At 41.1% G+C, this 288,358-nt stretch overlaps 1 protein-coding gene across 1 annotated transcript; it reads left to right on the top strand.

The window, feature by feature from the left end:
- Positions 1 to 45,850: 45,850 nt before the first annotated feature.
- On the top strand, positions 45,851 to 287,577 carry LOC124555882. Its single transcript, XM_047129943.1, has 26 exons — positions 45,851 to 45,888; positions 52,003 to 52,071; positions 52,505 to 52,573; positions 69,687 to 69,767; positions 89,569 to 89,643; positions 97,192 to 97,266; positions 115,838 to 115,939; positions 125,800 to 125,871; positions 128,909 to 128,980; positions 131,997 to 132,068; positions 135,120 to 135,191; positions 138,214 to 138,285; positions 141,307 to 141,378; positions 144,430 to 144,501; positions 147,537 to 147,608; positions 150,657 to 150,728; positions 153,768 to 153,839; positions 185,957 to 186,031; positions 187,463 to 187,537; positions 196,986 to 197,057; positions 222,998 to 223,143; positions 238,938 to 239,115; positions 272,207 to 272,505; positions 276,697 to 276,941; positions 277,024 to 277,241; positions 286,318 to 287,577. The coding sequence occupies exons 1-26, from the start codon at positions 45,879 to 45,881 to the stop codon at positions 286,440 to 286,442; spliced, it is 2,634 nt and encodes an 877-aa protein (XP_046985899.1). The 5' UTR covers positions 45,851 to 45,878; the 3' UTR covers positions 286,443 to 287,577.
- Positions 287,578 to 288,358: the final 781 nt, after the last annotated feature.

Raw genomic sequence — 288,358 nt, 5'->3', positions numbered from 1 at the left:
CTTGCTTGCCAGACTGCAGGATTTTACAGTACGAAAGGAAAATCATGAAATACAAGACCCTGGACCAACTGATCTACACTGAGGCTAAGAGGAAATTTGGGCATCTACATCCTGTGACTATGACCTCGTCTTACGCCGCTGCTACAAGAACAGTTTTAACCCCATCCGTTCCGCGAATTGTGGTTGGCTGTCCGAGCCGGAAGACTGCACTTGCCCCCCTGATGGTGGGGGGTACTTCCCTTCTTGTTGCTCCCTCACGACCTACTTCGGGAGCACTGCCCCCCCCCCCCCCCCCAACCATCGGAGACACCAGTCCCCACTTCCGAGCCAGAGAAGCGTAAGTCTTCTTCGGCACCTCTCACTAGGAAGAGGTCCCCTGGGTCACTCCCTTCCTAGGTTTCTGCTAGTGGAAAAGATGACACCCGCCAGTGGCTGAAGTGCCCAAAAGTAACTGGTTGTATGGCTTCACTATCATCCTGAATCCTGGAGACTGAATCAATCAATCCCTCCCAGCTGAGAAACCCAAGGAGCAGTGAGAGAAATCCAAAAAGAAGACCCCCAAGACCAAGGGAATTGCGGTGGCACCCTCGCCACCACTACCTACGAACTTTGCTTCTGAGGATGAGTTGGAGATTCTGGCATCTGCTGAGGACCTAGATCTTGCCAGACCCTCAGACACCGTGGATCCAGACGGCTCAGGTGGCAGCAGGTGACCTTGTGTCGTAAACTGCCTCATTGAATGTTCCATGCCTTCCCAGCCTCACTATCATGTCATCCTCCAGTGGAATTGTGGCAGTTTTTTCCACCGCCTGATTGAGCTACGGCAATTGTTAAGCTTTACATCTGCTTTCTGCATTGCCCTCCAGGAAAACTGGTTCCCGGAAATGCGGAACCCTGCTCTCCGCGGCTATAAGGGTTATTACAGGAACTGTAGAGACTATAATTGAGTGTCTGGTGGAGTTTCTGTCTGTGCTCTGAACTCAGTATGCAGTGAACCTGTGCCCCATCAAACCCCCTTGAAGCTGTGGCTGTCAGGATAATGACAACACAGGAAATAACTGTCTGCAACCTATATCTTCCTCCAGATGGTGCAGTACCCCTGAACGTATTGGCTGCACTGATTGATCAACTCCCTAAACCTTTCCTACTTTTGGGTGATTTTAATGCTCATAACCCCTTGTGGGGTGGCACCGTGCTTACTGGCAGAGGCAAAGATGTCGAAATTTTCCTGTCACAACTCGAGCTCTGCCTCTTAAATACAGGTGCCCCCACATATATCAGTGTGGCACATGGCACATATTTGGCCATTGATCTCTCGGTTTGCTGTCCTGACCTTCTCCCACGTATCCACTGGAGAGCACATGACGTCCTGTGTGGTAGTGACCACATCCCCATCTTCCTGTCACTGTCCCGGTGTCAGGCCCATGGACGCCTGCCCAGATGGGCTTTAAACAAGGCAGATTTGGTAACTTTCACCTCTGCTGTCACTGTTGTATCTCCCCCACACAGTAACATCGACGTGATGGTTGAGTAGGTGACTGCAAGTATCGTTTCTGTCGCAGAAAATGCGATCCCTCACTCTTTAGGGTGCCCGCGGTGAAAGGCAGTCCCTTTGTGGTCGCCACAAGTTGCTCAAGCAATTAAGGAGCGTCGGCGAGCTCTACAGCGGCACAAGCAGCACCCTTAACCTGGAGCACCTCATAGCCTTTAAACGGCTTATTGCCTGCGTTCGCGATCTTATCAAATGATGGGAGCAGGAGTGTTGGGACAGACATGTCTCGACCATTGGGTGCCATATGTCACCTTCCGAAGTCTGGGCAAAGATCAAACGTGTTTTCGGGTACCAGACCGCAGCGGGTGTTCCCGGTGTTAACATAAATGTCGTGTTATCTACCGACGAAAACGCGATTGCCGAGCACTTCGCTGAGCACTATGCTGGATCCTCTGCGTCAGAGAATTACCCTCCAGCTTTTTGCACTCTGAAACAACAGCCGGAAGGGAAAGTCATTTAATTCACTACACGCCACAGTGAATCCTATAATGCCCCATTCACAGAGTGGGAGCTCGTCATTGCCCTGGCAGATTGCCGTGACACAGCTCCTGGGTCTGATCGGATCCACATTCAGATGATTTAACATCTCTCATCTGACTACAAGTGGCATCTCCTCGTCATCTTCAAACGGATCTGGTGGGATGGCATCTTTCCATCGCAATGGCAGGAGAACATCATCATTCTGGTGCTCAGACCCAGTAAAAGCTCACTTGATGTAGATAGCTATCGGCCCATCAGCCTCACCAACATTCTTTGTAAGCTGCTGGAACATATGGTGTGCTGGCGGTTGGGTTGGGTCCTAGAGCGTGGCCTACTGGCTCCATGCCAGGGCGGCTTCTGCCAGGGTCACTCTACCGCTGATAATCTTGTGTCCCTTGGGTCTGCCATCCGAACAGCCTTTTCCAGACGCCAACACCTTGTTGCTGTCTTTTTTGATTTACAAAAAGCGTATGACACGACCTGGTGACATCATATCCTTGCCACATTATATGAGTGGGATCTCCAGGGCCTGCTACTGATTTTTACCGAAATTTCGTGTCGTTTCATACTTTCCGTGTCCAAGATGATGCGTCCCATAGTTCCATCCATATCCAGGATAATGGGGTCCTGGAAGGCTCTATATTAAGTGTCTTTCTATTTTTTAGTGGCCATTAACAGTCTAGTGGCAGCTGTATTGCCATCTGTCTCGCCTTCTCTGTATGCGGATGACATCTGCATTTCATAAGACTCCTACAGTACTGGTGTTGCTGAGCGGCGCCTACAGGGAGCCACGCACAAGGCAGAGACATGGGCTGTAGTCCACGGCTTCCAGTTTTCAGCTGAGAAGTCGTGTGTCATGGACTTCTGTCAGCGTTGTATCGATAATCCGGAACCAGATTTTATCTTACTGTGATCCACTCACTGTAGTGGAGGCATATCGATTCTTAGGACTGGTTTTCTATGCCCGATTGACTTGGCTACCTCACCTTCATCAGCTTAAACGGAAATACTGGCAGCCTCACAATGCCCTCCGCTGCCTGAGCAACATCAACTGGGGTGCAGATCACTCTATGCTGCTGCAGCTCTGCAGAGCCCTCGTTCAATCCCGCCTTGACTATGGGAGTGTGGTTTATTGTTGGACGGCGCCCTCGGCGTTGCGTTTACTCGACTCAGTGCACCACTGTGGCATTCGTCTAGCGACAGGTTCCTTTAGAACTAGTCCAGTGACCAGTGTCCTGGTGGAGGCCAGAGTCCCTCCATTGAAGGTTAGGTGTGCACAACTGCTCGCCAGTTACATTGCACACGTTTGTAGTTCTGCGCATCTGAATTACTGTCTCCTTTTCCCACACGCAGCAGCCTGTCTCCCGCATCGGCGGCCCAGGTCAGGGCTAACGATTGCGGTTTGCGTGCGATCCCTTCTGTCTGAACTGGAATCCTTCCTTTTACCACCTGTACTTGAGGTTAATTCACGTACACCTCCATGATGTACACCTAGGCCTCACCTACACCTGGACCTTTCACATGGCCCTAAGGACTCTCCGCTGTGACTTCGTCTCGATTCTTGACATGTACCGGAGCGAGGAAGTGGTTTACACTAATGGTTCGATGGACGACGGTCACGTTGGCGCTGCCTGTGTTCATGGAGGACATATAGAATGGCACTACTTGACTGATGGCTGCAGTGTTTTCACTGCAGAGCTGGCAGCCATATTTCATGCTCTTGATCATATGGGCTCATGCCCAGGTGAGTCATTTCTCCTGTGTACTGACTCCTTGAGCAGTCTACAAGTTATTGACCAGTGCTACCCTCATCATCCTTTGGTGGCGACCATCCAGGAGTCCATCTATGCCCTGGAACGGTCCAGTCATTCAGTGGTGTTTGTCTGGACCCCAGGTCATGTCGGAATCTCAGGCAATGAACTTGCCGACAGGCTGGCCAAACAGGTTATGTGGAAACCGCGTCTGGAAATGGGCATCTCTGACCCTGACCTGTGTTCTGACTTACGCCACAGGGTTTTTCAGCTTTGGGAGACAGAATGGCATAACAGTACACACAGCAAACTACTTGTCATTAAGGAAACTACGGATGTGTGGAAGTCTTCCATGTGGGCCTCTCGCAGGGAATCAGTTATCCTCTGTTGGCTCCGTATTGACCATGCTTGGGCGACTCACGGTTACCTCCTGCACTGTGAAGACCCGATCAGTGTCGTTGCGGTGCCCCGACGACAGTGGCCCATCTTCTGGTGCACTGTCCCACTTTGACTGCCCAGCGACAGAATCTTGGGTTACTGGACTCGTTGCCACTAATTTTATCTGACAGCACTTCATTGAGTGATTTAGTTTTACGTTTTATTCGTGAGGGTGAGTTTTATCATTTTATCTAAGTTTTAGTGCATGTCCTTTGTCCCTCTGTGTTCTCCACTCAAGTGCTTTTAGGGTGGAGGTTGTAATGTGTGAGCAGAGTGGCTGGCTTCTCCTTTTTATTCTCATGGTCAGCCAGCCATGGTCATCTGCTTTGTTGTTTTACTATCTTCATCCAATTTCTTATGTTTCTGTGGTTTTCTTGTCCCCCTTTCGTCCATTTACATGTTTGCTGCCCTTCATCATTCTTGTGATTTTTCCTTTAATTCCGTTTTGTGTTGTCAGTCTCATTTGTTTTATTCTCTTACTTGTGGCATTGTTTTATTCGGAACAAGGGACTGGTGATCTCGTAGTTTGGTCACTTCCCCTCTCTATTAATCCAACCAACCAACCAGGAGAGAACCATTCATTGTAAGATGAAATAATGTCTCCAGGCCGGCACAATTGTTACATTGGTAGGGCAGGTAGATTGTTTGGTATATGCTGCCATGAACATGTCAGCTGTACACTTAAATTTACACCATTCATGTTCACTGGAAACTTGCCGATATAATAGAAACACCAAATAGAAACTCTAGATGTTACTAAGGATTTCTGCCTGTCATATGGAATCCACAGGTACATACTATAGGCACTCTCATATTGGCACTTAAAGGTACTGGCCAAGAGCTTTCTGTATAATAATTGAAACACCCCTCCCTCTACGTTGCCTAAATGACCCTTCCCCTCCTTTCACTACTCATCGTGTTTCCTATACCTCTTCCGCTTTCGGTTCCTCTACCATCTATTAACCTAGCTGTATGTCATACCTACCTACATTTAATGTTGATTACTGCCATAATCAGACCTCCACTCCAGTCTCTTACCTTTTCCATTTGTTGGTTTTCCTGCCTCTCGTAGTAATTCTTAGTATGCATTTCCCCATTACTCTCTCAGCTATTTCTCAATGGTTGAATGGTTCTCACATTAACAGTCCATGTCCCGTTAGTAAAAGTCAAATCTGACAATACATACAGAATGTAAACTTTGATTTTGAGACACATCGGATGCACGTGTTGCAAACTGATGCAGACGTAACTCTTTTCTCCTGTATTATTGCTTATTTGGGAAGACATGAGGTGATGGCTAAGATATTTTGGAAAATGGTAGTACCATTTTGGACAAGGTATCAATTTTTATAAATTTGCAACAAGTAGTATGTTTTTAAAAGGAAGAACATCTTATAAAATATGTTGGAAATGACAGAAAGATACCCACAACAGTAGATGGCGTATGAATTAATTTTCATTATTATCTCTTTTGATGTCTATATGGCATTGGAAACATTAAGTTATCTGAAACCAAGTAGAGATCACATGCATTGTGCCAGTGAAATTCTTAACCTACACATCCCATTTGATGAGTGCTAAAGAAAAGCTAAGTGATGGATGGGTTGAGGCTTGAAGAGTGTGTGGTCTCCAAGCTGGGGCTAGTCAGGCCAGTCAAACTTCTAGTACTGGTAAATTTGGACATCCTTCATGTGGCAACATAGGATATGATGATGGAAGTTTGCACTTTCCTAGTAGATGGTATGTTGAATTGACTGGCAGTTCGTACAAACTTTAAGAAACCACACCCTCCAGGTAAGCTGCATATTAAGGAGGTGGGGGGCTGCTGACAGAAATTAGTCAATAGGGCGCACTTCATTGTACCTGCTCATGTCATTTGGCTTATAGATTACTCAGCTATGCCAGACTCTTTGTACTGAATGACAATTATATCTATAGTCGTTCTCCACAACCAGTCTCAACCTGTTCAGTGGAGACTGTGTTGTTTACCACTATAATCATTCCCCGTTCTGGTCCAATTCACAATTGATGTCCTGAAAAAACAAAAACCAGTGAGCATCTGTAAAAGTTCAATTTTCTGTGATTTTATTGTATGACTATGTTGTTGGATATTATTGCGACAAATTAATGTGCTGTTGCATGCTTCTTGTTGGAATGTACATTCTCATCGTTACACAATTACTACAGGCAGGAAGATTTCATGTAGATGGTAAGGCAAGAAATAAAGTGGAGAAATTTTCTATCTGAAGTTTACGATAATTAGTAATTCAGTGTCAGCCAGAAACAGTTTTATCTGCTGGTGTTAAGTTTCCCAACCATTTTATCTAACAAATTGTAGCAAAACTGATACAGTTGGTAAAAATCTTTAAATCAGTGCATCAACTGAACTGCATAATTTTGTAGTACAAAAGTACAATAATGACAAAATATGACACTTTATCTTTTGTACCCCCCTGCGGGTTCGGGGGTTAGAATAGGCCCGCGGTATTCCTGCCTGTCGTAAGAGGCGACTAAAAGGAGTCTCAAACGTTTCGGCCTTATGTGATGGTCCCCTGTCGGGTTTGACCTCCATATCTCAAAATTTTTCCGAAGAGCGGGCCGATTGGGGAAGGGCGCCTTACTTGGTGCATTGTGTCTGTGTTGTGTTGAGAACTTTCGCCATCTTATTCGTCGTTGCATTGCAGTCTTGCCCGCTCTCCATCTCTTGGGCATCGATGCGCCCCTGCGTGCACTTTCTGCCAAGCACTGTGCAGGGCCATTTTCTGCACTGACGACGCCCATGGACCACATGTCACCTAACATCCAGCACGGTAGCCAGTCCGTTGTGGTGGGGCCGCCATGTACCCTCTTGGTTGTAGCCCCCTGACAACACAGGGATCGCTCTACTGATGCCTGCGCCGTTCACTCCCCACGTATGCCAAGGAGTAGATGCCCATCTCCCTGGGGCATCAGGACTCCCGGCAATGGCCATCCTGCCAGGTGGCTATTGCTGTGGCTGGGTGGCGCCCGTGGGGAGGGCCCTTGGTCGGAGTAGGTGGCATCAGGGCGGATGACCCGCAATGAAGCGTGGTACATCATCTCTCGCTGGCGGCCAGCCGCCAGCAGTCTCTAAGCGTTCTCGGGCTCAATTTAATGCTCAGAAGTACGATCCGAAAACGTTCCCCTCCCTGGCCATGCCGTGGGAAGAGCGTAAGTCTCAGGATGGAGGTAACAGTTATTCGCCCCGATTCTTAGTTTGCACGAGAGCTGATGGGGAGTCTTTTCTCTCCACAAAGCCTCAGTTCTTCGTCGAGCATTTGGAGGACAAGTTTGGGGAGGTGGAGGGCTTGTCTAAAATGCGCTCTGGGTCAGTACTGATACAAACGGCAACCTCCGTCCAGTCCCGCAGGTTACTTGCTTGTGACAAGTTGGGGGATGTTAACGTTTCTATTACACCACATAAGAGTTTAAATATGGTCCAGGGTGTTATTTTCCATAGGGATCTCCTTTTGCAGTCTGATGACGAGCTGCGCGCCAACTTAGAACGTAGAGGTGTTCATTTCGTCCGGCGCGTTCATCGGGGTCCGAGGGACAATCAGGTTGCTACCGGTGCCTTCATCTTGGCCTTCGAGGGTGATACGTTACCGGAAAAGGTCAAGGTGATGGTCTACCGATGTGACGTCAAGCCCTATATCCCTCCCCCGATGCGGTGCTTCAAGTGCTGGAAGTTCGGCCATATGTCTTCTCGCTGCACTTCCAGCCTCACATGTCGCGATTGCGGACGCCCATCTTATCCCGATACTCCATGTGCCCCGCCTCCCATCTGCGTCAACTGCGGGGAGCACCATTCACCTTGCTCGCCTGACTGCAAAGTCTTTCAGAAAGAGCGCAAAATCATGGAATATAAGACCCTGGACCGGCTGACCTATACTGAGGCCAAACGGAAATATGACAGACTCCATCCTGTGAGAATGACATCTTCTTATGCAGCTGCTACAACAACTGTGCTAGCTCCATCAGTTTCGAGACTTCCAGCCAGCTCGATAAGCAGTAAGACTCCTCCTGCCCCCTTGCCCGTGGGGGGCTCTACCCAACAGGTTGCTCCTGCACCACCTACCTCAGGAGCAACCTCCTCCCACCCGTCTCAGCCGGAGAAGCGTCTAACTTCTTCGACTACTCTCGCCCGTAAGAGTTCCCTTGGGACCCTCCCTTCCCAGGGTTCCACCAGCGGGAAGGATGACGGCCACCAGTGGCATAAGTCCTCACCAGCGGCCGGGCGTAGGGCTTCACGATCCTCCTCTGTCCCGGAGACTGAATCGGTGAAGCCTTCCCAGCCGGTGAAACCCAAGGTTCAGCGAGAGAAGTCCAAGAGAAAGACCTCTAAGGCCAAAGAACTTGCGGTGGCACCAACCCCACCGCACCTTTCGCGCTCTGCGTCTAAGGATGAAGTCGAGATTCTAGCGTCCGCTGAGGACCTTGATCTCGCTGGTCCCTCAGACGCCATGGATGCCTCTCGTACGGGTACTGAATCGGTGGCAGTGAGTGAACAAGCGGCGTAAATTGCCTTCCCAGTCCTTTCACGCCTTTCTCAGCCATGGACAATACCATCCTCCAGTGGAACTGCGGCGGTTTTTTCCACCATTTAGCTGAGCTCCGCCAACTTCTCAGCCTTCGCCCTTTCTTCTGCATTGCTCTCCAGGAAACTTGGTTTCCAGCGATGCGAACCCCCGCCCTCCTTGGCTATCGGGGTTATTACAAGAACCGAGCAGCTTATGAAAGGGTGTCTGGTGGCGTCTGCATATATGTCCTTCACACTCTGCACAGCGAGTCTGTCCCTCTCCAGACGCCTTTAGAGGCTGTCGCTGTACGCGTATGGACGCCACAGGCTGTTACCGTCTGCAGTCTTTACATTCCACCGGATTGTGATGTCTCGCAGCATGTCCTGGCTGCACTGGCCGCCCAATTGCCGCCACCTTTCTTGCTATTGGGCGACTTCAACGCCCATAACCCTCTGTGGGGTGGGTCAGTGGCCACAGGTCGAGGCGCCATCGTTGAACATTTGTTGTCGCAGCTCGATCTCTCGCTGTTAAATGATGGCGCCTTCACACACTTCAGTGTGGCGCATGGCACCTACTCCGCCATTGACCTTTCCATCTGTAGCCATAGCCTCTTACCGTCTGTCCAATGGAGTGTGCATGACGACCTGTGTGGTAGTGACCACTTTCCGCTCTTTTTGTCACTACCACAGCGTCACTCTTCTGGGCGCCCTAGCAGATGGGCTATGAATAAGGCTGACTGGGATTTGTTCTCCTCCACTGCCGCTTTTGAGCCTCTCTCTACTGATGACATTGATGCGGTGGTTCAATCTGTCACCACCGGCATCGTTACTGCCGCCGAATCTGCCATTCCCCGTTCTTCTGGGTCCGCTCGGCGGAAGGCTGTGCCTTGGTGGTCGCCTGAGATCGCTGAAGCGATTAAAGATCGCTGGCGGGCGCTCCAGCGTCACAAACGACATCCCTCCTTAGCCCACCTTATCGCCTTCAAACGGCGGCGTGCGCGGGCCCGCCTCCTTATCCGCCAAGGCAAGAAGGAGTGCTGGGAGCGGTATGTGTCCACCATTGGCCTCCATGTCACTCCCTCGCAGGTCTGGGCCAAGATTCGACGCGTCTACGGCTATCGGACCCCTGCCAGCGTCCCTGCGCTCTCACTGAATGGAGCCGTTTGTACCGACTCCGACGTCATTGCAAATTTCGGAAATTTCATTATTAAGATCGCATTAGTCAAGCGACATAAAATAAAATAACTTCCATCTCAGGAGAAATCCTTCGTTGTTTTTGGAACAACTCATGAAATTGGTACTAGCTATTTTTTAATTATGTGTCTGTGGAAATTATGATACTGAAATACTACATATGTATGTGGGAAAGCACTCCGCACATATAATCTTTATAGCAATTGCATGTCATTCTGAAATGAGCATGGTGAATTTATAAATAGAATCTTTACCAGTAAAATGTTATGATTGTCTTCATCTTCTTGCCTGCCCCTTCGCCCTTCCTGTTTTCTTCCTCATCTCTTCTCCTTTCGTGCCTCCTGTCCCTTTGTCCTAATGTGCATTGTACCTTTCTTTTTGTACTCATTTCACCACACAACGAGATTGCTCAGCATGTCCTCTGCTAACTAACCTATTTCATTTTCATTTTCCTTCATGTCACTGTTTATGCTTTCACCCTTCTTTTGCATTTGATATATATTTTTTTAAGTAGATATCTCTGTTATGTTTATTTGTTTAGAAAGAGTTCAACATTTGCAGTGTTTAAAATTTTGTTACATATCCCCAGATACTGGAGATGTCCGCCAACCACCATCTAGGGCATCAGTTAGTGTTACAGCACGGACTGAAGATATAAAAGGTGGTAAGTTGTGTTCTTGAAATTAGTTGTTGACCTTTAATTTTGCTGTGTTTAAAGACACAATGTGTTTTTAAACCTAAAGCAAGAAATGCATGTGTTTTGACATGTAAAATAATCTTTTGTAATGTATGTATAGTCCCAGCTCATATCTTAAGAATGAGCATTCAATGGAAATCATGATATTCTCTTAACACGAAATGTTATTAAAAATTACTCATTTGGTATCACTAGAACAGCTTTGCTTAATTGATAATAATCAAAATTAGTTTCATAATGATTTTGTACTGTTTTAAAGACATTTCTAATTTGTGTTCAATTTGTGATACATTAATTATAGAATAAACTAAGAGAGTTGACTGAAAAGTAATGCCTCCACCTTCATAACTCTCCAACAGTTGGCAGCATTGGTATGTTCTGTAACCTCTTCTCTACAACTCCAGTTGGCGGGAAGCCTTAGCATTGAATGGTTGTGTTGTTACAGTGTAAAGTATAGACCCCTGCGCAAACTGTCGGTCAGTGCGATTTAAACAACGTGCAGTCATTGAATTCTTGACAGCAGAAGGTGTCACCCCAAACGAGATTCATCAGTTTATAATGATTGTATTGATGTGAGTAGTGTACGTCTTCGGGCGAGTAACTTTAAAGATGCTGAGGTGGGAACATGTGACCTGCATGACAAATAAAGAGTTGGACATCCTGTGACAGCAGCCACCGAGTTTCACAAGCAAAATCTTGACAGATTGATTCAGGATGATCATTGTATCACTCAGAGAGAAATTGCAAGCGCAATTGGCATTTCACAAGAATGTGTGGGTCACATTATTGCTTTGCTTGGCTATCGGAAGATTCGTGTACGATTGGTACCCCAGATGCTGACTACTGAAATGAAAGTGCACAGACTTGAAATTTCCCAGGAACTCCTCTCATGTTATGAGAATGAAGGTGATGCCTTTCTCCATTCAATTGTGACAGGAGACAAAACGTCAGTCTATGGAATATCGACACGACATGTACCTGGGAAGCCATGTCTATGGCCCTCTGGGTCTCGTGGATGAATAGCGTGAGCTGGGTTTCACACGATCATCTTTTTTGAAACCAATGCTGATTCTTGCTGAGTAGATTTCTAGTCTCTAGAAAAGTCATTATATTCGAACATAATACTTGTTCCAAAATTCTACAACTGATCGACGTTAGAGATATAGGTCTATAGTTCTGCACATCTGTTCGACGTCCCTTCTTGAAAACGGGGATGACCTGTGCCCTTTTTCAATCTTTTGGAATTCTACGCTCTTCTAGAGACCTGTGGTACACCGCTGCAAGAAGGGGGGCAAATTCCTTCGCGTACTCTGTGTAAAATCAACTGGTATCCCATCAGGTCCAGTGGCCTTTCCTCTTTTGAGCGATTTTAATTTATTTTCGTATGTGTATGAACTTACCTTTGTACTGTTGGTTTCTGGATAAGTTTCTACCATTAAGTGTATCTGTATATTTCATTTCCAATTTTGTTCCAAATCCACAGGAGTTCCAGATAACCGCTCCGCTCCATTTAAAGGAACAGTTACTGTGAAGAGAGAGCCTGAATTTGAGACAGGCGGTAAGTTGTATAGCTGAAATTATTTGATGATCTGCACTTATCAGTGCTAACAGGCAACATGCATACTCATTGCTCACCCTGCCCCCAACCCCAATTTCCCAAAGCACCCTACACCATACCCACCTAGAACTCTCCACACAGCACACACCTTCCCCATCCCACCCCACATGCTTAACACCTAACTTCCTCCATACCACCCCCATACTACCTAGCTGTCCCTAACCTACCCCACACGTCCTTCCCATCCATGGCCCAGTCTTTCTGTCCCCGGCCCACACCGCCCAGCAGTCCTGTACAGTGCCCGCCTCACTCGCCCAGCCATCCCATCTGTGGCCCACGCCGACCAGTCGTCCTGTCCATGACCCACCCCACCCTGCGGTGCCGTTGTCGGCCTGCGTTGCCCTGCTGTCCCCTTACAGCCTCGCCATCCCACCCTGCCCTGCCCCCAATATCCCAGCTCAACCTCCCTGCACCTAATTAACCAGGCCACCCTCTATGCCTCGCCCTGACCTTACAATTGGTCCCTGCCCCCACTTTCCCATTCCACCCAAGCCTCTCGTGCCCCAGTTTCCCTTCCCATCCTTGCCTCATTTGGCCCCAATAACCTTTCCTGCCACCACTTGGCCTCCCACCCATGCTTCCCTTCATGTTACTCCCACCAATGCTGTCCTGTCATGCTACCTCTAGCCCTGCCCTGCCCCAAGAACCAGCCTGGGCCAACTCTTGCCCCACGCTCCCTCACTGCCCTGCCCATGCCACCACTCTCCCACACTGCCCTGCCCATGCCACCGCTCTCCCAGCCCACCCCACTCTCACACTCTTCTTTTTCTCAGGATCCACGGATCAGGTCTCTCTACCTACTCCATTTTTCCTCATTCTTCATATCCCCTTTCATTCTGCACTTTTCCCTGTACTTGCCAATTCTGTTCTATCTCCTCCCACTCTTCAGGCATATCCTCCCACTCCCACATTCTCCCATCTCCCTTTTGGCTGAAACATGTTTCATCCTCTTATTCTTCTCTCTGGGCTTCTTTTGCTCGCTTCTGGTCCACTATTATTTCGTACTTCTCAAGTGTGTTCGTATTTATTTTCCTTGTACTCTTGGTTTCTTATTCAGTTTCTGTGAAGTTGATGTGTCTATTGCTTTACTAATTTTTTTACAAATTTGTAGGTTCTGTAGACATCCGCGCGTCTCCTTTTACAAGATCACTTAGTGTGACGAGAGAGACTGAAGCTATGATAGACAGTAAGTTGTACACTTGAAATAATTTGGTGAACTGTGATTATTATGCAAGTAGACAATGTGCTAGCCCATTGCATCTAGTGTTATTAAACCTGTTCGGAATTTCTGAAATTTCATTATTAAGATCGCATTAGTCAAGCGACATAAAATAAAATAACTTCCATCTCAGGAGAAATCCTTCGTTGTTTTTGGAACAACTCATGAAATTGGTACTAGCTATTTTTTAATTACGTGTCTGTGGAAATTATGATACTGAAATACTACATATGTATGTGGGAAAGCACTCCGCACATATAATCTTTATAGCAATTGCATGTCATTCTGAAATGAGCATGGTGAATTTATAAATAGAATCTTTACCAGTAAAATGTTATGATTGTCTTCATCTTCTTGCCTGCCCCTTCAGCCTTCCTGTTTTCTTCCTCATCTCTTCTCCTTTCGTGCCTCCTGTCCCTTTGTCCTAATGTGCATTGTACCTTTCTTTTTGTACTCATTTCACCACACAACGAGATTGCTCAGCATGTCCTCTGCTAACTAACCTATTTCATTTTCATTTTCCTTCATGTCACTGTTTATGCTTTCACCCTTCTTTTGCATTTGATATATATTTTTTTAAGTAGATATCTCTGTTATGTTTATTTGTTTAGAAAGAGTTCAACATTTGCAGTGTTTAAAATTTTGTTACATATCCCCAGATACTGGAGATGTCCGCCAACCACCATCTAGGGCATCAGTTAGTGTTACAGCACGGACTGAAGATATAAAAGGTGGTAAGTTGTGTTCTTGAAATTAGTTGTTGACCTTTAATTTTGCTGTGTTTAAAGACACAATGTGTTTTTAAACCTAAAGCAAGAAATGCATTGGTTTTGACATGTAAAATAATCTTTTGTAATGTATGTATAGTCCCAGCTCATATCTTAAGAATGAGCATTCAATGGAAATCATGATATTCTCTTAACACGAAATGTTATTAAAAATTACTCATTTGGTATCACTAGAACAGCTTTGCTTAATTGATAATAATCAAAATTAGTTTCATAATGATTTTGTACTGTTTTAAAGACATTTCTAATTTGTGTTCAATTTGTGATACATTAATTATAGAATAAACTAAGAGAGTTGACTGAAAAGTAATGCCTCCACCTTCATAACTCTCCAACAGTTGGCAGCATTGGTATGTTCTGTAACCTCTTCTCTACAACTCCAGTTGGCGGGAAGCCTTAGCATTGAATGGTTGTGTTGTTACAGTGTAAAGTATAGACCCCTGCGCAAACTGTCGGTCAGTGCGATTTAAACAACGTGCAGTCATTGAATTCTTGACAGCAGAAGGTGTCACCCCAAACGAGATTCATCAGTTTATAATGATTGTATTGATGTGAGTAGTGTACGTCTTCGGGCGAGTAACTTTAAAGATGCTGAGGTGGGAACATGTGACCTGCATGACAAATAAAGAGTTGGACATCCTGTGACAGCAGCCACCGAGTTTCACAAGCAAAATCTTGACAGATTGATTCAGGATGATCGTTGTATCACTCAGAGAGAAATTGCAAGCGCAATTGGCATTTCACAAGAATGTGTGGGTCACATTATTGCTTTGCTTGGCTATCGGAAGATTCGTGTACGATTGGTACCCCAGATGCTGACTACTGAAATGAAAGTGCACAGACTTGAAATTTCCCAGGAACTCCTCTCATGTTATGAGAATGAAGGTGATGCCTTTCTCCATTCAATTGTGACAGGAGACAAAACGTCAGTCTATGGAATATCGACACGACATGTACCTGGGAAGCCATGTCTATGGCCCTCTGGGTCTCGTGGATGAATAGCGTGAGCTGGGTTTCACACGATCGTCTTTTTTGAAACCAATGCTGATTCTTGCTGAGTAGATTTCTAGTCTCTAGAAAAGTCATTATATTCGAACATAATACTTGTTCCAAAATTCTACAACTGATCGACGTTAGAGATATAGGTCTATAGTTCTGCACATCTGTTCGACGTCCCTTCTTGAAAACGGGGATGACCTGTGCCCTTTTTCAATCTTTTGGAATTCTACGCTCTTCTAGAGACCTGTGGTACACCGCTGCAAGAAGGGGGGCAAATTCCTTCGCGTACTCTGTGTAAAATCAACTGGTATCCCATCAGGTCCAGTGGCCTTTCCTCTTTTGAGCGATTTTAATTTATTTTCGTATGTGTATGAACTTACCTTTGTACTGTTGGTTTCTGGATAAGTTTCTACCATTAAGTGTATCTGTATATTTCATTTCCAATTTTGTTCCAAATCCACAGGAGTTCCAGATAACCGCTCCGCTCCATTTAAAGGAACAGTTACTGTGAAGAGAGAGCCTGAATTTGAGACAGGCGGTAAGTTGTATAGCTGAAATTATTTGATGATCTGCACTTATCAGTGCTAACAGGCAACATGCATACTCATTGCTCACCCTGCCCCCAACCCCAATTTCCCAAAGCACCCTACACCATACCCACCTAGAACTCTCCACACAGCACACACCTTCCCCATCCCACCCCACATGCTTAACACCTAACTTCCTCCATACCACCCCCATACTACCAAGCTGTCCCTAACCTACCCCACACGTCCATCCCATCCATGGCCCAGTCTTACTGTCCCCGGCCCACACCGCCCAGCAGTCCTGTACAGTGCCCGCCTCACTCGCCCAGCCATCCCATCTGTGGCCCACGCCGACCAGTCGTCCTGTCCATGACCCACGCCACCCTGCGGTGCCGTTGTCGGCCTGCGTTGCCCTGCTGTCCCCTTACAGCCTCGCCATCCCACCCTGCCCTGCCCCCAATATCCCAGCTCAACCTCCCTGCACCTAATTAACCAGGCCACCCTCTATGCCTCGCCCTGACCTTACAATTTGTCCCTGCCCCCACTTTCCCATTCCACCCAAGCCTCTCGTGCCCCAGTTTCCCTTCCCATCCTTGCCTCATTTGGCCCCAATAACCTTTCCTGCCACCACTTGGCCTCCCACCCATGCTTCCCTTCATGTTACTCCCACCAATGCTGTCCTGTCATGCTACCTCTAGCCCTGCCCTGCCCCAAGAGCCAGCCTGGGCCAACTCTTGCCCCACGCTCCCTCACTGCCCTGCCCATGCCACCACTCTCCCACACTGCCCTGCCCATGCCACCGCTCTCCCAGCCCACCCCACTCTCACACTCTTCTTTTTCTCAGGATCCACGGATCAGGTCTCTCTACCTACTCCATTTTTCCTCATTCTTCATACCCCCTTTCATTCTGCACTTTTCCCTGTACTTGCCAATTCTGTTCTATCTCCTCCCACTCTTCAGGCATATCCTCCCACTCCCACATTCTCCCATCTCCCTTTTGGCTGAAACATGTTTCACCCTCTTATTCTTCTCTCTGGGCTTCTTTTGCTCGCTTCTGGTCCACTATTATTTCGTACTTCTCAAGTGTGTTCGTATTTATTTTCCTTGTACTCTTGGTTTCTTATTCAGTTTCTGTGAAGTTGATGTGTCTATTGCTTTACTAATTTTTTTACAAATTTGTAGGTTCTGTAGACATCCGCGAGTCTCCTTTTACAAGATCACTTAGTGTGACGAGAGAGACTGAAGCTATGATAGACAGTAAGTTGTACACTTGAAATAATTTGGTGAACTGTGATTATTATGCAAGTAGACAATGTGCTAGCCCATTGCATCTAGTGTTATTAAACCTGTTCGGAATTTCTGAAATTTCATTATTAAGATCGCATTAGTCAAGCGACATAAAATAAAATAACTTCCATCTCAGGAGAAATCCTTCGTTGTTTTTGGAACAACTCATGAAATTGGTACTAGCTATTTTTTAATTATGTGTCTGTGGAAATTATGATACTGAAATACTACATATGTATGTGGGAAAGCACTCCGCACATATAATCTTTATAGCAATTGCATGTCATTCTGAAATGAGCATGGTGAATTTATAAATAGAATCTTTACCAGTAAAATGTTACGATTGTCTTCATCTTCTTGCCTGCCCCTTCGCCCTTCCTGTTTTCTTCCTCATCTCTTCTCCTTTCGTGCCTCCTGTCCCTTTGTCCTAATGTGCATTGTACCTTTCTTTTTGTACTCATTTCACCACACAACGAGATTGCTCAGCATGTCCTCTGCTAACTAACCTATTTCATTCTCATTTTCCTTCATGTCACTGTTTATGCTTTTACCCTTCTTTTGCATTTGATATATATTTTTTTAAGTAGATATCTCTGTTATGTTTATTTGTTTAGAAAGAGTTCAACATTTGCAGTGTTTAAAATTTTGTTACATATCCACAGATACTGGAGATGTCCGCCAACCACCATCTAGGGCATCAGTTAGTGTTACAGCACGGACTGAAGATATAAAAGGTGGTAAGTTGTGTTCTTGAAATTAGTTGTTGACCTTTAATTTTGCTGTGTTTAAAGACACAATGTGTTTTTAAACCTAAAGCAAGAAATGCATTGGTTTTGACATGTAAAATAATCTTTTGTAATGTATGTATAGTCCCAGCTCATATCTTAAGAATGAGCATTCAATGGAAATCATGATATTCTCTTAACACGAAATGTTATTAAAAATTACTCATTTGGTATCACTAGAACAGCTTTGCTTAATTGATAATAATCAAAATTAGTTTCATAATGATTTTGTACTGTTTTAAAGACATTTCTAATTTGTGTTCAATTTGTGATACATTAATTATAGAATAAACTAAGAGAGTTGACTGAAAAGTAATGCCTCCACCTTCATAACTCTCCAACAGTTGGCAGCATTGGTATGTTCTGTAACCTCTTCTCTACAACTCCAGTTGGCGGGAAGCCTTAGCATTGAATGGTTGTGTTGTTACAGTGTAAAGTATAGACCCCTGCGCAAACTGTCGGTCAGTGCAATTTAAACAATGTGCAGTCATTGAATTCTTGACAGCAGAAGGTGTCACCCCAAACGAGATTCATCAGTTTATAATGATTGTATTGATGTGAGTAGTGTACGTCTTCGGGCGAGTAACTTTAAAGATGCTGAGGTGGGAACATGTGACCTGCATGACAAATAAAGAGTTGGACATCCTGTGACAGCAGCCACCGAGTTTCACAAGCAAAATCTTGACAGATTGATTCAGGATGATCGTTGTATCACTCAGAGAGAAATTGCAAGCGCAATTGGCATTTCACAAGAATGTGTGGGTCACATTATTGCTTTGCTTGGCTATCGGAAGATTCGTGTACGATTGGTACCCCAGATGCTGACTACTGAAATGAAAGTGCACAGACTTGAAATTTCCCAGGAACTCCTCTCATGTTATGAGAATGAAGGTGATGCCTTTCTCCATTCAATTGTGACAGGAGACAAAACGTCAGTCTATGGAATATCGACACGACATGTACCTGGGAAGCCATGTCTATGGCCCTCTGGGTCTCGTGGATGAATAGCGTGAGCTGGGTTTCACACGATCATCTTTTTTGAAACCAATGCTGATTCTTGCTGAGTAGATTTCTAGTCTCTAGAAAAGTCATTATATTCGAACATAATACTTGTTCCAAAATTCTACAACTGATCGACGTTAGAGATATAGGTCTATAGTTCTGCACATCTGTTCGACGTCCCTTCTTGAAAACGGGGATGACCTGTGCCCTTTTTCAATCTTTTGGAATTCTACGCTCTTCTAGAGACCTGTGGTACACCGCTGCAAGAAGGGGGGCAAATTCCTTCGCGTACTCTGTGTAAAATCAACTGGTATCCCATCAGGTCCAGTGGCCTTTCCTCTTTTGAGCGATTGTAATTTATTTTCGTATGTGTATGTACTTACCTTTGTACTGTTGGTTTCTGGATAAGTTTCTACCATTAAGTGTATCTGTATATTTCATTTCCAATTTTGTTCCAAATCCACAGGAGTTCCAGATAACCGCTCCGCTCCATTTAAAGGAACAGTTACTGTGAAGAGAGAGCCTGAATTTGAGACAGGCAGTAAGTTGTATAGCTGAAATTATTTGATGATCTGCACTTATCAGTGCTAACAGGCAACATGCATGCTCATTGCTCACCCTGCCCCCAACCCCAATTTCCCAAAGCACCCTACACCATACCCACCTAGAACTCTCCACACAGCACACACCTTCCCCATCCCACCCCACATGCTTAACACCTAACTTCCTCCATACCACCCCCATACTACCTAGCTGTCCCTAACCTACCCCACACGTCCTTCCCATCCATGGTCCAGTCTTTCTGTCCCCGGCCCACACCGCCCAGCAGTCCTGTACAGTGCCCGCCTCACTCGCCCAGCCATCCCATCTGTGGCCCACGCCGACCAGTCGTCCTGTCCATGACCCACGCCACCCTGCGGTGCCGTTGTCGGCCTGCGTTGCCCTGCTGTCCCCTTACAGCCTCGCCATCCCACCCTGCCCTGCCCCCAATATCCCAGCTCAACCTCCCTGCACCTAATTAACCAGGCCACCCTCTATGCCTCGCCCTGACCTTACAATTGGTCCCTGCCCCCACTTTCCCATTCCACCCAAGCCTCTCGTGCCCCAGATTCCCTTCCCATCCTTGCCTCATTTGGCCCCAAAACCTTTCCTGCCACCACTTGGCCTCCCACCCATGCTTCCCTTCATGTTACTCCCACCAATGCTGTCCTGTCATGCTACCTCTAGCCCTGCCCTGCCCCAAGAATCAGCCTGGGCCAACTCTTGCCCCACGCTCCCTCACTGCCCTGCCCATGCCACCACTCTCCCACACTGCCCTGCCCATGCCACCGCTCTCCCAGCCCACCCCACTCTCACACTCTTCTTTTTCTCAGGATCCACGGATCAGGTCTCTCTACCTACTCCATTTTTCCTCATTCTTCATATCCCCTTTCATTCTGCACTTTTCCCTGTACTTGCCAATTCTGTTCTATCTCCTCCCACTCTTCAGGCATATCCTCCCACTCCCACATTCTCCCATCTCCCTTTTGGCTGAAACATGTTTCACCCTCTTATTCTTCTCTCTGGGCTTCTTTTGCTCGCTTCTGGTCCACTATTATTTCGTACTTCTCAAGTGTGTTCGTATTTATTTTCCTTGTACTCTTGGTTTCTTATTCAGTTTCTGTGAAGTTGATGTGTCTATTGCTTTACTAATTTTTTTACAAATTTGTAGGTTCTGTAGACATCCGCGAGTCTCCTTTTACAAGATCACTTAGTGTGACGAGAGAGACTGAAGCTATGATAGACAGTAAGTTGTACACTTGAAATAATTTGGTGAACTGTGATTATTATGCAAGTAGACAATGTGCTAGCCCATTGCATCTAGTGTTATTAAACCTGTTCGGAATTTCTGAAATTTCATTATTAAGATCGCATTAGTCAAGCGACATAAAATAAAATAACTTCCATCTCAGGAGAAATCCTTCGTTGTTTTTGGAACAACTCATGAAATTGGTACTAGCTATTTTTTAATTATGTGTCTGTGGAAATTATGATACTGAAATACTACATATGTATGTGGGAAAGCAGTCCGCACATATAATCTTTATAGCAATTGCATGTCATTCTGAAATGAGCATGGTGAATTTATAAATAGAATCTTTACCAGTAAAATGTTATGATTGTCTTCATCTTCTTGCCTGCCCCTTCACCCTTCCTGTTTTCTTCCTCATCTCTTCTCCTTTCGTGCCTCCTGTCCCTTTGTCCTAATGTGCATTGTACCTTTCTTTTTGTACTCATTTCACCACACAACGAGATTGCTCAGCATGTCCTCTGCTAACTAACCTATTTCATTTTCATTTTCCTTCATGTCACTGTTTATGCTTTTACCCTTCTTTTGCATTTGATATATATTTTTTTAAGTAGATCTCTCTGTTATGTTTATTTGTTTAGAAAGAGTTCAACATTTGCAGTGTTTAAAATTTTGTTACATATCCACAGATACTGGAGATGTCCGCCAACCACCATCTAGGGCATCAGTTAGTGTTACAGCACGGACTGAAGATATAAAAGGTGGTAAGTTGTGTTCTTGAAATTAGTTGTTGACCTTTAATTTTGCTGTGTTTAAAGACACAATGTGTTTTTAAACCTAAAGCAAGAAATGCATTGGTTTTGACATGTAAAATAATCTTTTGTAATGTATGTATAGTCCCAGCTCATATCTTAAGAATGAGCATTCAATGGAAATCATGATATTCTCTTAACACGAAATGTTATTAAAAATTACTCATTTGGTATCACTAGAACAGCTTTGCTTAATTGATAATAATCAAAATTAGTTTCATAATGATTTTGTACTGTTTTAAAGACATTTCTAATTTGTGTTCAATTTGTGATACATTAATTATAGAATAAACTAAGAGAGTTGACTGAAAAGTAATGCCTCCACCTTCATAACTCTCCAACAGTTGGCAGCATTGGTATGTTCTGTAACCTCTTCTCTACAACTCCAGTTGGCGGGAAGCCTTAGCATTGAATGGTTGTGTTGTTACAGTGTAAAGTATAGACCCCTGCGCAAACTGTCGGTCAGTGCGATTTAAACAACGTGCAGTCATTGAATTCTTGACAGCAGAAGGTGTCACCCCAAACGAGATTCATCAGTTTATAATGATTGTATTGATGTGAGTAGTGTACGTCTTCGGGCGAGTAACTTTAAAGATGCTGAGGTGGGAACATGTGACCTGCATGACAAATAAAGAGTTGCACATCCTGTGACAGCAGCCACCGAGTTTCACAAGCAAAATCTTGACAGATTGATTCAGGATGATCGTTGTATCACTCAGAGAGAAATTGCAAGCGCAATTGGCATTTCACAAGAATGTGTGGGTCACATTATTGCTTTGCTTGGCTATCGGAAGATTCGTGTACGATTGGTACCCCAGATGCTGACTACTGAAATGAAAGTGCACAGACTTGAAATTTCCCAGGAACTCCTCTCATGTTATGAGAATGAAGGTGATGCCTTTCTCCATTCAATTGTGACAGGAGACAAAACGTCAGTCTATGGAATATCGACACGACATGTACCTGGGAAGCCATGTCTATGGCCCTCTGGGTCTCGTGGATGAATAGCGTGAGCTGGGTTTCACACGATCATCTTTTTTGAAACCAATGCTGATTCTTGCTGAGTAGATTTCTAGTCTCTAGAAAAGTCATTATATTCGAACATAATACTTGTTCCAAAATTCTACAACTGATCGACGTTAGAGATATAGGTCTATAGTTCTGCACATCTGTTCGACGTCCCTTCTTGAAAACGGGGATGACCTGTGCCCTTTTTCAATCTTTTGGAATTCTACGCTCTTCTAGAGACCTGTGGTACACCGCTGCTAGAAGGGGGACAAATTCCTTCGCGTACTCTGTGTAAAATCAACTGGTATCCCATCAGGTCCAGTGGCCTTTCCTCTTTTGAGCGATTTTAATTTATTTTCGTATGTGTATGTACTTACCTTTGTACTGTTGGTTTCTGGATAAGTTTCTACCATTAAGTGTATCTGTATATTTCATTTCCAATTTTGTTCCAAATCCACAGGAGTTCCAGATAACCGCTCCGCTCCATTTAAAGGAACAGTTACTGTGAAGAGAGAGCCTGAATTTGAGACAGGCGGTAAGTTGTATAGCTGAAATTATTTGATGATCTGCACTTATCAGTGCTAACAGGCAACATGCATACTCATTGCTCACCCTGCCCCCAACCCCAATTTCCCAAAGCACCCTACACCATACCCACCTAGAACTCTCCACACAGCACACACCTTCCCCATCCCACCCCACATGCTTAACACCTAACTTCCTCCATACCACCCCCATACTACCTAGCTGTCCCTAACCTACCCCACACGTCCTTCCCATCCATGGCCCAGTCTTTCTGTCCCCGGCCCACACCGCCCAGCAGTCCTGTACAGTGCCCGCCTCACTCGCCCAGCCATCCCATCTGTGGCCCACGCCGACCAGTCGTCCTGTCCATGACCCACGCCACCCTGCGGTGCCGTTGTCGGCCTGCGTTGCCCTGCTGTCCCCTTACAGCCTCGCCATCCCACCCTGCCCTGCCCCCAATATCCCAGCTCAACCTCCCTGCACCTAATTAACCAGGCCACCCTCTATGCCTCGCCCTGATCTTACAATTGGTCCCTGCCCCCACTTTCCCATTCCACCCAAGCCTCTCGTGCCCCAGATTCCCTTCCCATCCTTGCCTCATTTGGCCCCAATAACCTTTCCTGCCACCACTTGGCCTCCCACCCACGCTTCCCTTCATGTTACTCCCACCAATGCTGTCCTGTCATGCTACCTCTAGCCCTGCCCTGCCCCAAGAATCAGCCTGGGCCAACTCTTGCCCCACCCTCCCACACTGCCCTGCCCATGCCACCACTCTCCCACACTGCCCTGCCCATGCCACCGCTCTCCCAGCCCACCCCACTCTCACACTCTTCTTTTTCTCAGGATCCACAGATCAGGTCTCTCTACCTACTCCATTTTTCCTCATTCTTCATATCCCCTTTCATTCTGCACTTTTCCCTGTACTTGCCAATTCTGTTCTATCTCCTCCCACTCTTCAGGCATATCCTCCCACTCCCACATTCTCCCATCTCCCTTTTGGCTGAAACATGTTTCACCCTCTTATTCTTCTCTCTGGGCTTCTTTTGCTCGCTTCTGGTCCACTATTATTTCGTACTTCTCAAGTGTGTTCGTATTTATTTTCCTTGTACTCTTGGTTTCTTATTCAGTTTCTGTGAAGTTGATGTGTCTATTGCTTTACTAATTTTTTTACAAATTTGTAGGTTCTGTAGACATCCGCGCGTCTCCTTTTACAAGATCACTTAGTGTGACGAGAGAGACTGAAGCTATGATAGACAGTAAGTTGTACATTTGAAATTATTTGGTGAACTGTGATTATTATGCAAGTAGACAATGTGCTAGCCCATTGCATCTAGTGTTATTAAACCTGTTTGGAATTTCTGAAATTTCATTATTAAGATCGCATTAGTCAAGCGACATAAAATAAAATAACTTCCATCTCAGGAGAAATCCTTCGTTGTTTTTGGAACAACTCATGAAATTGGTACTAGCTATTTTTTAATTATGTGTCTGTGGAAATTATGATACTGAAATACTACATATGTATGTGGGAAAGCACTCCGCACATATAATCTTTATAGCAATTGCATGTCATTCTGAAATGAGCATGGTGAATTTATAAATAGAATCTTTACCAGTAAAATGTTATGATTGTCTTCATCTTCTTGCCTGCCCCTTCGCCCTTCCTGTTTTCTTCCTCATCTCTTCTCCTTTCGTGCCTCCTGTCCCTTTGTCCTAATGTGCATTGTACCTTTCTTTTTGTACTCATTTCACCACACAACGAGATTGCTCAGCATGTCCTCTGCTAACTAACCTATTTCATTTTCATTTTCCTTCATGTCACTGTTTATGCTTTTACCCTTCTTTTGCATTTGATATATATTTTTTTAAGTAGATCTCTCTGTTATGTTTATTTGTTTAGAAAGAGTTCAACATTTGCAGTGTTTAAAATTTTGTTACATATCCACAGATACTGGAGATGTCCGCCAACCACCATCTAGGGCATCAGTTAGTGTTACAGCACGGACTGAAGATATAAAAGGTGGTAAGTTGTGTTCTTGAAATTAGTTGTTGACCTTTAATTTTGCTGTGTTTAAAGACACAATGTGTTTTTAAACCTAAAGCAAGAAATGCATGTGTTTTGACATGTAAAATAATCTTTTGTAATGTATGTATAGTCCCAGCTCATATCTTAAGAATGAGCATTCAATGGAAATCATGATATTCTCTTAACACGAAATGTTATTAAAAATTACTCATTTGGTATCACTAGAACAGCTTTGCTTAATTGATAATAATCAAAATTAGTTTCATAATGATTTTGTACTGTTTTAAAGACATTTCTAATTTGTGTTCAATTTGTGATACATTAATTATAGAATAAACTAAGAGAGTTGACTGAAAAGTAATGCCTCCACCTTCATAACTCTCCAACAGTTGGCAGCATTGGTATGTTCTGTAACCTCTTCTCTACAACTCCAGTTGGCGGGAAGCCTTAGCATTGAATGGTTGTGTTGTTACAGTGTAAAGTATAGACCCCTGCGCAAACTGTCGGTCAGTGCAATTTAAACAATGTGCAGTCATTGAATTCTTGACAGCAGAAGGTGTCACCCCAAACGAGATTCATCAGTTTATAATGATTGTATTGATGTGAGTAGTGTACGTCTTCGGGCGAGTAACTTTAAAGATGCTGAGGTGGGAACATGTGACCTGCATGACAAATAAAGAGTTGGACATCCTGTGACAGCAGCCACCGAGTTTCACAAGCAAAATCTTGACAGATTGATTCAGGATGATCGTTGTATCACTCAGAGAGAAATTGCAAGCGCAATTGGCATTTCACAAGAATGTGTGGGTCACATTATTGCTTTGCTTGGCTATCGGAAGATTCGTGTACGATTGGTACCCCAGATGCTGACTACTGAAATGAAAGTGCACAGACTTGAAATTTCCCAGGAACTCCTCTCATGTTATGAGAATGAAGGTGATGCCTTTCTCCATTCAATTGTGACAGGAGACAAAACGTCAGTCTATGGAATATCGACACGACATGTACCTGGGAAGCCATGTCTATGGCCCTCTGGGTCTCGTGGATGAATAGCGTGAGCTGGGTTTCACACGATCATCTTTTTTGAAACCAATGCTGATTCTTGCTGAGTAGATTTCTAGTCTCTAGAAAAGTCATTATATTCGAACATAATACTTGTTCCAAAATTCTACAACTGATCGACGTTAGAGATATAGGTCTATAGTTCTGCACATCTGTTCGACGTCCCTTCTTGAAAACGGGGATGACCTGTGCCCTTTTTCAATCTTTTGGAATTCTATGCTCTTCTAGAGACCTGTGGTACACCGCTGCTAGAAGGGGGACAAATTCCTTCGCGTACTCTGTGTAAAATCAACTGGTATCCCATCAGGTCCAGTGGCCTTTCCTCTTTTGAGCGATTTTAATTTATTTTCGTATGTGTATGTACTTACCTTTGTACTGTTGGTTTCTGGATAAGTTTCTACCATTAAGTGTATCTGTATATTTCATTTCCAATTTTGTTCCAAATCCACAGGAGTTCCAGATAACCGCTCCGCTCCATTTAAAGGAACAGTTACTGTGAAGAGAGAGCCTGAATTTGAGACAGGCGGTAAGTTGTATAGCTGAAATTATTTGATGATCTGCACTTATCAGTGCTAACAGGCAACATGCATACTCATTGCTCACCCTGCCCCCAACCCCAATTTCCCAAAGCACCCTACACCATACCCACCTAGAACTCTCCACACAGCACACACCTTCCCCATCCCACCCCACATGCTTAACACCTAACTTCCTCCATACCACCCCCATACTACCTAGCTGTCCCTAACCTACCCCACACGTCCTTCCCATCCATGGCCCAGTCTTTCTGTCCCCGGCCCACACCGCCCAGCAGTCCTGTACAGTGCCCGCCTCACTCGCCCAGCCATCCCATCTGTGGCCCACGCCGACCAGTCGTCCTGTCCATGACCCACGCCACCCTGCGGTGCCGTTGTCGGCCTGCGTTGCCCTGCTGTCCCCTTACAGCCTCGCCATCCCACCCTGCCCTGCCCCCAATATCCCAGCTCAACCTCCCTGCACCTAATTAACCAGGCCACCCTCTATGCCTCGCCCTGACCTTACAATTGGTCCCTGCCCCCACTTTCCCATTCCACCCAAGCCTCTCGTGCCCCAGATTCCCTTCCCATCCTTGCCTCATTTGGCCCCAATAACCTTTCCTGCCACCACTTGGCCTCCCACCCATGCTTCCCTTCATGTTACTCCCACCAATGCTGTCCTGTCATGCTACCTCTAGCCCTGCCCTGCCCCAAGAACCAGCCTGGGCCAACTCTTGCCCCACGCTCCCTCACTGCCCTGCCCATGCCACCACTCTCCCACACTGCCCTGCCCATGCCACCGCTCTCCCAGCCCACCCCACTCTCACACTCTTCTTTTTCTCAGGATCCACAGATCAGGTCTCTCTACCTACTCCATTTTTCCTCATTCTTCATATCCCCTTTCATTCTGCACTTTTCCCTGTACTTGCCAATTCTGTTCTATCTCCTCCCACTCTTCAGGCATATCCTCCCACTCCCACATTCTCCCATCTCCCTTTTGGCTGAAACATGTTTCACCCTCTTATTCTTCTCTCTGGGCTTCTTTTGCTCGCTTCTGGTCCACTATTATTTCGTACTTCTCAAGTGTGTTCGTATTTATTTTCCTTGTACTCTTGGTTTCTTATTCAGTTTCTGTGAAGTTGATGTGTCTATTGCTTTACTAATTTTTTTACAAATTTGTAGGTTCTGTAGACATCCGCGCGTCTCCTTTTACAAGATCACTTAGTGTGACGAGAGAGACTGAAGCTATGATAGACAGTAAGTTGTACATTTGAAATTATTTGGTGAACTGTGATTATTATGCAAGTAGACAATGTGCTAGCCCATTGCATCTAGTGTTATTAAACCTGTTTGGAATTTCTGAAATTTCATTATTAAGATCGCATTAGTCAAGCGACATAAAATAAAATAACTTCCATCTCAGGAGAAATCCTTCGTTGTTTTTGGAACAACTCATGAAATTGGTACTAGCTATTTTTTAATTATGTGTCTGTGGAAATTATGATACTGAAATACTACATATGTATGTGGGAAAGCACTCCGCACATATAATCTTTATAGCAATTGCATGTCATTCTGAAATGAGCATGGTGAATTTATAAATAGAATCTTTACCAGTAAAATGTTACGATTGTCTTCATCTTCTTGCCTGCCCCTTCGCCCTTCCTGTTTTCTTCCTCATCTCTTCTCCTTTCGTGCCTCCTGTCCCTTTGTCCTAATGTGCATTGTACCTTTCTTTTTGTACTCATTTCACCACACAACGAGATTGCTCAGCATGTCCTCTGCTAACTAACCTATTTCATTCTCATTTTCCTTCATGTCACTGTTTATGCTTTTACCCTTCTTTTGCATTTGATATATATTTTTTTAAGTAGATATCTCTGTTATGTTTATTTGTTTAGAAAGAGTTCAACATTTGCAGTGTTTAAAATTTTGTTACATATCCACAGATACTGGAGATGTCCGCCAACCACCATCTAGGGCATCAGTTAGTGTTACAGCACGGACTGAAGATATAAAAGGTGGTAAGTTGTGTTCTTGAAATTAGTTGTTGACCTTTAATTTTGCTGTGTTTAAAGACACAATGTGTTTTTAAACCTAAAGCAAGAAATGCATTGGTTTTGACATGTAAAATAATCTTTTGTAATGTATGTATAGTCCCAGCTCATATCTTAAGAATGAGCATTCAATGGAAATCATGATATTCTCTTAACACGAAATGTTATTAAAAATTACTCATTTGGTATCACTAGAACAGCTTTGCTTAATTGATAATAATCAAAATTAGTTTCATAATGATTTTGTACTGTTTTAAAGACATTTCTAATTTGTGTTCAATTTGTGATACATTAATTATAGAATAAACTAAGAGAGTTGACTGAAAAGTAATGCCTCCACCTTCATAACTCTCCAACAGTTGGCAGCATTGGTATGTTCTGTAACCTCTTCTCTACAACTCCAGTTGGCGGGAAGCCTTAGCATTGAATGGTTGTGTTGTTACAGTGTAAAGTATAGACCCCTGCGCAAACTGTCGGTCAGTGCAATTTAAACAATGTGCAGTCATTGAATTCTTGACAGCAGAAGGTGTCACCCCAAACGAGATTCATCAGTTTATAATGATTGTATTGATGTGAGTAGTGTACGTCTTCGGGCGAGTAACTTTAAAGATGCTGAGGTGGGAACATGTGACCTGCATGACAAATAAAGAGTTGGACATCCTGTGACAGCAGCCACCGAGTTTCACAAGCAAAATCTTGACAGATTGATTCAGGATGATCGTTGTATCACTCAGAGAGAAATTGCAAGCGCAATTGGCATTTCACAAGAATGTGTGGGTCACATTATTGCTTTGCTTGGCTATCGGAAGATTCGTGTACGATTGGTACCCCAGATGCTGACTACTGAAATGAAAGTGCACAGACTTGAAATTTCCCAGGAACTCCTCTCATGTTATGAGAATGAAGGTGATGCCTTTCTCCATTCAATTGTGACAGGAGACAAAACGTCAGTCTATGGAATATCGACACGACATGTACCTGGGAAGCCATGTCTATGGCCCTCTGGGTCTCGTGGATGAATAGCGTGAGCTGGGTTTCACACGATCATCTTTTTTGAAATCAATGCTGATTCTTGCTGAGTAGATTTCTAGTCTCTAGAAAAGTCATTATATTCGAACATAATACTTGTTCCAAAATTCTACAACTGATCGACGTTAGAGATATAGGTCTATAGTTCTGCACATCTGTTCGACGTCCCTTCTTGAAAACGGGGATGACCTGTGCCCTTTTTCAATCTTTTGGAATTCTACGCTCTTCTAGAGACCTGTGGTACACCGCTGCAAGAAGGGGGGCAAATTCCTTCGCGTACTCTGTGTAAAATCAACTGGTATCCCATCAGGTCCAGTGGCCTTTCCTCTTTTGAGCGATTTTAATTTATTTTCGTATGTGTATGTACTTACCTTTGTACTGTTGGTTTCTGGATAAGTTTCTACCATTAAGTGTATCTGTATATTTCATTTCCAATTTTGTTCCAAATCCACAGGAGTTCCAGATAACCGCTCCGCTCCATTTAAAGGAACAGTTACTGTGAAGAGAGAGCCTGAATTTGAGACAGGCAGTAAGTTGTATAGCTGAAATTATTTGATGATCTGCACTTATCAGTGCTAACAGGCAACATGCATGCTCATTGCTCACCCTGCCCCCAACCCCAATTTCCCAAAGCACCCTACACCATACCCACCTAGAACTCTCCACACAGCACACACCTTCCCCATCCCACCCCACATGCTTAACACCTAACTTCCTCCATACCACCCCCATACTACCTAGCTGTCCCTAACCTACCCCACACGTCCTTCCCATCCATGGCCCAGTCTTTCTGTCCCCGGCCCACACCGCCCAGCAGTCCTGTACAGTGCCCGCCTCACTCGCCCAGCCATCCCATCTGTGGCCCACGCCGACCAGTCGTCCTGTCCATGACCCACGCCACCCTGCGGTGCCGTTGTCGGCCTGCGTTGCCCTGCTGTCCCCTTACAGCCTCGCCATCCCACCCTGCCCTGCCCCCAATATCCCAGCTCAACCTCCCTGCACCTAATTAACCAGGCCACCCTCTATGCCTCGCCCTGACCTTACAATTGGTCCCTGCCCCCACTTTCCCATTCCACCCAAGCCTCTCGTGCCCCAGTTTCCCTTCCCATCCTTGCCTCATTTGGCCCCAATAACCTTTCCTGCCACCACTTGGCCTCCCACCCATGCTTCCCTTCAAGTTACTCCCACCAATGCTGTCCTGTCATGCTACCTCTAGCCCTGCCCTGCCCCAAGAATCAGCCTGGGCCAACTCTTGCCCCACGCTCCCTCACTGCCCTGCCCATGCCACCACTCTCCCACACTGCCCTGCCCATGCCACCGCTCTCCCAGCCCACCCCACTCTCACACTCTTCTTTTTCTCAGGATCCACGGATCAGGTCTCTCTACCTACTCCATTTTTCCTCATTCTTCATATCCCCTTTCATTCTGCACTTTTCCCTGTACTTGCCAATTCTGTTCTATCTCCTCCCACTCTTCAGGCATATCCTCCCACTCCCACATTCTCCCATCTCCCTTTTGGCTGAAACATGTTTCACCCTCTTATTCTTCTCTCTGGGCTTCTTTTGCTCGCTTCTGGTCCACTATTATTTCGTACTTCTCAAGTGTGTTCGTATTTATTTTCCTTGTACTCTTGGTTTCTTATTCAGTTTCTGTGAAGTTGATGTGTCTATTGCTTTACTAATTTTTTTACAAATTTGTAGGTTCTGTAGACATCCGCGAGTCTCCTTTTACAAGATCACTTAGTGTGACGAGAGAGACTGAAGCTATGATAGACAGTAAGTTGTACACTTGAAATAATTTGGTGAACTGTGATTATTATGCAAGTAGACAATGTGCTAGCCCATTGCATCTAGTGTTATTAAACCTGTTCGGAATTTCTGAAATTTCATTATTAAGATCGCATTAGTCAAGCGACATAAAATAAAATAACTTCCATCTCAGGAGAAATCCTTCGTTGTTTTTGGAACAACTCATGAAATTGGTACTAGCTATTTTTTAATTATGTGTCTGTGGAAATTATGATACTGAAATACTACATATGTATAAGGGAAAGCACTCCGCACATATAATCTTTATAGCAATTGCATGTCATTCTGAAATGAGCATGGTGAATTTATAAATAGAATCTTTACCAGTAAAATGTTACGATTGTCTTCATCTTCTTGCCTGCCCCTTCGCCCTTCCTGTTTTCTTCCTCATCTCTTCTCCTTTCGTGCCTCCTGTCCCTTTGTCCTAATGTGCATTGTACCTTTCTTTTTGTACTCATTTCACCACACAACGAGATTGCTCAGCATGTCCTCTGCTAACTAACCTATTTCATTTTCATTTTCCTTCATGTCACTGTTTATGCTTTTACCCTTCTTTTGCATTTGATATATATTTTTTTAAGTAGATCTCTCTGTTATGTTTATTTGTTTAGAAAGAGTTCAACATTTGCAGTGTTTAAAATTTTGTTACATATCCACAGATACTGGAGATGTCCGCCAACCACCATCTAGGGCATCAGTTAGTGTTACAGCACGGACTGAAGATATAAAAGGTGGTAAGTTGTGTTCTTGAAATTAGTTGTTGACCTTTAATTTTGCTGTGTTTAAAGACACAATGTGTTTTTAAACCTAAAGCAAGAAATGCATTGGTTTTGACATGTAAAATAATCTTTTGTAATGTATGTATAGTCCCAGCTCATATCTTAAGAATGAGCATTCAATGGAAATCATGATATTCTCTTAACACGAAATGTTATTAAAAATTACTCATTTGGTATCACTAGAACAGCTTTGCTTAATTGATAATAATCAAAATTAGTTTCATAATGATTTTGTACTGTTTTAAAGACATTTCTAATTTGTGTTCAATTTGTGATACATTAATTATAGAATAAACTAAGAGAGTTGACTGAAAAGTAATGCCTCCACCTTCATAACTCTCCAACAGTTGGCAGCATTGGTATGTTCTGTAACCTCTTCTCTACAACTCCAGTTGGCGGGAAGCCTTAGCATTGAATGGTTGTGTTGTTACAGTGTAAAGTATAGACCCCTGCGCAAACTGTCGGTCAGTGCAATTTAAACAATGTGCAGTCATTGAATTCTTGACAGCAGAAGGTGTCACCCCAAACGAGATTCATCAGTTTATAATGATTGTATTGATGTGAGTAGTGTACGTCTTCGGGCGAGTAACTTTAAAGATGCTGAGGTGGGAACATGTGACCTGCATGACAAATAAAGAGTTGGACATCCTGTGACAGCAGCCACCGAGTTTCACAAGCAAAATCTTGACAGATTGATTCAGGATGATCGTTGTATCACTCAGAGAGAAATTGCAAGCGCAATTGGCATTTCACAAGAATGTGTGGGTCACATTATTGCTTTGCTTGGCTATCGGAAGATTCGTGTACGATTGGTACCCCAGATGCTGACTACTGAAATGAAAGTGCACAGACTTGAAATTTCCCAGGAACTCCTCTCATGTTATGAGAATGAAGGTGATGCCTTTCTCCATTCAATTGTGACAGGAGACAAAACGTCAGTCTATGGAATATCGACACGACATGTACCTGGGAAGCCATGTCTATGGCCCTCTGGGTCTCGTGGATGAATAGCGTGAGCTGGGTTTCACACGATCATCTTTTTTGAAACCAATGCTGATTCTTGCTGAGTAGATTTCTAGTCTCTAGAAAAGTCATTATATTCGAACATAATACTTGTTCCAAAATTCTACAACTGATCGACGTTAGAGATATAGGTCTATAGTTCTGCACATCTGTTCGACGTCCCTTCTTGAAAACGGGGATGACCTGTGCCCTTTTTCAATCTTTTGGAATTCTACGCTCTTCTGGAGACCTGTGGTACACCGCTGCTAGAAGGGGGACAAATTCCTTCGCGTACTCTGTGTAAAATCAACTGGTATCCCATCAGGTCCAGTGGCCTTTCCTCTTTTGAGCGATTTTAATTTATTTTCGTATGTGTATGTACTTACCTTTGTACTGTTGGTTTCTGGATAAGTTTCTACCATTAAGTGTATCTGTATATTTCATTTCCAATTTTGTTCCAAATCCACAGGAGTTCCAGATAACCGCTCCGCTCCATTTAAAGGAACAGTTACTGTGAAGAGAGAGCCTGAATTTGAGACAGGCGGTAAGTTGTATAGCTGAAATTATTTGATGATCTGCACTTATCAGTGCTAACAGGCAACATGCATACTCATTGCTCACCCTGCCCCCAACCCCAATTTCCCAAAGCACCCTACACCATACCCACCTAGAACTCTCCACACAGCACACACCTTCCCCATCCCACCCCACATGCTTAACACCTAACTTCCTCCATACCACCCCCATACTACCTAGCTGTCCCTAACCTACCCCACACGTCCTTCCCATCCATGGCCCAGTCTTTCTGTCCCCGGCCCACACCGCCCAGCAGTCCTGTACAGTGCCCGCCTCACTCGCCCAGCCATCCCATCTGTGGCCCACGCCGACCAGTCGTCCTGTCCATGACCCACGCCACCCTGCGGTGCCGTTGTCGGCCTGCGTTGCCCTGCTGTCCCCTTACAGCCTCGCCATCCCACCCTGCCCTGCCCCCAATATCCCAGCTCAACCTCCCTGCACCTAATTAACCAGGCCACCCTCTATGCCTCGCCCTGACCTTACAATTGGTCCCTGCCCCCACTTTCCCATTCCACCCAAGCCTCTCGTGCCCCAGATTCCCTTCCCATCCTTGCCTCATTTGGCCCCAATAACCTTTCCTGCCACCACTTGGCCTCCCACCCACGCTTCCCTTCATGTTACTCCCACCAATGCTGTCCTGTCATGCTACCTCTAGCCCTGCCCTGCCCCAAGAATCAGCCTGGGCCAACTCTTGCCCCACCCTCCCACACTGCCCTGCCCATGCCACCACTCTCCCACACTGCCCTGCCCATGCCACCGCTCTCCCAGCCCACCCCACTCTCACACTCTTCTTTTTCTCAGGATCCACAGATCAGGTCTCTCTACCTACTCCATTTTTCCTCATTCTTCATATCCCCTTTCATTCTGCACTTTTCCCTGTACTTGCCAATTCTGTTCTATCTCCTCCCACTCTTCAGGCATATCCTCCCACTCCCACATTCTCCCATCTCCCTTTTGGCTGAAACATGTTTCACCCTCTTATTCTTCTCTCTGGGCTTCTTTTGCTCGCTTCTGGTCCACTATTATTTCGTACTTCTCAAGTGTGTTCGTATTTATTTTCCTTGTACTCTTGGTTTCTTATTCAGTTTCTGTGAAGTTGATGTGTCTATTGCTTTACTAATTTTTTTACAAATTTGTAGGTTCTGTAGACATCCGCGCGTCTCCTTTTACAAGATCACTTAGTGTGACGAGAGAGACTGAAGCTATGATAGACAGTAAGTTGTACATTTGAAATTATTTGGTGAGCTGTGATTATTATGCAAGTAGACAATGTGCTAGCCCATTGCATCTAGTGTTATTAAACCTGTTTGGAATTTCTGAAATTTCATTATTAAGATCGCATTAGTCAAGCGACATAAAATAAAATAACTTCCATCTCAGGAGAAATCCTTCGTTGTTTTTGGAACAACTCATGAAATTGGTACTAGCTATTTTTTAATTATGTGTCTGTGGAAATTATGATACTGAAATACTACATATGTATGTGGGAAAGCACTCCGCACATATAATCTTTATAGCAATTGCATGTCATTCTGAAATGAGCATGGTGAATTTATAAATAGAATCTTTACCAGTAAAATGTTATGATTGTCTTCATCTTCTTGCCTGCCCCTTCGCCCTTCCTGTTTTCTTCCTCATCTCTTCTCCTTTCGTGCCTCCTGTCCCTTTGTCCTAATGTGCATTGTACCTTTCTTTTTGTACTCATTTCACCACACAACGAGATTGCTCAGCATGTCCTCTGCTAACTAACCTATTTCATTTTCATTTTCCTTCATGTCACTGTTTATGCTTTTACCCTTCTTTTGCATTTGATATATATTTTTTTAAGTAGATCTCTCTGTTATGTTTATTTGTTTAGAAAGAGTTCAACATTTGCAGTGTTTAAAATTTTGTTACATATCCACAGATACTGGAGATGTCCGCCAACCACCATCTAGGGCATCAGTTAGTGTTACAGCACGGACTGAAGATATAAAAGGTGGTAAGTTGTGTTCTTGAAATTAGTTGTTGACCTTTAATTTTGCTGTGTTTAAAGACACAATGTGTTTTTAAACCTAAAGCAAGAAATGCATGTGTTTTGACATGTAAAATAATCTTTTGTAATGTATGTATAGTCCCAGCTCATATCTTAAGAATGAGCATTCAATGGAAATCATGATATTCTCTTAACACGAAATGTTATTAAAAATTACTCATTTGGTATCACTAGAACAGCTTTGCTTAATTGATAATAATCAAAATTAGTTTCATAATGATTTTGTACTGTTTTAAAGACATTTCTAATTTGTGTTCAATTTGTGATACATTAATTATAGAATAAACTAAGAGAGTTGACTGAAAAGTAATGCCTCCACCTTCATAACTCTCCAACAGTTGGCAGCATTGGTATGTTCTGTAACCTCTTCTCTACAACTCCAGTTGGCGGGAAGCCTTAGCATTGAATGGTTGTGTTGTTACAGTGTAAAGTATAGACACCTGCGCAAACTGTCGGTCAGTGCAATTTAAACAATGTGCAGTCATTGAATTCTTGACAGCAGAAGGTGTCACCCCAAACGAGATTCATCAGTTTATAATGATTGTATTGATGTGAGTAGTGTACGTCTTCGGGCGAGTAACTTTAAAGATGCTGAGGTGGGAACATGTGACCTGCATGACAAATAAAGAGTTGGACATCCTGTGACAGCAGCCACCGAGTTTCACAAGCAAAATCTTGACAGATTGATTCAGGATGATCGTTGTATCACTCAGAGAGAAATTGCAAGCGCAATTGGCATTTCACAAGAATGTGTGGGTCACATTATTGCTTTGCTTGGCTATCGGAAGATTCGTGTACGATTGGTACCCCAGATGCTGACTACTGAAATGAAAGTGCACAGACTTGAAATTTCCCAGGAACTCCTCTCATGTTATGAGAATGAAGGTGATGCCTTTCTCCATTCAATTGTGACAGGAGACAAAACGTCAGTCTATGGAATATCGACACGACATGTACCTGGGAAGCCATGTCTATGGCCCTCTGGGTCTCGTGGATGAATAGCGTGAGCTGGGTTTCACACGATCGTCTTTTTTGAAACCAATGCTGATTCTTGCTGAGTAGATTTCTAGTCTCTAGAAAAGTCATTATATTCGAACATAATACTTGTTCCAAAATTCTACAACTGATCGACGTTAGAGATATAGGTCTATAGTTCTGCACATCTGTTCGACGTCCCTTCTTGAAAACGGGGATGACCTGTGCCCTTTTTCAATCTTTTGGAATTCTACGCTCTTCTAGAGACCTGTGGTACACCGCTGCAAGAAGGGGGGCAAATTCCTTCGCGTACTCTGTGTAAAATCAACTGGTATCCCATCAGGTCCAGTGGCCTTTCCTCTTTTGAGCGATTTTAATTTATTTTCGTATGTGTATGAACTTACCTTTGTACTGTTGGTTTCTGGATAAGTTTCTACCATTAAGTGTATCTGTATATTTCATTTCCAATTTTGTTCCAAATCCACAGGAGTTCCAGATAACCGCTCCGCTCCATTTAAAGGAACAGTTACTGTGAAGAGAGAGCCTGAATTTGAGACAGGCGGTAAGTTGTATAGCTGAAATTATTTGATGATCTGCACTTATCAGTGCTAACAGGCAACATGCATACTCATTGCTCACCCTGCCCCCAACCCCAATTTCCCAAAGCACCCTACACCATACCCACCTAGAACTCTCCACACAGCACACACCTTCCCCATCCCACCCCACATGCTTAACACCTAACTTCCTCCATACCACCCCCATACTACCAAGCTGTCCCTAACCTACCCCACACGTCCTTCCCATCCATGGCCCAGTCTTTCTGTCCCCGGCCCACACCGCCCAGCAGTCCTGTACAGTGCCCGCCTCACTCGCCCAGCCATCCCATCTGTGGCCCACGCCGACCAGTCGTCCTGTCCATGACCCACGCCACCCTGCGGTGCCGTTGTCGGCCTGCGTTGCCCTGCTGTCCCCTTACAGCCTCGCCATCCCACCCTGCCCTGCCCCCAATATCCCAGCTCAACCTCCCTGCACCTAATTAACCAGGCCACCCTCTATGCCTCGCCCTGACCTTACAATTGGTCCCTGCCCCCACTTTCCCATTCCACCCAAGCCTCTCGTGCCCCAGTTTCCCTTCCCATCCTTGCCTCATTTGGCCCCAATAACCTTTCCTGCCACCACTTGGCCTCCCACCCATGCTTCCCTTCATGTTACTCCCACCAATGCTGTCCTGTCATGCTACCTCTAGCCCTGCCCTGCCCCAAGAACCAGCCTGGGCCAACTCTTGCCCCACGCTCCCTCACTGCCCTGCCCATGCCACCACTCTCCCACACTGCCCTGCCCATGCCACCACTCTCCCAGCCCACCCCACTCTCACACTCTTCTTTTTCTCAGGATCCACGGATCAGGTCTCTCTACCTACTCCATTTTTCCTCATTCTTCATATCCCCTTTCATTCTGCACTTTTCCCTGTACTTGCCAATTCTGTTCTATCTCCTCCCACTCTTCAGGCATATCCTCCCACTCCCACATTCTCCCATCTCCCTTTTGGCTGAAACATGTTTCACCCTCTTATTCTTCTCTCTGGGCTTCTTTTGCTCGCTTCTGGTCCACTATTATTTCGTACTTCTCAAGTGTGTTCGTATTTATTTTCCTTGTACTCTTGGTTTCTTATTCAGTTTCTGTGAAGTTGATGTGTCTATTGCTTTACTAATTTTTTTACAAATTTGTAGGTTCTGTAGACATCCGCGCGTCTCCTTTTACAAGATCACTTAGTGTGACGAGAGAGACTGAAGCTATGATAGACAGTAAGTTGTACATTTGAAATTATTTGGTGAACTGTGATTATTATGCAAGTAGACAATGTGCTAGCCCATTGCATCTAGTGTTATTAAACCTGTTTGGAATTTCTGAAATTTCATTATTAAGATCGCATTAGTCAAGCGACATAAAATAAAATAACTTCCATCTCAGGAGAAATCCTTCGTTGTTTTTGGAACAACTCATGAAATTGGTACTAGCTATTTTTTAATTATGTGTCTGTGGAAATTATGATACTGAAATACTACATATGTATGTGGGAAAGCACTCCGCACATATAATCTTTATAGCAATTGCATGTCATTCTGAAATGAGCATGGTGAATTTATAAATAGAATCTTTACCAGTAAAATGTTATGATTGTCTTCATCTTCTTGCCTGCCCCTTCGCCCTTCCTGTTTTCTTCCTCATCTCTTCTCCTTTCGTGCCTCCTGTCCCTTTGTCCTAATGTGCATTGTACCTTTCTTTTTGTACTCATTTCACCACACAACGAGATTGCTCAGCATGTCCTCTGCTAACTAACCTATTTCATTTTCATTTTCCTTCATGTCACTGTTTATGCTTTTACCCTTCTTTTGCATTTGATATATATTTTTTTAAGTAGATCTCTCTGTTATGTTTATTTGTTTAGAAAGAGTTCAACATTTGCAGTGTTTAAAATTTTGTTACATATCCACAGATACTGGAGATGTCCGCCAACCACCATCTAGGGCATCAGTTAGTGTTACAGCACGGACTGAAGATATAAAAGGTGGTAAGTTGTGTTCTTGAAATTAGTTGTTGACCTTTAATTTTGCTGTGTTTAAAGACACAATGTGTTTTTAAACCTAAAGCAAGAAATGCATTGGTTTTGACATGTAAAATAATCTTTTGTAATGTATGTATAGTCCCAGCTCATATCTTAAGAATGAGCATTCAATGGAAATCATGATATTCTCTTAACACGAAATGTTATTAAAAATTACTCATTTGGTATCACTAGAACAGCTTTGCTTAATTGATAATAATCAAAATTAGTTTCGTAATGATTTTGTACTGTTTTAAAGACATTTCTAATTTGTGTTCAATTTGTGATACATTAATTATAGAATAAACTAAGAGAGTTGACTGAAAAGTAATGCCTCCACCTTCATAACTCTCCAACAGTTGGCAGCATTGGTATGTTCTGTAACCTCTTCTCTACAACTCCAGTTGGCGGGAAGCCTTAGCATTGAATGGTTGTGTTGTTACAGTGTAAAGTATAGACCCCTGCGCAAACTGTCGGTCAGTGCGATTTAAACAACGTGCAGTCATTGAATTCTTGACAGCAGAAGGTGTCACCCCAAACGAGATTCATCAGTTTATAATGATTGTATTGATGTGAGTAGTGTACGTCTTCGGGCGAGTAACTTTAAAGATGCTGAGGTGGGAACATGTGACCTGCATGACAAATAAAGAGTTGGACATCCTGTGACAGCAGCCACCGAGTTTCACAAGCAAAATCTTGACAGATTGATTCAGGATGATCGTTGTATCACTCAGAGAGAAATTGCAAGCGCAATTGGCATTTCACAAGAATGTGTGGGTCACATTATTGCTTTGCTTGGCTATCGGAAGATTCGTGTACGATTGGTACCCCAGATGCTGACTACTGAAATGAAAGTGCACAGACTTGAAATTTCCCAGGAACTCCTCTCATGTTATGAGAATGAAGGTGATGCCTTTCTCCATTCAATTGTGACAGGAGACAAAACGTCAGTCTATGGAATATCGACACGACATGTACCTGGGAAGCCATGTCTATGGCCCTCTGGGTCTCGTGGATGAATAGCGTGAGCTGGGTTTCACACGATCGTCTTTTTTGAAACCAATGCTGATTCTTGCTGAGTAGATTTCTAGTCTCTAGAAAAGTCATTATATTCGAACATAATACTTGTTCCAAAATTCTACAACTGATCGACGTTAGAGATATAGGTCTATAGTTCTGCACATCTGTTCGACGTCCCTTCTTGAAAACGGGGATGACCTGTGCCCTTTTTCAATCTTTTGGAATTCTACGCTCTTCTAGAGACCTGTGGTACACCGCTGCAAGAAGGGGGGCAAATTCCTTCGCGTACTCTGTGTAAAATCAACTGGTATCCCATCAGGTCCAGTGGCCTTTCCTCTTTTGAGCGATTTTAATTTATTTTCGTATGTGTATGAACTTACCTTTGTACTGTTGGTTTCTGGATAAGTTTCTACCATTAAGTGTATCTGTATATTTCATTTCCAATTTTGTTCCAAATCCACAGGAGTTCCAGATAACCGCTCCGCTCCATTTAAAGGAACAGTTACTGTGAAGAGAGAGCCTGAATTTGAGACAGGCGGTAAGTTGTATAGCTGAAATTATTTGATGATCTGCACTTATCAGTGCTAACAGGCAACATGCATACTCATTGCTCACCCTGCCCCCAACCCCAATTTCCCAAAGCACCCTACACCATACCCACCTAGAACTCTCCACACAGCACACACCTTCCCCATCCCACCCCACATGCTTAACACCTAACTTCCTCCATACCACCCCCATACTACCTAGCTGTCCCTAACCTACCCCACACGTCCTTCCCATCCATGGCCCAGTCTTTCTGTCCCCGGCCCACACCGCCCAGCAGTCCTGTACAGTGCCCGCCTCACTCGCCCAGCCATCCCATCTGTGGCCCACGCCGACCAGTCGTCCTGTCCATGACCCACGCCACCCTGCGGTGCCGTTGTCGGCCTGCGTTGCCCTGCTGTCCCCTTACAGCCTCGCCATCCCACCCTGCCCTGCCCCCAATATCCCAGCTCAACCTCCCTGCACCTAATTAACCAGGCCACCCTCTATGCCTCGCCCTGACCTTACAATTGGTCCCTGCCCCCACTTTCCCATTCCACCCAAGCCTCTCGTGCCCCAGTTTCCCTTCCCATCCTTGCCTCATTTGGCCCCAATAACCTTTCCTGCCACCACTTGGCCTCCCACCCATGCTTCCCTTCATGTTACTCCCACCAATGCTGTCCTGTCATGCTACCTCTAGCCCTGCCCTGCCCCAAGAACCAGCCTGGGCCAACTCTTGCCCCACGCTCCCTCACTGCCCTGCCCATGCCACCACTCTCCCACACTGCCCTGCCCATGCCACCGCTCTCCCAGCCCACCCCACTCTCACACTCTTCTTTTTCTCAGGATCCACGGATCAGGTCTCTCTACCTACTCCATTTTTCCTCATTCTTCATATCCCCTTTCATTCTGCACTTTTCCCTGTACTTGCCAATTCTGTTCTATCTCCTCCCACTCTTCAGGCATATCCTCCCACTCCCACATTCTCCCATCTCCCTTTTGGCTGAAACATGTTTCACCCTCTTATTCTTCTCTCTGGGCTTCTTTTGCTCGCTTCTGGTCCACTATTATTTCGTACTTCTCAAGTGTGTTCGTATTTATTTTCCTTGTACTCTTGGTTTCTTATTCAGTTTCTGTGAAGTTGATGTGTCTATTGCTTTACTAATTTTTTTACAAATTTGTAGGTTCTGTAGACATCCGCGAGTCTCCTTTTACAAGATCACTTAGTGTGACGAGAGAGACTGAAGCTGTGATAGACAGTAAGTTGTACACTTGAAATAATTTGGTGAACTGTGATTATTATGCAAGTAGACAATGTGCTAGCCCATTGCATCTAGTGTTATTAAACCTGTTCGGAATTTCTGAAATTTCATTATTAAGATCGCATTAGTCAAGCGACATAAAATAAAATAACTTCCATCTCAGGAGAAATCCTTCGTTGTTTTTGGAACAACTCATGAAATTGGTACTAGCTATTTTTTAATTATGTGTCTGTGGAAATTATGATACTGAAATACTACATATGTATGTGGGAAAGCAGTCCGCACATATAATCTTTATAGCAATTGCATGTCATTCTGAAATGAGCATGGTGAATTTATAAATAGAATCTTTACCAGTAAAATGTTATGATTGTCTTCATCTTCTTGCCTGCCCCTTCACCCTTCCTGTTTTCTTCCTCATCTCTTCTCCTTTCGTGCCTCCTGTCCCTTTGTCCTAATGTGCATTGTACCTTTCTTTTTGTACTCATTTCACCACACAACGAGATTGCTCAGCATGTCCTCTGCTAACTAACCTATTTCATTTTCATTTTCCTTCATGTCACTGTTTATGCTTTTACCCTTCTTTTGCATTTGATATATATTTTTTTAAGTAGATCTCTCTGTTATGTTTATTTGTTTAGAAAGAGTTCAACATTTGCAGTGTTTAAAATTTTGTTACATATCCACAGATACTGGAGATGTCCGCCAACCACCATCTAGGGCATCAGTTAGTGTTACAGCACGGACTGAAGATATAAAAGGTGGTAAGTTGTGTTCTTGAAATTAGTTGTTGACCTTTAATTTTGCTGTGTTTAAAGACACAATGTGTTTTTAAACCTAAAGCAAGAAATGCATTGGTTTTGACATGTAAAATAATCTTTTGTAATGTATGTATAGTCCCAGCTCATATCTTAAGAATGAGCATTCAATGGAAATCATGATATTCTCTTAACACGAAATGTTATTAAAAATTACTCATTTGGTATCACTAGAACAGCTTTGCTTAATTGATAATAATCAAAATTAGTTTCATAATGATTTTGTACTGTTTTAAAGACATTTCTAATTTGTGTTCAATTTGTGATACATTAATTATAGAATAAACTAAGAGAGTTGACTGAAAAGTAATGCCTCCACCTTCATAACTCTCCAACAGTTGGCAGCATTGGTATGTTCTGTAACCTCTTCTCTACAACTCCAGTTGGCGGGAAGCCTTAGCATTGAATGGTTGTGTTGTTACAGTGTAAAGTATAGACACCTGCGCAAACTGTCGGTCAGTGCAATTTAAACAATGTGCAGTCATTGAATTCTTGACAGCAGAAGGTGTCACCCCAAACGAGATTCATCAGTTTATAATGATTGTATTGATGTGAGTAGTGTACGTCTTCGGGCGAGTAACTTTAAAGATGCTGAGGTGGGAACATGTGACCTGCATGACAAATAAAGAGTTGGACATCCTGTGACAGCAGCCACCGAGTTTCACAAGCAAAATCTTGACAGATTGATTCAGGATGATCGTTGTATCACTCAGAGAGAAATTGCAAGCGCAATTGGCATTTCACAAGAATGTGTGGGTCACATTATTGCTTTGCTTGGCTATCGGAAGATTCGTGTACGATTGGTACCCCAGATGCTGACTACTGAAATGAAAGTGCACAGACTTGAAATTTCCCAGGAACTCCTCTCATGTTATGAGAATGAAGGTGATGCCTTTCTCCATTCAATTGTGACAGGAGACAAAACGTCAGTCTATGGAATATCGACACGACATGTACCTGGGAAGCCATGTCTATGGCCCTCTGGGTCTCGTGGATGAATAGCGTGAGCTGGGTTTCACACGATCGTCTTTTTTGAAACCAATGCTGATTCTTGCTGAGTAGATTTCTAGTCTCTAGAAAAGTCATTATATTCGAACATAATACTTGTTCCAAAATTCTACAACTGATCGACGTTAGAGATATAGGTCTATAGTTCTGCACATCTGTTCGACGTCCCTTCTTGAAAACGGGGATGACCTGTGCCCTTTTTCAATCTTTTGGAATTCTACGCTCTTCTAGAGACCTGTGGTACACCGCTGCAAGAAGGGGGGCAAATTCCTTCGCGTACTCTGTGTAAAATCAACTGGTATCCCATCAGGTCCAGTGGCCTTTCCTCTTTTGAGCGATTTTAATTTATTTTCGTATGTGTATGAACTTACCTTTGTACTGTTGGTTTCTGGATAAGTTTCTACCATTAAGTGTATCTGTATATTTCATTTCCAATTTTGTTCCAAATCCACAGGAGTTCCAGATAACCGCTCCGCTCCATTTAAAGGAACAGTTACTGTGAAGAGAGAGCCTGAATTTGAGACAGGCGGTAAGTTGTATAGCTGAAATTATTTGATGATCTGCACTTATCAGTGCTAACAGGCAACATGCATGCTCATTGCTCACCCTGCCCCCAACCCCAATTTCCCAAAGCACCCTACACCATACCCACCTAGAACTCTCCACACAGCACACACCTTCCCCATCCCACCCCACATGCTTAACACCTAACTTCCTCCATACCACCCCCATACTACCTAGCTGTCCCTAACCTACCCCACACGTCCTTCCCATCCATGGTCCAGTCTTTCTGTCCCCGGCCCACACCGCCCAGCAGTCCTGTACAGTGCCCGCCTCACTCGCCCAGCCATCCCATCTGCGGCCCACGCCGACCAGTCGTCCTGTCCATGACCCACGCCACCCTGCGGTGCCGTTGTCGGCCTGCGTTGCCCTGCTGTCCCCTTACAGCCTCGCCATCCCACCTTGCCCTGCCCCCAATATCCCAGCTCAACCTCCCTGCACCTAATTAACCAGGCCACCCTCTATGCCTCGCCCTGACCTTACAATTGGTCCCTGCCCCCACTTTCCCATTCCACCCAAGCCTCTCGTGCCCCAGTTTCCCTTCCCATCCTTGCCTCATTTGGCCCCAATAACCTTTCCTGCCACCACTTGGCCTCCCACCCATGCTTCCCTTCATGTTACTCCCACCAATGCTGTCCTGTCATGCTACCTCTAGCCCTGCCCTGCCCCAAGAACCAGCCTGGGCCAACTCTTGCCCCACGCTCCCTCACTGCCCTGCCCATGCCACCACTCTCCCACACTGCCCTGCCCATGCCACCGCTCTCCCAGCCCACCCCACTCTCACACTCTTCTTTTTCTCAGGATCCACGGATCAGGTCTCTCTACCTACTCCATTTTTCCTCATTCTTCATATCCCCTTTCATTCTGCACTTTTCCCTGTACTTGCCAATTCTGTTCTATCTCCTCCCACTCTTCAGGCATATCCTCCCACTCCCACATTCTCCCATCTCCCTTTTGGCTGAAACATGTTTCACCCTCTTATTCTTCTCTCTGGGCTTCTTTTGCTCGCTTCTGGTCCACTATTATTTCGTACTTCTCAAGTGTGTTCGTATTTATTTTCCTTGTACTCTTGGTTTCTTATTCAGTTTCTGTGAAGTTGATGTGTCTATTGCTTTACTAATTTTTTTACAAATTTGCAGGTTCTGTAGACATCCGCGAGTCTCCTTTTACAAGATCACTTAGTGTGACGAGAGAGACTGAAGCTATGATAGACAGTAAGTTGTACACTTGAAATAATTTGGTGAACTGTGATTATTATGCAAGTAGACAATGTGCTAGCCCATTGCATCTAGTGTTATTAAACCTGTTCGGAATTTCTGAAATTTCATTATTAAGATCGCATTAGTCAAGCGACATAAAATAAAATAACTTCCATCTCAGGAGAAATCCTTCGTTGTTTTTGGAACAACTCATGAAATTGGTACTAGCTATTTTTTAATTATGTGTCTGTGGAAATTATGATACTGAAATACTACATATGTATGTGGGAAAGCACTCCGCACATATAATCTTTATAGCAATTGCATGTCATTCTGAAATGAGCATGGTGAATTTATAAATAGAATCTTTACCAGTAAAATGTTATGATTGTCTTCATCTTCTTGCCTGCCCCTTCGCCCTTCCTGTTTTCTTCCTCATCTCTTCTCCTTTCGTGCCTCCTGTCCCTTTGTCCTAATGTGCATTGTACCTTTCTTTTTGTACTCATTTCACCACACAACGAGATTGCTCAGCATGTCCTCTGCTAACTAACCTATTTCATTTTCATTTTCCTTCATGTCACTGTTTATGCTTTTACCCTTCTTTTGCATTTGATATATATTTTTTTAAGTAGATCTCTCTGTTATGTTTATTTGTTTAGAAAGAGTTCAACATTTGCAGTGTTTAAAATTTTGTTACATATCCACAGATACTGGAGATGTCCGCCAACCACCATCTAGGGCATCAGTTAGTGTTACAGCACGGACTGAAGATATAAAAGGTGGTAAGTTGTGTTCTTGAAATTAGTTGTTGACCTTTAATTTTGCTGTGTTTAAAGACACAATGTGTTTTTAAACCTAAAGCAAGAAATGCATTGGTTTTGACATGTAAAATAATCTTTTGTAATGTATGTATAGTCCCAGCTCATATCTTAAGAATGAGCATTCAATGGAAATCATGATATTCTCTTAACACGAAATGTTATTAAAAATTACTCATTTGGTATCACTAGAACAGCTTTGCTTAATTGATAATAATCAAAATTAGTTTCATAATGATTTTGTACTGTTTTAAAGACATTTCTAATTTGTGTTCAATTTGTGATACATTAATTATAGAATAAACTAAGAGAGTTGACTGAAAAGTAATGCCTCCACCTTCATAACTCTCCAACAGTTGGCAGCATTGGTATGTTCTGTAACCTCTTCTCTACAACTCCAGTTGGCGGGAAGCCTTAGCATTGAATGGTTGTGTTGTTACAGTGTAAAGTATAGACCCCTGCGCAAACTGTCGGTCAGTGCGATTTAAACAACGTGCAGTCATTGAATTCTTGACAGCAGAAGGTGTCACCCCAAACGAGATTCATCAGTTTATAATGATTGTATTGATGTGAGTAGTGTACGTCTTCGGGCGAGTAACTTTAAAGATGCTGAGGTGGGAACATGTGACCTGCATGACAAATAAAGAGTTGGACATCCTGTGACAGCAGCCACCGAGTTTCACAAGCAAAATCTTGACAGATTGATTCAGGATGATCGTTGTATCACTCAGAGAGAAATTGCAAGCGCAATTGGCATTTCACAAGAATGTGTGGGTCACATTATTGCTTTGCTTGGCTATCGGAAGATTCGTGTACGATTGGTACCCCAGATGCTGACTACTGAAATGAAAGTGCACAGACTTGAAATTTCCCAGGAACTCCTCTCATGTTATGAGAATGAAGGTGATGCCTTTCTCCATTCAATTGTGACAGGAGACAAAACGTCAGTCTATGGAATATCGACACGACATGTACCTGGGAAGCCATGTCTATGGCCCTCTGGGTCTCGTGGATGAATAGCGTGAGCTGAGTTTCACACGATCATCTTTTTTGAAACCAATGCTGATTCTTGCTGAGTAGATTTCTAGTCTCTAGAAAAGTCATTATATTCGAACATAATACTTGTTCCAAAATTCTACAACTGATCGACGTTAGAGATATAGGTCTATAGTTCTGCACATCTGTTCGACGTCCCTTCTTGAAAACGGGAATGACCTGTGCCCTTTTTCAATCTTTTGGAATTCTACGCTCTTCTAGAGACCTGTGGTACAACGCTGCAAGAAGGGGGACAAATTCCTTCGCGTACTCTGTGTAAAATCAACTGGTATCCCATCAGGTCCAGTGGCCTTTCCTCTTTTGAGCGATTTTAATTTATTTTCGTATGTGTATGTACTTACCTTTGTACTGTTGGTTTCTGGATAAGTTTCTACCATTAAGTGTATCTGTATATTTCATTTCCAATTTTGTTCCAAATCCACAGGAGTTCCAGATAACCGCTCCGCTCCATTTAAAGGAACAGTTACTGTGAAGAGAGAGCCTGAATTTGAGACAGGCGGTAAGTTGTATAGCTGAAATTATTTGATGATCTGCACTTATCAGTGCTAACAGGCAACATGCATGCTCATTGCTCACCCTGCCCCCAACCCCAATTTCCCAAAGCACCCTACACCATACCCACCTAGAACTCTCCACACAGCACACACCTTCCCCATCCCACCCCACATGCTTAACACCTAACTTCCTCCATACCACCCCCATACTACCTAGCTGTCCCTAACCTACCCCACACGTCCTTCCCATCCATGGCCCAGTCTTTCTGTCCCCGGCCCACACCGCCCAGCAGTCCTGTACAGTGCCCGCCTCACTCGCCCAGCCATCCCATCTGTGGCCCACGCCGACCAGTCGTCCTGTCCATGACCCACGCCACCCTGCGGTGCCGTTGTCGGCCTGCGTTGCCCTGCTGTCCCCTTACAGCCTCGCCATCCCACCCTGCCCTGCCCCCAATATCCCAGCTCAACCTCCCTGCACCTAATTAACCAGGCCACCCTCTATGCCTCGCCCTGACCTTACAATTGGTCCCTGCCCCCACTTTCCCATTCCACCCAAGCCTCTCGTGCCCCAGTTTCCCTTCCCACCCTTGCCTCATTTGGCCCCAATAACCTTTCCTGCCACCACTTGGCCTCCCACCCATGCTTCCCTTCATGTTACTCCCACCAATGCTGTCCTGTCATGCTACCTCTAGCCCTGCCCTGCCCCAAGAACCAGCCTGGGCCAACTCTTGCCCCACCCTCCCACACTGCCCTGCCCATGCCACCACTCTCCCACACTGCCCTGCCCATGCCACCTCTCTCCCAGCCCACCCCACTCTCACACTCTTCTTTTTCTCAGGATCCACAGATCAGGTCTCTCTACCTACTCCATTTTTCCTCATTCTTCATATCCCCTTTCATTCTGCACTTTTCCCTGTACTTGCCAATTCTGTTCTATCTCCTCCCACTCTTCAGGCATATCCTCCCACTCCCACATTCTCCCATCTCCCTTTTGGCTGAAACATGTTTCACCCTCTTATTCTTCTCTCTGGGCTTCTTTTGCTCGCTTCTGGTCCACTATTATTTCGTACTTCTCAAGTGTGTTCGTATTTATTTTCCTTGTACTCTTGGTTTCTTATTCAGTTTCTGTGAAGTTGATGTGTCTATTGCTTTACTAATTTTTTTACAAATTTGTAGGTTCTGTAGACATCCGCGCGTCTCCTTTTACAAGATCACTTAGTGTGACAAGAGAGACTGAAGCTATGATAGACAGTAAGTTGTACACTTGAAATAATTTGGTGAACTGTGATTATTATGCAAGTAGACAATGTGCTAGCCCATTGCATCTAGTGTTATTAAACCTGTTCGGAATTTCTGAAATTTCGTTATTAAGATCGCATTAGTCAAGCGACATAAAATAAAATAACTTCCATCTCAGGAGAAATCCTTCGTTGTTTTTGGAACAACTCATGAAATTGGTACTAGCTATTTTTTAATTATGTGTCTGTGGAAATTATGATACTGAAATACTACATATGTATGTGGGAAAGCACTCCGCACATATAATCTTTATAGCAATTGCATGTCATTCTGAAATGAGCATGGTGAATTTATAAATAGAATCTTTACCAGTAAAATGTTACGATTGTCTTCATCTTCTTGCCTGCCCCTTCGCCCTTCCTGTTTTCTTCCTCATCTCTTCTCCTTTCGTCCCTCCTGTCCCTTTGTTCTAATGTGCATTCTACCTTCTGTGATAACCACTCAAGCCATTCTCTTCTTGGTCATGAAACTGTCGAAAAGGTGGTGTAGCAAATGCAGTAGGCGGTGCTTCTGTCGGGTGTGCAGCCTTGGCCAGTAGTTGCTGCACCGTGTTGAGTAGTGCAGGAATGGCATCTAACGCTTGCGGCTGTGGCGCTTCAGCAGGGGGTGGGACAGGATTAGTGGGCATATTGGAGGACACAAATGTAAAAAATTAATAGGCAAGCAATCTAAATAATTTCAAAATCAAAGAAATTTTCTACAGCACCCACCTGAAAACACTGATCAGCAAAAACGACAAGAAGCTGTTAGAGCAATATGTGCTCCTCCAAAGTAAAGACGAGAGAATGAAAGTGCCAGCACAAAAAACATACATATTTCTGTGGCTGTTGGCACGTAGCTCGCTTGAAGACTTGTTGCAAGTTGTTGGGGCTTGCCCACTCATCTCGTATAGAGGGTGCCTAAGGAATGCTGTGTTCTCGGAATGCTATACAATAATCCAGGCAAATAACATTAGAAGTTTTATTTCTATGAAGCAAATTGACAATACTTAACTTGTATTGACAATGGTGTCGCAAACGATGGGCGACCTACAACATAAGTCCAAGTTATTGCTATACAAAAGTTTCCTGCAAGTTGACACACAACACTGATAACTGATCTGGGAGTGCCGGTCTACAACTCTATACTGTCCACTAATGCCCATATAGAGAGCCGATCTGAGCGACCGAGGCTGGCAGGAGGGGCGCTTACGTCCACTTCGGCTCAAGGGTGCTCCTGTTGTGGTGCAGTCCTAATCTGCACACCATTGGCTGACGTCGTTTTAGCGCCTTCTCTGGTCTTCCGTTCTTTGTCGTCGTTCCAGTGCTTATGGTTACGCCAGAACAAACTACATAGTAGAGCTGCTTGTCCCCAGGAAATAAAACAGCTGCTGTACTCCTTTGTATTCAGCTGTGCTGTGCTACAGACACAGCAGGGCCATGTTGGCTACTGTTAAGTCCGTTAGTCATACATACTGTTATTCCTGCAACCACCAAGAAAGTTGCTGACCATCATAAAGAATCTCTCCATAGAATGCCCGCCGAAATGGTTGAACCTGCTGCATGTGTAACTATGTAAGTGGCTCACACAAGCCATGCCACAGTGTTACAAGCAATGGTTTGTTGGGTTTATTTCCTTAACACTGAAACGGTTGATGAAATTTGGTGATGGTCACAAGCTTGTGTGTGTGAGTCAATACTGAAATTATGAAAACAGTGTATGTTTTTACAATAAGTGCAATTTGAAGTTCCCATCTCTTTGACTCGGACCCCCAACCCCATTTCCCTTGCTCAAGACATCTCACCTGATTACCCAGCCCCCCCCTCCCCCCAAATTGCTCCTTCCATTCTCTCAGTCCTCCCCCCACCCCCACCCTGCAAGAAAATGGCTGATCCATTCTACCCTACACCAGGTTCCCTGGAATTGGCTGACACTTACCTGGCTTATCCCCCCCCCCCCTCCCCCAACACACACACCTCTAAGTTTTTCCCCACTCACTCCTATCTCCACAATCTCTCCCCCCCCCCCCCCCCCCCCCCAAAAATCAATCTCTCTCTCTCTCTCTCTCTCTCTCTCTCTGTGTGTGTGTGTGTGTGTGTGTGTGTGTGTGTGTGAGTGAGTGAGTGAGTGAGTGAGTGAGAGAGAGAGAGAGAGAGAGAGAGAGAGAGAGAGAGAGAGAGAGTGCGTGCGTGCGCACGCTAGGCATGTATCCTTCCAGCCCTACTTATTCCCATCCCTTACCATTGCTGGTATGTTTTCCTCCCTTGTGCTGTCCATATTGGGACTCTTTTCCAGCCCCTTCCTTCACTATATCATTAGAGCCTTCTCCATTCCTTTTCCATGTGTAGTATGGTTTTGTTCCAACCTTCTACTGTTGGTTTATTATGTTCTTTTCAATATGTAAGTGTATGTTTGTATTGTCTTTAGATAGATTGCTTTCAATAGTTTTTTGCAGAGTTTCTAAGTGTGTTACAAATCCACAGGTGCTGCAGATGTCCAGCCATCTTTGCGTGAAAAAAGTGTGTCAAAAGAGATTGAAAATCTGACACAAAGTAAGTTGTGTACCTGAAGTTATCTGATGGTCTGTAACTATGGCTTTGCAAGCCGACTGGGTAGTTGCTAATTACATCTATTGTTTGTTGACCTAGTCATAATTCTGCAGTCATTCCCCCCCCCTCCCTCCCCCCTCCCCCCTCCCCCCAGGCGTGTATCTGCCCAGCCCTACTTATTCCCATCCCTCACTATTGCTGGTATGCATTCCTCCCTCATGCAGTCTATATTGGGACTCTTTTTCAGCCCCTTCCTTCACTATATTACTAGATTCTTCTCCATTCCTTTTCCCATGTAGTATGTGTGTGTGTTCCAACTTTCTACTGTTGGTTTATTGTATTGTTTTTAATATGTAAGTGTATGTTTGTATTGTATTTAGATAGACTGCTTTCAACAGTTTTTTGCAGAGTTTCTAAGTTCGCTACAAATCCACAGGTGCTGCAGATGACAACCCATCATCACGTGAAAAAAGTGTGCCGAAAGAGATTGAAAATCTGACACAAAGTAAGTTGTGTACCTGATATTATTTAATGGTCTGTAACTATCACTTTGCAAGTGGACTGGGTAGTTGCTACTTGCGTCTATTGTTTGTCAACCCAGTCATGATTTCTGCAATTTCATTATTAAGATTGTAGTAGTCAAGCCATCGCATTTCTCTTAGCAGACTGAATAAAATCTCGTTTTTCGTCATATACTCTTTCAATCTCTCGGATACATTTTTAGTTGGTAGGCATATATATTTTTTCTGTCATTGGTCTTGGTTTTGTGTCAATCTTGGCAGTGGCAACGAATTTACTATGTGCTTCATGGTAGTTTATCTGGATTCATGTTTTCTTGTTCATTGTGAGGCCTACTCCTGCATTATATGTATCTGGTTTTGTTTTGAGATCCCAGTACTCACATAACCAGAAACCTGTCCTTCCTGCTGCTGCACTTCACCAATTTCTACTATATAAACCTTCGTCCTCAAGGGCCCAGCATTCATTTGCTGGATACAGGCTTGGCCACCCTGGGGAATGGTAAGTACCGCCAGTCCTCTTTTCACCGTAAGCTCTGGGCATGCTTCAGTGACCACCATGTGGTGTGATGGTGGAACATTGTGTGTGACAGGGAATGGGGATCTTAGCTTGACCGTCCAGATTGTGAGGATGGCCAAAACCTCTATAAAAAACCTCCAATCTCAAGACGTGCTGCATGCTGATGAGATGCATGGCTGTTGATGTGAAACAGTCATTAGTGGGCAACCTCTGGGGAACCTGGAGTTACATAAGGCCTACCTAGACACACAGGGCTCTATCCAGATAGACTTTTCTTTCCCTAGCTGCTTGATAGAACCTTCAAAATTCTGTCCTCCTCCCAGTGGAAAGGGTGGGCCGCTGGTAGGTACTAACATCCAATAAAATGAGGGGGCTCGTGTAGCCAGTCCTCCTGGCTCAGGAGTTCCTTCCAAAAATTTTGTCTGTAGTAACAGAATGGATGCTGGTAATCAGAATGTCTTTAATACTGGAAAGGAAAGAGGATAGCTTCAATAAAGTTTTGCCTTTCTATATTCATAAAGGCTTAGAAGGCATTACTAGCACTTTAAAATTAGTCAAGCAATTGTGTTATTGGTCACTGCTGGTAGAAACTTCTAGTTCCCAACAAGTTAAGATCCTGGAGAAAGCTCAATGCCTTCGGGAACATGCTATTTAAACTGAGATAACACCACCTTGAATTACAGCAAACATGTTAGGACATGCAGTGATCTGGGGGATGTTCCCAAGGAGGAATTGAACGATGAGTGGGCTCCAGAAGGTATAATTGACATACGTGCAAAACTTTGTGAAGAGGGTAGATGGGGATCTTCTGAAATCCATCTCCTTTATCGTGACATTCAATAGCACGAAACTTCTTGAGCACATTAAGGCAGGTTTTGTTTACCTAAGCATGAGGCCTTATGTCCCAAACCCAATGCGCTCTTTTAAATACCAGTGGTGTGGTGATACTACTCTTGAGTGTCATGGAGATATCAATTGTGACAAATTTGGTAAGGTTGCCCATGAAGGAGTCACTTGTTCACCTCCTTTGAAGTCTGTGAATTGCACTGGGATTCAGCCTGGCTGGAGTTGTGACTGCAGCATGTATCTTGAAGAACAAAAGATACAAAAGGTTAAGACTATGAAGTACATCTACTATGGTGAGGCCAAAGAGATGTACAAGGCCATGTTGCCCCAAACAGTCACTACCTTGTTTGCTTAAGTTCCTAAACAGCCAGTGCAGAAAGCCAATACTGTTACATGAATTGATGTTACTACTGGCAGTACTAGTACCTGCATTTGTCAATTCACTAGTGCTGCTGCAGTTATATTGAAGTCTGTCCCTCCCCCAAGAACATCAGAAAAGGCTATGGTTGCCGACATTGCATGGGTCCTTGCTCCTCCAAAGATTGTCTGGCCCATCGTCCAGCACTGCCACTACCATTACCACAGTTCTGGCTCCGAATCCTCCTCAGACAAAGAAGTCAAAGTTGAAGGTGAAGAAGCACCCACTGACGGAGATGGGAAATACATAGTCCAATGATGTGACATCATCCTCTCTGATGTCTCTATCGACTCTTCTTCAGAGGTGATGGACCTTCATGGCAGTCTAGGGCAATCATCTTGCCTCAAGGCTGAGCATCCAACTGTTGCGGGCTCCCCTCCTTGACAAAAATTCTTGGGTGATTGTGCTACACCCATGATAGATGCACCCATCCTACAGCAGAACACTATTGGGTTCAGGACAGATCTGGAGGAACTGAAACTCCTGGTACAGGAATGCCCTGTGTGCTTGTGTATGCAGGAAATGCATTTTAAAACTTCTGATGGCCCTGTACTACAGGCGTATACCCTCTTACCACAAGGACAACCTGACTGGGGGAAGGCAGAAGGGAGGGGTCACTGTGTTTGTCAATAATGTGCGTCAGACCTCTAATCTCCCACTGGCTACTGACCTACAAGTAGTTGCAGCTGAAATCCACGTGTATCAGAGGATGACTGTTTGCTCACTTTATGCCCACAAGATACAGTAGACTCTGAGGCTCTCATAGATTGTATGGAATAACTCTCCCGACCATTTCTTCTACTGGAAGATTTCAATGCCCATCATTTCTTGTGGGGCTCAACCTCTATTTGCCTTCAGGGTTATGTTTTGAAGAGCCTCATGATGTCTCACGAGCTGTGTGTCCTCAACTCAGGCACTCCCACTCATTTCTGTGCTGCTACTGGGTCTTTTTCGGCTATTGATTTCTCTCTAAATTCTCCAGCTCTAGTGGACTCTGTTCAGTGGGAAGTCATTGACAACCTTCATTTCAGTGAACACTTCCCACTCTGCATTCATCTAGTGGCTGGAACATTACCTGCACAGGAGCCACCAAAATGGATCGTCAGCAGGACTATCTGGCTATTGCTCCAAAAGCTAGCTACGTTTGAACACTGCAACAGTGTCCAGAAACAGGTGGACCACATCACAGTGTGATGTATCATGATACTGACTTATCCATCCCATAGTCCTCAGGTCATCTTAGGAGGCAACCTGTTCCTTGATGGACTAGTGAGCACTGCTCAGCAATCTGGAACAGGCTTGCGGCTCTTCGACAGTTTAAGTACACCCCAACAGCAGACAACCTCACAGCCTTTCACGTTGTGAGAGCCAGGGCTCGATGCATCATTAAGGAGAGCAACAACAGACAACTTCACAGCCTTTTGGGTTGCGAGAGCCGAGGCTCCATGTGTCATTAAGGAGACCAAGAAAAGGCCATGGCAAGCATTCCTGGAGTCCATCAACCATCCCCCTTCTTCACTGATAGCAGTAGTGCTGAAATAGGTGCGTCTCCAATCAACGCCCGGAGACATCGCTCAGATGATGGCAGAGCATTTTGCAGTGATTACTGTCTGTGCCAGCCAAGATCCAGTGTTTTGCCCCAACCATGCGACTGCAGAGAAGTGCAAGTTGAACTTCAGCTACCACAATTCTGAGTCTTACAACTGCCCTTTCTCCATGTGGGAGCTGGAATCAGCACTGTCTGAGACTATTGATTCTGCACCTGGTCACAACCAAATCCGGTACTGTGTGCTTTAACATTTGCCAGCAGCTTCACAGGAAATCCTCCTGGAATGTTTTGATTTTATATGGCAGACAAGCAACTTTCCCAACTTTTGGAGAGAGGCAATTCTGATACCTCTCCTCAAACCAGGAGAGCACTGCATGTGTCCCAGTAGTTACCGGATCTTCATCTTAATGAGCTGTGTAGGAATGGAGCAAATGATGAACCATCGTGTGGAGTCCGGTGATTTCGGTCCATTGTCAACAATCTGACCCTACTAGAGGTGGCTGTTTTCCTACATAAACAGCACTGTCGTGACATATTCTTTGAAATCAGTAAGATGTATGACACTACTCGGAGACACAATATTCTTGTGCGACTCCATCAGTGGGGCTCTCATGGCCACCTCCCCATTTTCATATGGTCCTTCCTGTGTAAGCGCTCTTCTAGGTCTCGAGTTGGTGGCGTGCTGTTGGATCATTTTGAGCACCAGAGTTGTGTTCCTCAAGGTAGTGTCTTGGACGTTGTCCTCTTTTTCCACAGCCATAAACAGTATCGCTTCTGTGATAAGAAGTCCTGTATACTGATACTTGTTTGCATATGATTTTACCTATACCTTTATCTGTATCACCTCCACTTTTGCAACAGTGACCAGTCAGTTGCAACTTACAGTGCAGAAGTTAGAGGAGTGGGCTGCAAAGGTGGGTTTTCAGATAAGTGTGTGTGTGTGTGTGTGTGTGTGTGTGTGTGTGTGTGTGTGTGCGCGCGTGTGTGTGTGTGTGTGTGTGTGTGTGTGTGTGTGCATTTTAATCATCCTCGTTGTATTTTTAATTCACCTGACTTGCAGATGAGGGACACCATTCTAAATTTTAAACTCTCATTGAGGTTTCTGGACCTTATTTTTTACTCCAAATTGTTGTGGTTACCGCACCTGAGAGAGCTGAAAGCCAGAATCCAGAATATTATAAAGTGCTTTAGCCACAGGTCTTGGGGAGCAGAGGGCACTTCTGCTCCAGTGTTATAGGGCTTTTGTGCATTCATGGCTAGACTATGGATGTGTGCAGTTTATTGGTCAGTAAGGCCTTCTTATCTGAAGATTATTGACGCTATCCATCATGAGGAGATTAGACTGGCCACAGGTGCCTACAGGCCTCTATGCTGAGGCTGGGGAACTGCCACTCTTCGTCGATGGAAGTTTCTCATGGTGCATCACTCTTGTAAGTTTCTTGCAGTTATGACTTCACCTGCATACCATACTGTTGTTCATCCACCTCTGGAATGCATTTTCTCTAGTGTCCACTAGCAACAATGCCATTTGGGATCTGTGTGCAGTGTGTGCTGGAGTCACTTGGTGTGGAACACACACACACCACCATTCTGGGATTTTAACTGCCTGCCACCACGGTTACACCAGAGGTCCAGAGTAATTTTAAATTTGGTTGTTTTCTCTGATCGCGTCCTCAAGGGCCGACTGCCTTGAGACTTTACCATTTTCGACGCAAATTATATGCGATCTTCCAGGCACTGGAGCAGAAGGCATGTGCTTCAGGTGTTAAATTCCTTGTCTGTTCTGATTCTCTGAGTGCTCTTCACTCTCTACAATGCTTTTACCCAGCAGATAAAGCAGTCCTGAATATCCAGGATGCTCTCTTCAGCCAGGGAAGGTTTCTTTCTGTTGGGTACCATGGCACATGGGTATTGCGGGGAAAGAAAGGGCAGAGGTAGCAGCCAAGAAGGCATGTTGTGGTCCTCCTCCTCCTATTTAAGTGTGCCATCCCCCTGCATACTATCGTCTTGCTGTTGCAATACAGAGTCATGTGTTGATGGGAGGAGGAGTGGCTGAAAGTGACAGATAATAAGCTGCATACAGTAAAGCCCACTATGTGGCCATGGCATACCTCCTTTCAGCTACAAAGACAGGATGCAGTCCTCCTTAGTCATCTTCACATAAGCCACAGTCCTCCTATACATGACGTTTTGATCCGGCGTGACGACCGTCTAATGTGTGGTGCTTGTAGCGTACAGACCACTGTCGGCCACATTTTAATACACTCTTTTATTTTTGGACCAAAGGGCAGCAGCAGATTTGCTGCAGATCTGCCCTCTACTTTAAGTGACATTCAAACAAATGTAGTGAGGCTTTTAAGGGTTTGTTATTTCTCCAACTTGTTTCCAGTAATTTTAGGGAGATGTTCTTAATGAGGGTGAATGGCTCACCTATGTTTTTTGTAAATTGTTAGCCAGTCACATATCCCTGTGCCATAGTTTTAGATCTGCTGTCTTTTTTTTCCTTCTGTTTTCTTCCCAGGTGTAGTATCTGCCGCTATTTCTCCTTTGTTTTACGGCATGTGATATGAAGTGCTTGTGTGGATCAACACGAGTGCTGGAGTGAGTGAGTGTGCCAAAGGTTGTAGCACTTTTATCCATATTCAATTCTGTTAATATTTGTGAGGTCACTGACAACTTCCCCATTTACATGCTTCAATCCACAGTGACAGATTTGTTATTTTTATGATTATGATATCATTCTGTTTCATGCATGGAGATTTGAAAGGAGTGACTATTTTACCTCAGGAATATTTTACCCAAGGCATTGCCATGATGTTTAGACCATACAGTAGAACTGCATGTCCCCAGGGCCTAAAATCAGCTGCCGTTCTCCTATGCAGTTAGTTGGTTAGTTACTTGTTCCATAAATCAATAGAACAGCTATTCACACCATGGGTGGTTGCTGAGTTATGGGAATATTTTAGGCCATTGCGGAGAGAGTAGATGTGAGAGAGGAAATGCTGACGTAATCCACGATTGGTGTTGCCAGCACAACCATTACTGCTAGGTTGTGGCAGCAAAGGAAAAACAGTAAAGTCGACGTGAAGTATTCCAGACTGAGCCAATATGTGACAAAGATGCCCAGCTGCCACCTTTTCTTGCATAACTTATAACTTGGTCTCATTTTTTGAATGTATTCCTGACGTACTGTAATCAGCAACAAGATTGATTGTCCACCTTTGAAATTCAAACACTGAGTCTCAAAGAGTGTGCTTGGTCAGAATTAAGGAAATGGCCATTTACAGCTAGTGAGCTTTTATTGGCTGGCGACTTGCTATGTTATCCAACAGCCAGCGCACCAACACGTAATAAGTTTACAGACCAAAGCCTATGAAACATTTGAAATTCATAAAATATTGTATTATAAAGTATAAACAGGCACAGAAGGTATAAATCAAAGTCGGTGTGAGAATTTCATTCCTCTCCTCCTAAATAGCAATTTTACCAACACTCATAACATCAACTGAAATAACCAAATCGCAAATCCATAAACAAATGAGAAAGAAATTTCAAATTTTTATGTTGTATAATAGACATATTAGGAAAAGTAGTGGGTTTTGCCACTAGTAATACTGTAAGGTATGTAATTTAAAAGACTGTAACTTTTGCTAATGATGTAAGGGGTTATTGAGCTATTCCCCAACACACTACGGCCTCAAATTATACCTTAAAACACATAGTTTTGAGAGTTCTTTTATTTTATGTCCGCCTCATAAATAACAAAAATTTATAGCCTACATAGTGAAATAAACTGAAAACACTGGAATACGGTGAAAATTGCCAGATGGTAAGATCTCAGATGTTTGTAACATCTTGCATGTTTGTTTTCCACTTGCAGCCAGACATAACACTAATGCAGTGGCTTCTAGCATATACAGTGATAAACAACAAACTTTCTTGGTGCCATGTTCCAGTGTACAGCTAATGTGACCGGTGTGTAGAGAACTGAGTGACCACGGCTTCCACTTATGTTCAGTCTGTATAGTTATACCTTGTACGCCCTTTACTACTGTATATTAATTTTACTTACAGTAGATCTGATCAGAGCCTGTCGACAGAATCTGGAATGTATCGTGCCTCTAACAACTGCAACCGACATAGGCTTCTCCATTTGCTATGTGTGGAATCACAATTAAAAAAGACGTGTTCAGTAAACATATGTGCAATGGATTTTTCGTATATTATTTGAATGCATGATGTCTGTTCCTTTGAAAGAACAGACACCACACAGATCCCACAGCCGTGAAACACCATAAGTAAATTGAAGGGGGACACTGCCAGCAGCTGCATGGGACATTAAGCGGAATCTGTGGCGATGAGCAAAAATGTGTACTGGACCGGGATTCGAACTCGAGATCCCGTGCTTACTAGGCAGGTGTGGTAAACACAGCGCCATCCAAGACACAGTGTTATCGCACTTCACGGACTATTTCAGTACGATTCCACAAATGCGTCCGACCTCCTGTGGGAATCTCTAAGTAGCGATCAGGAGTGTAATGGACATGGCTGCAGATAGGTAGCGCTCGGTGGGAGTGTGGATCGGCCGTGAGGTGTACTGTGATAGTTTGTGCAGTTGCAATAACGCTGTGTCCTGTATGGCGCACTGGTTACCGCACCTGCCTAGTAATCATGAGATCCCGGGTTTGAATCCCAATTCGGCACACATTTTGATTCATTGCCACTGATTCTGTTTAATGTCCAGCTGCAGCTGATAGCAGTGTTCCCCCTCCAATTTTTCGTATCCATTGCAGTCCTGAATGGTGTTTAATGTGTTGTGATGGCAGACAGATTCTTATAAATGTAACAGATTTCTGGGACAGAGAAACACTAAAATCACTGCAGACTTAACGTTATTTCATATTAATTGTTATAAATAAGTACCTGTTGTGAAGGAAAACCTGTGTGTATACACATGCTTTCACGAAACCTGCTGTTTTTACACTAGAGCAAGTGACAAGTTTGACATGTAAACAATGCACATTGGTAATACTACAGAATGGTCCACTTTGACTCCTCAGCGCAGTCACAATCTAATAACTATGTGTCTGTCTAGGGACAGCAAATCTTGGTGCCAATTGGGTGAGCCAATCAATTGCACTCGGCTGACTTTGGGTCTGCAGCTCGTAGCGCTTTCTGGTGGCAGACAGTGAAAGCTCACAAACAGTAGTCTATACTGCTGGGTTGTTTTGGTTATTGTTATTTGTTTATGGGAAGACAACTCTCATGTGAAAAATGGAAAAATATAGTTGCAGTCTGTGCACTGCAACATATGGCATTAATAAAACCATATATCAGCTAGTTGTCCAAGATACAGGGGCGATAATCAAAATTTTCCCAATGAATTTGAAACTCGCTTATGCAGAAAATTATGGAAAGAACGATGTTGCCATGACGTTCTTCTCCTCTCATACCAAATATATGTGTAATGTATTCCAAATTACATCAAAATCGGAACTGATGAAATAAAAATACTGTATATGTATTTGAACAATCTGATACGGAATGCCTTAAATGTCTCATTTGCTGCATGTACAGTTTAACATCTCATTTCTGAGACATTTATAAGTTTAAAACCTGTCTCAAAGAAACATGTCTTCATTAGCAATGAAAATTTTCTTTGCTTTTTATTTATCAGCAAAAACACTAATGGCAATCAGATGCCATGGCAGTTTTATTCAAAAGCTCACAATGATGTACAGTACTAAAGTAATCTTCATAATCAATAATCATGAATTTCTGCAACAAAATTTGCAACTTACTAGCAATTTATGCGAAATATCTTTACCAAGAAAATTTCCTAGGTCACTACCACTGAGGGCACTATGAAGACAGTTCACCCAATTTTCAAAATGTTAAAATGTTTCGTACTCTAAGAAAGCTATGTACAGGATTGCCACAAGTTCTAGAAATCGGAATTTCAAATATGTCAGGGAAATTGGGGAAATATCGGGTGGGGGGAGCAGAAAAATCTAGTTTTTGTCTCAGTAGATATAATGGTTTGTTTACTGAGATATCGTGCATCGTCACTGGTTGGGCGCAACTTAGTACGCGCATGACTTCCCTACTCCCTCATTCTTACTACTTCTCCCCTTTCTGCCATTCCCCTCAGCTTGCAGTCACTGCTGCCACCACTTCTTGCCGCTAGCCTAGCAGCTGCTGATTAGAAGCAGGGAGGCATGAGGAGTGGTTTGTTTGGACCTGAGTCTCAGAGACGGTTGACGCAGCGGCCAGAGATGGCGGTCATGTGTGTACAAGATGTGTCTGAGTGATTGTATGAATATGTGTGTGCTGTTGTTTTCTGACAAAGGCAATAACCAAAAATTTAGTTGTTAGAGAGTGATTGTCTTTTCTATGTGCCTGTCTGCGGCTCAGCGATCATCTTTACGGTGAGCAGCTACTTATTTTTATTCCTACTGATTCTCAGAGTATTTGCGCAACTTACCTGTTGCATGGAGTGATCACCATGATCTCATTTCATTAACATGGTGTCTGTGGCATGAGTGGACTTCCATAACAGCCCAAAACTGCAGGTCATTTCTACAGATATCTCTATAAAGGATATGGCGTGCTGATCTGAAGCCATTCGGTTCCCATTAATGTGCAGGCCCTGCCCATCGAATCTAGTCTCACCGATCTGCCCGCAGTCCGGGTCTGTCCATATGTCGCATAATGCATCGGATTTTTGTGGTTTCCCTGGACTAAGGACTGCAGTGCTCCTGGACAGGCCAGAGGCCACGGGCGATGGATTTCAGGAATTGCGACTGTCTCACCACAAGTACATTGTACAGAGTGGCATTTCATAGACATTCTATTTATTCTAGTACATTCTGACACTTCAGAAGTAGTTTATATATTAGAAAGTATGGAAAATAAGAAGAAGAAAATTGTGCCAGTTGCTGGTAGTTTGCATGCTATGTACTCGTGTATTTCTTGAAAGAAAAACCATACAATATCTGTAAAATAATAGACGTAACACAGTGGGTAGTAACTCACAATAACGAACATAGTAGAATCAACATTTTACTGGCAGTCACCTATAGTGTTTGTTTAGACAACTGTTCCCTGTCTTATACGCTTCTTTCAAGAGGCCTACTTTTTTCCAAGGTTATTTCTGAAACTAGTGAAGGTATTTTAAATCTGTCTTGCGGCTCCAACGAAATGCGTATTTTTGTCACCAAGTGAGTTTCGCTGTATTGAAATAAAATAATATCAGTGGTCTTAATGAAACAGATATACCATTTCCCTTGCTTTCTCCATCTGAAAATAGTTCATTACAAAAGATGTTGCAATGTTAGTACTTAAGATTTTTGCGCACACCTTTGGAAATACAGAAGTCCTTATATATTTTTGTTAACTTACGCTGTTAGTTACCCTCGATCTCAAAATTTGTCAGGGAAAAATGCTAAAACTTGTCAGGAAATTAGGGAAATATCAGGGAGTTTCACTTGGGGAAACTTGTGGCGACCATGATGTATAGACCATCCTATAGTAATAGACTCATTAACCTAACTAGCTTGTATCACAAAGACTGTCCACTGAATTTGATTCTTCACTCCAGTGCAATACACCAGTAAATACTTCTGCACCTCCAGGGTTTTGAAATATAATTACAAGGCTTTATGTTATTGGCAGATTCAACCTACAGAAAGGAATTTTACATAAAAATACAAAGCTACTTGTAAACTGCTGTAGTTGTATACTAACTTCTCGAGAGAAGTTACTTAAAGGTCAAATTCAGCTCCAGGTTAATGAAAGAAACATGTGTCCATGACATTTGTGCAGCCATCAGTGATAAACATAGGATTCAGACCAATCTATTTATGTAGTCTGTAATCTGAAACTTATAGTTTTAGTTAAGGTAATAAGAACTGGAACACTTTCCTTGTGAAAAACTGCTTGTAGTTTGGAGAAAACTTTCATTTGCTTCTAGTTATGGGGTATACTGTTGAGAAAATTTTGTTAAGTCCTTCATTACTGTAAACTGTAGGTCCTAAAAACTGCATAAGCAGCCTAGGAACTTCGATACATCTTCAGTAATTAACATACAATTTTGAATTTCACGTGGAATGAATCAAAAGCTCCTTGTCCTAAAGGCCACTTAAGCCTTGACTATCTACCATCACGAAGTTCTACGAGCTGCTGATCCATAAAACCCGAAGTCAGCCGACCACAACTGATCAGCAACGAGATTTGCTGTACCTAGACACAAATAGTAGATGGTCACGACATTCTCTGATGTGAAAGTTGTTACCGTTTGACAGTTAGAGTGATACTAGCGCTCCAGGCGGTGAGAAAGCAGTCAGTCACATGTATCGTTAGGATAATGGTTGTTTCTAATTATTTTCTACTTCATTAATGGAGTAGTTACATTTTTGTATTCTATGCATTAGTAAGTCAACAAGAGACACAAATTATTGTGAAATACATCTAAAAATAGCCGAATCCGCTGACACAATGACATAAGTTGCAACTCGTTAATGAGGAAATACTTTTGAGTATGTGCGTGTATACTGGCAGGTTATTCCACTGAAAACAAGAGAATGTAAACACATTTCATGCATGGGAAGCATATATTTCTGTTGTTGTCTGTTGTTATTGTCTTAGGCACTTTCCTTGATTCTTGAAAATTTTTTATGGAGTTCTCCCGTTCTTACACCTAACTTGACTTTTTAATACGTGAGTGTTTTTGTATATGTAATTACTTTTGCTTCAAAAGTGAACGTGTTAAAGATTTTCACAAGTTGTGGCTCAGGTTTAGCAACAATTGTGAGATTGGTTCCTCCTGTGTTGGGAAACAGTTTTATGACTTTTGACAATTTATCATCGTGTTTGTTAGGTTTCCCCTTAAGCTACAGTTCTGGTGGCTTATTTGATATGTCAAATAATGTGAGTATTACATTCCATATAAGTTTCCTTCTTTCCACCGATTTGGCTGAAAATGTAGTGAACAAAACTGTACTTCGTTGGGTAGGTATACAAGGTCTTTCTGTAAAAGGTCAGGTCTTCTGGTAGTTACTGGCAATTCGGTGTTGTTAAAGGAAAATGGCATTATTCAGTAAATGTCTGTATGTTACAAGAGAATAGTATATAAACCGTCCTGTAATGCACCATTTCTGATCTCCGAGGGTCCTTACAAAACTAAATAATCACAGATGTGGTGTAATTTTGTAGTTACTATCGATTGTTATGGCACCACGTACATTCCTTATTATAATAACTATGTTACAAATCAATGATGCACTCATGCGACATCGTGTTCAGAAGTAACATTTGCTGCCTGCTTGGGGCACCATTATCAGTGGGGATAACAAGATAGAGATGGAGTGGCACAGTGAATAAGGAAAAGTTTACAAGCAATACACTAGAGGTCACTGCACTCATATATTACCAGAGTATGCTTCACTGCCATTGGCTACAGTAGGAAAATGCACACCCCCACATGTTACAGTCTGACGCCTTTCACTGTACTTCACAGTTTTCGGTTTAATTACCAATGTTGGTCAATTTTTATTTTGTTTATGGGTAAGGACCAAGGAAATATCTCTCAAAAACATGCATGTTGATGTGTAATTTGTTCTCGTAGCATGTCAAAAAATAGCTTGATTACCTTGTACCCAGATAACAGCGTTAATTTCGTGACGAGTTTTGATTTGCTGTTACATATCTATGATTTTTTAAGAGCTGATGAAATTTATTACCACAAATTATTGTGTAAACAATGTATTGCATGTTTAATTTCCTTCACTTACACAGATTTTAAACAATTTATTGCTGAACATTAAGATTTTTAATCATATATGCCAATTACACATGGTTTTGCTCATATTTAGGTTTTAATGTTTTCCTCATTTCTGCATTTTTCTCAATTTGTTGTTTTTTAAGGCTGGACCACACAAAATCTATTTTAAGTTTTTGTGTAGACATTTGTCAGTGGAACATGAGGAGTTCCCCAGGAGAGATTATTTTGGGTTAGATTTGAAACTTGCTTTGCTACCTGTCAGACATTTTATGGTATTGGACAAATGATAATAAATTTTTGTTGCTGAATGTTGACCTCCTTTCTGAACCACTGACATCTTGAGTAATGGGAAATAAAGATCATTTTTGCCTCCAGTGTTGTCTGTATGGACATCACTGTTCTTATTAAATTGTGATGGATTATTTATGATGAATCTCATTAGTGAATGTATATGTATTGGATGGCACAGTTAAAAATACCTAGTTCCTTGAAGTGGTACCTACATGACATTGGTTTGGGAACACCACACATTATTCTTATTGCTCACTTTTGTGCAATCGGTACTTTGTTTCTAAGTGCTGAGTTACCCAGAAAATTATTCCATAAGACATTGAATGGGAATATGCAAAATATGTCAGGAAATTAATTAATTTGTTTCGACATTTGACAATTGTGTGAAGAGAAAACGTAACTGAACTTAATTGTTTGAGAAGCTCAGTAATACACTTCTTTCAGTTAAAATTTTCATCAATATACGCCCAAAAAATGGGAGCATTCTACCCTATTCGCTGACTTCTGCTCAGGTGCTACATCAATTGTTGGTATGACTCTGTATGTTGTAACAAAACTGAATATACTGTGTTTTTCTCAAAATTTAGGAAGATTCCATTTTCTGAGAATCACTTATAATTATTTGTTAAATGTCACTTACAATTTCTACTGTTGCTTTCTATCTGATGGGAATTATTATAACACTAGTATTGTCTGCAAAAAGTACCAATTCTGTTTGTTGGGTGTTAAGTGGAAGATTATTCACATATATGAGGAATGGGAGTGGACCCAAAATTGAACTTTGTGGGACTCCCATTGTGATCTCTCCCCGGTCGCTCAAACTTTCTACCCTTCCGACATGTTTGAATCATTCAGCACACTTTTTGCATTTTGTTTTCTATGTATGATTCAATCTAGTTGTGTGTATGCTCATCAGTTCTATAAAACTTGAGTTTTTGTAAGAGAGTAACATGATTTACACAATCAAATGTTATGGAAAGTTCACAGAAAATGCCAACTGGCAATATTTTATTACTTGAGACTTTTACTATTTGATGAGTGAAGGTGTAAATAGCATTCTCATTTTAGCAACTCTTCTTGAATCCAAACTGTGATATGCTAAGTAAACTGTTTCTACTCAAGTGTGAGACTACTCTTGAATACATTACTTTTTTGAGTATTTTGGAAATATCTGTCAGTAAGGAAATTAAACAATAATTCTTTAAGTCTGTCTTGTTGCCTTTCTTATGAAGAGGTTTAACAGCTGCATATTTTACCCCGTGTGGGAAAAATTCCCTGTTCCAGTGATGCATATTGCATATGTAAATTGAATTTGACAGTAATATCTCTTTCTATATATTCATCATCTCATGTCACCTCTTTTAAAACAATGTATCCTATTCTCATTAATAATTGTATGAACCTGCCTCAGAGTGGTGAAGTACAATATTGTTTATTTACATTAATTGTGCATCATGAGGTAGAGCATTAACAATTGGGTAAACATTAATTATTTCAGCCTGAAAACTGTATACAAAAATGTTATCAATCAGTGTCCTACTATCATGCTGCATATGAGTTGAAAAATTGACTACAGAAATTAAATTGAAACACCCAAATATTGATGATAGGTCATTTTTCCTGTCCCTATCTTTTAAAAAATCTACTTTGAAATCTACCCAAACTGCTAACTGTTCTTATCTGACAGGTAGCTCAATAATGCATCTAGATTTCTCATAAATAACTGAAATTTCCCATAGAGGACATCTGTAGGCTGTTAAAAGTGTCAGAGAAGTATTCTGCAGCAGGAACTCGTAAGCACAAGCGTGTAGATTGTGATCAACAAAAAACTATTTGTTTCAGTGATTGTTGACTTCGTGTCCAACTTTTACACACATTGCAACTCCTACATTTTCCATGATAGTATTACTTGGAAGTGATACTAGTCTATAGCCCCTGATACATAACTTTTCGATCCCAGTTATTATGTGATATTCAGAGACGCACAGAACATCTAACATTCAGCTGTGCTGCATGACCATTGTAGCAAGACTATGTTGGCTAATGTTAAAAGGCCAGCTAAATGAACCATCCAGACTGTTGTTCCCACAGTTACTGAAAAGATGTTAATCATCTTTAAGAAGCTCCACCAATTACCCACCAATGTTGTTGAACCTACTCTATGGCTATCTGTGTCATTTAGCCACACAAGCCAAGCCACAAGTTTCGGGGGATGTGTTATTTAAGCCGTGTAAAGTGACTTTGCCTCCAGTGGTATTATTAGGCTTAAAACTTAAACATTTATGAAATTCATTTGACCCCAGTTCCCGGCCTGGTATCCCCACTCCATTTTCTCAGTTCACGCACGCCCTCCCACAGAATTGGCTGGCACAACCTGTCCCAATGCCAGTGTCTCTGGCAGAAGTCCAGGTTGGGGATTTTTCTCTCTCATACATTCTTGAGCTTTCCGTGCTTGGACATGGTATATTAGAGTATGAATGCTTGGAGGAAGCAAGCTGTGGTTGAATGGAGTACTGTGGGGTTTGGAGGGCAGGGCCGCCCTGTCATGCAGCAAAGCAAATTTGGAAACAGTTAAAAATTTCTCAGAAAAACCAAGCAACCACCAACTTTTGTAATAATGGTCAGTTTGCAGCATCTAGAACATGTCAATAACAGAAAAAATGTATTGTAACATTTAAAAACTATGTCCAAATTTTATATCAGTTGATGTCACTTAATGTTAAAGTAAATGTTAACTCACTTTCCAGACACTCATGAGAAGATATCATTTTCTGAAAGCTGCTGGACGTACTAAGTGTATGCCCCTTACTCGTTATGTTTCGAGTCATTCTCAACCAACTGTAGAAACTTTTTGGATTAATAATTAATTCTTCTACATCCCAGTTATCCAGTACTTTCACCTTTCCTGCTGTCTCAACTTTCGCTTCAGCAAAAGAGAATTGTCTTACAGGCAGGAATCCATTATGTCACCTAATGTACATCCGACAATCTGATGAATACACATGCTGTGTACGAGCTCAAGTTGCTTCCAGTGTTGCATGCAGACTTAGAGTGGACATTTGGGCCATTCAAGTATGGGGTGATTGAATGAGCGTGACAGAAGTCGAATGCAGGTGCTCCCTGCATCCAAAATGAATATATTACTATCTGCCGGACTTTTGTGTAACAGTATACTGCAAGCATTTCAAGCAAGCATAAAGGCCGGATGCAGACATCTACTGCCCCCTCCCTCTTCCCCCCTTCCACCTCTACATACCCGGAAACTGCCCCCCTCCCCTCCCCTCCCCTGCCGTATTATGTCACTGCAGTATCATCTCCAGTTTTTCCCGTCCACTCCTATCACCACAATTCCCACCTCCCCATCCTGGCTAGGCATGTGTCATCCAACCCCCACTCGTTCCCACCCTTCAAACTATTCTCTCGAGCATTCCACTCTCTTGCCATCCATTTGTGCCCTCTTTCCTTGTTTGGTTCCCTCCCAGTATCATTAGATTTAATCACTCGTCCTTTTCCTCCTTGTGTGTGTGTGTGTGTGTGTGTGTGTGTGTGTGTGTGTGTGTGTGTGTGTGTGTTTTCCTTATGCTGTTTGTTTCTTGTGTTGATTTTACTGTGTAAGTCTGTATGTACTGTCCATATTTAGATAGACTTCTTTCAACATATTTTGCAGAGTTCCTAATTTTGCTGTAAACCTACAGGTGTTGCAGATGTCCACCCATCTTCACGTGAAAGATCAGTTAGTGTGTCAAAAGAAGCTGAAGATGTGAAATACAGGCCTAGTAAGTTTTATACCTGAGAGTATTTTATGATCTGTAACTGTCACTTTGCAAGCAGAGATGGACTAGAAAATGTGGCATCTGTTTTTGATGAAGTTAACATCAAACTTTTTGCTTGTTTGTAAATGATTAGACTTATAAATTTAAAGGGTTGTTGTGCTAAGAACATAAATGCAAAGCCTCAAAGTTTACTTATTTTCTAAAAAAGAAGTGGTGATTTGGGAGTTTTTTGACTCTAATGTTTGCTTTTGCAAAAATTTCGCTCCCCCCCCCCCCCCCCCCCCCCCCCTCCCCCAAAGGTCTCTCCTTGTTTCCTTCTTTTGGCTGTGTTTAAGCTTCCAGCCGATGATGGTTTATTTTGAGAATCAGCGGTATTTTCCCACTGGTGAACAGAGTGCTTCTCTGATTTGAAGTGTTTATCAACATTATTCTTCTTTGCCCATCCAATTCGATAATTATGAAATCTCCAGAATTTTGATTATGACCTTTCATTGCCATTCATAGCTGTGTGACCCATGCTTGACAGCTCTACAGATAGCACTGGGAAAATACTTGGCGTAAGTAGAACCAAAAATATCTCTATTTACACAGCTAGGGGAAGAGTTTCAGTGTGGTCTAAAAATATTTATCGATTTTGTTTTTCAGTCACTGTAATGCAGAGTTCCAGACTAGAGTATTGCACATGTGTTCCATATATGCGTGCTATTTACACTGCTTTTTTGTGTGTGTGTGTGTGTGTGTGTGTGTGTGTGTGTCTACGACCCAGCGACCCAGGACAACTGGGAGATCAGGGAAGAACCCAGGAATTTTTTCATCTGGGAGAAAACCGGGAAAAACTTGGGAATTTTTTAGAATTCTGGGAATTTTTCATTGTTTTAGTCTTCAGTTACATTTTTGTAATTTTGACTGGTAAGAACCGATACTCTAACAAAGGATATTATTGTACCCCACTACTGCAGAATAATACTTCAACAATAAAAGATAAACGAAAGAAAAAAATGAAAATAACTTAAATTGCAAAGGAAATGCGCCATATACAACAACGACACACACTGCTCATGCAAGCATCTGCCAACAGCAAAATGTGTCAAAGGCTTTAGGAAGACTATACAATGCTTCATAACAACAAGTTGCCTCCGATGAACGTGAAGTCACAACAGTTTACATTAGATTTGTCTTAGCAGTTATGAGCGGGCTCATGTGCATGTGCAGTTGAGTCTTGTTTGAGCAGGAATGTGGCTGTTGGCTGTGCAATCAGTTGCAGCAAGCAGCTAGATGCTAGCGGGAAAAGGGGGTGCCAAATTCATATTCTTGAGGAAAAAACACTTGTTTCACAAAGCGCCTAGCATTCAGCGCATGTTTGTCTGTCGATTATTCATATGATTTTGAAAGACTTCCCTGTTGGTTTTTGAATACATTTTAAGTTGATTTCGGTATAAATCATTAATCTATTTTTGAATGCGTGTATAGTGTGCGTGATGTCTCTGTTAGGAGAATCCTTGTCACATCTAGAAATGAACTTTCCGGAGACACAAGGGGACGGGGCTATACGAGCTGAGCGGAGTAAAGCCGAATGGATGAATGCCAATCACTGTTTGATTATGTGGTTGATTGGGTTTGTGAATGATCCGCATTGTTATAATTACTAGCGAAATCCATAGATTCAGACTACCAGAGTGGAAATAAACGACTGACAGGAATAACAGGTGAGAAAGATTACGTATTATCTTCTCAGTGTATCCAAGAAAACGTATTTATGACAGAAAACTTTTGGCCAGATTGCTACACTAGTAAGGACCAGTTATACAGTCCCTGGCTAGCAGCCACGTAAGTTCTGTTCTGTAAGTAACGCAGAAAATGTGTTGTACGAACTCGTAATAATGCCTAACCGGAAAATAATCATGGGATAAGTAAACCTGTGATTCTGGCAGGCTTGGTGAAGTTAATTGGTGAACAAATTTTGACAATGACAGGAATAGCTGCAGAATTGGTGATGACAAGATTGTTTGTTAGAACGAGGAAGAATAAGATGATTCCAAATTTGTATAAAAATTTCTTAATACTGTTTTTAGATCTCATTCTTGAGAAGCTGGTGTGTATGAATGAAATGTGAAACTATTTCCTAACATAAAGCTTTTTTCTTGTAGCAGGCTTAACAAGCATTTGATATTGGTACTTCGGGAATTATATTCTGTCATATTATAAAAATGTCCATTTGTGCCAAAGCAGTCTCGTTTATTTGGTGCGTGTTACAAAATTGCTGCAGTATTAGAAAGACCTATTTTGTTTTATCTAGCAGACAGTGACAAAATAGACGTAATCAGTTCGAGAAACCACACCAGTCTTGGGTACTATTTGTGTTAACAGCTTTTTGAATATTAGATAATGATATTTCGATTTTTCTTGTAGCAAAACGTTTGACGATCTTTCACAGAAAGGAAAGCACGCCATGTAATGCTGTAGCAAGATTAGAGAGAAAAAATGCTACAAGCTAAGGATTGAAGAAATTTGTACTTTCTTGCTTGTCTCTTGTCTTTATTGGTTTTATGTATTCTATATTTCATTTCACAGAAAACAGCAAGTTATTAGCTAATAGGCAGTAAAGAGTGCAAATTTTCTGAAGAGTTCTTGTTCTCCTGTTTACAAATAATCCCATCTGCTATCGAGGTGGTGTTGTTTTTTTATTTTATTTTTTTATTTTTTTCAAAAAAAGAGGAGCAGGCTGCTACTACCAAACTGGCCGACTGGGAGCAGGAGAGGCACCACAGGACGTTTCAATTTCCACTGTCCAGAACATAGTTTGATGGCATCCATTAGAAAATATACACATTTCCATTCCACAGAGCGAAATACAGTGACGTGCGATAGAAGAATGCTTTATGAAGAGGTGTGGCACTACACTTTTGCATGCATGTCGTACATTTCCTCGAATACACGCTTCATGTTTCAGACTTTTCAGAAAGATGTGCACTACAAGATGAACATATTTTTGAAAATTCGATAATTTTTAGTATTTACCCGGTTCGCAAATATCGCAGATCCGGGATTGTCTGAGTTATAGTGGGTAGTCTCCACGTGACCCGTGTTTACATTTAGTGATTTTGCTGTTTTCTGTTTGTTTACTCTCATGTCAAATGAAAGCAAAATGGATATCTGTATCCGGGAGCTATCAAGTGAATTAAAATACATTCACATAATTACGGAAGGCTAAAATATGTCATTAGTTTCATATTCTATTTTATTTCCACCTTTCTGACAATCAAGCATTAATCGCCTTCAGAACAATGGAGTTATTTTTGTCCGTTTGCTAATGAAATTTGGCTTTTATTAACCTGTTCCACAGAGGCAGTCAATGTAGTTGAAACGAAATGTGTAATTCCACACTAATGGCTAGTTTCAACTGTTCGCTGCATTCCAAGGGCACATTTTCATCTTCTAGCACAAAAGGCATTATGCCATAATAAAGAACCAAACATGATATAATATAGTACTGGTGCTTCAAGAAAATTTACATCCCGAAAACCACACTGAAAAGCTTAATATCAGGTCAGGGTCTACTTCATTGGGAATCTGGACATACAAATGTCCCATTTAAATGTGCACACTTTAGTATGGTTCATGAAATTTGAATGCTCTTGGAGTATCCTCTGATGTCTTGTTTCTTTTATGACATAATGTATGATCATTCAATATTTTTACACGTACGTATATATGGGCTTCCTATGTCATGGTAGCTGCGCAAGTTCGGTGTCACCTATTATCTGCGCTCTCTTGCAACTGCTGAAACAAACCTATTTCTATTAGGTTGCGGGAAAATATTGCAAATGGTTGTTTGAAAAGCGTTACTTTCAAAGTAAATATCCTTTTATGTAAGTTGAACTATGTGCGAGAATCTACCATGAATTTCTTAAATCACAGAGTGTTTGACTCTCATTTAAAAATCAACTCTTTGATGACGAGCCATTTAGAAGAATTTTGAACCCTGAAGATAAGACATTTGTCATTATTAAAAATTTTACTGCCACATTTGTGTGATATATCTTGAAGTGTAACACACACAAAAAAAGATCAACATTATATGCGAAAGCTTAGCTTCTCTTGCAGCTTATTAACCTTAGAGCCCAATATTATATGTGGAAGCTTTGCTTTTCTTGTAACAACACTATGTGTATTAATTTAAACTATTAACTTTCCCTGTTTGTGTGTTAGTGGTACTTAACAGTGTGTTGCTGTTGGCTGACTACATCACGTGCCCTATGCTCTGAATATCTGCTGTCATCGGCTGGCGAAATCACATGACATGAGCTATAACTGGCTTACAGAAGCGCATCGCAATCTCGATTTCAATGATTCGGAAAGTAACATGCGGTGTTTGGTGGAATTCCAATGTATACTTTCGTTATACGAAAATATGCAGCGTACATGTTGCTGCACATCAAAGATATTTCCAAAATGTGTCTTTTTCTCTGAGTTTTGTTTTCTAAAGTGCCAGGAAATTCTACACCTGTGTCTAAAACCATAACTATTTAGAGGATTAACAAGGGAAAATTTAACACAGAAAAAGCGAGTTTTCACCCTGGAGAAAGTGTATTTTTAACCTGGAAATCCGGGAATTTTTTTTTCCTTGTCCGTGTATACGCCCTGGTGTGTGTGTGTGTGTGTGTGTGTGTGTGTGTGTGTTAGAGAGAGAGAGAGAGAGAGAGAGAGAGAGAGAGAGAGAGAGAGAGAGAGAGAGAGAGAAAGCTGTCTCGCTCCGTGAAAGCTGGGTGAACTTATTTACATGGCCACTTGGATCCCAAAGCCAAGTGAGTGGACATCACTGGCTTGCAATCTCTCCCACATAGGCTGTGAATTTGCAGTGTGTGCATGTGTGTTACAGTTTGCTGCAATCAGGGTTGGACAAAATGTACACAAATGATGAACAATGAATGAAGATAATTTTGTTTGTTATTTGTGAATGACAAATAGTATTCAAAACATTATTCAATTACATGGATAAGACATTTATTTCTCATCTGTAAATAAAAAGTGTTATGAACCGTAGACGAGTTTGCAATCAAATTACATTTATTGCTCCAATTCTTTGTCAGCTATGAAACAAATGTGCCTTTTACTTTTAAATTAGTTTCGAGAACAACTCTTTATTTAAAATGCCTCAGCAGAAACTTGATTCGATGTTTGAAGATTTACCGCTGTGACACTAAAGGAAATATATGGTCCAGTCACATTAATGTTACCACCATCTGTTAAAATGTCAGTGTGCAATAACTGTTCACAGATGGCATGTGGCCGCACTAACAATGTAGGGTATATAAAGTGGATCAGGGGGATGCAGAAAACAATGCAGTCATTGTTGAAATGCAGAAATGGAGTGATGTATTGGACATCCAAAACGGTATGGTCATTGACTTTCAGGTCAAGAGTGAAAGCATTTCCAAAATGGCTAAGTTTTATAAACTATTTGCGTGCTGCTGCAGTGAAAGTATGGCATGGATGGCAAAATGCCCCTGTCCAAAACTGGTGTTGAGGCAGGCCACAGATGACAGGTGAAAGACAGCAGCGGCGGCACGTACGGGCAGACAGACATGCAACTGTTGAACAACTGACTGCCCACGTGGACCAAAGGGCTACCAACAGTGTTTCCTTAACGACCATTCAGTGAATGTTACTGCATACAGGCCTGCAAAGCAGATGTCCGATTCATACAGCCATGCTAACTGCTGTTCATTGGCAACAAAGAGTGGAATTTGCCTACCAATACAACTCTTTAGCAACAGAGTTCTTACGTTGTCCGCACATTTTGTAGAACTACAATCACAACCCAATTGCATATTTATACCAACAAGACACCAATATCTGATAGTGTTATAGTTCAATTCTTTCATCTTGGCGGCTCGCGCATGCCCGCCCAGACACGGGAGATTGCTGCGTTGCCAGTTGCACACGACGCACGCGCCAAGAGAAGCAGCGCCATAGTATAGTATAGTTTGCAAACTTACGTTTAGGGGGGAGCACGCAGTTCAAGACGTAAAGCCACCACCGCCGCATTAACCCTTTCGCTGCTACAAAGACGTGCTCCCTGCATTCCGCACTGTGCGCGATTTTGTCACTGCGCTGCTTGCCTGTGCAGATACATGGTGTTCCGACTGCTTTGACACACTTATCATTTGATTTCACAAAAACTATTTGGCCCAAAAATTTGATTTTTACACATCTTCTTGACTGATACCTTCCCCTGATAAATGACTTAATTTTGTTTCGATGTTCAACACAGTTATTATGCAGCATTAAATGTGGTAAACCATTGCACGAAATTTTGAAGAGTTTGCAGAGGTAAAAGTCCATAGCGTATACTTTCCGTATGGTCGATTTTAGTTGCCACAATGTTCAGAAAGAAATGTGGGCAAGATACCTAAATTTCATATAAAATTTACTGTATAACAATATCTCATTTAAGTACCACATAGGTGTCGTATGTAATATTGAGAAATATTCCATCTTTCGCGACTGTAACAAAAGTTTTATTTACACCAGCGTGATGAGCTCTGACACCACATTCAATCACATCCCAGATGTGTTAGATGGTTTCAGATCTGGCAAGTTGGGGGGCCAGCATATCAATTGGAACTTGCCACTATGTTCCTCGAACCACTCTATCACACTCCTCACCTTGTGACATTGTGCATTATCTTGTTGAAAAATGCCATTGCTGTCTGAAAACATGATCGTCATGAAGGGGTGGATGTGGTCTCCAAACAGTGTATGATTCTCTTTGACTGTCACGGTGCCTTGCACGCACTCCGCTGGAGCCATGGATACCCACGTGAATGTTCCCCACAGCATAAAGGAGCTGCTACCAGCTTGTATCCGTCCCACAGTACAGGTGTCAAGGAGCTGTTCCCTTGAAAGACGACGGATTTGCACCCTCCCATAGACACAATGAAGAAAGTATCAGGATTCATCAGATTGTGCAATGCTCTACCCCTGTGCCAACGCCCAGTGCCAATGGTTACGTGCCCATTTCAGTCATAGTTGCCGATGTCATGGTGTTAACATTGGCACGTGCACGGGCCGTCAGCTGTGGAGGCCCATAGTTAGGAATGTTTGGTGCACTGCATGTTCAGACAAACTTGTACTCTGTGCAGCATTCAAGTCTGAAGTTAGTTCCACTATAATCTGTTGCCTGTCCTGTATTTCCAGTCAGTGATGTCCGACATCTGTAATGACGGGTGGCCGCCCAACCCAACAACGTCTGGATGTGGTTTCACCTTGGTTTTGCCATGTGCTGAAGACACTCACCACAGCAGTCCTTGAACACCCGACAAGTTGTGCAGTTTCTGAAATGCTCATGCCGAGCCTCCAGGTCATTATAATCTGCCCTCAGTCAAACTCCGATAGATCGAGCGCCCTTTCCATTCTACTCACAGTCGGCATGCTCACTGATACTACGAGGTGCATTCAAGTTCTAAGGCCTCCGATTTTTTTTCTCCGGACTGGAAAGAGATAGAAACATGCGCATTGTTTTAAAATGAGGCCGCGTTCATTGTCAATACGTCCCAGAGATGGAAGCACCGTATGACAGATGGAATTTTACCGCCAGTGGCGAGAATGAGAACTGTTTTAAACACTTAAAATAGCGACATTTTCCTTACTTGAACAGCGTGCAATCATTCGTTTTCTGAATCTGCGTGGTGTGAAACCAATTGAAATTCATCGACAGTTGAAGGAGACATGTGGTGATGGAGTTACGGATGTGTCGAAAGTGCGTTCGTGGGTGCGACAGTTTAATGAAGACAGAACATCGTGTGACAACAAACCGAAACAACCTTGGGCTCGCACGAGCCGGTCTGACGACATGATCGAGAAAGTGGAGAGAATTGTTTTGGGGGATCGCCGAATGACAGTTGAACAGATCGCCTCCAGAGTTGGCATTTCTGTGGGTTCTGTGCACACAATCCTGCATGACGACCTGAAAATGCGAAAAGTGTCATCCAGGTGGGTGCCACGATGCTGTCGGATGACCACATGGCTGCCCGTGTGGCATGTTGCCAAGCAATGTTGACGCGCAACTACAGCATGAATAGGACTTTCTTTTCGTCGGTTGTGACAATGGATGAGACGTGGATGCCATTTTTCAATCCAGAAACAAAGCGCCAGTCAGCTCAATGGAAGCACACAGATTCACCGCCACCAAAAAAATTTCTGGTAACCGCCAGTGCTGAAAAAATGATGGTGTCCATGTTCTGGGACAGCGAGGGCGTAATCCTTACCCATTGCGTTCCAAAGGGCACTACGGTAACAGGTGCATCCTACGAAAATGTTTTGAAGAACAAATTCCTTCCTGCACTGCAACAAAAACGTCCAGGAAGGGCTGCGCGTGTGCTGTTTCACCAAGACGACGCACCCGCACATCGAGCTAACGTTACGCAACAGTTTCTTCGTGACAACAACTTTGAAGTGATTCCTCATGCTCCCTACTCACCTGACCTGGCTCCTAGTGACTTTTGGCTTTTTCCAACAATGAAAGACACTCTCCGTGGCCGCACATTCACCAGCCGTGCTGCTATTGCCTCAGCGATTTTCCAGTGGTCAAAACAGACTCCTAAAGAAGCCTTCGCCGCTGCCATGGAATCATGGCGTCAGGGTTGTGAGAAATGTGTACGTCTGCAGGGCGATTACGTTGAGAAGTAACACCAGTTTCATCTATTTCGGGTGAGTAGTTAATTAGAAAAAAAATCGGAGGCCTTAGAACTTGAATGCACCTCTTACATATACCATGCGTATGTCTGACTAACAGTGATTCCTCGCCAGGTGACGTTGCTATCTCCTGGATGGGTTCATATTGATAGTAGGTCGATGATCAAATGTTCTGGTTGGTCAGTGTGGATAACTCACATTATTCGTTGGACACAAGCTACACAACTTAACACTTGTTTCTTTGTCATCTTTCACTATTCCTGGACTGTATATAAAAACATCTAATGTGGCCCTCCTTGTTACATCAAAAGCATTTCACGCTCGATCTCCCGAGTACATTCTGCCAGTCTCTCCCGTTTCCATAGGGATCTCTTGACAATTGACCTTGTCTTTGGTCATTGTACTCCACACTCTCATTTTGCCTGACTAAAGGTCAGGTGGCTGGTCTTTGACATAAGACGGCTCTTTATATGTTATTTAGGATTAAATGTTCAGTAACATCGTCAATGACTTGCCACTCACTAGATATGAGACTCAGGGCCTTAATGCTCTGCTTCAGTCTGCAAATATTATCAGCAAGTAGTTCTTTCAACCCTTGGTCTTTACTGTAATGAGAATTGTATCCACAGTAATACCGGCTTCCTAAGATTGCCTCTTTCGGTAAACCGCAACAACACCTCCTAAACTTGTGTGACAGTTACAGATAACAATTCCTGGTCACTCATTCCCAACATCTAACTCTTATTCTAGAGAACCACCACCATAGACAAGAAGTCAACTATATTTGAGTTGTCATTAAAGAATAGTGTAATTGTAACAAAATCCTGAAGTGGGTTGGCAGTTTTGTTTAGTATCATAACTTTGTCACTCAGTTATGATAATTGGTCCACATTTGGTCTTTGTACTCTGTCTTGCAATTTACCTTTAGCCTCCCCCACATACTCATGTATCTACTCCTGTAATTCATCAACCCAACCAACTGATCATTCACTTAGGAGTCTGTTTTTCTGTTCCTAATTAACACTGGCTACACACTTAATGCTTGGCAGCTAATCCATCCTTGACCTTTGCACTCAATATTGCAATTCACCAAACCTTCCCCCACACATGCATTTACCCCTTCACTCAACTCATTTAATTGATATCTCATTTGTTCGGTACAGAGCACCTGTTCCTGTCGACTAAATCCTGCAGTCTATTTTGATAATGCTTTATTCTAGCTTCAAGTCTACCATTAATCTAGCTTTAAGTCTGTGCTAACATTGGGGCCACTCCACTCCCACCCTTTTAACCATCTCATGTGGGATCATGATCAGAACTACCGTCACCTGTCTTAGCCACTAAAGTTACTCAGTTATGGTGCCATCACCGTTGCCTCCCCTGATCCACAACTCATACTGTAGCTCCTGTCTTCTCAGTAGCTGGGGATTTTGTATGAATCGAACACACGTACTGGAACACACCAGATAGCTTTAGACAGGTTCCTAAGAGTCTCTCAGGACAACCCACCCCAGTCTCCCATTATGAGTAACCACTCTCTACAGCTATCAGTCCTGTTTTGCAATCCAGTGTAATGTGATTTGGGAGTGGAGCACTAGGATTTTTCTATTATTATTATTACGTTCCTTTCTATGTTAAGGACTTCTAATTCCCAAATCTCAAACCTGCGACATCCGTGGAAGTAGGCTGTACACCAGGTGCCAGAGCTAGTCACTGCTTGCGCGACGTGACTGTGACAGGAACAGCAGGACTGCCAGAGCACTTGTGGCAGAATCAATTGGAAACAAACAACCTTGCTCTGTAACAGAAAACTAAATAAGTAATATGCTAGGTTTCAAGCACCGTCTGCTTCTGTCAGCATTGCTAAACTGGCAGACTGGGTGTTTACAAATGCAATCAGTAAAACAATAAACTGACCAAGCTTATAAATTCCCTAAGTAAAATAAACATTATAAGCTCTTGTTAGGCACACTATTGAGTGATTTTAAAAATTATTAGACTCAGAAAAGTCCTCTGATAATGAAACATTGCTTAGAATTCACTATTAGGTGATGCCACATGAAGATGTGATATTTACAGCCAATAATTCTTCGATGAGCAGTATACTCCCGTGTTACACTTAACTGAACTCTTTAATAAGTGAACCTTAGGCACCAATCTTAACTATGTTGGACATGAAGCTTCACGGGCTAGGGACACACCACACAAATAGCAGGATTAATTACATGTGAAATATGTACCACCAAACACCAAGTTAGCAATGATGATTTCTAGCACAGACAGGTTAGTGGCCACTGATTCAGCCACACCCAAACCACTGTCCATATAAAATGCTCCTTGACCTATCTCGTCCAAATGACTGTAATGTGACTTAAGCCTTCCACTGCTACAGACATTCCCTCTACATTCACCGCAGAGCGTGGCTTTGTTAGGGCTGTACTTCTTGCGAGACGCTGTTACCTGTACTGAGAGACGACATTGTGGGCACTGTGAAATACTTGTCATCCGAATTTAAGAAAACTATTGAGTGGAAAAAAAAATATTTTTGCACAGCTTACACTCTGACATCTTTGCTTGATAAAGGATTGTATTTCTCTTTGTTATATACCATAGTTACACCAAATTAAGCAAAACATTGCATGATATTTTAAAGAGCTTGCAGAGGTAAAAAGGCATTGCCTAAACTTTGCTAATGATTGATTTTAGCTCACACAATGCAGTGTATGAAATGTAGGTATGAGGGTGGTTTGAAAAGTTCTTGGAAAAGAATAGAAAAAAGTACTTACATCACTGAATTTTTTTTTTATTTTTCAATGTAGTCCGCTTGTAGATTAATGCACTTGGTCCAACGATGTTCCAGTGCCTTGATCCCATCTCGAAAATGAGTTTCCTCCAGGGCTGCAAAAATAGTTGTCAACTCCGGCTATCAATTGTTTGTTTGAAGTGAATCTTCATCTACCAAGAAACATTTTCAGTTTTGGGATGAGATGGAAGTGTGACGGAGCCATATCAGGTGAATAAGGCGGGTGTGGCAACAATTCATACCTTAGTTTGTGTAATTTTGCCATGGTGACGACGTGTGTGGGTGTGCGTTGTCTTGATGAAAGGTGCTTTTCTTTCTTGCTAAACCTGACCTTTTTTCACGTATCTTCAGTTGCAGTTTGTCCAGGAGGTTAGCATAGTAATCTGCAGTAATTGTTTGCCCAGTTGGGAGATAATCTACAAACAGAATCGCGTTTCGCATCCCATAACACTGATGCCATGACCTTTCCCGCCGAAGGAATTGTCTTTGCTTTCTTTGTTGGTGGAGAATCAGCATGTTTCCACTGCTTTGACTGTTGTTCTGTCTCTGGGGTATAGTAGTGCAGCCATGTTTCATCTGCGGTCACTAACCGACGCAAAAAAATCTTGTTCGTTTCTCCTAAAACGGGCCAAATATTGTTCCGATGTGTCCATTCTCATGCATTTTTGATCCAGCATCAAGAGTCATGTGGCTAGGGCCTCCCGTTGGGTAGAGCGGTCGCCTGGTGCAAGTGTTTTTAGTTGATGCCACTTTGGTGACTTGCGCATCGATGGGGATAGAACTTGAGGATGATAACACAACATCGAGTCCCTGAGCGGAGAAAATCTCCGACCCAACTGGGAATCGAACCCAGGCCCCCTTGCACGGCATTCCGTCACGCCAACCATTCAGCTACCAGGGCAGATACCCTTTCAGATGACATCTGGCAAGTGTGAGCAATTTCACGCGCTTTCAATCGGCCATCCTCCATGATAATTTTGTGCACATTTGCAATGATTTCTGGAGTAGTGACACATCTTGGCCGACAACTGCGTGGATCATCATCTAAGCTCTCCCGACCAAATTTAAATTCATTTGTCCATGTGGCAACAGTTGAATATGAAGGAGCAGAGTCTCCCAGTGTGTTCTGGGAATTGGCATGAATGTCCTTTGCTTTCATATCTTTCTTTACGAAGTACTTAATCACTGCTCAAATCTCGAGTTTTTCAATCTTTGCAAATCACTACGCGGGAACGACAACAGAGTCACGTCACTGCCAAAGCTCTCTTGCAAGAGCACTGTCATGGCACGTGTTTACACACAACAGTCCAATGAATGTCACGTGAACAACTCGCGTTAGTGCTGACCTGTTGTGGTGATTTCGAGAACCTTTCAAACCAGCCTCGTAAGATATTGAAACTTTACTTAAAGTTGAGATCAGAATGATATCTCCTTTCATTCATGAGTTACTGATTTTTATATCCAACGGACAGATGTGCACATGTACCCACTTCTGTCGCTGCACATTGCGAATAGTGTGGTCACAACAATCATCACATTTCATAAATGGTTCAAGATATTGAAATGAGGTTTTTCACAAATAATATCATACCAAGAGGCATTTATGTTGAAATGTGGAAGTAAGATGTATGCAGCGGTGAGAGGTTGGCATAACACGACATGTAAACACGTGGAGTAGAGTGGAGCATGACACATCAACTCGTCCACAACATTTAAGGGGTTAAATGAAGGAATTAGCCCCTATGAGATCTTACGACTTATACTCAACAAGTGCTAACCTTTTCATGCTATCAGCTCTAACCATAGTTTTAGATCTTAATTCTTGTTGGGGGTTAGCCCTTTATCACAAGGCTGGCACTAACTAGCCCAAATAACCCAAGGTGGTTCTGGCACATGGTGGTAGCTTACCCACGAGCAGGGAAGCAAGTCTAATTTATCTCTTATTTTAATAATCATAGATTAAGAGACACATTCACTAGGCAATGTGATGTACACAGTGATCATGCATTACCAGAGAACACAACAATGAGACTAAAACTGCATTGCACCACCTGCAGTTACAGTCGAGTATAGAGGGAGCAATATGTGCATGAAATCCAACTAAAAGCCCCAAATGAAAGCTCTCCTCAGTCATTTACAATGAAACAATGGAGCAAATGCGGTTGAAATCAATCAAGAGAACTTAAACTAGGTATGGCAAAAGTACGTTCATTATAGGCCATTCAAGGAATACAAGGACGAGCAGCAAAAAATTAATGTTTGCAGTGCAACTCAAAAAGTTCACACTGATTCTATTCTGGCACAGTTCACGTCATCGACCACTACAAACAAGACAGCTTGACCATGAGACAAAGTTAACTCAGCCAACCTCTCACAAGGTGGTGAACGAAAACTTTAAATACTAAAACACAGCAGACTTACTAATAATGTCCTCTGAATGATTTGCCAGCTTCACTCGATGTCACTTGACTGCTTGCAGGGATATCACATTCCTCGTGTAACGAAGCCAGTACAAGTCTTGCCTCGATTCCATGACACTAAACTCTACAAATACCCCTGACTGAACAAGATATTAGACCAGCAACTATAGCTCATGGACTCAACAACAGTTTTGCACACACAGCAGATGTGAACGTCTCCCAGTTAGCAGCAACATGTTAATGTGGAAACACTTATATAGGAGCAAAATCCACTTTCCAAATTCATGATACAATTATATATGGAGATAGTAACTGTTCTCGAAAGAACAGATACCATTGATGACTGTGCAGCTTCTCTAGAATAAATGATAATTAATCGAAACCCCTCAGCTGCCGAAAGATGATGTTGATATACCTCAATGGGGACAGCTGAAAATGTGCGCCCTGACTGGGACTGGAATCCGGGATCTCCTGCTTACTTGGCAGATGCTCTATCCATCTGAGCAACCGAGGAGAATAGCGTGACTGCAGTGACTTATCCCTTGCACGCTTCCCATGGGACCCACATTCCCAACTGTCCACAGTTGACATATGTAATGTTCCTAATAGATATTTGCCCATCTACTCATTACACGCGCCAACTAAGGTGATGATTCCCATAAGAGTTCAGACAACCTGTACCCATTCGCACGGATGGAGGTCAGTGGCCGGGTAGCTTGTGGTGTAGTGGCTAGTGGTGCTGCCTCTGGATCAAGGGGTCTCGAGTTTGATTCCCAGCTGGATCGTGGATTTTCTCTGCCCAGGGATTGGGTGTTTGTGTTGTCCTCATCATTGCATTATCATTTGGGAAAGTGGCGAGACTGGACAGTGAAAAGATAGGGGATTTGTACGGGCACTGACAATCACGCACAAACCAAATATAAGCAAAAATAGTTCCTCAACACACTCTCTGTCAGCCGATGAGAAGAACATTGATGTGCACAGAAGCCAGCTTTAGCAGTGTGAGAAGAATTTGAAATTTTCTCTCCCTCTTAGCCAGACTGTATTTCACCCTCTTGTCTTCCAGTCCAGGCCTCTTTTTCCAGCTCACTTCATACCCACTGGTAATTAATTTATTTCTATGTGCGTATGTACTTACCTTGTATTTTTGGTTTCTTGTTTAGTTTCTACCATTAAGTGTATGTTTATTTACTTTCTAATTTTGTTTCCAATCAAACAGGAGTTGCAGATATCCGCTCCTCTCCATTTAAAAGAACAGATGATAAGTTGTATAGCTGAAATTGTTTGATGATATGCAGTTATCACCGGTAACAGACAAGGTGCAAGCTCATTGCTCACCTTGCCCACAATCCCAATTCCCCAAAGTACCCTGCACCACCTAGATCTCCCCACTCGCCACACACCTTGCTTTCCCCATCCCACCCCATACGCCGCACTCCAAACTTTTTCCATCCCACCCCACTGACACCTGGCCCACACCACCTCGGCACTCTGTTTTATGTCGTCTCTGCATTGGTTATATTAGTTTAACCCAGAGTTTTATTTTATGTTACCAAACCATCCTCATGTTCTGGTTGTGGAGTCTTACAGACAGTAGCGCACATCGTGGTGGAATGCCCCTTTCCTCTGGAGCTCTATGCTAGGCATGGTCTTTTGGGTTGTTTGCTTCTAATATTGGTGGGTGGCTAGCAGGCAATTGAACTTGTTCTCAATTTTCTTCATGAAAGTGGTTTTTATTCTCAGATATAACATTTTAAACTACCTTCAGGGTGAAGCTGATGTGTCTGGGGTTGGAGCACATCTGCTCCTGTGCTGGATTTGGAGGACCTTTGACACTACCTCCTTTACCAGCTGCCTTGGTCATACCTCTTTAACCCAGTTTTAATTGATTTTAAATGCATTTAGCTGCTTCTTTATCTTGCACCATATTTTCTGTTTCTGTTTCTCATCTGCTTGATCAGTGTATCAGCCAGACCTATGTATTTTTACTTCTCCTAAAATTATTTCTCAGCTTTCACACCAATATTGCTTTCAAAGCCTCAATATTATCACTCCTACATACTTTCATAACTCAATCTAAATTCTAGTTGACATCACTAATGATTTTGCTGTTTGGTCCCCTACAACTCTGTCCTTTGATTCATTCACTCTCTCACTTTCCAGGAATGTATACTCACACTCGTTTTGTTCCTGCCCTCTTAGCCAGAATACATTTCACCCTCTTGTCCTACAGTCCAGGCCTCTTTTTCCATCTCACTTCTGGCCCACTATTACTTACATCTACATCAATACTGTGCAAGCCACCTGACGGTGTGTGGCGGAGGGTACCTTGAGTACCTCTATCGGTTCTCCCTTCTATTCCAGTCTCGTATTGTTCATGGAAAGAAAGATTGTCGGTATGCCTCTGTGTGGGCTCTAATCTCTCTGATTTTATCCTCATGGTCTCTTCGCGAGATATACATAGGTGGGAGCAATATACTGCTTGACTCCTCGGTGAAGGTATGTTCTCGAAACTTCAACAAAAGCCCGTACCAAAGCCCGAGCATCTCTCTTGCAGAGTCTTCCACTGGAGTTTATCTGTCATCTCCGTAACGCTTTTGTGATTACTAAATGATCCTGTAACGAAGTGCACTGCTCTCCGTTGGATCTTCTCTCTCTCTTCTATCAACCCTATCTGGTACGGATCCCACACATGTGAGCAGTATTCAAGCAGTGGGCAAACAAGTGTACTGTAACCTACTTCCTTTGTTTTCGGATTGCATTTCCTTAGAATTCTTCCAATGAATCTCAGTCTGGCATCTGCTTTACCGACGATTAATTTTATATTGTCATTCCATTTTAAATCACTCCTAATGCCTACTCCCAGATAATTTATGGAATTAACTGTTCCCAGTTGCTGACATGCTATATTGTAGCTAAATGATAAAGGATCTTTCTTTCTATGTATTCGCAGCACATTACACTTGTCTACATTGAGATTCAATTGCCTTTCCCTGCACCATGCGTCAATTCGTTGCAGATCCTCCTGCATTTCAGCACAATTTTTCATTGTTACAACCTCTTGATATACTAAAGCATCACCCGAAAATAGCCTCAGAGAACTTCTGATGTTATCCACAAGGTCATTTATATATATTGTGAATAGCAACGGTCCTATGACAATCCCCTACGGCCCTCCTGAAATCACTCTTACTTCGGAAGACTTCTCTCCATTGAGAATGACATGCTGCATTATGTTATCTAGGAACTCTTCAGTCCAATCACACAATTGGTCTGATAGTCCATATGCTCTTACTTTGTTCATTAAACAACTGTGGGGAACTGTATCAAATGCCTTGCCTAAGTCAAGAAACACGACATGTACCTGGGAACCCTTGTCTATGGCCCTCTGGGTCTCGTGGATGAATAGCGTGAGCTGGGTTTCACACGATCATCTTTTTTGAAACCAATGCTGATTCTTGCTGAGTAGATTTCTAGTCTCTAGAAAAGTCATTATATTCGAACATAATACGTGTTCCAAAATTCTACAACTGATCGACGTTAGAGATATAGGTCTATAGTTCTGCACATCTGTTCGACGTCCCTTCTTGAAAACGGCGATGACCTGTGCCCTTTTTCAATCTTTTGGAATTCTACGCTCTTCTAGAGACCTGTGGTACACCGCTGCAAGAAGGGGGGCAAATTCCTTCGCGTACTCTGTGTAAAATCAACTGGTATCCCATCAGGTCCAGTGGCCTTTCCTCTTTTGAGCGATTTTAATTTATTTTCGTATGTGTATGTACTTACCTTTGTACTGTTGGTTTCTTGATAAGTTTCTACCATTAAGTGTATCTGTATATTTCATTTCCAATTTTGTTCCAAATCCACAGGAGTCCCACATACCCGCTCCTCTCCATTTAAAGGAACAGTTACTGTGAAGAGAGAGCCTGAATTTGAGACAGGCAGTAAGTTGTATAGCTGAAATTATTTGATGATCTGCACTTATCAGTGCTAACAGGCAACATGCATGCTCATTGCTCACCCTGCCCCCAACCCCAATTTCCCAAAGCACCCTACACCATACCCACCTAGAACTCTCCACACAGCACACACCTTCCCCATCCCACCCCACATGCTTAACACCTAACTTCCTCCATACCACCCCCATACTACCTAGCTGTCCCTAACCTACCCCACACGTCCTTCCCATCCATGGCCCAGTCTTTCTGTCCCCGGCCCACACCGCCCAGCAGTCCTGTACAGTGCCCGCCTCACTCGCCCAGCCATCCCATCTGTGGCCCACGCCGACCAGTCGTCCTGTCCATGACCCACCCCACCCTGCGGTGCCGTTGTCGGCCTGCGTTGCCCTGCTGTCCCCTTACAGCCTCGCCATCCCACCCTGCCCTGCCCCCAATATCCCAGCTCAACCTCCCTGCACCTAATTAACCAGGCCAACCTCTATGCCTCGCCCTGACCTTACAATTGGTCCCTGCCCCCACTTTCCCATTCCACCCAAGCCTCTCGTGCCCCAGTTTCCCTTCCCATCCTTGCCTCATTTGGCCCCAATAACCTTTCCTGCCACCACTTGGCCTCCCACCCATGCTTCCCTTCATGTTACTCCCACCAATGCTGTCCTGTCATGCTACCTCTAGCCCTGCCCTGCCCCAAGAACCAGCCTGGGCCAACTCTTGCCCCACCCTCCCACACTGCCCTGCCCATGCCACCACTCTCCCACACTGCCCTGCCCATGCCACCGCTCTCCCAGCCCACCCCACTCTCACACTCTTCTTTTTCTCAGGATCCACGGATCAGGTCTCTCTACCTACTCCATTTTTCCTCATTCTTCATATCCCCTTTCATTCTGCACTTTTCCCTGTACTTGCCAATTCTGTTCTATCTCCTCCCACTCTTCAGGTATATCCTCCCACTCCCACATTCTCCCATCTCCCTTTTGGCTGAAACATGTTTCACCCTCTTATTCTTCTCTCTGGGCTTCTTTTGCTCGCTTCTGGTCCACTATTATTTCGTACTTCTCAAGTGTGTTCGTATTTATTTTCCTTGTACTCTTGGTTTCTTATTCAGTTTCTGTGAAGTTGATGTGTCTATTGCTTTACTAATTTTTTTACAAATTTGTAGGTTCTGTAGACATCCGCGCGTCTCCTTTTACAAGATCACTTAGTGTGACGGGAGAGACTGAAGCTATGATAGACAGTAAGTTGTACACTTGAAATAATTTGGTGAACTGTGATTATTATGCAAGTAGACAATGTGCTAGCGCATTGCATCTAGTGTTATTAAACCTGTCCAGAATTTCTGAAATTTCATTATTAAGATCGCATTAGTCAAGCGACATAAAATAAAATAACTTCCATCTCAGGAGAAATCCTTCGTTGTTTTTGGAACAACTCATGAAATTGGTACTAGCTATTTTTTAATTGTGTGTCTGTGGAAATTATGATACTGAAATACTACATATGTATGTGGGAAAGCACTCCGCACATATAATCTTTATAGCAATTGCATGTCATTCTGAAATGAGCATGGTGAATTTATAAATAGAATCTTTACCAGTAAAATGTTATGATTGTCTTCATCTTCTAGCCTGCCCCTTCGCCCTTCCTGATTTCTTCCACATCTCTTCTCCTTTCGTCCCTCCTGTCCCTTTGTCCTAATGTGCATTCTACCTTTCTTTTTGTACTCATTTCACCACACAACGAGATTGCTCAGCATGTCCTCTGCTAACTAACCTATTTCATTTTCATTTTCCTTCATGTCACTGTTTATGCTTTCACCCTTCTTTTGCATTTGATATATATTTTTTTTTAAGTAGATCTCTCTGTTATGTTTATTTGTTTAGAAAGAGTTCAACATTTGCAGTGTTTAAAATTTTGTTACATATCCACAGATACTGGAGATGTCCGCCAACCACCATCTAGGGCATCAGTTAGTGTTACAGCACAGACTGAAGATATAAAAGGTGGTAAGTTGTGTTCTTGAAATTAGTTGTTGACCTTTAATTTTGCTGTGTTTAAAGACACAATGTGTTTTTAAACCTAAAGCAAGAAATGCATTGGTTTTGACATGTAAAATAATCTTTTGTAATGTATGTATAGTCCCAGCTCATATCTTAAGAATGAGCATTCAATGGAAATCATGATATTCCCTTAACACGAAATGTTATTAAAAATTACTCATTTGGTATCACTAGAACAGCTTTGCTTAATTGATAATAATCAAAATTAGTTTCATAATGATTTTGTACTGTTTTAAAGACATTTCTAATTTGTGTTCAATTTGTGATACATTAATTATAGAATAAACTAAGAGAGTTGACTGAAAAGTAATGCCTCCACCTTCATAACTCTCCAACAGTTGGCAGCATTGGTATGTTCTGTAACCTCTTCTCTACAACTCCAGTTGGCGGGAAGCCTTAGCATTGAATGGTTGTGTTGTTACAGTGTAAAGTATAGACCCCTGCGCAAACTGTCGGTCAGTGCGATTTAAACAACGTGCAGTCATTGAATTCTTGACAGCAGAAGGTGTCACCCCAAACGAGATTCATCAGAAGATGAAAGCAGTTTATAATGATTGTATTGATGTGAGTAGTGTACATCTTCGGGCGAGTAACTTTAAAGATGCTGAGGTGGGAACATGTGACCTGCATGACAAATAAAGAGTTGGACATCCTGTGACAGCAGCCACCGAGTTTCACAAGCAAAATCTTGACAGATTGATTCAGGATGATCGTTGTATCACTCAGAGAGAAATTGCAAGCGCAATTGGCATTTCACAAGAATGTGTGGGTCACATTATTGCTTTGCTTGGCTATCGGAAGATTCGTGTACGATTGGTACCCCAGATGCTGACTACTGAAATGAAAGTGCACAGACTTGAAATTTCCCAGGAACTCCTCTCATGTTATGAGAATGAAGGTGATGCCTTTCTCCATTCAATTGTGACAGGAGACAAAACGTCAGTCTATGGAATATCGACTGTGAGACTGTAGTTGCAGAAACAAAGTGTCGACTTCGTTCGTGACGACTTCAGAAAACTTTTCCATCGTTGGCAGAAATGTATCCAACTGGCTGGTGATTATGTGGAAAAGTGAATATTGATAATTAAAGTTCACAGTCTAAGGATTATTTCTGCGATTGATTTATTAAACTATTCCCATTCAAACCCAATTAATGAAGGTGGATGCATTACTTTTCATTCAACCCTCATATATATAGGCTGCTCCTGCTTATCACTAGATTAGATAAAAATTATTGGAGAGGTCAGTGATCATTCATGACATTCACAACCACTGTTGTCTAGATCGCATATTAATTAATCTTAGTATGACCCCTTTCAACATACTTCAGATCAGAAAAAAATAAAGGATACACAAGGAGCACTTTAAATAAGCTGATGTTCAAGCTGGTTATCAGAAACTTCCAAAATCTGGACATATACCAAAGCAAACAAAGATGGACAGTGTGTATCTCATCAAACATAATGGTAAGTGTCAAACCGAGCTCTGTGACAGGTGACTATTGAGAGGTTGTCGTGAGGTGGTGCTTCAGCCAAGTATGGACTGACATACTAATAGAACATTAAACAGGTGTAGTCGTAAAATGAAACATTACAAAGCATTTATGAATTAAAAACACAAGAACTTACTCTCTCCATATACAAAATAAGAAGTATTAAATGTGATTACACATTAAGGTGTTTGGTAGGTCTCTTGTCTCAATTATTATTGTTAAAAACAGAATTGTGAAAAGTAATATTCACAATCACATTCCAAAAGGAAAGAAAGAGAAAGGGCATGGGATGCATCTGTTTTGTTAATTAACGTATTGTAAAAGTCAAATGTGAATTCACTCATCAGAAGTACTGAGAAGCACTATGGCTTTAAATTAAATGGAGATAAAAATATATACCTTACAGACACTGTATATAATACAGATATCATAACAGATGGTTGGAAAGCCATTTATGTTAGATTACATTTGTTAAAAAAATTGGGTGAAAAGAGAGAGAGAGAGAGAGAGAGAGAGAGAGAGAGAGAGAGAGAGAGAGAGAGAGAGAACAGGGCAGCACCAGTAGACAGTCCCCCTCTGTAGTTACAGTACAACCGTCTGGTCAAACAAACTCTGATCGGACTGTGCTCTCATTAAAAAGAGAGAGATAGAGATAGATAGATAGAGAGATAGAGAGAGAGAGAGAGAGAGAGAGAGAGAGAGAGAGAGAGAGAGAATGACTTTGGTATTCGATTTTTGGCAAGTGTGCTTTTTTAGAACAAGGAGATTCATTGCTTTTCGATTCGGAACTTTCCATTTTTGTCTCTGGGTCATACCCATATACCTAAGTTTTTTCTATGGTTACACTTGTGGACATGAAGCCCGGATCTGAATGAAGACGATCCTTCAAACTGTGTGCAGACTGACACACGATTTTTCTTCTATTCATCACTCAAAAGTCTGGAAACAAATTTTACACTTACTCTTCACATTTGCAAATTATCAGTTAAAATGCTTTGCATGGACCTGTACAAGATGCTAAGTTTTTTGGTAAGCTCTGGAATAGTTATTAGCCTGTTTGAACGAACAATTTTTGCCACTTCTTACACATTTTCTTCTGTTTTTGAGGTTGATGGATGTCCTCAATGTTGCTCATCTAATACCAACTCATTTGTGTATTTAAATAGGTCATATCACTGGCAAACTGTCTTCAGAGTTACAGCATTATTGCCATACAATACTTTCAACAATTCATGTGTTTCTTTGACTCTTTCTTGAAAATTGAAACATAACTTAATGTTCACACATTGTTTGAAATCCATAATGTGCATCAGACACAGTAAACACAACCTCATTGTAGCTTCTCTGGGTGCTGACTGACAAGTCAGAACATTTTCCAACTTGATGCTGTCTATCTCAGTGGATCAGACTAGCAGAGAAATTACATAAAATGGTTGTAGTGTCAATTGTGGCTGCTAAAAAGAAATATATTCACCATATTTTTTTCTGCCGGCCTTTTATGTGTTGTTTTATTACTTTGGAGTCATGGTGTGTGTATGTTATCGTCTAGTAGATAAAAACAAAACATTATTTCAGAGCATGGCTCTGTGGAGATCTGTGACTAAAGATTGAACATAAATGTAAATTTGAAAGTAAAATAACTAAAGTAGAATACCTCCAGTGGTCACAGACTCCTTTCTCTATCATGATACGTCACATATAAACCATCTCAGTTTGTGACTACTGGGTGAACAGAGATGATGTCTATAAAGAAATATGTGCAAAGAATGTATGAGGTGTGTTCAAAAAGTATTGGGAATTTTCATTTTTTGGAAGTAAGTTGTTTTATTTGTCTGTATGAATGTAGCCTCCTTCAGAGTAGTCCGAATCAGATATTACACATGTATGCCAGTGCTTCTCCAATCCCTGAAACACTTCTGCAGTTCGATCCTTGGGATACTACTTAGCTAGTTTAAGCAATGTGGTTTTTATCCCATCTATGCTTGTAAAATGAATGCCCTTTAAGATTGTCTTTACTTTCTGGAAACAGAAAAAAATTATGTTGGGGCCATATCTTTCAAATGTGAAGACTGCTTCATCATTACAGTGTTGTTTCTGGCCAAAAATTCACGAACAAGCAATGAAATTAACATTAATGAACAGTTGCATTTGGCAGTAATTTTGCGATTACACATTTCATACCCACAACATCTGAAAAGACTTCATGGTATGAGCCAATTGAGCCAGTTAATACACCATCATCAGCAACTTCTCCGATTGTTATTCGGCGCTCGTTCATACTCATTTCTTTCACTTTTGCCACATTTGCATTGCTTGTTGCTGTTGTGTGGGGGTGTCCAAAACACTTGTCGTTTTCAGTGTCATCAGTGTCTTCATGGCCATCTTGGAAATGCTTACACCACTTGTAAACCCTTGTTTTACTATAGCAGACCCACCAAAAGCAATATTCAACATTTCTAATTTTTTTTTACATTTTTCCCATTTTTTATAGCAAAATTCTCGAATACAGTTTTAAAACAAATCAATAATTGATACTCGCAACCCCACATATGTAACCTTTTTGACAACTAATGACGTACTAGACGTCTAGTATGGCTACCATTGTATGGCTACATTTCAGACATATTTACCAAAACAGCAACGAAACATCTGACTAATACAACCCTAAAATTAAAAAATATTACCAGTGCTGTTTTAATGCACCTGTTATAACAAAACAAAAGACTATTTCAGAGCAAGTCTTAAAGCATTGTAGAAATCTTTGGTTGTGTAGATGAATAGATGTGTTGGTGTAAATATCTCCAGAGGGAAACACATTCTTTTGTGTCAGGTTTTTATAGCATAGTACTTTGTACACATTTATATAATCAGGTGACATGCTGAAAACAATATGTGTAATGATTACGTTGCAAACAGTGGCAAAATTGTACATAAATAAGTTTTCTTTAATTACTATGTTACATTGTGTGTGTGTGGGGGGGGGGGGGGGGGGGGATTCAGAGAAGAGAGAGGATGAAAGGAGTGACAGAAGGAAAGCAAACACTTTTGTATGTCAAAGCAGTGGGTTGTTAAGATTAAATCTGTTACATATTATAGCTGAGTAAAAGTTGAAGTACTACATTGGTTACCGAGCGACGTGTCGCAGTGGTTAGCACAATGGAATTGCATCTGGGAGGATGATGGTTCAAGCCCCACGTCTGGCTATCGTTATTTATGTTTTCTGTGATTTCCCTAAGTAGCTTCTGGTAAATGCTGGGAAGGTTCTTTTAAAAGGCCACTGTCGACTTCCTTCCCCATTCTTTCCTAATCCGATGGGACCGATAACCTCACTTTTTGGTCCCCTCTCCAAATCAACCAACCAACCAGTATGAGATTTTCACTCTGCAGAGGAGTGTGCACTGATATGAAACTACCTGGAAGATTAAAACTGTGTGCCGGACCGAGACTCGAACTTGCCTTTCATGGGCAAGTGCTCTACCATATGAGCTACCCAAGCATGACTTGCGATCCGTCCTCGCAGCTTAAATTCTGCCAGTACCTCGTCTCCTACATTCCAAACTTCACAGAAGCTCTTCTTGCAGAACTAGCCTTGCAGAACTAGCATGCCTGGAAGAAAGGATATTGCAGAGACATGGCTTAGCCACAGCCTGGGGGACGTTTTCAGAATGAGATTTTCGCTCTGCAGTGGAGTGTGTGCTGATGTGAGTATCCTTTCTTCCAGGAGTGCTAGTTCCGCGAGGTTCACAGAAGAGCTTCTGTGAAGTTTGGAAGGTAGGAGATGAGGTACTGGCAGAATTGAAGCTGTGAGGACAGGTTGTGAGTCGTGCTTGGGTAGCTCAGATGGTAGAGCACTTGCCTGCGAAAGGGACAGGTCCCGAGTTTGAGTTTCGGTGCAGCACACAGTTTTAATCTGCCAGGAAGTTTCAACCAACCAATACATTGATTATGGTTTAAAATAATATATGCATATCTGTGTACTGACAGGTGATACAAACTGTTGGTATGATGGGTCTGTTAGATTTTGCAAGTCAGGCTGTTCCATTGTTCATTTAGAAAATATCATAGAAACATGTAAATAACCAATTTATGGTAATTGTAGGTTTGAATGTTTATGAATGAAACAGTTGCAGTCCAAACATTCAATTTTGTATACACTTGTATTGTGTAGTGGGTTTCTTTGTGTTGTTGTTATAAGTTACTCACTGGCCAGTCTTGCTGTCAGTAGTGAAAGATACATTTAGGACTTTTGATTTGAAGACATTACAAATCTGATGTGAAATGCTACCCAGAAATGGGATTGTATGGAAGATCTTTCTTTGTGTTTGCATTTTGTGCTTTAATTGTTGGGCTACTATAGCTATTTGCAGTGGCTGTTTGTTGTATTATTTCCATTTCTTGTTTGTAATTAACTTCAGAGAGTGGCAGTTCGACTGCTCCATTGACCATGTAGTGGAATGCTACTATTTTGTGGGCTGTGGGGTGACGAGAGAGGTTTTATGAATGGTAGTCTGTGTCGTGATAGGTTTTTGATAAATTTCAAGTTGTTGTATTATCCATTATTCTAATGGTCAAGTCTAGAAAGTTTATGGTGTCACCTACTTGGTGCTCAACTATGAACTTTACATTTTCATGGAAGCTGTTTAATAATTGGTTAACTCATTGATATCATTTTCTGTGCCTTTGGTTAAAATGATGACATCATCTACATATCTGTAGTAAAAAATATGTTTTTGAGGGTGTGGTACTAGAAATTTCATTTGTTTGCATACTTTTCATGTTTTTCACTTGTACATGAACCATGACTCGGGTTGCCAACTTTTTAAGGCAAAAATGTATTTTATTTCAAGGAGAGGTAAATAAAAAGTATATTTCTAAAAATGCAGTATTTTCAAAATTGTACGTATTTATTTACTGAAATACAAATTTCTCGTAAATGTGAATTTTTTGTTTGTTTCAAAAGTTTAATAACTGGTGCTAAATTATAAATGAAGAGTTAGTGGTGCTACATTATGAATAAACAGTTGCTTTTTTAATTAAATTTATTGAAGCTCTGTCTCCCTCTTCTCGCTGGTGTGCACAAATGACCATTAATTCGATTTTGTTCAATGCTGAGGTGACATGAACGGAAAGCATATAAGATAAATTATTTTTAATTTTTAGGTGACTTAATCACTTGCTTTTTATGTAGGTACTGTCACTTTTCAGAAGTATTTTGTTTGGCAAGAAATATTTGTCTTCATTCATTAATTTTCTTAACTTTATTTAATTAATGTTGTTTCATAGTGTGAAACATCCTTTCAATATTTTATATGATATTGAATTTATCTTGAGGATCACTTTTTATTTAGTCATATGATTTCTTTCATTCCCACACCACTGAGCATTTAGGCATTGTGGTCACGACATAAAGATCACTATTAAGAAAGCACCTATTCATAGACATGGATGAAGAACTAAACTAAAAACTACTTACTGGCAGTCAATAGAAAGCTGGTATCAGAATTGCAATAAGAGTGACAACTGGTGATAACAGAATGCAGTAAACAATAATGACTTAACAGGGTCAAAACAATTGAATGTTACAGATTAGTAGTGAATGTGTCAGATTGCTTCTACAGTCTGGTTTCACTCCAAAAGAATGAACGAATAATAATCCTACAGATATGTAAAGCTATCACCATCTGAGTCAATTGTTTTTAATTGTTTGTTCCCATCACTAGTCCTCCGCCTCCTCTCCCACACCTCTGGCCACCTCCACACATGCCCTCCCTCAAACTTTGCTGGTTGTCCACCCCTCTCCCTCACTGCTCTTGCCAATGTCTAACCTACTTGTGCTATATTCTCTTTATTGTTGGTTTCTTCTTCAGTATTTATTCTTTATCTGCCCTGTTAGTTGTAGTATTTTGTATTTACTGCTTAAATATATTTGTGTTGTTTTTTTTTAATTTATATAAACTAAATTGAACAGTTTTGCCTTTTAAAATTTTGTTACAAATCCACAGGTGCTGAAGATGTCCGTCCTTCGCCATCCCGAAGATCAGCTACTGTGGAAATACAGAAAGAAAGTTTCACACGTAGTAAGTTGTGTTCCTGAAATTAGTCAATTATTTATTATTATCACTATATGAATACCCAAGCTGCTAATTCACTGCATCTAGTTCTTGTAAAACAGTCAAGCTTTCTAAATTTTCGCTACTGTGCGGGTGTGAAACAGAGTATGAGACGACGGGCACCACACCAGAGAATGGCCAAGCTGGATGCGTACAGCGGTCGAAGCATCTGTGGCATGAGAGAGGAATGAGAGCCACTGCAGGTGTGCATGGCCCGTAGATGGAGCGCTGGAGGCGGCGTGGACTGCAGACAGAGTGCTCGATGAGGCGTTGATTAAAAATGGAGTGCAAAGCACCATCCCGGCTTAAATACTGGACCTGAGCCACCTGATCACCAATCTCAGGGAGTGCCTGAAGACGACATTGAGTTGACCGTCAAAATATCGTGAGAATGATGCGAATAACAGGCAGAAGACCCAATTATTCAGAGTATTGCTGGGAAAACCGGAAGAATTATGTGATAAATAACTTTATACAATACTACCAGGAGAGTAATTTCCATAAGATTGGAGCATTCGATTAACTTCATACCTGTGCTTTCATTTGTATGAGTATTCATATAGAAAATATGAGAGTCACGAGAATGCTAAGAACCTTGACTGGCAGCCTCTGGATCAACTGCAAGCACCGTTATTGTGTGAGGCTTATTCAGGCCAGCAGTTCTCTGCCTGGGTGGATTTTTTATGTTCATAGCAAACTGTGGGGTCGGAACAATTTTTACAGCTCAAATTTGGCCTTCTGGTAGAAAGGAGTGCTAACACTCAACTAATAAAAAACAGCTCAAATGGACAGATCTCTTGAGGAAAACACCGTAAGAATGATGGTAAAGAAAGTAACAGGGCATAAAATTGCCAAAATTCATTTATAGTAGTAAAGAGAGGGAGAGATATTTCAAAAACATTCACCCTTTCTACACATGTAAAACTTTAGAAGCAATAGCCCATCTTTGAAAGGAGTCAGACAACTTCGAAACAGCTACACTGCAAATTTCAAAGCTTTTAAGTTTGAAAAAAAATTGGTGAATACCCAATTGTAACAGAAACGCATAGTATCCTTAATTTCAGCATGCGGGTAGTCATCTGTCTAGGTATAATGGCTATTGAATGAAAGGAAGAGTGGTGAAACGTTGGCTTCTAAGCCACGAAGAAAATTGTTAAGAGAGATTATTGGGTTATTAGAAAAAAAAATAAAGCATATGTTTTGACATTTAACTCCCCTGTATTACCAGAGGATATCAAAGCTTGGTTTATCTGCCCCGAAGTTAGAACATGTATGCCAAACCCTGTGAGATCCTTTAAACACCAAAAGTTTGGATATACAACTCTTGGTTGTAACAGTGGGCTCATATGCCATAGATGGTGCCAAAGGCACTTAAGGCAAATTAACCCTGTACATCTATAATGTGTGTCAGCTCTTGAGGTGATCATCCCATATGAAACAAGGACTGATGTGCATTAATGCCGAGAAAAGCAAAAAGCAGAAACTGAAGATCATCAGAATCCCAAATGGTGAGCCGAGAAAGTCTTTAAAGTTATATAACGTCTAGCATTCACCAAACCTTTTATTATATCAGCTGCAGAAATCAGTACCATCGGATAACTGAGCAGTGCTACTTTCCATTGCTGAAGTCAATGTTGTGGACATGATGTTACCGTGGACGAACTAAAACACACTACTACCCTTTCTTCTAACACTTCCTGTTCATCATCACGGCAGAGGGAAAGGGGAAAAGAAAACTCTTACTGAAAGATGGTTCTTGTAATACAGTGAAATGTGAATGGGTTCAAAAAACATATGGAGGGGCTCAAATTCCTAGCACAGAAAAAGCCACTCTGCAGGAGAGACAACTGAAAATGATTGATGTCCTTGTGTTAAAAACTTCTCTCTTCAAAGGGAAGATGACATCAGTGGCAACAGAGCTAAGATTAGGGTAGCATTATTTATTATTGATACATGCACAGTTCACCTGTTCCACTCTCAACCAGCTTGCTTTAAGTAGCTGTTGTCATCCATCTGTCACCGAAAATTAATGTCTGCCCAGAGTACTTGCCACCATAAGACTCACTTGATAAAGATTCTATTGTAGGTCTCATTGGGCAACTCCCTAAATCATTCCTACTTGTGTGTCATTTTAATGCACCTGCCCCGGGATAGAATTACTGAGAGCCCGATTGTGTCAGAAGATATCTGTCTTCTGAAGAGAGCGACACAATTTAGCTCTGCCGTAGATTTGTTCTTTGCAATTGAATTTTTCTTCTGTTCCCTGCATTACAGATATTGTAGTGTGGCAAGTGGATATCAATACACACTCAAGCTACCACTTCCCTACCTGGACACACATTCTGAATAGAAGAGAACACAAAAGAAGCCACCAAAATTGATGCTCAGCAAGGCAGACTGGATTCTGCTGGGCGAAGGGGGTGGGGGTTGGGGTTTGGGTGGGGGTGGTCATGTGCCCATTTCAGCCGTAGTAAGATTGGAACACATTGATAAAGATCATTAGCATCTGGAAATTGTGGGATTATATTGAATGCATGATTCACCATATTGCTGAGACATCCACATGAAATACCTCAGAACACCCTAAAGCTGTCCTCTCACGGTATGTGAAAATGTATGTGGATGAGGAGACGGTGATGTCACAGTGTGGTATTCCATGTTCCACAACACTGCGAAGTGTGAAATGAAGAATCTGGCATTTCACATTTATATCCCATGAAGAGGAACACAGCCAATGAGAGGCATCATCATTTTCGCATCACAAGCAGAATGTAGGAGTCACTGAATTTTCTGAATTTAAACTCCGTATTTTATGTTTTTTTAGTATTGAGTATGTGGTTGAATATAAGCTGCTTCAAAGCATCAGCAAATTGTGAACTCTCAAAAACGGGTCATTTTAGGTACGATTTGTTACAATGAAAGACAGGATACTTTATATCAGTAGTTAAAGGCTTCCTGTATTTGATGCATTTAATGTTATAATTTGTGTGCAATGAAAGTGTACTGTTTCATTGCTACAGCACAATGATGATCTATCAAAAGTGCATGGTTTAGTAAAACCTAATGGAATTTTTAGACACAGCCTTTACACAGTATATACCACATTGAGGAGCGGTGGCCATATCGAAGCTGTAGCGAAGGTTACAGTACCATGAGTGTGAAAGGTAGCACGTTTGTGTCCAGCTCCTTCCAAATCCCCCCCCCCCACCCCCCCCCCACCCCCCACCCCCCCAAAAGGTTGAGGGGCTTTCTTATAAATGTAATAGAAAGGTTATTGGCAACAGTCAAAGTTATTTATTAGAATCAATGTATTAGCTGCAATTCTTGCTTCATAGGCCATCGACTAGAATGTTTCCCCAGTGCATAGTAATCTTAACATGACTGACAGTCTGTGTCAGAAAGTTAACACAAGTTACACACTGAAAGTTTTCGCTGTTATGAAACTGTTTGAAATACACACTGATCAGCCAGAACATTATGACCACGTACCTAATAGCCGGTAAGTTCGACTACATCTGCACACACAGATCACCTCATTTCTGTAAATTCCAAGGACACCATGTCAATCACATCCCCGATGTATTCAATAGGGTTCAGGTCTGATGAATTGGTGGCCAGCACATCAATTTGAACTCACCACTGTGTTCCCCAAGCCACTCCATCACACTCCTGGCCTTGTGAAATGGTGCATTATCTTCTTGAAAAATGCCACTGCTGTCGGGAACCATGATTGTCATGAAGGGGTGTATGTGGTCTGAAACCAATGTATGATATTCTTTGTCCATCATGGTGCCTTGCACAAGCTCCATTGGACCCACTGATGCCCACTTGAATGTACCCCAGAGCATAACGGTGCTGCCACCAGCTTGTCTCTGTGCCACAGTACAGGTGTTAAGGAGCTGTTCTCTTGAAAGTGACGGATTTGTGTCCTCCCATCGGCATGATGAAGAAGGTATCGGGATTAATCAGATAATGCAGTGCTCTGCCACTGTGCCAACATCCAGTGCTGGGCGAAGGGGGTGGGGGTGGGGGTTTGGGTGGGGGTGGTCATGTGCCCATTTCAGTCGTAGTTGCCAGTGTCATGATATTAACATTGGCACATGCACAGGTCATCGGTTGCAAAGCCTGTTATTATGAGTGTTTTGTGCACTGTGTGTACAAACAAACTTGTACTTTGCCCAGCATGAAAGTCTGATGTTAGTTCTGGCGTAGTTCAGCGCCTGTCCTGTTTTATCAATCTGCCCAGCCTATGACAGGCGACATTTATAAAAAGGCGTGGCCTCCAACCGCATGATGTCTGGACGTGGTTTCAGCTTTGTTTCTCCACAGTACTCCTTGAACACCTGAGGAGTCATGGATTCTTCGAAATGCTAGTGTCAAGCCTCTGCATCATCATAACCTGCCCTTGGTCAAGCTCAGATGAATCACCCGCCTTCTCCATTCTACACAAGGACAGCCCACTCACTGATACTACATGCACTGTGCATGTGTCTGACTAGCAGTCATACCTTGCCAGTTGGTGCTGCTATTGCCTGGATGGGTTTAAATCGATAGTAGGTCGGTGGTCATAATTTTGTCACTGATCAGTGTATATACCTATCTCTTGGTTTTATGAACTGTCTCGTGTTAGTGTCTTGCCAGTAGATATCTTTGCCATTGATGGTGAGCAAATCGAAAATTTCTCCTCTTCCTTTCGAATGAAATTATGAAACTAATCCCAATCTTGAAATCTGTGCGATGAAGTATGTTACTTCAATGTCATGATAGTCAATATAACATCGAGAATATGGATATTATATATGTGCAATCTGACAATAGAAATGAGACTAACTATATTCGGTTTAAAACTGAAAATAGGATGGAGATTTAATTGAGTTGACAATTACTTCTGCTAGTATGTATCTCAGATCGTTGTACAGCATTATATAGTGTTCCTGTATCAACTGTTCATTGTTCAAGCTATCAAAGAGTCCAGAATCTTCTTTGCAATTTTCTTCACTATTATTTCACTGTTGCTAACAGAGTTAATGCAGCTATTTTATGCGCATCTATTTTTGTAGAGAATCTGTTAGATTTACGTGCCAGATGCAGCTGGGAATAGCTACTGGAGAGTGCTGTAGTCACAAATCATGATAATGACAATGTTGGTTTGTGGGGCACTGAACATTGTGGTCGTCAGCACCCATGCAAGTTCCAAATCTTTCCATTTCCAGTCTTGACACTTCCCAAATGATGAGACAAATCATGATGCGGAACATATTTTGTGAGATGTTGCATGTTGCTTCAGAGCATGCAGCAACCATGACAGACACGACATCTGGCATATTTCATGATGAGAAACATGTCCCTTGTGAGGATTGCTTAAGAGGCAATGGTGTAATGGAAAATGCCGTAGTGCAGTCAGGGACAAGTGGGTGGCACAGTGAATGTTCAGAGTGAGAATAACAGGAGAGAACCATTTAGTCTTCAAAGTTATGAAAGCACAAGCATGGTGAATAATTAAAGCAAGCAGAAAAGTGTCAAGGCAAGAGTTTTGTAAAACCATTAATCATTCCACACCAGCTCCTATAATATGCGAATCAATCAGATGGGTCACTGATAAAGGTTGTGCTACTCTCATCCCTGCCTCAGGACCATGGACTGTTTTGTATAGCATGTTGGGACAGCTGTGTAAACAACTATGTGTTGTGCAGGTATCAGACCGACAAAAGGAGCTAAAAGAACAATGCCTATCCCTCGCCTCTGCGTCAAAGTTAGTGAGCCACCATTTCTATCTGACAGGGGTCCTGACTGTGCAACATGCCTTCAAAGCTAAGTCAGCCAAGAATCTCCAACATACAAACATTCCAACAGAGTGACTGTTGCTGACCATATGTGAGCCACAAAGCCATTACGAGTCCAGGCAAAACAGCTTTTAGTGGACAACAGTATAGGACATCAAGGTTCTCCTAGAGCAGTGGAGCATTCAGCTCTTGGATGATAGACATACCCAGGAAGAACTTTAAATTACTTTCGGGGGGGGGGGGGGGGGGGGATATTGGTATGGCATATTTTGTCAGCAAACATTCTTTTGTATTTTAAACAATCACTGTAATGATTCAGTGGTTTATGCAGATGGTCCCAAGCAAGGGACTTAGGTGACTTTTCATTAGCTTTTCCAGGCAGCATCCCAAGCATTCACTTGCCAACAGACTTCAGTGTCTAGGATGCATGGTTGTATGCAATCTGGATGGCTCTTATGCAAATGAGATGTATGCATATGAAGATTTTCCTTATCTGTTCCAACTCACAAAGTGCTATGCAAAGCATCGAGAGAATATATCTAGCAGAAAATTTTCTACAGAAAATTTTGGCTACCCTGTTTTCTGTACCGAACAGGACAGGTCAGATTTTGGGGTAACGAGATGACAGATACAGTCAAACAAGTTTGTGATAAGAATTCAGTGACATCAGTTAAGTCACTAGTGAGAAGGACAATCATGGGTACGTGGGGAAGAGTGTGACTTGAAATGAGTGGAAATAAAATTCAGACACTTAAAACAACTTACTGACTGTGACGTACTACTCACTCAACAAAATGAGACCATTTTTACTGGATCTACACTCCTGGAAATGGAAAAAAGAACACATTGACACCGGTGTGTCAGACCCACCATACTTGCTCCGGACACTGCGAGAGGGCTGTACAAGCAATGATCACACGCACGGCACAGCGGACACACCAGGAACCGCGGTGTTGGCCGTCGAATGGCGCTAGCTGCGCAGCATTTGTGCACCGCCGCCGTCAGTGTCAGCCAGTTTGCCGTGGCATACGGAGCTCCATCGCAGTCTTTAACACTGGTAGCATGCCGCGACAGCGTGGACGTGAACCGTATGTGCAGTTGACGGACTTTGAGCGAGGGCGTATAGTGGGCATGCGGGAGGCCGGGTGGACGTACCGCCGAATTGCTCAACACGTGGGGCGTGAGGTCTCCACAGTACATCGATGTTGTCGCCAGTGGTCGGCGGAAGGTGCACGTGCCCGTCGACCTGGGACCGGACCGCAGCGACGCACGGTTGCACGCCAAGACCGTAGGATCCTACGCAGTGCCGTAGGGGACCGCACCGCCACTTCCCAGCAAATTAGGGACACTGTTGCGGCGAGGACCATTCGCAACCGTCTCCATGAAGCTGGGCTACGGTCCCGCACACCGTTAGGCCGTCTTCCGCTCACGCCCCAACATCGTGCAGCCCGCCTCCAGTGGTGTCGCGACAGGCGTGAATGGAGGGACGAATGGAGACGTGTCGTCTTCAGCGATGAGTCGCTTCTGCCTTGGTGCCAATGATGGTCGTATGCGTGTTTGGCGCCGTGCAGGTGAGCGCCACAATCAGGACTGCATACGACCGAGGCACACAGGGCCAACACCCGGCATCATGGTGTGGGGAGCGATCTCCTACACTGGCCGTACACCACTGGTGATCGTCGAGGGGACACTGAATAGTGCACGGTACATCCAACCGTCATCGAACCCATCGTTCTACCATTCCTAGACCGGCAAGGGAACTCGCTGTTCCAACAGGACAATGCACGTCCGCATGTATCCCGTGCCACCCAACGTGCTCTAGAAGGTGTAAGTCAACTACCCTGGCCAGCAAGATCTCCGGATCTGTCCCCCATTGAGCATGTTTGGGACTGGATGAAGCGTCGTCTCACGCGGTCTGCATGTCCAGCACGAACGCTGGTCCAACTGAGGCGCCAGGTGGAAATGGCATGGCAAGCCGTTCCACAGGACTACATCCAGCATCTCTACGATCGTCTCCAAGGGAGAATAGCAGCCTGCATTGCTGCGAAAGGTGGATATACACTGTACTAGTGCCGACATTGTGCATGTTCTGTTGCCTGTGTCTATGTGCCTGTGGTTCTGTCAGTGTGATCATGTGATGTATCTGACCCCAGGAATGTGTCAATAAAGTTTCCCCTTCCTGGGACAATGAATTCATGGTGTTCTTATTTCAATTTCCAGGAGTGTATAAAGAGCCTGGCACTTTGACCACAATTTCCTCCTGCGTCAAAAGTGAAACGTGTGGCGTAACTGTAACAATGTGCCATATTTTATGTATATGTTGTTTGTATGCTGATATGAGAGCATTAAATGGCTTGGCTAGAGATTTGCATTTTATTTTAAGCAGTGGTTGAATGACTATGGCACGTGTTTCAAATTTTGTGACTACATAATGAGTTTTTTCGCTACATAAAATACACCCATTCATACTCAGCAAGGGTGCTGATAACCAAGCCATCGAGCACCGAGTGGTGGTGGTGGTGGTGGTGGTGGTGGTAGTTAATGTTAAAATAAGGCCGTCATGAGAAATGTACCAGTAATATCGGACCATTTTAGTATTATCTTCAGAGCAGCTTCACCATCAATAATGAAGGGTTTAATTACTTTTTTGTTTATTTATTGAATATTATGTAAATTGTGATTTTCAATCCAAAGTGCATTTGTGACACCTCTCATCTATTACAATTGCAATGCACAAATCACTTAAGTGGAGAAGAAAAACTTCTTTCCTTGTTGTATCTTTATAATAGAGAATTAAGTTATCATCTGCATTTCACACACACCTTGTGCTATCAGAGCAGTTTCTGCAGGACAGAATCTTTACTTGTGAAGTGTAAGTGTTGGGATGCAAAGGTGGTTTGTTCTTGACCATATACACTTTTGGGCCCTGTAGACTTATCTAGGTTGATGTGAGATAGTGTTAATAGCTAGCCCTTTCTCTAATGTTATGTAAGAAATGGCACTGACAGGATTGCAGCTGGAAATGGTGGCTGAATACAGAGATTGGACTGCATGCTGAATACAGAGATTGGACTGCATCTACATCTTTCACAGAGTTACACCTGTGGATTGAGAGCACATGTTGCACAGGAACATGCAGGGAGACTAGTTAGATAATGTGGATAGTGGAGTGCTGATGTGGTAAGAGTGAGGAGGATGATTTTGGAGGATATTATCATTTCAGGGATGGCAAGAGATGTCTGAAACCCTTTTGGAGTATTTTGTTTGGTTCGTCCTGCACTGATTGATACTGTGTGACAAAGGAAATGCTCTTACGTGTCTGGTTAGCAATGTGGGTGGCATATTAGTTTTACACGGGAATCAACATGGGAGATCCATTCCCATAGTAAATGGAAAGTGTGAATTCATTATGTGAAAACTAGTCAGATTTTCGACTTTGGGGGAAGTGAACTGCTTGTCCCATGGGTTCAAACCTTTGCACACTTATCACACTTGTGTTCTGACTACTTAAGTCACCATTTTTGCACCTACATAATTTCTTTTCACAAACATTTCCAACCAATCAGGTTCCAACAGACAATAATTCTCATAAGTCTAGTCTTCCAAAACCATGTCAGCCAACCAGAACCATCTTTAAACTACTTGTGCTCCCCTTGTTAAATATTCCTTCTCTGGAATTCCAAACTCCTACATCCCATCTGCTTGCCACAAAATAATTAGACAAACACACTTGACACAGAATGTGTTATCATCATACTGTGATCATGAATCACTCTCAATTTAAAACATTACATGCAGTTTATTCATATTTAAGACTACCCACAGTTGCTATTGGTGTTTTAGGTATGAATTAAAATGCTAATTACTGAGAATAAATGAAAAATTTGCATGGAAAGCATGTAACTGTGAAATAAATGTTTTTGCTTTTAATACTAGGAAAATTAGTTTATTCCACAGTTTTGATGATCTTCCATGTTTTACATTACATACTTCAATTTGTACTCTGCTACAGTTTTATTATCCTCAGACAACTTACACTACCTGACCAAAAAGTTGAAGCACCTAGAAGGGAGGGAAGGAACAAAACGAAACTCCTAGGTTTGAGAGGGTATGTGATGTTATTCCAGTGGTTACAGTATTAAGTCAAATTTACAAAGAACTTGGATGCCTGAGTCCATTTATCAGTATGACATCGTATCCACTCTGGCCCTGATGAATGCTTTGATTTGGACGAGAAGGGTTTCTTAAAGCCATATTATTCTCTCCTGAGGTAAGCTAGCACACAACTGTTGTAACTAGTCCTTTCCCATAAGTGTTTTATTGGAACAGATGTGGGGATATTGCTGACCATGAGAGTAATTCAACACCACGTTTGCACAGTTCGTAGAGACATGTTGCATGTGTGGATTAGCATTGTTCTGTTGAAAAATGGAACCACGATGCTGTTGCACAAGAGGTAACATGTAAGTACACAGGATGTTCGTGACATAACATTGTGTTGTTAAAGGTCTCTCAGTCACTACCAGCTGCAACTTGAAGTCGTACATGATGGCTCCTCATACCATGAATCCAGGAGTAACATTGCTGTGCCTCTTCAAAACATTGGTAGAATTGGAGCTTTCTCCCCAGGTCATGTTGCAGGTACATTACATGTTTTCAGATGGCAGGTGAAGAGGTAAAGGAGTTACAGTGTGCTTAGTGCTCAATACAGTGATCCTCCCTTTTGACGGTCAGATGTGGTTGACTGGAACCTTGACATTGAGTATCCCTGGTTCGTGTTCCAAAGCAGTCCAACCTTTGGGACCAAGCCACACCCAAATGCCACACAAATCAGATTATTGAATGATTCAGCCAGCTGGCCAAATGTATATACCAACAGTGAGGTCCCTTTCAAAATCTGTCAGGTCTGGCCTTTCTACTTGTCATAGAGAATTGCAACTCTTATTCATTTCCATACCGACGAGTGGTGTGTACCTCTGCGAAGTTACATTGACATATGACCATTAGTTATTGTAGCAAAGCCATAAAGGTAGTGGCGTGGCATCTTATCTAAATAAGGACATAGAAGCTTAAAAAAATTTCCTTTCTTGAACACCACACCAAAGAAGGATCAATTGAAATGACAGGTATTGTACTCCCACAGTAATGATCTTAAGTTACCAAAGCATAAAGTGATTGGAGTAGATAGGCCACCAAATGCTATTGTAATGCTGTTTATGGATAAACTTAGTAGTGTTGTTGGTCAGTCCAGTTCTAATGACCTTATTATATTAGGTGACTTTAATATAGATGCAAACTCAAATAGTATAGTAAACTTGAAACTCAGTGATATACTGACCTTATACAGTCTTGTAAATATAGTGAACTCAGACGCCAGAGTGACGGACACATGTTCCACTAGAATAGATTATGCTATAATCAACAAAGATGTTATAGATAACGTAAATTACAGTAACTTAGATTTTCTTTATTCTGACCACTTCTGTCAGGTGTTAGAATACAAAAATTCAGTTGTGCCTAAAATAACAAAAATTGTGCTACAGAAACGAATGCTGAATACCTCAAATATTAATGCTCTTAAACACAAACTAGCGAATGAGAGATGGGATTCTGTGTACCTGGTAAAACGGTCGGATGAGAAATGGAATGAATTCTACTCAACCCTACTGCATCATTATGAATATAGTTGTCCAATCAGAGAAATCCAGAAGGTAGTTAAACACTGTCAAAATGGAAGTAATCCTAGACTAAAACTCCCAACAAATCTGATTAGGCTCAGGCAGCAAGTGCATGATCTAAACCAGCTTTATAAAGCCATTACTATGCCGGTTTTCAAGGAAAAATACAATAGGACCAAGCAAACTTTTAAAACTGAAATTGTTAACCTAAGGAAGCAGATTAACAACAAAACAATAGAACAGTCTGACAACATAAGCAAAGCATCTTGAAGCTGTTTGACAAATAGTGAAAAGGTCCCAACAAGATGAACATGGAACCACTCAGCATAAGACAGATGGTAACATTATAAAAAACCCAGATACTATATTAATATTTTTAATACCAACTACATTTCTGGTGAACAATCAACTCATATTATAGATTCACAGTTAGAGACCCGATGCCATCTCACCCAGTGTACCGAATTTGAATTTGTGGAAGGGAATGAGCAGGAGGTTTGCAGGGCAGTATACATGCTAAAGAAATAATTTTCATCTGGATGGGATGGCGTATCCAGTGCTATTACTAAAGTGTGCTTAAAAGAAATATCTAAACCTCTTACCTGATTAATTGCAACATTAGAGAGAACATGTATCCAACAGTTCTAAAAATAAGTGTAGTGAAACCAGTGTATAAAAAGCGAAGTAAGGAAGATGTCTCCAACTATAGACCAATATCATTAATTCCCACTTTTAGTAAGATATTCGAAAGCATTATCCTTTCTCAGCTAAGTGCCTTTTTCACAAAACCTTGTAGATTCTCAGCATGGCTTCAGAAAAGAGCTAAGTACAACCACAGCAGTTACACAGTTCATCCATGAAGTTTACTGTCTGTTGGACCAGAATATGCAGACTGCAGGTATATTTTTGGATCTGATGAGCATTTGATACGGTAAACCATAGGGTACTTCTTAAAAAGCAAAAATCTTGTAGTATTGGGGATAAAGCCATGAATCTTCTAACCACATACCTGCTGAATTGTAAGCAAAACACTAAATTGTCATACAAACTAGATAATAAAATCATGCACTCCCAGTCCACCAGTGAACCTGTGTTACAAGGTGTACCACAGGGCTCAATCCTTGGACCCTCTGCACAACCCATTAACTCCCATATTGTAAGCTATGCAGATGACATGTGAATCTTATTGTACGCGAGTGAATGTAATGAGCTAGAATCTCTTGCTACTAGTGGTGTCACAGAAGTGACAAAATACTTCAGTGATCAGGGACTCAAGGTGAATGTCACCAAATCTCAACTACTGACATTTAAAACAGGCTGTTCTCACCACAACAATATGAATAGTGTGTGTAATATCTCTGCAACAGAAAATGGTAACTGTAAATTCCTGGGTGTGTATGTTGATGAAAATTTGCGGTGGACATACCACATTAATTTTGTATGCGGAAAAGTCAGTAGTGCCATATATCTCCTCAGCCAGCTCGCAAAGATAGTTCCTAGCCAAGCACTGAAATTAGTATATTATGGAACACTTTCACCCCTTTCTCAATTAAGGAATTGAACTATGGGGCTGTGCAGCTGATGTACATTTAAAAAGAATAATACTACTACAGAAAAGAGCAATAAAACATATACATGGGATGGGACATAGAGATTCATGTTGTGAAGTGATTGTGCAGCAGAAATATCTGACAATATATTCTCTGTACATCTTCAATATAGATGTATATTTTTATAATTCAACCAACAGAAGCTATCAAGGGCAGTGATGTACATGATCACAACACTAGAACAAAGTGTAACTATTTCCGTAACAGAACAATGTTAAAAATGACTGATAGAAGTCCATATTATCAGTGGTTTGATTTGGTATAATAAGTTACCAAACTCTCTAAGAATGTACAGGGGAAATGTTTTTAAAACAAAATTAAAATCTTTTCTAATAGAAAAATGTTTGTATTCTTTCAACGAATTTTAAGACAGTGATTGTAACATGAGGCATTAGCATATCAGTTGTAATGTGATAAATGAAAAAAAAATACACATAAGAAGCAACAGCTACAGAATATAGTGTTTGTAAATGTAACCATAGTATTAAGTCTGACGTTTGCAAAAGCCATCATTACGATGGCTCCACGCAAAGAAAATGTAAATAAATAAATATCTTCTGGGTATTTCAATTTCTTTGTCAAACAGTGTATATCAAGCATAAGGGATATTTCTAATGGAAAATTTGAGCACCTGGTGTCTGAGGTACTTCATATACCTGATTCCACAGGTTATGTACACTCTCATGAAAACTGTTGTTCATACTGTACGGCTATTCACAGCTGCACCATGGAGCAAAAATGAAACAATATTGAAGTGGGGGAGGGGGGTAGAAAGCTCATCATTTCAAAAACATTCTGTAAGATACATACATCCCCTGATATAGCTAAGTAGTTGTCAGCTGAGGACGCTTACTATCAAAGGAAGTGTGTGACCACGAACGCTAAGAACCACACCAAAATGTGCGTAGAATATAAATTTCTCACCCAAAAAACTGTGTTATTGGCCATTCACATACAAAATGCAGGTGTTGTCTGCTAACACCATCCAATGGTGGCACGTGATACCTGCACTAAAAAGTATAGGGTGTTTCATATAAGACTCCTGGGAGGAGTCTGCAGGTAGCACAGCACACTCACTGGCTGCTGCCACCGCATCTGCGTCTCGGACACTAATTTTCTGGTAGTCGGCTGCAGGCGCACTCCCCCTGAGTTACGCATAAAGAGTGTTGCCATATTATTAACTGAAGCTTGGCTTTATTTACAGTAGGTGCTCAAAATGATGTCACTTTCTGGTAAGACCAGCCTGACATTTCCTGAACACATTAGCAAACACTCGACAAATTTCTGCTGCCAGAATCTGGGAAATGACTATCCGAAACCCTGTCTTCCAACTCTTCGAGTGTGGGGAGATTGGTTGCATACACCTTGTCTCTTAACATTCCCCAAAGATAAAAATCACACGAATTTAGATCTGGAGAACGAGGAGGGTGGACAACTATCCTGTCGTAAAAAAAACCTCCGATTTGATGCATTGACGATGTGTGGGCCTGCATTGTCCTTCATGAAATATCGGTACATCTTTTCGTTAGGTGTTGGTTCTTGAAAAAAAGGATACATTATATTGTTCACATACGTTTACATTTACACTCTGCAAACCATCGCAAGGTGCATGGCAGAGGGTACATTCCACTGTACTGGTTATTAGGGTTTCTTCCTGTTGAATTCACATTTGGAGCACGGGAAAAATTATTATTTGAGTACCTGTCCAAACTTATTGTTTTATGGAAAAAGATTGGTCCAGTAATTCTTCTTGCAGTAATTGCATACCAAACTCCTGTTTTCAGCTCATGCAGAGGTTGTTGATGTAAGTCATGATGATTTTCAGAGCTCCAACGTCGATTGTTATGAGAATTAACATACTCTGACAAATGCAGCCATGCTTCATCAGAAAATAAAGCATTTAAGGATCAACTTCCCCATCGTGCACAGACTGTAACAGCCAGTTGCAATAACGAGATCGAGCAACTGTATCTGAGTTCCTCAGTTGATGCACTACTGTGATTTTGTATGGTTTCAATTTCACTTTGTGCACAGCACTGTGAAGAGATGCTCTTGACACACCAGTCTTAAGTGCCAAACGGCACAGAGACTTTCTAGAGCTTCTTTCCAAGGCCTCCCCTGTTTTGTCTAATTTATTTTCGGGTAAAACACTAGGTTCTCTAGACATTCATTTGTGTAACCAGATCCAGTATCTTGAAATTTTTTCACTAATCTGTGTATTGTCGAATCATTGGGAACATGCGTACTGGGAAATTTTTGTATGAATTCAAGCCAACATTCCACATACAATTCTATTTCTGTGTAGTTCAACAAAAGAAACACTCATTGATCCTTCATGTACACCATACCGAATGGAAAGACGACAGAAAACACTCAGTCACACAGCATAGAAGACACACACATGGTGTTCTGAGGATGAGGCCCAGCTACACACAGACAAGGAAAGCCCCAGATTCGGTGCAGTGGCAATAATGACATCTAACAACAATATTTAAAGCAATTAACCTTAAAAAAACATCGAAAGAAAACACCAGTACACAGAGTCGCACAACGTAGGAGGCACACGCTAAGTATTGGTGTTCGAGAACTACGCATATTGACAGCCGGCAGACACGGCGGCAACAGACAGCAAACGCACCACACAAACTGCGGACCCCCTCCTGGGCATCTTTCATGAAATACCATCTGTATTGGTTGTGTGAATAGTATAGCTGCAATAGGGGGCTGTCTTTTAGTGTGTTAGGTTGTGGGGTAGAGACTGAAGAGTATATATTGGTATCATTAGGTGAGTTATTCCCATAAATGGTGTCAAAATGTTTGAGACAAAGTTGTAATGTGTTGTATGTGTAAATGTGATTGGAGTTGGGGATGTGGTGTTCACTAATATTTTATATAGCATAATAATTCACAGATAAAATTGGGATGATGTGGAAATGCAAGAAGATATACTGGACAGGTGTAGAAAGACAGGAAGAGCCTGTACCCAAAGTTTGCTTGTCCAGTAGTACAAGACTTTTATCTCCAGAGCAATAGGCCCCTTCAACTAGAAGTGAGTATGAACCATCACCACCTAAAATGTCTAGTGCCAGTATACTGATGACAACATACTGGAAAATGTATATGGAGACAGTTACAGTCGTGGCTTGAACTCCTATAGTAATCTTACGAGGCACCGGCAGATTGCAGGGTAATATTAGATTATGCCTAGCAGAAGATGACATCAGGGTCACTTCGAGGGAAACAGGCTGTCACAATTAAAAACTTTAGAAGAGTATGTACTCTTAACAGTTTGATAAGGACAAGACCATATGGTACTGCTGTTCATTATGGGCATCTGCAAATGTGGACATTAGAAGCATATAAAGTGGTTGGCATGGACAATTTCACAGGTTCAGTTACTGTTATTAACAAACCTTACACTGAATATAACATTCCTACCAGATATATTATTGTGTTCATCACTTGTAAGAACATAGAAGTGTTGTGGCGTAACAAGCTTGCTACGCCACACTGGGAAGGGAGCCGAAAGAAAGGCACGCGTACACACACGCCGACTGGCGTCAAGTCTGGAACAGGATAACTATTGAATGGTAGCAAGAAAAGTACGTAGCTGCTTTATACTTAACTTTTAATCTTTGTTGGTGTACAAAGTTCTTCTTGTGACATTTATACGATAACTCTCAAACTAGGTAAGGCTAATGGCGCCTTGCTAGGTCGTAGCCATGGACTTAGCAGAAGGCTATTCTAACTGTCTCTCGGCAAATGAGAGGAAGGCTTCGTCCGTATTGTCGCTAGCAATGTCGTCCGTACAACTGGGGCGAGTGCTGTTTCGTATCTCGAGACCTGCCTTGTGGTGGTGCTCGGTCTGCGATCACACAGTGGCGACACGCGGGTCCGACATGTACTAAACGGACCGCGGCCGATTTAAGCTACCACCTAGCAAGTGTGGTGTCTGGCGGTGACACCACAAGAAGATCATCATAGTGTTGTCCAGAAGGAACAAAAATCTGTGGAAGAAGTGAACAAATAGGTAACAGACTTGAGTGTGGATAAATAAAATGTTTGGAACAGTGATAAAAATCAATGTAATTATGAAATGTCTTCATTGTCCACACTGTCTCCCAGAGGAGAGAAAAATACAGATATTGTATTACAATTTATACGTAGCTCTACACCCAACCATACAATTAATGTGGCCATATCAGTGAGAGGTAGTTAGCTAACAAGTCCTATTATCTGATTTCAAGAGCTGCAAGGCATTTTTGGCCCAGATGTTTCAAACAAATTTGAAGCAACATGCCTATGAAACATTCATGTGGAGGCAAGCAAAAGTGGGAAAAAGATGGAAGAGCATATGAAAAGATATCTAATTATAGTCTTGGTGCAGATGTACATGATTATGTGAAGAGCCTGATGCTGTGTGTTTGTTGGTCGGATCATAAAAAATTGTACTCTGTTGGATGAAAGTTTTCTGAACAGTGAATTTAAACCCAAGACGACAAAATATTACCATCCCCTTGACGTGTACTTCGTTAGGCAGTATAAGCTATACATGAGGAGGATTGTTGATTCTTGTAAGACTACAATGTGAAAAACTGCAAGTGAAGTTGCACAATTGTCATGTTATCATCAGACTACACTCTGTGCTTTAAAACAAGCTTTCTGAACCGAAGTAAAAGCCTATCTTGTAATATGCTTGCCAAAAGGCAGGTTATGACATAGACATACTGATATCATCATTTAAAAATGGCAATATTGCAGTGTTTGATATTGGACTGCTTTAATGCAGGAGGTAAGTTTGATATGAAGAAAGTGGCTTTAGGGGCTGTGAATATTGTTCTGATCCACTTTGTTTGGACAATTTGTTTGAAATCCTACACTTGTACTTTAAAGTTTGAATATCTATGCAACAGTATCAGGACAGTAGAAAAGATTGCTTTTCAAATAGTGTGATTATTTTAAGCAGAGGCAAATATGGCATTTGAAGTCACAGCATTGAAATATCTGTGCTTTTGTCTTGTTGCATCAATATTTTGTTTCTTCGTGTTACCAGATTTCTTCTCTTAGACCTTGAATAGGTGATCGTTCAAATGTGTCTTATGCTAAGATGCCTAATTTTGCATGCAAATGGCTCATACCACTGTTTCTGATATGAACAATTTATACTCTAACCACATTTTTGTGCAGTTCAGAGCGTTCAAGGTCACAGCTTCCACTGCAACAGCAAAGGTGTGTGGCCACCCTCTACCACTAACATTACCAAATGTGAAAATTAACATGTCAACCTCATAAAGATACGGGAGAAAGAACAGGGAAAAGAAGAATAATTATTAATGACTGTGGACACAAGTCTCTCATTCATCATGTTTATGACATGTATTTACCTGAAGAAAGCAATAGTTCGTAATTTAACTTCATTAACATGTTGAAATTTGATACATAAATAACTCTGTTCCCAAAATTGCAGGTGTGAAAACGTATGCTGCATCATATCTTGACAGAGATTTGCGCCACCTGTCATATCTGGACAGAGATATCCCCAGCCGACTTTTGAAGGAAGGTTCTGTTGGTGAGTAAATTTGGTTAGTCCAGTCACTGAATTAAGCATGTTGAAATCACTCGTCGTATTTTCACTTTGAATCATTCGAGTCACACTAGATTTAACCTTGGACCAGCCTTTGAGATGTCAGTTCATTGGTTTAAGTACACAGCTTGTGGTCATTATGAGAAAACATTATTGATTATGAGTGGAGAGTTCACATGCAGAATGAAAACTCTGTTATGGTTTGATATTTCAGTTTATACAAACCTGTATCTTGTGTAAACTACCAGACAAAAGGTGTGCAACAATGTAGAGGAAAAGGAACTATCGTACAAAGTTTGTGGCCACATGTGTTTCATTATTCATAGTCATAGGTAATGGTTTACATTTAATGTGGAAATTAATTAAAATAGTTGCATAATAATGACACTTAATTCTTTCACAATTCAAGAGATTTTGAAAATTATACTGCAAGAATATTAACTGGCATTTGGTTTAAATAGTAACATTATCTGCTACTTTTGCTGAATTTCTTTGTTGTCATCGCAAGACATGAGTCACTAATGGAAGGAGAAGAAAGTTGTCCGAAATTAAAAACACTAAATATTAGGTGTAGTAAGTGGCCCAAGAAAAAAAAGAAATGAGACAAGTCCAATTTTTAAGGAACTATTTGTTATAGAATATTGGTGCACAATGTTGTTGTGGTGTTTACTTTGAACTGTGTCTTTATTGTTTAACAAGTTCATTTTGCTGGACTGCGTCTTTGGTTGTGGCCAAGCAGTTTACCATAGATGAGCGCTTGTATTCGGATGGAATCTGTATAACATCTTGGCAAACAATATGCAGAGTGTTTCTAAGTAGTGGAATGAGGAACAGTTGACAGTTGAATTCAGATACGTGTGTGTGTGTGTGTGTGTGTGTGTGTGTGTGTGTGTGTGTGTGTGTTGGGGCGGGGGGGGGGGGGGGGGGGGTGTTAGAGAATTCGGATGCAGGCTACCATCATAGTGTTGGGGACATTAATACATTCTACTATGCATTATGATAAAGATACAGTGATACATATGTCATAAACAGTAAAGGATAGATTGAGAGTATAATTAAATGATGCAACAGCTGCCACCAATATTCCCAGGTAATTGCTGATAAAAATTTAGAATCATATACCCAAAAGCAACTAATATCTACACTCCAAGGGGGAAAAAAGACACACCAGAAAGGAATTATCCAAATGGGACAGAAATCGGTTGATGTGATGCACATGTACAGACAAACAAATGATTATAATTTCAGAATAATTGGGTGATTTATTCAAGTAAAAGGGTGTCACAAATTGAGCAAGTCCTTAATGAGTCTGTGCACATCGGGTCCATATGGAAGCAGTTATTCAGCTTAGCATTGATTGATGGAGTTGTTGGATACCCTTCTGAAGGATATCTTGCCAAAATCTGTCCAGTTGGTGCATTAGATCGTCAAAATCCTGAGATGGTTGGAGAACCCAACCCATAATGATCCAAATGTTCTTAACATCGGGAGAGATCTGGTGACCTTGCTGGTCAAGGTAGGGTTTGACAAGAATGAAGACAATGAGGGTGCCATTTCTTTTCATAGCAGGAGCCCTTTGGTTGTCATCTGCAGCATCCTCATAGCACAGCAGTATGTTGATGATATTAAATGCCCTATTTTGTTGCCCTTCATGGCAAGCCATCCTGGGCTTAAAATTTTAGCCAGCACGGGGCGAGAGTTTCTGCTGCTTGTCTTAGTGCTTGCCAAATCCTTCCTTGGCCAGCAAGTTCACCAGATCTTTTCCCAATTGAAAACATTTGGTGCGTTATGGGCAGGCCCTCCAACCACTCCTGGGTTTTGATTGTCTAACATGCCAATTGGACAGAATTTGATGTGATGTCTGTCTGGATGATATCCACCAACTCTCTCAATCAATGCTGCACTGAAAAATTGCTTGCATAAAGTGCCAGGGGTGGACCAACGTTTTACTGACTTGCTCAATTTATTAAGTTCTTTTTAATGAATAAATCATCCTATTTTCGCGATATTGTCATTTGTTTGTCTGTAGGTGTACATCACACCTACTGAGTCCCACCCATTTGTATTATTCTTTTCTGGTGAAAAGAATCTTTTGTTTTAGAGTGTAATTAAGGTAGTGTTATAGGTTTTCAATCTGCAATAATTTAAGAAGATGAATTGTTAGCTGAAAAATATCATAAGTAATACATGGCAGGAGGCAAAACAAAATTAATAGGTCAAGATAATATCTGGGTTAAAATGAAATTGCAGACAAATGTACTAGTGTCTAAAAGGAAAATGTGCTGTAATTTGGACCATATTAGTAAACATTTTAAAGGGCTATAACACTGTGTCAAATGTGGTTTGATGCAGGAAAGTGTAAGTTAACATTATTTGTGTGTATTCACTTTGACAAGGGAAATTTAACAACATACTGAAATTGTCTAATGTTCTTCATACTATGCCAAATATATGCACATGCTGTGTGCAACAACTTTTTCTTTAAAGATGCTGTCTCTTTCACTAGGGTACATTCACAATGGAGCTTCACTGCTAGCCATTTCTGTGGCATTCGATAAGCCACATGTGACCCCCAGGTCATGCTAAATGGTAAGCACCTCAGCGAGCTCAGTATTTGTTTGCTGGGTACGGGCTTCGCAAATCAATTTCCTGACCTGGGGGCTGGTAAGTGCTGCAAGTCCTCTGTAACTGTGTAACAGTGAGTGCTGGGCATGCTTCAGCAAATACCATGTAGCGTGGCGGTGGAATATTGTGTGTCACAGGGACTGGGGATCTTGGCTTAGCTGCCTGGATTGTGAGAATAGTTAAAACCTCAAAAACTCTTAATTTCAAGGTGCGACAAGGAGGCTCATGGCTGTTTAGGTGGAACAGTCAATTGTCAGCAACCTCTGAGGAACTTGCTACATCTCAGTTGTACAGGGTTTACTCAGGAAAGCAGGGGGTCTATCTGAGTGGACCATTATTTCCCTAGCTGCTCGTGGTACCAAGATAGGACCCTCAAACACAAACTTATTGACTACTAGTGTAGATAGGGGTACCGCCTGGGAGTAAACAGCTTTCAAGGAATCACAAATACAAGGATGGTTTGAAAAGTTCTCGGAATCACCACGAGAGGTCAGCGCTAGCGCACCGAGTTGTTTACATGGTATTCATTGGACTGTTGCCTGTAAACACGTGCCACGTCAGTGCTGTTGGCAGAAAGCTGTGGCGGTGACGTGACTCTGTTGTTGTTCCCGTGTAGTGATTGCGAAGGTGGAAAAAATAGAGATTTGAGCAGTGATTAAGTACTTCGTAAAGAAAGGTATGAAAGCAAAGGACATTCATACCAATTTCCAGAGTACACTGGGGGACTCTGCTCCTTCATATTCAACTGTTGCCAAGTGGACAAATGAATTTAAATTTGGTTAGGAGAGCTTAGATGATGATCTGTGCAGTGGTCGGCCAAGACGTATCACTACTCCAGAAATCATTGCAAAGGTGCACAAAATGGTCATGGAGGATCGCTGATTGAAAGTGTGTGGAATTGCTCATGCTTGCCAGATGTCGTCTGAAAGGGTATATCACATTTTAACTGAAGAATTAGAAATAAAAAAGTTATCTGCAAGGTGGGTGCCGCGACTCTTGACCCTGGATCTAAAACGCGTGAGAATGGACATATCGGAACAATGTTTGGCCCGTTTTAGTAGAAATGAACAAGATTTTTTGCACTGGTTTGTGACCAGAGATGAAAATTTGGTTCACTACTATACCCCAGAGACAAAACGGCAGTCAAAGCAGTGGAAACATGCTGATTCTCCGCCACCAAAGAAAGCAAAGACAATTCCTTCGGTGGGAAAGGTCATGGCATCAGTGTTATGGGATGTGAAGTGGATTCTGTTTGTAGATTATCTCCTCACTGGGCAAATAATTACTGGAGAATATTATGCTAACTTCCAGGACAAATTGCAACAAAAGATTGCGAAAAAGGTCAGGTTTAGCAAGAAAGAAAGTCATCTTCCAACAGGACAATGCACGCCCGCACATACGTGCCATCGCCATTGCAAAATTACATGCACGAAGGTATGAATTGTTGCCACACCCACCTTATTCACCTGATATGGCTCTGTCGGACTTCCATCTATTCCCAAAACTGAAAATTTTTCTTGGTGGATGAAGATTCACTTCAAACGAAGAATTGATATCCGGAGTTGACAACTATTTTTCAGGCCTGGAGGAAACTCATTTTCGGGATGGGACCAAGGCACGTTGGACCAAGTGCATTAATCTACAAGGAGACTACATTGAAAAATAAAAACAAGTTTCAGTGATGTAAGTACTTTTTTTCTATCCTGTTCCAAGAACTTTTCGAACCACCCTTGTAAAAATGTGTATCTGTTGATCAAGAGGAAGGAGGGGATGTTTGAAAAAGTGTCCCTTTCTATATTCATAAAGGTTTAGAAGCACTTACTGGTACCGTAAAGTGTGCTAAGTGGACGCAAAATGGTTCTGTATTGGTTGAGACTAACAAGACAAAGCAGGTGGAACTTCTTAGGGCATCACAAAAGTTGCATAACACACTTAGGTCAAGCAAGGGTGTAGTCACGTGCCATGATATTCTGGACATTGACATTGCAGAACTCAAAAAAGTATGGGCATCACAGGGGATAGTGGATGTGGAGCTAAGGATGTGAAGGAATAATGGAGGAGTTGAGATGACTACCACCTTCATTGCGACATTCAGTTCTCTGACACTGCCTGAACACATTGTGTTCTGTAAATCTGTGGAATCAGAAAACTCGCCCTCGCCCTCGCCCTCGCCCTCGCCCTCGCCCTCGCCCATCGCCCATCGCCCATCGCCCATCGCCCATCGCCCCTCCCCCTCCCCCTCCCGCTCCCTGCCGGTCTGGGGGTTAGGATAGGCACCTGCCTGTCGTAATAGGTGACTAAAAGAAGTCTCAAACTTTTTGGCCCTGTAAGTTCAGGTCCCATATTATGGTTTGACCTGCCACTTTCCAAATTCTACAGAAGTGCGGGCCATATGGGGAAGGATGCCGCAGGTAGCGCATGAGTTATCCCTAGTGCCCTTACATGCGATCTCTGGAACCTCTTGTCATGGCTTTGCATCTCCATGTGCAATTCAACTACACTCCTGGAAATGGAAAAAAGAACACATTGACACCGGTGTGTCAGACCCACCATACTTGCTCCGGACACTGCGAGAGGGCTGTACAAGCAATGATCACACGCATGGCACAGCGGACACACCAGGAACCGCGGTGTTGGCCGTCGAATGGCGCTAGCTGCGCAGCATTTGTGCACCGCCGCCGTCAGTGTCAGCCAGTTTGCCGTGGCATACGGAGCTCCATCGCAGTCTTTAACACTGGTAGCATGCCGCGACAGCGTGGACGTGAACCGTATGTGCAGTTGACGGACTTTGAGCGAGGGCGTATATTGGGCATGCGGGAGGCCGGGTGGACGTACCGCCGAATTGCTCAACACGTGGGGCGTGAGGTCTCCACAGTACATCGATGTTGTCGCCAGTGGTCGGCGGAAGGTGCACGTGCCCGTCGACCAGGGACCGGACCGCAGTGACGCACGGATGCACGCCAAGACCATAGGATCCTACGCAGTGCCGTAGGGGACCGCACCGCCACTTCCCAGCAAATTAGGGACACTGTTGCTCCTGGGGTATCGGCGAGGACCATTCGCAACCGTCTCCATGAAGCTGGGCTACGGTCCCGCACACCATTAGGCCGTCTTCCGCTCACGCCCCAACATCGTGCAGCCCGCCTCCAGTGGTGTCGCGACAGGCGTGAATGGAGGGACGAATGGAGACGTGTCGTCTTCAGCGATGAGAGTCGCTTCTGCCTTGGTGCCAATGATGGTCGTATGCGTGTTTGGCGCCGTGCAGGTGAGCGCCACAATCAGGACTGCATACGACCGAGGCACACAGGGCCAACACCCGGCATCATGGTGTGGGGAGCGATCTCCTACACTGGCCGTACACCACTGGTGATGGTCGAGGGGACACTGAATAGTGCACGGTACATCCAAACCGTCATCGAACCCATCGTTCTACCGTTCCTAGACCGGCAAGGGAACTTGCTGTTCCAACAGGACAATGCACGTCCGCATGTATCCCGTGCCACCCAACGTGCTCTAGAAGGTGTAAGTCAACTACCCTGGCCAGCAAGATCTCCGGATCTGTCCCCCATTGAGCATGTTTGGGACTGGATGAAGCGTCGTCTCACGCGGTCTGCACGTCCAGCACGAACGCTGGTCCAACTGAGACGCCAGGTGGAAATGGCATGGCAAGCCGTTCCACAGGACTACATCCAGCATCTCTACGATCGTCTCCAAGGGAGAATAGCAGCCTGCATTGCTGCGAAAGGTGGATATACACTGTACTAATGCCGACATTGTGCATGCTCTGTTGCCTGTGTCTATGTGCCTGTGGTTCTGTCAGTGTGATCATGTGATGTATCTGACCCCAGGAATGTGTCAATAAAGTTTCCCCTTCCTGGGACAATGAATTCACGGTGTTCTTATTTCAATATCCAGGAGTGTATTTGGGCGAGGATACTTTCCGGAGTATGTCATCTTCTTCCATTGTCCCATGTCCTCTTTCACCCCCATGACAGTATTGGATATCTCTGCACCCAATATCCAGCACGGTAGCCAGTCCATTGTGGTGGGGCCGTCATGTACCCATTTGGTGGTAGCCCCTTGACAACACAAGAATGACACTGCTGATGCCTGAGCTGTAAACTCCCCACATATGCCAAGGAGTAGATGCCTATCTTCCTGGGGTATTAGGACTCCCAGCAATGGCCATCATGCCAGGTAGCCTTTGCTGTGGCTGGGTGTTGCCCGTGGCGGGAGGCCCTGGTCGGAGTGGGTAGCATCAGGGCAGATGACCCACAATGAAGTGGACTAAGTCATCTCATGCTGGTGACCGTACAGCACCAGCAGTCTCTAAGAAGGGCAAGATCGAATACAATGCCGACTGGTATGACCCTAAATCGTTTCCTTTCCTCGCTACACCATGGGAGGAACATAGGTCTACAGAAAGAAGAGAGCCATATTCGCCTCAGTATTTAGTCTGTAGCAGAATGGATGGGGATTCGTGTCTACCTATGAAGCCTCAGTTTTTTGTTGAATATTTTGAGGATAAGTTTGGGGAACTGACAGCACTGTCCAAGATGAGAAAAGTGGTACAGTCTTGATTCAGATAGTATCCCCTGCCCAATCCCGAGCATTACTCCCTTGTGACCGGCTAGGTGATATTCCTGTTTCTGTCACTCCCCATAAAAGCCTCAACATGGTCCAGGGGATTATTTTCTATGGCTACCTCCTCTTGCAGTCCGACGATGAGCTCCATGGTAATCTAGAATGGTGGTGTGTTCATTTCATCCGGCATGTTTACAGGGGACCCAAAGACAACAGGTTTGCTACCAGTGTCTTCATCTTGGCCTTTGAGAGTGATTCATTGCCTGAAAAGGTCAAGGTGATGGTTTACCCCTGTGATGTTAAAGCTTCTTAAGTTCCTCATAAGTTAATAACAACAGGAACTGTCCATATAGACTGTTCCTGCTGATGATCAGAACCTACTGTGATGCTATATTTGTGGTCATCATCTGCTTCACAGCCAGTGTGTGAGGGCATCACCTCTACTATGCTCCATATGGCAATATTGTGTGTGGTGTGCAAGATTTTGCCCTTAAGGCTAATTGAAGGAGAGTGGATTTTCGCTCTGCAGTGGGGTGTGCGCTAATTAGAACATTCTGACATTCTGATACATTAAAACTGTGTATTGGATTGAGTCTTAAAACTAGGCCTTGTCCGGCACACCGTTCCAGTCTGCCAGGATGTTTCTTACAGGAGTAATTGGGACCACCCCATTAGAGTTGTTGTTTGAGATTTTATGTATATTTCCAAAAGATACTACTGACAAGTGTGTTGAGGCCTCATCTTGGATCAATAAGAGCAAGCAGGATGAATGTAGATGTTAATCACTAACAGAATTTCCTATTAAGTCTAGGAAAGTTACTGGCATAAGGAAGTATGTGGTAAAATGTTTGTGATGCTTTGGTTATAGTTGGTGGATATAAAATCTTCTCTAACCTTCAGGAAAGGCCAAAAGTTACATCGTGCTGCACCCAGGCAAGGTTAGCTTGCTGCGTATGTCCTGTATGTTCACCCCAATGGTACGCAGTGGATTACAATGTAATATATTGAAGATTTCTTTTACTTTAAAAGTACAATGAGTGTAGAGCATCCTATGTTTATAGAAGCCATAGTTTGTTATAGAAAACACATGGGAATTCCACCAACGTGTTTTAATATATGGTTGTTTGTGCGCATAATTACTGCTAACAATAACTATAGTCACTGCTACCAATACAACGAGTGCTGGTGAGAGAGCAGCCCTTAAGACTCTCACACAGGCCATAGCTAGCAGTAATATGTAGGTTAGCATCTTGTTCTCTTGTTTTCATTTCATATGGTTGTTCACTTCATGTTATCTTGTTTTGTTTTTAGTTCATGGTGTTTTTCTCTTTGTTTAGCATTTATGTTTCTAAAGCACTGCTGGCTGTAATTTGTAGAGATAATGAAAAAGATTTCATGATGAAAGTTAATCAGCCACATTGAGAGCAGTATCAGTGAAAGTGAGACATGGCTTGCTACCTGCCTTTCCTAACTAAATGTCAGTCCCATTTGAATAGATATGTGTCCCAAGTGTTAGCAGCCACTATTTCAGCAGTGACTCTTCCGTTTCACCAGCTGAAACTAAACTTATGTGTAGTATTAATAAAACCAAGCAGTGATTCATTGAGATGTGAAGTGGCACTCAGTTCCCTTAAGCCACATCAGTTGGCATCTCACCATGTCAGAGTGAAAAGCTGTATGTCATGTCAGACTCTGTAATGGTGTTTCCTTCACAAAGAAGAAATTATTATAAAATATGTAGTTATGTGGAGACCAAATTTTTAAAGAGCTTCACAGATTCATGGAAGACCAATGGCTTAGTGATTGTCTCCTTGTCGAACCAACAGAAAGCAAGATTTCTAGCTCTGAGAGTGTTACAGCAGCTTGCCAGCTGGGGTGGCCAAGCGGTTCTAGGTGCTACAGTCTGGAACCGCACGACCACTATGGTCACAGGTTCGAATCCTGCCTCGGGCATGGATATGTGTGATGTTCTTAGGTTAGTTAGGTTTAAGTAGTTCTAAGTTCTAGGGGACTGATGACCTCAGAAGTTAAGTCCCATAGTTCTCAGAGCCTTTTTGATTTTTGTAACAGCAGATTAACTCTTGTCACAACAAGCTGGAGACTCTGGTTCTCGATCTAGAGCGTATGTGCATTGTGCACAGTTCAGAGTGAAGGTTTGGGTGTGAGAGGTAGATAAGGGAATCTTGTTAAGGGTTAGTTATGATAGAGTAAGAAAGTATAGCAGAAGGGGTTATGTTTTGGGGGGTGAGGGGTGAAGTTATGATGAGGGCAGTAAGGTTTAATGAGATGGTGATGGGCATAGAGGTAGGTGAATGAGAGGATTGGTTATCATGCAGCAATGAAGTTTGAACCTAAAGTAATGTGTTCATGATGCAAGCAAGAAAGTGTATCGAAAACTGGTGGTAGTGTGCCAATTATGGGAATGAAGTTTTTCATGTAAAAATTGTTACTATTTCATTGTGCTATTACTCTTCAAAAGTTGGTGGAAATGTTTAATTAAAAATAATTGTGGACACAACTCTCTCATTCAACATGTTTATGAAATATATGTAACTGAAGTGAGCGGTAGTTGAAAATTAAACTTTGTTAGCATGTTGAAATTCGATACATAAATAATCCTGTTATCAAAATTTCAGATGTGCCAAGATATGGAAAGTCATACTTTGAGGGAGATTTCCAAAGACGACTGTCGAAGGAAGGCTCTGTTGGTGAGTAAATCTGTTTAGTTCAATCACTGAATTAAGCATTTTGTAATCACTCATGGTATTTTCACTTTGAATAATTGGAATCATGGTAGATGTAACATTGAATCGGTCTTGAAATGTTGTTTCATTGGTTTAAGGACATAGTTTGTGGCAGGTATAAGAAACTATTCTTGATTATGAGGAGAGGGTTCACTTGCAGAAAGAACTCTGTTATGGGTTGATGTTTCCATCCGTGCAGGTCTGTATCTTTAGGTAAAGAACCAGGCAGAAGGTGTTAAACAGTGGAGAGTATAGAAAGCTATTGTACAAAGTTGTGGTGACATTGTTACTCATAAGTATAAAACTGTTCCATAAAGAAACATTTTAATTCTTTGTGATCCCAAAGATTTTGGGAGTTATACTGCAAGAGCATTAACTGACATTTAGTTTAAATAGTTATGTTATCTGCCAGTGCTTCTGAATTTCTTTGTCATCACAAGACATGATATTTTTTAATGGGAAGAGAAGGAAGTTGTGTGAACTTGAATACATTGAATGTAAAGTATTTTAAGACGCCTGGGGGGGGGGGGGGGGGGATAAAAAGCCACTTCATTTTATCCAGTGTTTCTTTATCTACGTCACTTTTTTATATTTAGATTGCTTCTGGTCCTTGTAGGATTACAATGGTGTATTGTAAAGTGGTACATTGCGAATATAAATTTACAAAATTAAGAAAAATCGAAAAGTAACTTAGGTTCCAGTAGTGATGACATGATTTAAAAAAGAAATGAGACTACTCTCATTCATAAATATTTGTTGTAATGTAAATCTGTGTAGCCTCTTGAAGGATGACAAGCAGAAAGGTTATGAATAGCAAGGACAAGCAGAAGGGTTCTATGTAGCAGAAAAGTTGAATTCATTCTCTCCTCCCTCTCTCGCTGCCTGCCTGTGTCAAGTGCAGTGCAGTGCAGTCCAGTCCATCAGTCACTTACTCTACACCTTCTTCCCCTTCCTGCCCCCCCCCCCCCCCCACCGTGCGCGCGTCCTTTTGTGTGTGTGTGTGTGTGTGTGTGTGTGTGTGTGTGTGTGTGTGTGTGTGTCGGGAGGGGGGGGGGGGGGAAGGCGGCAAGTGGCCCTACTTTTATCTTTTATGCTAGTTGTAAATGTTTTGTAAGCAGACAGATTTACAACATTTATCAAGTTTGTTTTGTAGAATGCCTCATAGATTATTTTTTCCAGCAGAGTGCAACATAATGAGTGTAGTAAATTGTTTGCCTACTGCCACAGATTTGACTGATGAACAATAAACTTGTTGCAGCATAGTGACAGAGTTCAGGCATGGACTAACGTGCTATGACAGATAGTACCTTAGTAATGGGAGCAATCAAGTATAGTGTAATAAGAAGATACAGAACTAGTAGTCTACATTATGCCTGAAGTCGCATGGACAAACGTGAATATGTCATTTATTTAGGAATAGTCAAACAAGAGGTTTTGGAAGATTTTTCCTTTTTATTTCTGTATCGTACAAGAGCCTTCATTGTTTAAACAATTGCTTGTATCTGGTCAGTGATAAATCGGAAAATATTTCAAACAGTGACATCTGACGAGCTGTTTTAGGTGTCGCTTTGTAAAGGCCTTGGGGTTTATGGCTTTTATGCACTTTACTGGCATTGTAATGTGTCTTGGGTTTGAGCTGGAACCAGAATTTTTAACCTGATAAAATGTATTCACAATAGTTAACAAATATTTGCTGCCAGAAGTCAATCACATAGCACAGCTTATCATACCATTCAGCAGAACATACTCTTATACTGTGACGTTACTGTTAAAGTATCTTTGAATTCCATGTATGTAAAGATTCATTGCAATTTAACAAAATGATATTCTCTTGAAGTAGGAAGTTTTGAATTGAATAACTGTGGCCTGAAAAACAACATTTGCCACTTCCAAGGGAGTTGTAATGACGAAGAACTTAGTACAAAATTACATGGCTATTTGTGTTGCCCATTAATACTGACATTTTGAGTGCTTACGTGTTTAATGCATCATTTGAATACTTTTCTTTTCAGAACTGCAGTATTAGTATTTATGACTGAGGCAGGGACTAGTACATCTCACATTTAGAAATTCTTCCTTTGCATCTGCTATGTAAAATTGGTTGCTAGGTCCAATAGCCTTGTGCTGTTAGAATCAATCATGTGAAGATCACTGGGGCAATGGTGCAGTTTAGGTGTCTTTTTCTTCAGGTATAAGTTGTTACTGACAGTCAATGTTTGAACTCACATACATGTAATGTATTTAATATTGCAATATGAACATCATTAAAATTTTAAATTGCAATTCATTTTGCCACTTTTGTGGAGAGACATCTGATCACAAAGAAGAAATTATTATAAAATATGTAGTTATGTGGAAGCCAAATTTATAAAGAGCTTCACAGATTCATGAAAGAAACACCGGAAGTAAGATTTATAGCTCTGAGAGTGTAACAGAAGTTTATCTCTTGTCACAACAAGGTGGAGACGCTGGTTCTCGATATAGAGCGTGTGTGCATTGTGCACAGTTCAGAGTGGAGATTTGGGAGCGAGAGGTAGATAAGGGAATCTTGTTCAGGGTTAGTTATGATAGAGTAAGAAAGTATAGCAGAAGGGGTTATGTTTTGGTGGGTGAGGGGTGAAGTTATGATGAGGGCAGTAAGGTTTAATGAGATGGTGATGGGCATAGAGGTAGGTGAATGAGAGGATTGGTTATCATGCAGCAATGAAGTTTGAACCTAAAGTAATGTGTTCATGATGCAAGCAAGAAAGTGTATCGAAAACTGGTGGTACTGTGCCAATTATGGGAATGAAGTTTTTCATGTAAAAATTGTTACTATTTCATTGTGCTATTACTCTTCAAAAGTTGGTGGAAATGTTTAATTAAAAATAATTGTGGACACAACTCTCTCATTCAACATGTTTATGAAATATATGTAACTGAAGTGAGCGGTAGTTGAAAATTAAACTTTGTTAGCATGTTGAAATTCGATACATAAATAATCCTGTTATCAAAATTTCAGATGTGCCAAGATATGGAAAGTCATACTTTGAGGGAGATTTCCAAAGACGACTGTCGAAGGAAGGCTCTGTTGGTGAGTAAATCTGTTTAGTTCAATCACTGAATTAAGCATTTTGTAATCACTCATGGTATTTTCACTTTGAATAATTGGAATCATGGTAGATGTAACATTGAATCGGTCTTGAAATGTTGTTTCATTGGTTTAAGGACATAGTTTGTGGCAGGTATAAGAAACTATTCTTGATTATGAGGAGAGGGTTCACTTGCAGAAAGAACTCTGTTATGGGTTGATGTTTCCATCCGTGAAGGTCTGTATCTTTAGGTAAAGAACCAGGCAGAAGGTGTTAAACAGTGGAGAGTATAGAAAGCTATTGTACAAAGTTGTGGTGACATTCTTACTCATAAGTATAAAACTGTTCCATAAAGAAACATTTTAATTCTTTGTGATCCCAAAGATTTTGGGAGTTATACTGCAAGAGCATTAACTGACATTTAGTTTAAATAGTTATGTTATCTGCCAGTGCTTCTGAATTTCTTTGTCATCACAAGACATGATATTTTTTAATGGGAAGAGAAGGAAGTTGTGTGAACTTGAATACATTGAATGTAAAGTATTTTAAGACGCCTGGGGGGGGATAAAAAGCCACTTCATTTTATCCAGTGTTTCTTTATCTACGTCACTTTTTTATATTTAGATTGCTTCTGGTCCTTGTAGGATTACAATGGTGTATTGTAAAGTGGTACATTGTGAATATAAATTTACAAAATTAAGAAAAATCGAAAAGTAACTTAGGTTCCAGTAGTGATGACATGATTTAAAAAAGAAATGAGATTACTCTCATTCATAAATATTTGTTGTAATGTAAATCTGTGTAGCCTCTTGAAGGATGACAAGCAGAAAGGTTATGAATAGCAAGGACAAGCAGAAGGGTTCTATGTAGCAGAAAAGTTGAATTCATTCTCTCCTCCCTCTCTCGCTGCCTGCCTGTGTCAAGTGCAGTGCAGTGCAGTCCAGTCCATCAGTCACTTACTCTACACCTTCTTCCCCTTCCTGCCCCCCCCCACCGTGCGCGCGTCCTTTTGTGTGTGTGTGTGTGTGTGTGTGTGTGTGTGTGTGTGTGTGTGTCGGGGGGGGGGGGGGGGGGGGGGAAGGCGGCAAGTGGCCCTACTTTTATCTTTTATGCTAGTTGTAAATGTTTTGTAAGCAGACAGATTTACAACATTTATCAAGTTTGTTTTGTAGAATGCCTCATAGATTATTTTTTCCAGCAGAGTGCAACATAATGAGTGTAGTAAATTGTTTGCCTACTGCCACAGATTTGACTGATGAACAATAAACTTGTTGCAGCATAGTGACAGAGTTCAGGCATGGACTAACGTGCTATGACAGATAGTACCTTAATAATGGGAGCAATCAAGTATAGTGTAATAAGAAGATACAGAACTAGTAGTCTACATTATGCCTGAAGTCGCATGGACAAACGTGAATATGTCATTTATTTAGGAATAGTCAAACAAGAGGTTTTGGAAGATTTTTCCTTTTTATTTCTGTATCGTACAAGAGCCTTCATTGTTTAAACAATTGCTTGTATCTGGTCAGTGATAAATCGGAAAATATTTCAAACAGTGACATCTGACGAGCTGTTTTAGGTGTCGCTTTGTAAAGGCCTTGGGGTATGGCTTTTATGCACTTTACTGGCATTGTAATGTGTCTTGGGTTTGAGCTGGAACCAGAATTTTTAACCTGATAAAATGTATTCACAATAGTTAACAAATATTTGCTGCCAGAAGTCAATCACATAGCACAGCTTATCATACCATTCAGCAGAACATACTCTTATACTGTGACGTTACTGTTAAAGTATCTTTGAATTCCATGTATGTAAAGATTCATTGCAATTTAACAAAATGATATTCTCTTGAAGTAGGAAGTTTTGAATTGAATAACTGTGGCCTGAAAAACAACATTTGCCACTTCCAAGGGAGTTGTAATGACGAAGAACTTAGTACAAAATTACATGGCTATTTGTGTTGCCCATTAATACTGACATTTTGAGTGCTTACGTGTTTAATGCATCATTTGAATACTTTTCTTTTCAGAACTGCAGTATTAGTATTTATGACTGAGGCAGGGACTAGTACATCTCACATTTAGAAATTCTTCCTTTGCATCTGCTATGTAAAATTGGTTGCTAGGTCCAATAGCCTTGTGCTGTTAGAATCAATCATGTGAAGATCACTGGGGCAATGGTGCAGTTTAGGTGTCTTTTTCTTCAGGTATAAGTTGTTACTGACAGTCAATGTTTGAACTCACATACATGTAATGTATTTAATATTGCAATATGAACATCATTAAAATTTTAAATTGCAATTCATTTTGCCACTTTTGTGGAGAGACATCTGATCACAAAGAAGAAATTATTATAAAATATGTAGTTATGTGGAAGCCAAATTTATAAAGAGCTTCACAGATTCATGAAAGAAACACCGGAAGTAAGATTTATAGCTCTGAGAGTGTAACAGAAGTTTATCTCTTGTCACAACAAGGTGGAGACGCTGGTTCTCGATATAGAGCGTGTGTGCATTGTGCACAGTTCAGAGTGGAGATTTGGGAGCGAGAGGTAGATAAGGGAATCTTGTTCAGGGTTAGTTATGATAGAGTAAGAAAGTATAGCAGAAGGGGTTATGTTTTGGTGGGTGAGGGGTGAAGTTATGATGAGGGCAGTAAGGTTTAATGAGATGGTGATGGGCATAGAGGTAGGTGAATGAGAGGATTGGTTATCATGCAGCAATGAAGTTTGAACCTAAAGTAATGTGTTCATGATGCAAGCAAGAAAGTGTATCGAAAACTGGTGGTACTGTGCCAATTATGGGAATGAAGTTTTTCATGTAAAAATTGTTACTATTTCATTGTGCTATTACTCTTCAAAAGTTGGTGGAAATGTTTAATTAAAAATAATTGTGGACACAACTCTCTCATTCAACATGTTTATGAAATATATGTAACTGAAGTGAGCGGTAGTTGAAAATTAAACTTTGTTAGCATGTTGAAATTCGATACATAAATAATCCTGTTATCAAAATTTCAGATGTGCCAAGATATGGAAAGTCATACTTTGAGGGAGATTTCCAAAGACGACTGTCGAAGGAAGGCTCTGTTGGTGAGTAAATTTGTTTAGTTCAATCACTGAATTAAGCATTTTGTAATCACTCATGGTATTTTCACTTTGAATAATTGGAATCATGGTAGATGTAACATTGAATCGGTCTTGAAATGTTGTTTCATTGGTTTAAGGACATAGTTTGTGGCAGGTATAAGAAACTATTCTTGATTATGAGGAGAGGGTTCACTTGCAGAAAGAACTCTGTTATGGGTTGATGTTTCCATCCGTGCAGGTCTGTATCTTTAGGTAAAGAATCAGGCAGAAGGTGTTAAACAGTGGAGAGTATAGAAAGCTATTGTACAAAGTTGTGGTGACATTGTTACTCATAAGTATAAAACTGTTCCATAAAGAAACATTTTAATTCTTTGTGATCCCAAAGATTTTGGGAGTTATACTGCAAGAGCATTAACTGACATTTAGTTTAAATAGTTATGTTATCTGCCAGTGCTTCTGAATTTCTTTGTCATCACAAGACATGATATTTTTTAATGGGAAGAGAAGGAAGTTGTGTGAACTTGAATACATTGAATGTAAAGTATTTTAAGACGCCTGGGGGGGGGGGGGGGGGATAAAAAGCCACTTCATTTTATCCAGTGTTTCTTTATCTACGTCACTTTTTTATATTTAGATTGCTTCTGGTCCTTGTAGGATTACAATGGTGTATTGTAAAGTGGTACATTGTGAATATAAATTTACAAAATTAAGAAAAATCGAAAAGTAACTTAGGTTCCAGTAGTGATGACATGATTTAAAAAAGAAATGAGACTACTCTCATTCATAAATATTTGTTGTAATGTAAATCTGTGTAGCCTCTTGAAGGATGACAAGCAGAAAGGTTATGAATAGCAAGGACAAGCAGAAGGGTTCTATGTAGCAGAAAAGTTGAATTCATTCTCTCCTCCCTCTCTCGCTGCCTGCCTGTGTCAAGTGCAGTGCAGTGCAGTCCAGTCCATCAGTCACTTACTCTACACCTTCTTCCCCTTCCTGCCCCCCCCCCCCCCCCCACGTGCGCGCGTCCTTTTGTGTGTGTGTGTGTGTGTGTGTGTGTGTGTGTGTGTGTGTGTGTGTGTGTGTGTGTGTGTGTGTCGGGGGGGGGGGGGGGGGGGAAGGCGGCAAGTGGCCCTACTTTTATCTTTTATGCTAGTTGTAAATGTTTTGTAAGCAGACAGATTTACAACTTTTATCAAGTTTGTTTTGTAGAATGCCTCATAGATTATTTTTTCCAGCAGAGTGCAACATAATGAGTGTAGTAAATTATTTGCCTACTGCCACAGATTTGACTGATGAACAATAAACTTGTTGCAGCATAGTGACAGAGTTCAGGCATGGACTAACGTGCTATGACAGATAGTACCTTAATAATGGGAGCAATCAAGTATAGTGTAATAAGAAGATACAGAACTAGTAGTCTACATTATGCCTGAAGTCGCATGGACAAACGTGAATATGTCATTTATTTAGGAATAGTCAAACAAGAGGTTTTGGAAGATTTTTCCTTTTTATTTCTGTATCGTACAAGAGCCTTCATTGTTTAAACAATTGCTTGTATCTGGTCAGTGATAAATCGGAAAATATTTCAAACAGTGACATCTGACGAGCTTTTTTAGGTGTCGCTTTGTAAAGGCCTTGGGGTTTATGGCTTTTATGCACTTTACTGGCATTGTAATGTGTCTTGGGTTTGAGCTGGAACCAGAATTTTTAACCTGATAAAATGTATTCACAATAGTTAACAAATATTTGCTGCCAGAAGTCAATTACATAGCACAGCTTATCATACCATTCAGCAGAACATACTCTTATACTGTGACGTTACTGTTAAAGTATCTTTGAATTCCATGTATGTAAAGATTCATTGCAATTTAACAAAATGATATTCTCTTGAAGTAGGAAGTTTTGAATTGAATAACTGTGGCCTGAAAAACAACATTTGCCACTTCCAAGGGAGTTGTAATGACGAAGAACTTAGTACAAAATTACATGGCTATTTGTGTTGCCCATTAATACTGACATTTTGAGTGCTTACGTGTTTAATGCATCATTTGAATACTTTTCTTTTCAGAACTGCAGTATTAGTATTTATGACTGAGGCAGGGACTAGTACATCTCACATTTAGAAATTCTTCCTTTGCATCTGCTATGTAAAATTGGTTGCTAGGTCCAATAGCCTTGTGCTGTTAGAATCAATCATGTGAAGATCACTGGGGCAATGGTGCAGTTTAGGTGTCTTTTTCTTCAGGTATAAGTTGTTACTGACAGTCAATGTTTGAACTCACATACATGTAATGTATTTAATATTGCAATATGAACATCATTAAAATTTTAAATTGCAATTCATTTTGCCACTTTTGTGGAGAGACATCTGATCACAAAGAAGAAATTATTATAAAATATGTAGTTATGTGGAAGCCAAATTTATAAAGAGCTTCACAGATTCATGAAAGAAACACCGGAAGTAAGATTTATAGCTCTGAGAGTGTAACAGAAGTTTATCTCTTGTCACAACAAGGTGGAGACGCTGGTTCTCGATATAGAGCGTGTGTGCATTGTGCACAGTTCAGAGTGGAGATTTGGGAGCGAGAGGTAGATAAGGGAATCTTGTTCAGGGTTAGTTATGATAGAGTAAGAAAGTATAGCAGAAGGGGTTATGTTTTGGTGGGTGAGGGGTGAAGTTATGATGAGGGCAGTAAGGTTTAATGAGATGGTGATGGGCATAGAGGTAGGTGAATGAGAGGATTGGTTATCATGCAGCAATGAAGTTTGAACCTAAAGTAATGTGTTCATGATGCAAGCAAGAAAGTGTATCGAAAACTGGTGGTACTGTGCCAATTATGGGAATGAAGTTTTTCATGTAAAAATTGTTACTATTTCATTGTGCTATTACTCTTCAAAAGTTGGTGGAAATGTTTAATTAAAAATAATTGTGGACACAACTCTCTCATTCAACATGTTTATGAAATATATGTAACTGAAGTGAGCGGTAGTTGAAAATTAAACTTTGTTAGCATGTTGAAATTCGATACATAAATAATCCTGTTATCAAAATTTCAGATGTGCCAAGATATGGAAAGTCATACTTTGAGGGAGATTTCCAAAGACGACTGTCGAAGGAAGGCTCTGTTGGTGAGTAAATCTGTTTAGTTCAATCACTGAATTAAGCATTTTGTAATCACTCATGGTATTTTCACTTTGAATAATTGGAATCATGGTAGATGTAACATTGAATCGGTCTTGAAATGTTGTTTCATTGGTTTAAGGACATAGTTTGTGGCAGGTATAAGAAACTATTCTTGATTATGAGGAGAGGGTTCACTTGCAGAAAGAACTCTGTTATGGGTTGATGTTTCCATCCGTGCAGGTCTGTATCTTTAGGTAAAGAACCAGGCAGAAGGTGTTAAACAGTGGAGAGTATAGAAAGCTATTGTACAAAGTTGTGGTGACATTCTTACTCATAAGTATAAAACTGTTCCATAAAGAAACATTTTAATTCTTTGTGATCCCAAAGATTTTGGGAGTTATACTGCAAGAGCATTAACTGACATTTAGTTTAAATAGTTATGTTATCTGCCAGTGCTTCTGAATTTCTTTGTCATCACAAGACATGATATTTTTTAATGGGAAGAGAAGGAAGTTGTGTGAACTTGAATACATTGAATGTAAAGTATTTTAAGACGCCTGGGGGGGGGATAAAAAGCCACTTCATTTTATCCAGTGTTTCTTTATCTACGTCACTTTTTTATATTTAGATTGCTTCTGGTCCTTGTAGGATTACAATGGTGTATTGTAAAGTGGTACATTGTGAATATAAATTTACAAAATTAAGAAAAATCGAAAAGTAACTTAGGTTCCAGTAGTGATGACATGATTTAAAAAAGAAATGAGACTACTCTCATTCATAAATATTTGTTGTAATGTAAATCTGTGTAGCCTCTTGAAGGATGACAAGCAGAAAGGTTATGAATAGCAAGGACAAGCAGAAGGGTTCTATGTAGCAGAAAAGTTGAATTCATTCTCTCCTCCCTCTCTCGCTGCCTGCCTGTGTCAAGTGCAGTGCAGTGCAGTCCAGTCCATCAGTCACTTACTCTACACCTTCTTCCCCTTCCTGCCCCCCCCCCCCCCCCCCCACCGTGCGCGCGTCCTTTTGTGTGTGTGTGTGTGTGTGTGTGTGTGTGTGTGTGTGTCGGGGGGGGGGGGGGGGGGGGGAAGGCGGCAAGTGGCCCTACTTTTATCTTTTATGCTAGTTGTAAATGTTTTGTAAGCAGACAGATTTACAACATTTATCAAGTTTGTTTTGTAGAATGCCTCATAGATTATTTTTTCCAGCAGAGTGCAACATAATGAGTGTAGTAAATTGTTTGCCTACTGCCACAGATTTGACTGATGAACAATAAACTTGTTGCAGCATAGTGACAGAGTTCAGGCATGGACTAACGTGCTATAACAGATAGTACCTTAATAATGGGAGCAATCAAGTATAGTGTAATAAGAAGATACAGAACTAGTAGTCTACATTATGCCTGAAGTCGCATGGACAAACGTGAATATGTCATTTATTTAGGAATAGTCAAACAAGAGGTTTTGGAAGATTTTTCCTTTTTATTTCTGTATCGTACAAGAGCCTTCATTGTTTAAACAATTGCTTGTATCTGGTCAGTGATAAATCGGAAAATATTTCAAACAGTGACATCTGACGAGCTTTTTTAGGTGTCGCTTTGTAAAGGCCTTGGGGTTTATGGCTTTTATGCACTTTACTGGCATTGTAATGTGTCTTGGGTTTGAGCTGGAACCAGAATTTTTAACCTGATAAAATGTATTCACAATAGTTAACAAATATTTGCTGCCAGAAGTCAATCACATAGCACAGCTTATCATACCATTCAGCAGAACATACTCTTATACTGTGACGTTACTGTTAAAGTATCTTTGAATTCCATGTATGTAAAGATTCATTGCAATTTAACAAAATGATATTCTCTTGAAGTAGGAAGTTTTGAATTGAATAACTGTGGCCTGAAAAACAACATTTGCCACTTCCAAGGGAGTTGTAATGACGAAGAACTTAGTACAAAATTACATGGCTATTTGTGTTGCCCATTAATACTGACATTTTGAGTGCTTACGTGTTTAATGCATCATTTGAATACTTTTCTTTTCAGAACTGCAGTATTAGTATTTATGACTGAGGCAGGGACTAGTACATCTCACATTTAGAAATTCTTCCTTTGCATCTGCTATGTAAAATTGGTTGCTAGGTCCAATAGCCTTGTGCTGTTAGAATCAATCATGTGAAGATCACTGGGGCAATGGTGCAGTTTAGGTGTCTTTTTCTTCAGGTATAAGTTGTTACTGACAGTCAATGTTTGAACTCACATACATGTAATGTATTTAATATTGCAATATGAACATCATTAAAATTTTAAATTGCAATTCATTTTGCCACTTTTGTGGAGAGACATCTGATCACAAAGAAGAAATTATTATAAAATATGTAGTTATGTGGAAGCCAAATTTATAAAGAGCTTCACAGATTCATGAAAGAAACACCGGAAGTAAGATTTATAGCTCTGAGAGTGTAACAGAAGTTTATCTCTTGTCACAACAAGGTGGAGACGCTGGTTCTCGATATAGAGCGTGTGTGCATTGTGCACAGTTCAGAGTGGAGATTTGGGAGCGAGAGGTAGATAAGGGAATCTTGTTCAGGGTTAGTTATGATAGAGTAAGAAAGTATAGCAGAAGGGGTTATGTTTTGGTGGGTGAGGGGTGAAGTTATGATGAGGGCAGTAAGGTTTAATGAGATGGTGATGGGCATAGAGGTAGGTGAATGAGAGGATTGGTTATCATGCAGCAATGAAGTTTGAACCTAAAGTAATGTGTTCATGATGCAAGCAAGAAAGTGTATCGAAAACTGGTGGTACTGTGCCAATTATGGGAATGAAGTTTTTCATGTAAAAATTGTTACTATTTCATTGTGCTATTACTCTTCAAAAGTTGGTGGAAATGTTTAATTAAAAATAATTGTGGACACAACTCTCTCATTCAACATGTTTATGAAATATATGTAACTGAAGTGAGCGGTAGTTGAAAATTAAACTTTGTTAGCATGTTGAAATTCGATACATAAATAATCCTGTTATCAAAATTTCAGATGTGCCAAGATATGGAAAGTCATACTTTGAGGGAGATTTCCAAAGACGACTGTCGAAGGAAGGCTCTGTTGGTGAGTAAATTTGTTTAGTTCAATCACTGAATTAAGCATTTTGTAATCACTCATGGTATTTTCACTTTGAATAATTGGAATCATGGTAGATGTAACATTGAATCGGTCTTGAAATGTTGTTTCATTGGTTTAAGGACATAGTTTGTGGCAGGTATAAGAAACTATTCTTGATTATGAGGAGAGGGTTCACTTGCAGAAAGAACTCTGTTATGGGTTGATGTTTCCATCCGTGCAGGTCTGTATCTTTAGGTAAAGAATCAGGCAGAAGGTGTTAAACAGTGGAGAGTATAGAAAGCTATTGTACAAAGTTGTGGTGACATTCTTACTCATAAGTATAAAACTGTTCCATAAAGAAACATTTTAATTCTTTGTGATCCCAAAGATTTTGGGAGTTATACTGCAAGAGCATTAACTGACATTTAGTTTAAATAGTTATGTTATCTGCCAGTGCTTCTGAATTTCTTTGTCATCACAAGACATGATATTTTTTAATGGGAAGAGAAGGAAGTTGTGTGAACTTGAATACATTGAATGTAAAGTATTTTAAGACGCCTGGGGGGGGGATAAAAAGCCACTTCATTTTATCCAGTGTTTCTTTATCTACGTCACTTTTTTATATTTAGATTGCTTCTGGTCCTTGTAGGATTACAATGGTGTATTGTAAAGTGGTACATTGTGAATATAAATTTACAAAATTAAGAAAAATCGAAAAGTAACTTAGGTTCCAGTAGTGATGACATGATTTAAAAAAGAAATGAGACTACTCTCATTCATAAATATTTGTTGTAATGTAAATCTGTGTAGCCTCTTGAAGGATGACAAGCAGAAAGGTTATGAATAGCAAGGACAAGCAGAAGGGTTCTATGTAGCAGAAAAGTTGAATTCATTCTCTCCTCCCTCTCTCGCTGCCTGCCTGTGTCAAGTGCAGTGCAGTGCAGTCCAGTCCATCAGTCACTTACTCTACACCTTCTTCCCCTTCCTGCCCCCCCCCCCCCCACCGTGCGCGCGTCCTTTTGTGTGTGTGTGTGTGTGTGTGTGTGTGTGTGTGTGTGTGTGTGTCGGGGGGGGGGGGGGGGGGGAAGGCGGCAAGTGGCCCTACTTTTATCTTTTATGCTAGTTGTAAATGTTTTGTAAGCAGACAGATTTACAACATTTATCAAGTTTGTTTTGTAGAATGCCTCATAGATTATTTTTTCCAGCAGAGTGCAACATAATGAGTGTAGTAAATTATTTGCCTACTGCCACAGATTTGACTGATGAACAATAAACTTGTTGCAGCATAGTGACAGAGTTCAGGCATGGACTAACGTGCTATGACAGATAGTACCTTAATAATGGGAGCAATCAAGTATAGTGTAATAAGAAGATACAGAACTAGTAGTCTACATTATGCCTGAAGTCGCATGGACAAACGTGAATATGTCATTTATTTAGGAATAGTCAAACAAGAGGTTTTGGAAGATTTTTCCTTTTTATTTCTGTATCGTACAAGAGCCTTCATTGTTTAAACAATTGCTTGTATCTGGTCAGTGATAAATCGGAAAATATTTCAAACAGTGACATCTGACGAGCTTTTTTAGGTGTCGCTTTGTAAAGGCCTTGGGGTTTATGGCTTTTATGCACTTTACTGGCATTGTAATGTGTCTTGGGTTTGAGCTGGAACCAGAATTTTTAACCTGATAAAATGTATTCACAATAGTTAACAAATATTTGCTGCCAGAAGTCAATTACATAGCACAGCTTATCATACCATTCAGCAGAACATACTCTTATACTGTGACGTTACTGTTAAAGTATCTTTGAATTCCATGTATGTAAAGATTCATTGCAATTTAACAAAATGATATTCTCTTGAAGTAGGAAGTTTTGAATTGAATAACTGTGGCCTGAAAAACAACATTTGCCACTTCCAAGGGAGTTGTAATGACGAAGAACTTAGTACAAAATTACATGGCTATTTGTGTTGCCCATTAATACTGACATTTTGAGTGCTTACGTGTTTAATGCATCATTTGAATACTTTTCTTTTCAGAACTGCAGTATTAGTATTTATGACTGAGGCAGGGACTAGTACATCTCACATTTAGAAATTCTTCCTTTGCATCTGCTATGTAAAATTGGTTGCTAGGTCCAATAGCCTTGTGCTGTTAGAATCAATCATGTGAAGATCACTGGGGCAATGGTGCAGTTTAGGTGTCTTTTTCTTCAGGTATAAGTTGTTACTGACAGTCAATGTTTGAACTCACATACATGTAATGTATTTAATATTGCAATATGAACATCATTAAAATTTTAAATTGCAATTCATTTTGCCACTTTTGTGGAGAGACATCTGATCACAAAGAAGAAATTATTATAAAATATGTAGTTATGTGGAAGCCAAATTTATAAAGAGCTTCACAGATTCATGAAAGAAACACCGGAAGTAAGATTTATAGCTCTGAGAGTGTAACAGAAGTTTATCTCTTGTCACAACAAGGTGGAGACGCTGGTTCTCGATATAGAGCGTGTGTGCATTGTGCACAGTTCAGAGTGGAGATTTGGGAGCGAGAGGTAGATAAGGGAATCTTGTTCAGGGTTAGTTATGATAGAGTAAGAAAGTATAGCAGAAGGGGTTATGTTTTGGTGGGTGAGGGGTGAAGTTATGATGAGGGCAGTAAGGTTTAATGAGATGGTGATGGGCATAGAGGTAGGTGAATGAGAGGATTGGTTATCATGCAGCAATGAAGTTTGAACCTAAAGTAATGTGTTCATGATGCAAGCAAGAAAGTGTATCGAAAACTGGTGGTACTGTGCCAATTATGGGAATGAAGTTTTTCATGTAAAAATTGTTACTATTTCATTGTGCTATTACTCTTCAAAAGTTGGTGGAAATGTTTAATTAAAAATAATTGTGGACACAACTCTCTCATTCAACATGTTTATGAAATATATGTAACTGAAGTGAGCGGTAGTTGAAAATTAAACTTTGTTAGCATGTTGAAATTCGATACATAAATAATCCTGTTATCAAAATTTCAGATGTGCCAAGATATGGAAAGTCATACTTTGAGGGAGATTTCCAAAGACGACTGTCGAAGGAAGGCTCTGTTGGTGAGTAAATTTGTTTAGTTCAATCACTGAATTAAGCATTTTGTAATCACTCATGGTATTTTCACTTTGAATAATTGGAATCATGGTAGATGTAACATTGAATCGGTCTTGAAATGTTGTTTCATTGGTTTAAGGACATAGTTTGTGGCAGGTATAAGAAACTATTCTTGATTATGAGGAGAGGGTTCACTTGCAGAAAGAACTCTGTTATGGGTTGATGTTTCCATCCGTGCAGGTCTGTATCTTTAGGTAAAGAATCAGGCAGAAGGTGTTAAACAGTGGAGAGTATAGAAAGCTATTGTACAAAGTTGTGGTGACATTGTTACTCATAAGTATAAAACTGTTCCATAAAGAAACATTTTAATTCTTTGTGATCCCAAAGATTTTGGGAGTTATACTGCAAGAGCATTAACTGACATTTAGTTTAAATAGTTATGTTATCTGCCAGTGCTTCTGAATTTCTTTGTCATCACAAGACATGATATTTTTTAATGGGAAGAGAAGGAAGTTGTGTGAACTTGAATACATTGAATGTAAAGTATTTTAAGACGCCTGGGGGGGGGGGGGGGGGATAAAAAGCCACTTCATTTTATCCAGTGTTTCTTTATCTACGTCACTTTTTTATATTTAGATTGCTTCTGGTCCTTGTAGGATTACAATGGTGTATTGTAAAGTGGTACATTGTGAATATAAATTTACAAAATTAAGAAAAATCGAAAAGTAACTTAGGTTCCAGTAGTGATGACATGATTTAAAAAAGAAATGAGACTACTCTCATTCATAAATATTTGTTGTAATGTAAATCTGTGTAGCCTCTTGAAGGATGACAAGCAGAAAGGTTATGAATAGCAAGGACAAGCAGAAGGGTTCTATGTAGCAGAAAAGTTGAATTCATTCTCTCCTCCCTCTCTCGCTGCCTGCCTGTGTCAAGTGCAGTGCAGTGCAGTCCAGTCCATCAGTCACTTACTCTACACCTTCTTCCCCTTCCTGCCCCCCCCCCCCCCCCCCCACGTGCGCGCGTCCTTTTGTGTGTGTGTGTGTGTGTGTGTGTGTGTGTGTGTGTGTGTGTGTGTGTGTGTGTGTATGTCGGGGGGGGGGGGGGGGGGGGGAAGGCGGCAAGTGGCCCTACTTTTATCTTTTATGCTAGTTGTAAATGTTTTGTAAGCAGACAGATTTACAACATTTATCAAGTTTGTTTTGTAGAATGCCTCATAGATTATTTTTTCCAGCAGAGTGCAACATAATGAGTGTAGTAAATTGTTTGCCTACTGCCACAGATTTGACTGATGAACAATAAACTTGTTGCAGCATAGTGACAGAGTTCAGGCATGGACTAACGTGCTATAACAGATAGTACCTTAATAATGGGAGCAATCAAGTATAGTGTAATAAGAAGATACAGAACTAGTAGTCTACATTATGCCTGAAGTCGCATGGACAAACGTGAATATGTCATTTATTTAGGAATAGTCAAACAAGAGGTTTTGGAAGATTTTTCCTTTTTATTTCTGTATCGTACAAGAGCCTTCATTGTTTAAACAATTGCTTGTATCTGGTCAGTGATAAATCGGAAAATATTTCAAACAGTGACATCTGACGAGCTTTTTTAGGTGTCGCTTTGTAAAGGCCTTGGGGTTTATGGCTTTTATGCACTTTACTGGCATTGTAATGTGTCTTGGGTTTGAGCTGGAACCAGAATTTTTAACCTGATAAAATGTATTCACAATAGTTAACAAATATTTGCTGCCAGAAGTCAATCACATAGCACAGCTTATCATACCATTCAGCAGAACATACTCTTATACTGTGACGTTACTGTTAAAGTATCTTTGAATTCCATGTATGTAAAGATTCATTGCAATTTAACAAAATGATATTCTCTTGAAGTAGGAAGTTTTGAATTGAATAACTGTGGCCTGAAAAACAACATTTGCCACTTCCAAGGGAGTTGTAATGACGAAGAACTTAGTACAAAATTACATGGCTATTTGTGTTGCCCATTAATACTGACATTTTGAGTGCTTACGTGTTTAATGCATCATTTGAATACTTTTCTTTTCAGAACTGCAGTATTAGTATTTATGACTGAGGCAGGGACTAGTACATCTCACATTTAGAAATTCTTCCTTTGCATCTGCTATGTAAAATTGGTTGCTAGGTCCAATAGCCTTGTGCTGTTAGAATCAATCATGTGAAGATCACTGGGGCAATGGTGCAGTTTAGGTGTCTTTTTCTTCAGGTATAAGTTGTTACTGACAGTCAATGTTTGAACTCACATACATGTAATGTATTTAATATTGCAATATGAACATCATTAAAATTTTAAATTGCAATTCATTTTGCCACTTTTGTGGAGAGACATCTGATCACAAAGAAGAAATTATTATAAAATATGTAGTTATGTGGAAGCCAAATTTATAAAGAGCTTCACAGATTCATGAAAGAAACACCGGAAGTAAGATTTATAGCTCTGAGAGTGTAACAGAAGTTTATCTCTTGTCACAACAAGGTGGAGACGCTGGTTCTCGATATAGAGCGTGTGTGCATTGTGCACAGTTCAGAGTGGAGATTTGGGAGCGAGAGGTAGATAAGGGAATCTTGTTCAGGGTTAGTTATGATAGAGTAAGAAAGTATAGCAGAAGGGGTTATGTTTTGGTGGGTGAGGGGTGAAGTTATGATGAGGGCAGTAAGGTTTAATGAGATGGTGATGGGCATAGAGGTAGGTGAATGAGAGGATTGGTTATCATGCAGCAATGAAGTTTGAACCTAAAGTAATGTGTTCATGATGCAAGCAAGAAAGTGTATCGAAAACTGGTGGTACTGTGCCAATTATGGGAATGAAGTTTTTCATGTAAAAATTGTTACTATTTCATTGTGCTATTACTCTTCAAAAGTTGGTGGAAATGTTTAATTAAAAATAATTGTGGACACAACTCTCTCATTCAACATGTTTATGAAATATATGTAACTGAAGTGAGCGGTAGTTGAAAATTAAACTTTGTTAGCATGTTGAAATTCGATACATAAATAATCCTGTTATCAAAATTTCAGATGTGCCAAGATATGGAAAGTCATACTTTGAGGGAGATTTCCAAAGACGACTGTCGAAGGAAGGCTCTGTTGGTGAGTAAATTTGTTTAGTTCAATCACTGAATTAAGCATTTTGTAATCACTCATGGTATTTTCACTTTGAATAATTGGAATCATGGTAGATGTAACATTGAATCGGTCTTGAAATGTTGTTTCATTGGTTTAAGGACATAGTTTGTGGCAGGTATAAGAAACTATTCTTGATTATGAGGAGAGGGTTCACTTGCAGAAAGAACTCTGTTATGGGTTGATGTTTCCATCCGTGCAGGTCTGTATCTTTAGGTAAAGAATCAGGCAGAAGGTGTTAAACAGTGGAGAGTATAGAAAGCTATTGTACAAAGTTGTGGTGACATTCTTACTCATAAGTATAAAACTGTTCCATAAAGAAACATTTTAATTCTTTGTGATCCCAAAGATTTTGGGAGTTATACTGCAAGAGCATTAACTGACATTTAGTTTAAATAGTTATGTTATCTGCCAGTGCTTCTGAATTTCTTTGTCATCACAAGACATGATATTTTTTAATGGGAAGAGAAGGAAGTTGTGTGAACTTGAATACATTGAATGTAAAGTATTTTAAGACGCCTGGGGGGGGGATAAAAAGCCACTTCATTTTATCCAGTGTTTCTTTATCTACGTCACTTTTTTATATTTAGATTGCTTCTGGTCCTTGTAGGATTACAATGGTGTATTGTAAAGTGGTACATTGTGAATATAAATTTACAAAATTAAGAAAAATCGAAAAGTAACTTAGGTTCCAGTAGTGATGACATGATTTAAAAAAGAAATGAGACTACTCTCATTCATAAATATTTGTTGTAATGTAAATCTGTGTAGCCTCTTGAAGGATGACAAGCAGAAAGGTTATGAATAGCAAGGACAAGCAGAAGGGTTCTATGTAGCAGAAAAGTTGAATTCATTCTCTCCTCCCTCTCTCGCTGCCTGCCTGTGTCAAGTGCAGTGCAGTGCAGTCCAGTCCATCAGTCACTTACTCTACACCTTCTTCCCCTTCCTGCCCCCCCCCCCCCCACCGTGCGCGCGTCCTTTTGTGTGTGTGTGTGTGTGTGTGTGTGTGTGTGTGTGTGTGTGTGTGTGTGTGTGTGTGTGTCGGGGGGGGGGGGGGGGGAAGGCGGCAAGTGGCCCTACTTTTATCTTTTATGCTAGTTGTAAATGTTTTGTAAGCAGACAGATTTACAACATTTATCAAGTTTGTTTTGTAGAATGCCTCATAGATTATTTTTTCCAGCAGAGTGCAACATAATGAGTGTAGTAAATTGTTTGCCTACTGCCACAGATTTGACTGATGAACAATAAACTTGTTGCAGCATAGTGACAGAGTTCAGGCATGGACTAACGTGCTATGACAGATAGTACCTTAATAATGGGAGCAATCAAGTATAGTGTAATAAGAAGATACAGAACTAGTAGTCTACATTATGCCTGAAGTCGCATGGACAAACGTGAATATGTCATTTATTTAGGAATAGTCAAACAAGAGGTTTTGGAAGATTTTTCCTTTTTATTTCTGTATCGTACAAGAGCCTTCATTGTTTAAACAATTGCTTGTATCTGGTCAGTGATAAATCGGAAAATATTTCAAACAGTGACATCTGACGAGCTTTTTTAGGTGTCGCTTTGTAAAGGCCTTGGGGTTTATGGCTTTTATGCACTTTACTGGCATTGTAATGTGTCTTGGGTTTGAGCTGGAACCAGAATTTTTAACCTGATAAAATGTATTCACAATAGTTAACAAATATTTGCTGCCAGAAGTCAATTACATAGCACAGCTTATCATACCATTCAGCAGAACATACTCTTATACTGTGACGTTACTGTTAAAGTATCTTTGAATTCCATGTATGTAAAGATTCATTGCAATTTAACAAAATGATATTCTCTTGAAGTAGGAAGTTTTGAATTGAATAACTGTGGCCTGAAAAACAACATTTGCCACTTCCAAGGGAGTTGTAATGACGAAGAACTTAGTACAAAATTACATGGCTATTTGTGTTGCCCATTAATACTGACATTTTGAGTGCTTACGTGTTTAATGCATCATTTGAATACTTTTCTTTTCAGAACTGCAGTATTAGTATTTATGACTGAGGCAGGGACTAGTACATCTCACATTTAGAAATTCTTCCTTTGCATCTGCTATGTAAAATTGGTTGCTAGGTCCAATAGCCTTGTGCTGTTAGAATCAATCATGTGAAGATCACTGGGGCAATGGTGCAGTTTAGGTGTCTTTTTCTTCAGGTATAAGTTGTTACTGACAGTCAATGTTTGAACTCACATACATGTAATGTATTTAATATTGCAATATGAACATCATTAAAATTTTAAATTGCAATTCATTTTGCCACTTTTGTGGAGAGACATCTGATCACAAAGAAGAAATTATTATAAAATATGTAGTTATGTGGAAGCCAAATTTATAAAGAGCTTCACAGATTCATGAAAGAAACACCGGAAGTAAGATTTATAGCTCTGAGAGTGTAACAGAAGTTTATCTCTTGTCACAACAAGGTGGAGACGCTGGTTCTCGATATAGAGCGTGTGTGCATTGTGCACAGTTCAGAGTGGAGATTTGGGAGCGAGAGGTAGATAAGGGAATCTTGTTCAGGGTTAGTTATGATAGAGTAAGAAAGTATAGCAGAAGGGGTTATGTTTTGGTGGGTGAGGGGTGAAGTTATGATGAGGGCAGTAAGGTTTAATGAGATGGTGATGGGCATAGAGGTAGGTGAATGAGAGGATTGGTTATCATGCAGCAATGAAGTTTGAACCTAAAGTAATGTGTTCATGATGCAAGCAAGAAAGTGTATCGAAAACTGGTGGTACTGTGCCAATTATGGGAATGAAGTTTTTCATGTAAAAATTGTTACTATTTCATTGTGCTATTACTCTTCAAAAGTTGGTGGAAATGTTTAATTAAAAATAATTGTGGACATAACTCTCTCATTCAACATGTTTATGAAATATATGTAACTGAAGTGAGCGGTAGTTGAAAATTAAACTTTGTTAGCATGTTGAAATTCGATACATAAATAATCCTGTTATCAAAATTTCAGATGTGCCAAGATATGGAAAGTCATACTTTGAGGGAGATTTCCAAAGACGACTGTCGAAGGAAGGCTCTGTTGGTGAGTAAATTTGTTTAGTTCAATCACTGAATTAAGCATTTTGTAATCACTCATGGTATTTTCACTTTGAATAATTGGAATCATGGTAGATGTAACATTGAATCGGTCTTGAAATGTTGTTTCATTGGTTTAAGGACATAGTTTGTGGCAGGTATAAGAAACTATTCTTGATTATGAGGAGAGGGTTCACTTGCAGAAAGAACTCTGTTATGGGTTGATGTTTCCATCCGTGCAGGTCTGTATCTTTAGGTAAAGAATCAGGCAGAAGGTGTTAAACAGTGGAGAGTATAGAAAGCTATTGTACAAAGTTGTGGTGACATTCTTACTCATAAGTATAAAACTGTTCCATAAAGAAACATTTTAATTCTTTGTGATCCCAAAGATTTTGGGAGTTATACTGCAAGAGCATTAACTGACATTTAGTTTAAATAGTTATGTTATCTGCCAGTGCTTCTGAATTTCTTTGTCATCACAAGACATGATATTTTTTAATGGGAAGAGAAGGAAGTTGTGTGAACTTGAATACATTGAATGTAAAGTATTTTAAGACGCCTGGGGGGGGGATAAAAAGCCACTTCATTTTATCCAGTGTTTCTTTATCTACGTCACTTTTTTATATTTAGATTGCTTCTGGTCCTTGTAGGATTACAATGGTGTATTGTAAAGTGGTACATTGTGAATATAAATTTACAAAATTAAGAAAAATCGAAAAGTAACTTAGGTTCCAGTAGTGATGACATGATTTAAAAAAGAAATGAGACTACTCTCATTCATAAATATTTGTTGTAATGTAAATCTGTGTAGCCTCTTGAAGGATGACAAGCAGAAAGGTTATGAATAGCAAGGACAAGCAGAAGGGTTCTATGTAGCAGAAAAGTTGAATTCATTCTCTCCTCCCTCTCTCGCTGCCTGCCTGTGTCAAGTGCAGTGCAGTGCAGTCCAGTCCATCAGTCACTTACTCTACACCTTCTTCCCCTTCCTGCCCCCCCCCCCCCCCCCCACCGTGCGCGCGTCCTTTTGTGTGTGTGTGTGTGTGTGTGTGTGTGTGTGTGTGTGTGTGTGTGTGTGTGTGTGTGTGTGTGTCGGGGGGGGGGGGGGGGGGGGGGAAGGCGGCAAGTGGCCCTACTTTTATCTTTTATGCTAGTTGTAAATGTTTTGTAAGCAGACAGATTTACAACATTTATCAAGTTTGTTTTGTAGAATGCCTCATAGATTATTTTTTCCAGCAGAGTGCAACATAATGAGTGTAGTAAATTATTTGCCTACTGCCACAGATTTGACTGATGAACAATAAACTTGTTGCAGCATAGTGACAGAGTTCAGGCATGGACTAACGTGCTATGACAGATAGTACCTTAATAATGGGAGCAATCAAGTATAGTGTAATAAGAAGATACAGAACTAGTAGTCTACATTATGCCTGAAGTCGCATGGACAAACGTGAATATGTCATTTATTTAGGAATAGTCAAACAAGAGGTTTTGGAAGATTTTTCCTTTTTATTTCTGTATCGTACAAGAGCCTTCATTGTTTAAACAATTGCTTGTATCTGGTCAGTGATAAATCGGAAAATATTTCAAACAGTGACATCTGACGAGCTTTTTTAGGTGTCGCTTTGTAAAGGCCTTGGGGTTTATGGCTTTTATGCACTTTACTGGCATTGTAATGTGTCTTGGGTTTGAGCTGGAACCAGAATTTTTAACCTGATAAAATGTATTCACAATAGTTAACAAATATTTGCTGCCAGAAGTCAATTACATAGCACAGCTTATCATACCATTCAGCAGAACATACTCTTATACTGTGACGTTACTGTTAAAGTATCTTTGAATTCCATGTATGTAAAGATTCATTGCAATTTAACAAAATGATATTCTCTTGAAGTAGGAAGTTTTGAATTGAATAACTGTGGCCTGAAAAACAACATTTGCCACTTCCAAGGGAGTTGTAATGACGAAGAACTTAGTACAAAATTACATGGCTATTTGTGTTGCCCATTAATACTGACATTTTGAGTGCTTACGTGTTTAATGCATCATTTGAATACTTTTCTTTTCAGAACTGCAGTATTAGTATTTATGACTGAGGCAGGGACTAGTACATCTCACATTTAGAAATTCTTCCTTTGCATCTGCTATGTAAAATTGGTTGCTAGGTCCAATAGCCTTGTGCTGTTAGAATCAATCATGTGAAGATCACTGGGGCAATGGTGCAGTTTAGGTGTCTTTTTCTTCAGGTATAAGTTGTTACTGACAGTCAATGTTTGAACTCACATACATGTAATGTATTTAATATTGCAATATGAACATCATTAAAATTTTAAATTGCAATTCATTTTGCCACTTTTGTGGAGAGACATCTGATCACAAAGAAGAAATTATTATAAAATATGTAGTTATGTGGAAGCCAAATTTATAAAGAGCTTCACAGATTCATGAAAGAAACACCGGAAGTAAGATTTATAGCTCTGAGAGTGTAACAGAAGTTTATCTCTTGTCACAACAAGGTGGAGACGCTGGTTCTCGATATAGAGCGTGTGTGCATTGTGCACAGTTCAGAGTGGAGATTTGGGAGCGAGAGGTAGATAAGGGAATCTTGTTCAGGGTTAGTTATGATAGAGTAAGAAAGTATAGCAGAAGGGGTTATGTTTTGGTGGGTGAGGGGTGAAGTTATGATGAGGGCAGTAAGGTTTAATGAGATGGTGATGGGCATAGAGGTAGGTGAATGAGAGGATTGGTTATCATGCAGCAATGAAGTTTGAACCTAAAGTAATGTGTTCATGATGCAAGCAAGAAAGTGTATCGAAAACTGGTGGTACTGTGCCAATTATGGGAATGAAGTTTTTCATGTAAAAATTGTTACTATTTCATTGTGCTATTACTCTTCAAAAGTTGGTGGAAATGTTTAATTAAAAATAATTGTGGACACAACTCTCTCATTCAACATGTTTATGAAATATATGTAACTGAAGTGAGCGGTAGTTGAAAATTAAACTTTGTTAGCATGTTGAAATTCGATACATAAATAATCCTGTTATCAAAATTTCAGATGTGCCAAGATATGGAAAGTCATACTTTGAGGGAGATTTCCAAAGACGACTGTCGAAGGAAGGCTCTGTTGGTGAGTAAATTTGTTTAGTTCAATCACTGAATTAAGCATTTTGTAATCACTCATGGTATTTTCACTTTGAATAATTGGAATCATGGTAGATGTAACATTGAATCGGTCTTGAAATGTTGTTTCATTGGTTTAAGGACATAGTTTGTGGCAGGTATAAGAAACTATTCTTGATTATGAGGAGAGAGTTCACTTGCAGAAAGAACTCTGTTATGGGTTGATGTTTCCATCCGTGCAGGTCTGTATCTTTAGGTAAAGAACCAGGCAGAAGGTGTTAAACAGTGGAGAGTATAGAAAGCTATTGTACAAAGTTGTGGTGACATTCTTACTCATAAGTATAAAACTGTTCCATAAAGAAACATTTTAATTCTTTGTGATCCCAAAGATTTTGGGAGTTATACTGCAAGAGCATTAACTGACATTTAGTTTAAATAGTTATGTTATCTGCCAGTGCTTCTGAATTTCTTTGTCATCACAAGACATGATATTTTGTAATGGGAAGAGAAGGAAGTTGTGTGAACTTGAATACATTGAATGTAAAGTATTTTAAGACGCCTGGGGGGGGGGGGGGGGGGGGATAAAAAGCCACTTCATTTTATCCAGTGTTTCTTTATCAACGTCACATTTTTATATTTAGATTGCTTCTGGTCCTTGTAGGATTACAATGGTGTATTGTAAAGTGGTACATTGTGAATATAAATTTACAAAATTAAGAAAAATCGAAAAGTAACTTAGGTTCCAGTAGTGATGACATGATTTAAAAAAGAAATGAGACTACTCTCATTCATAAATATTTGTTGTAATGTAAATCTGTGTAGCCTCTTGAAGGATGACAAGCAGAAAGGTTATGAATAGCAAGGACAAGCAGAAGGGTTCTATGTAGCAGAAAAGTTGAATTCATTCTCTCCTCCCTCTCTCGCTGCCTGCCTGTGTCAAGTGCAGTGCAGTGCAGTCCAGTCCATCAGTCACTTACTCTACACCTTCTTCCCCTTCCTGCCCCCCCCCCCCCCCCCCACCGTGCGCGCGTCCTTTTGTGTGTGTGTGTGTGTGTGTGTGTGTGTGTGTGTGTTTGTGTGTGTGTGTGTCGGGGGGGGGGGCGGGGGGGGGAAGGCGGCAAGTGGCCCTACTTTTATCTTTTATGCTAGTTGTAAATGTTTTGTAAGCAGACAGATTTACAACATTTATCAAGTTTGTTTTGTAGAATGCCTCATAGATTATTTTTTCCAGCAGAGTGCAACATAATGAGTGTAGTAAATTGTTTGCCTACTGCCACAGATTTGACTGATGAACAATAAACTTGTTGCAGCATAGTGACAGAGTTCAGGCATGGACTAACGTGCTATGACAGATAGTACCTTAATAATGGGAGCAATCAAATATAGTGTAATAAGAAGATACAGAACTAGTAGTCTACATTATGCCTGAAGTCGCATGGACAAACGTGAATATGTCATTTATTTAGGAATAGTCAAACAAGAGGTTTTGGAACATTTTTCCTTTTTATTTCTGTATCGTACAAGAGCCTTCATTGTTTAAACAATTGCTTGTATCTGGTCAGTGATAAATCGGAAAATATTTCAAACAGTGACATCTGACGAGCTTTTTTAGGTGTCGCTTTGTAAAGGCCTTGGGGTTTATGGCTTTTATGCACTTTACTGGCATTGTAATGTGTCTTGGGTTTGAGCTGGAACCAGAATTTTTAACCTGATAAAATGTATTCACAATAGTTAACAAATATTTGCTGCCAGAAGTCAATTACATAGCACAGCTTATCATACCATTCAGCAGAACATACTCTTATACTGTGACGTTACTGTTAAAGTATCTTTGAATTCCATGTATGTAAAGATTCATTGCAATTTAACAAAATGATATTCTCTTGAAGTAGGAAGTTTTGAATTGAATAACTGTGGCCTGAAAAACAACATTTGCCACTTCCAAGGGAGTTGTAATGACGAAGAACTTAGTACAAAATTACATGGCTATTTGTGTTGCCCATTAATACTGACATTTTGAGTGCTTACGTGTTTAATGCATCATTTGAATACTTTTCTTTTCAGAACTGCAGTATTAGTATTTATGACTGAGGCAGGGACTAGTACATCTCACATTTAGAAATTCTTCCTTTGCATCTGCTATGTAAAATTGGTTGCTAGGTCCAATAGCCTTGTGCTGTTAGAATCAATCATGTGAAGATCACTGGGGCAATGGTGCAGTTTAGGTGTCTTTTTCTTCAGGTATAAGTTGTTACTGACAGTCAATGTTTGAACTCACATACATGTAATGTATTTAATATTGCAATATGAACATCATTAAAATTTTAAATTGCAATTCATTTTGCCACTTTTGTGGAGAGACATCTGATCACAAAGAAGAAATTATTATAAAATATGTAGTTATGTGGAAGCCAAATTTATAAAGAGCTTCACAGATTCATGAAAGAAACACCGGAAGTAAGATTTATAGCTCTGAGAGTGTAACAGAAGTTTATCTCTTGTCACAACAAGGTGGAGACGCTGGTTCTCGATATAGAGCGTGTGTGCATTGTGCACAGTTCAGAGTGGAGATTTGGGAGCGAGAGGTAGATAAGGGAATCTTGTTCAGGGTTAGTTATGATAGATTGGCTTGTGGGGTGGGGGAGTGAAGTTATGATGAGGGCAGTAAGGTTTAATGAGACGGTGATGGGCATAGAGGTAGGTGGATAAGAGGATTGGTTATCATACAGCAATGAAGTTTGAACTTAAAGTAGGGTTCTCTGAATAGTAATTCATTCATGGTGCTTGCAAGAAAGTGTATCGTAAACTGGTGGTAGTGTGCCAATTATTGGAATGAAGTTTTTCATGTTACATTGTTACTATTTCATTGTGGTATTACTCTTCAAAAGTTGGTGGCAATGTTTAATTAAAAAATAACTGTGGACACAACTCTCTCATTCAACATGTTTATGAAGTGTATGTAACTGAAGTGAGCGGTAGTTGAAAATTAAACTTTGTTAGCATGTTGAAATTTGATACATAAATAATCCTGTTATCAAAATTTCAGATGTGCCAAGATATGGAAAGTCATACTTTGAGGGAGATTTCCAAAGACGACTGTCGAAGGAAGGCTCTGTTGGTGAGTAAATTTGTTTAGTTCAGTCACTGAATTAAGCATTTTGTAATCACTCATGGTATTTTCACTTTGAATAATTGGAATCATGGTAGATGTAACATTGAATCGGTCTTGAAATGTTGTTTCATTGGTTTAAGAACATAGTTTGTGGCAGGTATAAGAAATTATTCTTGATTATGAGGAGAGGGTTCACTTGCAGAAAGAACTCTGTTATGGGTTGATGTTTCCATCCGTGCAGGTCTGTATCTTTAGGTAAAGAACCAGGCAGAAGGTGTTAAACAGTGGAGAGTATAGGAAGCTATTGTACAAAGTTTGTGGTGACATTCTTACTCATAGGTATAAAACTATTCCATAAAGAAACATTTTAATTCTTTTGTATCCATAAGATTTTGGGAGTTATACTGCAAGAGCATTAACTGACATTTAGTTTAAATTGTTATGTTATCTGCCAGTGCTTCTGAATTTCTTTGCCATCACAAGACATGATATTTTTTAATCGGAAGAGAAGGAAGTTGTGTGAACTTGAATACATTGAATGTAAAGTATTTTAAGATGCCTGGGGGGGGGGGGGGGGAAAAAAGAAAAAGCCACTTCATTTTATCCAGTGTTTCATTTGTGACTGTATTACATTCGTAAAATAAAGAACAACCGCCTTAAGTCACAATCATGCTTTTATATCAATGCACAGTGCGTTTCGTTCCATGGGTGCTCATCTATAGCTGTTTTGACAGTCCACATCAATTTTTTTTCAGATTTAGATTGCTTCTGGTCCTGTTATGATTACAATGGTGCATTACGAAGTGGTGCATTGTGAATATAAATTTACAAAATTAAGGAAAATTGAAAAAGAACTTGGTTTCCAGTAGTGCAGACATGATTTAAAAGAAAGAGAGAGAGAGAGAGAGAGAGAGAGAGAGAGAGAACTCTCATACTTAAATATTTGTTGTAACGTAGAAACAGCAGAGCTCCTATATATCCTCTTGGAAGATGACAAGCAGAAATTTTATGAATGGCAGTGACAAGCAGCGGATCGCTAGACTACAATTCAAGCAAGTCGTATTAATGAATTTTTATTACAGTAAGATAAATGACAATACTTAACTGTGAAAAATTTACAATGAGATATCGCAAGCAAAGGGTGACATGAAACACAACCAGTCTCTTTAGTATATACAATTTGTAACACAAGAGAAGAAATACAGTTCCTAAGTCACTGCAATAGAGCTCGTAGAACGGCTAGTCTTTAACTGGGCCATGGCCAGCCCGTGGCACTTATGTGCTCTTTGTGTAGATGCCGCTGCTGTCTCGTCGTCGTCCTAGACAGGGGTCAGTCAGCGTACTATTGGCTGACGTCTTCTCCACAGCCCACTCTGCTCTAACATTCTTGACCACGTGTTGTATTGTCGCACAACATCAGCATGCCACATCTCGTCTGCTGCATCAGGAGTTATCAGCTGCAGACAAGAGCAATGGTAACGTTACCAGTGACAGTGCCACGAAATCAAAGTACCTGAACACGGTTTTGTTGTGTCTTACCCACTCGTCAACTATGGGGTGCCTTGGAAACTTGCTTTGTTGGATCCCTAGACAACAATTCAAGCAAACTGTATTAATGAATTTTTATTACAGTAAGATAAATAACAATACTTAACTTTGAGAAATTTACAGTGAGATGTTGCAAGCAAAGGATGACATGAAACACAAGCAATGTCTTCAGTATATACAATTTGTAACACAAGAGAAGAAATACAGTTCCTAGGTTGCTGCTATAGAGCATGTAGAATGGCTAGTTTTCAACTGAGCTGCGGCCAGGCGGCGTGGCACTTATGTCCTCTTTGTGTAGTTGGCGCTGCTGTTTTGTTGTCATCCTAGACAGGGTTCGGTCAGCGTACTATTGGCTGACGTCTTCTCCACAGCCCTCTCTGCTCTAACGGTTTTGACCAACATGCTGATACTTGACGTTACGCCGCAACATTCCACCCCTCAAAGCGATGGACCATCGTTGTATTCATAGCTCGACAATGGCAGGAGAGCAGTAGTGTGGATGCTGTGCTGGACCGGAATCTGTGGCTACAGGCTACATCAGGCTTCCGGTTGTACACTGCCATCTGGCCTTTGCTCTGTCAGAAGAGTCCCCCGGAAAATGACCAGCAGGGTACGCGTCCACCTCCTGAGGACCATAACCAGATGTAGAAGGTGTCAGCTGCAACGGCGTCGTCAGGTCTAGCTCCATTGGTAGGCCGAGAGGAGGCAGAGGCTCAGACTCCATTGGGGGATCCCGCGGTGTTGTGATGACACCTTCTGGTGGCTGCGGTGGCCGCGCTGTCCTCGAGATCCATGAGTCTGGGGGGAGAGACACAGATGGATCACCGTGCACATGACAGTGACGAATTTGATTGTGATGTCGGCGCTGCAATCTGTCTGGGTCTGATAGGAGATAAATGCATGTGCTGCTTCACGCGCGCCTTCTGCTACTGCTAAAAACCTTGTAAAACACAATATCATGCAGCGCGAAACGTTACTTGTGGCCTTCCTTTGGTACCGGATGCTGAGGAGGGTGGAGCAGTGTCCGATGGTGGCGGCCGTGAAGAAATTCTGCTGGCGATGGTCCATCTCATGGATGCGAATGATAGGAGGCAATAAAAAGTTGCAACTCATGCTCCCTGATTTGTGCAGTGTGAAGTATGGCCATCTGCTGCTTGAAGGTCCTGACGCAAACCTTCAGGGCAAAAAATAGAGGGCAACACCTGAATTGTGCTGCATGATGCTGTCAAGGTCATTGGCACAGCAAAGGGAAACTTGCGATAAGAGTCTACCACAATCATCCAACGAGTGTTCTGAAAAGATCTCGCAAAGTCTATGTGCACACTTTGTCATGATGATTGCCACTTAGGCCAGCAGAAAATTTTTGTGGTGGAATGGACTGATTTTCCTTACAAGTGTGACACTGTGATGTCCTCTGTTCTTTTTGGGTGTCCATACCCTGCTATGTACAGTGGCGATGCACTAACTGTATTGTACGAACAATCCCCCCGTGTCCTTGGTGAAGTAACTGCAACACTCCGCCCCCCCCCCCCCCCCCAAAGCTTTGGGGATCAACACACATGACTGTCCACTGTCATTTCAAACAAGAATCACACCTTCCTGTATAGCGAGGCTATGCCGAAGTCCAAAGTATCGGCGCACTACAGCATTCTTCATGCTATACAGTGAGCGAGACCAAGTTGTATGAATGTGTTTTAGCAAAATGTTCAAACCTGAATCAGTTTCTGTGGCCTGTGCAATTTTCCTATAGTTCAGAGGAAAGGATTGAAGCAATTCAGAATCCTGAGCATTCCATATCAGGGCCAACCAGAAGACATGAAAGTGCATCTGCATTGCCATGTTGGGCTGTCTGACGACATACAATCTCGTACTGGTATGGAGACAACAACAAAGACCATCTTTGCAATTTTAGGGCAGTTCATACAGGAACTGGCTTGTGATCTATTACTAAGTAGAATATCCTGTCATACAAATAGTGGTGGAATTTGGTGACACCATACACAATAATCAATGCCTCTTTCTCCATTTGCGAGTAGTTACACTGAGCTTGGGACAATACTTTTGATGTGAAAGCAGTAGGTCTGCCGTTATCACCAGTTCTGTGCAAAAGTAATGCGCCAACTCTATAAGAGGAAGCATCAACTTGCAACACAACTGGTTTGTCGGGATCAAAGTGCACCAAACATCGATCACTAAGCAATGCATCTTTTAAGTTTTTGAAAAGCTTCTTGGCACTCATCTGTCCAAAAAAAGGGGACATTCTTGCGATGCAAGCGAGCTGCAATTTGTGGAGCATTCGGTATGAACCGAATGTAGTATTTAGTTTTCCCTAAGACTGACTGCAATTCTGCGACATTGGGAGGGACTGGCAAATCTCGTATCGCTAACAAATGCAACTGAAGAGGATGTACACCTTAGCTGTTTATGAGATGACCAAGATACTACAACTCAGGTTTAAAAAAATAACACTTGCCCAGTCTACACTTTAGTCCTGCATTAGATGACACACGAAACAAAGCACTTAAATTTGCAATGTGTTCTTAAGATGCACGACCTGCTATGACAATACTGTCCAAATAATTTCAGCAGTTTGGCACTTGAGCAGTCAGCTGTTCCAAATACCGTTGGAAAATGACCAGTATTACAAGCAGACAGATGGAGTTATGATGGGTAGTCCGTTGTCTCCTGTGATCGCAAATTTGTTTATGGAAGACTTCGAGGAACGTGCATTGGAGTCGACGCCTTTGAAACCCGCCTGTTTCTTTAGATATGTTGATGATACCTTTGTTGTTTGGCCTCATGGTAGGGAGAATTTGAATGCCTTTCTAGAACATCTGAACTTGATCCACCTGAACATTCGTTTTACGATGGAGGTGGAAGAGGATGGTTGCCTTCCCTTTCTTGACGTGTTGGTTAGGAGGAAGGATGATGTATCATTGGGACATGCTGTCTACAAGAAACATACTCACACCTATTGTACTTACAGGGCTAATAGTTGTCACCATCCGGCTCAGAGTGAAGGGGTACTTCGTACCTTGGTACACAGGGCACATGTCGTTTCTGACACTGAGACTTTGCCAGCTGACCTGTCCCATCTTGAAGTTACATTTCGTCAAAATGGTTATAGTGATAGACAGATTGAATGTGTGTTGCACTATCAACCAACTGTACATCGGATGATTAATGGTAATTCTGAGTCGACACCTAAGTCTACTGCCTTTTTACCATACATAGGAAACACTTCCAACAAGATCGGTTGTATTTTACAGAAATATGATGTGAAATGTGTTTTCTGACCTCCACTTAAAATTAGAGCATTTTGAGTTCTGTTAAGGATGATCTTGGTCTGCGTGAGACCAGTGTATATCGCATTCCTTGTAGCTGTGGCATGGCATATATTGGTCAAACCATCAGGACCATGGAGGATCAATGTACTGAGCATAAATGGCACACACGATTACAGCAGCCAAGTAAATCTGTTATTGCTGAACATTGCTTGTATACTTGTCACCCCATGTTATGTAACAACACCGAGATATTGGCATGCACGTCCAGCTATTGGGACAGTGTTATTAAGGAGGCAGTTGAGATTAAATTAGCGAGCAACCCCGTTAACAGGGATGGAGGTTTTTGTTTAAACTCTGTTTGGAATCCGGCTCTCTCCCTTGTCGAAAAACAGAGGGACAGAGCCAATGCTACCTCACCTCTGAGTTCATAGTCTATCGATAGCTCTGACTTTGGTCATCTTTGGTGGCACTAGTGTTGAGCGTGTGTGTTATCTTTCATGCATCAGACCGAGAACTGAGGATTTTAATTTGCATATACATCACCTGTCCATTGCAGTTTGCCTTGTAAATGGCGCGGGGTGTTCTCCCACTGAAATATCGGCTGTCGCTGAAAGTGTTACCTGGCTGAATTCCCAGAAGTTATTTGAAAGCCTAAATGAGTGTTCACAACACACACTTCTTGAACTCCTTCATTTAGTGGTATTTGAAGATGTACATCACGAAAATCAATTTTTGAAATGTAACGACCAACACCTAATCTGTCCATGAGATCCTCTGGGCATGGCAATGGATAAGTATGAATCATAGTTCGTTGGTTGACTGTACACTTTAAATCAACACAGAGACGAATGCGGCCTGAAAGTTTGGGAAGCAAAACCAGTGGAGTCGCTCATTGACTAGCTTGTGTGGGCGCAATAGCTCCACTATCTTGCAATTCTTTAAGTTCAGCAGCAACGTTGTCCCATAATGGAATGGGAACATTTGTGGCCTGGAAAAATTTCGGCTGAGCAGTGTCTTTCGTAGTAGTATGTACAAAAAAATTGTTAGCCTTGTCTAAACCTTCAGAAAAGAGTTCAGGGAATTCCTTCAGCAAGCTAGGTACTCCATCTTTTGCATTAAATGCAGACACTGACAAGACATTGTCCTGAATTTTAAAGGCAAACAAATAAAAAGAATCAAGGCCAATATGTTCTCACACTCACATGAGTGTAGCACAGTGAAAGTCACAGGTCGCATATGCGATCGATACATAGCAGGCAAAGTACATTTTCTGAGAACGGGAATGTCTAGTCCATTTTATGCTATCAAATGCATGCTAGTTTTAGAAGAGCCTAACTGTTCTTGTGTGTTACGATCCAGCAGTGTAACAGAGGCACCCATATCCAACTGAAATTTCACACACTTTCCACTAATATGCAAATGTACAAAAAGCTTGTTGGGCTGGCATAGCACTAAAGAAATCGTTCGGAAGCTAGTTTTGCTAATGCCTGTAGCAGGCTTTGAATACATGGCATTGATGACATGAACATTGTGACTAGATTTGTGTGAGTGTGTGGAATTGTTAAGTTTGTTCTGTTGCAAACATACGGATTGTACATGTCCTTTCTTTCCACAAGCATAACATTGTGCTTGTTTGGACGGGCAGTCTTGGCATTTGTGTCATAAATAGCACCGAGGGCATGATTTAATTTTGTTCGCCTGTGTAACTGCCTGTTTAGAGAACTGTTTACGCAGCGTAGTGTGTGCAAGGTGTTGCTGCCTAATGGGTCGGTTGCGAGCAAGGAATGACGTGACCTGACAAATTGCTGGCTGCTCAAACTTACCGGCCTACGAGGCATCGGAATCATACTGATCTAGTATTTGCACTGTGTGCTGAGATGATGGATCGGACTGTTTGAAAATCTGTTCCCTCAGTTTGAAATCAGTTACATTGTATACGGTCGCATCACACAACATAATGTCTGAATATAAAGCACCACAAGCACATTTGAATTTACATTTCTTCGTCATACCTGCAAATCTGTTACCCACATGCGATAAGTTTGTTCTGACTGTTCCTTGCAACTAAAGAAATAGTACCAGGCTGCTACCACATTCACTTGTTGGTCATAATAGTTAGTTAGCGAATCTACAACTTGATCATACGAAAGTCCACTCGGAGTGGCATTAGGAAATAGTTTCTGGATGAGTCTAAACACTGCACTTCCTACCGTGGACAGTACCTGGTTTGTTGTGAGCAATTATGTGGCTTCGAAATGTTGCTACCATTCGAATTGGATCTTCTAAAGCGACTAGGTTCAGAAACTTTTGCAATCAGAATAATTGCCAATTTTGAGAATATAGAAATTAGTAAGCTAACATACTTTCACTTTCTGATGTCATACGGAATAATATTTTGGGGTAACTCAACCCTTAGACAAAAAGTTTTCACTGCTCAAAAGAAAGTGGTTAGAATAATGTGTGGAGTTCATAGTCGCACATCCTGTAGGCGTGTTTTTGAAAGGTTGCGAATTCTAACAACAGCCTCACAGTACATTACTCACTAATGAACTTTGTTCTCGACAACATGGACCAGTTTAAAAACAACAGTGACAGTCATGATTATAGTACTAGAAAAAAGAAAGACTTACACTATCCTGTACTCTACCTGTCTTTGGCACAGAAAGGGGTAAAATACGCTGCTATAAAAATTTTTGACAAATTACCAGATGAAATAAAATGTTGACAGACAGCAGCAATAGCTTCAAAAATAACTGAAATTATATCTCCTTGACAACTCCTTCCATACCATAGATGAATTCTTGAATAGTAATAAATAAATCTATTAATATAGTATGTGCATGTTGTGCAATTTAAGGTCATGGGGTATATATATGAAGGGCTTATTTCAATAGTGGTACAAGTCAATTTTTGCTCATTCTGAGATACAGAGTCCTAAAGTTAAATGAGCACTGAAAAATCTGCAGTTGAGATACCAGAAATATTAAAGTACATATACTTCAATATTTCAGGTATCTCAACTGCAGATTTTTCAGCGCTCATTTAACTTTAGGACTCTGTATCTCAGAATGAACAAAAATGGACTTAGACCACTATTGAAATAAGCCCTATGCGTGGCGTGGCACACATTGTGCTCTAAACTATTGTAACCCCTTCTTCTATCCCAGGCTGCATTTCCTTTCCTGTGCCCCTCCCTTTCTGTCCTCTTTCCTTCCCTTCTGCCCTACCTTTCCCTCTCTCGGTGTTCTTGCTTGTGTCGACCTCTCTATCCACACAATGCAAAAAATCTCTTTTCATATGTGCATTTCTTGTGCACTTGACACATTCCACTTCATAACAGCTTCCGTACCATGCAATTGATCAATGGAACATGCAACTAACTGTATGCAGTGTGTTCTCAGGCATTAAGAACAGGCTCAGTATGCACAACATTGATGCTACTTGAGGTATGGTGCACCTCTTAACAGATCATGGTCCATACCCTAAACATCTACATGGAGTTGTGAATGTGGAGTGGAAGGTTCTGCTAACCGTGTCATTTTAAATTGCCCTTGTTTCAAGGTTGAGAGGGAATACAGACAATTAGACTGTAATTCGCAAACAGCTGTAAATGATCAAAATTTTTAGGCTAGAGTTAATTTGCTGCATTTTGAATATCTAAAAGATTGTTCAAATAACTTACGGGATTGCTGCCGGGTGACGTCGTTGACCACCGCCGATATTTCGACAGGAGCACACCCTGCCATTCTTGAGAGTGGCAGGGTCTGCTCCTGTCGAAATATCGGTGGTGGTCGACTACGTAACCCGGCAGCAAACCCGTAAGTCATTTGAACATTCAATTCGCCGGGAAAAGTTAAGGTCTCACATGTAAAGAGTTGTTCCTCAACTTTAAAATCAAGTGGACACTCTCAATATCAAAATGATGTCAATGGATCTGAAGGGCAAAGTAGAAGACTAAGAAGAAATGTTATCTTTCTGCATGATTGAGAATGATATCCATGGCTAAAAAATGGTTAAGAGAAAGATTAAAGAAGTTGCAGTGTTCACCCAAATGGGTATACATAGACTTGAGGATTGCCAAGGTATTCACATACCAGTGAGGACAATATAAAACAGTGTAGTAACAGTAGGTCTAAATGCAGATATAGTTGTAGTTAGTTGGCAAACTCGGGTGGTTCAGAGGCAGCCAATAACAGATACAGTAATATAAGTTGAAAGTAATTCAATCAGAATTTTAATTAAATTCCTTTTGGTTTAGTGTTTTATTTAATCATATTTTCCACACACTGTTTATTTCTACATTATAAACCACCTGACAAAAGACAGTGAAGCATGCAGGAGGGAGGAGGAAACAAATTGAAACTCTAAGGGAGGACAGGGTATGTGATGTCATTTCAGTGATTACAAGACTGAGTCAAATTTACAAAGAACTTGGCAGTATGAACCAGCTTATCAGTATGACATTGCACCCTGTCTGGCATGGATGCATGCACTGATTCATTTGGGGAAGACGTCATCAAGACTGTTGTATCCACTTGTGAGACATGCTGGCCCACAACTGCTGTAATTGGTTTGTGTTATCCTGGATACTGGCTCTGGGGTGGAGTTGACATCTGTGTTGATCCCACACTTTCTATCAGGGACAGACTTGAGAATCTAGCTAGCCACGGAAGTACCATGAACATTGTGAAGACAATTCATAGACATATGTGGCATGGATGGATGAGCACTATCTTCGAGAAAAGTCACACCATAATACTGTCATATGAAAGGTAACACATGAGAATGCTGGATGTTCATGTCATACTGTTCTGCCATCAGAATTCCCTTAGTCACTACCAGACATGACCTGAAGTCATTCCCAATGGCTTGCCACACAGTAACACCAGGAGTAACACAACAGTGCCTCTCCAAAACATTGGAAGAATGAGACCTATATCTAGGTTCCCAGGTTGCCGACATTATTGCTTACAGTGGTCATCCAGGAATAGTGCAGATCTGCGATTCATTACTGAACACAATGCAACACCATTCATCTGTAGTCACAGTATCGCTCCAAGCACATCCAATTGTATTGTGGTATCACCAGCAGTCTACACATGAGATAGTAATTCCACAATTCGGTGGCTACTAGTCTCTGACTGATGGTCTGGGATGACACAGAATGTTGCAGGGAGTACACTACTAGTTCTTGGATGGCAGGTACAGATGTGGTATGGTTTATGATGTGCTTGGTGCACAATACAGTGATCCTCCCTTGGGATGGTCAGACGTAGTCAACCAAAACATTGTCAATGGGTATGGACACCCTGAAGATAACTGTTCTTCCGGGAGTTTGTGCGTGGCATGGCACACATTGTGCACTAAACTATTGTGACCCCTTCTTCTGTTCCGGGCTCCTGTGGCATGGATCTTCCCCGCACCCCCTCCTTCCCATCTTCCTTCACCACCGTACCAGCATCTCCAGTATCGCTAGGCTACCAGCACATGTAACCAGTCCGTGTCTTGGGGCTGTTATGTACCCATCTGGCTGAGCCCCTTGACAACACAGGGATCATACGTCTGATACCTGTTGCCTCCTCATGCATGCCTAGGAGTGGTTGCTTGTCATTCTGGAGCATCGTAACATGCCAGACGGCCCTTGCTGTGGCTGGATGGCGCCTTTTGAGGAGGGACCCTGATTGGAGTGGTTGGTATCAGGATGGATGCTTTGCGTATGAAACATATTAAACTCCAAAAAACTAGCCATTCTTCTATGGCCATCTCTTTTGTTGGTAGTGGCACATTTAATGCTGTTTCTTATGACCCTGCAGCCTTCCCTTCCCTGACTACACTCTAGGAAGAGGGACAGGCTTGCCGGCTTGAAGTGAAACACTTGTCCGATACCCTGGCTGCACTAGGACTGATGGGGACACGTTCACTGCCATCAAGCCAGTATTTTTTTGTGGAAGATATTGAAGACAAGTTCGGTGAAGAGGAATTTCTCAGTGATGTGCGGTCGGGTTTGCTGTTGATCATAATTACTACTGCCATTCAATCAGCAGACCTGAAGGCGTGAGACCATCCTGGTGATATGCTGGTGTCCATTACTGGTCCTCAGTCATTGAATATATATTTACATCCACATCTACATGGATACTCTGCAAATCACATTTAAGTGTCTGGCAGAGGGTTCATCGAACCACCTTCACAATTCTCTATTATTCCAATCTCGTATAGTGCACGGAAAGAATGAACACCTATTTTATCGTGGTGATCGTTCCTCCCTATATAGGTCAGTGTCAACAAAATATTTGGAAGAGAAAACTGGTGATTGGAATTTCGTGAGAAGATAACCGTCACAATGAAAAACGCCTTTCTTTTAATGGTGTCCAGCCCAAATCCTGTATAATTTCTGTGACACACTCTCCCATATTTCGCGATAATTCAAAACGTGCTGCCTTTCTTTGAACTTTTTCGATGTACTCCTTCAGTCCTATCTGGTTAGGATCCCACACTGCGCGGCAGTATTCTAAAAGAGGACGGACAAGTGTAGTGTAGGCAGTCTCCTTAGTAGGTCTGTTACATTTTCTAAGTGTCCTGCTGCCAATAAAACGCAGTCTTTGGTTAGCCTTCCCCACAACATTTTCTGTATGTTCCTTCCAATTTATGTTGTTCGTAATACCTAGGTATTTAGTTGAATTTACGGTGTTTAGATTAGACTGATTTATCATGTAACCAAAGTTTGAGTTCCTTGTAGCATTCATGTGGATGACCTCACACTTTTCGTTACTTAGGGTCAACTGCCACTTTACTTCAGGGAATCATTTTTAATAAGGCCCTTGTGTTTCAAACTGATGAGAAACTCCAGGCCAGTCTCGAGCAATGGGATGTTCATTTTGTTTGGCGTGTTTAGATAGGTTGTAAGGACAATTGTACCCATACCAGCACCTTTATTCTGGTATCGTAGGGAGATAACCTCCCAGAGAAGGTCAAGGCTATGTGTTATTGGTGAACAAGAAGCCGTACATCCTGCCACCCATGAGGTGTTTTCGGTGCGTGCGTTTCAGGTGCATGTCTTCCAGCTTTACAGCAGACCCTCTATGTGGTGAATGTGGATATCCACTTCATGAGGGGAGCCCCTGTATTCTGCCACCCGTGTGTGTTAATTGTCAGAACCGTCACTCTCTGTGCTCACCAGACTGCTCTTTTTATAAGAAGGAAAAGAAGATACAGGAGTATAAGTCCCTTGATAGTTTATCCTATGATGAGGCCAACAGATACATGACTCACTTCACCCTGTGTCGCTGACATCTAATTTTGCCTCTTTTACATCCTTTCCCCCCTACTCCCTAACCCAGTTCTCCCCCCATCTCCCCTGCAGTTCCCATGCCTTCCCCTCTGGGTGCCGCTTCCCCTCCCTGGCTGGAGAAATGTCCCTCTTCTTTGGCACCCACTGGTGATGGGGCTTCCTCCCAGGGTCCTTCCCCATGGTGTCTCCCAGGCCAGAGGCCTGCTGCCACAGCTCAGCTGTAGGACCCACAGTCCATGCGCCCCGAGGTTTCCTGCTCACTTTCAGTTCTGCATCTTGCAGAAGCCTGCTCTCCCGTTGTGGCCTGCCCTCCTCGACCTATGAAAGAGGAGTAGGAGGAGGAGGAGGTGGTGGAGGAGGGGGGGAGGGGGAGGAGAAGAAGTGACCCCAAAGCTGCCACCTCCCCCCTCGCAACCTGAGTCTGGTTGCTTATTTATGGATGTCACCCTGTCCTTGTTGGTAATGGATGGTGACCAGGCAACTTGATTGGATCCTGCCCTTTCACCTCCCATTTGGATCATTGTTGCCTTCTTATTCAGTGGAACTGTAATAGACACTATTGTCATGTCCTGGAGTTGCACTCCTTTATTTCCTTTTACTCAGCAGTGTGGGTCATTCTCCAGGAATCTCATTTTACTGATGCTCACTCACTGCTTCTTTGTGGGTTGTGTGCTTTCTGTTGGAACCAGGTTGGCTCTTTGAGGCTTTTGGTGGCTTTTGCACTTTGGTCCGCACAGGCGTTGCTAGTACATGAATCCCCCTTCATACCACATTGGAAGCAGTTGCCGTCTGGGTTCACTTGTACTCTGCGGTCACTGTTCGCAATCTCCATATCCCTCCTGACAGGCCACCTATCCCGACTGCCCTAACTGTCATTCTTCAGCAACTGTCCCCTCCTTTCACCCTCCTTGGGCTTTTAATGCCCATCATTCTTTGTGGGGCAGTGCTTTTTCATCTAGTCGGGGGCTCCTTAGGGACCAATTTCTTGCGGACCACGACCTGCGGCTTCTTAATGATGGTTCTTGTACTCATTTTAGTGCCACATACAGCACTTTCTCTGCCATTGATTTTTCTCTCACTTACCTTCCCCTTCTTCCATCCTTATAGTGGTCACCACATGATGACCTCTGTGATAGTGACCACTTCCCATTGATTCTCACCATCGTGCCTTGCAACGCCTTAAGCAACACTTGTCCTCTGCCAGTCTTATTACCTTTAAATGCCTTCATGTCAAAGCATGTTACTTAATAAAATGGATCAAGCGAGTGTGTTGGGAACACTTTGTTTCCTCCCTAGATTCTTCTGTCGGTTCCTCACAAGAGTGGCCTAGACTCAGCACCCTCCAAGGTTGTCAGCGGCAGTCTTTTATTCTGAGCTTTGCCTTTCCAGGTAGCCTTTGCACAGATCCATCAGTTCTCATGGAACACCTCATGCTCCATTTTGCAAGGGCATCGACATCGGCCTCCTATCCAGTCGCCTTCCTCACCCGGAGCCGACAGGCTGAAGCTCCCCATTTATGTTTTACTCCTTGTCAGGTGGAATTCTATAATGAACCTTTTACTGGGTGGGAACTTTTTCTATCCGTCTCTTCTTCCCACAATACTGCCCTTGTACTTATACCTGATTCCATCCAGGTGTGTAACTGTATTTGACTCTGAGGCATTTTCCGTTCTGAATGGGGAGACGGTATTGTGGTTCCTGTCCTGAAACCCAGCAAGAACCCGTCCTCCCTTGACAGTTGTGGCCCGTCAGTCTGACTAATGTCCTCTGGGAGTTACTTGAAGAGATTGTGGCTAATCGACACAGTTGGATTCTCAAATCTCAGAACCTTTTATCTCCTCACCAGCGCAACTTTCAGGAGGGATGGTCTCCAATCGATCATCAGCTTTGATTGAAAACCTCAGTTCAGTTGGCCTTCTCTCAGTACTGCCATCTTCTCACAGTCCTCTTTGCCCTTCATAAGGCCTACGACACAGCTTGGCACTATCCTATCCCATGTATTCTCTGTGACTGGAATCTCTGGGACCCCCTCTCAATTTTTATTCACCATTTCTCTCCCTTCAGTTGTTCAGAGTTTGGGTTGGTTCTGTTCTCAGAACTAGGAGAATGGTGTTCCATAAAGCTCTGTATTAAATGTCCTTATTTTTCTCATTGCTGTTAATGGAATTATGGCCTTTGCTGGACTGTTGATCACCTGTGCTCTATATGCAGATGATTTCTGTATTTGGTCTAGCTCCCACTCAGTGGCCTCTGCACAACGACAGCTTCATGGTGTCATCTGGGACACTTCCATGTGAACACACACAGTTTTCAATTCTATCCCCTCAAGTCGAGGGTGGTGCATCTCTGTTGCCTTATTGTGGTCCATCTTGATCTGGAGGTCTACCTCTATGCCCAACAACTGACTGTGGCACCCCAGATGCGTTTCTTTGGTGGTCTTTTTGACAATAAGCTTACTTGGTTGCTCCCTACCCTCCTTCTGAAAGTTGGCTGTTTTCGGGTTTTAGCCAACAGGGCCTTTCGCACTAGCCCTGTCAATAGCCTTCCCTCCTCCTTCAGTTCGGCACTCCCAGTTCCTGGTTTCCAATGCAGTCACTATCCACTCTTATCCTGCCCCGACCCCCTCTCTCTCTTCTTCTTCTTCTTCTTCTTCTTCTTTTTGCAGCTTCAGGGCATCACCCACCCACCCTCATGTGAGTTCAATGCTTTTGTTCCACCTCGCTTCTCTTTGCAGCAATTTCCATCTCCCCTCCTTGTTCTCTTCCCAACTTCCTCTCCCAATCACCACCGCTTGGTTAATCCAGGATTCGATTGGGTCTCTTCCAGGGTCCAAAAGCCTCCGTTGCTCCAATTAGTGTTCAGTTGTTTGTTCCATACGCTCTTAAGGAAGTTTTAGGATGCCACTGTTTTTTACACTTATCGCTCTAAATCTGCTGGTCACGTGGGATATGCCTTCATGTCTTTTGTTGGCACAGAGCTCCCTTGCCTGCCACATGTGTGCTGTTTACTTCGGAATTAGTGATGAACTATTGGGCCCTCTGCTTTATTAAACAGTTCTCTGTCACCCAAGTTTTATTATGTACAGACTCAATGAGTGGCTTTCAGTCTATCACTCGGTGTTTTTCCTTCCACCCCTTGGTCTCTGCCATTCATGACCTCCTTGCTGATCCTAGTGATGCTGCTGCTTTGGTTGATTTCCTCTGGTGGTTTTTTTTTTTTTTTTTTTTGGGGGGGGGGGGGGGGGTTTGGTATTCCAGGTAATGAGCTACCAAATTGTGTGGCTGGGGCTGCGGCCACATAATGCCTGTTCTCTGTGATACTTTTGGGGATGGATTTGTGGCTTTATGTCAGATCCCTTTTGTTAAATCATGGGCCAACTCTTTGGGACCTACCCCTCTGTCTAATAAACTTCATGCAATCAGGGAGACTGCCACCATATGGCATTCTTCCCTCTGCCTCTCCTAGCAGGAATCAACCACCCTCTGCTGTCTTCGTATTGACCATACTAGGGTGACCCATGCTTTTTTTCTCCACAATGAGCTGTGCTCCCCTTTGTAGCTGTGAGGCACCCATCACAATGGTCCATATTTCACTGGACTCCACCCGCCGTTTGGCCCTTCGCACTAAATATGCTCTCCCTGGGTGCTAGTGGATGACCCTCATGTAGTTAGGTCTGTCATTGGATTTCTTTGCAAAAATGGATTGTCGTACTAGGTATATGTCCTTGAGTTTCCCCCTTGAACTGAAGTCCCTCAGTTAGCGTTGACGTTGGTTATGGAGGCCTTGGCTTAGCCTCCACACTGGCCAGGTACCCCACTGCCTTTTCCTCTTTCACTACATTTTGTCTGGTCTTTAGTGCCATTTTGTTTCCCTTTTCGTGTGCCATCTTCCCTTGGTGTTGTTCCTGTTGTGTTGTGGTCATGGTATGATGCGGGGATTGGGAAGGGTTTTAGGTGGTGCTGTTGCCATATTTGTTTTACCTCTTTGTTTGCCAGCTTTCCCGTCTCCTTGACTGAACTTTGCAGTTTATGTTGTTCCTTCCTTGGTTTCTGCCACATTGGATCATGGGATCAATGACCTCACTTCTTGGTTCCCTACACCAAACAACCAGCCAACCAGGTTTGCTGCCCTCATGTTACCATGCAGTCCATCATCAGTGCAATGCCACATCCAAATGCCCAATGGATCTGGACATTGCACAATACAACGAGCTGGCCAAATGGAGACCCACAGTGAGGCGCCTTTCATAGTCTATCAGGTTCTGATGACTCTGTCTTACAAAAGTATTTACCAGCTTTGTGTCCTTGACAGTGATTACTCAACATTTGATTCTGTTCACACTCCTTATATACCCTTTCAGGCCTGGTAAAAACACTAATGCACACAATTGGCCATTCTATCTGTCACAGAGAATTGGAACTCTAATCATTTGCCTGCTCTCTGATGGTGTGTACATATACAAAGGCCCAATATCATGGCATCATGGCCACGGATGCTAGCAAAGACTCGGAGTGAAATTGAATATTGTGTAGACATTCTACGGACAACAAATGCAGCAGATGTGGGAGTGTATCCATAAAAAACTTTGCTGAACATCTAAAAGGTTTTTAATTATTATTATTTTTGTTAAATATACATATCTGAGTTAGTAATAATTCCTATCCTCCACCTTTTGTACATTACAATAATGGAAATTCCCCTACAGAATAAAAGGAGTTGTCAAGGAGAAACTTTTTCAGTTTGTTTTCAGATTCTACCTTTTTGTGCTAAAGACAATCTTAAAGTGGAGTAATTAATGTCATTTTTCCTTCTGGTATTGTAACTGTGTACATCATTGTTCCTTTGACTGTTAGCATTTGGATCATTATAAATTTCATCCCAGGTTATCTCTTATAAGCTATTCAAAAAAACATTTGTCCTGAAGTCATTAATTACTCCAACCATTTCCACTGATTAGTATCTATACTCTGAGGCACTATAGTATTTATTCTATTCTTATTCCCTCTCCTCATGTTGGAAAGTTAATTACTGAGATCAAATTGTAGGATCCAAATAATGTTTCCAGATCAGTTTTCCTGTGAGAATCCTTTTGAAAATCGACATTGAAGTCACCACAAAGTATTAGCTGCTTGCTGCTGTCTGACAGATTGCTTAGTAAGGAATCCGGATTCCTCATAAACAGTTCAAAATTTCCCACTGGTTATCTGCATATAGTTGCAATTAAAAGTGAACTATTTTTCAATTTGTTGTTGATGTTTTCTTTCATCGGCTTTTTTTTTTAATTTTAGTACGGACCAAGATGGTGAAATAAGCAGTGGGTCTCCACATTTATATTAGCACCAGACATCTTTCCTCATTATAAAGCTTGGTTAAACTTTTATGTATAGATAGCATGACAACTGAATCAGTTCAGAATCTGCAGACAAATCCTTCATAAAGTAGCTACAGATTAGCATTCGAGTGAGTACTACTGAAATTTGTGGCCCTTGTGGTTTGATCACAAACTAGCAAAGCTAATTTTCACTTTCATTTCCACGTCAAAGTTGTGTAAGTTAAAGTGTTTCAGTGATGTTAATACTTTTGTCATTTTATTGCAAATGTATTTCACTAAAAAGTTTTCCTTATACAGAATGCTTTCAGTTGTTAAGGATGCAGAAAGAGGATGATTATCTGAAAAATGTGTGTCTAAATAACTACAAATAATATGATGAGACTATAACAAACACATTTATACTCTTTTTATAGTATGAGAAGCAACAAAACTAAAAGAAGAATGATCTTGCCTTATCACAGCTGAAAACTAATGTACAACTTCCACACTGCAAATTGCAGCATTTTTAAATTGTCTAAATCTAACCACGCCCTGGCTCAAAATGATTGTTCAGTGGTTCCCAACTCATAGCATTTCCATTATACTAAATTTGGCTATTTTTTACCAGCTTCAGTATGGTCTGCTTACCTCATTTTTCTTCCATTTGTGCCAATTTAATATTAATGCTTCTGGAATTGCGGCAGTCTGGCTTTCACTGTCATACCACTGCAACTGTTTGAAACTGACTTAGACGATGGCTAAATAGTAACTGACTACATTCTACTTGCATATCACGACGCTCATTCTACCTAAAACATTTGTTCTTACCCTATCTTGTGATAGAAGACCACCTAGGTCAGGTGTCCACCTAGGTCAGGTGTCCACTATACGCAGCAGGCGGCTACACGGGTAGCAGGGGGCTGTGTGGCATGGACTGGGCAGTTTTTTAGGTTAGAGGGTCTCGGGAAAACACTAGAAGGGCTTCAGTCACAAAGGGTGCAAGCCGAACACAGGAACAACGTAAATACGGGAACCATTGGTATAACAGTTGTAAATTGTCATAGCTGTGTTGGGAAAGTACCAGAGCTCCAAGCGCTTATAGAAAGCACTGATGCTCAAATCGTTATAGGCATTGAAAGCTGGCTAAAGCCGGATATAAGCTTAGCCGAAATTTTTGTGAAGAACCTAATGATGTTCCGAAAGGATAGGCTAAACACAGTTGGTGGAGGCGTGTTTGTTGCTGTTAGAAGTAGTTTAACGTGTCACGAAATTGAAGTAGATACTCCCTGTGAGTTTTTATGGGCAGAGGTCACTGTTGGCAACTGGACTAAAATAATAATAGGATCCTTTTACCGACCTCACAATTCAGATGATACAGTTTCTGAAAGGTTCAAAGAAAACTTGAGTTTGGTTTCAAACACTTACCTGACTCATACGATAATACGTGTGGTTACCTCTTCTTGAAGCTATGCGTCATCATCAAAACGCTGCATAGCCAACCACTTCTTCATTGCTGGGAATAAGTGGAAGTCGCTCGGTGCCACGTTGGGACTGTGAGGCGGATGAGGAAACAACTCCCACTTAAAAGATTCGAGAACGTCACAAGTGGCATTTGCCGTGTGGGCCCGGGCGTTGTCGTGAATCAGCAAGATTTTTGAGCCCAACTTTCCCCTGCGCTTGTTTTGTATTGCTCTTCTGAGGTTGTGCAGAGTTTGGCAACACCGTTGAGAGTTTATTGTAGTGCCTCTTTCCAGGAAATCCACAAAAATCACACCTTTTCTGTCCCAAAAGAGGTAACCATGTGGTTGAAGGCGCAGGCGGCCGAATTTTACGATGAAGGAATTTCCAAGCTCATCCATCGCTACGATAAGTGTCTTAATTTAAATGGGAACTATGTAGAAAAGTAGTATTTAAGTGTGGCTTTCATCTGTATATAATAAAAAAATTTCCAATACTTTATTTATTTTTAATTCCAAAACGTAATGTACTTTGTGGATAGCCCTCGTAGTTGGTGGTGACTTTAATTTACCCTCGTTATGTTGGCAAAAATACACGTTTAATTCCAGAGGTGTGCGTAAAATATCATCCAAAATTGTGCTAAATGCATTCTCTGAAAATTATTTTGAGCAGTTAGTTCATGAGCCCACACGAATAGTAAACGGTTGGGAAAACACACGTGACCTCTTAGCAACAAATAATCCTGAGTTAATAACGAGCATCAAAACTGATACAGGGATTAGTGAACACAGGGTTGTCGTAGTGAGATTGAATATTGTAATCCCCAAATCCTCCAAAAATAAGCAAAACACATACCTGTTCAAAAAAGTAGATAAAAATTAATTTGACGGCTTCGTGAGAGACAATCTCCACTCATTCCAAATTAATAATGTAAGCGTAGACCAGAAGTGGCTTGAATTCAAAGAAATAGTATCGGCAGCAATTGAAAGGTTTATACGAACTGGTACTGCGAACTGGTAACAGTAAACTTGTTGTTTCATTTAAACCAAATAAATTAACAAACAACGGAGCTGATCCTCCTTGGTACACAAGACGAGTTAGAAGACTGTTGCAGAAACAATGAAACAAACATGCCAAATTTAAACAGATGCAAAAATCCCCAAGATTTGTGATCTGTTACAGAAGCTCGAAATTTAATGTGGACTTCAATGCGAGATGCTTATAACAGTTTCCACTACGAAAATTTGTCTCAAAACCTGGCAGAAAATCCATAGAGATTCTGTTAGTATGTGAAGTATGTTAGCGGCAAGAAACAATCAGTGCCTTCTCTACGTGATGGCAATGGAGATACTATCGAAGACAGTGCTGCCAAAGCAGAGTTACTAAACACAGCCTCCCGAAATGCCTTCACAAAAGAAGACGAAGTAAATATTCCAGAATTCAAATAGAGACCAGCTGCCAACGTCAGTAACGTAGAAGTAAATATCTTCGGTGTAGTGAACAACTTAAATCGCTTAATAAAAGCAAGTCTTCTGGTCCAGACTGTATAGCAATTAGGTTCCTTTCGAAGTATGATGATGCATTAGCTCCATATTTAATAATCATATACAACCGTTCACTCGACGAAAGATCGGTTCCCAAAGACCGGAAATTTGCACAGGTCACACCAATATTCAAGAAATGTAGTAGTAGTAGTCCACTACATTACAGACCCACATCGTTAACATTGATATGCAGCATGATTTTGGAGCATATATTGTGTTCAAACATTATGAATTACCTCGTAGAAAACTGTCTATTGACACACAGTCAACATGGGTTTAGAAAACATCGTTCCTGTGAAACAGAAGTAGCTCTTTACTTACGTGAAGTGTTGCGTGCTATTGACAAGGGATTTCAGATCGATTCCGTATTTCTGGATTTCCGGAAGGCTTTTAACACTGTACCACACAAGTGGCTTGTAGTGAAATTGCGTGCTTATGGAATATCATCTCAGTTATGTGACTGGATTTATGATTTCCTGTCAGAGAGGTCACAGTTCGTAGTAATTGATGGAAAGTCATCGAGTAAAACAGAAGTGATTTCTGGCATTCCCTGAGGTAGTGTTATAGGCCCTTTGCTGTTCGCTATCTATATAAACGATTTGGGAGACAATATGAGTAGCCGTCTTAGGTTGTTTGTAGATCACGCTATTGTTTATCGACTAGTAAAGTCATTAGAAGATCAAACACAAATTGCAAAACGATTTAGAAAAGATATCTGAATGGTGCGAAAATTGGCAGTTGACCCTAAATAATGAAAAGTGTGTCATCCACATGAGTGCTAAAAGGAATTTGTTAAACTTCGGTTACATGATAAATCAGTCTAATCTAAAAGCTATAAGTTCAACTAAATACCTAAGTATTACAATCATGAACAACTTAAACTGGAAGGAACACACAGGAAATGTTGTGGGGAAGGCTAACCAAAGACTGTGTTTTATTGGCAGGACGGTTAGAAAATGTAACAGATCTACTAAGGAGACTGCCTACACTATACTTATCCGTCCTCTTATAGAATACTACTGCACAGTGTCGGATCCTTACCAGATAGGACTGCAGTGGACATGGCAGTAGAGTGTCAAGCTGTCATTGTTGTACCAGGCTGACAGCTGCTTGTGGAATATATGAAGAAAGTAGTAAAAGAACAGCAATAAAACTAGATGCTCTGCAGAAAACTGCTGCTACATTTGGTAGAATACTGAGAAAGACTGCATAGAAGACAAAATAAGGTGGATTCTCCTAGCGTGCTTCCAGATGTGAAATATATACTCATGGCTGTGAAATTCATATCCCGTTGACAAAAAACTAAGACTAACAAGATGTCTGGTTGTAATTGCTTTCCTAACATTTCTATCTTTTTCTAAATAACAGTGGTGCCATATTTTCCAGAAAACCAGGAAGTTTCATATCAGTACACACTCCGCTGCAGAGAGAAAATTTCATTATAGAGCTCTCTTACATACTCAGTTCCCATATGAAGCAAGCTTTTCCCACCAGTTGTTCTATGGTGTGTTTTCGCTCACCAAAGATGATGATTGTATGCAACCAAACAAATAAATATCTTACAACTAATGTTACCAACTTTTATACAAACTACATATATTGCCAACTATATTACCAACTACTATACAAACCATCCATAAGATAATAATGTAGTTTTAAAACCAATTACGAAATTCTTTGATAAATGCAACCTTATTCTGTTAAAGTACGGAACACTGATAGATGCTTACGGCCTTCAGGTCACAAGTCACAATAAATAAATAAAAAAATAATGAATGGCAATGAAAATTCACTAAGAAATCTCCACACCGTAAATATGATGTACAAAAAATAAATGGCAATGAACAATTTACAAAAGAAATGCAAAATTTAAAACCACAAAATTGGCAACAACTGCAAGCAGGACTTTTAAATGCAGCTGAAACTGTAGCACCGCAAACAAGAACACGTAAACACCCATGGTGGACAGATGAGTGTGACCAACTGATAAATCTCAGACAACAGGTGTGGCAAAATTGATTGTGCAACAAAAATCAAAAGACCCTGGAAGATCTCAAAGATACCAGGAAAACAGTCACAAAAGCAATACGTACAGTCCGTAAACAACACGAAGACAAAAGATTGCAAGACATAGAAAATGATTTCAAGAAAAACAATTCCCGTAATTTCTACAGAGTATTCAAACAAAAATTAACAAAGTACTCTCCTCCATCACTCCAGTTCAAAAATGACCATGGGGAAATTGCTCATACCAACACCGAAAACTGTGAAATTCTTGCAAAATACTTTTCTAAATTACTGAATTGTGAAAAGCCTGCAGAAAAATTTGAGTTCCATCATACACAACGAAACCCAGACTCAAAGCCACCAAGTTTACAAGAGATTAAAGAGATAATTCAGTCACTGAAAAATAACAAAGCATCAGGAGACCAAATCATCGCAGAATTATGGAAAAATGCAGGAGAAAATCTTATTGCAAAACTCAAAGAAATTATACATGAAATCTGGAAAACTGAAAAGATCCCCACAGATTGGAAGACTGCAATCATACATCCTCTGTACAAAAAAGGAAGTAAAACAGACCCCAACAACTATCGTGGAATCTCTTTATTGTCAATAACATACAAAATTCTGTCTAAAACCCTACTAAACCGCGCAGAACCTCAGCTGGATTCAAAACTAGGCGAATACCAAGGTGGGTTCAGAAAAGGTCGATCTTGCGTAGAACAAATCCTTAACTTGAAAAACTCAATGAAATATTTACATAGTACTTCAAACAAAAGTTATGTCATCACGTTTGTCGACTTTAAAAAAGCATATGACAGTATAGACCGAGAATCCCTTTTTGAAGTATTAGCAGAATTTGGACTAGATCAAAAGACAACAAACATCATAAAAGAAACACTCACGGAGACCAAATCCAAAGTAAAATTTATGGGAGAATTGAGCACAGAATTTGAAATAGACATAGGAGTACAACAAGGTGATGTACTGTCCCCAGTGCTCTTCAATTGTACTCTTGAAAAAGTTGTTAGAGAATGGAAAAAAGCAGGTGCACCAGCACACAGACTGGGACCAAGACATAAGGGCATAGAATTAGACTGTTTAGCATTTGCTGATGACATGGCACTGATCGCACAAGACATTACCGATGCACAGAAACCGCTAGAATTATTACAAGAACAGGCAGCTAAAATAGGATTACAAATTTCATTTGAAAAAACAAAATTTATGACTGACGTCAAAGATGCACCTTCTGATCTCAAAATTGGTAATAACTACATCTCTCGAGTAAAAGAATTTAAATATTTAGGTGAATGGATTGCAGAAAATTGTAATGAAAAGAAATCTGTCAGATCAAGAGTCCAGAAAATGGAGACGGCGTTTCAGTTAGCAAAAAACATTTACAACAAAAAGAGTCTCTCGTGGAACTGCAAAATACGACACTATACAACAGTAATTAGACCCGAAGCTCTCTACGCATCTGAGACACTAAACCTTCAACACAGAACACTAAAAGAGGAATTAGAAGTGAAAGAACGTAAGATAATGAGGAAAATCCTAGGACCAAGAACTAAAGATGGGGTACATTATCCAAAACCCAATGCAGAAATATATAAAAATATCTCCAAACTAACAGACACAATGCGCATGAGAAGAATCCAATTCATGGGGCACTTAGAAAGAATGGACTCAAACAGGTTAACGCACAAAATCCATACATTTTTAAAGAACAAAACTAAAAGACCGAACTGGTACAAACAGACGGAAAAAGACCTGAGAGAATTAGGGTCTCCAAATCTACATGATAGAAATGAAATCAGAAAAATCACAAACACGTGGGGTTTTGAGGAAGAAGAGAGAAAAACTAACAGACATACATGGTCTACGCAACGAAAGCTAACCCATTCGTTGTTTATGAAGGAATACTGGGCGGAAAGGAAGGCCAACAAATGTTGATTACGCGTGGTCCTAAGTGATCCATCCGCGAAGAAGAAGAAGAATGACAATGATGTCGTGTATTGTGTTTGCATGAACCTTCAAGTATTAATAATGCAGCAACACATATTACACTTTCCTCATCTCTAGACATGACCTGGCAGACAATACAAAAACAATGCCTGGTACCCATGGCTGTTCCCTTTAATTGTTGGTATGTCTGGCCTTCAAAAGTGAAGAAGTTGTGGGTCAGGATGAAGCTGGCTAAGGTAATGAGGAAAGAGGTTTTAGGTAGGGTGGCAGGTGATCGGCGTAAAAGGAAGTGCTCCATCGCAGCGAGGCCCTGGATGTGCGGAATATTTGTTTATAAGGAAGTGGCATCAATGGTTACAAGGATGGTTTCCGGGAGTAATAGATTGGGTAAGGATTCCAGGCGTTCGAGAAAGTGGTTGGTGTCTTTGGTAAAGGATGGGAGACTGCATGTAATGGGTTGAAGGTGTTGATCTACGTAGGCAGAGATACATTCTGTGGGGGCTTGGTAACCAGCTACAATGGGGGGTTACCAGGATGGCCCCCTCGTACGCCAACCAATTCATGGGTCGCTTAGAGGAAGACTTCTTGGTTACCCAGGCCTGCCAACCCAAAGTTTGGTACAGATTTATTGATGACATCTTCATGATCTGGACTCACAGTGAAGAAGAACTCCAGAATTTCCTCTCCAACCTCAACTCCTTTGGTTCTATCAGATTCACCTGGTCCTACACCAAATCCCATGCCACTTTCCTTGACGTTGACCTCCATCTGTCCAATGGCCAGCTTCGCACGTCCGTCCACATCAAACCCACCAACAAGCAACAGTACGTCCATTATGACAGCTGCCACCCATTCCACATCAAACGGTCCCTTCCCTACAGCCTAGGTCTTCATGGCAAACGAATCTGCTCCAGTCCGGAATCCCTGAACCATTACACCAACAACCTGAAAACAGCTTTCACATCCCGCAACTACCCTCCCGACCTGGTACAGAAGCAAATAACCAGAGCCACTTCTTCATCCCCTCAAACCCAGAACCTCCCACAGAAGAACCACAAAAGTGCCCCACTTGTGACAGGATACTTTCCGGGACTGGATCAGACTCTGAATGTGGCTCTCCAGCAGGGATACGACTTCCTCAAATCCTGCCCTGGCATGAGATCCATCCTTCATGAAATCCTCCCCACTCCACCAAGAGTGCCTTTCCGCCGTCCACCTAACCTTCGTAACCTCTTAGTTCATCCCTATGAAATCCCCAAACCACCTTCCGTACTCTCTGGCTCGTACCCTTGTAACCGCCCCCGGTGTAAAACCTGTCCAATGCACCCTCCCACCACCACCTACTCCAGTCTTGTAACCCGGAAGGTGTACACGATCAAAGGCAGAGCCACGTGTGAAAGCACCCACGTGATTTACCAACTGACCTGCCTACACTGTGAAGCTTTCTATGTGGGAATGACCAGCAACAAACTGTCCATTCGCATGAATGGACACAGGCAGACAGTGTTTGTTGGTAATGAGGATCACTCTGTGGCTAAACATGCCTTGGTGCACGGCCAGCACATCTTGGCACAGTGTTACACCGTCCGGGTTATCTGGATACTTCCCACTAACACCAACCTGTTAGAACTCCGGAGATGGGAACTTGCCCTTCAGTATATCCTCTCTTCTCGTTATCCGCCAGGCCTCAACCTCCGCTAATTTCAAGTTGCCGCTGCTCATACCTCAGCTGTCTTTCAACAACATCTTTGCCTCTTCACTTCCGCCTCGACTGACATCTCTGCCCAAACTCTTTGCCTTTACAAATGTCTGCTTGTGTCTGTGTATGTGCGGATGGATATGTGTGTGTGTGCGAGTGTATTCCTGTCCTTTTTTCCCCCTAAGGTAAGTCTTTCCACTCCCGGGATTAGAATGACTCCTTACCCTCTCCCTTAAAACCCACATCCTTTCGTCTTTCTCTCTCCTTTCCTCTTTCCTGACGAAGCAACCATTGGTTGCGAAAGCTAGAATTTTGTGTGTATGTATGTGTTTGTTTGTGTTTCTATCGACCTGCCAGCGCTTTTGTATGGTAATTCACATCATCTTTGTTTTTATATATATAATAAAAAAGGTTTTACTTACACGAGCTTTCAGAGCCAGTGGCTCCTTCTGTCAGCAGAAGAGTTGAAGGGGAAGGAATATGGGTGAAGGAAAAGGATCTGGAGAGGTTTAGGAAAGTGGGTAGAGTTGGAAAAGCCGCCCACAGCACCCCAGATAAGAGGAGACTTTATTGGATGGGATGAGAAGGAAAGACTGATTGTTGGGGACTGCACCGGACAAGAATTGAAAATCTGGGATCCTAAAGGTGGAAGACAGGATAATATGCAAGACGGAGATTACTGCTAAAAAATCGTGCACGAGTTAAGAATGAAAAGGTAAGTGCATTGTATGTAACAGAGTTGGGAGGGGAACGGTGAAAAATAGACAGGTCAGAAAATGAAAGGTGTTGAAATCTAAAATGGAGTGAAGAAAGGAGTAGTTACTGTGAAGAAATACTGAGATGGAAAAAATTAACATAAATGAAAGATGGATGGCGGGAACCAAAGATGTGTTGTAGTGCTTGTTCCCACCTGTGGAGTGGTGGTGGGATGGTGAATACGGCAAGTGCTGCAGCAGGGACAGTCACAAGGGTAGGAGCCACAGGTAGGGAGATGGGTACAGAAGGAGCATAGGGTCTGTCAAGGATATTGTGGAGACGGGGAGGGCAATGGAAAGCTGTTCTAGGTGTGGTGGGCAAAATCTCGGACAGAATGGATCTCATTTCAGGGAGTGATTGTAGGAAGTCATAGTCTTGTTGAAGTAGCTAGTTAATACATTCAAGACCAGGATAATACTGTGTGACAATTGGTGTGCTCCGAAGTCGGTTTTGGAGGAATCAGCAGTATCTGTATTGGATGTGATGGCCAAGGAAATCTGTTTTCAAACTATGCTGGTGGGGCAATTGTGTCCAGTTAAGACGGAGGTGAGAATGGTGATATATTGCTGTAAAGAGTCTGCGTCTGAACGAATATGTTTGCCTTGAATGCCTAGGCTGTATGGGCGGCAACATTTGACATGGAAAGGGTGCCAACTGTCAGAATGTAAGTACTGTTGTTTGTTAGTAGGTTTAATGTGGACAGAAGTGTGTAGGTGACCTTCGGTGAGGATGAAATCGACATCAAGGAAAGTGGCATGGGATTTGAAATAGGACCATGTGAAATTTAATTGGGAGAAGGTATTTAGAGATTCCAGAAATTTAAACAGGTCAGCCTCACCATAAGTCCATAAGGCAAAGAGGCCATCAATGTATCTAAACCAAACCAGGGACTGAAGGCTTTCGGATCCCAGTAAAGCCTACTTCAAGCAACCCACGAGAAGGTTAGCATAAGAAGGAGCCACCTGTTTACCACGGCTGTACCCCCTGATCTGTTTGTATGTCTGCTCATCAGAGGTGAAGTAGTTGTTGGTAAGTATAAAGTTGGTTAAAGTGAGCAGGAAGGATGTCATAGGTTTGGAATCAGATTGGCGCTGACTGAGGAAACGTTAAGCTGCAGACAGACCATTTATGTGGAGGCTGTTGGTAAAGAGGGATGTGGCATCAGTGGTGACAAGCAACTGTTCAAGGCAGGGTTCTATGTCAGGTTCACTGTTGGAAAGTTTTGGGATTGGGTTGCAGAGATTTATTTCCAGTTCACATTACGTGTGAAGGAAAGAAGGACCTTCACCAAAATGCGGGTTTAGGGCTGAAAGTGAGAGACCCTGTGATAATATAGATAATTCAGGAGGGGAGAGTGTGTTAGACTAGAGGTTGGGAACACTGTATTGTTGTGACTGGTTCTTGTGCTCATGAGTTGTTATTGGTCTGGTGGGCAGTAGTGAAGGCTGTGGGATGTTGAGGAGGTTGGTCAAGTTCTTTTTGTACTAGAGGAGTGATGGTTGATGGTGTGGTTGTTTAAGGGAGCTGCAGAGGGACAGGAAGGGAAACACCACTGTTGAGGTAGTTTAGAAGGTGGGATAGCTTTTTGAGGCGAAGTCCAGCATGTTGTTGCAGTTTGAAGTTGACTTAGGAGATACCATCCAAGGCAACATGAGGGGCAGACAACTGCAGGATTTTGTAGGAGGAGAGAAATAGGGTGGAGGGGAAATTGGCATATTAGGCGTACAGGTCACAGTAAGTGCAAGAGGTTGCTATATTTGAAACTGTAAAAAAGCCTGATGTAGAATAAGATTACATCCAGAAACAGGGACTCTGTGTCAGGCCCTAGGCAGTAACTCCAATGGATGAGCTGGTTTCAAGATACAGAATGTGGGACCATAGTTTTGATAGTGCAAAAGCATGTTTTCTCAACGAATGGATGTAATACATGATGGCATACATATGGCAAGAGAGGACAGTTTGGAGTTTCATAAATGGTGGGAGTGGCAAAAAAGTGAAGCAGAGTGTGGAAAAGGATAGGAAAATGGAAGAATAGCAAGGAAAAAATCCAGAAAAATCAGAATAATTTGTACGAACTCGAATTTCTCACCAGCAAAATGGGCTATATGGTATGAAGAAAGAAAAAGTCGATAAGAAAAGTTGTCAAAAGAGAGAACATTTTAAAAACTGTGCAATCAAAAGAGGAAGTCATGGGAGAAAATGTAAACTACTTTGCTTGACAAATAAAGTAATCTAGGAGATAGAAGTAAAAGTTGATCAGAGTAGTTTGGCACAAATCAAACACACAAATGTGAAAGAATTACCTATAAACAAGGTAAGTGGAGGGCAGAAAAGAAAATAGCTGTCAAATTTGCAAATAAATCAGCAAAAGATGATCGTGAGAAGGCCCTGCAGTGTAGTGAATCCTAAACAAATTATTGTAGGCAACTTCGTAAAAACGTGTCTACGAGCACAGGTATTAGTACTCCTAACCCTGTGACCTTCCCCGCTGCGAGACTTTGCCTATGCACCCCACTACCACCACCTTTACCAGCCCTGTAACTGGTAAAACATGTACTATTAAAAGGAGAGCCACCTGTGAAATGACACGCATCATATACCAGTGTTAATGTGAACACTGGTCGGCCTCTTATATCGGTGTGACTAGCACCATGTTATCAGTAAGGGGGAATGGACATATGCAGAGGGTGTATACTGGCAACACACAACATCCTCTTGCACAGCATGCTCTACAACATGGCAGTCTTTACCTCAGTGCCTGTTTCACTACACACACCATCTGGATTCTTTCCCCAGACACCAGTTTCTCACAACTCTGCAGGTGGGAACTACATGTCCTTGGTTCTCGCCACCTACCTTACCTTCATTTACATTAATTTCTTCTGTCTCAGTATTTCTTCACAATAACTACCCCATTCTTCACTCCGTTTTACTTTTCTATGTCTTTCATTTTCTGACCTGTCTATTTTTCGCCATGCCCCTCCCACCTTTGTTGCATACAATGAACTTAGCTTTTCACTCTTATTAACTTGTGCACAATGTTTTAGCAGTAGTGTCTGTCTTGCATATTATGCTGTGTCCCACCTTTAAGCTCTCAGGTTTTCAAATCTTGTCTGGTGCAGTCTCCAACTATCGGTTTCTCCTTCTCATACTAACTGGTAAGACTTCCCTGACCTGGGGTTCTGGGTGACTTTTCCGAACTCTACCCCTTTCATTAACCTATCGAGATCCTTTCCCTTTCTGTTGGAAGAAGGAGCCACTGGCTCCAAAAGCTTGTGGAAGTAAAACCTTTTTTTTTTTAAAGTGCGTGTTCTCCTGCCACTGCTTGATGAGTAGATTTTTTATTTAGCCACTTACATTATACTGTCACAAATTGATTATTTTCGTTGTTAAACTCAATGAAAAGTTAAGGCAGAACTAGAAAATATTTTTAATAATCATTTTGAGGTGTTTTAGAGAAAATAGGACCAAGCTGATCATTAGAAATGTCAAGGTTGTGTATGAAAGAGGCGATACCTATCAATTTGATAAAACTGAAATTCAACCCACCTTTCCTACTGAAATTAGGAAAATAATAAATTCACTCAAAAGGTAAAGCTTGTATGGAATTGATATCATTTCCAAGACAGTACTAAAAGATTGTTCCCAACCGGTACATAGGATTCTCAGCCACTCGTGTAGTAGCTCACTGAAGCAGGGCATTTTTCCAGGTAGACTGGAATATGCTATTGTTAAACCATTGCGTAGAAAAGGGGATAGGTCTGATGCTAACAATTACTGCCCAATCTCACTTCTGACAGCTTTATCCAACATTCTTGAAAAAGTGATGTATTCAAAAGTAGGTTCTTATATTTGTAAAAATGAAGTACTTACAGAATATCAGTTTGGTTTTCAGACTGGCTTTTCAACAGAAAATGTTATATGTGCTTTCGCTGATCAAATATTAAATGCTCTGAATAAAAGAACATCACTCATTGGGATTTTTAGTGACCTCCCAAAGGATTTTGCTGTGTGAATCATGAAATTATTCTAGATAAGCTTAAGTATTGTGCTATGAGAGGACAGTGCGCAAATGGTTTAATTCATATTTAACTGGGAGAATGCAGAAGGTTGAAATTAACAGTACAGATAGGCTGCAGAAATCAGCAGAGTCCTCTAACTGGGGAGGTATCAAGAATGGTGTCCCACAGTGTTCACACTTGGGTGCCTTACTGTTCTTAATACATGTTAATGACTTGTCACTCTTATGTTCACGAGGATGCAAAGCTACTGCTATTTGCTGATAATACAAGTATAGTAATCAAACCCAACAAACAAAAATTAGCTGAAGAAATTGTAAATAATGTCTTTCAGAAAATCATTAAGTGGTTGTTCTTTGCAAATGGACTCTCACTAAAATTTGAGAAAATGCAGTATATACCGTTGTGTACAGTAAATGGCATAACACCTTGATAACTATAGACTTTGAACAGAAGTCTGTTGCCAAGACAAAATATTCAAAATTTCTGGGTGATGTGAAATTGAATTGGAAGAATCACATTGATGATGTGCTGAAACACATAATTTTGGTGATAAATGTATCAGTAAATTAGCCTACTATGCCTATTTTCATTCACTGCTTTCATATGGCATCATATTTTGGGGTAGTTCATCATTAAAAGAAAAAATAACCATTGCGCAAATGCATGTAAGCAGAATAATAGCTGGAGCCCACCCAAGATCACCTTGCAGGGATCTATTTAAGGAACTTGGGATATTCACAGTGCCTTCACAATACATACATTCACTTATGAAATTTGTTATTAATAACCCATCCCAATTCAAATTTACCAAATGGCATTAAAAGTCTGACAGATAGCCAAGTGTGACCAAGGTGCGGATTTCTATCGTCAATGAAGTGAATGATTGATACAAAATTCCAACCATTGTTTACAGAAACTTGGTACCCGTGTTGAAAAATAATGCCATGGATCTGTGTGTCATTTTGGAGTGTAGTGCAGCATTAAATAAAAATTGGTCTACTTTAATGATACATAACTTACTTTTAGAAGTCCTTGTACGTTCCTCCAGCAGTAATGAAAATAAAATAAGGTTCATCATATCCACTGAATGATCTAAAGTTATGTATTTAACAACATTCCTTTCTTTTTTGCCTCAGATTTTTAATTTTAAGTTCAGACACACATTTGTGTGTGTTGTAATCCTTACTATAAGTCTAGTATCAACAGTACACTAACTATTTTCTGCAAATCCACAGGATTAGCAGATCTCCACCCATCTGCAATTAGAGGATCAGACAATTTGCTGAATGAGAGAGGGAAAGTGACACCTGGTAAGTTGTATACTTAAAGTTACCTGGTGAACTGTAATAGTTACGGTACAAGTAGACAAGGCTCAATACATTTTGTACCTTTAAATTTTGCTATCATCTTGCAATATCTAATCTAAAATCTAATGGTTGTAGGGTTGCTTTACCTATACAATGTAAAATTGCCTTCATAGAATACAAACAGATTCCTGCAAACCAGGAAAACAGTTGCTCATTCAGTTCTGTACCACATTTTATGTGAGACTTCATTGTGGTAACTACCTTACCACATTTTGTGTCGTCAAGTAATGCACTTGTAAGTGAAGATAAGGCTATTCAGCAGCTGTTTGAGATACTGAATGATTCAATAAAGGCAGAAATTTTAGATACTGTTTCGTGGATGAAATATGTTTAAACTATGGTTTTCATGATTAATTTGGAGCTGATATGACAAAGGTAGAGTATGGCATACTACCACCAATTGGACATAGTTAAACTGTAGTTCATTTACTGAGTCTCCTTTGATTTGTATTTGTGGAACATGCATTACAGAAAGATAACTATAACAAGGAAGCCTATGAAGATAATTCTAAGTACATAGGGATTTCAAAAAGTCAGTTACACGTGTCATCCTATGCTAAGACCATTGTGGGGTAGGGGGGGGGGGGGGGGTGCATTGTCAGAAGAGAGTACATATTACAGGTTTCCTGCAGGCACAGCTCTGCTGTTGTGTGGATAACAGGTACATCACTGTGTGGGAATGAAATAGCGTGAAAACTGGAAACATAATCCAAAGTTTAAATACCTATGACAGTAAAATTCTTGCGGGTGAAATATCTAAATTGCACACAGATTCACTGTGGAAGTTGGGCGATATATGGACCAAATACAGCAGTCTCTCCGGCTGTAATGAAATTGTGCCGACAATTGACAAAGGCTGCGCAGATGAGAGTGATGCTAATTGAGATGTCCAGATGTTGCACCTTGCAATTTCCATCTTGTTGGCAAGCTAAAAGAAAACCTGGGGGGGTTTTCCAATGAGGAGGGCATTCACACAACAGTTCACAAATGGTTCTGTGACCAAGGTGTGGATTTCTATTGTCAATGAATTGAATGATTGATACAAAATTCCGACCATTGTTTACAGAAACTTGGTGACTGTATTGAGAAATAATGTCATGGTTCTTTGTTTCACTTTGGAGTGTAGTGCAGCATTCAATAAAAATTGGTGTATTATAATAATGTATAACTTACTTTTTGAAGTCCTTCTATGTTCCTCCAACAGTAATGAAAGTAAAATAAGGCTCATCATTTAAAATTACATCTTAACAACATGACTTTCTTTTTTGTCTCAGATTTTCAATTTAGGTTCAGACACATGTTTGTTTGTGTTCTAATCCTTCCTGTATAGTCTGGTATCAACAGTGCTCTAAATATTTTTTTACAAATCCACAGGATCAGCAGATCTCCGCCCATCTGCAATTAGAGGATCAGGCAGTTTGCTGAAAGAGAGAGGGAAAGTGACAGCTGGTAAGTTGTATACTTGAAGTTACCTGATGAACTGTAATTGTTACAGTGCAAGTACACAAGGCTCAAATACACCTTGCACCTTTAAATTTTGCTATCATCTTGCAATATCTAGATCAAAAATGTTATGAGTGTAGGGTTGTTTTCCCTTTACAATGTAAAATTTCCATCGTAGAATAAAAACGAATTCCTACAAACCAGGTTAACAGTTGCTCATTCTGTTCTGCACTATATCGTATGTGAGAGTTTATTGTGGTGACTATGTTACCACATTTTGTGTCATTAGGTAATGCACAGATCTCCTTATAGTGATCACTCCGAAGTGGTGAATAAAGTAAAACCACAGATTATCCCATTTCTTCACTGGACTAATCAACAGTTCTTTAAGACAGTTAATGATTCAATGATGACAGACATTGTAGGTACCTTTGACAGTTTTTGTTGTCCTTCAGTGTTTTTGTGCCTGATATCACCACCAGACACTTGGACATGTTATATTTGGAGACTTGAATGTTTCACATAAATAATAATTCAGAAAATAATCCCCTTGACATAACATGAAATCGGTGGTTGTTACAGAATGTTGCGAATCTTGACATTTCCCCCAGTTTTGTGTAACAATGTAAATCTGGGGACATTCATTTACTGGTATTGGTAGCTGATATTGTGTAATGATGTAACTGGTCTCAGTTTATTTTTTGTTAGTTTTTTATGAATTACCTCAAGGATGTGGTTTTGCGTATCATTTTTAAAATAACCATCAACTTTCTGCATAAAGAACTCATGTCCTAGATGTGACTTCAAATGAAGATAACCTTTCTCCAATTTTTTGGTTCATTTTCATAGCAAATTGTACCAAAACTGCTACTTTCATGTAGAAATCGTTAATATTAGAACTGCTGATGGACCATTTTTGTCCCACTAAATAAATTAAGCACTGCCAATTACCATACATTGTAGATAGCCTTATTTGTGTCTGCTGCTACAATGTGGATATGAAACTGTAAGTGCAGCATGTAAATGTTCTTCAGGAGAATTCTGATTGTCCTCCATACATGTAAAGTTGTTATCAGTGATTTTCTCTTCTGTGGTTGGATTTCGTTTATTCATGAACTTACTCTCAAACACATTCAAAAATGCGCAGAAACAGAGGCATGTAATATGTTGAGAAATGATGAGTGGTCATTACCACTAGAAGAGTTGATGCAGTCCTTATCTTGCATGTGCCACTGAATCCAAAGGAATAGAATTGGAACTGGCTGATCAGAGAATCGGGTAATATTATTTTACAAATCTGTAATGTCACGTAATCACTTCGGTGAAATCATGAGGTTCCTCAGATCTGATTTGAGCCCAACGCAGTTGGAGTGACTAAGAAGTGCCAGTTTTTGCTTCCTCTCAGCTGTATAGTAGGATTCATCATATATTTGTGGCGATGATCGGTTGTTATTGTTCAGGTACAGATTTTGATTCACTCAGTTTGTGGGTTTAAAACTTGACAAGAATGAGCAAAAATACTGGATGGCTCTCAATAAAGATTCCAAATATATGCTAAATGCTTTCCCATAATTTGGTAATGATGAAACTCGTTCTGGTGATGAACATCTTATTGAATTTAAAATGAAGAAACTTTTTGATCCAAACCTAAATAAAGAAAGGAATGTGACCACTACTTCACCTCAGTTTCACTAGCATGAGATCTGAAAACAAAGTGATAAAACTTGCTTGGTGTAGTAAATGAAATTAGAAGGCAAGTTCCTGAATGCATGAAGGAAGCTAGGGAGGAGCTATACAACACTAACCTTCAAAAATGAAAATATGATCCTTGCATCCAGCTGTACACATTGGAACTGACACAAAGTCAAAGTGTGACACAGTGACATGTTACAGTGAAACTAAGTAAAGAGTAGATGCTGTTGACATGATGGCCTGCAAGTATTGAAAGATGGTGGAAGAAGTGATGCCCTGTTAATACTTTTTATAGTGATTCAGCAGGCATCAATGCTTGGGTAATCTACAGAGCAGTAACAAATATCAAAACAAGATGATGAGATTTCCTTCTGAAGGTCATGGAGAGACTTGCCAAAGGCTATGCATCAACTAGGACCAGTACTCTTAACGCTATTCACATTGAATCATCAGACATAAGTGAATGTCACAGCAACTACCAGGTATGAGAATCTTGCAAAGAAGGGAAAAGTGTTTAGAAACGTGCATTGAGTGCCAAACCAGTTAGTAAGAACTGAGTTGTTACAGTTTCCTATCCCTGCAGATCACAAAGCTCTATCTACAGGCAGACAACAGTGCCCTTTGGGTATCTAAAAGAACATATTTGCTTACACAAACTATCAAAATTTCAATAATTGTACTGAAAACTTTTTGACTTGACTTTATTTCTATAAAAATACAAAATTCATTTCCATATTTAAATTGAATTGGATAAAAATTAAGACAATATTCCTTTGTATTTTGCTGTATTAGAATTTTCTAACTAATACGAAAGTATCTATCATGACTGTATTTGATGTTTAGAATTAAAACAAAGTAACAGACAATTGGAGTGACCATTTCTTACAAAACAACTCATCTCCTAAAATACAAAGTTGAAGAACAAACTGCAGACAGGTGAACTAGAGATGGGACTTGTCCCTGCATTGGTTTCAGGGGCTTCGAAAAATCTGACAGTTCCTGTGCTGATGCAGTCATTCAATTAACCTGCATATTTTCATAGTATGCTAGTATAAGTAGGAAAACCACCACATATGGTACTTTCATTTTACAAACGTGCAAATCAGCGTGTCACATGCTCAGTTTTCTTCTCTCAGCCATTTGCAGTATGTGATCTTGCAGGTGCCATTTTGGTTTACATGTTTGTGTAGCTATAGTGCAATATTTGATGGTTTTTGTATTTATGCTTGCTCATTATGACAATATGCTGTTTAATTTATGCACCAGATTGAAAGTCTGTCAAAAACGCATCATTTTTTATGTTTTGCCGTGCAAAAATCAGGAAATGTTACATCAGCAGATATAACAGTACCTCTATTCCAAGTTAAGCATTGGATAATAGCTTCATTATTATTAGAAAATAAAGATTTAGTGATGAAATGGGAAGCTTATGGAAAACATGAAGACAAATATTTCAGGCTCAGGTGGAGGAAGCACTGAAAAAAACTCTGTGTTGCATCTTCAAACTAGGCTGCAGCTGTTAAGTGGCTCCGGAAAGGCTCAAAATCATGAAAAGTTCAATTTTTACTTTTTTGCGTTTTCTGAACATGCAGACTATTACCTTTTAATAGATATATAATTTATTCAATTCCGAAGACTACAACTATTTTTATATATTTTTTGAAATGTGTTCTACATGGGCGTGACCCACTGTGGCGTTGTTAAACTGCTGTCAAATGGTGTTATTATTAACGTCCGTGTTCATCAGGTACATTTTAGTGATGTGAGATAAAGTATGTGTTGTGGCTAACCTGTGATGGTTCAATATATATCGCTGGTGTGATTGTCGATTGTTTCATGTTTATTTACTCTGTCGTTATCTCGAAAATATTCGTAATTAATTCTGTTTCTTGAGTCTCTGTTTTGTTGAAGTATAATAATGAGCAAAAGTAAAGTTATTAGAAATCCTCTGAAGGCTTTTAAGAAAAGGAGAAATGTTGGAAAGCCAAAGGTATGTGTTATTACTGTAAACAATAAAGACGATAACCAAGTGAGTGAACCTAACCTCTCAAGTACACCTGCCCATAGCAGTCAAAGTGGGAAAGAAAATACTTCACAGAAGAAGCTTGGTTCAATGAGTGAAAACTATGAATGTTTTATGGGCGAATCGGATGTGAATGAAATATTTGATATGTCGGTTCTCAAAGGAATTTTTTCAAACTGTGTAAGATGTATTCATTGTAGTGAAGTTGGTCTGGAACTCTCCATAATAAAGCACGTAGGACTTGCTAGTGAAATACAACTGAAATGTGATAAGTGTTCATACATGACCACCTTTTGGAACAGTGTTGCAGTAACTGCAACTGACGAAAATGGTAGCAAAATCTACGAACACAACAACGAGCGATGCTTGCTTTAGACAAGGAACGCCTTCGGGCTGCAGACAGGGCTGTAAAGAGTCTAGAAATACAAGCAAGAGTAAACAGGAGGAGGAACAAGAGGAAGCTGGAGGAGGAGTTTGCAGAGGATGAAGATAATCCATCCTATGGACCTGGAATGCACTAAAAAGTTAATCCAATCTTTGTCGCTCGATTCCCAAAACTTTTATTTTCTCATACTAATTACATGTTTTCTAAGGATCTTCCAAACATATTTGTTTCAAACTTTCAGTAAATGTTACACAGTACCTTCTGCATAATTTAACACAGCCTTTTTCCAAAAAACTGTATATTTTTGAATATATAAATAAAAAATTGCAAAAAAATGTAGTGAATTTTCATTACAATTGAAAAAAAATCATCTTTAATAACTGAACTAAAATTTTGTAAAATCCCTGTGTTAAGTTGTAGCCCATATTCCAATAAATAATCTGTAAAAAGTTCAACTTCATACCTCAAATACTTTGTGAGGAAAGATGTAATTTATAAGCGTTATTTTAACATTGCAAGTATAGGGCGTTCCGGAGCCCCTTAAAGCCACAAATTCATGCATGTCTGTTCACAGTCCAAGGTTCCTCTTCCAACACTGAGATGATAGCGATGAACTCTATTAGTTGTGATATGGCAAAGAGTTTGTGAAGTATACATTCAGTGGCAGGTTTCAGCAGTGTAAATATTTTGAAGAGCTACAGATCTGTGCAGACTTTAGCCATAAACCAAGTGCCTATGTTATCAGGAAATGTAGACATTGTACATTAGATTATTGGTAGACAGATATAGTTACTTTTTTAACATCACTAGGGACATTGTTGAATTTCTGTTCATGTGCTGAAAGACAGTTTGTCTTCCATTTTCAAATGTAGATTGGAGTGGTTGTTTTCATACTGCCATGGAGTTTGATGTATTAGTGGACTAATGTCTCGGACGAGAACTTTGAAGTTACAACAACGTTGTTGTCTGAAAACCTTTAAACCTTTCAACACTGTACAGTTGCAGAGTTACTTCTGTAATTGATTACATTTAATAGGTTGAACATGAATCTTTCTTTTTCTCAATATACAAATTTGATGTCAATAAGTATAATTTATAAGTATATTTTCATTTTCAATGTAACAGTGGAAAAACATGAAATAAGACAGAAATAATGAACTTGACCATAAAATAAAACAATGTTTTCCTGTCTGTAGTTCCTCCGACAGATATGGCAATTATAAAATCACCAATAAGGGATGCATGTTAGGGTTGTTTTTTGACACACTTTTTGGGTCATTTACATCAAATTGCCCCTCACATTTACTGTTGAGGATAAAATCACCAAAGAGGCGAGAACAAATACAATCCTTGCTCAAATAGAGTAGTGGTGTAGAGACAATAAATTGTCCGTAGCAGTTAACAAAACAATGCACATGCTGATGGAGGTAAACTTTCCACGAATTGGAACCTCCTTCATAGTGTCACAAGATAATTCTATGTATGCATGTGGAATACATATAACTAGTGGTATACCCAGACAAAAATTAATCTTGCAACAGCATTTCACAAATGCAGCACTAAAAGCAGCTTAAGTGCTGCATAAGTTAGTAACAGAAACTGTCCCTGCATAAGTTAGAACAGAAACTGTCCCTACAGACTGCCGCTGCTGATCAGAACCTACCATAATGCTATATTTATGGCCATCACCAACTGTGCGGTTTGTGTCTAGATGCACCACCTTTGCTAAGCTCAAAAGTGGGAATATCTTGTTCAGAGTATAAAGGGGTTTGCTGATAAGGCTTACTGGAGTACCTGGAACTACTGCTGCTTGTGATTTTAAATATATTCTCAATAGATATTGCTGCCAAGTAGGTTGCTGCCTAACTTTGGGTCAAGAAATATGAGCTGGAAAGTGTGAAGTCTTGATGTGGCCATGAAGGTTGAATGAGATGGAAACAGGACTGGGCGCATTGTAGCAAGTAATGATGTGGATGATATTTTTGTGCATGTGGAGGGGGAGAGAGAGAGAGAGAGAGAGAGAGAGAGAGATCATGTAGCACCCATTAAATTAAATTACTTGATATTGAACAGCATGCTGTTCAGCTGATATCTAGGGAGTATTTAGCTACTGTTTGGTTGTGGCCCATCTTCCTAGTGAATGGTTGCTTTGTGGTTACATAAACAAAGAACACTCAATTTTATAGATGACATGGGTGCTTTCCAAGGCATCTTTGCTTTTGAGTGGGTAGAAAATGTCACTGATAGATCTGCAGTAGAAAATGGCAGATAGCAATATGAGACCAATCCATTTTTTTTTTATAAGTATGTAGACCTGTTTATTTCTACAATGGTTTACATCAGTTTATATCTTGAACATTTAACTACTTTTCGACATAATCACCATTTCTGTCGATGCATTTTTGTAGATGCTGAGGTAGTTTTCTTATGCCCATGTCATACCAGCTCGCCACCATGCTGTTCAGAAAGTTATGAACCTCTTCTTTCACCTTGTCGTAGGAGCTGAATTGCTTTCCAGCCAAATGTTCTTTTAACCTAGGGAATAGGTGATAGTCACTGGGTGCCAAGTCAGGACTATAGGGTGGGTGATTATATTCCACTGAAACTATTGTAGGAGAGCAACGGTTTGCCGAGCGATGTGTGGGCGAGTGTGAATGTGTATGCCCTGGCTGAAAATTCCTCTTGTCTGGTTCTGAATTGCCCGTTTGAGTTTTTTCAGAGTCTCACAGTACTGGTCAACGTTAATTGTGGTCCCAGCGATTCAGTTATTATCCTTCTTTTCACAACTACCTCCACCCATACATATTCTGTCAGACAATCTTTATTAGTTTAGTCCCACAAAACTAAGCCAACCTTACTGAAGAGTCCATAAGCTACCTGTCCACAGTTAAATATTTTTTCTGTGGAATTCCTAATTGCTACATCCCAACTTGAAAATTGAAACCTGTGCCACACAGACTCACAGTCACAACCTGTCAGCCTCATATATTCATTGTGTGATACCATTGCTTCACCATTACCTCCATAAAATTTTGCAGCCAGCTTCTCATGACTATTATGCTGTGCCCAGGTGACCACCTCTGCCCACCAAACGCACTGAACCTAGCTTCCCCACACATCAGAACTCAAACAGACCTGTGACATTGTCATCAACCTTTCTTCAAAAGGCATCAGTGCTACAGCAGTTTTCCCACTCCAGACTAAATCATGTTACACTTTTTTGCCATAACCAATGACAGTGGTATCACTGCTGCCTCACTGAGCTTATTCTTCCATACAGTGTTGATTCTTACACGCTCCCACATGAGCTTCTCCAGATAACCTTAAAGGGATTCTTAACCTGCAGTATTGCCTCACTTTCCATCCCTAAATTGCTGCTGAGTTGGATCAGCCTCACAACTATGAAACAACATAAATATGGTTGACCTTCCCTACCAGAATACATGACAGCATGAGTCATGTACTTGAAATACTGGTCTTATGTACTAAACCCTGTACAGTATATTAAATGGCTATGATTTTGGATATATAATCAGTATCATGGAAATTGTCATAAATCAGCCAATTAAGTTTGAAGTGTAAGTAGGGCTTGTATTTCACTGTGGTTGCACTTGGAGGAGGAGATGATACAGGAAACTATCTGACAAGAGTCTGCCATATTCAGAGGGTCTGAATTGTACATCAACTTGTAGAGAAAGTTATGATGGTGTCACAAACATGGAAAAGTGCTATACATTTAAATAGCTGTACTAGAAAATTAATTTACAAAAGTCACAAACTCTTTCCTCCAGGCTGCCAAGAAACACTAAATGCATCACTAGTGCACAGGTAACCATGTCTAATTTAAAGAGCATTGTGTTTTGTATATCAGTAATGTGACAACTATTTTTGTATTTCCCTGAAATGTACAGGTACCAAGATGGTTTAATATGGAAGAAGAGGATGGAACTACGCTTCCAGAAAAAAATAATAATATTAGTATACCTGGAAGGAGAATGTTGGTTTCAATCTGATGATGGCATATGCCACTTGGAGGATAGCAGACGTACCGATAATGGTTTCGTCGTCGTCCACAACAGATAGTGTAATGGCATAGCAGCCAGAGTGCCATCTGTGTCTATCCCTTAATAGGGAGTGCTCACAGCCAGAAGGCTCAGGGTTGAGCAAACGTGTGAAGCTAGCAGGAAACTATGCCATGGAGGTGCACTCTTGCCTCCTACAGATCCAATTGAGCGAGTTTGAAAGGGCTCAAATTGTGGCCTTCTGAATGTCGGGGTGGTCCTCCCAGAGAATTACCACACAAGTGTGACGTACTGCTTCAGTTGTGCGACAATGCTGGTATCTGTGGTCACATGAACATTTTCACACTTTGTGATGATGTTCTGGACGTCCATGCAGCACATACGCCCACCAGGATCATCGTATTTTAAGGCAGCATGTGAGTCCAGATAGCTCGACATGAACTGTTGCGAACCAGTTAGTAGCAGTGGGACTATGGGCATGCACTCCTCTAGCATGTCTTCCATTCACACCACAGCATCGATGTGCACGGCTCGACTAGTGCTGTCAGAGGATCACTTGGAAGATAGAGTAGTGTAGAGTAGCGCGCAGTGCACTTCAGTGATGAAAGCACATCCTGCCTTCAAGTGAGTGGTGGTTGTTTGTACATAAAATGTAGACCCGGTGAGCACTGTCTCGTAGATTGCATTCGCACAAGATGCACTAGGCCTTATGGTCTGAGGTACAATAAGGTGCAATGTCGTTCACCTTTGGTGTTTCTAGGGGGCATGCTAACCAGCTATTGGTACTTGCTGAATGTTGTTAGACTTGTTCTTTTGCTATTCTTGCAACGGGAATGTGATGTGTTGTTCCAATAGAATAATGCTCGCCCACCCACACACTGCCCTTGAAACTCAACATGCTTTGCAAGACATGCAGCAGCTTCTCTGGCCAACACAATCTCCAGACTTGTCTCCAATCAAGCATTTGTGGCACCTGCATTGTCACCCATGGAGGCTACACAACATACTGATATGGGTGTTTCAGCATGGGTTGATACCTGACACCTCAGAACTGCCTGCACTGTTGCAACAGTAAATCTTAAGTCAATTGGAAACTTCTAAAAGAGTGTACTAGTTTTTTTTCAGGCTGTGTAAATTGTAAATTGGGATGTAGTTCTCCATGTTACCTGTGTAAGTAGTTATTAAGAGGAAATAATGAATAACTGAGGACTCAACTCTCTCTTTTAACATGTTCATGAAATTTATTTACCTGTAGTAAACAATGTATATAAATTAAACATCATTAGAATTTTAAAATTTCATATCTAAATTAACACATTACTAAAATTGCAGATTTGACAAGACACACAGCATCAAATGTGGACAGAGGTCTCCAAAGACAGCTGGTGAAGGAAGGTTCTGCTGGTGAGTAAATGTGATTAGTGCAGTCACTAAAATGAATATGCTTTGTACTCTTATTGACATGTAGTTGGTGGAATGAAATCGGTTTATCTGAAAAATTTGGTTTATGCAGGAGTGAAGGGAAGGGAATATGAACAAATGAGTATCTGTTTAGGGCACATTCTCTTGTAAACAGTACAAGAGTGTCAGCAAGCAGCATTCACTCATGACCAGTTTGTATTAGCAGAGGCTTGCTAATATTTCATCTGTTTTAAGTCTCTGGGCAAATCATCAAAGAAAGTTCTACTCCTAAGCACTCATTCTATTGCAAACAGCGTAAAGTTTTCATCTCCACAGTCAGCTTTGTCTCTTTTACACATTTCTCATTGTTGTAACCTGCCTTTTACATGTTTTTCTAAAGATGGAATTGATGAAAAGTGGTAGTAGAGTGGTGGTTGCTGCTGCTGCTGCTGCTGCTGTTGTTGTTAATCAAAGAATATTAGGATCAGAGACATCAACAGCTAAAGGAGGGAGAGAGGCTGTAAAAAGAGAAACCAACAAACAAACTAATAAATGATGATAACTCTTTGCTTATCGTAGGTGGAAACAATCTAATGTAGACATACACCTTTTCTTCCTTATGCCATTTTGCTTACTCTGCCACTAACAGCAGACTTACTGTATGTAATACTTCGTTAGTTAATTACATGCTCCATGAATCATTTTGCATGATAGATCATAATGATGTGGAATCACATTTTACATTCACATCGCAAAGTAATATATGGTTACATTCTGAACATTTCTAACTCTGTGTGTGTGTGTGTGTGTGTGTGTGTGTGTGTGTGTGTGTGTGTGTTACAAAAAGATATACAGATGTGAGTTAGTAATTCCTACCCACCACCTCTTACACATAACGATAGTTATAGAAATTCTGCTATGAAATAGAAGGCGTTTCTACAGTATCGCAACAAGGAATATCCAAATTAAAACTGTGTGCCCGACCGAGACTCGAACTCGGTCGGGCACACAGTTTTAATCTGCCAGGAAGTTTCATATCAGCGCACACTCTGCTGCAGAGTGAAAATCTCATTCTGGAAGGAATATCCAGCTTCTTGTAGCCCTGTTACATAACCTTGTCCAAACGCGGTGAGTTGTTGATAATGGCATCTTTATCACCTTAAAGGCATTTTTGACTGACATCAACTCGCCATATCCAATTGCGAAGGTAACTAACGCTCACTACCATGACAATGTGTATTTAAAGTAAACCTAATCTGCATCCTCATAGTGACACTGTCAGCGCCACTGTTATGTGACTGCTACGAAATTTGAATAGGCATTGTCTTTCAAATGTGGAAACACACCTTCCAACTTTCGTTTGTGCCGCTCAACTCCTTGGTGTTGCAATATTTCTTTTCATCAGCATATGCGCCACACATCAGTTATGATGATATTATCTATATAATTGGAATCAAAATTTCAGGTGATGCCTGGACATCTAACAACTGTTTTTTGTGACCATTTTATAGCACAGTTATTCAGTGTATATCTCACATTTGTTTTATTCCTGCCAGACATTTTACCATTGTGTTCTTGTTTTTATGCTGTGACACATGCATTATATATAAAAATTTAAGGTATTTCAATGATGATGACTTTGTTTATAAAAGTCTGGTCATGCCCAAAATCATGGTACTTGAAAATGGCCAGGGGCCAAAATCATGATTGTACAGTAGAATAAACAATCTATACAGGCAAACAATGGAACTCTCATTAAAAAATAAAATAAAATAAAGTAGGCTGATTTAATGTCCATGAGCAAAGGAGCATGTTGAGTGGGAAACCAAGAGAGAGAGAGAGAGAGAGAGAGAGAGAGAGAGAGATTTCTGAATGGAATTAATCAACATTATTTATTATTTATGTTCCTGTTTTGATTTGAAACTGAAAATGGATATTTTATTATGCTGGGTACAATTTATAGGTGGTGCATATTAGCAAACGTATTAATGCTGTTCTTTGTTGTAATGCTTTTCAAGTCATCGTGATTGATTTATGGGCTTTGTGTGAGCTTATCACCCTGAAGCAGTTGTCTTATCTGTGTTGCACTAGGGATCAGTTGAAGAACTTAATACAGAAACAGGCCATGTCAAAAATATATTTCTTCAGGAAATTATGAAAACCATTTAAAACCTCAGATACTGTCTTGTTCTAAAATATATCTTTTAAAGTTTCTTCCTGAATATACTTGAAATGTTCTTTCACCATCTAAGTAACTTATATTGCAGGCTAATTACAATAATAATTGCGAGAGAGATAGATGGGGTGGTGGTGGTGGTGGTGGTGGTGGGGGGGGGGGGGGGGGGGGGGGGGAGGAATCATTGACAGTCTGCTTGGAGTTTCATCTTAAGTCAAGTCAAATGGACTTCAAAATAAAAAGGGGGACACAAAAAAGAGAACTGACCATTGAAGTTGCTTCATATTTTCATCACTAATTTCTCTTTTGGGAACTGTTTCGCTAGGTTGTCATTGCTTGATATGATGAAGTGGGGTAAGAACAGTCAAATAATAGTCTTGTCTAATGTTTGACTCCACACTGTAACGCTTAGGAAAAAGCTGTTTCGTTTGCTGGTTGTCACCTCACCCTTCCTTCCTATTAAGAAATGAAGAAGATTAATTTTACAGGCAAGAAGAAAAGATAAAATGAATTATGTTTACCTGGAATTATCTGAAACACATTTGGCTGAAGCACTTTTTCCTTCTTGATAAATGTGTCCCTTGGCTTTTTAATAGATTCTGATTTCTTTCTCGATATCTGCATATTTTTTACCAGTGAAGACTGTCTTCAGAATTCATTACCAGCTCAAGTACAAAGATTTAACATAAGCAGCATCTCTCTTAATAAAATAAAATAATTACCAGGCACATATGAACACACACAAGCATGCCCACCGTCACCCTAACTGTGATGGTGGCATTAGACATGGCTGTTGCAACAGTGCTTCTCGATTACAGGTCAATTAAAATATGAATAGTAATAACATAACTAATTATGTATTTGTTGAGTCCTATCCATTGTTCACATTTTCGATTTTCTGCTCTTTTTGTAGATTGCAGCAACCACATGTGAGTTTCAGAACTTTATTAGGATTCTGAAGTAGTTGCAGCTAATGTTAAAAATATCACAGTGTTTCTGAAGTTAATGTACAGTGACAAATACATTTGCTTGCCACACTTGCAATATTGAAATCACAATAACTCAGAGACTGGAATATTTTAAAAGAAGTTTGCCACAAGCCAAAGGAGAGGGGTGGAATAGTGCATGCTGTATTTTAAATTCTGTGCTGGATAAGGGTTGAATGGTTTAAGAACTGTTAGGTCATTACACCAGAAGGCAGTTGCTGCCATTCACTGTGAAGAAATTTTGCTTACTACTGGGACATTTAAGGGCGGCCTGACTGCCTCTTCTGTGTGTTTTAGTAATCCATTTTGGGATTTGTACAAGGCAGTTTAGAAGGGTACATGTTCTAAGCCAAGTCTGGAGTTAATCCCCATCTGACCTGATTTGGAGACTCACACATGTTTAAATTGACAACATTGTTAGAAGAATCCACTTCCAATGTAGTTTTTTGTATCTTGATTTTATAATACTGTAGATAAACATTGGAATTTTATTTTTGTGTATGCTGTTATGTCAAGACAGTCCTCCGTGGGACACTCATTTTCCATGCTCATTGCGATCAGTATTTATACAAGACCTTTAAGGTCCTGGGATTTTAGAGATGTGTTTGTAGGAAAAAGTTTCTCATCTTTTCTGATTCAACAAGTGACCTCAAAATGATTAACACAGCCCAGATTTGTTTGCAAAAACAAATGACACAATTTGCACTGAAATTTGTAAAATATGCATAAATGATATGCAGATAAAAATCGTACAACTAACAAATATTGTCATCAGTCCTTCACAGTTAGATTATTTGTACTTAGTTACTGTAGAAAAGTATTGCACTGCATTAATTTTTGCAACTCTGTATGTTTTGAAGGACAGTGCCTGCAATACCTAATTTTCTAGAGCAATGATTGTTGCAATGAATTATTCCTAGCCTTCAATTCCTTTATGATTTCTGGTAGCATTGAAAAGCAATTACGTATGTACTGCAGTTTATTTTCTGTATAACTTGAGTTGAAATGCTCTTGAGCAAGATATGGTCTCCAACCAGAAACCTGAGGAGGTAATGCTAATTTTGGAGCAAATTCTGTGAACTCCAACAGGTGCTTTACTGAAAATTTTCTTGACATAGGAAACTAGATGGTCAACTTGTGGATATTGTGGTCTCATCATTTCAGTTATATGATGAAGCTCTTGGGCTAAACAGGTCAAATGTATTAGTCTGACATAAAGAACTTTTAATGCAGGTCTTCAGGCTTTCCCAGCAAGGCATTGTCATCTTGGGAAATTGGGTTTTCTGCCGCCAGTTCACATCATACTTGCACGATATTTCGATCGCATAACTTGTGCAATTTTCATTGGGTATCCTCTGAGGGTGAATCTATTGTTGAACGGGTCCAGTATTTATGCGTTTGTGGGTGTTACGCGCTCCATCATTGATCTTCTCTGCACCAGGCGCTCTATCCGAGGTACCCGCCAGTCAGTAGCAACAATTGTACTATTTTCTAGCCATAGCTGTTCTGACTACTGTGGACATACATTTTGGCTGTTGTCAGTTCCTTCACATTCTGTCTGGCAAGTCTCCCCTGACTTGGGGTTCTGGGTGCCTTTTCTGAATTCTGCCCCTTTTCCTAAACCTCACCAGTTCAATTACTTCATCCTTGTTTCTTCCCCTTCAACCCTTCTGCTAGAAGATGGGGCCCCTGGCTCCGTAACCTTGCATGTGTGATACCTTTTATATGTGTGTTCTCCTACCTCCACTTGGTGAGTGGATTTTCCCATTACATTGTATTTTCAAAAACTAATTGTTTTCATTGACATATAATCTCTTCACCTGATGTTGTATTCTGCCTCCAAGTTGTACAGGGTGCTGACTCATGTTCGAATTGCTGTTCTTTCTCAAAATGACCATTCTCAAGTACTTGATTTGCTGTTTGAAATACCTCTGTCTGTGCGCCCAGTGTTAGTTGTGCTGGGTTATTTCCCCCCGGAGTTCGGATGTTGTCTTTGTTGCCTGTTTAGGTGATCGAGTGCTGGAGTCCAGATGGAGCTAAGCTGATATCCCATGTCACGGTTGGTCAGATTTTGTGTGACCTTTATTTCGATGGATTCTTTAATAACGCTATCCCAGTGTTTGGGTGTCTGTGTCAGAATCTTGACATCATAGAGTGATTTACTTCCAAACAGTGTTCTGCTATAGCTGACTTGGAAGTCTGTTTGAGTGTGGTGTGTTATTGGTGCTCTCTACACCTGATGTCAACAGTCTTGGTGGTCTGACTGATATATGACGTACCACATTGACACGGTATGTAGTAAAGGCCCGGTTTCTGTAAGCCCAGATCATCCATTACATGCTCTCACCCCAAGCCTTAATGTTGGTGAACAGAAAATGCTCGTATTATATTTGAGAATAATTCTGCTGATTTCTGCAGATATTTGGTCTAACATATGGCAAAGAAAGCAATCTTCTTTGCTTTTTATTGTACTTCTACTGACCCCTTTGGCAGAGAAGCAGGCCGCAGTGCCTTCTGAATGTCTCTGGAAGAATCTCTGCTTCCAGAGAACACAAACTGCAGGTCTTCTTTCTCTGTTGTCAGATGGACTGGCTATGAAAGAATTTGTGCCTTATGAACCAGAGTCTTGAGTACACCTTTCTTCAGTGCCGGATGATGGCAGCTATTGGCTCGGAGGTACAGATCAGTGTGAGTTGGGTTTCAGTAAATACTATAACCATTCAAGCAGACGGCGTGACAATGGGCAGCCCGCTCTCACCGGTGGTGGCAAACCTCTTTATGGAGAGACTTGAAGATGAGCCATTTGCACCGGCCTGGATCAACCGAAATGTTTCTTCACATATGTGGATGACACCTTTTTATTTGGTGCCAAGCCAAGAAAAAGATGCTTGTTTTCGTGGAACACCTGAACTCATACCACCCTAACATAAAATTCACAGTGGAAATGGAGAATGATGGGAAACTCCTATTCTTAGATGTTCTAATCAAGAGGAAGGCAGATGGCACTTTCGATCATAATATTTACAGAAAACCACCTCACATGATCTGTACCTGCAAGTCAGTACCTGTCAGAACACCTTGAGTCAGTGTTCCACAGAAACGTACATTCTTCTACAGACATTCAAAAGGCTCTGTGCCTTGCTTCTCCGCCAGGGATTGGTTGAAGTACAAGAAAAGCAAAGGAGGTCGCTTTTTTGCCGTATGTCGGATCAAATATAATGTCTAGAGTGTTTTCTGCCCACCAAGCAAGATTGAGGCTCGTCATTAGGAATGTAAAGGGTGATCTGGGCACACAGAAACCGTACATTTACCACATACTGTGTCAATGTGGTGTGTCATATATTGACCAAACCACCAGGACGATTGACACCGGGTGTAAGGAGCACCAACGACCCACCAGACTCAAAAGGCTTTCAAGTCATCTATAGTAAAACATTTTTTGGATCTAAATCGTTTGATGAATTACGGTGATCTCAAGATACAGACACAGATACCCAGATACTGTGATAGCGTTATTTAAGAATCCAACTAAATAAAGATCACAGAGAATCTGATCAACTGTGACGATGGGATATTAGGTTAGCTCCACCTGGACTCCGGCACTTGATCTCCCAAAAGACACAATGGAGGCAACATCCAAACTCTGGGGTAAGTAGCTTTGGAAATGGTGACAGAGCAAATAACCCAGCACAGCTAACACTAGGTACACAAGCAGTGGTACTTCAGACCGCAAATGAAGTACCTGAGGATGGTCGTTCCAAGAACGAGTGGCAATTTGAACACCAGCGGCCAGAAAATAATCCGACAGCCAGCCCTAGGAGGCACCTGAAGTGCCCAGCTACAGTAATAGGACAGCATATTTAAGAGGAAAGCTTAAATGATGTATTCAATGCCCAGTACAACTTGTAGGTGAAATAGAACATGAGATGACAAAATTATTAACTGACAAGGGCTAAAAAGTATGTGCACAGCAGTTGCAACAGCTATGTCTAGAAAATACTAAGGTTACTGGTACTGACTGGTACATATCTCAGACGGAGTGTGTGGCACAGCATGGATTGATGATGGAGCACCTAGCCCCACATGGGCATAAATACTAGACCAGTTCGAGATTGGATTCAACCTCAGCACCTGATGACGACTGGAAATTATGCGATCAAAATATTGTGCAAGTAAAACGTGAATTAGTAGCAGAAAAACAGTTGTCCATGTTGACAGCTTTTAATGCATTTACTGCATGTTCAATGTACTGAGCATTATATGTAAGGAATAACAGCACTGAGACCTGCTAATTAAGGAAGGCAGGATTGGGTTACGATTGTGGACAGGGCCCGGATCAATTACTATTGGTTTGCTTTGCAATTTTGCTCATTTATTTTAATAAATAATTTTTGAAAACAAGCCGATGAGGTCGCAGTCAGAATTTTAAAGCAAGTAACCACAATCACAGCTGAAGGCCTTTTAACGCCGACGGTGGCGCAGTGGTTAGCACACTGGACTCGCATTCGGGAGGACGACGGTTCAATCCTGTCTCCGGCCATCCTGATTTAGGTTTTCCGTGATTTCCCTAAATCGTTTCAGGCAAATGCCGGGATGGTTCCTTTGAAAGGGCACGGCCGATTTCCTTCCCAATCCTTCCCTAACCCGAGCTTGCGCTCCGTCTCTAATGACCTCGTTGTCGACGGGACGTTAAACACTAACCACCACCACCACCACCACCACCACCACCACCTTTTAACGCCAAAATGGCAATTATAAAAAAATTTAATAGATATACTGTCAAATGGCAAATAGCATCGCAAAAGTTAAAAAAAAAAAAAAAGAAGAAACAGATCACCAAGCAGGTGAGACAAATGATGGTAACTTAATAATACAATAATAAAATAAAACACAAGGGCCAGTGACAGACGGTGCTCCAGGGATCGACCTCTGAGTAGGTCACACCCAAAATACTTTCACGAGGGAAGAGAAAGGCAGCCAAGAATTGCATTCAGATCACAAGATGGTAACTCGGACTAGTGGCAGTCTAACGAGAAACTAATGATAATCTTGGTGAGGCTACCTGACATCCAACAAAACGAATGCAAGATGTCAAATTACACCAAAGTCGGAACTGGCAGTCTGGGCTCTGCCCGCAGAATACTGTGTTTAGAGCGCCCAGAACAAGAAGGAATGACTACCACTAAGGTAGAAGAACACCAACCAACTTACAATCAAGAAGCTGTTAAACTTACATGCCTCACCGGACAGCGGCAGCAAGGCGAGGAAATGTACACTGCCGTTACATACACGAACCCCCAGTGTAGGTAACTGGGGCGTTAGCGGCCAGAGGACCGCGGGTTCAACTCAACAATGTAAGCAGCTGAAAATAGTAAATAGTAATTAGAAGGTTAGGAAGGCTAATCAGATCTGCCTTCCCCAAGTACTCCACTCGCTGCTTTTTGCCTCGGTGACACTATGAGCAGCAACACGAACCCAAGTCACTGGAGAATCGTTAAACGTCACAGTGGTGGAGGTTTCTTTACGTGAATTGCAATGCACTCAAATTAAACATGCAGGATCCAGTTTCGACGAGGTCGTGCACCCTTGTGACCACTGCCCTTCGATCCGGCAGTCCATACATGCCGCCAGCGGTCCCGGCGTGTTGTCGCTCTGTGTGGACCTCGCTGCTCCTGTGTCCCCAACTGAACTCTACACTCACACCACACGGAAGAAGCTAGGTTGCCTCAAAGATAGGGCGACAGAACTACTTATCAATAAGTGCCACTGTTGCCACTAGCAGACAGGCAATGCTTAGGAAACTGAGTGGCGCCAGTGATCAGGAAAACAAGCAACGCAACCAGCCAACTAAATGATATGGTCTGGCAGAAACCTACACACGGCACCAACGCAAGCTGCAGCACGGCTCAAGCACATTGACATATTTTATACTATCTGGCCACAAAAAAGCTAGGGAATAAGTAACAAATTTTTCAAGTTTAGAATGTTTTATCCATTCCAATATTTGAATATTGAACAGGCAAATTTTACTTCCCTATTTCATTGCTCTGATCAATCTACTACATCTACACTGGTCTCCAGTGTTAGTGGTCTCATCCATTGAAATCCAAATGTTTTCATGTTTCAATGCTCCCCAGATATGATGAATAACTTCGTTAAAACACTCAGGCACACTTTTTTTTTTTTTTAATTTATTAAGGGTAGATTAGTAAGGCACTCTTTTATTAGTGTGTTTTTCTAAGAAAGGTTTAAGACAAACATTATTTAATTTCCACAGAGGAATGTTTGTCCTTATAAATGCTGTGCATAGTTCCTTGGCAAATGTGTCAGTTGAACTTCTGTCGACATCGATCTGTTCCCTAAATGATGTACTTACAAATTTTGAACATAAAGTGGATTTTCTGGCTGCATTTTGTCTATGCTTTGCTGTGCAGATGCTGTACTACATAGAACTTTTTGTCACAAGCAATACATCATCCACATGATAAACAAAATAATACTTGTCCATCCGCACTGACATTATCATTCCCAGAATCTGTATCATATTTATGCAACACAGATGATTGTGGTAGTTTCACTGGTGGCATAATGAAGCAAAGTATTATTCACCCCATATACTTGATTTGAACTGTGATTGCAACTGCAAATAATTGCATGCCACACATCTGGAAGATGTGATCTTAAGTCATACCTGAGATGATTCAGTATCACGCTGTAAAGAAGGCGAACCCCAACTTCTGTTGCAGCATGGCTAAACAATTTGACCCTGCAACAAAATCATACAACTACAGTCAGTAGTAGTCAGTTAAAGAAAATAAAGTAAGTAGAACTTTAAATACCGTACTTTATAATTTAGTGATAAAATATTGTTCGATTATGAATAGGAATTTTTATTTTACCTAGAAAAAAAGGAAAATATACATTTAAATTTTAATAAATATGCATGCAAAATAAATTTTCCCCAAGATATGCAATTGCGTGTACTTCGAAACTTCACCAGTGACGACGTAAATGTGAAGAACACTGCTAATGCATACATTAAGGCTATTCAGAAACTGTATGTATCTTGCATACAACTCTGGGTTATAGTGATTAAATAGATGTACCCAGTACATTAAGTGACCCAAACAAATCAGGAAGCCCTTCTTTTCTCACAAAAGCATTGAAAGGTTTGTACATTTAGGTACTAGAGCATATTGAAATACACAGAAATGAGCAAGCTTATAGCATACCAAATTGACTTGTTGTGCATATACACTTATCTCCCATTTGCTGTTAACCCAGTGTTTGAAATGTATGATTGGGTTACTGGGAGGAACAGTGACTAGAAGTGAGCTACAGCAATCTGCAGTCTGCATAACTAATTAAACGGCTGTGACATTCCTTGGTTTGTTGCCAGAATGTGTAAAACTATCACTTTCACTTCTCTTCACATGGCACATTGCCCTCTGGTATAAGGCTATTGTAAAACAGTGAGAAGCTGCCCTAAGATTGTGTTAGTTACATAGTATGTGTTATAGAACGTCACATTTGGGTTAGTGCAGCTATATATTATGATGAGGGCAGCTGTAAATTTAATTGGAGATCTGTCAAAAGTATTAGCCAATAACGAGATGATAGTGATGTCAATTTTGAAACTCTGTTAACAAAACGATTTTATTGTATTTAGAGAATGGATTTTATTTTCTGGTTCTGTAGGAACCCCCTCTCCATCTGCTGTGTGTTGTGTTGTCCTCACGTGTGCCTCTGCGTGCCTGCCTTTTTCTTAATACCCTGATGTTGAGTTCCTGGTCATCATGTGTCACCAAAAATTATTTGTATACAGTAATCACAGTTGTTAGTATTATTCAGGAAACTATACATAACAATGGTCTTTTATAAGAAGTAAGGTGTACCGGTGACAGAACTGAGATATTCAAGTCTAATATAAAAAGTATTCCCCTGGTTATCATTTGAGTGAAACATTTAAAAATTTGAGGAAGTGTGGACCTGGGACCAGGACTATCTGGCTATTTTGGCTGGTGTAGCAAGGGATGTGAAATATGGGTCTCAAAGTCATTGTTATATGTTTGGTGTACCTTGATACAAAAGAAATGACTGGGTAAAGGAACTATTTGTCATATCATAGTTTTGTGTATCTATTTTTCAATCTGGAGCTGTGTCTTTACACTGTGACAAGTTGAATCAAGATTGATCATTTCAGTGGCAGTGAAAACAAGCAGTTTACTACAGACACATTTGTGTGCTCCATCATAAAATGTTGTGTACTATATTTGGCACAAAAGAATGAGGACTGAGTCTGAAAATTTGTTTACTTACCAAATGCATTCAGTTGGTAGTGGTCCATTGAAAATAGGAACCGTTTGAATCATATTTGCCTGTTATTTTTTGTGTGATTGTACAGGAGTTCCACTGTCTCCACCATCTGGTAGTAAACTGTTTGTCGTCTCTCACTGAGTTATCAATTTTGGTTGAACTTAATCACATTATATGGAGACAGTCAAGTATCAAAAACCAAGTTCTACGCTAGTAGTCATAACAAATAATTATTCAGTAATGTAAGTAGTGCAGTTTAATGCATGTACAGAAATAACTAGTAAACAACTAATACTTAAGGACTACAATTACAAATTATTTAAATAAAAGAAACCTCACATGTTTTATTAGTAGAACACTTACAGGGTGTTTCAAAAATGACCGGTATATTTGAAACGGCAATAAAAACTAAACGAGCAGCGATAGAAATACACCGTTTGTTGCAATATGCTTGGGACAACAGTACATTTTCAGGCGAACAAACTTTCGAAAATACAGTAGTTACAATTTTCAACAACAGATGGCGCTGCAAGTGATGTGAAAGATATAGAAGACAACGCAGTCTGTGGGTGCGCCATTCTGTACGTCGTCTTTCTGCTGTAAGCGTGTGCTGTTCACAACGTGCAAGTGTGCTGTAGACAACATGGTTTATTCCTTAGAACAGAAGATTTTTCTGGTGTTGGAATTCCACCGCCTAGAACACAGTGTTGTTGCAACAAGACGAAGTTTTCAACGGAGGTTTAATGTAACCAAAGGACCGAAAAGCGATATAATAAAGGATCTGTTTGAAAAATTTCAACGGACTGGGAACGTGACGGATGAACGTGCTGGAAAGGTAGGGCAACCGCGTACGGCAACCACAGAGGGCAACGCGCAGCTAGTGCAGCAGGTGATCCAACAGCGGCCTCGGGTTTCCGTTCGCCGTGTTGCAGCTGCGGTCCAAATGACGCCAACGTCCACGTATCGTCTCATGCGCCAGAGTTTACACCTCTATCCATACAAAATTCAAACGCGGCAACCCCTCAGCGCTGCTACCATTGCTGCACGAGAGACATTCGCTAATGATATAGTGCACAGGATTGATGACGGCGATATGCATGTGGGCAGCATTTGGTTTACTGACGAAGCTTATTTTTACCTGGACGGCTTCGTCAATAAACAGAACTGGCGCATATGGGGAACCGAAAAGCCCCATGTTGCAGTCCCATCGTCCCTGCATCCTCAAAAAGTACTGGTCTGGGCCGGCATTTCTTCCAAAGGAATCATTGGCCCATTTTTCAGATCCGAAACGATTACTGCATCACGCTATCTGGACATTCTTCGTGAATTTGTGGCGGTACAAACTGCCTTAGACGACACTGTGAACACCTCGTGGTTTATGCAAGATGGTGCCCGGCCACATCGCACGGCCGACGTCTTTTAATTTCCTGAATGAATATTTCGATGATCGTGTGATTGCTTTGGGCTATCCGAAACATACAGGAGGCGGCGTGGATTGGCCTCCCTATTCGCCAGACATGAACCCCTGTGACTTCTTTCTGTGGGGACACTTGAAAGACCAGGTGTACCACCAGAATCCAGAAACAATTGAACAGCTGAAGCAGTACATCTCATCTGCATGTGAAGCCATTCCGCCAGACACGTTGTCAAAGGTTTCGGGTAATTTCATTCAGAGACTACGCCATATTATTGCTACGCATGGTGGATATGTGGAAAATATCGTACTATAGAGTTTCCCAGACCGCAGCGCCATCTGTTGTTGAAAATTGCAACTACTGTAATTTCGAAAGTTTGTCTGCCTGAAAATGTACTGTTGTCCCAAGCATATTGCAACAAACGGTGTATTTCTATCGCTGCTCGTTTAGTTTTTATTGCCGTTTCAAATATACCGGTCATTTTTGAAACACCCTGTAGAAAGTGCAACAAGTTTTCTAAAGAGACTACCTGCAGGACACTTGTCTGACCTCTTCTGGACCACTGCTGTGTAGTATGTGACTCACATGTGATATGATTGATGGAGCACCCTGAAATAGTTCAAAGAAGGGCATCTTGTTTTGTATTATCGTGAAATAGGGGAGTGTGTGTAATGGATATGATACACAAGTTGGGCTGGCAGTCCTTAAAACAAAGTTTTCTTTCTTTTTCTTTTATCTTTTTTTTTCGGTATGTTGTCGAGAAATTCTAATCACCAACTTTCACCTCCAAATGCAAAAATATTTTGTTTACACTCACCTTCATACATAGAAATGATCATCATAATAAAATAAGAAAAATCAGATTTAAGAGTTAGTTCCCAAGGGGTATTAGACACTATAATGGTAAAGAAACAGCTTGAAGGTGGTTCGATGAACACACTGCCAGGCTCATAATGAGAATTGCATAGTAGTTACGTAGAGGTAAGTATTAACTGCAGCAGAAGCACAGAACTTTATCTCTGTTATATTACATGTACGAGGTCTGTTCAAAAAATTTCAGAACATTTGTAATTTCTTGCCAATGATGAGTTGAAGCAAAATGTGGTTGGTATCCCTGCACATGCCTGTGTTAAATATGTAACTACCAGAAGTTTCAGTGTTGTATGTCTGTTAGTTATTGTTCATTGCTGTATTGAATAGAATGTTGTGTTGTACAGTTTGCGAATTTTGAGATGGCAGAGCTAGAGGAGCATAGTGGCTGCATTAAATTTTGCGTGAAACTCAGAAAACTGTTACAAAGACACACCACATGATGCAGGAAGCCTATGGTGATAAGTGCTTAAGATTAGATTAGATTAATTATTCATTCCATAGATCCATAAAAGAGGGAATCCTCCTGGGTGTGAAACATGTCAGATAAACGCATTACAAAACTGTAATTAGAAAAACTTGAGTTTCATTAATTTTAATGATCCTCAGTCAATAAACAGTAAAATTATGTACATGAATTAAATTTAAACTTCTAATATTTACAGGTTTAATACTTACATCTGCTTTCATTAAATCCATCATTCAGACATTTGCTAGTTTCTTGACTATTACAACCAAGTATTGTCAAAAACTGAAATAAATTTTTCAGTGATCCTCAGTTAAGAACAGTCAGATTATGTACAAGATTTAAAATTAAACTTCCACTATTTACAGGCTTAAGACTTACATCTGCTTTCCATACATCCATCATTCACACAGTAGGTAGTTACTTGGCTGTTACAACCAAGTATTGTCAAAAATTAAAGTATAATAAATTTTCATTAAAATGGTCTACTGCACTTGTTGAGAAACTCATGGATGGAATAGGAGGAGTTGGCCACCAAAAATTCTTTTAAATTATGTTTAAATTGTGCCTTGTCTGAAACTAAACTCTTAATGGTTGCTGGTAACTTATTGAAAATATGCTTTGAAAATATTCTGTACTTGGTGTTACAAATGTTTCACATGGTTTAAAAATGGGCAGACAGAAGTTAAAGATGACCCTCATTCAGAACACCCTTTGATGTCTACTGACGATGCTCATGTCAGTAACGTCAGTGAAATTGTGCATGCCTGTTGAAGACTGACTGTCCGAGAGATTGCAGAAGAACGTGGATCGTGTGATGAAATTCTGACGCAACATATTGGAATACATCGTGTTGCCACCAAGTTCATCCCATGCCTCATGAGTCAAGACCAGAAAAACCTTTACCTCACAATCTGTGAAGAGCCTTTGGATTGCCCAAATGGGAATGAGATGTTCCGTAAGAGAATCATAACTGGTGATGGGTCGTGGTTCTGTAGTTATGATGTTGAGGCCAAGGTTCAATCTTCACAAAGGTGGTGAGACAATTCATGGCTCTTGCATCACAATGACACACCCACACATTCATCCCTGTTGGTGTGTGACTATTGAACAAAAAACAAAATCACTGTGCTGCCTCATCCTCTGTACTCTCCAGGCCTGGCCTCTGTGGACTTTATTTTTGTTATTTTTTTTATCTTTGTAATTTTTTTATTTCCAACATTGACAACACCGTTGAGAGGACAAAGGCTTACAACTATAGATGAGATAAAAGAGAATTCGCAGATGGTGTGTTGTGCAATACAGCAAGCACCGTGCTAAGACTCTTTCCGGGAGTGGAAATCGCATTGGGAGCAGAGTATCAATTGTAGAGGAGAGTATTTTGAAGGAGACCAGGCACAATAAGTAAAAGGTAAGCTTAGAAAACTTTTATGGACAAAATTCAGGAATTTTTTGAACAGGCCTTGTGTACGTAATGAAATTTGACAGCTAGTTATGGAAGATGGCCGTTTGAATGGTGCTAACAAAGAGACAGTCAAGAACTTTACACATGTACAGAGCTCTTGCATGCCTGCATATCTCTCTCACCCAACTGCAAGCTTCTCTCACCACCCTGCCATGTTGTCTAAATGGGAAGATTCGGAAACTGCGAATGTGCTGCCTTAGATGTTAATGCAGCCGCATAAGGAACAGTGAATAGCTCGCACACGCATGTTGTATACGCTCCAGGAAATCCAGGAAAAACCCGGTAATATTTTCAACCGGGAGACAACTGTGAGAAACCCAGGAATTTTTTAGAATTCCAGGAATTTCTTGTTTTTAGTTTTCAGTTAAATTTTTGTAGTTTTGTTTGCTAAGAACTGACACTCCAACAAAGAATTTTACTTTAGTCAGTCCGCTACTGCAGTATAATACTGCAGAAATAAAACATGAAAGGGGGGGGGGGGGGGGACTTTTACTTTTTACAGCAACAAAACAGTGCACACACAAGCGTCTGCCCACAGCAAAATGTGTCACAGGCTTTAGGATGAAGACTATGCAATACTTCATAACAACAAACTGTTTCCAGTGGGCATGACGTCACAATGGCTTTCATTAGGTTTGTTTAAGCAGTTGCCAGCGGGCTTATGCGCATGCACAGTTGAGTCGCATATGACAAGTACCTTCTCCTGCTTCTGGCTACTTGAAGTGCAACTTTTAGCTGTATCCAAGGTAACTACACACGAACTGTATCAGCAGTAGCAACAAGCAGACAGATGCCACCCGGCCAAGCTGCCAGATTCGTGCATTCGCAGAGCAGTCTTAGTTGTAGTGGAATGAGGGGTAGTCTCCATGTGAATTGTGTTTACATTTAGTGATTTTGCTGTTTATTTTTGATTTACAGCTCTCAAGTCAAATGAAAACAAAACAGATTTTTGTGGCCGGGAGCTATAAAGTGAATTAAAATACATTCACATAATTATTAGTTTCTGTTTTCTGATTTTATTTCATTTCCAGGTTTTTGGCAGTCTGGCATTAATTGCTTTGCAGAACAACGAAGTTATTTTTGCCGAATTGCTAAAAAGATTTGGTTTTAATTAATCTTTTCTGCAGAGGCAGTCAATTTATTTGAAACACTATTATCTAGTGTCAACTGTTGGCGGAATTTCAAGTGCACGTTGTTATCTTTTGGGACGTATAGCATCATGCCATAATAAATAACTAAACATGAGAATATAATACTGCACCCCGAAAACCACACTGGAAAGTTTAATATCAGCTTGGGGCCCACCTCTTGATGAATCTGGACATAAGAATGCGCTCTTTAAGCTGAATTATGCAATTTAGTATGGTTTACAAAATTCTGATGCTCTTGGAGTATCCTCTGATGTCCATTCTCTGGGTCTCTCTGACAACTGCTGAAACGAATTCTAATAAGTTGTGGGAAAATATTGTGATTTGTGGTGTGAAAAGTGTTACTTTCAAAGTACATTTCATTTTACGCAGTAAAAGTTATGTTACATGTGCGAACATGCTTTGAATTTCTTAAATCACAGAGCGTTTGATTCTCATTTATAGCTTAACACTCTGAGGGCCAGCCATTTAGCAGAATTTTAGGCCCAGAAGTCCAGACATTTATGTCATTACTTAAAATTTTACTGTCACATTTATGTGATGTATCGAAGTGTAAAACATGCAAAAAAGACAAATATTATAAGCGAAAGCTTGATTTTTTCTTGTAGCTGCACTATGTACATTAATTTAAACCATTAACTTTTCCTATTTGTGTGTTCGAGCTACTTAACAATGATGTTGCTATAGGCTGACATCATCACATGTCCTATGCTCTGCTTCACTACATTTACATGCGACACATCTTCCGAAAGACAAAATTGTTTTTCACTGTTGTGTGTGCATGTTAAGGTCTGAAGCACATTTGCTAGACCAGTTGACTGCAGCACCTGGAAAACAGCAGTTATAGTTTATGATTTAGTCAGCACAGTCGTTACTCGTCTTCAGTTAGACAAGGGGTAAATAGCTTCAGTCTAATATTTCTACTTATCCTTCACTGTACAAAAAGCCACTCTGTCAGTATTAGCCGAAGTTTTTAAAAACAAGACGAAACCTGACAGCCTAAGCCCGTTTCAATACTGGCTGCATTTACATGGGAGCGAAAATTGATTGTGGAATTGGAAAACTGGCAACCAGAAGCAGATTTCCATAATCAATTTTGAAGTGTTTGCATGACTGCCCAGAAGCGGTATTGGGAGATTGGTTTACAAAATCCGGTTTTGGGAGCCCCATGTAAACAGGATGATTATCTGCTATCATTGACTGGTGACTGGTGACATGAGCTATGATTGGCTTACAAAAGCACACTGTGATTTCGATTTCAATGCTTTGGAAACTAAAATTCTGTTTTTGATGGAATTCGACTACACACCTTCGTAATACAAAAAAATGCAGCGTACATGTTGCCGCAAATCAAAGATCTTTTCAAAATGCCTTTTTTTCTGGGGTTCGTTTCCTAAAGTGGCAGGAGGTTCTACGCTGGTATATAAAACCTTAACCATTCAAAGGATTGATAAGTTTTAAAATTTGGAGGGAGTATACTGTCACTGAACATGGAAGAAGTGTATTTTTGCCTGGGAGAAAGTGTATTTTTTAACCAGGAAGCCTGGGAAAAATTTGGGGAACTTTTTTTTCCCTTGTCTTTGTGTACACCCTGACACAGCATGGTTTCAAATTTCTTATTTCTTGACAACACAGATCACAAAAAAGAAATTTTCAGTATTATTTAATTACTTTTGATTCAATGAAGGGACAATAAAATTTTATCTGCTACAAACTGTCTACATATGGAAGACATAGACAGTTTCGCAGATTTTCTTCACTCAAGTTGTCATGTAATCGTGACTTATTTAATCTCGTAATTGAAAAAAGCCTTTCACACACACATTTTGCTCAAAACATTTATGTCATGTTTACAACCTAATTATATAGATGTGGAAATTCTTCTTGAAGAAAACTTTGTAGAACACCTGTACAATTTTAATGAAAAAAAAAATCTTTTAAAGTTGAATTACATTGCAGAATGATCAATTTCACGTGCAAATGCACAGGGGCATTTTGAACAGGAATGACAAACAGTCCCAAAAACAGATGTTAGACAGACTGGTGGTGTCCTGAAAAGTTTTAAAACTGTCCTTGTAATTTGTCATAATTCACATTTTCTTTAACACCTGTGGGCTTTCAGAAACAATAGTGGTTTTTGTCAGAAGCAGTCTTTTCCACAATGTGATTTTCTTTTTAAATACATCCCCTTTCCCATTATATGAGAAACAAGTTCCTTCTCATCTTATATTGCGCTACTAAGGGCAGTATGCAGTCAAGTCCATTTGAAATGAGGTCTGCAACCCATTCCAGATCTTGTAATTTTGGTTCCTACTTTAATTGTTCTTTTTTCAGAACTTCAAAAATAGTGGATCTTAAATTGAAAAACCATTCCTGGCACGCTTCCTGGTGTAACCAATATCTTAAACAGTACTACATAATGTCTCCGTGATCTTTATTCAGTTTCATGAAAAGCTGTTGAAACTGAAGTCGTAATAATTTGTGTGCTTCAGAACTACTTGTACCACCAATTTCATCATGCCTGCGAATGTAGCACAAAGAGCTCCTTGATATGCATAACCATGAATCCCTTACGAATCATTTGTTAATAGCTTTATTTTGTTGCCATTTCACCATGAGTTAAATTTTCAAATTCCTTGTTCATGTTTTATAACAGTTCTGTAGCAAATTTGTGCTGTGTGTCGATTATGGGAATGCATAGTATAGATTAAGTCTCATCATCCTTCTCTTCAGAAATGAAGTGTGATTTCCAGTTACTTTTAAAGGTTTGTGATGATGAATTACTAGACTGACTCTTTTTGTCAGTCCGTCACTGGAACTGTAAACTAATTTTATACAATGAACAAATAGTGTACAATAAATGGCACTGACTCTATGATTGGTGCGAACTGAAGCAAGTTGTGCCAAACAAATAATGCCACACAAGATATCGGAAGAAACATTGCCACATTGCACTGCTAAATGAATGTACCAGGTAGTTCCAAGAGCGGCGGTGCAGAAGCTGAAACATTCAGTGGTGTGCTAAGGCACACTGAGCTCTGGACAGCTGTTAGCAGGTGAGGCAGCTAAAAATAATGAAGCTGATTGAACCCCCCCTCCCCTCCTCACCTCTTGGGTATCATTGACTGGTGTGGAGTACGTCTTGGTCTCAGAAGCAGATGAAGGCAGGATACTCTGAGTGAGTTTCTTGGCCCTGTTTTGCCATGGCAAAGGACCATTTCTGGTCACTTAGATGATCAAGGTGCCTCAGCAGTGGGCTGTGGCAAGTGATAATTCCACTTACCATTGTGGCGGCCTGAGTTCTTCCACCATACTGTGTCAAAACAATATTCCAGTCCTGGTAGCAGGTTTCCACAAGCACCTGTCTTAAATGCGTGGTTACGGGTTGCGCAGTCTGTGTTGGTGCAAAAATGACGTTACTTTCACCAGCAAGTAGTGGTTGCTCTTAAGACTGTATACAACATGTATGCTTTATGACAATCAGTGCTAAACCTTGTGCTCCATTTTGTGCTGGACTGGACGAGAAGTGCATTAGGCAACAGTGGTATCAGGTGGCAAGAAGTTGTTTGTCTTACGTACCGTAAATTATAATTAAGATGGTAGATGACTGCTGTATTTTTGCACACACCCTTGAGTGTCATACTTTCACCTGTAGTCTTTAGTGGAATTAATGTTGTGCTTTGATGGTAACCCCATTGTTATCTCTGGACAAATAATATTTTGCACTAGTATTCCCACTCAGTGCGATGGTCTTTTTCAGAGAACTACAACCTGTGAACTGTTGAAACGTGAAGACGTTTACTTCGCCATTGACTGTTTAAACTGACAAATTATATTTACTTTGCATAGTTTTTTCAGTCTTGTGACTTAAAGAAAGTTATGCGTTACTGTTTTTAGAATCCTTATGTTTTCTACAATTTCCTTTAACAAGACTGAAATTTTCTTTTCCCTTACCGTGGGACATTAAACATTAATGGAAATATATCTATTTTACCCCAGCAGTATTGTGTATCATTTGGTGCAGTTTATTTATTCTTTTTCTTTATGTCTCATAAGGAACTTTATCTGCAGTAGTGTTATTTTTTTCTCATTTACTCTTCTTGAGAAACATACAAAATAAAAATGAATACTAGAAAGCAAATAGTGTGCATAGCACACGAACAATCATGGGGCACATTCATAAATGACAGAACACAACTTACACGGTAGACATCAATGTCCATTCAAAGTCATGAAAGCTTTGAACCAAGAAGGAAGAGGCACTGCACTGAAAATTGTACCTAATGAACAATGGATAAATCATTACATGGTATTACGGGGTCCCCATAGGACTGAAAATTACACTGAAGGAATGATACGATTAATCCAATTACTATGGAGGAACTACAAGAAGCTTTGAAATGTATGGAAAACAGGAAAGCCTCCATAATGCATGAAATAAATGCCAAATTACTTGAATATAGAGGCATATCATTAGCTAAACGTCTTTCAATGTTAGTAGGTGAATCCTGGAGGATTTGCAAGATCCCAGGCCATTGATATATGGCAGAAGTAATCTCTCTCTTCCAGAAATTGAAATCCGATGACTATTAAAACTGTCATGACATCAGTCTCTTAGAAACTGGCTTACAAAGTATGTTCAAAGATGTTATAACGTCAAGTTGAACAAATATATTTCTAGGACGACACAATACATGTAAGTCGCAGATCAAGTAAACAAAGTAAGATGTGTGTACACTGTCACAGTCAAATCAGCACTCAGTCCAAGTCTAGCGGCCGCTGGCTGGCTGCCCGCTTAGGTGGCGCGGCTGCTGTACGGCTGGCAGACAGCGCCGCATGTAGAGGACGCGTGTAACTGCGTGGCGGCACGTTGAAAGATCGGCGAGTCACAACACTTTTCCCCCCTTTGAATTTTTTGCACTGGTCTTGATAGAGGTGGCCTGTAGATTGCTAACGTCCATAAGTGGTGTTTGACTGACCGTAAAGTCTCGAGGAGGAGGCTTCCCGTACGGACTGAAGTGTCCCCGATGATAACGGGTTGAGATGACTGGAGACATGGGGGTCGAATCTGCTGGGGCCCCGTGCCCCAATCTACCTGTTGTGGCAAGTCCGCTTGTTATAACAGGAGACATGGGCGATGTGTCGGCGTCCGTAGGAGGAGGCGAGTAGAGTTGCTCTGACAGATGATGGTCATCTGGTTCCTGCATGGGCATGTCTCCTGGTGGCGTCAGTTCTTGTGCTGGCACCGACATGATGGTGAGAGGGCTGCGTTGTGAATAATGAGAGATTCCAAGATCCCGAGCGTTGGGTAGAGCCGGAGGTGGTGTAGCGGCATTCGGAACAGGCGTTGCCGGCACACGAGGTCGAAGCTGATCTGAATGACGCACTGCGACACCTGTGTCCGTCTGGATTTCATACAGGCGTCGGCCACGATGTCGTAAGATGTGGCCAGGACTCCATTTTGGCCGCCTGCCATATCCCCGTACCCATACAAGGTCGCCGGCGGTGAACCGGCCAAGCGAAGGCATCCGCGGCCGTGAAGTGGAAGGCCGCAGAAGATGAAGTAGCGTGCGGGGCTGTCGGCCATGTAAGAGCTCAGCTGGGCTGTGGTCGCCCATGGGGGTGAAACGGTAAGAAGCCAGAAAGTGAAGAAGCGCATCATCAGCAGCAGAAGAAGTCAGGACTTCCTCATCTGAGCCTTAAATGTGCGGACCAGTCGTTCAGCCTCACCGTTTGACTGTGGATGGAACGGAGGGGCCGTGAGATGCATGGTGCCATGATGGGCACAATAATCCGCAAAATCGGAAGAAATCGGAAGAGGCAGATTGCGGACCATTATCAGTAACAAGAGTAGAGGGAAGGCCTTCCAAAGAGAAAATGCGAGCTAGAGCATTGGTGGTTGACGCGGTGGTAGGCGTCGTGCAACGGACAATGAAAGGAAAGTTAGAGTAGGCGTCAATAACGAGAAGCCAATAAGTACCTCAAAAAGGTCCCGCAAAGTCAGCATGAATACGCTCCCAGGGCTTCTCAGCAAAGGCCATGGTGACAAAGAGGACTTCGGGGCGGCGGCCTGTGACGCAGAAGGGCCGCAAGCAGCGACCATGTGTGCGATTTGAGAGTCGTTGCCGGGCCAGTACACATGATGGCGCGCCAGAGATTTTGTGTGAGAGACACCCCAGTGCCCTTGGTGAAGGAGGCACAAGACTGAAGCACGCAAAGACTCAGGTACCACAACACGCGGCGAAGCATTGTCAGTGGAAAGGAGGATAGCATCATCCCTAGGTGCGAGGCGGTAACGCAAAACGGTGTAGTTCCGCTACGGATCAGAAGTCTTAGCGGACGGATGATCTGGCCAACCCTTCTGAATACAGCGTAAAACACGAGAGAGGGTAGGATCAGAACCCGTAGCAGCCGCCAACCGGTCCCCGGTGACGGGGAACCCGTCCACAACCCGCTGCTCGGCTGCCACATCAGGACCCATGGGAAGGCGAGACAGTGCATCAGCATTCGCATGTTGAGCCGTCGGCCGGAAATGTATCTCATAATTGAAACGTAAAGAGCCCAACGCAGCGTTGTCGGGAAGCGACGTTGATGGATGAAACAAGGAAACAAGTGGTTTGTGGTCCGTAACAAGATGAAATTTGGATCCATAGAGAAAAACACCAAACTTATGTAGAGCATAAATAATGGCCAAAGCTTCGTCTAGAGTTGGATTTGCCAACGGAAGGGCACGTTGCCTAACTTCTTTGTTGGGTGCCGACCGGATAATAGCATCCCGTACCATGGAATCGGTGTAGGATTCTTTGTGAACGTCAGTAACAAATTGACACTTTTGACTGAGTTCAGCAGCCCAAGCGCGATAGGATTGATTTGGTTGTTTTTGACAACGATAGAAGGCAACATGAGAGGCTACCACATGCGTATGCTTTTGAAAATATATGGACAGAAGTGAGCACATTTCAGCAAAGGACAAAGACGCAGGATCTTTCAAAGGAGCCTATTGCGACAACCGATACATTTGAGGTGAAATCCACGAAAGGAACAGAGACTTACATGTTTGGTCGTCCACGACATGAAATGCCAAGAAGTGCTGTCGAAGACATTTTTCGTAATCAGACCATTCTTCTGCTGTCTCGTCATAAGGAGGAAAAGGAGGTAGAGACAACGACGAGAGACGCCCCGCATTGGAAGCCGCGACGAAATCACGAATCACAGATGTGAGAAGCATTTGCTGTTCAATGAGACCTTGCAATAGTTGCTCTAAAGTAGCCTGTGAGTCAACGATGAAAAAATAAAATTCACTACCTCGTCGCCAATTGTTATAATGTCAAGTTGAACAAATATATTTCTAGGACGACACAATACATGTAAGTCACGGATCAAGTAAACAAAGTAAGACGTGTGTACACTGTCACAGTTAAATCAGCACTCAGTCCAAGTCTAGCGGCCGCTGGCTGCCTGGCCGCTTAGGTGGCGCGGCTGCTGTATGGCTGGCAGACAACGCTGCATGTAGAGGACGCGCGTATCTGCGCGGCTGCACTTTGAAAGATCAGCGAGTCACAACAAAAGATTATCAATAACTACATAAAAAATATTGTAGAAGCTATCATTTCTTAGGAACAAAATGGGTTTAGATCAGGTCGTTCATGCGTGGATAATGTGTCTGGAAGGGCATTAAAATGGCCAAAACCTTTATAACAATGCCAACCCCATAGGGAAACGGAAAAAATCAAGGGAGAAGGAGATTTTTTGTTAATGGAAATGTAAACAAAGAAATTAGGATAGTTAGGATAGAGACTTAAGAATACAGCACTGTGCTTCTGTTTGCAGGTGATATTGTTATTCTTCAAAAAAATGATGATTACCACCAGAGATCAGTATACAATCTGAACAAAATATGCAAGGAATCTTTTTCTAGTAATACAACAAAAATAATAGCATTCTTAGGAAAATATTCACTTAGATCAAAAATTGTTTTAGATATTTCAGTTGTAGGCCAAGTCCCTTGGATCTCAACTTCCAACTTGTCCGTGGTACAATTAGAAGAATTCTGGACCATAAAAGTGCAAAAAGAGACCACCATGAAAATCTGTAAAATGATGGCATAGAAGCCGAATGGGAAAAGAAATATTGGAAGCCCATAGAAAAGATGGAAATGATTTTATTTGTGAGTTTGGAACAGACAATAGCCTAATCCTTGGAAGGAAGACAGTGACGATCTTACAAATCCATACATCAGCACTGGTAACTGTTTCTGAAAATATTTTAAAACTTTCCATGAATCCAGGCAAATATGCGTATCACAGTTTACTGTGTTGTTGTATTATGTTCTCAGGCTTCGTATGAGAATCATAGTAGTGAACCCAAAATTCAGGAAATATTCATTAGCTTGTGTAGCATTTCAGGCATGTATTTTACTTCAATTTCAAGCTAGTAAATCAGTATTACAATTTGTGACTGTTCAGAATTTCATTTTCCAATGCAGAGCTTGTACACAGCTCATAGTCAGAGTTGTAGATTCTTTTCAATGTGTGACATATATGTGAACTTTCCAGGCAGGTTAAAGCTGTGATATATGGACATGTGAACCTAGAAACGTGCTTTCATGTGCAAAGTCTTTAAAGTTTACAGATGTGGGTTCAAGAAAATAATTTTAATGTGTCTAGAAAATTTTTACATTGCATACATTGATGGAAAAAAATCTCTGATTTCGAACAAAATGTGATACACAGTTTTAATAAAAATGTTTTTGTGTGGTGAACGCAATGAACAGGACTTCATGTGACATGACCATTTAAAAATTAACAAAGTGATTTGACTCAAGTTATTTACAGTACATGACTGGTTTAGTCCATGGTGTAATTTTGCCTCACTATTTAAGTTGCATTACATATATATTGTACCATTCAACTTACTTTTTGATCTCAGATTATTTTTCATTGATATCAAGTAAATCAGTTATTCCTTCTTACCCATCAAGTGACTGTTTTACAGAGTATGTATTAAATACATGAAATCTGTTTTTGTTACTCTAAAGGTTATTGTGTGGGCTGCCACCCAGAAGTGAACATCTATTAACACTATATGTGATTCTCTTACAGATTCTACACTTGCTACCAAGTACGTGAAAGATAATGAAAAAAAGTATCTGAATAAATATCCTATGGAATTTGGAGGAAGACTTGGTACTTTGTTGCTGATTTTGTTCCTGCCTTTATATGTCTTGAGTTTGTTTAGTTTTAATTTGGTAAGTACTACATATAAATGTAGTGAGCAGTATATTCTCTCTTATCAGAAGTCATCTTCCCTTGATCTATGTGCTGTTGTACAGCATAAGACATAAAGATAAATGCTCTGAAACCTTTGGTTACAGAAACTGAATCCTTAAAAGTCCTGTTTTGCAGCTAACAGTTTGAAAAAGACATAGTTAAAGATCACACTGCTAATACTCTATGGTTATGTTAATGAATCTTAATTTCTTCTCCTACAAGGTGGCAGCTCTGCAGGACTCATCAGTTTTTTATTTTTTATTTTAATGCATAATTGAGCTATTCGTTAGCAAAATCAACTCTTTAACTGTGAACTTTGAATGCAACTTATTAAATATAATGAAAGGCTTGATGTTGAAATGTAAATTTGATAGCTGGTCGAAGAGGCTGAGCGGTTCTAGGCGCTACAGTCTGGAACCGCGCGACCGCTACGGTCGCAGGTTCGAATCCTGCCTTGGGCATGGATATGTGTGTTGTCCTTAGGTTAGTTAGGTTTAAGTAGTTCTAAGTTCTAGGGGTCTGATGACCTCAGCAGTTAAGTCGCATAGTACTCAGAGCCATTTTGTAAATTTGTAATTATTGTTTCTTTGTTGATCAGTCAAGGAAATTTCATGAATTTCAGTTCAATGCCATACAACAAAAGTCTGCCTGCATACCATATGGAAATGCCGACTTAATATGGGGTACAAAAGTGTCTATGTCACGAGCACAAAGGTTAATTTGGTATGAGAAAACTGCCATTTGCAGTTTGAAGTGTGGAAAAAGGTTATTTGTACTTATTGGTAAAAGTGTGTCATAAGTCATTTTTGGGGGGTGGGGTGGACAATAAATAGGTCACACTTGCCAACAGAAATTGTGCTATTCTCATAGAGATAATATTTGCATGGAAATGAATTGGATCCCAAATATATCACCCTCATTATTTTCCACCTCCCTCTCATTCAGGGATTTGCTGGTAGATCATATGCACTTCGTTCATCTACAGCACCCTACAGGTGACAAATGCACCACACCATTAGTTCTGAAATGAATCAGTGTGGTTTGATTGGCTTGATAAAGACTTCTTGCTTGATTCTCAAGATCATTGGGCCTCAGTGATGTTGAGCCACACTTCTTGGAATACTGCCTTGTGTTCATACTGGATCATTTTCTCTTAGTTGTGAGTTGAAGGGTGATGGTGATGGATGATTGTGGTTTCCTGCTATTTCCACTGTGTAATGGTGTTTGTGTCACAAAGTGTCTCCATTGTCATCAAAGTAAAATGGGGACAGCATATTGCTAGGGACTTGTGCTGTTGCCAGTTTATGTTGCTTAATTACTATGTGCATAATTTGCTAATTTCCAATGAGAACTTAATTTCAGATGCTAATAGTTAATTTCAGATGCTAATAGTTAATTTCCTCATAATGACAGTCAGGTGATATCTGTTTAACAGATTCCGCAGAAATTGGTCTACTGTGTAATATCATTAATGTAATCTGTGGTGAAGAGAAAGCTAAGTTTTGAGGCCTGGGGAGTACCATTACATATTATTTTACTGTTAGACCGCAAACTCAAAATCATGGTATCATATGTTTGAAGAGTCTTTTTGTACCATGCTCATAATTTGTTAATTGTGTATATAGAATATGCATCAGTATGTTTGTGATATTGTGTCATTTCAGTTGGGATAAGAGTTATCCATGGCTTATTGGAAACATGGTTACTATTTGTATGGAGTTGTCTAAAAGCTGTTAATTTTGTGGAAGGTAAAATACACAAACTCTAAATAATTTTTTTCCCGTTTTGAAGTGAACATTCATATGTGATAACAGGCCCAAAGATTTCTTTGAAGGTGGAGGTGCCATTTGTTAAAGCATTGTTCTCATTCCTCTTTTAATTCTATGCTTTGATTATTTTCTTTTCTAATCTACAGTGGTGTGCAAAATTTAAGGAGAAAAGTAACTTTCACATGCTGTATCACTGCCAAGTAACATAGCTTGATGAAGCTTGGGCTGTACATAGAAAGAACTGACATTTGATAGTACCCAATGAGACGAACAGAAATGACAATTTTATTCAAGAGAATAATTACGCTGAAGTCAATGCGAGTTATGTACTGTGTAGAGTGTACCATTCCTCCACCAGCATGGTTGACAACTGCTGGATGGTTATTGATGCCAGTGGACATGATGCAATGCATCATCCCACTTTTGCTCAATGTTATTTAAGTTCAGGAGGAGGGAGGCCAGGCCAGTACATTTGCCACGAATATCCTCTCATTCACCTGCACATTTTGATGTGATAGCTCATTGTCATCCATTAAAATGAAGTCATAGATGAATGCACCTATGAAAAGAAGTACATGGGGAAGAAGTACAGTGTCACAATGAAGTTTACTGGTGAGTATACCATGTTCAAAGATATGGAGGTCAGTACACTCATGTAACATTTCCCTCCACCACACCATAACATCTGGACCACCACAACAATCGTGCTCGACAGTGTTCCTGGGTGCATTACATGCCCTCATATGACAAGAGTTGAGAATACGTAATGCACCCAGGAAAACTGTCAAACATGATCATTTTGGTGGTCCAGGTGTTACAGTATGGGGAGACATAAGGTTCCACAAGCATACTGATGTTCAAATCTTTGAACGTGGTACACCTACAGAGCTGTGTTATTGTGACACTGTACACCTTTCCCACATGCATCTTTCCAGGCTACATTTCATCCGGAATTCCATTTTTATCAATGACAATGTGCGACCACATCGAACTGTGCAGGTGGAAGAGAGGATATTCGGTGAATGGACTGGACTGCCTGTTCCCCCCGACTTAAATCCCATGGAGCACTTGTAGAATGTGTTTGGCATACATATTGCAGCATGTCCACATGCACCAATGACCATTGAGCAATTGTCAACTTTCCTACCACAAGAATTCCCTCCCAGCTTTGTGCCCAGCATACGAGCATGTTACAGAGCATGCAGTGCCATCCTGCATCTATTGGTGAAGAATGATTTGTACAGTGAAAATCTTCTTTCAGCATCGTATGATGTCTCAGATACATGTGAAACGTACCACAGCTCTTCTTTGGCAAATTCCTCTTCAATATTTGTTTCTTCACCAGAAAGGCTTTTAAAAATTTGACTCAATGTTTTGTAACCAGATGTATTTTTTCCCTTAGCGCCTGATTCAGTTTCACAAACACAAGTTTTGCAACTCCAGTTGTTTCTGACAGCATTTGTCTATCAGAAAAAGTGAATGTTCCAAGGAATTATTTTGGGCTTCCAACTGCTTAAAATATGAGGTATTTTGGAGAAACGATTATGAATGCAGTGTGTCTTTTCTAGGATGCCATTTTTAGTAAAACATTCTTGGACTGTGGCAGAACTGACTGTACCTTCCACATTTAGGAAATTCAATACACTTTTCGCTTCACTGAAGTGTTGCATTTTATAAGACACAACATGTAACCATGTTCCTCACTGAGTTAAAACTGGCCGAGGAGGTACAGCCAAATTTGCAAGGAGGTCACAAAATTTTTGAATTCTAATTGGTGACGTGACAAACACTGCCTTCACACTAGAAACAAGAAGATCCACATCATTATACTGGCTTCTGATGATTTCAGCAATACAATGTAAACTGTAAGCAAGGCACATCAGGTGAACTAATTTAGGGTAAAGAATTTTTAATCTGGTTCCCACTTTAATGATATACAGAGCAACATCACTGACAAATAACAGTACACTATCACATCATGTCATTGAAAAATCTGGCAACAGTAGGGTGATTTACTTGGTTGAGAATTTGTATATTAAGAAGTGACCTGCTCCCTGTTTTCATAGCACCAACTACAGCACTATGCATGAACTGTCCCAATGCATCTGTGGTTTCGTCAGTGTGTTTTTGTGATTTATCATATTTTGAATATTACAAATCACTTCTTGAAAACATTGTGCTATATCGTTTTTGCACTATGTAAATTTGTCTGATACTCTCCTATTTATGTATTTTTAGAAAAATACATGAAGTTTCACATTATTCGGTTTCCACAACTGAATGTCGGAACCCACTAATGCTAAGCCCAAGTCTTTGAAAAATATGTCACTATAACTCGATTGTTCACCAACATTGTTTTTGATCAGTTGCTGGTTTAACTTAGATTTATTCTTAACCCTCCCCTCAGGTCACCTGATATTAATTTGCTGCACAATGTCATATTTGTTCTTTCTAGATACACTCTTTTCCTGCAGAAAACATATTAAGACACTGTCGTCGTCACTGAAAATATTTCTTCCAGACGTGTTTACATATTTGCGTAAGAATGCTGATTGAAAGGTTTTTGTGAATGGCATTCCCTACTTATAACAGCAAGCAATCGTGCACACTGAAACCAATGAGTGTTGCATGACACACTGCAGCTTGGAACTCAGGGATTCACCACATGTGCCATTCTCATCATGTCAATACAGTAACTGACTGATGAAGTGATGACTCATCTACCTAATTGCAGCATGTTCTTTCTCCTTGCAGTGTTATTTCACATCATCCTAGCTGTACCTGAGAATTTCTTTCTTGCATATTTGACTGAAGTTAATTTTTATAAACCGTTAAAAAAGATAATCACTGATTGATAAATGATTGCTAGGAGTCATATAAGCATTTTAAAAATGACAGTTTTCAGTGAAATATGCTCTTTTTATTAAGAATGATAAAATAAATAAGCAGAAACATTTAATTGCAAAATAAGCAGAAAAAGCCCAGACAGACATAGTTAAAACTGCTTATCTAAGTGTGTCTTATGAAGTATAGCCTTTCTGCTTATTCCTCAAAGTGTGGAAAAAAATGATGTGTTTTACTTAGAAATCTGGGCTTTAGTGAGGTACACTCCATTAAGAAGTATGTCCAGCCCTTTGTAATGTCCAGACAACCATCATAAATCACAATGACTTCAGGATAATTATTGTCTTTGAATAAAAGCGTCATTCCTGTTCATCTCGTTGCATGTTTCATTCTGGTACCTTCTGTGCTACGCTATAGCAGTTCTTTCTGTGGTCCAAGTTTCATCAAGCTAGTTTATTTGATAGCGACACATAATGTGAAAGTGACTTTCATCCTTAAGTTCTGCCCATCAATCCACTTAGACAAGACTTGTCTTTTAATTATGCCAAAAAGATGCAGTGCCCCAGCAACAATACAGAAAAGATGACGTTTTATTTGGGCATGATGCTGTAACTTAATGTTATAAATTTCTCAGTCTAGTGTTCATGTTCATGGAGCATCAATAGTGCCCATAAATTAATATAAAAGGATTGAGATGTAAGCTGGCAAAGTTTTTATTGGTTTACTTTGACTTGTTTCCCAAGTTTTCTTGGCTAAATAGAATTTGTCTTGGAAAAACTTGAACTTGGTTGATTTATAAAGTTGTTGCAGATCCTGTATATTCTGCAAGAGTCAAATCAGGCTGGTTGAACGTGTAAGACTACAATTATTTCCTCTCTCTGTGTTAATAAATCATCAAATTCTTTAACTAGGAAACAGCAAATAAAATGTCTCATCAGATTTATATAGAATTCATTCAGTTTGTTACATTTTTCATGAGTAATTCCTTGAATTCTTACAGAACCTAAGAAGAAATGATGATTGACAATTCTTTCTGCAGGAGGTGTGGTAACTTTTGCAATATCTAAAGATGTTTCACTCATAATAATGATCCTTTGTCATTTGGATGTAACAGTTAATGGCAAGATTCATATTATTGGTTAAAAAATTGGGGTATTGTCAGGAATCAGAGAGATAAATTATTATTTTTTATGGAGACTTTCTTCAATACAGAAGTTTCTCTCCAACATAACAATACGCTTACAAATTATTATAATGAGTATTGCACAAGTGCTGGACACACTTTCTTCAAGATGTTCCTCCATCTCCTTCAATCTTATGTGTCCCCTTCTGCCCATTCAAACAACAAATGCTCTTGCACATCTCTTGCAATATAGCATTGGGAAAGTATTTGCACAGAGATTAAAGGCTGTAGATCGCTCCAGAGGTGACCTGGTTTGTAACTAATTAAGCTTGTAGTATGAATTAAAAATTTAATTGTAGTTATATCAAATAATCTAGCTCGCTTGTTTGTTAAGTATTGCTTGAGGTAGTTGCTTTTTGGTTAGGTTTTATGAAATTAGATAGAAAATGGCAGTCTCTGGTATTAGAGACAGCAAAGTGGAAATGTGAGGAGGTGAAAGTAATGAACATAGTTACTTTAGCATTAGAAATCTTTAGAACACTGTTCATAATATAATAAGTAGAATTGTGTGGAACTAACACAGTTCATTTTATTATCTGGGTAACAGATGGTAATGTATGACTGTATTGATAGATACGTGGCACTATTCTACAGCCAAGGTAATGAAACTACCACTACCAGTAGTAGTAGTATGTACGTACAATGGTCTTGAGGCTTCAGTTTTTGCTTATGGTGCAGCTATGAACTCTCTCGTACACACTTGAAACTACTGAAAACATTGGAATGTGTCTGAGAAAACTGTATAGGTCAGGCTGTTCAAACTGTTCTCCGTGAGCATGAGTGTTTGCAAGTGCCAAGTCATATGATCATGTTGGCAACAACCCAAATCCCTGACTGCCTTCAAGTGAGCTGTTTGTATACCCTTCCCTACCTCTCCCCTGGCTGCCCGTGGGCAAGCACTTGACCTGTAACTGCCTGGTGTAGGTTGTACACTGCTGTTAGTGGAAAATGCAGTATTCATTGTTAATTGTCTCAGGGAAATAAAATGTAATCCCTAGATCACTTCTGGCACAAAACACACTCAAAATTCAGTAGTGCGCAAAATCTCATCACAAAAATAATTTTTTAAATGGTATTACAGCAGCTGTAGGAAGAGGAATAAAGAATTGTTTCTGTTGCAGGTAATGCAAAACTGTTTATGCTTGTGAACCTGCAGCCATGGATTAGTGGCATTGCTATACTTCTAGGGTGACACAGGGCTGTGTATTGGAATACCTACCGGAACATTGAAGTGAGATATCCATCGATATTTATCAGGCAGACTTGCAAACAACACCCTGTGGCACTCCAGACCGGATATTGTGTTGAGCTACTATTATTCCATTGAATGCAAGTCCTTTGTTGTTCAAAATCAAATCATGCGGGAGAGGTACAGTGGGAAAACAGCAAAGGAGCTGCTACTCCAGGAGACAGTGTTGAACATAATATCTGGCAGAAGCTTCAGTCAGCATTTCGCATGAAGCTTGCTTGTTACTGGTGATCTTAGCAGCTGTTTGGGAAGGGGGTGCTGGTAACTCGTGACCAGATTACAAGAGCTCATAACTGAGGTGACTCAAGCAAACTCATAGTGGAAGGGAAATGAGAGTAGTGTCATAATAACTTATCTGCAGTGAAAACTGCATGCATGATAAGTACACATTTAATGAATACATTATTTCATCATCATAACAGTATCATCTTTGAATTTTCTTCCCCTCTTGCTTACAGACATCATAGAGTCAGAAAATAGCCACACTTTTTGTTCATTTAGCATGTGACTAGCAGCCAAATTTTTGTCTTCTGTACTCATACTCAATTTATAAAGTACTTTCATGTCTATTAAGTGGAGGAAATTATTTTCTTTAGCTTAATATGGGACTGAGGTAACTTAAATAAGACAGTAAGCATCAGTTTTTATTTTTGTAGCTCACCACTGCTCACTAACTATAACAGAAGTGAAAGTGAACTTAGGTGCTCTCATTTCATATGATTGTAAGACTGAACAAGGAAGACTTCAGGAAAATCCGGTAACATTGGTTTTGGCATCTCATTCATCTGACATTAAATGACACACATTCCTAATAAAATTAAACAACTACTAGCTTGAATATATACCAACTAGAAACGTGCTCGCTTACTCTGGGGTTGTCCAGTAGAATGTACATCTCTGTTAACTTTTGTAGAATGTCCTTGATCATCATAGCACTGTGACAAACAGCACTTGATTATCAATGAGTCTTTCGAACACAATGGATACTTACAGGCTCACTGTGCCAAATGCCTATCACTGGCTCTTACCCCATCATACCTTGTGGCCATAATAGTCCAGTCAAATAGCAGATATACCTTGCAAAAGGTGGGATAGAAGAGTTTATTTTTTCAACTCGTTCATATGGTTGGAAAGATTAGAAAACAGAGTTTTACCAACAAAATTTCGCTTGGGAAAACTTTCTGCAGTCAAAAAACTTGGAAAATTTCGGACTTTTTTCAGTTTTTTCAAAATACCTCAGTTTTTTTGCTCCTATCGCTTTAACGTCTATTTCCTTTTTTAAAGAGCACAAAATTCTCTACAAATTTGATTCTTGCCATTTTTTTTCTACTCCCAATATCTAAGGCGCTACAGTGCCTCAAAAAATACCAATTATTCAAATTTTGAGCATAGTGGCAAGACTGCTTATTTTTGAACACTTTTTTCAGTTTCTGTTTGTGTAGTATAAATACATTATACATCATGTTATATGTTGGAATTTACCACCTCACTTTCAGGTATTCAATTTCTCTGTATGCAACATGAGGATTGCTGGGCACCCAACTATTGTCATTCTTACATCACTACCTGAAGTTCACTATGGGCCACCTCGGCCCTGGTATTTGTAAAACTATAAATATAAAAATACATCATTAAGACACACACACACACACACACACACACACACACACACAAACAAAATAAATTGTCTCAGGATACTGAACTATTATTAGCTGCAATAGCCAACCTAATTAGGTAGGTAATTATTCTTGTGTATAAAAGCCACACAGTTGACATTAAAAATAAGTAGCTTTATTACAATTAAAATGAATTGTCAGTTACTAAAAAATGTTGACAGTTCTGGGTATGTAATACTTGTAATATCGCACTTTAGCGCACTTGAGACAGATATGAGCATCACTTCAACGTTTTGATGGGCCAGGTTCCTCAGTTTCACCAGAAATTCCTTGAGTTACATATTCAGGGTCTGTACATAGAGTTGATCCCAGATTGACCTCTTCTTTAAACAGCGAGTCAGCCTCAGCAGGTTTGTTGATTTCATCAGCGGTTTCCTCGACATCCTCCATAACATCATCTTCACTGTCTTCATATAAAAATTTTGGCACGTTTTCACAGTTGACCCCAATACATTTATTGCAAATTGAAGAACATTTCAAACCCGCTTTTCTGCAGGCGCACACTCCGCCACAGTTCAGCTTGCATGAGCATGAAACAATGTGAAGAAGTGCTTCAGGTGCTATATCTTGGCTCATTATAACGGACATTGGACTGTGAACACTGTGATTCCAGCCCCATTTCTCAGGAGGTTTCCAGTTTCCCATCCAACTTTGGACTTGTTGGTAAGTCCGCAATGAATGATGTTGTGCAGTTGTGTAGGTGGCAACCGTGCAAGATTCAGTTTGCTTTTTGTGGCAGACTTGGCGAATAGCTGGTACCGCAAATGGTCTAGTGTGTGGGAACTGCTGACACCTCCACTATAAAATGCGATAGTAACCTGTTCTCCTGCTGTTATTATTTCTTCACGGGTAGCATGTGGTTTATTGAACGTGCAAAGCGCTGAGGTTGGGTGTTCATTTTTCGCAACAATATTACAGCACTTAATTTTTCCTTGACCAAAAAAGCGGATGTTGTATCACATCCGCTAAAAGTGTGAGTGAACAGAATATATTCACTGTCAAACTTGTAAGATGCAGCGGAAAACCACTTGTCTTCCGCATTTCCCCTTCCTGGCTTTAAGAAAAATGAGTTTTCAGTGCCTTGCCCCAAACCGGTCATGAGCACAAGCAGGTCAACATCATCTCCTACAATGACAACACTTCCAAAATCTTTGGTTCTTGAAATGGCAGATGCTACAATCATAACATCAGCATCTTCTTGCACCTGGTGCACTTCAATGCTACACTCCAGAAATTCCTTTTTAAGAAGTGTGATCAAACGAATCTAGCTTCATTCGTTGTACAAGAACTTGTCCTGAGGGACTTGGTTCACCATCTCTTATTCAACCACAACGTCAATCGAAGAATGTTTTTTGGACCTACAAATTCTCTCAGCACTCTTTGTGCTACATTTGTCTCCCTCACATGGATACCCATCAAATACAACAGCAAATTCAGATCAAAAATTGACGTTGCAGGTAAGAAACATAGCTTTGGGCTATTGACTTGAAGCAAACATTTCGAGTCTAAATTACTTTGTGGATAAGGTACTCTCCATCAATGACAAAAAATTTACCCGGTCCACCTGACTTCACATCTTCCACTGGAACAAAGGCACTGTAGAATGAAGATTTTGTTCCTTTTCGCATGCCTTTTTCTGAGAATAGGGACATTGGGTAAGGAGCAAGTTCATATTTCAGAAAGGCTTTTAACTCTTCTTCACTTTGTTTCATTAAACACTTCCTTTGGAAAAGAGTTAAAGGATCAACAGGAGTAATTTTAGTGCTCCCAGCTTTTACAGAATTGAATGCAGAAAGGAGAGTCACAACTTTATCTTTTCTACGGAACTTTACATCGTGGAAATTGTCACCAACTATTCTTTTCATGCTTTTTTCCCCCTCTTCGTGACACATATGACAATTAACATCCTCCGTTCCGACAACACCACTGCTGATAGATGTTATAAAATCACTTTCAGGGAAGGCAGGGTGCACTGAAAAGCAATCATGCAGCTTACGCAAGTCTATGCCACCTCGTTCGATGCGACAACTTTTTGCATCTACATGCTGGTCTGATGTTACTGCGCTCACTTCGCAATACGACTCAATTTCTTCACAAATGTTCTGCATGTGAATCATACCCAATGTCCATCTGGTTAATACACTATCCGTAATTCCTCGGCCAGAAGTAAGTCCTCCAGAACTCTTCATGGTTCTCATCAATGTTTGTTCTATAGTCATGTCAGAAGCAACCCCTGTCCAATACTTTTCTGATCTCCGGATTGTAAAATGTGCTTTCGGTGTGAACTTCTCATATTCTGATAAATCCATTTTTTCCTCGAGTCTCAACATATCCTGTAAGTAGAGGTGGCCACTTTTAGCATACATAAAATGTCCAGCTGAATGGAAGTAGGGAAGCATTTTTCGCATGCTTTCAACATGAAGTTTCCAATTGCCTGATCGATCCGCTTCAATAAATTGTTTCATGAGAGTGACCATCTTTTAGTACTGAACCCATAATTTTGCTGTGGGTCTCTTACTTTCAATCATTTTCAGGGCAGTTACAAAATTTTTTATGACTTGTTCCCTGAGAACACTGGTATCCTGGCCAACTGACAGTTCTGACTCACCACAAGGAGAAGACAAGTTATTCAGTATCCCACGTTCATCTTCTGTTAGCTCAATGTGATCCCACACTTGACAGACCAAAGCAAGGTGACACAATAAATGCGCTCGCACAGCCGTGGAATATGCATGTCCTGACAAAATCTATTCAACGCTGTTTTCAGTGAATATTACACCAAATAAGTCCTTCAATCCACTTCCACCCATGATCATACCGATACATCCCATGAACGACATAAGGAAATGGAAACCTCCAAGTTGGACCTCCACATTATGCAATTCAGGAAGGTCAATCTCCACAATATCCCTTTCCTTCCAATACAGCGGCTGATCAAATGTGACAAAGCATGTAGTCTGATTATGTCTTTTACATGCATCTCTAGCTGTCATCAGAGCAGTATATATGGCATCATAATGGCTTGGTGATGAATTAAGAAATGGAAGACACTTTATTTTAGAACGTTCATATTCTTTGCCTGCCGTCGAGCGTTGCATGTAACCATTCCATCCTGAAACAACTGAATTCTGAGACCATTTACAATATAACCACGTAATTTCCGCTGTTGAGATGACCATCTCACCTTTTGCAGGAGCAATTATGTCCAAATCTTCAATTTTTATAGCCTTCAGCCCTCCAACTTGTGTTCTGTGGAATGTCTGTATGTCATTTTTTCTGGCTTCACTAACAAGTTGAGCTGAGGGATGATGATTCAACTTTTTAATATTTTTCTGAGGAAGCAATGCATCATGAGGAGTAACACACATTATACCTCCTATTGCATGAAGAGTACCAGTTCCATCTAGGGTGTTTACATTGAAATCGGCATTATCAAACACAAATTGGCAAAATGTGTCCCTTCGTTGTCAAGCTGAAGGATTGAAGACACTTCCAATAGGGCAGCTTCCGTATAAGATGCTGCAAAGCCAAGGGAAGACAAAACCTGGATGAGATGTTTTGAGCCAAACTTCTGGTACAAGTATGCACTAATAGCAGTCAAAAGTGATGAAATAAATGAACGTGGCCTCGCAGCACTTATGAGTGCATGAGCAAGAGAAACACATATTTTCCCCCATTTTCTGGGAGGCCGCTTGTGTTTCAAAATTATAGTTTCAAAGAGCAATCTTACAGATTCTGGTATGACAGACTCTACATCTCATAAAAAATTATCAGAGGGAGGGTACTGTTTTACATCGTACACTACAGATCTTATATAATCTAATATGATATTTGCAGCTGCTTTGACGATTCGTAGTCTTTCTTGCTGAGGATCTGAATTTCTTTTGGTGTACCAATTTTCACTGAGTAGTTGGTGCCCAACATTCTTGAAACATACGACTGCTGGCTTTGAAGCTGTTTCAGCTACCACCACATCATCACCATATTTCTGGAAAAGGCGAGCCTTGACAGTTCGAATATCAGGACAAGGTGATGTGGGTATTTGCTCTAACAGATCGTCCATAGAAAACTGATATTCTTCCGTATTGGTTTCCAGGTAGGCAGATATAGCCTCCATGCCTTCATCTACTTGTGTTGCAGGTCTGTAACCTCGTTTCTGTCCAGTAGCTGAAACACGGTGAAAGAACTTTCTGTAGCAAAATCTGTGGTACCACCCATCTGCAGCAACCAAATCATTTACATTTTGAATCCGCTCTATCACTTGTTGACCAAATTAATCAGCATGTCGTTTAGCCTGTTCTAATACTGTCGATTGCACTTCCAATTTCATTACTTTGTAAACAAAATTTCGTTTGGCATATGGCAATCTTAACTGCTTGGTTAAAAAGTTACCAAAATTCCCTTTTGCACATAAGAAGCATTTCTCTTTGAAATTGAACTGACCTTTTTCTTGCGACCAATGTAGCACGCCTGTTGGTTCCTGAGGATGTTGAAGGCTAACTGCTATCATTCTCTCATCAATGTACTTCTTGTAGCATGCTTCATGCACCATCACTTACTGAGCGTTTTCAAAAAACGGGTGTGAGCAGACTCCCTGTGTTTAGCACTACAATCGATAAGTGTGCTCAGTCCTTTCTTTTTCACATTGCGTCCACCACTCACCACAGTTTTTTCGCAAAAAAATGGTTCAAATGGCTCTGAGCACTATGGGACTTAACTTCTGAGGTCATCAGTCCCCTAGAACTTAGAGCTACTTAAACCTAACTAACCTAATGACATCACACACATCCATGCCCGAGGCAGTATTCATTTTTTCGCAAATGAATCACAAATTCATGTCAGTCGTACTCATTTTCAGCACCACAACTGAATGGAAGCGACTCCAAACTGTAGGACCCTTATTGTTGTGTGCTAATAGCTGTCAGCGCACTGTGGACAATCACCACAGATAATCGCCTTCTGCCTGCCAAAGAATAAGTGCGCTTTTGTGCGCTAAAGAACAATTCCTACATACTTTTTCTTATAACTGATCATTAACGTCAATCAAGTGTAGAAAATGTACGGCACCTGCATACAGTCGTATTACATGTTGTTACACAAATAAACTTCACGCAATCCGACGTGAATGTGTTCGTAGCTACTGAATATGATGCTGTTTGTCCTGGCCCTGCAGCAGAGTGAGATGGTAAATTCGAATGAATAACATGATGAGTAATATGTTTATACTACACAAATAGAAACTGAAATAACAGTGTTCAAAAATTAGGTAATTTGCCACTTTGCTCGAAATTTGAAAAATTGGTATTTTTTGACACGCTGTAGCGTGTTAGATACTGGGAGGGGGGGAATCAAATATGTAGAGAAAAAAAATCAAATTTGTAGAGAATTTTGTGCTCTTTAAAAAAGAAAATAGACGTCATAGCAATAGGAGCAAATGAAACTGAGATATTTTGAAAGAACTGAAAGAAGTCCAAAATTTTCGAAGTTTTTTGACTGCAGAAAGTTTTCCCAAGAGAAATGTTGTTGGCAAAACTTGGTTTTCTAACCATTCCAACAATATGAACGAGTTAAAAAAATAAAATCTTCTACCCCACCTTTTGCAAGGTACAGGCTTTTTTTTCTGACAGTTTCACTGGACTATAAGTGTGACACAGCAGCTCCAAGCTTACAGATGATTCCAAAAACCAAGATGACCAACTCATCTGGCAGACATTTAGTGATCTATAACTTTATTTCACTGCTGGATTAACATATTGGATATTACTTAACACACAACGAGTACTGTGTGCCAGTCATCTCTTCTTCATGTGTAGTTGGGACATCTTGTTTATTGCCACTGATAGACTTGAACTTTTGTTGTCTTGTGACTTGATATCTGCATGATGTGTTATTGGGGCTTTTGTAATGTACTCTCTGCTTACACTGCTTGCAGTTTACTCGAAGAATGACTCTACAAGCTTAGATAATTAAGGTATTGCTGCTGCATAATAGCATGAGGAGTGGTGTTCAAGCTTTTCCTCGTGACAGACTCTTTGATTTGGAGAGACCTTACTTCAGACTCAAACTACAAATCATTTCCAGTTTATTTCAGTTTGCAACTACATGTGTTGACTGTGCTTGTTCAACACAAGTTTCAAGTGCTTGTACACACCTGTAGAAAGTTTCATGGCCAGCAGTGTACTTTATAGTTACATGGATTTCAGTAATACTCCCCTGTGGAAGTTTTGATTGGTTGAAAATTTCAGTAAACAAATAATAGCACTTTTTGTAGTATTTTCCAAATGCCAGATTAACAAACTGTGTATCTGCTACACTGAACAGCATGGTTGTGGATTTCTTGTGCTATGCTATTCTTGAAGCAGACACGCCAAGAGTCATACTGTTTAAGAAAATCAGATGATAGGAAAAGTACATCATTGTCAAGAAAGTACATCTCTTAATCACTGTGTAAAGGAAATAATACTGGATTTGAAATCACATTTTTCTAATGAACATTGATGTAAATAAATAAGCTTTCTCATGTTTGGAATTCCTGTCAGATTAAGACAGTGGACCTGACTGACTCAAACCTGATCCCTTGCCTTTCTTTGGTTGTTCTTATATCAGCTGAGCTATCCAGGCATGCATAATGTTGGTCGGTGTGTCAGTCTCCCAGTACCTTTATACTTTTACTTGATGAAGCTTTCTTGGTTTTTCACACTTCAGTTCTATTTTTATATTCTAAGCTTACCCTCATAACTTTTTTTAGTTTTTCATGTGATTATTTCCTTTTCTGTGTTACATTTTGAAAACAGTAGTATCAATTCTAAACATGTGTCTGATGTATAAGGTGCAAGGTTTATATACTGATTTTTATGAATTAGTAACTAAAATAGTTGAAAAATCCAGATGTGATGTGCACATAATAAGTCTTTTACATTATATAATACTTTGTAAATATTGTAGGGGTTTAGCAGGGAGCACTTGCAAAGGGATTACCTTGTTGCATTTTGAGCAATGTCTTTGTAATTGTATATAAATTCATTAACTTGCTCTTTTCATTGTCTATCAGGTACCGGACCCAACAAAATTTGAAGTATTGTTTCAAATGCAGCTTGTACTGATTCCTCAAGTGGCTGTTGGAATAATAATGCTTATAATTTTCCAAGCTTTACTTAGCATTGTGCCTATTGGCAAAGTTGTCAGTGGACCTCTGACTAAGCTTGGGATTTTGAAAATGCGGTGTAATGGTAAGCTATCAAGAAATTTTGGAGAGGACAGCTTCCAAAGTGTGTGTACTTCATTAATGAGCTTTCTCCTGCTAGGATTACTTTTAATACCTGCACTGTTATCTTCAGGGGTATAATCACAGATGAAATCACTTTGATATTTTGCTTTCTTTAAGTCAACAGATTAAGTTCTCAGGTATGCATGTCTAATTTTTTTCTTGGAACCTATCTGTTTATAGTAGTGTGATAGATCAACTGATCAGCATTTCTTAACAAACACCTGTGACACTTTTTCTTCACGGATTTGCTTGGAGCATTATGGGTAGTAGAGGAAACCCAATCAGCAAAAATAATAGGATACCAATTTTCATGATCACTTTTTTGTATCAAACGGTACAGAGTAGTCTTTTCTTTAATTTCTTATCAAATATCTCTCTGTTTAATTTTATAACTCTTCGATTTTAGTATGAGTAGACATACGGAACTTGTGCGATGCATGAATCTGTCAGATAGCTATTTCTGACAGCCACAATGCCTCGATATACAGAAAATCTTATCTTGCAGCTAATTATATAGTTGTAGATTGTGATAGTAGTGTCATTTTAGTGGTATCCTAAATTTCTGCTGTGGGGGGGGGATCTGTGGAACACCACAATGTAGTAGACAGTATAATATAGCCTCACCAAGCAAAGGGGCACATTGATTAAGACACTGGACTCCTATTTGGGAGGATAACAGAGCGAATGATCAGCTATCCAGTTTTAGATTTTCTGTGCTGTACCATGAAATTGATATTAAATCCTATCTGACCCTTTCCTTTTTACGTTAAGGCCAGGTTGCCTGTGGTTATAGTCATAATGTCACCATTCCACCTGTCTCCTACTGGTCCCCTGTACACACACCACACACACACACACACACACACACACACACACACACACACACACGCACACACCTTATGAATGACAGTCATTAGGTCCAAACACCCCTGCACCCCCTCTTGACCTGCTAAATATGTCATATTGTATTTACCTGGGCTTTTAATAATGTTGTTATGTCTAAGAATAGTTATGCCAGTTGTTATCATTATGGTAGATGTGAATGTCCAGGTATGTACCTATGGATAAGATACCCTGATCAGCCAGAACATTGTGACCACTGACCTACTGTCAATATAAAGAATGTAACAGTATAATGAAAAGGATAGTTGCTGCTCACAATATAGCAGAGATGCCGAGTCGCAGAAAGGCACAACAAAAAGACTGACAGAAAGTTAACTTTCAACCAAGAAGGCCATTGTCAAAAATACACACACACACACACACACACACACACACACACACACGCGCGCGCGACCACAGTCTCTGGCGACTGGCTCCAGATGCTAGAAACAGTGGTCATGTGTGAGTTGTGTTAGTAGTGTGTGTGTGTGTGCGTGTGTATGTTGTCTATGAATTAATAGTATAGAATATTAATAGTATAGTCTTTACGCTTGCCAAAAAACAAAAAATCCCAAAGTAACTGCCAGGGGCCAAGATTAAGTCATTTTAGATACTATCATTGAGAATCCAATCGTGTCAACTACAGAAATGGGCAGAAACTTCCATCTGGCAGTGAGTGGAGTAACTGGCCTCTGATACTTTCCTGTTGCTGGTTTCCATCACCCAAAGCCTGGAATTAAACTAGCCATTACATCTCTTCAGCAAGAATCTCACATAGTCTGCTTGTGTCTGTGTATGTGCGGATGGATATGAGTGTGTGTGCGAGTGTATACCTGTCCTTTTTTCCCCCTAAGGTAAGTCTTTCCGCTCCCGGGATTGGAATGACTCCTTACCCTCTCCCTTAAAACCCACATCCTTTCGTCTTTCCCTCTCCTTCCCTCTTTCCTGATGAGGCAACAGTTTGTTGCGAAAGCGTGAATTTTGTGTGTATGTTTGTGTTTGTTTGTGTGTCTATCGACGTGCCAGCGCTTTCGTTTGGTAAGTCACATCATCTTTGTTTTTAGGAATATGAATGTTGTCTATTTTTGACAAAGGCCTTGTTGGCCGAAAGCTAACTTTCTGACAGTCTTTCTATTATGCCTTTCTGTGGCTCAGCATCTCCGCTATACGGTGAGTAGCAACTATGCTTTTCATTATATTGTTACATTCCATCCTGGATTCTCCATTGTTTGTAGAATGGGAAAGGCGCATTATCTATCTGAGTTTGACCGAGGCCAGATTGTGATGGCGTAGCATGAGAATTTCGGAAACTGCATGACCTGTCAGTTGTTCAAGGAGCACTGTGGTGAGTGTCTTTAACACATTGCGAAGCCAAGCTGCCTCTGGATCACGAGGTCCCGGGTTTGATTCCCGGCTGTGTTGGGGGTTTTCTCTGCCTGTCGACTGGGTGTTTGTGTTGTCCTCATCGTTTCATCATCATCATCATCATCATCATCATCATCATTATCATCATTTGTGACAGTGGCTGGATCTGAATAAAAATTAGAGTGTGTAAAAATTATGAATTTGTACAGGTGCTGATGACTGCGCAGTTGAGTGTCCCACAAACCAATCATAATCATCATCATCATCATCATCATCGAGAAGGCAAGGTGAAACTATGTCCAGACGCAATGTGTTTGGGCAGGCACTCCTCATTACAGGTGTTAGATGTTGTAGGCTGGTAAAACAGGACAGACGGCAAACTGTAGTCGAACTAACATCAGCCTTTAATGCCAGGCAGAGTACCAGTATGCCTGAACACACAGTGCGTCAAACGCCTCCGCAGCCGATGACCCATGCATGTGCCAGTGTGAACACCAAGACATGGGCAACTATGACTGAAATGGGCACATGACCATTGGCACTGGACGTTGATGCAGTGGTAGGGCGTTGCATGGTCTGATGAATCCTGATACCTTTTTCATCATGCCAATGGGAGGATGCAAATCCATCTTCTTCCAGGGTAACAACTTGACACCAGTGCTGTAGGATAGAGACAAGCTTTTAGCGGCTTCATTGTGCTCTGGGGAACATTCATTTGGTCATCCATGGGTCCAGTGGAATTCGTGCAAGGCACCAAGATGGTGGAGTAGTATCGTACATTGGTTCCAGACCACGTACAACCCTTCATGGCGTCATGTTTCCCAACTGCAGTGGCATTTCTCAACAAGAATATGTGCCATGTCCAGAGGCCAGGAGTGTGATAGAGTGGTTTGAGGAACACAAAGGTGAGTTCCAATTGATGTGCTGGCTGCCCAACTCACCAGATCAGAACCGTATTGAACACATCTGGGCTGTGATTGAAAGAGGCATCAGAGCTCATCACACCCCATCTCTTCCCAGAATTTACAAGGATTAGCCAACTTGTGTGTGTGTGTGTGTGTGTGTGTGTGTGTGTGTGTGTGTGTGTGTGTGTGTGTGTGTGTGTGTATGTGTGTGTGTGCGTGCGCGTGCATGTGCGCCCAGATGTGACACCAACTCCCTCCAGCAATCTTTCAGGGCCTCACTGCTTCCATGTTCCATGCCATGATGCATCTCCACTGTTATCTGTGCCAAAGGTGGACATACTGCCTATTAGGTAAATTTTCATAAATGTTCTGGCTGATCAGTGTAAGTTTAATGATTAAGTATGGCAGGCAGGCAGGCACAGCGTGGATACTTGTTTCTGGATTTGGGCTTCAGCACTACATATAACAACAAGACTATTTATATTATGACTGTAGCACAACTCAACAAACTGAAAGTGTTCTAAGAACAAAACTGATCATAGCACAGTAAATGGTAGTTTTCATTAATCATCAAAATTAGTGTCAGCTGTGGTGCTCAACCTGATCAGAGAAGTACCTAATAAAATTTCTTGTTGTAATTGACAAACCTCTAAAGGGAATCAATGAAGGGATGAATACCGTTAATAGATAAGTCCTTCTAATTATTTCGCTAAATATTTCTGGCATCATTTACTTCATATTCAATTGTAGTGTATATAACCCTAATTGATGCATGAATTCTGCATATAATGAGATGATGGTTCACCTACTTGTTTTCTGAACCTCTTAAATGTGCATGTGTGTCCACCAGAAAGTTGTGATATTGTCACAACTATATACCAGTGTTAATGAAGCAGATTACTGACAAAAGGAAATATCCACAGTTGTCAGGGTGTTACACAGAGCATGAAGAGTCAATGATAATTATTTATCCAATGCTCAACCCACTGTTGCTATAGATCTATAGTATTTTGTTCAGCAAGACCTTCGTACTTGAAAAGAATATATGAAGATAGAAACTTTGGGTGACTTTTAACTTGCACTTTACATCTAAAACTGTTTATGTTGTTGGCAGTAGAGATGTCCCTAGTGCAGCTAGCGTATTTGTTACTCGGTGAGCTGCAAGGTGAGAGTGTAGTAACACAGCAATAACAAGTGTTTGCATTCTCTGTATTCTACCGCCACAATCAAAAATAGCTTTTGGTGACAATTGTCTGTAATTTCATCTGTGGATAGTCCTCCTTGCTGGGATTTATGAGTAAATATGATCTGCACAAGTGCGTTATTCCTGTATTGCAGTAAAAGATTTCTTCAAGTATTATTACCTTTGAATTATGTCAGCAGCTCTATCAGGATGATTATTTCAATGGGGAGGTGTTCTTTTCAAATCATTGTGAATATAGGGTTGTTTGATCACTTGTATTCCAGAAACAATTGGTGTCTTGGAAGCAACTGTAAAAGTGTGGGTAAGAAGATATCAGCAAGAGGGTGAAGGAAGTCTTTACGCTTGCCAAAAAAACAAAAAATCCCAAAGTAACTGCCAGGGGCCAAGATTAAGTCATTTTAGATACTATCATTGAGAATCCAATTGTGTCAACTACAGAAATGGGCAGAAATTTCCATCTGGCAGTGAGTGAAGTAACTGGCCTCTGACACTTTCATGTTGCTGGTTTCCATCACCCAAAGCCTGGAATTAAACTGGCCATTACATCTCTTCAGCAAGAATCTCACATAGTGTTTGACCTCCAGTTCCTCCCAGCTGGTAAAGACTTTTAGGACATTGTAGTATGGTTTGACAGAAATGTTTCATATTTTTATACTCATCTGGGCCTGCTGTATCGCATGTTCAGGTATGTTATTTCGTGTTCATGTGAGAATGACAGACCATCTCTGAGGACCTGATAACACTCACTTTCCTCCAAATTGCTAAGTGGTCATAGTGCAAAGTAGAAGGATAAGCTTTTCTGTTTGGGATTGACTGCCTAAATTTCATCAAGGATGGATGTGGAGGAATGCACCCATATGTTAGAAGAGTGTATGTTATCATTTGTCCCTGATTGTTTGAGACAGTGATCTGCAGCAAGTTTGTACTAGTGGTATTCTTTGGAATAGTGTTCTTTTATATGTGGTAGAGTGTTAGGACATGTCAAAATATTTGTAGCTGTGTATAGTTCAGAATTACTTTCGTAGCTATTAAGGTGGTAATGGGGAGAGGCCCACGAGGAAGGCATGAGCTGTCCCTGTAGCTACAGCAACCACTTTCAGTTGCCAGATTTTCAACCCCCACCATTATAACACTTCGTGCTTGTATTATGTGGTAGTGCCAGGCAGTTTGCTATCTTGTGGGATTGTTCGTAGTGCACTGAGATTTTGTTTCCCTTGTCTAACAGTTGTTATCTGTTGTTACACTGCTGTGAGATGCTGAAAAATCTCGGAAGCGAATTCATCAAATGTTAAATGTAAGTACACTCTGAGAAAGGCGCCTTGCGACAGTTGCTGAAACGTTGGAATGACCTGCATTCAACCTGTCCCATGAGCTGTCCCTGTAGCTACAGCAACCACTTTCAGTTGCCAGATTTTCAACCCCCACCATTATAACACTTCGTGCTTGTATTATGTGGTAGTGCCAGGCAGTTTGCTATCTTGTGGGATTGTTCGTAGTGCACTGAGATTTTGTTTCCCTTGTCTAACAGTTGTTATCTGTTGTTACACTGCTGTGAGATGCTGAAAAATCTCGGAAGCGAATTCATCAAATGTTAAATGTAAGTACACTCTGAGAAAGGCGCCTTGCGACAGTTGCTGAAACGTTGGAATTTTATAGTTGACAATGAGGTCTCAAACCCAGAATAATTTTACTGACTGTCTCATCAAATGTTGTTGGGGGGGAAGTGTTGAATGTCACTCTCTTGGCTTGGAGATTGCCGTATGAGGTCAGTTGAGAGAAAGGGTTTGTGTGTTATGTGCCTGCACCATCAACATTTGTTTTTGATAATGCTCTCATCCATTGTGTTGTTATGGACAAGATGCCTACCATGCCAGAGCCAAAGTAGGAGTCGACTAGCCTTTGTGTCATCAACACTTGAAGTAAGTGTTAAAATCTAAAAGGCTCTGATATCCTGCCATAAAACACAGATCCCCATATGCTAAATCGACAAGCTGGCAAAAACATACTGGCCGTACAGTAACTAGTCTGCCATGTTGTCATAGCCATTTCAACCCAATAGAATTTATACAGACACATATTAAAGATTACATTTCCAGCAATTAAAAAATTCTGTCTGCAGTTGAGGCCCTCTGCATTGAAGCTGTTAGGAAAGTCACCCCTGATGACTGGAAGAAAGTAGTCAAGTCACACACAGCACATCATGGAAAAGCGAGGCAGGATGAAATTAATAAAAGTAAAATAAGTGTTCATTATTGGAAACGATCATGTTGCTAAACAACAGCAGTGACAGTGTCACTTCACATGTCTACAATAGTGATGAGAGTAACATTAGTAGAATTTTTCATTGTCATAAAAATTTTGCACAGACATATTCAGCTGGTGTGTGTGTGTGTGTGTGTGTGTGTGTGTGTGTGTGTGTTTGTGTTTGTGTGTGTGTTGTGGGGTGGGGGCTGGGTTAAGTACCTGTTGCAACAGTGTCAAGATGAGTTAAGTGTTCATTGACCTCGTTGCAGGTCAGGAAAGCGTTGCAGCATGGTTTCCAGGGCAGCTGGTATATATAGCTGGGTTGCTGGCCATTGCAGATTCAGAGAGGCAGTAAGTTTATTGATCAGAATTTGTGCAGCAATCAAAGGCTTTGTCTTGCTGCAGTTAGTGTTCAGCGCTATGACTGGTCCTGGATGGTGGTGCTTTCTTAGCTCAGCACACTGCAGCAGGATGCAGCCAGTGCACAGAGCTGCCAGGCCAGACTTGCATGTCATAGTGTAGAAGCCAAGTCAGCTCCTTGACAGGAGCACCGTTTCACACACATGTGTGACCAGTCAACAGCTTGTGGTGGGGCTGGTGCAGGAGGCACTCAAGCCAACTGTTGACCAAGGACCCACGATGAAGGATGCAGTGTGAGCAGTCCACGGATGCAAGCCTGCAGCAGCAGAGCGTGTACACGCAGAGTAGGTGGCAGTTCAGCAGCAAGCAGGTGCAGGTGGTGGCTGAGTGTGGGTTGCAAACCATGGACCCCCAGATAGGTGCCCACAAGTTCATTAAAGTCGGCCAGTAAATGGCTCCCAACTGGAAGGCACCATTTCAGCTTCTGGCAGCAAAAGGACAAGGCCCAGCATACAGGTCAGCATCTCATGGAGGCAGTATCAAGAAGTAGATTGAATAACCCACATTGGGTCAATGACTGGTGGGAGTTGTACTTCTCAGAGCTGGCTGCACACAATTACAGATACTTCATAGCTTGAGTGGGTGATATTTATGGCCGTTCGACCTGCCCTGTTGTGGTAGTACATCAGTTTTTACTCTAAAGACCATGGCAGTGACACAGAGCCATATGTGGACAGGGTGTAATCCAGCTGACCACTGCGACAGTCTGGCCCTCATCCTGTTTGTGTTGACAATGTTCCAGCCTCAGCAGCAGGCTGCGGGGCTAGTCGAAAGGCACCCAGACTTGCTTTGGTGCCAGGGCAGAGACTAAACCCTCGCAATACCAAGAGGGGGGGGGGGGGGGCGGTACTTTATGCCCACCTTTTGAAAATATTGAAATCTACTCAGGTACTTTATTTTTTCAAGTTTTGTAAAAATATTTATTGTGTTTATGAAGTGTTCTTCCAGATTCTATGATTGTTTTATGTTTTTTGTTTAAGCTTAATCAGAAAATTTAAATTTAAGAGAGGTGGTCATAAAGTCTCCCCCCACTTGGTAGTAGATGTGACTTCCCACAATGGTCATCTTACTCCACAAATAATAGCATTACATGACCTTAGAACAAATGGACATTATATTTCTCTTGGTTGACAGCAGCAATGGTCTCAACAATAATTTCTTTCCCTTTGGTTCTGTATTGTTTCCTGTTCAATGGTACTTAGTCCAGTGTTAGATACAACTCTGATTGAAAATGTATCAACAGTCACTTACTGACAGAGAAATATCACAGATTTTGGAAGAATCTACAGATTCTCAAATTGAATTTGATGAAACTGAAGATGTTGTGAGTGAACCTAAAGAGGAATGTCTTGTGCACAAAGATGTGGACAGTGATAGAGTACCTACAGATGCTGAAGATGATACCTGGGCATCTGAAACTGATGATGACTCAGCTTTTGAGGTTAGTGACAAGTATATGACAAGTACTGGAAAAATTTATAGCTTGAAACCTCCTCACATTAGAAGATGAGTAGCACAAAATGATGTGTTGGTAAATGTGCCAACACCTTGTAGATAGAGGAGGCCTAAATGCACGCTATATAACGCAGACGGGCGTGAATTCTGGAACAGGATAAGTATGCAGCTCCTCGAATACTTATCTTTTATTCTTCGATGTGAATACAGCATTCTTGATGAGACATTTCATACGATAACTATCAAACTATGTAAGGCTAATGGCGCCTTGCTAGGTCGTAGCCATGAACTTAGCTGAAGGCTATTCTAACTGTCTCTCGGCAAATGAGAGAAAGGCTTCGTCAGTGTAGTCGCTAGCAAAGTCGTCGTACAACTGGGGCGAGTGCTAGTCCGTATCTCGAGACCTGCCTTGTGGTGGCGCTCGGTCTGCGATCACACAGTGGCGACACGCGGGTCCGACATGTACTAAATGGACCGCGGCCGATTTAAGCTACCACCTAGCAAGTGTGGTGTCTGGCGGTGACACCACATTCCTCCCCCGCAAATCGGCGAACGGTCGTGTTATAAGGCTTCCGCCCGCCGTGGGGAGGACCCCATGTTGACGTATGCGATGAGGTGGGGAGCCTAACAACAGGCGAGGCTGTGCCACCCGCACCTGGCCATTCGGTCCGAGGGGAGCTAGGAAACGCCTGAAAACCTAGTCCAGGGTGCACGTCAACATGCGGCGTATGCGCCCGTAAAGAGACAGGAGGGGCCGAAGGGTCAACCTCCATTGCGTCGGGGTATCCGACGCGTGAAGACGCCATGTGGTCCGGAGAGGGCAAGAGTTCCATGGCGGAGGACGGCTGGTCACGGGAAGCGATCGGCGGCACGTGACCCAGGGAGGCGCTTGGCGGCTGCAGCGAAGCATCGAATGCGGGCGGCGGCGGCGGGAGAACAGGCGGCGGCGGCAGCGGCGCGTCACCATGGGGCAAAATGGAAGGCATCGTCGGTAACACCTGGGGATGAGGCGAGCCAGTAGATGGGTCCCCAGGGCGCTGACCGGACGGCACCGTCGCTGAAAGCAGACGGCGAGCAGCAGAACCCGTGCGACGACAGAGGCGCAGCTGATTGAGATGCCGACGCACCTCACCAGAGGCCCCCAAAACCAAATACATCGCGCGGCCGAGGCAGCGAAGAATGCGCCCTGCGAGCCAACGCCGTGAACCTCGATAGTTGCGATAAAATACAACGTCGCATGGAGCAAAAGCAGAAGTCTGCCGCTGCACAGGAACCTGATGCGGCAGGTGCAGCAAAGACATCAAGGTTCGATGAGGACGACCGTGGAGCAACTCAACTGGCGAGCGACCATCTCGGGGCTGAGAGCGATACGACGACAAAAAGGGCAACAACGCGTCCTCCCGAGAATGCGACTCTTTCAACTTTAACATCTGTGACTTGAAAGTCCGGACCAATCGTTCAGCGGCACCGTTGGACTGAGGCGAAAACGGCGCGGATGTCAGATGTTGATTACCATTGGCCTGGCAGAATGACTGAAATTCTGCGGACATGAATTGTGGGCCATTGTCGGAAACAATAGTCTGCGGAAGACCTTCAATGCAAAAGATGGCAGACAACGCTTGGATGGTGGCAGAGGACGTCGTGGAAGACATCCGGACAACAAAAGGAAAATTACTGAAGGCATCTACCAGAACCAACCATCGAGCATTCCAGAATGGACCAGCAAAATCGATGTGCAAGCGTTGCCAAGGGGAAGTGGCTTTTGGCCATGCAAAGACTTTCCGCGGCGGTGCGGATTGTTGTTCGGCACACGCCAAGCAAGAAGAACAGATAGTCGTAATCGCAACATCGATTCCGAACCAAGTACAGTGCTGACGAGCAAGTTGTTTCGTTCGCACTATACCCCAATGTCCTTGGTGAAGAAGCCGTAAAACAGAGGACTGTAACGAACGTGGGACCACAACTCTGGACTGATCATTATCAGAACGCAACAACAAAACACCACGTCGTACAAAAAGTCTCTCCTTATGAGCAAAAAATCGGCGAACCAACGGATCCTCGATCCGAGACTTTGACAAAGGCCATTGCGTAGCAACAAAACGCAAAACGGTAGCAAGGACCGGGTCAGCAGCTGTGGCTGTAGCTACTCGACGAAAATCAATCGGAAACGATTCGACCACTTCATCGGTTTCCGAATCAATGAACATGCAAGCAAGTTCGGAAGAATCGAATGCTTTATCCTCAGCAACAGGCAAACGGGACAACGCATCGGCGTTTCCGTGCTTAGCAGTGGACCGATACAAGATATCGTAGCGGTACTGCGAGAGGAAAATAGACCAGCGAATGAATTTCTGCGCTGTACGTGGAGGTACAGGCTTGTTCGGATGAAAAAGCGACGTCAAAGGTTTGTGGTCTGTGATGATGGTAAAGTGACGACCATACAAGAAATCATGGAACTTAGTAACACCAAACACGAGAGCCAAAGCTTCTTTCTCTATCTGTGAGTAATTTCTTTGCGCAGACAAGAGCAATTTTGACGCAAAGGCAATATGGCGCTCATATGAGCCAACTTTGTGTGCAAGCACAGCACCGATCCCGAAATCCGATGCATCTACCATCAACAAAAGGGGTTTCTGGGGATCGAATGGCGGAAGGCAAGTATTTGAAAGCAACGCCGATTTCAACTGGCGAAAGGCGCGTTTGCATTCCGTCGTCCAGACGAACGGAACACCTGTACGGCGTAAGCGATGAAGCGGAGCTGAAATCGAAAAGGCATTGCGCACATTCACGCACACCTTGTGATGCGAAATCGTTTAATGTTCTTGCGACCTCATCACGCAATGCGTGGGGAACATTGCGCTCTCGGAAAAATTTCGGTTGCGCGTTTACTTTCAGTTCCAAATGTGCTTCATAGTTCTTAGCGCAACCAAGGCCCGGTGCAATTATGTCTGCAAATTCTTCACACAGACGAGAAACACTGTCTGAAGGCACAGTCTGATTCACTGATAGGACCTGATTTACAATAGACAAGTTAAACAACTGAAATAAATCTAAACCAAACAAGTTCACTGCAGTAGAGGAACGAAGAACGTAACATGACAAGTTTTGTTTGTCCCTTGTATGTTGCAAGAAGAGTGCACTGTCCTAACACAGGGATGAGCTGTCCTGAATAACTTTTTAACTGAACATGTGCGGCACGCAACGGAGCTTTGCCCAGTTGTTTGTACGTGTCGTGATTGAGCAATGAAACTGCAGCTCCGGTATCGAGCTGGAATGGTATGACCTTGCCATTAAAGTCCAATTCTACAAAAAGTTTATTGTCCTGCTGACGACAAGAGCGACTGTTTTGTGCAATTTGAACAGACACTGGTACAGAATCACTTGCTAATTGACGTGATTTCCGGCAACGTCGACGCACACTTTTAGTGGGACGAACACAGTCACTGTTAGAAAGAGTGGCACTGGGCGGAGTGGAGTTACCTACATGAATGTCCATGGGGGAAGGTCCACGAGCCTGAGTGTCCTTGGTTCGATTCCGGCGCGAAGCAAAAGGCCTGGAATTGTTGTGATTGTCTGATCTGAGCTTTTTCTGGCAAACACTTTGAACATGTCCTTTCTTTTGACAGAAAAAGCAAATAGCTTGGCGTGACAGGCAATTTTCACGCGAATGTCTAGTAGCACACCGCGGGCATGATTTCACTGCATTTGTGTGCTGGCGCGGCACAACTGGTTTATAGCGTGGCGGCAGCTGTGCTGACGTGTGCGAGGGCAGTTTACCGGGCCGTGCTGCGCGCCCGGCGGGCCGGTTAATGTTACACACGGCTGGCGAAGTTGCAAATGATTCCTGAGCAAAGTCAAGCGTGTCTTGTCTATCCAATATGTCTATCACTTGTTGAAGGGAGGGATTAACTAGTTTCAAAATCTGTTCCCGTATGCGAACATCAGAAACGTTCTGTGAAATTGCATCACGTACCATTGTATCTGAATAAGGAAGGCCACAGTCACATTCAAACGCACAATCCCTAGTAAGGCCTTGCAAAGTTGCAACCCACTCCCGATTAGTTTGACCGGCCGTACGTTTTGTATGAAAGAACGTATACCTTTTTGCAACTATATTAACTGTTTCCTTGAAATAGGCGTCCAATGCCGACAAAATTTCTTCGTAGGACAGAGTTGCTACGTCGCGTCGGGGAAACAATTTCACTATCACACGGTACGTTTGCACGCCTACACACGCCAATAAATGAGGCTGCCGCTCGTTACCTTGAATTCTGTAGGCGGCGAGATGAAATCCAAACTGGCGTGACCATTCCGTCCAGGATTCCACGTCTGGGTCGTAGGGCCTAAAAGGCGGTGCAACTGCATGTTGTGGCTGCGGGAGCGATGAAGCGGCGGCCGCCGCATCGGTTTGAATGGCACGTTGACCCTGGACGAGCTGTCCAAGGGCATGCAATAACGCCTGCATCTGCTGATTCTGCAAGCGATAAAATTCGGACAGTACATCTGGAGATTGTGGCGAAGCCATGACACAAGTAAATGTAAGCAATTAGAAAGAGCAAGACCCTTTCCCTCGTCGCCAATGATGTGTTGGTAAATGTGCCAACACCTTGTAGATAGAGGAGGCCTAAATGCACGCTATCTAACGCAGACGGGCGTGAATTCTGGAACAGGATAAGTAGTGAATTCTCATAAGAAAAGTATGCAGCTCCTCGAATACTTATCTTTTATTCTTTGATGTGAATACAGCATTCTTGATGAGACATTTCATACGATAACTATCAAACTATGTAAGGCTAATGGCGCCTTGCTAGGTCGTAGCCATGAACTTAGCTGAAGGCTATTCTAACTGTCTCTCGGCAAATGAGAGAAAGGCTTCGTCAGTGTAGTCGCTAGCAAAGTCGTCGTACAACTGGGGCGAGTGCTAGTCCGTATCTCGAGACCTGCCTTGTGGTGGCGCTCGGTCTGCGATCACACAGTGGCGACATGCGGGTCCGACATGTACTAAATGGACCGCGGCCAATTTAAGTTACCACCTAGCAAGTGTGGTGTCTGGCGGTGACACCACACAAAACATAGTGACAGAAAGAGAAGGCATAGGGGACGTAAGTAAAGTAGAACAACAAGAGAATCATTTGAAAAGTTTTTGTCTCCAGAAATTGTCACCATCATAATAAAGCATACCAATGAAGAGGCATTGAGGCAGAAAATATCCAAGACACACAGACTTGAATTCATGGCATATGTAGGGCTACTTATTATGGGGAACGAAAACAACAGTAAGTCATCTGTTACAGATTTATGGTCCTACACTTTAGGAAGATTTGTTTATACTGCTACCATGAGCCGAACCAGATTCCAGCAGCTTACTAAAATAGTAAGATTTGATGACTGAGAGTCGCAAAGCGATTGCAGAAAACGTGGTAAGTTTGCTGCAATACGAGAAGTTTTTGATAAAATGAATGAATTACTGCCAAAATATTATTCTTTTGGGATGCACACTGTTATTGATGAAATGTTGTTATTGTTCTGTGGCAGGTGTCTGTTCAAAATCTTCTTGAAGGAAAAACCCGGTAAATACAATATACTTATACACATGCTCACAGCGCTAAAACTACACTCATGCTCATACACTCCTGGAAATTGAAATAAGAACACCGTGAATTCATTGTCCCAGGAAGGGGAAACTTTATTGACACATTCCTGGGGTCAGATACATCACATGATCACACTGACAGAACCACAGGCACATAGACACAGGCAACAGAGCATGCACAATGTCGGCACTAGTACAGTGTATATCCACCTTTCGCAGCAATGCAGGCTGCTATTCTCCCATGGAGACGATCGTAGAGATGCTGGATGTAGTCCTGTGGAACGGCTTGCCATGCCATTTCCACCTGGCGCCTCAGTTGGACCAGCGTTCGTGCTGGACGTGCAGACCGCGTGAGACGACGCTTCATCCAGTCCCAAACATGCTCAATGGGGGACAGATCCGGAGATCTTGCTGGCCAGGGTAGTTGACTTACACCTTCTAGAGCACGTTGGGTGGCACGGGATACATGCGGACGTGCATTGTCCTGTTGGAACAGCAAGTTCCCTTGCCGGTCTAGGAATGGTAGAACGATGGGTTCGATGACGGTTTGGATGTACCGTGCACTATTCAGTGTCCCCTCGACCATCACCAGTGGTGTACGGCCAGTGTAGGAGATCGCTCCCCACACCATGATGCCGGGTGTTGGCCCTGTGTGCCTCGGTCGTATGCAGTCCTGATTGTGGCGCTCACCTGCACGGCGCCAAACACGCATACGACCATCATTGGCACCAAGGCAGAAGCGACTCTCATCGCTGAAGACGACACGTCTCCATTCTTCCCTCCATTCACGCCTGCCGCGACACCACTGGAGGCGGGCTGCACGATGTTGGGGCGTGAGCGGAAGACGGCCTAACGGTGTGCGGGACCGTAGCCCAGCTTCATGGAGACGGTTGCGAATGGTCCTCGCCGATACCCCAGGAGCAACAGTGTCCCTAATTTGCTGGGAAGTGGCGGTGCGGTCCCCTACGGCACTGCGTAGGATCCTACGGTCTTGGCGTGCATCCGTGCGTCGCTGCGGTCCGGTCCCAGGTCGACGGGCACGTGCACCTTCCGCCGACCACTGGCGACAACATCGATGTACTGTGGAGACCTCACGCCCCACGTGTTAAGCAATTCGGCGGTACGTCCACCCGGCCTCCCGCATGCCCACTATACGCCCTCGCTCAAAGTCCGTCAACTGCACATACGGTTCACGTCCACGCTGTCACGGCATGCTACCAGTGTTAAAGACTGCGATGGAGCTCTGTATGCCACGGCAAACTGGCTGACACTGACGGCGGCAGTGCACAAATGCTGCGCAGCTAGCGCCATTCGACGGCCAACACCGCGGTTCCTGGTGTGTCCGCTGTGCCGTGCGTGTGATCATTGCTTGTACAGCCCTCTCGCAGTGTCCGGAGCAAGTATGGTGGGTCTGACACACCGGTGTCAATGTGTTCTTTTTTCCATTTCCAGGAGTGTAGATTAAGGATAATTGCAGAATGTGGTGCTACACAATGTGGCACTACACAAAACTGGCACTAATAGCATAGGCACATAGGGAACACACATGGCACAGACCTGTAAGTCCACGGTATTGGTGATAAGATGAGAAAACCGTCCCGAAACATGTGCTACAAAACGCCACTGTTTCCTGCCCATGAATTGCGAGTGTTAAGGTTCTAGTTGAAAAATTTGGGGACAGCTTTCTGCTCACTTGGCCACAGTTTACAGGCACTGGTTTGAAAGGCAATGGCACATTACGGCTCCCATCTTTTGAAGATTTAGTCCAACAGATCATTGACTGGGATAATTTTTGAAAATCACGTAGAATACATCTTTACATTTTCACATGTATGCACATTTTTATTCAGGTTTCTCTTTTGCTACTGCAGCCTGAATCACAGTGTCCAATGACTAATTCTTACAAGGGAACCTCCCCATCGCACCCCCCTCACATTTAGTTATAAGTTGGCACAGTGGATAGGCCTTGATAAACTGAACACAGATAAAGTGAGAAAACAGGAAGAAGTTGTGTGGAACTGTGAAAAAATAAGCAAAATATACAAACTGAGTAGTCAATGGGCCACATAAGCACCATAATGGACTATGAGAGATTAGGAGTGCCGTGGTCCCGTGGTAGCACGAGCAGCTGGAAAACGAGAGGTTCTTGGTTCAAGTCTTCCCTCGACTGAAAATTTTACTTTCTTTATTTTTGCATAGTTATTATCTGTCCATTCGTTCATTGACATCTCTGTTCACTGTAATAAGTTTAGTGTCTGTGTTTTGTGACCGCATCGCAAAACCGTGCGATTAGTAGACGAAAGGACGTGCCTCTCCAATGGTAACAGAAAACATTTGTCGCAAGGTCATAGGTCAACCGATTCCTCCACAGGAAAACACATCTGATATATTCTATACGACGCTGGTGACAGCATGTGCGTCACATGACAGGAATATATTGTCGACCCACCTAACTTGTACACTTGGCGAATGGGTAAAAAGATTCTTCTACCTTGCCCGATTTAGGTTTTCTTGTGGATGTGATAATCACTCCCAAAAAAGTGATGAAAACATAAGAGTTTGTCACATAAACTGAAAATAAAAAATTAAACTTTTCACTCGATAGAAGATTTGAACCTAGGACCTTTCGTTCCGCAGCTGCTCATGTTACCACGAGACCACAGCGCTCCTGTGTTCCTATCATCCTTAGTGTTGCCTATCTTCCCTTGAACTACTCAGTTTGTATATTTTGCTTATTTTTTCACAGTTCCACACAACTTCTTCCTGTTTTCGCAATTGATCTGTGTTCAGTTTTTCAAGGCCTATCCACTGTGCCAACTTATAACTAAATCTGAGGGGGGTCCGATGGGGAGGTTCCCTTGTTAGTAAGGGCGACTCACTCAGTTGTCACATGGTGTACAGGGAGTTTGGAAGGGTGAGCAGTTTTCTACCATAAATGGATACAGGCTGCACAGATGAGAGTCAGAATCCAGACTGTACCTGAGGCTGAAATTCTTATTACCTGAGTTTGTGATGGTAAATTACTGTGTAATTGTTGCACATGCTGAAGCAGCTATTAGCTCATCCAGATGGTTAAGGAGGTTGGGTGCTAAGGTACTGTTTACGAAGTTCAAATTTTGGGGGAGGTAATATATCTGGTTTCTCAGGCCAGTGTAATAGAGGACATGTTATGTTTAAAATTGTAGTTCCTGTTATGATAGCTAGAAGATAGAAAGTTGGTCTTGAACTATCACATATTGTACTGTTTACCAATATGCTGCCACCTTGCAGCTTCAACCATTCTGTACCCTTAGGTCATCCCTGCTTGTAACAATTCGCAATAACTGCTGTTGGATTGTATAAGCGACTTGCTTTTTAGAAATAGGGTTGTGGTGCCAGAATGGGCATATGGTGGCTTGCTCTTGCTGGCAACGCCAAAGCTCACATAGCAATATTAGCACATGGTTTTCCCGCCTTGCTTCCCATGCTGTTCTTCATGGGCCTTGTGTTTTCGCTGGTGGCCTTTTGAATTTTTCTCTTCTAATAGCATGATAAATTTGGTCATTGTAGTGGATGGCTTATCGTGGTTATTGTTCGCTGTAGAGATATTGAGAGTACTGGTAGCCTTGAAAGTTTTACTTACTCTATGTTTAATGTCTCTGAAATTTTTAATAAGGCTATTGGTAAATCATATTTCTACTCCTCAATACCTTTTGTTCTGAGGACCCATTGTCATTGTAAGGATCTAGTGTTTGTGAAGCTGTAAAACTTGTTTGTGATTTGACAGTATATTACCATAGATAAAAAAACCTGACCCCCCCCCCCCTTGCAAAAAAAAAAAAAAACAAAAAAAAACCCCTACATATTGATTTTGCCAAAAGCACACAAGTGATTCTTGGTGTTGTCGCTCTCAGGGGCACTCTTGGTTGCTCTCTGTGAGAGGCACCCCTGTGCATCTTTGTGAATCGCAGCTCGATTGCATAGCACAACACAGAACTGTATGCTGTAGTGCTGTTGTGCAGGTTGCCTATCACAGTTGCTGACTTGAACAAATTTTTACAGTCTCCCATCTGACCTGGTATGGGCGAATTGTATAGTACACATACCAGGTATTGCTGCTTGATGCTGGGAACCAGACTAGCACATGTAGGCAAGCACATTCGGTGCCAGCTTGGACTATCACAGGGTGGTAACATAGTGATAGGGTTTTCCTGTCTGGAGGATTAATAAACTCTAGCATAACTGGTATCTCTTCATGTGCTTTATGTAGCCCATCCACAAACTTTCAGGGATTTTAGAATTGTATGCCGCTGCTACATAAACCAACGAAGAATCCCAATCATTGCTATAGCTATTTGCATAGTGGCTTAGAATTTTCCCTCTCATTTGATGTACACATTCAGTTCTTCTGTTAGCCTGTGAGTTTAAAGAGATCATCTCAGTTTGTGAATAAGCAACAAATGGCATAACTTCTTCAGCAATGCTAACATAAATTTGGTGCCCTGATATGTGATTTTGTTTCCAGAATACCAAACTGTAGTAACCAATTACGCATCACTACGTTTCTACTGTGGCAGTTTGCCGGTTCTGGATAGCAACCATCCACATGTAATGTGTAAAATGATCTACAATTGATGAAGGTTTCTCGGGCTGCCAGCCGGATGGTAGTGTTGATTTTTCATGACGTTACGGGAAGTGTCATACTGCCCATCTTCTGGCGAAGTGTCGAGATTCACAGAGAGTGGGATATTTGTATGTGCGGTCACTCCCCTCCATTATACCTTGGGAGGCTGTGGTGGACCAGCAGCATGCGCGTGGTGGTGGGGGTAGCCGCCCCGGCGGCCGTGTTAGGTTACATGCTGCAGTCGGTCCGTTCCCACAGATAGGCTGGTAATGTCCTTGCCAGTTGTAGTGTGTGTGAGGTCATGCTATTCCTGCAAACCCTTGGATGAATTTGCTATAATAGTTTGATGATCCCTAAAAGACTGCAATTCCTTGCCTGCCTGAAGAGGTGTTGGAAAACTCCATACAGTGTTTACCAGTCTTGAACCTATTCTCATTTCGTCTTGGCTTATTAAATGCCAAAGTAATTCACTTCTTTGGCACAAAATGACACTTATATATGATAAGAGTTAGTTGTGCTTAGTGCAATTGCTGAAAAATGTCCCTCAACCAATGCACATCCCCTTTCATATTCCTAGCAAACACAACAATATCATCCAGATACGCCATACACTATTTCGGCTTTAGTCCCTTCAAAAACTGTCCAACTACTGTTGAAACATCACTTGTGCATTTCTTAGACCAAATGACATTTTCCAATGAGGTACTGAATAAATGCAGTTTTTGGTTGGTCCTTGAGTACTATTCCTAGTTGATGGTAGCCACTTATTAGATCCATAGTGGAAATATACGTACAGTTTCCCAAGTTATCAAGGGCTTCTGTTATATTTGGTTGGATACTCGCCTGTAATCGTACGACTCTTGAGGTATCTGTAGATGCTGCAGAACTGATACTGCTTCATTCCGTCAAGAACGTTTGTTGAGTACTATCACCACAGTTGCACCCTCTAGGCTGGTACTTGCCTTAATGATACCATTGCATAATTATTTGTTAATGAATTTCTCTATTACCAATTTTAGGTGAAGGGGCACCCTGTATGGCTTAAAGTACACAGGTGGTCGATTCCTAAATTGGAGCCTGTGCTTCGTCATTGGGATTGGTGGTAAAGGGCCATGAACTTTAAATAGATCATCTAATTCTAGCAGTAACTTCTCCATAAGAAGTCCCTCCATTCTTTCTTAATGCTTCACCCTTTCATGTAATGCAGTTATACTGGCAGCTTGGTCGTGGATATGGTCCGAACGTATCCATCTAGATCAGCTTTGTCTAGAACATCTAAATTAGCAACCAATAATTCCATAGACAAACTGATGATGCCATCAGTACCAAAATTATTGAAATCACTGGGCACTTCTGGTTCGCCACCCATCTCCTGTATGCATACAGTGCTTCTGTACACAAAACAGTGTGCTTCATGTAGCTCATAATTTTCCACCAATGGTTCCACCACACAAAATATGTTTACAGATAGCTCTGTTTCTACATTTGCTCATTGTAGTTTCCCTATGCCTTGCTGTACTTTATCATACAGATTGGTGTTCAGTGGCCGTGCACATGTTTTAACTGATTCATGGGTCACGAGTGGCAACCCTTGTGGCAGTATGTCATCGACAGAAGTTTTCAAAGATTGAACAATGTTTCCATGAGTTATACAATATGTTGTCCAAGGTCAGTTTTAGTATGATGCTTATACAGGAAACATGGCCCTAGGATCACGCAGTACCTTTCACCTACATGGGAAAAACTTCCATAGTTTCCTGGAATTGCTTTGATTCCACCTGAAAATTTAAACACTGGTGAACCTAGCAACTACACTTTGTTACCATTGACTCCCCATACGTCTATAGCATAGAAGGTTTAACTGCATGTTTCCCGTGAGGTCCTGAGTTGTCTCACATGTGAGCTCCTGAGTGTAACAAAAATATATGCTCCCTACCATTTGACAATGTTGACTGGAATACTCTCTTTCAAATTCTAAAGGCGGCACGGGTAAAATACAGGGAACGAAAGGCTATTTACAATTTGTACAGAAACCAGATGGCAGTTACAAGAGTCGAAGGGCATGAAAGGGAAGCAGCGGTTGGGAAGGGAGTGAGACAGGGTTGTAGCCTCTCCCCAATGTTATTCAATCTGTATATTGAGCAAGCAGTAAAGGAAACAAAAGAAAAATTCAGAGTGGGTATAAAAATACATGGAGAAGAAATAAAAACTTTGAGGTTCGTCGATGACATTGTAATTCTGTCAGAGACAGCAAAGGACTTGGAACAGCAGTTGAACGGAATGGACAGTGTCTTGAAAGGAGGATATAAGATGAACATCAACAAAAGCAAAACGAGGATAATGGAATGTAGTCGAATTAAGTCGGGTGATGCTGAGGGAATTAGATTAGGAAATGAGACACTTAAAGTAGTAAAGGAGTTTTGCTATTTGGGGAGCAAAATAACTGATGATGGTCAAAGTAGAGAGGATATAAAATGTAGACTAGCAATGGCAAGGAAATCGTTTCTGAAGAAGAGAAATTTGTTAACATCGAGGTTAGATTTAAGTGTCAGGAAGTCGTTTCTGAAAGTATTTGTATGGAGTGTAGCCATGTATGGAAGTGAAACATGGACGATAAATAGTTTGGACAAGAAGAGAATAGAAGCTTTCGAAATGTGGTGCTACAGAAGAATGCTGAAGATTAGATGGGTAGATCACACAACTAATGAGGAGGTATTGATTAGAATTGGGGAGAAGAGGAGTTTGTGGCACAACTTGACAAGAAGAAAGGACTGGTTGGTAGGACATGTTCTGAGGCATCAAGGGATCACAAATTTAGCTTTGGAGGGCAGCGTGGAGGGTAAAAATCGTAGACGGAGACCAAGAGATGAATACACTAAGCAGATTCAGAAGGATGTAGGTTGCAGTAGGTACTGGGAGATGAAGAAGCTTGCACAGGATAGAGTAGCATGGAGAGCTGCATCGAACCAGTCTCTGGACTGAAGACCACAACAACAACAAACAACAACCATTTACCATGCTGGTCAAGCAACATTCTGCTTGACATAGATTATGCAGCATTAAAATTCACTGGGAGTACTGCTTGGCAGACTCTGAGCTGAATACTCATATTCCGCCCTTTACTGTTATGCCCTTTACTTCTACACTACTGGCCATTAAAATTGCTACACCAAGAAGAAATGCAGATGATAAACGGGTATTCATTGGACAAATATATTATACTAGAACTGACATGTGATTACATTTTCACGCAATTTGAGTGCATAGAGCCTGAGAAATCAGTACCCAGAACAACCACCTCTGGCCGTAATAATGGCCTTGATACACCTGGGCATTGAGTTCGACAGGCTTGGGTGGCGTGCACAGGTACAGCTGCCCATGCAGCTTCAACACGATACCACAGTTCATCAAGAGTAGTAACTGGCGTATTGTGACGAGCCAGTTGCTCGACCACCATTGACCAGACGTTTTCTGTTGGTGAGAGATCTGGAGAATGTGCTGTCCAGGGCAGCAGTCGAACATTTTCTGTATCCAGAAAGGCCCGTAGAGGACCTGCAACATGCGGTCGTGCATTATCCTGCTGAAATGTAGGGTTTCGCAGGGATCAAATGAAGGGTAGGGCCACGGGTCGTAACACATCTGAAATGTAATGTCCACTGTTCAAAGTGCCGTCAGTGCGAACAAGAGGTGACAGAGACGTGTATCCAATGGCGCCCCATACCATCACGCCGGGTGATACGCCAGTATGGCGATGACGAATACACACTTCCAATGTACGTTCACTGCAACGTCGCCAAACACTGATGCGACCATCATGATGCTAAACAGAACCTGGATTCGTCTGAAAAAATGATGTTTTGCCATTCGTGGACCCAGGTTTGTCGTTGAGTACACCATCGCAGGTGCTCCTGTCTGTGATGCAGCGCCAAGGGTAACCGCAGCCTTTGTCTCCAAGCTGATAGTCCATGCTGCTGCAAACATCGTTGAACTGTTCGTGCAGATGGTTATTGTCTTGCAAACGTCCCCATCTGTTGACTCAGGGATTGAGACGTGGCTGCACGATCCGTTACAGCCATGCGGATAAGATGCTTATCACCTCGACTGCTAGTGATACGAGGCTGTTGGGATCCAGCACCGCGTTCTGTATTACCCTCCTGAACCCACCGATTCTATATTCTGCTAACAGTCATTGGATCTCGACCAACGTGAGCAGCAATGTCGCGATACGATAAACCGCAATCGCAAAAGGCTACAATCCGACCTTTATCAAAGTCGGAAACATGATGGTACGCATTTCTCCTCCTTACATGAGGCATCACAACAACGTTTCACCTGGCAACGCCATTCAACTGCTGTTTGTGTGTGAGAAATTGGTTGGAAACTTTCCTCATGTCAGCACGTTGTAGTTTTTGCCATTGGCGCCAACATTGTGTGAATGCTCTGAACAGCTAATCATTTGCATATCACAGCATCTTCTTCCTGTGGGTTAAATTTCACATCTGTAGCACGTCATCTTCATGGTGTAGCAATTTTAATGGCCACCAGTGTATACTCTCACTCTTCCATACCTATTACAGTGAGACTGACAACAGTTTTTTTGTATGTAGCCTACCGTATTTACTCGAATCTAAGCCGCACTTTTTTTCCGGTTTTTGTAATCCAAAAAACCGCCTGCGGCTTAGAATCGAGTGCAAAGTAAGCGGAAGCTCTGAAAAATGTTGGTAGGTGCTGCCACAACTAACTTCTGCCTTCGAATATGTGTAGCGCTGCACAGGCATGCTTTGCAGGCACAAAGATAAATACTGGCGCCAAAACCTCTGCGTCAGTAAAAAAAATTTTAAAGAAAGGTGGAAGACAAGCTTTTTTCTCCGCCCCGAGTTTCAACCACTTCATTTTCATACATTATCCAACGAAGCAAATACAATTTCCGTATTGTTCATCTTTGAATGTAGCAGCATTTCAATGTACTACGAAAATCTGACTGGCAAGACTGGGATGTTTCTCAATATGGCCAACTCTACGTTCTGAATTTTTTCCTACCTGTGAGAAGAGATGGTTGCTAATAGGAACTTCTATGAATTGTGAATCACACGCAGTATTCTCTTCATCATAAGAATAATACGAATATAAACATTTTACCATGCATTCTTTCGTATTTGCTGCTATCTCATTTAAATCCTGTCTGTAATAAGCTACGAAACTAGAGTGAGACAACAACAAACGCGGAAGAATATACATATCATGTCATGTTTATATTCGTATTCTTATGCCTAATAGTGATACAGTCAGAATTGAAGCATGGCAATTGACTAGATTTTTAAATCTAAGATGAGTAATTTCTGTGCAGAATATAATGTACTAAAGAGGCGTCTGCAAAGATTTTCAAACAGAGAAAAATTTTCGCTAAACTCTCGTTCAGAACATCTTCTATCATACGCAGTCTACTATTTGGTTCTTGTTGATAATTATCAAAGAAAGCAGCAGCGTAGTAACAACAAATAGCAGTCTCTTGCCATTGTTTCCATAATGAGACGATTCCTCTCTTTTTAAAATTGTAAGCGGCGGCAGGGCGCACAAAAGCAAGCCATGCCGCGAGCGGCGACAGGCCGTAAACTCATTATCAGAATGCGATAAACAATGTATGACAGTACAGTAATGCATTTTCAGCTTAGTGACGTAAACACCTATAACAAAGAGAACGGCACTTATCAGATCAAAGAAAAATAAGCAATCGATTCAAACCAGACGAAGCACATGAAAAAGGAAGGGTACCCGTATAAATACGGACGGAGCGACTGACGCATAGCAATGGCTACCTGGTACAGCTTAACTGCTAAGCTTACGACTCGAACCAAACTACTGTAGCTGTATCGTCATTTATTCGACCTAAATTGTGTCTCATATTACAATGGACCAACTTTGTTTCGATTTGGAGGTGTGGCCTAAAACTTTTCTCTCCTCTTGAATTTCGAGTCTCAAACTTCAGGTGCGGCTTAGATTGGGGAAAATTTTTTTTCCTTGATTTCGAGTCTCATTTTTCAGGTGCGGCTTAGATTCGAGTAAATACGGTAAACATCTACATTGATAGCACTTAACATCAGTAGAAGAGGCAGTACATTAGGTGGTAGTTACCATAGAAATGCGTCTAATGCTCTCTGTTCCACATCCGGAAGAACAATCTTATTTGTTTTGTCACTCTGTGTTAATTCATAAGTTTTAATGTTTATTTTCTGTATCATAGCTGCAAAATTCTTACCTATTCACTGTGATTCTGCGACATTCCATTTAACTGTTCGCGATAGTATCTACAGCAATTCTCTCTCTTCCATTGCTGCACCACACCTTGCCATATTAGTCCATTGAACAATTGAGCATTTTGTAGGTCCTCATGCTGCATTACATAACTTTTCATGTCTCCTGCCAAACATGACTTGGTCATTTGCAGCAGCTGTTCATCTGTCCTAGATCCCGGCTTTGTAGCTGTCAACAGCTTTTCTACAATTGATAATATATCCTCTCCTAAATAACATTATGGCACTCTCAGAAGGTGCTACATCCAGAGCTGCCTGAAATGCCATAGACATCAGAAGCAGCAGCAACTCTCTCGAGAACAGCAATTGCAGCTGCAGCTTAAGTGCAGGGTGACACTTCATTTTCCTCCTCAGAAGATGACAGTAAAGCAGTATTTTTCTCTTCTGCATCATCAGCAGAATTGATGACTCGTTCTTCAACAGTACAGTTTTCGTTGTCTGCCAGCATCCATTCTTCCAGATTGGCAGTGCAAGAGGGTACCAACTGGTGTAAGCCTGTCGAAGAACAACATCAGAATCCAAAGTTGTATTTGCATTATGAGTAAGTTCAGATGCTGCATCATCATTTTCCTCTTCAGTCTGTGCTGCATTATCAGTCACTGTCCAGGCCTTCTTAAAACATTAGTTATGGTGTTTGTTGTAACTTCATCCCAAGCAGCAGAGATTTTGAGGACAGGTTGCAGTACATTCCAATGTGGAAAGGTTTTCTTGTAGTCTGATTGAATTAATGGCAGCCTTAACAAGAAGGTGCTGTAATTATGCTTCATAGAGGTGATTATTTCTCCAGTGACTGTAGACAGCTTGTAGTGTTAGGTGGTATGAATACAACTTCTAAATTCAGAAGTTCCAGGTCATCGAACTGATGTGCCAGGCAGTGGTCCAAAGTTGCCAAAATACTTCTCTACCTCACAGCCATTTGTTGTTGAACTTTTAAGAGCCAGCTGTGGGAGGGAGTCTGGTCATCCAAGCTTCATTGTTGTTCTCATAGTGGCGTACCAGATTGAACAGATTGACACATTTTTTAAAAAATGTGGATTTTTGTATTTTTCAATCATTAATGGTTTGAGCTTATGAGAACCATCTCAATTACAACACAAGACCACCACCAGTCTCTCTTTCCTGCGTTTGCCTCTTGACAATTTTTTCACCCTTGATACATTGTGTTTGTGCCGGCTTCATCCATATTAAATAAATACAGATACAAATGACAGAGCTTGGATTAAAATTCCCGCACCCTCTCATTGGCATCTTCCTCATTTCATCAATGTGTTTTCCCACAAACATTTACAATATACATTTTATGCCTCTTCTGAAAATGCCATAGCCAGCCCTCAGAGCACACAAACCCTTTTTTGTGGGCGATTTCACGAGCATTTTCTTGAAGCATGGGGCCAGATGACAGAATTTGCTGTGAGTACATGTGTTGGAATAATTCAAACAGTGAATCGTTCATGGTTGGCTGTCCTCATGCACTTGCTATTGCTGCAAAATGAATAGCTTGCCAGACTCTCCTCTATTTTCTGTCTTGAAATAGACTTTGAGATTTGAAAGTGTCTGCGACATGTGTTTTAGTCTTCCCTTCACTATTGATTACATGTAGAATTTGATGCTTTTGTGTTAACATCAGAGAATTAAGAGCTTGTTGGTAGCATTAAGAGCTCGTTTCTATTTCAGCACCATATTGTGTGAGATAGGAGGGGGGGGGGGGGGGGGGGGGAATTGGATTTCACTGTTCGTAATAATCAGAGACAGACAGATCTCTGCATTGTTGTACATTTCACTCTCTTTGTAATCTACCAACCAACCCTGTCTTCCCCTTCCCTTGTGTCTTACACTGTGGTAATGACATGAGCAGCAATCAAGCGATTGTGCCATTGTTGTGAAATTACAATACAACAAGCTATTGAGGAAAAGTATGTGAAACACAATGCACTACATATGTATGTATTTATTTGGTTTAGGTAAAGAATGAGATGTGGAACATGTAATGTGGGGGGTCAAATTTTAGTTTGTAGGATGAATTATCTGAAATTTTGTTTGTCATATTGGGAAATAGTGAGGGTCTACTACATATTCCATTTTGTACAGCAAACTTGAACTGGAAGAAGGATATTACTGACAGATGCTCAAACAGTCAAGTTCGGCTACTTTTGCTCTTTGTGTAATTACTAGTCTTGGAAACAAACGAATCAGCCTCTTGACATAGTCTGCATTTTTCCACTTAATAAAGTCTTGCAGAACAATTGTCTGGTGTAACTCGTCACTTACAAAGAAAGTATTGAGTGCACAAAAATATATGGTGTTTATCTGCAGTTGTATAGGTACCTCATCAAGGAGTCAGTCATTTTAGCTGCACCATCACAGTACATATATTCACTAATGAAATTCGTCTCTCATAATTTTTCACAATTTGAGAAGAATAGTGATGTCCACACCTATATTGCTAGATGAAAATATGACTTTTATTGGCCATTGTTAAAGCTGTCAGTGGCTCACAAGTTCAAGATGAGCAATAGAAAGTTTGGTCATTTGCCTGATAACATAAAATGTCTGACAAGTAGCAAAGCAAGTTTTAAACCTAACTTAAAATAATTTCTCGTGGAGAACTGTTCCTATTCCGTGGACTAATGTCTATTAAAAGCTTTTAAGTATAGTTACCTGAATAGGACTAAAATATAATATGTTCATTAATGTTAACATTAACCATGTATATGTATCCTGTAAAATGATTAATTCCAAATAATTTCAGCGGAAGATATCACTGAAATGATCTATGGAACATGTAAGCAACTAAACCACCCATTATGTGGCTTGAATCTGCTGTTTGCTTCTGATGCCAGTTGTAGAGGAGTCAAGATGGCTCTAGTATTTATTGATGTTGTTACAGGTTGCAGAGGTGTTGCAGTATGGCTGCCAGGGCACTACATACATAGAGCCAAGTGGGTTGGCTGTCAGTGCTTGCTTAGCTCAGCATGCAGCAGCAAGTGGCAGCCAGGATACAGAGTTGGCAGGCCAGAGAGACACACCGTTGTGTAGAAGCCAAGTCAGTTCCTTGCTGGTCACGTAGAGCTGGGGGGGGGGGGGGGGGCGGTCAGGCCCAAGTAAGGGGCAGAAATAAAGCCCTCCACACCAATCAGGGCCTTATTACTGAACACACACTAATATCTCAACAGACAGGCAACAGGCACATCATGGCAACAAACTGTGAAATAATCCAGTCACACCGTTTGATGCATATGTGTGACCAGCAAGCAGTGTGTGGGGGGCCCAATGTAGAAGGCACCCAATCGTGTTTTCGAACCAAGGACCCCCGACATAGGATGCAGCAGCCTGAGGATGGAAGCATTCAGTATTAGAGTGCCCACATGCAGGGCAGGCAGCAACTCAGCAGTAAGTCAGGTGCAGATGGTACCTAAGCATAGGCTGTGAACCATCTACCCTCTGGTGCATGCCTTTGAGTTGGTTCAAGTCAGCCAGCAGATGGCTTCTGATAGAAAGTACCATTGCAGCTCCTGGCAGCATCAGGACCAGGTGTACCTCAGACCTGCAGCTAGTGGAGGCAGTGTCTTGTTGTAGTTGGGCTGGATGACCCACATCAGGTCAATGACTGGCATGGAGTACTTCTCAGAGCTGGAGTGGATGGTACTTACAGCAGCTTGTCCCGCACTGTTGTGACAGGACATCATTTTTGACTGCATAGACCACAGAAGTGGTGCAGTGCTGGGTTCAGACATGAAGTAAACCACGCCACTACTGCAACAATCTGGCCCTTGTACTACGTGGCGTTGACAATGTACCAGCCTCGGCAGGAGACAGAGAGTCTAGTCATGTGGGGGGGGGGGGGGGGTCAGGCCCAAGTAAGGATTGAACATCGTTTGTGATCAGAATATTTATTGAACAATGTATGGTTGAAAGAGCAATTAAATCAATTCAGAAAAAATTACTTGTGAGCTTACAACACCATTACACTGATCCAAATTGTACTGTTAAAAACACAGGAAACCGAAAATGTTGTACATCGTAATGAAAATTTATGTTCAAAGACAACAAATAAGCTTTTCACTTAACTATGACATTTATGGAAGCAAATACTTTCAAAAACCAACTTCACAGAAGCGAAGCAGTTGTTGCAGTTCCTTGAGAATTCATTGCTTATCACTAAGTTTCTGTTCCTATAATGAGATACCATGTAATTATGGGGACACACAAATTTTTATTAGTACAAGCTTAAGTGACAGAAGAACGATGAAAAAATTTAATACAGTATCGGTGCTTCAAAGCAACAGCTACAACAAGAAGAATTTGTATAACAAACAATTTAGCAATTCACCTGATCGTATTTTCTGACAGCCAGTTACTGATTTACAGTTGCTTGGTATCACAGAATGTTGTACAAGACTACTGACCAAAGGAATGAAAACTTAATAAAACCATGACCTTAAAAATTTACATTCAGTTTCCCAAACACACACACATATTAACTGCTGGTATTGTCTGGCAAGAAAAATGACCTTTAAGTTTAGGAAATAATCAAATCATAAACTTAACCCGTTGACCATGAAACTAAACACAATATGGCTATCAGCATAATTACACACCCACATACCAGTAGAAAGGGGCAGAAATAAAGCCCTCCACACCAATCAGGGCCTTATTGCTGAACACACACTAATATCTCAACAAAGAGATAAAAAGATTCGCTTACCGACCGCAATTCAGTTTCAAAACGGCACATCTGGCATAACGGTAGCAAGGGAACACCACATAGGACAGAAAATCGACAACATTTGAATGGATGCACACAACTGGGAAACAAATTTCGATTACATTCACAGACAGTATCTTAAATACCAAGAAATTGGCACGAATCCTTTTCCCCAAAATTAACAAGTTAACTAGCAAGCATCAAAGCCACTCACAGCAGTGAATGAGGTAACTTATGCCAAAGTCCACAAAGCTGTCGTATATAACAAGGTAAAAACACAGTATGTTATAATTATAGAAAATTGCTGGTACAATAAGCAGTTGGTACAAACACATGAAGGTCTCTTGAACTCACATTCAACGTACCTATGACCAGAGCTTAAGCAAACAGGAAGATTGAACTGGTATTTTTGTATTTCTAATTGCCGTGAAGGTGGGTAAGGCACATAAGCAGACAGGCGACGCACTGGGAAAGACATTGGAAAGGAACATTTTGCAAATCTCACACAGTCCCCAAATTCATTCAACAGGCTTAAATACCAAACTTCTGCAGTAGGAGTAGCTTCAGCCGCCTCTTGTTCTCCGGAGCCTGTAGGATTTAAGCTTATTGTCGGACATGTGATGCCAAGTCCAGTTGTCCAACAGAGAAATCACACAGCCCAAATCACAACACACTGTGCCTGAAGAGCCCTTCCTTCTCCGTCACCTGCCTCTGTCTGACTCACTCCTCACACTGCCACTTGATTATGTCAATACGGCACACACTTCGATACAGGTAAAGATGGCATGGGGCAGATGTACCATGACCTATCAACACGGTATGGATCAGACTATTTTTGTGTTTATTTTAATGTCCAAATTTTGTAAATCTTACATGAAAGTATTGCAATTTTAATGCACACTTTCTCTTGTATAATTATAGGTTTCATATCAATATAAGAAATTCAGCAACTGGATCATATCTCGAATCAGTACACACAGCACAATCTTATCAAATAGGTAAAACAGTTGTTTGATTTTTGGAGAAAAATTCAATGGTACACCACTTTTAACAGTTACTTATTATAAACCCATTATCAGATTTTGCAGACATATGAGAATAATGTCATCTCATTTTTAGGTGTCATAAAAAATTCAGAAACTGTTTACATGTTACAAATGTGAATCTTCATCTAACAAACATGTGATCTTGTGCACATTTCAACACTGTCACATCATATTAATATTTACAAACTCAACAAATGTGAAATAGTGTTACATTTCCCATAGTGCATGTTCTTTTCTACGTATTATACAAAAGGACAATTTAGAAAATGACAACTTCTGTTGGTTAATGTGAAAAGTATGTATTACATGGGGCTGTCTTATTAAGGAACTGTCTTTAGCTCTTTGCGAGAGAGTCGTCGTCTTTTTCTTTTGCCTTTATCTCGTACCTACACAGGGTTGGCGTGGTTATCAGATTTGGCATTGCTACGAGGTTGGCTGGATGCCCTTCATGTTGCCACAAAATTTTCCTGTCATTTTTATCAAGGCTTGCATTTATATACATTGCATGCAAGGAAATCTCTTGCGAAAATGCAGGAATTGTAGATGTGTACTACTTGATTATTGGCAGTGTTATACATACCTAAGGGCTGCACACAGCCACACTTCTTTTCAACATGTAGATATATTTCTTATCAAAACAGCTTTCGTAACTATTTGGAAATCCAGTAATGTTTGATAATTTAATAGATAAACATATAAGGATGTCTTAACTAGTTACAATAAAGGCATACCTTGGTTAACAATATTTCAGTTGCTGAACGAGGTAGCACTCTCTTTCTCCATCCTTCCCCAGTGTGAACTTGGACCTGATCTGTAATTGTCAGTAGGACAATGTATAGTGCTGCTTTCTACAACTAGACTCTCACTTTTTAAAGCACTTTATATTCAAAGTTAATGATCATGTGTTTGCCATTTTTTGTGCTTATGTCAACATATCCAAGAATTAAAGAAATGAGGGTGTGCTGAAAAGTAATACCTCTGAATTTTCATGTTCAAATTTAAAGCCGTTTAAATAAAGCAAACTTTATTAACATTCTACATCTTTGTTCTTCATGTCCTCTGCCGCTAGAGGTCTCTGAATTTTAACTTAAAACATGATGGTGTATAACAAAGCTGCTGGTACGTGAGAAACAGCGTGCTGTAATAAAGGTTCGAATTCAAAGCTTTTCTCTGCACATGAAACACCCTTTCCTTTAGCAAGACAATGCCAGACCACATATGAGCATTGCAGTGTCTGCAACAGTCCGACACACTGCATTCACTGTCATTGATCATTCTCCATCCAGTCCCAACTTGGTCCCATCTGATTTTCATCTGTTTTTCATCTGTTTGCAAAACTTAAAGAACACCTTCGAGGACTTCGATTTGATAATGATGAAGCAATGCAAGAATACGTGAGATTGTGGCTCCATCAACAATGTTAAACATTATACAGTGACAGTATCAACAAACTAGTCTCCTGTTGTCGGGGAAAAGCTTTTGTCGCCAGGGTGACTATGTTGTGAATTAAATATGTAGACGCAAAGAATACTGATGTAGAATATTAACATCATTTGTTTTATTTAAAATCTTTTAAGAATTTTCACATAAAACCCCTCACAGCCGTGCCTCGCCACCCGCCCCTCACAGCTGTGCCTCGCCACCCGCCCCTCACAGCTGTGCCTCGCCACCCGCCCCTCACAGCCGCGCCTCGCCACCCGCCCCTCACAGCCGCGCCTCGCCACCCGCCCCTCACAGCCGCGCCTCGCCACCCACCCCTCACAGCCACGCCTCGCCACCCGCCCCTCACAGCCGCCCCTCACCACCCGACCCTCGCTACCCGCCCCCCACAGCTGCGCCTTGCCACCCACTCCTCACAGCTGCGCCTCGCCACCCACCCCTCACAGCCGCGCCTCATCACCTACCCCCTCCCCTTCCCTCTCCGTTATGCCTCGCCACGTGCCCCCTCCTCTCCCCTCCCCTCTCCGCTATGCTTCACCACATGCCCCTCCTCTTTCCCTACCTGCTATTACTTGCCACCTGCCCAATCCCAGACACATCTCTGTACCCATCCCAGTTGGTGGCCATAGCAAGGGGATTGTGGGGTAGTTGTGTCGGGGAGGGGACTGTTGGGGTGGTGTATTTAACAGTGAGTACTTGTTCTTGATCAGTCATTGAGGGATTTTTCTTAATTCTGGTTGTGATTTTCTCCCTGGTTTGTAATATGAAGCCTGTTGTAATGACTACCATATAAATATTGCAATTGTAAATTTCGTGGAGTAAATTTAATTAATGTTCTCAAGGAACATAAAGTTATCTCTTTCTATATTTTGTTCCACAGGAATTTTCGCAGCCCTGTTTGCACTGGTTCTAATTTCATCAGTGTGCTACTTCAAAAGGGAAGTTGCTGACATTGTAGTCAGTGTGTATAGTGAGGCTGCAGTTTCAGCAATGCTTGTGGGAATTGTATTTTCTCTAATTCTGTACAGAAGAGGTGGTAAATTGCCTATCTCCTATCTTAATCCATATGGATCAAAAGGCTTTATGTGGTATGACTTCTGGATGGGACGAGAAGTTACTCCTCGTATTGGAAAATTCAATGTAAAGCTCATCCTTCATCGATTTTCCATAATTATTGTGGTAAGTAAATATTATTTTTGCAGCAAATGTGATACTATAACTTCATTATGAGATCATTTCTGTGTATGTGACGTAAAGAAATTAAAAGGCAAACAGAAAAGCATCAACTTCATGCCAAGGTGACCCACCTCTGGCCAATGCGGTTTATCCCCAGTGACAAGATAAATCTTGATTGTAGGTATATGTTTTGATCTTGTTAATTGAATAAATTATCTTCAACATTTGTTCTGGTACCATGATGTACGTGTAAAGAAATTTGCACAGTACTTCAAAATGGGATTAACATCATATCTATGTTTGTGTCAACTTTTATTGTCGTTTGAGGGAGGTGTGGGATCAGGATCTCCAGAAAGGTCCCAGCTTAATGTTCCTACTCTGAAGAGTGTTGTGTGTCCTGTCTAAATATGGAATCTGACTCCAAATATCTTGTATCTGTTGAATAAAAATAAATGTCATGTTCAACAAATATGATAAAATAAATATTAACATTATATTATGGGTGCCTGGGCATGGCCTATGATTCTGTAGACTATAGCCCAGCTGCATGGCTGAACCTGTGTGAGCTATTTGCCTACGCTGGCTGCAGATGCCTGTTTGCCCATATGTTGGTTGAATAGTGTCTGGACAAATTAGAGCACAATAATACGCACAAAAACACTTACAGGCACTAGAAAATATACTGTTAACAGTAAAGGAAATCTATGGATTGAAATAAGAACCACAAAATATCTTTATTTACTTTAAAGCTGTTGCATTACATGGCACTTCAGCAAAATATAACAAAGTTTATGTCACACTTATGAATACCATCTCATTTCTGGAACTTATTCAAAGTCTTTCATGTCTCTGTCCATACATATTTCCCTGTTGTAGAATGCTTCAGTATTACCTGACTGGAATTTTTGCTGTGGTGAAAGTTCATGTGGTATGGTAAGCGTATTATACCATCTTCCTGTTATGGTGTTAGAACTTCTAGGATTCATTAAGCTGCTATCCAAAGCCAGCTGGAACATCCACAGCTTATCTGTGGGTTCCTGAGGACACACGCACAGTAGCAGTCACTGACAGAAAGTCCTGTGCTACATCATTTCCACTTTGTGTAGATCACCTCCTTCCAAATTTCAGGGATACCAGCTGCTTTGCTTCTCATTAATGAAACTGAGCTATTACACTGTTGCCAAAAAGAGAATTGTCATACTTAACTTCACAAGCTGCATCAGTAAAGGGCTCTCATGCAAAGTGGACACCTTAAAACAAACATCAGAGGGCACACACAGTTGTACAGACAAGTGATTTCGAACTGACCATAATTATGAATCTTGTGGACATGGATTTGTCGTATGGTGTCATTTTAGTTTGAACATGGTATGTTATTTGTTGAATGAATGTGTTGATCACACCAAGTGACCACAACTTAAGATGACCACCATTTTGTTTGCATGACCATAATGGCAGTATAGTATTAGTTCAATTCTGAAACATTGCAGCTGGTGCAGATGTGTTTGATGGTTGAACATTGTCTTACTGCAAACTGCATTGGTAATATGTGTTGTCCACATAGGCATTGTCACCAGAATGGTTGAGGAGTCTTGGTTTAACATATCCGATTGTGATGGCCACATATGAATGAAATGCTGCCACAGTGATTGCAATCCTGCAAATGATGTGGGACATCACTGGATGCAACTTGAGTTCTCATTTTGTACATCTCAAGTGCAATCTAAAGAATAACTAGTAAATCAACTATGTTTTTGAAGTAGAAGACTTACACCTCCAGCAGACAACTCAGGAGCCTGTATTTCAACAGGACAAGGCTTGGATTCTTATAATGAGAAATGTGGAAGCCATACTAGAAGAAAGATGTGTACCACTCCTTCTCTGGTTTGCACATTTGCGTGACATGTCACCCCTGAACATGTATGGAATGTGGTTGGTTGGTGACCTTTTGTGGTTTTCTAAGACTGGTGGAACTTCACGGAGTAGAGTACAAACTCTGAGTAAGGAGGTTCCTCAGTATCCAGGTGCTGTTTTGTGCAATGTCAAAGTGTTTAGAAGCATCACTGGGAAGCTTGATGTCGTACTAAATTCAACAACCCCGAGTTTATGTACAGTTGTGTTACCTTAGAGATTTATCTTCTACTATCAGTTTTAGTGTAATGTAATCATATTGCCATAGCAGTTTTATCATCTTCAATAAATAATCATCAAGATATTTCTTTATTTATGAGCCAAACCAGCAAAGTATTTTATTCTTTTTTCTGGCAATCAAATCTTCATATTGCCACAATTGTACCACAGATTGCTCATCTCTTACGTAATGTTTTATTCCAGTATTTTAAGTGCTATATTTAAAACTACTTTATCTTTTGAGATATGAGTGCTATCTGCTCTGTATTACACACATTTTTCTTGCATTGTCATATCGCAGTCAGTTTATCCTCACAATTGTTCAGTTAGTAGTGGTTTGCTTCATTGCCTTTTGTCAGCGGTGGACTGCCTGATATTTTTTTGCATTTGGTCTTCAACTCCACATTTTCCAATCTCTAAGTATTATAAAAATGTGTGTGTGTGGGGGGGGAGGGGGGTCCATTTGTGTTTTCCCCATCTCCTCCTGAACCAGTGGACCAATCCAACTGAACTTGGTACACATGTCTTTTACTGTCAGGCAACAATTGCAGTGAATGTAAGACCCATAGTTCAGGTGATACAACGTGGCGATCAGTGAGGTGGGTGAAAAAGACCTGCATCATTCATGAAGTTTTAATGCATTTATTCTTTAGTGCTAAGACACTCCTACAGTTGAGTCAACTTGAGGAAATCCCTGACAACTGGCACCGCTTTTGACATCTTTCAATCGTGAAGCGGAGACGGCTGCAGGCAAAAATTGTAGCCATCTACAAAGCTATGAAGAGGCATTGTCATAGAGACTGTTACAAAATCACTTTGTAGACACGTGAAGCAGCAGTGACCAGCGTACAGAAACTGTTCGGGATCGTGTTCCTTAATCTGGATACTGTTCCTACAAATTTGTACATCGTGCATATTTCTTTACATGACTGTTTGATAATTTACAAAGCGTTTTCATGAATACATAGTAATAAATTTTTTAAAAATACTGTACTTCAAACACAGCTCATTTTTTGTATTCATTTCTAATAGAAAATTGGCAAAATGAATACCCGAGCAATGCAGCTAGGTTTCTCAGCTAGTTTTAGAAATAAAGAAAATTGATTAGTGTAGAGACACTTCTCTATATGATTCATACCTAGAAAAGAGCAAACAAAATTCTCAAAGTAGTTAGGGTTTTAGGATGTCAATGTGGACTGTGATGTGAGAATTAGTAGAAAAATCCTTTAGCATAGTAACCCAGATTCCACACCTTGATTGACCCTCATAGTCTAAGTCCACCATTCAGTCACCTGGCCTGCTGATACCTATTTATATGCCGTGGGCTCAACATTCCAGAACTATGCTAAACAGTCTCCAAGCAGCTTTTTTTTTACTTTAATTTCACATGCCGCCATATCACGTGTCACAACATCGATTACAGTGATGTCTAGTACTTTGCCAGCCAGAGTGGCCGAGTGGTTCTAGGCGCTACAGTCTGGAACCGCGCGACAGCTATGGTCACAGGTTCGAATCCTGCCTCGGTCATGGATGTGTGTGATGTCCTTAGGTTAGTTAGGTTTAAGTAGTTCTAAGTTCTAGGGGACTGATGATGACCTCAAAAGTTAAGTCCCATAGTGCTCAGAGCCATTTGAATGATTTGATGTCTAGTAGTTTCTGTAGTGGCAAGAGAATCTATACATTCTTGTCCAGCCTTGATTGGGCATGTATATTGTAACAATTACTATTTGTGTTCTACAGCTGTTGCTCACATTTGTATTTATTTTGTGTTTAACTTAACACTACACATTTTGAACATGTTCTCCTCATGGAGAGGCTGTTCGGAGAGTGGGAGGAATTTGCCAGAAGTCGATGGCTAGTGGTATCTGCTGTTGTTGTTGTTTTGATTATCTTGACATATCACTTCTGACATTTACATAATTACCTGTAGGCTATGTGTGCATGCCTTATAGTGTTAGCTGTAGGGTTAATGCCTTCATCATCTGTGAATAAATAATTAATGTAATGCTGTAATTACATTAGTAACAGAAATTGTTTAATTAGCTGTTTTTGTTTGTGTTTCAGATTGCACTGAACATGTTGATTGCCATAAAAGCATATTTGCAGGGAGTGGAAGAAGAAATATTAAGATCTGTTATAATATCTACAATATTGCAGTCGTTATATTCTTTACACTTTATTTTTCATGAAGACCTGTATCTGTATTCCTTCCTAGCTATCTCAGAAGGTGTTGGATACATGATAGCAGTGGGACTTATGACATTTCCATTCATATTGACATTCACTACAAAAGCTATCTTGGACTATAGGTTAGTCTCTTACATATATTAATTGCTGTTGACATCTCTCTACTTACTGAAGAAGAAAAAAAATTTTTATCTTGTTTCACAGATTAAAGGCATCACTGACAGAAATGTATATTGTACTGTGTTCCTATACAATTGGACAAATATTATTACAGTCGAGCAGCCACAGGAAAATGCTCTCTCTAAAAAATCCAGTCACCTCAGTTTGGAGGGTGAATGTGCTGCCTAAATGGAGTGCTGCTGTTCAGATCAGAGCATATATGGGAGAGATCATTATATACTGGGCTTTGGCTTTAGTTGCTGGTAAGTCTTATGTCCAGTTTTCAGCAATGTTACTGTAACTAGAGGACCAGATTCATGTATGAGTGATAAAACACTACTGGTTAATCTGTCATGATTTGTTGTTTTTGTGAATATAGTCACCATTGTTCTTAATAAGAAAATTAGAACTCATTCTTTTAACACCTATAACTACAATGGTGTGCAAAACTTTAGGGTGAAAGTAACTTTTGCATGATGTGTTACTGCCAAGTAACATAGGTCGATGAAACATCGACCACACATAGAATGAACTCCTACAGTATAGTACAAAAGGTAACTGAAAGACAGACAAACAGAAATGACACTTTTATTGAAAGTCACCACGATTTATAATGGTCTGCTGGACATAAGGAAAGATGGGATGTGGTTCTTAATAGGGTGTGTGATCACCACAGATGGCAATGAATGTTCTGCAATGTGCTCCCATGCTGGCCACATGGTTGGTAGGGAGTTCTTGTGGTAGAGCATTCCATTCCTCCACCACCACAGTTGACAACTGTTGGATGTGCTATAATACATCTCCCCAATGCATCCCACATACATTCGATGGAATTTAAGTCAGAGGAATAGGCAGGCCAGTCCTTTCATTGAGTATCCTCTCGTTCAAGAGCTGTCCCACCGTCACAGTTCAATGTGATCACACTTTGTCATCCATAAAAATGAAGTCAGTGCCAAATGTACCCTGAAAATATGCACTTTGGGAAGGAGTACAGTGTCACAATGTTGACTGGTGGGTGTACTGTGTTCAATGATTGGCAGGTCACTGCACCCATGCAACATTATGACTCACTGCACAACACATGGACCGTCAAAATGACCATTTTCAACAATGTTCCTGGGTGCATTGCGTGTTCCCACCTTTCACCAGATGAGGATACGCCCAGCTTTGTCGAACATTATCACTTTTGTTAAAAGTGTTGGGAGGCATGTTGTTGCATGGACGTACTGACCTCAAAATCTTTGAACATGGTACATTTATCAGTCAGCATTGTTGTGATGCTGTGCTCTTTCCCCATGTGCACCTTTTCTGGGTTCATTTCACCCTGTCTTTGTTTTTATGGATGACAGTGTGTGACTATATTGAACTGTGCAGGTGGAGTAGTTCTTGGAATGAGAGGATATTTAGCAAATATCGCTCTGCCACAATAATTCTTTACCAACCTTTTGCCAGTACATTGCAGAGTATGCATTGCCATCCATGATGATCACATACCTTATTAAGAACCATTTTCCATCTTTCCTAATGTCCAGAGGACCATTATAAATCACGGTGACTTCTGTGTGATTATTGTCTTTGAATCAAAGTGTCATTTTTGTTCTTCTCATTGTGTGTCTTTCCGTTACCTTCTATACTGTACTGTAGCAGTTCCTTCTATCGAGCTATGTTATTTGGCAGTGACACATTGTGTGAAAGTTACTTTCATCCTTAAGTTTTGCACTCCAGTGAATTTTCAAGATTTTTGTGCAAATTTTTGTATGTTCCTGATCGCATTCTGCTAGATGGCCAAGGATGTTAGTGAGGTCTGTTGTGTGTCTTGTTCCAATAGTTTATGTTTGTGATTGTATTGTTGGCTGTCAGTGTTGCAAACTATAACAGGAGTTCCTGCAGCCTATATTACTTACGATAATGCACTGATGGGAAAACCAGATGTAGCTGCCATATTTGATAGGGAAAACTCCTGCTGCTTCAGTAAAGAGGTTCCTTTGTGACAGTTGTGTACAAACCCTACAAAAGAAATGACAAATTGGTGCTCTTTATTGTGCCCAAAAAACTGAGATACTAGATCTCGGACATAGTCAAACCACGGAGCTTTGAACAGAGTTTGTGCCTCACTGTGCCAAGTGTCTACAGTTAGAATCTTGGGCTAGGTAAAATTTCCTCTGCCAGGCAAACTGTTGTAGTTAAAAATGTGTTAATGACAGAGATTGCTTATGGTTAACCCTGATAATAACTATTGAAGGGCAAGCCACTGGCCAGCAAATCAACCCTGAACATTTATGACATGAGCAGTCATCCGTCCAGAACACTTTTTAACAATGCAGTGGCACCATATACGAGGGAGTTCTTTTTATTTTGGGAATTCAGGTTCATCTGTTATGCAAACAACTGTTTTCAAATTCCCAAATATGTTTCAACATCTTTGTGCTATCATCAGTGTGTACTTTTATTCAGTTCTTATTTTCTATTTTGTTGGGTTTTGTAGAACTATGTTCACATTATTATATGCTGGTAGCTGGCTATCTGTAAAGTTATTTTAGTAGTTTTTGTCCTCATCTGCATTCTCATCTGTTGTGGAAGTATACACAGAAGCACAGTACAGGTTTCTGAGTAACTTCCCTCACAAGTTAGACTTTTGAACTTCACAAACCAGTGTTTATGTTGGTGTTGTGTCTGATTCCTGTCGATGTTCATGTTAAAAAGAACAGTTCTTTTTATAATAGGTGGACATGAATTCCTGTAATTTAGTCTGCAAACACAGTTATTGCTGGAACTTCAAAACTAAATGATTATTTGTCTTGTTCATTTACGAATGAAGTGTTTCCAGAACTGCCAAAAATGATGATGAAGACACGTATTCCATATTTGGCTTGAGGCAGCTTAATGTTTTGCAAAGGTAGCACACACCCTACAAGTCATCGATTTTACTCCTCTTTCACACATTTGTAGGACATAGATCGGTGTAGCAAATGATGCTCAATATGATGTGCTCCTCCTGCATTTTCAAGAAGTCGAAGGTCATAGTTTTAGAAGCCTATTGAACACCATTTGAGAATGCCAGCTGTTGAGCAACAATATTTGCACAATCAGGAACTGTGGATTTAAGGCAGCAGGCTAGAAGTCTCCTAGAGTTATGTTTGAGGCTTGTCATCCCCCCCTCCAAATCTTCCACCAAACGCTTATATCACTACAATGAGTAGTTTCTTCAAGAAGGAACTGTAATGATATCCCCCTAATCCCTCTCCCACTCCCTCACTCTCTTGTGGCCTTGCAACTCTTTTCTGAGAAAACCTGTGGCGAGCATGGGGTCTCGAGTCACTGCATTATTTTTTTCCTTTCCAGCGTTGCAGTCTTACTTTCTGACTATATCTTTTCTCGTACTCTGTCTGTAGACAGATTGCCTATTGACAACCTAGCTTGTCGCAGGACATTGATTATGGCTTTTCCCATTTTACTTATTTATTTTCAACCACTTACTTTCATTAAGTCCCCACATCCAGGTCTGTTCTCCACCTTTTCTAATATTGTTAGAGACATGTAGGCCATGCAAGGAACCTGACTACGCAGGGAATGCACTATTGAGGCCTGAGATATTACCTCTCTGTAAGTGCTGAGGAACAGGTGCCTGTCTGGTGGTATCAGGACTCTGGGCAGTGGCCGTCAGTCTGGCAATTGCTCTGGCTTCGCGATACTTGTGGGGAGAGCCCTTTCTAGGTTGTTTATGCAGTATCATGACAAATATCTCACACAGTGGAAATACGACAGTCATCTGCCAGTGGCTGTGGGGTAACAACTAATGTCCGCCTGTTCTGCGATCTGTGTTAATTTCCATGAAATGCATTTCAGTTATGATCATCTCCAGTCCTTTGAGGATACCATGCCCTCTGTCAGAACCCCAGAGCATCTGGATGGGTTTACATGCTGGTTAACACAGATACTGTCAGTGAGTGAACCAGCCCGGGTGGAGGTAAGTGGTGGAGGGTAGTACTATGTTGGTGGAGGGTAGTACTACTTCATCATCTCGATCTCTGTCTCTTCAATGCACCTACCCACATTTGTGTTGCCCATGACACTTCTTTGTCTATTAAACTTACGATCTCTTCCCTCAATCTCATGGCATCACTGCAATTGATGTTATACCTCAGTCTTTACGACAGTGATCACTTTTGCCAATCCAAATGCTGTATGGGCAGAATAATAAAGAAGCATTAAGTGGGTGTGATCTTCCACACACCAGCCAAGATGGCAGCTCTTCCCGGATCTGTGAAAGATGATCTGCTTTTACGAACTTATGAAATTCCTTGTCAGTATGTTAAAAGTTGCATAGAACAAACAATATGCTCTGTACAAGAATGTTGCATCAAACACAAGCTATATATCCGCTTTCTACAGCCCAACAAAGCTGCAATGCCTGAACATTGTATTTCCATTGGCCATTGCATGAATTATGGGAAAGTCAAGATACTGTTCACAGCCTCATCCTATTGGGATTCAGTGATCAAGAAATCTGTCGAAATACAATTAGCAGACAATATGCTCAGCTGAGGAGATAGTTCGCACCTCGGCAAATAACAGAAACTACTCATTTCATGTCTGCGCTCTCAGAAAAATTATTGTTCTGAGTCTTTGCTGTCTGACATTCCAACACTTCACACATTTTAATAATTAACCACATGATTCCTAAGCACATTGGATTCACTTCATCCATTTTAATAATTAACCACATGATTCCTTAGAACATTAGATTTGTTGACTCAGCACTTTTTTATTCTGAGAAGCCTAATGAAAAATCTATGAGTGTGCTCTTGTGCCGACTGTCTTATCTCCGATGCACACACATTTACTCACAGTGTATCATTGTGACAAGTGGCTTTAATTCAGTGATGGCCTCACCTTGAAGAGCAAACATGACAACACCCCAAGCCACATGACCACTTCCATCATGGAATTTTTTACCATAAAAGGCATTCTTGTTGTTCCACAGCCCCCCCCCCCTCATTTGCCTCATCTGAGTCCTTATCACCTTTTTTCTTCTCCCGAAATTGAAAAATGTCTTAAAAGGATGTCATTTTGTGATTTGCAAGAATATTCAAACGAATGTGATCAAACTGTTAAAAAAAAAAGGCCCTACCAATTGAAGCCTTTTGGAACTGCTAGCAGGATTGGGAATGACAACTCTGCTGATGTATAGCTGCCAAAGGGAACTACTTTGAAGGGGACATTGTTGTTGTTTGAAGAAAAATGGAAACATTGGTAGATAAAAAATCAGTCTCACTGCTCTTCTCACACACTTCGTATGTGTATCATTGCGAAGTGTGTGACAGAGGGTACTTTCTACCATACTATATACTGAAGTTTCTTGTATTCTATCCATGTACTGAGAGTGGTAAGATTTTGTGTGTTTTGAGGTTTTTTTTCTGCTACACATAAAAAGTCTGTAACCATTTGCACCATCCCTTGATGTTCCCTGTAAGTCCAACCTGATATGGGTTCCATACACTTGAATATTACTCAAGTATAGGGCATAAAAGTGTATTTTAAGTCCCCTCTTTTGTAGGCAAACTGTGTTTTCCCAATGTTTTATCAGTTAACTATCGCCTGTGATTTGCTTCAACTACAACTGAGCCAAAGTGGTTGTTCTGTTACACATCTCTACATATTGTTGAGGAAAGGGGAAAAAAGGCATGGAGAGTTAAAGCAGTCCTCATCACGAAGGTTCTTTCAAACAATTCAGTGCTGTATTAGGCACGGTCATATTGTAGATAGTATGCTCTTGGCCTCCTCTGACCTTTGAGATGACTAGATACAGGTGGACCCCGAACTGTGGTGCCATTTGGTATTTTTCACTTTAACAAATTATTGCTAGATATGAAAGAAGTGATAAGTGACAGGAAAAATTCTTTGACTTTACTGAGATTTGAAAGCTCGACCTTTGGATTTACTGTCTGGCACTTGCTCACATAGCCTTCAAGGCACACACATTTATGATATGACTGACAAGGTGTGACTCATTAATCTTATAGTTAAAAGGATATCACATGTTTATGTTCCACGAAGTGCACCACTTTGTATTTAGATATTATGAGCAAGTTGCCAGTCTTTGTGCTTGACATATTTTGTCGAGATCTAGTCAGATATTATGGTAATTTTTACCAGATCAAATTTCTTCATAAATAACAGCATGATAGATGAAAAGCTTGAGACAGCAACTATTATTATAGTTGAATGCTGTCAATTTGCTGTGCTGGCCACCATTGTTAGGATTAAACTACCCTTTTATTTTATATGTTTCAGTACTACATAGTTTTGGCTGTGTAGCCATTCTCAAGTGTCTGTTACACGTATCAGCTCCAATAGTTTGGATTAGATTAGATTAGTACTTGTTCCATAGATCATGAATACGACATTTCGTAATGATGTGGAATGTGTCAGGTTAATAAAAGGTGTCTATACAAGATTTTACATTAGACAAAATATTACATGACACTCAATATTTTAATTTTTTTTTTTTTTTTTTTTTTTTTTTTTTTTTTTTTTTTTTTTTTTTTTGTTGGGGGTTAGGAAATTACCCACTTACTATATCCAACAATTCATCTAATGAGTAGAAGGAGTTGCCATTAAGAAATTCTTTTAATTTCCTTTTAAATGCTAATGGCTATCTGTCAGACTTTTGATGCTATTAGGTAAGTGACCAAAGACTTTTGTGGCAGCGTAATTTACCCCCTTCTGAGCCAAAGTTAGATTTAACCTTGAGCAGTGAAAATCATCCTTTCTCCTAGTGTTGTAGCCATTACCCTGCTATTACTTTTGAATTCCTTCGGATTGTTAATAACAAATTTCATAAGTGAATATGTATATTGTGAGGCTACAGTGAAGCTTTCTAGCTCTTTAAATAAGTGTCTGCAGGAGGATCTTGGATGAGCTCCAGCAATTATTCTGATTACACGCTCTAGTGCAATGAACACTCTTTTACTCAATGATGAGTTACCCCAGAATATGTCATACGAAAGCAGAGAATGAAAATAGGTGTGGTAACCTAATTTACTCAGATGTATGTCGCCAAAATTTGCAATGACCCTAATAGAATAAGTAGTTGAACTCAAAACGTTTCAGCAGATCCTCAGTGTGTTTTTTCCAGTTCAACCCCTCATCAATGCATACACCTAGAAATTTGAATATTCTACCTTAGCTACCGATTTCTGATCGAAGTCTATATTTATTAATGGTGTCATTCCATTTCCTGTGTGGAACTGAATATACTGTGTTTTGTCAAAGTTTAATTAGATCCCATTTGCAGAGAACCACTTAATGATTTTCTGAAAAACATCGTTTACAATTTCACCAGTTAATTCTTGTCTGTCGGGTGTGATAGCTATACTTGTATCATCGGCAAAAAGTACCAGCTTTGCATCTTCGTGAATATAGAATGGCAAGCCATTAATTGCATCTTTGTGAATATAGAATGGCAAGCCATTAATATATATTAAGAACGGCAGAGGACCCAAGACCGAACCTTGTGGCACCCCATTCTTGATTGTTCCCCAGTTTGAGAAATCACCAGTTTTTTGCATGTTATGTGAACTGTTTATTTCAACTTTCTGCACTCTTCCAGTTAGGTATGATTTAAACCATTTGAGCACTGTTCGATTCATACCACAGTACTTGAGCTTATCTAGAAGTATTCCATGATTTACACAATCAAAAGCCTTTGATAGATCACAAAAAATCCCAACGGGTGACTTCCGGTTACTCAGAGCATTTAATATGTCATTAGTGAAAGTGTATATAGCATTTTCTGTTGAAAAACCCTTCTGGAAACCTAACTGACATTTTGTGAAAACTTTATTTTTACAAAGGTGTGAAGCTACTCTACAATACATTACTTTTTCAAGAATTTTGGATAAGGCAGTCAGAATAGAGATTGGGCGGTAGTTGTTGACATCAGATGTATCCCCTTTTTTATGCAGTGGTATAACAATGGCATACTTCAGTCTATCTGAGAAAATACCCTTCTTCAGAGAGCTATTACATATGTGGCTAAGAATCCCACTTATCTCTTAGGAACAAGCTTTTATTATCCTGCTGGAAATGCCATCAATTCTATGTGAGCTTTTATTCGTAAGAGTGTTTATTATCTTCCTAATTTCAGAAGGAGAGGTGGGTGGAATTTCAATTGTATCAAATGGTGTGGGTAAGGCCTCTTCCATTAACTGCCTTGCTTCTTCTAATGCACATTTAGATCCTATTTTCTCTACAACATTTAAAAAATTATTATTCAAAATTTTTTGACTTCCAGCTTGTTGTTTATCAAGTTTCCATTCACTTTGATGGTAATGCCGTCATCCTGTACTCTTGGTTGCCCTGTCTCCCTTGTAATAATATTCCAAATTTTTTTTATGTTGTTATCAGTCAGCAACAAAAAATTAGAAGAAAAAAAATTGTGTAGTTGCAAATTTTTGTACAGTGTTTGGAGGATGTGTCATGAACAACATATTGAAAATCCCCACCGGTGGAGGGGGGGGGGCAGTTAAAAGTAATTTTTTTTTTAGAATAACTTAAAAACTGCAGGTTCCTGTAAAAATACTTTCCAGTACAAAATTGAAATACATAAAACTTTATATGGGAATGGTGTTCCTCATTTTCTTTCTAGGACTAATAGTTTCCTCATTGCCTTGTTTCTTCTATTCATAGTACTGGTAATATCATATTTGAAGAAAATAGATTGGTTTGCATGTGATCAGTCTTTTTATAACTGGCGCTAGTTTCCACAGAGTAAGTCATTTTGTTGCAGTTAGGTCATAATGTTTGAACTCTTAATGTCTTCTAGTATTCTGATAAAACTAGATAAGTCTTTTAGGACTTCTAATACCTATAAGGTATAGCCTTATAAAAGGAGCTGTCCCATAACATTATTTTCTAGTAGAAAGTATGTTTGTTTCTGTGTTCTCTATAATCTTTCAAAGCTGGAAATACTTTTTCCATGTTGAGTATACAGTATCAGTCAACTGTATTTTTGCCATTCTCATCACCACTTAACTACTTAATAGGCATCATGAATGATGTAAACACTTTTTTTAATCATGAAAAAGAAGTACAGGCGCAGTATCTCACTTTCATTTGTAAGCAATGAACCATAAACTGATCATTCTGCATAATGCATCTATTGTTTACTATGTATGTTAACATTTTATATCAAGTGAGATACATTTGTTTGCATGTTAATGTTCTTGGCGTTAATGTGCTTCCTTTATAATGTGTTTAGCTGTAACTTCAAATGTTAAGCTTGTTGCCAAGTTTAATCACCATGACATTTCATTTTATAGCTGTTATTTCTTGCAGGTACCACTTACCTTGGTATTTTCATAATACCGTCAGCATTTACAGTTACTGTGCTTTCAAGAGCCTTCAGGGAATATAAACGTTCAGCAGCCTATCAAGCAGGTGAAGTTAACACCAAACAATAATAAGCTGTAATTCTCAGTAACTGTTGTGAAACAAGATCATGCTAAATGATTGTGAATATGGGGCTAACTGCCATGTTCAAATATGGAATCATTTATAAAATGTTTTTTTGTGATAACTACTGTGCACTAATTGAACTGTCTTTGTTTAGCAATTGAGCACATACATTTTCTTAAAAAAGAGTTTTCAAAGATTTTAAGATGGTTTAAAATTACAAATGATCTTTATGTAGCACTTTTTATGTTCTTGTAAGTAATCTGAAAGATTATAGGAGCATCAACATTTATTGTGGCAAGTTTAGTTTTTATTGATCTAAGAAGACTGTTAAAACAGTATTTTTTTAAAAAATATGTCTTTGGCTAGTACTTATAGTTAATTACTTAATATTATTATTATTATTATTATTATTATTATTATTATACGTATCACTCTACAATGTTATTATTAGTATTATTATACGTATCACTTTATGAGAGTACAAATTAAAGCCCTTACTGATTGATATGTTATAAACGCCATTCAGACTATGGCACGAACTGAACAAATATCATTTCATGCTGTGTATTTTATATTTGGTTATTTTCTATATTTTTGTTGTAATTATTTTCTAATTGTGTTGTTTAAATAAATAGGTTTAGGTTAAATGAGTGTATGTGTATTTAAATATTACCTGTATTCTAACATTGTTTTTGGAAACTCCCACTCTACAATGTTATTATTAGTATTATTATACGTATCACTTTATGAGAGTACAAATTAAAGCCCTTACTGATTGATATGTTATAAACGCCATTCAGACTATGGCACGAACTGAACAAATATCATTTCATGCTGTGTATTTTATATTTGGTTATTTTCTATATTTTTGTTGTAATTATTTTCTAATTGTGTTGTTTAAATAAATAGGTTTAGGTTAAATGAGTGTATGTGTATTTAAATGTTACCTGTATTCTAACATTGTTTTTGGAAACTCCACTTTAGTGTAAAGACTGCTTGTAAGAAAGACAAATTGCAAGCCTTTGCTCTTTCAAAGGTTGCTAGTCAACTGCATTGATATGATCTGTGTGTCTCCCAGCTGTGTGAAATGGGACACTAAATGTGCGCACGGAATGACCACTCCCATCATTAGTTTGATATTCATCTCGTTTGAAATTAAATTTTTTGTTAGCAGCAGTAATTTGTACGCCTTCCAAATATTTAAAGAACTTTATGCTACGCAATTACACAAATATATTTGAATCTGTGTTCACAAATCGGAAAGACAGATTATAATCTCGTGGAGAAGGAGCATTTGTTGTAACAAGCAGAAACATTAGATCCAGTGAGTCTAAAATAAATTGGACTGCAAACTAATATGGACAGGAATAATCAGGTTTGATTGACTTCTTTTATAAATCAGATGTTTCTACCAACAGATCCACACTCGTTGATCATATCATTATCCAAAGTAGCCTAAACTTGATATCATGGAAATACTCCCAAGTACACAATGGTGGTATCAGGTGGTGATTAACCTACCCAATATCAATTGGGAAAATGTACATTAATGTAACTGACAATAAGGACAAACGATGCTGCAAAATAATGTCGACTTCATTGTCTGACAACTACCCTGAATAACTAGACAAACAACCCACAGCTGAAAGAAACATTTTAGACCTTGTGGCTACAAACAGAACCAATCTTTTTGTGTCATCAGTGAGAGAGGGATAAGTGACCATGGTGTTATGAGAAACAATGATCACCAAAAGCAAAAAGGTCATAAATAAAGTTAGGAAAGTATTTGTGACTGGCTATCAGCTTACTTAAAGGGTAACTTGAGAACATTTACTTCAGATCTGGAATATGGGGAACAATTGTGCATTAATATACCATGGTTTGCATAAATACGTATCAAGGAAAGTAATAAAATGTGGCA

This window comes from Schistocerca americana, chromosome X (assembly GCF_021461395.2).
Source record: "Schistocerca americana isolate TAMUIC-IGC-003095 chromosome X, iqSchAmer2.1, whole genome shotgun sequence".
NCBI classification, from domain to species: Eukaryota; Metazoa; Arthropoda; class Insecta; order Orthoptera; family Acrididae; genus Schistocerca; species Schistocerca americana.
This window is presented reverse-complemented; position numbering and strand designations above follow the sequence as displayed.

What these genes read in the sequence shown, in the direction of transcription:
- LOC124555882 (XM_047129943.1), top strand. An exon ending in GTCGAAGGAAGGCTCTGTTG is followed by an intron (nt 141,379 to 144,429) that starts GTGAGTAAATTT and finishes TCAAAATTTCAG; the next exon opens with ATGTGCCAAGATATGGAAAG. An exon ending in GAGAGGGAAAGTGACAGCTG is followed by an intron (nt 187,538 to 196,985) that starts GTAAGTTGTATA and finishes CTAAAATTGCAG; the next exon opens with ATTTGACAAGACACACAGCA.